Source organism: Schistocerca cancellata, chromosome 9, assembly GCF_023864275.1.
Source record: "Schistocerca cancellata isolate TAMUIC-IGC-003103 chromosome 9, iqSchCanc2.1, whole genome shotgun sequence".
NCBI lineage: Eukaryota > Metazoa > Arthropoda > Insecta > Orthoptera > Acrididae > Schistocerca > Schistocerca cancellata.
The window spans coordinates 56,388,770-56,671,190 of NC_064634.1; the positions used below are offsets into that span (position 1 = coordinate 56,388,770).

The following is a 282,421-nucleotide window of genomic DNA, read 5'->3' on the forward strand; positions in this document are numbered from 1 at the left end:
CTACATCTGCATCGCGAAACGAGGTAAGAAGAGCCAGGAATTGTTGACGAAGACTGGCAGGTGGAACGGAGAACTTGGAGTCGCAGGACAAATCCAAGCAAAGCCGCAAGCGAGGGAGGGACCAAGAAGGGGCAGAAGAAGAGAGCCGGAAGGATGGAGGAAGGGGAAAGGACTCAAGTGACGAGAGAAGGGAACGAACGCGGACAGCGATCGGGAGACCCAACCTAGGCCGCCGTCGTGGGGAGGGGAGTGCAGAAGATGGAAAAAGGAGCCTGCAGTTTGGGTGGTCGGGCGAGGCATGGACGCGGGCCATGTATGACGCAAGCAGCTGTTGTCGGCGGAATCGTAGGGTAGGGATTCCAGCTTCTACAAGAAGGCTAGTCACCGGACTAGTGCGGAAGGCACCTGTCGCCAGTCTGGCGCCACAATGGAGATTCGGGTCGAGGATCTGCAACGTTGAAGGTGCTGCCGAGTCGTACACCACGCTCCCGTAGTCGAGACGGGACTGGACTAAGGCCTTACAGAGCTGTAGGAGGGTTGTTCGTGCAGCCCCCCAAACGGTGTGGCTGAGGCAGCGAAGGATGGCTTCGTGTAGTCTGCGCCACACTCAAACCCTACGATCAGTTCTTATCAACTGAAATCGGGACTCATCTGAGCAGCCACTTTTTTCCAGTCATCTAGGGCCCAACTCATACGGTCACGAGCCCAGGAGAGGCGCTGCAGGCGATGTCGTACTGTTAGCAAAGGCACTAGAATCGCTCGTCTGCTGCCATAGCCCATTAAACGCCCAATTTTGCCGCACTCTCCTAACGGATTCCCTCGTCGCACGTCCCACATTGATTTCTGCACCTATTTCACGCAGTGTTGCTTGTCTGTTAGCACTGAAAACTCTACCCAAACGCTGCCGCTCTCGGTCGTTAAGTGAAGGCCGTCAGCCAGTGCTTTTTCCGTGGTGAGAGGTAATGCCTGAAATGTGGTATTTTCAGCACATCTTTGACATTGTGGATCTCGGAATACTGAATTCCCTAACGATTTCCGAAATAGAATGTCCCACGCGCCCTGTCATGCGGACATAATCACTTCGGACTTATTTCCACGTGAATCACCTGACTACAAATGCCAGCTTCGCCAATGCAATGTCCTTTTATACCTTTTGTTCCGTCTACATAAGAACATATCGCTATCTCATCGCTTTTTGTCGTCTCAGTTGCGAATCTCTGGCCGTCCAGGTCGCTGTTTGGAGCCAGATATTGCTGATGCGTAAACATTTCGAAATGAAGGTCGTGTAGTTTCGCAGCAGCGATCTGAGACCTACAGGTAAGTTATCGTGAAGTGAGGTTTTATCTTTTTTTTCTCTTTTTTTTTAAACAGAAGCAAGATATGCACGTTTCGAATGAATACCTTCTATCAATTTGCCAAGTAGTAAGTGTAAAGCTCGCTAATTATGCTTCAGCTCTTGTGGTAGTCTGTGCATTACATCACACAGCTCTCAGAAAACTGTACTTGTGACTTTTCAGGCAAGTTGCGATATAATCAAGCCTTATAGATAGTATAAACGAAACCGCTGTGTATCGATAATTTCGTGCACAAACAAAATAGAAATATTGTATAAAAATTTGTCATTATTGTGAACTAGCATTTCATTGTATAAAAATTCAACATTGGCGTAGATAAATTAACGATGACATAAATATGCTAGTTTTGTAAATTCATTTGCATAACATATTTACGCAAACTTTTGTAACATTTACGTGTTAAGTAAGAACGATTTGAACCAGGAGAGAAGGTGCAAAAGACTTACGCTGTACGTGCTTTGAAGCCGGAGCCTCCATGTTAGATGGCCCAGAACATTATAAAAACTACTGTTTACAGATGCTTCTTGTTCGTAATTTCTGTCGTTTATATGCAAAGTTGTTTTAAGTAGTAAATGTTACGTTATTTTCGTGAATAACACAGTGTCAGGAAGCCTATTCCAGACGTTTTTCTGGTCTTACAAGCATATTTAATCCGGTAATTCGACGCATTTATTCTCTTCAATGAAACTTCCATTTTGTTACACGTTTCGAATAATCAAGAAGAGAAGTGTAAGATTTGGAAAGGATGCTTCCGCAGTCCAGAATTTTCCTTAATATGAATTGACAAAACTGATGTTCAACGTCCGCTTCTTGCTGAGAACACACGAGTAGTTTGCAAGGTTTGGTCAGTTTACAATCTTTCCGCCTCACAACTTTCATCCGAATTGGGCTGATTGAGCATTAAAAGTAAACGGTGCAACTAAAATTCGTGTTTACAACAGAAAATATCGCTTGAACAAGTTCACTTACGAATGAAATGTCATTCCTTTACACTTTACACTGTAATCAGAACGATTGGTACACCTGTAAATGACGCAACCAGGCATTTTGATAAAATACTTCCATCAGAAGACAACTAACACGGCTGACTTTGTCTTCAAGTTTGTGACTTCATGACAACTCCCCTTATTATATCTCCATGATTTGAATATCTGTGGAAGTCATTAAACTCTTTGATCTACATTCATGCTACTATCTCTATACTGATTCCTAACGAGAGGCGGGAAGGACAAGGATAGTCGTGTGTTGGTTGTTGTACGAAGAAGTTATGTTTTAGACGTGGCAAAAGAAGAAAATTCTTCTGGGTGCGTTTTAATGAGGAGATATGATGTGCTTATCTGTTAACGAGTGGTTTCAAAATACACGTTAGTTAGAGTGAGGTGCGTTTATTTTTTGTACTTGCAAGAATCTCCGAGTGGAAATAGTTCATTGCTTCGTACAGGTAAAACTCGTGCAAAAGGCCATATACTGAAGAAGAATCAGCTAAGTAACATAATTCCAAATTTAACAAAGTGAGCAGGCCTTTCCATTCTACTGAAAAAGACGAACATCCGTGCAGTGGATATCTCATGAACTAGACATTCATTATTGAAAGAACATGTCACAAAGTGGAACCACTTTTGTTTCCTTTGGTACGCTGTCGCCTTCTGAGACCAACACTTTCGCTCTCTCTTTGCTCGCTAATGTGTAATGATAAAACATGTTTCATCTACTGTTAAGAAAATACATGCGAAAACAAGTCCAAAGAATCGTGCTCAATCATCATTCGAAGGGTTTGTTAGCTAAAATTACTGGAATGCAGCAGGGACCCCTCCAGTGAACATTTTGTTATTTTCAACACTTTGTTCGTGAGGACAGCTGTTCGAATCCGCGCCCAACCATAACGATTTAGTTTCGTTGCCCCAAATTGTTCAAATGAAATGCTGGGTAGCGCAAGAGCTACATTCCTGCCCACCCTTCCGCAATCCAAGTTTCAGTTCCGTCTCCAATGACGGCGTCATTGACAGGACGTTAAACCCTAATGCTCCTTTCATCTTCTTCCAAAAATTTTTGTATGCCTGTCATGTCGAGATCTAAGCAATGGTTTTAACCATCAGCTACTTATCTATCCCATTAGTCATCTACCGGTTTCGGTCATTAATCATGGGGTACAACAGATTAGTTAAAGGCACCCAGTTTTCGTTTGAAGCTGAACAACATCGAAATTACCCAGTGATATTTTACGAACACCTGACATAATTTGTCTTAGATATTGACATTCATATCTCATGTCAAGTAGACAGACATGGCTGCGGATAATGGTTTTCTAAGGTATTTTTTCATTATTGGTAACTAATGACAAGGTATTGAATAGGACTGGGGATAAGTTTGTAGCACAACTTGACTAGAAGAAGGGATCGGTTGGTAGGACATGTTCTGAGGCATCAAGGGATCACCAATTTAGTATTGTAGGGCAGCGTGGAGGGTAAAAATCGTAGAGGTAGACCAAGAGATGAATGCACTGATGTAAGCAGATTCAGAAGGATATAGGTTGCAGTAGGTACTGGGAGAAGAAGAGGCTTCACAGGATAGAGTAGCATGGAGAGCTGCATCAAACCAGTCTCAGGACTGAAGGCCACAACAACAACAACAACAACATAGCCAGAACAACAACAACATAGTTTCTACTGTTACAGCGTGTGCCAGAAAATGGAATTAAATTATTCCAAAGTCGGTGGTAAACAATAAAATATTCGTTTGAAGCTGAACAACATCGAAATTACCCAGTGATATTTTACCAACACCTGACATAATTCGTCTTAGATATTGACATTCATATCCCATGTCAAGTAGACAGACATGTCAGCGGGTAATGGTTTTCTAAGGGGTTTTTTCATTATTGGTAACTTCTAAGGTTCTCCATTTTATAAAGTTGAACACAGAACATTCTTTCCGTGAATAACATAGGGTGGATGGCGCCTTAGTTCTTTTACGCTTTACGAGAGGTGACCACAGTCACAGGATACCTCGTAACATCGTGTCGGACCCCATTTTGGCCAGTGCTGTGCGGCAGCTCGACGTGGTATGCACTCAACAAGTCACTGAAAGTCCCGTGCAGAAATACTGAGCACTGTTGCCTTTATAGCTGTCCATAACTGCGAAAGTATTACCGGTGCAGATTTTTGTGCACGAACTTGCCTCTCGACTAAGACCCATAGGTTTCGATGGGATTCATACTGGGCGATCCGCATGGCTAAATCATTTGCTCGAATTGTCCAAAAGGTTCTTCAAACCAATTGCGAACTGTGACCCGGTGACATGGTGCATTGTCATCCATAAAAGTTCTGTCGTTGTTTGGGAACAAGAAATCTATGAATGGCTGTGTATGGTCTCCAAGTAGCCAAACACAACCATTTCCTGTCAATGATCGGTTTTGTTGGACCAGAGGACCCAGTCCATTCCATGAAAACACATTGAATACTGTCATGTATCCACCACCAGCTTTCATAGTGCCTTGTTTGTGACGTTATTGTTCATATTTTTTTAAAATTTTTTGTAAATATTTTATTGAAACTGTTGAATCAGAAGTACAGACATCTTGTTTGAAGCGAAATCGATACTGGAAGTCTTTGATAAGATTAAAATGAATGTACATATTACGAAAAAGGGTTTAATATTTACTTTTAAATATTGTAAAGATATCTATTTGTTATAATTATTAAATGTAAAAAGGTGCCATAATGTAATTATGTATGTAATAGTTACTGGCACTCACTTAGGGCTGTATGAGATATGTGTAGTATAAAAGATGGAGTAGTTCCGTCAGGAACGGAAAGCTGTGTAAGCATAGGAAAAGGTGGGAGCGGAAACGTTTGGCGCGCTTTGGCAGGCGAACAAAGTCAGTCGGTGGCCAGTGATCTTAGAGGCAGCAAATACAGCGCCAGCATAGTGTGGAGTGTGCCATATTGTTGCATCTTGCCTCGGTTGGAAACTGCAGTTTATCACGGCCTGGTATGGGGAGAAAAACTGGCTATTGATCATAAGATGGATCATCGCTATGAAGAGGAAATAAGTCCAACATGGATAACTGCTCTTGGCCGTTCTGATATTAATGTAGTTGTTGCCACCAACGCCACCGTCGCTGATCACAGCTTACAGGGTACGTCATTTTAGCTATTTATTACAGTGTGTGGCAGGAAGTTGAAATGTGCTTTAAGAATAATAAACATCATCCAAATTAACAATTGTGTCCACCTGGTAATTTACCCCGCTCATAACCAAGACTGTGAAATCTTTAATATATTGTTGGCAAATCAGTGAAATAATTGGTGGAAAGAATAACTGAGAATTTCATAATTAACATTGCTATTATTTTCTGTGTTAAAATGATTATGTAAGGTAATGCCAGATTCAGAGACCACATTAGATAAATTGTTTGCTGCCTTCACATAACGTATTAATGAAAGGAAATACTAAGTTGATGATTAATGGTGATAAATAATGACGTTAAACAGTTTACAGTGAATCAATGAAATGTTGAGTACCAAACATGTTGATGTAGAAATCCCCCCTGTCCAAATTTACTTTTGTTTTCATGAAATCAGTCTGTTTGATTAAGCAATTGGGTGCTGTAGTTTTGTTTCGAGTGACTAAACTTTTCTTGTATTGCTGAACCATTTTTTATCTAAATCTAAAGTGAAGTCTGTTAGGTAAGTAGGGAGTTGCCATCTTTTCTGCTGACCTACTCAGCTTCATTACGTGTGCCTAATTAGACTGGCGAATAATAGTGTACCACTAACCACATATATTGTTATCGATGCAGAATAGTAGCCTAACTACTGTTATTTGCCATACCTCTAAACTAATGACTTATTTGAAGAAACAAGTTAAAGTCTGATGCTTATTCCTTAGGTTAACGCACACGGTTATTACACCTGTTTTTGTTGATTTGCTGTCCAGATAGGTAACTGTATTTTTGTTTGCTATATTGCTTATTATTAACAGTATAGTATAAGAATATTACAGTTGGCTTTGCCTGACAGTATGTTTTGTAAACCAATTCACAGAATACCAAATACACGCAAATATTACATCTGGTTTTACATATCAGGATAGTAAATAACACACACAAGGCAAAAGGAGGAATATTACATGTTGACAAGTTGGATCCATGGCTTCGTAGGATCTGTGTCACACTCGAACCACACCGTCAGCTCTTACCAACTGAAATTGGGATTCATATGACCAAGCCACGGTTTTCCAGTCACCTAGAGTCTAACCGAAATGCTCACGAGCCTAGGAGAGGCGCTGAAGGTGACGCCATGTCGTTAACTAAGGCACTCCATTGGTTGTCTCCTGCCATAGCTCATTACCGCCGAAGTTCGCCACACTATCCGAACGGATACGTTCGTCGTACGTCTCCCATTGCTTTCTACGGCTATTTCACGCAGTGTTGCTTCTTTTAGCTCTGACATCTCTACACAAACGCTTCTGCTCTCGGCCGTTAAGTGAAGGCCGTCGGCCACTGCGTTGTCCATGGTGAGAGGTAATACCTGAAGTGTGGTATTTTCAGCACACTCTTGGCACTATGTACCTTGGATTATTGAATTGTCATGCATCTAACTCCAAATACTGCACCGTGTTCAAAGTTTGTTAACACCAATCGTGCAGCCATAATCACAAAAGTACAAATGAAGCTCTGCCAATGCACTGTCCTTTTATACCTTGTCAACGCGGTACTGCCGCCATCTCTATATGTGCATATCGCTACCCCACTACTTTTGTCACCTAGATGTAAGTGAGTAGTGCTCGGTTACCAGTTTGATGTTACATTTTCATTTTTTGAGTGACCGCTTGTCCATAAATATAACATATAGTTTCTACTGGTGAGAATTTAAGGAGATGGGACCTGAATAAACTCACTAAACTAGAGGTTGTACAGAGTTTCAGGGAGAGCATAAGGGAACAATTGATAGGAATGGGGGAAAGAAATGCAGTAGAAGAAGAGTGGGTAGCTTTGAGGGATGAAGTAGTGAAGGCAGCAGAGGATCAAGTAGGTAAAAAGCCGAGGACTAGTAGAAATCATTGGGTAACAGAAGAGTTATTGAATTTAATTGATGAAAGGATAAAATATAAAAATGCAGTAAATGAAGCAGGCAAAAAGGAATACAAACGTCTCAAAAATGAGATTGACAGGAAGTGCAAAATGGCTAAGCAGGGATGGCTAGAGGACAAATGTAAGGATGTAGAGGCTTATCTCACTAGGGGTAAGATAGATCCTGCCTACAGGAAAATTAAAGAGACCTTTGGAGAAAAGAGAACCACTTGCATGAATATCAAGAGCTCAGATGGAAACCAGTTCTGAGCAAAGAAGGGAAAGCAGAAAGGTGGAAGGAGTATATAGAGGGTCTATACAAGGGCGATGTACTTGAGGACAATATTATGGAAATGGAAGAGGATGGAGATGAAATGGGAGATATGATACTGCGTGAAGAGTTTGACAGAGCACTGAAAGACCTAAGTCGAAACAAGGCCCCGGGAGTAGACAAAATTCCATTAGAAATACTGACAGCCTTGGGAGAGCAAGTCCTGACAAAACTCTACCATCTGGTGAGCAAGATGTATGAGACAGGCGAAATAACCTCAGACTTCAAGAAGAATATAATAATTCCAATCCCAAACAAAGTAGGTGTTGACAGATGTGAAAATTACCGAACTATCAGTTTAATAAGTCACAGCTGCAAAATACTAACGCGAATTCTCTACAGACGAATGGAAAACTGGTAGAAGCTGACCTCAGGGAAGATCAGTTTGGATTCTGTAGAAATACTGGAACACGTGAGGCAATACTGACCCTATGATTTATGTTAGAAAATAGATTAAGGAAAAGCAAACCTATGTTTCTAGCATATGGCAGTTATAACAGTCGAAGGGCATGCAAGGGAAGCAGCGGTTGGCAAAGGAATGAGGCAGGGTTGTAGCCTCTCTCTGATGCTATTCAATCTTCATATTGAGCAAGCAGTAAAGCAAACAAACAAAAATCGGAGTAGGTATTAAAATCCATGGAGAAGAAATGAAAACTTTAAGGTTTGCCTACGACATTGTAATTCTGTCAGAGACAGCAAAGGACTTGGAAGAGCAGTTGAACGGAATGGACAGTATTTTGAAAGGAGGATATACGATGAACATCAACAAAAGCAAAACGAGGATATTTGAATGTAGTCGAATTAAGTCGGGTGATGCTGAGGGAATTAGATTAGGAAATGAGACACTTAAAGTATTAAAGGAGTTTTGCTATTTGGGGAGCAAAATAACGGTTGATGGCCGAAGTAGAGAGGACATAAAATGTAGACTGGCAATGGCAAGGAAAGCGTTTCTGAAGAAGAGAAATTTGTTAACATTGGGTATAGATTTAAGTGCCAGGAAGTCATTTCTGAAAGTATTTGTATGGAGTGTAGCCATGTACGGAAGTGAAACATGGACGATAAATAGTTTGGACAAGAAGAGAATAGAAGCTTTCGTAATGTGGCGCTACAGAAGAATGCTGAAGATCAGATGGGTAGATCATATAATTAATGAGGAGGTATTGAATAGAATTGGGGAGAAGAGGAGTTTGTGGCACAACTTGACCAGAAGAAGGGATCAGTTGGTAGGACATGTTCTGAGGCATCAAGGGATCGCCAATTTAGTATTGGAGGGCAGAATGGAGGGGAAAATCGCAGGGGGAGACCAAGAGATGAATACACTAAGCAGATTCAGAAGGATGTAGGTTGCAGTAGGTACTGGGAGTGAAGAGGCTTCACAGGATAGAGTAGCATGGAGAGCTTCATCAAACCAGTCTCAAGACTGAAGACCACAACAAGAACAACATAGTTTCTATTGTTACAGCGTGTGCCAGAAGATGAAATTAAATTATTCCAAAGTCGGTGGTAAACAATAAAATATTATTCATTCAGCCACTGTTTTGGTTTTCTTCATTTTGCGAAAATGGACGTGCACACTTGCGGTTGCCCTATGAAAAGAACTGTCTCTAGATGTCTCCCACTGAAGACGTTTGTTTCATGGACTGCCAAAAGATGGGCACACTACATTCGCTAGTCACTGTGTTTGCTGTACTCGGACACACTGTTGAAGCGGCATGGAATGATGTACCCGCATCTGTCATCAAAGATCAGTTGAGCCTGTGTCCAGCCAGACTAAAGCTGTTGTTGGTGCCAGAAGTGGCAGCTATCTGTAGTAATTTTCAGATCGTGTCACCTACAAGTGTTATCGTTTATTTTTCGTATTACATGCTACACACATGTCAAGCAGCTTTTGTCATTTGAAAGCTTTCCTAGTACTGCCATTCTGAAGCACAGAAATGTACTTATGGACGTATATAACAGAGATTACCACACTAATGTGCCTGAAGATGAAGGTTTAGTGCTTGCAAATCGTTTGTAAAGCATTATAAAAAACTATAAGTACAGCTGATTACAAGACAATAAACAGTTTTTATTCTCCCTAATAAGCTAACAGACGAAGTACTCACAATATAAAGAAAGAATCAAGACAAACTTGAGTGTTAAAAACTGAAGACCGTAGCAGATGGAGAAGTCTGGATTTTGTGATGAAGCAAGCTGGGATCATTTTACTTCCTCTCTTGTTTTGCCATCTGTCTCCTCAAATTCATTTTTTCTGTTCTTGACTAATTACCATAAACATATATGAGTGTAATCTGCATTTTCATAAAAGAGAACGGTTGTCCCTCAGTCTTAAGTAATATACTGTCAGATCTAATTTTGTGCTTAGTTTTGGGTATGTAATCAGCTTCCTAATTTATTTTGACTATTCCTAGTTAATATATTTTGTTATAGGGTGAAAACAGTAATTGTTTCGTGACTTAGATTCTATTGTTGGCTTATAAAGAAGTATAAATTCTGTACTAATTATAAACATTTGGAAGAACAACTACTACGATTCTTAAAGTATTTATTTGGCTCTATTCGAAAACATATTAGTAAAGCCAGCCCCTAATTAATTCCAAAATAATTACCAATTTTGTCAAAGGTATTGTTTATATAACTACACTCCTGGAAATTGAAATAAGAACACCGTGAATTCATTGTCCCAGGAAGGGGAAACTTTATTGACACATTCCTGGGGTCAGATACATCACATGATCACACTGACAGAACCACAGGCAAATAGACACAGGCAACAGAGCATGCACAATGTCGGCACTAGTACAGTGTATATCCACCTTTCGCAGCAATGCAGGCTGCTATTCTCCCATGGAGACGATCGTAGAGATGCTGAATGTAGTCCTGTGGAATGGCTTGCCATGCCATTTCCACCTGGCACCTCAGTTGGACCAGCGTTCGTGCTGGACGTGCAGACCGCGTGAGACGACGCTTCATCCAGTCCCAAACATGCTCAATGGGGGACAGATCCGGAGATCTTGCTGGCCAGGGTAGTTGACTTACACCTTCTAGAGCACGTTGGGTGGCACGGGATACATGCGGACATGCATTGTCCTGTTGGAACAGCAAGTTCCCTTGCCGGTCTAGGAATGGTAGAACGATGGGTTCGATGACGGTTTGGATGTACCGTGCACTATTCAGTGTCCCCTCGACGATCACCAGTGGTGTACAGCCATTGTAGGAGATCGCTCCCCACACCATGATGCCGGGTGTTGACCCTGTGTGCCTCGGTCGTATGCAGTCCTGATTGTGGCGCTCACCTGCACGGCGCCAAACACGCATACGACCATTATTGGCACCAAGGCAGAAGCGACTCTCATCGCTGAAGATGACACGTCTCCATTCGTCCCTCCATTCACGCCTGTCGCGACACCACTGGAGGCGGGCTGCACGATGTTGGGGCGTGAGCGGAAGACGGCCTAACGGTGTGCGGGACCGTAGCCCAGCTTCATGGAGACGGTTGCGAATGGTCCTCGCCGATACCCCAGGAGCAACAGTGTCCCTAATTTGCTGGGAAGTGGCGGTGCGGTCCCCTACGGCACTGCGTAGGATCCTACGGTCTTGGCGTGCATCCGTGCGTCGCTGCGGTCCGGTCCCAGGTCGACGGGCACGTGCACCTTCCGCCGACCACTGGCGACAACATCGATGTACTGTGGAGACCCCACGCCCCACGTGTTGAGCAATTCGGCGGTACGTCCACCCGGCCTCCCGCATGCCCACTATACGCCCTCGCTCAAAGTCCGTCAACTGCACATACGGTTCACGTCCACGCTGTCGCGGCATGCTACCAGTGTTAAAGACTGCGATGGAGCTCCGTATGCCACGGCAAACTGGCTGACACTGACGGCGGCGGTGCACAAATGCTGCGCAGCTAGCGCCATTCGACGGCCAACACCGCGGTTCCTGGTGTGTCCGCTGTGCCGTGCATGTGATCATTGCTTGTACAGCCCTCTCGCAGTGTCCGGAGCAAGTATGGTGGGTCTGACACACCGGTGTCAATGTGTTCTTTTTTCCATTTCCAGGAGTGTATATCTGTTAATTCATCATTTAAACAAGTGATTTGGCCTAACCCTTGTAGCAGAAGAAACTGTTAAAAAGAAGGAATTTTTCTATATATTCAGTTAATTGAATGAGTAATATTTAATTTTAATTTCTATGTATTAAACATCAAACAATGTATAGTTTCAGTACCTAGTATTGTGAGGATATATAAAGGTCCGATTTTTGGTTCTGAGACAGCAGTCCACAGCACATTTTCAAAGGGAAATTATGTACTGTTTCAACCAACAACAATGCATCAACTTAACTGTGAAATAAGTGTAACACAAATAGGCCATGTATTAAAATAATGACAGTGTCTGTTCAATAGTCTCACACATACCAAATTTCTCTGCAAGAACTGTGTGGTTAGTTTTTTCTCTACATAGAGGTTCGACACTAAACTATGTAGCAGTATGCTGACTTTTGCCTGCAAATTGTTAATGAGGCTTATCAAAAGTTAACCAATAGTGAATTGGCCATATAACGGTGTAATATTGCAGGGTTGTGAACAGTGAAAGTAAAAAAACTGTGCAAAGCAACTGTGCAACTGTCAGCTACAATATTTACATTGGTCAGTGTTGAACTTCCACCCCCTATTTTTCAGCCAATATAACAATGCAGCATGTCGACACTGAGGACTATCAATGAATAAATAATGCAGGTGAATGTCACAAATACTATCTGTCGATGAGAAAGAGTTGATGATGATGATTAGTGGCATGATTAATCGTGTTTTTACCCATGATTTATTTTGTACCAGACTTGAGACGAGAGGGGTGTCCTCATGTACAAACACAATTATATTAGGAAGGAAATGTCATATTTTAGTCCATGAATGTGTGTTGTCTTCTATCATAGAGAAGATTGCAGGAGAGGGTTTGAAACATCACGGTTGTTGAAGGAGTAGAAGAGAAAAACGATATGGCCTAATCCTTAGAAAATATTACTTTCATTGAGAATGGCTCATCTAGCAGCTACAAATTGCAATTTTTGTTAAATGTACTTCAACTACATAACAATACTAAATGTTGTCATATTAAGTGTTGTCATAATCTCCAATTTTGGATTTGTGAAAGCTTACAAAAGAAGTAACAAAACTGTCATTCCATTTTACAAAATTGTACTGAACTTCTAAAAATGTGGTTACATATTATTAAGTACACCATACTTGTATTACGTTACTGTACCAATATTTATGTCTCATGACAAAGAGGTATGCAATGGTTATTTGATAAATACGTGTATAGATTCTTGTTTATTTACATATGTATTTATTTTATTTTATGTCTTTACAACCTCATCGCACTGCCTGTCTGCTTTGCTGTATGGTGTTGCAATGATGGAAAGTATTTACTAGTCCACTGCTGACATCTTTTTTTCTGTGCTAAATGACGAAGGTAAGAGTGTCAAAAATCTCTTACAGTGAAAGAAACTAATGTTCACGTGCAGTGATGAATCAGAACATTATCAACCTTCCTATGTGCCTAGTGGCTTTGCGGCAATAAGGCGGAGCAAAGACGTGTGGGAAATCATTCTGACCACGATACAGACCACGGGGATCTCCACTGACATAAGCGACTTTTGGGAAAGGTCAGACAGATATGGCCTGGCACGTGGGAATAAGCATTGCGGAAACAACGAAGCTAATCAGCTGTTTGTGTGCTTCTTTCTTGAGAATCTATAGAAAGTGGTTGGCGGACGATAACACCACAAGAATGCAACAATTTGTTGAATGTCTTGGCCTCATCACACAACATGGATCCCAGAGGCTTGCCCACCCTGTAAATAAGGATAGGCAACGATCTGTGGGGCTTCTGACGATTGCAGTGCTGGAGCAGGCGTAAGCGTTCCAGCATGCATGTTGGACATAAGAATTCGCAGCAGATGACCCCCAATGTATTCGTATGTTGACACGACCACATCGTCAGTTGTAATTGCAGAGGATGGGATCACCGAGATTGTACTGTGGATCAATGGAACTAAGTCGCCTGGTCGGATGAATCACGTTTGTTGTTAATGTCCTCACAGGAAAGGGTGACTGGTACCCAGTGACAAATTTTCGTCTGAAGCGCTGGATTTAGTTCAATCGTTTGTTCGGAAGGGGAGGCTGCAATTGTTTGCCTGCTTTCGGCCGGTTGTCGACGCTCTGTGCTGACGGAATCGGGTCTCACGTCCTGCAATTTTTCTCTAACGATTTTACAGAAACTATTCGATTAAAAAAAAATCATTTTTGCCTTAGTTATGGCTTTAAATGTCAGCTTCATGAAGAAGTGCTCATCATTCCGTTATTGTGTATAATTATTGTGATATTTGCATTTAACTATTAGAGAAAGTTTGCAATGAAAAATAGGGGTTGCTATGATTTTGCATTCTTTTTAGATACTAGCCAAAGCAAGAGTGGACATGAAGAGGCTACCCTTAATATTTACAGAAAATACGAGGGCTATCCACAAAGTACATTACGTTTTCGTTTGTGTCCATTAGGGGCAGGGCTAGCACGGCCATCTTGGTGTCATGGCATTCCGCCGCTCAGTCGACATCCTGCCGTGCTAGTGAGAGGTTCGTGCTGTACTCCGTTGAGTTACTGTGACAGTTTGAAATGTCAGCGTTAATTGAAAATGCCGCGAAGTATGAAGTGCGTGCTGTGATAAGGTTTCTGACTGCAAAAAACTGTACACCTATAGAAATCTATCGGCAGCTTTGTGAAGTGTATGGGGACAACATAATCACTGAAGGTGGAGTGCGTCAATGGGTCATAAAATTTAAAAATGGCCGAACTAACGTTCACGATGAAGAGCGAAGTGGAAGACCCAGCATAGTGACTGCCGAACTTGTCGAAAAAGTCGATGCCGCGGTCCGTGAAAACCGTAATTTCACAATAACGGAACTCTCTATGAGTTTTCCACAAATTTCACGAAGTTTGTTGCACGAAATCATCACCGAAAAGCTTGGTTACCACAAGTTTTGTGCAAGATGGATTCCAAAAATCTTGACAGAGATTCACAAAAATCAGCGAATGGCTGGAGCGTTAACGTTTTTGGACGCTTACAAGAAAGATGGCGACTCATTACTCGAACGCATCGTTACTGGTGACGAAACATGGGTTAAGCATGTGAACTGCAAGACAAAATTGCAGTCAGTGCAGTGGGGGCACACAAAATCCCCCAAAAATCCAAGAAATGCATGTAGACAATGTCGGCAAGGAAGGTGATGGCGACTGTCTTTTGGGACAGAAAAGGTGTGATTTTTGTGGATTTCCTGGAAAGAGGCACTACAATTAACTCTCAAAGGTATTGCCAAACTCTGCACAACCTCAGAAGAGCAATACAAAACAAGCACAGGGGAAAGTTGGGCTCAAAGATCTTGCTGATTCACGACAACGCCCGGGCCCACACGGCAAATCTTTTAAGTGGGAGTTGTTTCCTCATCCGCCGTACAGTCCCGACCTGCCACCGAGCGACTTCCACTTATTCCCAGCAATGAAGAAGTGGTTGGCTATGCAGCGTTTTGATGACGACGCACAGCTTCAAGAAGAGGTAACCACGTGGTTGAAGGCGCAGGCGGCCGAATTTTACGACGAATGAATTTCCAAGCTCGTCCATCGTTACGATAAGTGCCTTAATTTAAATGGCAACTATGTAGAAAAGTAGTATTTAAGTGTGGCTTCTATCTGTATATAATAAAAAAATTTCAATATTTAATTTATTTTTAATTCCAAAACGTAATGTACTTTGTGGATAGTCCTCGTATAAGCGTAGACTTCAGTTTAGAACGGCACTTCCATTCCTGCACTTGGCATTTCCTCTGCAGGGCATTGATGGCCCCAGTAATCCCTACCACTGCACTCTCCCCACACTTGCCAGACTGACTGCGCACCCACCAAACACGTTATTCTGTGCAAGGCCTCCAACAGATCGTTGGCTGTGTCTGGATAGTCCACCATCCATTCGAATGGCTGCTCGGAATAAGCGCCACGCCACAGATGCAGGCTGGTGGGAACAGTATTGTGTTATGGCAGGCAGTTACCTGGGCTTCCATGGGACCTGTTGGAGTAATCGAAGGCACTATGACAATTGTGGACCAACTGCATACCATCATGCTTCAAGCCTTCCTTGACGGCTATGGAAGACTCCAGAAGTGTCACTTGCATCAGTGACGTCGCATTGATGAACTGTCCAACAAATTCGTCTGCTCATAACATAATGGACCATGTATTGGACGCTATTGAGCGCCATCACCACATGCACAGCCTACCATCCTGTAATTTACTGGAATTTCACGACCTGTGCGTAGAAACCTGGTGATAAATACCTCTGGAAATCTACCAACAACTTGTTGAATCCATGACACGAAGAATCACTGCTGTGTTGCATCCAAAGGTGGATCGACCAGCTATTAAGAAGGTGGTCACAATGTTTTGGCTCATCAGTGTATTAACTTGTTTAAAAAGTCTGGTGGACTAGTGTCTGGACTGAAGTAATACTTTCCAATTTCAACTGTAATGGCTCTAAGCACTATGGGACTTAACATCTGAGGCCATCAGTCCCCTAGACTTAGAACTGTTGTTGTTGTTGTGGTCTTCAGTCCTGAGACTGGTTTGATGCAGCTCTCCATGCTACTCTACCCCTGTGCAAGCTTCTTCATCTCCCAGTACCTACTGCAACCTACATCCTTCTGAATCTGCTTAGTGTATTCATCTCTTGGTCTCCCTCTACGATTTTCACCCTCCACGCTGCCCTCCAATACTAAATTGGTGATCCCTTGATGCCTCAGAACATGTCCTACCAACCGATCCCTTCTTCTGGTCAAGTTGTGCCACAAACTTCACTTCTCCCCAATCCTATTCAATACTTCCTCATTAGTTATGTGATCTACCCATCTAATCTTCAGCATTCTTCTGTAGCACCACATTTCGAAAGCTTCTATTCTCTTCCTGTCCAAACTATTTACCGTCCATGTTTCACTTCCATACACGGCTACACTCCATACAAATACTTTCAGAAATGACTTCCTGACACTTAAATCTATACTCGATGTTAACAAATTTCTCTTCTTCAGAAACGCTTTCCTTGCCATTGCCAGTCTACATTTTATATCCTCTATACTTCGTCCATCATCAGTTATTTTGCTCCCCAAATGGCAAAACTCCTTTACTACTTTAAGTGTCTCATTTCCTAATCTAATACCCTCAACATCACCCGACTTAATTCGACTACAATCCATTATCCTCGTTCTGCTTTTGTTGATGTTCATCTTATATTCTCCCTTCAAGACACCATCCATTCCGTTCAACTGCTCTTCCAAGTCCTTTGCTGTCTCTGACAGAATTACAATGTCATCGGCGAACCTCAAAGTTTTTATTTCTTCTCCATGGATTTTAATACCTACTCCGAATTTTTCTTTTGTTTCCTTTACTGCTTGCTCAATATACAGATTGAATAACATCGGGGACAGGCTACAACCCTGTCTTACTCCCTTCCCAACCACTGCTTCCCTTTCATGTCCCTCGACTCTTATAACTGCCATCTGGTTTCTGTACAAATTGTAAATAGCCTTTCGCTCCCTGTATTTTACCCCTGCCACCTTTAGAATTTGAAAGAGAGTATTCCAGTCAACATTGTCAAAAGCTTGCTCTAAGTCTACAAATGCTAGAACCGTAGGTTTGCCTTTCTTTAATCTTTCTTCTAAGATAAGTCGTAAGGTCAGTATTGCCTCACGTGTTCCAGTATTTCTACGGAATCCAAACTGATCTTCCCCGAGTTCGGCTTCTACTAGTTTTTCCATTCGTCTGTAAAGAATTCGTGTTAGTATTTTGCAGCTGTGGCTTATTAAACTGATTGTTCGATAATTTTCACATCTGTCAACACCTGCTTTCTTAGGGATTGGAATTATTATATTCTTCTTGAAGTCTGAGGGTATTTCGCCTGTCTCGTACATCTTGCTCACCAGATGGTAGAGTTTTGTCAGGACTGGCTCTCCCAAGGCCGTCAGTAGTTCCAATGGAATGTTGTCTACTCCGGGGGCCTTGTTTCGACTCAGGTCTTTCAGTGCTCTGTCAAACTCTTCACGCAGTATCGTATCTCCCATTTCATCTTCATCTACATCCTCTTCCATTTCCATAATATTGTCCTCAAGTACATCGCCCTTGTATAGACCCTCTATATACTCCTTCCACCTTTCTGCTTTCCCTTCTTTGCTTAGAACTGGGTTTCCATCTGAGCTCTTGATGTTCATACAAGTGGTTCTCTTATCTCCAATGGTCTCTTTAATTTTCCTGTAGGCAGTATCTATCTTACCCCTAGTGAGATAAGCCTCTACATCCTTACGTTTGTCCTCTAGCCATCCCTGCTTAGCCATTTTGCACTTCCTGTCGATCTCATTTTTGAGACGTTTGTATTCCTTTTTGCCTGTTTCATTTACTGCATTTTTATATTTTCTCCTTTCATCAATTAAATTCAATATTTCTTCTGTTACCCAAGGATTTCTACTAGCCCTCGTCTTTTTACCTACTTGATCCTCTGCTGCCGTCACTACTTCATCCCTCAAAGCTACCCATTCTTCTTCTACTGTATTTCTTTCCCCCATTCCTGTCAATTGTTCCCTTATGCTCTCCCTGAAACTCTGTACAACCTCTGGTTCTTTCAGTTTATCCAGGTCCCATCTCCTTAAATTCCCACCATTTTGCAGTTTCTTCAGTTTTAATCTACAGGGCATAACCAATAGATTGTGGTCAGAGTCCACATCTGCCCCTGGAAATGTCTTACAATTTAAAACCTGGTTCCTAAATCTCTGTCTTACCATTATATAATCTATCTGATACCTTTTAGTATCTCCAGGGTTCTTCCATGTATACAACCTTCTATCATGATTCTTAAACCAAGTGTTAGCTATGATTAAGTTGTGCTCTGTGCAAAATTCTACCAGGCGGCTTCCTCTTTCATTTCTTATCCCCAATCCATATTCACCTACCACGTTTCCTTCTCTCCCTTTTCCTACACTCGAATTCCAGTCACCCATGACTATTAAATTTTCGTCTCCCTTCACTATCTGAATAATTTCTTTTATTTCATCATACATTTCTTCAATTTCTTCGTCATCTGCAGAGCTAGTTGGCATATAAACTTGTACTACTGTAGTAGGTGTGGGCTTCGTATCTATCTTGGCCACAATAATGCGTTCACTATGCTGTTTGTAGTAGCTTACCCGCATTCCTATTTTCCTATTCATTATTAAACCTACTCCTGCATTACCCCTATTTGACTTTGTGTTTATAACCCTGTAGTCACCTGACCAGAAGTCTTGTTCCTCCTGCCACCGAATTTCACTAATTCCCACTATATCTAACTTTAATCTATCCATTTCTCTTTTTAAATTTTCTAACCTACCTGCCCGATTAAGGGATCTGACATTCCACGCTCCGATCCGTAGAACGCCAGTTTTCTTTCTCCTGATAACGACATCCTCTTGAGTAGTCCCCGCCCGGAGATCCGAATGGGGGACTATTTTACCTCCGGAATATTTTACCCAAGAGGATGCCATCATCATTTAATCATACAGTAAAGCTGCATGCCCTCGGGAAAAATTACGGCCGTAGTTTCCCCTTGCTTTCAGCCGTTCGCAGTACCAGCACAGCAAGGCCGTTTTGGTTATTGTTACAAGGCCAGATCAGTCAATCATCCAGACTGTTGCCCTTGCAACTACTGAAAAGGTTGCTGCCCCTCTTCAGGAACCACACGTTTGTCTGGCCTCTCAACAGATACCCCTCCGTTGTGGTTGTACCTATGGTACGGCTATCTGTATCGCTGAGGCACGCAAGCCTCCCCACCAACGGCAATGTCCATGGTTCATGGGGGGGAGGAGACTTAGAACTACCTAAACCTAACTAACCTAAGGACATCACACACATCCATGTCCAAGGCAGGATTTGAACCTGCGACCGTAGCAGCGGCGGGGTTCCAGACTCAAGCGCCTAGAACCGCTTGTCACAGCAGCCGGTACTTCATCTGTACAGCTTATCGTTTGCAATTTTAATGATGAACAGGCGAGTGCATTGCGCAACTGGTGCTTGGTTCTGTGCAGTTTTCTGAGCAGCTTTTGTGCAAAGTCGCTGGCCGGAGTGGCCGTGCGGTTCTAGGCGCTACAGTCTGGACCCAAGCGACCGCTACAGTTGAAGGTTCGAATCCTGCCTCGGGCATGGATGTGTGTGATTTCCTTATGTTAGTTAGGTTTAATTAGTTCTAAATTCTAAGTGACTGATGACCTCAGAAGTTAAGTTGCATAGTTCTCAGAGCCATTTGAACCATTTTGTGCAAAGTCAATATAATAAATTATGTTAACACTTGGAATTTCTCTCTTGTGGTGAATCATTTCTGATCCTAGGCAAGGATCCACACTTATTTGCCTTTAGACAAATCTTGTCGATTTTCTTTTGGTCTTGCAGAGACTGGACCTTCACTCATTTCATTGACTTGATTTGCACCATTTCACTTATTCAACTTCTTTACTTTTTCTTTGCAAGGCTTACTCTGTCAGTCCGCTGTGCACTTGAAAGGTAAATGTCTTCAGCCACGACATTTCACCAATACTTTACCTGCCAAACTTCACTTCCATAGCTCAATGAGCAGCTTGTATGGCTGCTATGTGAAGGCCCCAGGTTCAGTTCCTGGTACTGTCAGAGATTTTTCCTTACTGAGAGGACTGGACTGGACTGCATACAGCCTCATGATACCAACTGAGGAGCTACATGAGTGATAAACAGTGCCTCGAAGGTCAATAAAGACGACAACGGCTGGGATAAAGGTGTGCTGACCCCTTGTCCCTCCATACTCCATCTAAATGACAGAGTTGGCAGAGAGGGATATGGTGGTTGGTCAGTACCAATTGGTACACCTGGGCCAGAATGTGCAGCTTTGCTTTGCTAAAACTATTTTTACAAGTTTGTATATGCCCGTTGCATTGTGTCTGCCGCACGGGCTAGCCAAGCAGTCTGAGGTGCCTTGTCACAGTTCGTGCAGCTGCTCCTGTCAGAGCTTCGAGTCCTCCCTTGGGCATGGGTGTGTGTGTGTGTGTGTGTGTTGTCTTTAGTGTAAGTTAGTTTAAGTTAGATTAAGTCATGTGTAAGCTTGGAGACCGATGATCTCAGCAGTTTGGTCCCTTATGACTTACCACAAATTTCCAGTTTACAATTGCATTGTGTCAATCAACAGGAAACATAACTTGTATCAAAGACGAAGCAAATGTACCAGAGCATGCTGAAAAGTAATGCCTCCAAAATTTTAAGTAAAACAAACGTCTTTATTCTTCATGTCTACATATTTGCAACACCCCGCCATTATAAGCTCCAAATTGTAGCAGTGTACGTTCTACATGTGTAGTAATCGGCAGTGTGTAATACAACAAAGTCTTTGCATGAGAAACAGTCTACCTTAATCGAGTTTCGAATTCAAAGTGTTCATCCCCATATGGCGCACCTTCTTCAGCATGAGAATGCTAAACCAAACACGAGCACTGTGATGTCTCCAACAATCGTATTCCTTCGGTTCACTGTCATTCTGTCAGATATTGCTCTTTCTGCAGCTAGTACAGAAATAGGTTTCCCTCATCTCGAAGCTGACACACAAGTTGATACCAGCAATGCCAGTTTTTCTCATAGTGTAGATGTTAGCAAGGGAGACTCTTGAACTGTTGACTTGGGCTCAATCCGTTCTAGGATCAATTCTTTAATTTTTTGTGTTGCTCTTTTGTTCAGTTTGAGGAAACGTTTGGCAACACCAGCTCAGGTACCCTGCTTGAATTTGCACATGCAATGACCTGACTGGCTAACTTCAATGTTAAATGACTCAGAAATCGTGCAACATATCGAGGCTTTTTTTTAACAATTACTTTTCAGCACAACCTCCTCTGCAACACTATTACAAGCTTTTCAGAGTATTTCCAGCTACACTGTGTAATGAATATAGCCCATCCAAATTTTCGATACTGATATTACAACACTGGTAACCAATCATACATGGAACAGAATCCATGAAACATAACCAGAAACCTGGAAATAAAGTACATACACCGAAAAGCCAATAAATGGATACTGTACTGGGTGTTGCCAGGAGGTGCCATATTAAAACTCGGTGAGAACTTTCCAAATGATTTATTGTTTTTTAGCTGCAGTGCCCCTTTCCTCTTGGCCTGTGTCACAGGGTCCTGCAACGCTGAAAAAGCACCCCAGCGGCCCGTGTAATGCGATGTTGTGTCAAGCTGGCCTTGTATGCCAACGGAGTTCCGATTACGTCAGGATGCGCCAGCTGCTGACTCAGCAGCCTCCACCCCCGTTGCCTCAGTGCTGCTCACCGGGAGTTGCCACACAGCCAGCTGACAACAGCAAGATCCCCGCGCTGTGCGCCCTCGCCAGTGCAACCCGAGTTGCAGTGCCAACAAGTGCCCGTGATCCAGCGTCCGAATCTGCGGCCCTCGCCTTGGAATGCCTCTGGCGTGTGTTGGAAGTCAGGACGACTGCCTGCGGTAGCGAGTAGTGGAGTGGCCCGCCGCTGGCTGGCTACGGACGCCGTGTCAGCCTCAGGGGGTCGAACCAATGACCCGATGTGGACTGGAACGCTGGCGCTTCATCTGCTGCTGTGTGAAGCTGGTGGTGTGACACACCCCGCTGTCCAGGAGAGCTACCACACTTGAATGAATCTCATTAGAAAATGTCACCTATTTATACTCGGCTGTGCACCTCTGTTTTGCCAAGTGCACCACTTCGCGTCACGTATGCATATCACTCGCGTTGGCCAGTGGCCCCCTTCTGTGACTTGCGCCATGGAAACTGCTGTCTGTGCCCTCTCCGGCAGTCCTACACCCCTGTGGCCTCTATTTGCCTTCGCAACTGCTGGTATGCAAAACTCACTGCAATCTGGCCCGCACCTGGCTGTAACTTGTACTCATAATATTGCACAAAACTAACTTTCCCTATCCTAAACGGTGGTGCCACTACATATATGAATGGATGCAGGTGATCAGACAGGATGTGTATGTACGTGTCACCTGTCAGAGTCTATCTAGACATATCAGGGGTCCCATCTCTCTCCACTTGCACACGTTCCATACCGTTTCAGAGCCTCCACTAGCTTGAGCAGTCCCCTGCTGAAACGTGGGATCCATGGATTCATGAGGTTGTACCTATATCGATACACATCCATCCAATTGATACAATTTGAAACGAGACACTTCTGACTGGGCAACATGTTTCCAGTCATCAACAGTCCAATGTCAGTGTTGACAGGCCCAGGCAAGGCATAAAGCTTTGTGTCATGCAGTCATCAAGGGTACACGAGTGAGTCTTTGGTTTTGAAAGCCCATATCGATGATGTTTTGTTGAATGGTCCGCACACTGACACTTGTTGATAACCCTGCGTTGAAATTTGAAGCAATTTGCGAAGAGTTGCTCTTCTGTCACGTTGAACGATTCTGTTCAGTTGTTGTTGGTCCCGTTCTTGCACGAGTTTTTTCCAGCCACAGTGATGTCAGAGAGTTGATGTTTTACCATATTCCTGATATTCACAGTACACTAATGAAATTGTCATGTGGGAAAATCCCCACTTCATCGCTACCTTGGAGATACTGTGTTCCATTGCTCGTGCTTGACTATAACACCATGTTCAAACACATTTAAATCTTTATAACCTTCCATTGTAGCAGCAGTTACCGATCTAACAACTGCACCAGGCACTTTATAACCTTCCATTGTAGCAGCAGTTACCAATCTAACAACTGCACCAGACACTTGCTGTCTTACATATGAATTGCCGACTGCAGCACCATATTCTGCCTACGTATCTGAATATACATGCTTATACCAGTTTCTTTGGCACTCCAGTGTATATTTGTAGTTCATGATAGAAATTGTACTATAGACTACTGCAATGCTAAGTGTTCCCCCATTAATGAATTGTAAAAAACAAAGATGTACATATCTGACTGCACCCTGGAATAGCCCACTTTAATTTTATATTGGTAGGGTTCGTCAATTAATGCAAAAGACTGTGTGTGTTAGAGAATTTAAATAAATCAGAATTAATAATGAAACAGGCACACCCTTGAGACTCAAGGCTGAATTTAATAGACACGTCAGATTTATCAACGCTATAAATTGTTTTCGTCCAAGCAATGAATCTTAAGGTGAAGTACTTACATAATATCTATCACTGAAAAGGATTAAATGCGATAATAAACTCAAGATTTAAATGCACTCCATGGTTTATTACTCAAACATTTGGAATCATAAAGCGTCCGCAGCTCGTGGTCGTGCGGTAGCGTTCTCGCTTCCCACGCCCGAGTTCCCGGGTTCGATTCCCGGCGGGGTCAGAGATTTTCTCTGCCTCGTGATGACTGGGTGTTGTGTGCTGTCCTTAGGTTAGTTAGGTTTAAGTAGTTCTAGTTAGTTAGTGTTTTTTAACGTCCCGTCGACAACGAGGTCATTAGAGACGGAGCGCAAGCTCGGGTTAGGGAAGGATTGGGAAGGAAACCGGCCGTGCCCTTTCAAAGGAACCATCCCGGCATTTGCCTGAAACGATTTAGGGAAATCACGGAAAACCTAAATCAGGATGGCCGGAGACGGGATTGAACCGTCGTCCTCCCGAATGCGAGTCCAGTGTGCTAACCACTGCGCCACCTCGCTCGGTTAAGTAGTTCTAAGTTCTAGGGGACTGATGACCATGGATGTTAAGTCACATAGTGCTCAGAGCCATTTGAACCATTTTTTTTTAATCAGAAAGCATTCAAAACAATTATCAAATTATCAGCATTACAATAGCATACTTTCCTATTACAACTACAAAATTAAGATTATCAATTGGCTAAGTTACTCAGTGGGGTAAAGTTGCTTAATAATTTCACCTCTGACACTGTGAAATGAATCGGAACCTAACTATGACGACTACAGTGACTGTTTGTCTCAATCAAGAACTGAAGTATCTCAAAGATCTGAGGGGATCCTTCCGAACATGAGACAGTGAAACCTATCATCAGTTTGGTCTAGAAATTCTTTCTCGTCCTAATATGCCAGAGATTAAGTGATACTAACCATAATCTTTGTTGTAATGTCAGCAGAGTGAATACCCCACACCTTACTGCCATGAAGTTTGGCGCTACAATTGGTCGACTGAGGACTCGAACATTGGACCTCCGATGGCTCCATGAGTTGAGACTGCAGAAGAGCAGCCTGTTCACCTCGAAGCTCCACAAACAAGTACCCCTTTTTGAGGCCATAAAAAGTTGCATGCTCCCGTCTTCCCACCAATGAAATGCCACAACCAATTGTTTCAAAAGTTCCTACAGCATTTAAATGGCATAATTGTTTCTTTAACAAAATATCCCACAAAGAAACGGCGAGATGTCAACAAGCTATTAAATTTAATTTCTTCCCATCTTCTCTAAAAACACTTCCTGCTGTTACATCCTCCTGATGTCACTTCTGTCACACCAATTGGTGCTCTCACAACCACCAGCTAGCCTTGCATTTCTGGTCCTGAGGAATGTTAAAAAAAATCTGTCCACGATGCTAGTCACCGACTGCACTGTAACTTATGAACTGTTAGTAGGTCAGAGCTGTTATGTCATACTTTCTGGAAAGCCAAGAAATGTTTGTTGGCTGAAGTATTTTCTGTTAACGTGAGCCTTGCACCCACCACCCACTGACAGTACTCCTTGCTCAGGAAAAAATGTTTTCTCTTGGTTGTCCACAGTGGACCTGTGCTATAAACTGCACACTAGCTCATGCCCTGGTATGCCACTCGCTAAAGTGCCTTTCTCCTCAACAGGGCTTTACCTGCTACTCTCCTCGTCTATAGTTCTGCGAAAGTCTTTATGCCCTCCCCTTTCTGAGGATCGTTTTGCTGAGTCTTGCTACAAGCCACCTGTCTCATATTCACAGCCTTCCTGACATCCAAAGCTCACATGTCAAAGTAAATTGACATAACCAATACCATCTTCGATTTCAGAGTGTTGAAAAGAGTAAATGAAATCAGCTCATGCAATCACTGTAACCTCATTAACCCCATTAAACTAACTCAGCACCCCTACAGTTGCATTAGCAAAGGTAAATAAGTGGAAAGAGATGAGCTGAAGGGCTTACAACATTTGAATGTAAACTGCTTATACACTCTCACATATTGTCAAGAAAAGTATATTTACATTGTAAAGTGTAATGTGTCTGATTAAGTGTGACAGATTGCCTAGAGGCCCTAATAAGCACATAGATAAGATACTTTTAAAAAAATAATATTATTGCTTTGTAATTCTTCTGCACATCTTCAATGAATATATATATATATATATATATATATATATATATATATATATATATATATATATATATATATATATAAGCAAATTGCTTGTATGCTTTTGGCATACTTAATTTTTATGAGTTTTGCTGGGAATAACTTACTTCTGGTGTCCTTGGTTATATTTGTCTTCTTCCACCATGAGTAATTGTCTCTTGACTGTGTGTTTAACATTAGTTCTTGATCAGGCTTCTTCTTCCGATGCTGGGCACTGACATTGAGATGATTCACAGAAGAAAGAAAAATAATAATTATTATTCAGACAACATAACTGGCTATCACACACATCTTACAAAAATATGTCTTCTCCTCTCGAGAACTAAATACAGAGACTCTCTAATAACAAAAGAAATTGAATGGAATTTTTTTATCATTTATTATCAGCCTTCTGGCATAGCAAAATATATCTTTATCGGCGCTTCCAGCGGCTGCGCTAATAATTATTATCACTGGTTTTAAATTTTTCTCGTAGCTTGTTGGGGCTTTTCCTTATGTACCTGTACAATTGCCCCCACAAATGTGCAGTGACATGTAATGGAGGTGCAGAGTGTTTTTATACACCCGTACAGCTTATTTAAGTTTGTGCCAAAGGGGGTACAATGACCTTTATTTGTCGGCTTATTTCTCTTTGCATGTTTGGGTTGGATATGTCAGCTTGTCTTGCTGACACATTATCTTGCAGGAAATACATAACTTACATGTTGTTCTTGTGGTCTTCAGTCCTGAGACTAGTTTGATACTACCCTATCCTGTGCAAGCTTCTTCATCTCCCAGTACCTGTTGCAACCTACATCCTTCTGAATCTGCTTAGTGTATTCATCTCTTGGTCTCCCTCTACGATTTTTATCCTCCACGCTGCCCCCCAATGCTAAATTGGTGATCCCTTGATGCCTCAGGACATGTCCTACCAACAGATCCCTTCTTCTAGTCAAGTTGTGCTACAAACTTCTCTTCTCCCCAATCCTATTCAATATGTCGTCATTAGTTATGTAATCTACCCATCTAATCTTCAGCATTCTTCTGTAGCACCAAATTTCGAAAACTTTTATTCCATTCATGTCCAAAGTATTTGTCGTCCATGTTTCACTCCCATCCATGGCTACACTCCATACAAATACTCTCAGAAACGTCTTCGTGACACTTAAATCTATACTCGATGTTAACAAATTTTTCTTCTTCAGAAACGCTTTGCTTGCCATTTCCAGTCTATATTATATATTTTCCCTAATTCGACCAGCAACAGTTATTTTGCTCCCCAAATACCAAAACTCATTTACTACTTTAAGTGTCTCATTTCCTACTCTAATTCCCTCAGCATCACTCGATTTAATTCGACTACATTCCATTACCCTCCTTTTGCTTTTGTTGATGTTCATCTTATATCCTCCTTCCAAGACACTGTCCATTCCGTTCAGCTGCTCTTCCAAGTCCTTTGCTGTCTCTGACAGAATTACAATGTCATCGGCGAAACTTAAAGTTTTTATTTCTTCTCCATGGATTTTAATACCTACTCCGAATTTTTCTTTTGTTTCCTTTCTTACATATGGAATGGTAATTTACCAAGTATTTACATGAGGGCGCTCCAAGAGCAGTTACTCGTCTCTTTGCCATAACTGCTAATCTCTGTGCGCATGCGACCTAAATATGTTTGTTGACTGAGTTTCAACCGTTAAATGTTCCACATATTATTGGGTACGGTCGTCCGCGATTTCACTCGCACTTTTAGTGTCATTTTCACTCTGAGCACAGTACTATCCGTCGAATAGGTCGTTGTGGCGTGGTTTTCCAACGTGAGTGCATGTGCATTTACTCTTCAAGAACCGATGCTGTGGCAGATAATTCACCTTTCATACAACCCGGGAAGGATCTTCTCCATCGTATCCACATTTTCAGTGGGATGAATACTGCACATCAACACCCGACGTCAAGGTGAGTGATGCTTGCACAATAGTAGTTTGCTGATTAATATATCAGGCGTAGCGTAGCATGACATTACCATAATTGATTCGTTGCACTATTGCCCACGCTTTTGGATACCACTATCTATTTTGTCGTTCACTTTGGTGTGAGAATTGTTTCTAGTCCTTGAGGTTTCTTCCCCTTTCTGTTACTTTTTAAGTTCATCTTTTACATATGGCTCGATACACACATAAAGTTCACATAAACATTTTGACATAACAATGCATATTACAATGGCTTACATCTAAGGCTGACACTCCATCCATTATTTGTATCAAACGTAGAAAATTCCTAAATACTAAAACATTACAAAATTCCTTCTCCAATTACAGTTAGTGGTTAGTACAGTTTGATTGTTAACTTCCAAAAAAATTTCTTTTGTACGTAAATAGAAGTAACTAATTTACATTCCTTTACATCGTGTTATTATATATGCATTTAATGCATCCGCATTTTATTTTCCAGTCATGCATACATCAGTTATGAGAGTTTAATATTTTCCTAGGGAGAAACAGAGAAAAACATTTACATCTGGATTTTACTATACGCATTGCTGACTTCACAACGCTTTGGCGCCGCCACCTGCGTTTGGGAGGAAATAAGGAATACTATTCTACTGGTTTATGGATTAATAAGGAAATGCTATTCATCCTTTCTTAAATCACTTATCAGGGAAATCCCTCTTCATGGAACCGAAATGTAATAACGATCATGTACTATATACCAGTGTGTTGCTTATAATTGTTTACATGTAGCTTTGTGTCGTAATGCAAAAGTTTTTCCATTACATAATGCTTACCTCTTCACGATTATGTGGAAATGTCATCGTTTATATTCGCATGTAACGCGATATGAATTGATTAGTATTAGTTGAGGTTACATGCCTCCATGTTTATGCGCACTTTGTAGTCAGTAGGTATGGGTAAATGTTTAGTAGTTGCACTACGATGATGTATATTCTTTTTCTTCATTTGCTTGATGACCAAAATATACACATAAACATACTAATAACTAAATCATTTCCTTCAGGTGCGGCACATTTTTTCATATGGTACCTATAACACCCATCGTAAATATCTTCTTCTGCGCCCTGTCGATGCACTGGTCATTGTGATATAAAAAACTTATAACTAACTTAAAAACTAATAGCGTTTCATAGCTCATAGGCCACGCATATACTTGGTCATCACATTCGTTTGCAGACGATTTTCATATTTCATTCTTATTTGTTTGTATATTTATCCACTTACATTTGTATTCCTTTTCTTCATTTACCCTACAAAGAAAGTTATTTTGACATCTCCTACAGTATCTTATCCTTTTGTTAACTAACACGTCCTGTATGTTAAGTTGTAGTGATTTCTCTTAATTCTAGTTATAATGTATATATTTTAGTATTGACGCAACTTTGCATGTTGATGTAAATGTAATATTATATTCCTTCGTTCCCAGATAGTAAATATAGCTGTTAGATGTTATTATTTATTTTGAAATTGGGCTTAATACTTGTGCAGCTTTGCGTTTCTGTTTGGTTGCGCCGCGAGTTATCCTGTTGCGCTTGCGCGAGGTTAATGTCTCCTCCCCAGTACTGACGTAAACACGCATTGGTGAGCGCACACAGCTGAGTCCTACACTACTCAAGTTGGCATTTTGCTTCGTGTGAAGCTGCGTTTTTTCACTTCCTCCCAAACAAATGTTTGTCTTTGCTTACAAAACAAGAAAATTACTTGAGTTTATACACATTTCATTTAAAAATACACATAACAAAATTTCTTACTTATAAAACTATGACATTACTTATGAATGTATTTTATGACAAGAAAACTCCTGTGACAATGTATCACCACTCATGAAAAGCTTTTAAGTCTTTGTGAAGCTGGAGACCTTTGTCTCTCCCTGTTCTTTCATATACCAATCTTTAAGTTCCAGGATAAGGTATTTGGCAATAATATAGGGCCCTGAATATAGTAATTGCCATTTTTTGTTCAACTTACCGATCTTTGTTGATTTGGAATGTGTTCTCAAGAGGACTCGTTGCCCTTCGAAAAAATGTGTAACTTGTCTTAACTTTTTGTTGTATATTCTCTTTCTGTATTCTGCTCTATTCTCTAGTGTAATTACTGCTTGTTTGATTTTATCTTGTAAAGTTAACTCTTTAGTAGGTAATTTTGGCATAGGTGATCCCCATTCGTCGGTTTTCTTTGTATTAAACACAAGTTCATTAGGAGTGAAATCTGTGGAAAGTGGGGCTGATTATTTACTCTTTGCATAAATGGAGTCATGTATTCAATCCATCATGAATGTTTATTATGAGTGTAAGTCCTTATAGATCTGTTGAATTCTTTAAACACCCTCTACACGGGACTTGCTTCTGGGTGAAAAAAACTTGCCAAGATCTGTTTAGTGCCCTGTGTGCTCATGAATTGTTTCCATTTTCTTCCCACGAAATAGGCTGCATTGTCTGTTAATATGACTTTGGGTTTCCCTACTCTTCGTAAATAATCTTCTTCAATTCTCCTTATGATGCTACTTTCTGTAGTGATTTTGATAGCATAAAGTTTGATGTATTTTATGAAAATATCATAAAGAGTTATTATGTATTTGACACCACCTTTTGCTCTAGGATATGGCCCTGCGATATCCAGAGAAACCATTTCCAGTGGAGCTTTGCTTAGTATGGGGTGTAGTTCTGTAAACTTTGACATATTGGATTGTTTTATTCTTTGGCAAATAGCACACTTTTTCAATATTTGTGAAACACGTCATCGTAAATTAGGTAAGTAACAAAGTTGAAATCTTGTCTGTACCCTTTGTTACTCTGTAGTGTCCCATACTTTGTGTGTTTGTTTGATAAATTCGTCTATCTGTTCCTCTGGAAGGCATACACACCAATGGTTAGAACTTTCGTGCTTCTGGTGGAACAAAACGCCTTTGTATATCTGATACCATTTACTTACATTGTGGTTTGCATTCTGGTTACGATTTTGTATTACCTTCTTCCACCTGTTGTCTTGCTGTTGTGTTATTCCCATTTGTTTACAAAATTTTTTGTAGTCTGATTTTTGTGTATTACTTTGCATCAATAATTTACGGATATCTGAATCATATTCAGAGAGTTCACTGAACTAATTCCTGCAGTTAATCTGCAATAACATTCTGACTGCCCTTTATGTGCATTATTCCAAAATTGAATTCCTGCCAGTACAAACACCATCTCGCTAGTCTTCGGTGTAACAGTTTACATGTTAAGAGAAAAGATAATGATTGGTGATCACAATAGATTTTAGTGTTTTTACCCCAAAGAAAATACTCAAATTTCTTAAACGCCCAAATTACTGCTAAACTTTCCAGTTCTGATACAGAATATTATCTTTCCGCCTCTGATAAAGTTCTGTTGGCAAAGCTGATGACTTTGGATACGGTTTTTCCTTTTTCTTCTAGTATCTGGAACAAACATGCCCCCAGCCTTTGAGACTGTGCTTAAACAAAAGTCTTTGGACATGTCAGGATGACTCAATATGTTTGCTGTTATTAATGGAGTTTTAATTTTGGTAAAGTCCTCCTGGCATCTCTCATCCCATAACCAAGGCTTATTCTTTCTCAACAGGTTAAGTAAGGGCATCGCTATTCATAAGCTGTTGTGGTATAAATTTTCGGAAAAAGGAAATTAGTCCTAAATATGCTTTCAATTGTTTTCTGTTCCTTTTGGGTGGGCAATTTTATATGGCATCTAGTTTCTTTGGGTCTGGTAATATACCCTGTTCTGATATGATATATCCTTAAATTTTCACTTGTTCCTTGCCACAGTTAGATTTCTTTAGATTTGCTGTTACTCTGTACTTTGGAAATCTCTGAAATACCTTTTCTATTATACTGATGTGTTCTGCCCAAGTTGATGTGGCTATTAACATATTGTCAACATACGGTAACTTCACTGAGCAATTCAGGTCCTAAGACCTTGTCCATGGCTGATATAAATACGCCTGCACTAATTTTTAAGCCAAAGGGTAGAACTTGAAATTCATAACTCCTGCCATTGCAGACAAATGCTGTGTATTTTCAACTCTCCTCATGTAACTTTACTTGCCACTAAATTTTTTTAAGGTCAAGGGTGCTGAAATATTTGGTGTTATGAAATTTTAGCAATTGTTCATCTGAATTATCTGGTTTTGTTCTCACTGGTACTAGGATTTTGTTTATGCCTCTTGCATCTAAAACTAGTCGTACTGCTCCATCAGGTTTGCTAACTGGTGGTACTGGGCTGCAATATAAAGAAAATGATGGCTGTGTGATTCCCCATTCGCACATTCTATTGATTTCCTGCTTAACTGCTTCACGCTTTGCCCACGATATACAGTAAGACATAACACAAAATGTTTCATGAGGATAGACATTAAATTTATGTTCATAATCTTTGATTACTCCTGGATTCTTTTTAAAAATACTTGCATATTTAAAAAGTAAGTCGTAAGGTTCTCATTGTTGTGTAGCATCTAGAATATTTGATTCATTCAATTTTTGTTCTACTAATTCCTGGTTAACTTCAGTGTCGGTCTCGTGTTCGTTATCACATTTGTTCACAAAATACAAGGTGGGATATGAATAACTGTACAGTGACATGGGGTTCTGAGTTTACTTTGTCATACATCTTTGGTGTAGGAATCAGACTGATAGAAAATCTTTGGTCCTTCACAAAGAAATAACACTTACCATTACCTATGTCTATTTGAGTTTTGTAGGTTCTAAATGTGTCGATACCTATCAAGCAGTTGACTATAAGTTTGTCTACTATTAAAAAATTACACTATCACACTGCACAGAGAATTGTTCAATGTTCCTATTGATAAGAGCTTAGTGTTGTACTAATTTGGTTTTGCAGCCTGTAGCGGTTTGTAATTTGCAGTTTTGCACTGGCAGAACAGGAAATTTATTCCGTCTTTTTAATTCAGTGAAAAATGCTTCAGACATTAAATTAGTCGTGGACCCTGTATCAAGTATTAACTGTGTGTCTACACCAAAAATTTTCGCTCTGATTACTGTTTGCACTTGTTCTTCCAGTGCATTTATCGCCGATTTTAGTTCATGTTGGTATAGATCGTATTTTATGTCTCCTTGTTCATAGAATCGTACGAAACATGTTTGCAAATCTGGTTTGCCCCCATCGCTCATAAGGTCTATAGTATGGGGCTCAACTACAACCGATTCGGGTTTTCCTGCGGTGTAGTCTGATCTACTTTGGTACACGGGACAACTTCTGTCAGTTGTTCTGTGTGATTGTTTCTCCAGTGTGTATCATTTCCAGTTCGCAACATGCCTTCTCGTGTGTTCATATGGCTGTTGTGAAATGTTGCTGTATTGTGGTTTTGCTGCTCAAAGGTTGGCTGTGGTATGGCGTGTTGCATGTTATTGTTGTTGCTGTATGCCGGCCATCGATGCGGCAGACTGTTTTCATTTACACAGGGTGCACAATTTTGAGAGGAGGGATTGAAATTAGCTTGTGGATGGTAAACATTCCTGTTATATGGAAAGTTTTGTTTAAATCTCTTGTTCCTATCATTTCCATTCCTGTATCCATTACCACAGTTAATGTATACTTGCGGTTGCATGCACCAGCTTTGCTGTGTGTTCGTGTCTGGCTTTTTGTATTGACCATTCAAGTTACATTGTTGTTGAGTTTGGCTGTCTGACGCCATATTTGTTACTACTTTCTCTTCATATATTAGGTCGATTGAATCTAAAATAGATAAAAAATATTCTGTGTCGTGCTCAGGTGTAGTAATTAATTTTTTATGAATGTGTGAGGACAAACGACTTTTTAAAATTTTTAAAACATCCACATAAGAAATAGGATTCGCCCAATAACGTGTTTTGTTGAGATACTTCTCAAAATATCTTTGCAAGCTACCATATTTGCTATTAAAGGGGGTTGAGTTAAAAACCTCTCACCTAAGTCCCTCCTGTACAGCTTCTGACCAGTATTTGTCAAGAAATGAGCTGCTCGGGGGAACACAATGGTAAGTGCCATCGTCGTGTATTTTGCAGTACATGGCTAATGACACCACCTGTGGGATGCACAATGCAGTAAACTTACTAGTAGTTCCAAAATTCACTCAACAGATGTCAGGGCGGAGCTTAAGGTAAGCGCCACTGTTCGTCTGTTGTGGAAACATAATGGTAAGTGACAGAGAGAATGGCGGCAAGTAAAAACATCTCTGAGATTATGGCAACAGTGAACGTCGGAGAAGACGAGGAATATACTTCCAGTGATACTAATATCTTCGAGAGGGATCCAGAATACATTCCTAACGATTCTGATGACTCAGACGTATGTTATTTTGTAAATATACTGTCTTTAGTACGTTTCACGAACATAATGGTAAGTGCATCTACATACCATTATGTTCCTGAAGCACGTCAATTTTGAAGTTGTTTTAGAATGGCTATATTTTTTGACTAAGTGGTGTGTGAATGCGCATTTCTCATTTATATTGTTACACATAATAATAATAATGGTAATGGTAATAGTAGCTTTTGTTGTCATACAGGTAAATAGCGAATCAGATCACACTGCCCAAAACAACGAACAGTGTATCGCTCCTGCAGAAACCATTCAGGAAGGGGCCCTCGAACAGACAAAGAGGTCGTCTCGGAAAAGGCTGAGAGTCGATTCTCAACGCAAAATTAAACAGAAGAGGCGTAATTTGGGCGAAGAGTCTGTTTCTCGTACAGGGGCAACTGTAAGTAAAAGAACTGTACGACCTAACTGCCAGTGTCCTCGTAAATGTTTCGAAAAAGTAGGAGATTTGAATGTGATGAAACTATTCAAAACATTTTGGGAAGTAGGTGATTTTAACATTCAAAATGCATAATTATTTGGTGCAATGAAATCTAATACTGTTGCACATCGCCGAAAAGCAGCTGGAGGAAATTCCCAGAGAAACTGTACTATTTCCTACAGCGTAAAAGTTAGTGGCAGTGATACAAAAGTATGCAAAACAGCTTTTCTTGCCATTCTGTTGGCCAATTCTTGCAGGATGAACTAGGATCAGAATACCAGGTCACCAATTTTTTTAAACCTAGTGCTGGTCTGGAGCAGGTGGCAGAGGATTTAGGATCACTTTGCAAAGATTTCACTAAGGAAGACACCATGGTTATAGTGGGTGGGGCAGGTAACAGTATTGACAGAGATCCTGGGTACAGTATAGAGTGTGACCTGGCGAAGATTGCATCAGCGTCAAAGCATACCAGTGTTGATTTTGTATCTGTTCTTGGGCGCCATGACCGACCTCATTTGAACTCTTCTGTCAAGAGAGTTAATTTGGAGCTGGAACGGCTGCTCATGTCGGGTGCGGGGTCACACATTGGTGTGGTTCATGTTGATTCTATCAGTAGGTGGGATTATACTAGGCATGGCCTTCACCTCAACAGGAAGGGGAAGGGTAAATTGGCTGGGGAAATAGCAGGAAAGTTAAAGGGGGGAGGCACTGTCATGAGTGGTAAAATACCAGTGGTTATAGGATTCAGAAAAGACCCATTTTTAGGGTAGGGAGGACAGAAAGAAAGCAAATTTTAAGAGAGGTTAGAACTGAGACAAACCTTCAGTTTGAGAAAGAAATCAAAAAACATAATTCCAGCTTATTACATCAACATAAACAGCCATTGGTTAAGAATTTTCAACTGTCAGCAGATATTTTAACTCCACCCAATTTTAACTCAGTCAATGTGAAATGTCAGCTACCTTTATTGCATCAAAATATTCGAGGACTGAGAAATAAAATTAATGAATTAACTATCTGCATAGATGAATTAGAGTCTTCAAACCCAGCTGACATAATCTGCCTCTCGGAACATCATGTGACCACTGGTATAGAACTTTTAAGTGTTACAGGGTTTAGGTTAGCATCTCTCTTTTGTGGATCAGAAATGGAGAAAGGAGGAGTTGCCACATTCATCAGGAACTGTCATAAATTTAAGAACATAGACATTCATAAATTTTGCCTAGAACAGCATATGGAAGCATGTGCAACAGAATTAGATTTTCACAAAAAATCTTTCATAATATTAAGTGTATATCGAGCACCTGCAGGTAACTTTAATCTGTTTGTAAACCACCTTGAAACTGTACTGGCCCCTTTAACAACCAAAAACAAAGAAATAGTGGTTGCTGGTGATTTCAATGTAGATTTCCTTAAAGACTCTCCCAATAAGAACTTATTTGAGTTAGTAACACTATCATTCAACTTAATTCCCACAGTAAAGTTCCCTACTAGGATAGCCACTTGCTCACAAACAGCCATTGATAATATCTTTATAGAAAAGTCCTATGAACGAAATTATATTACAAAACCAATAGTCAATGGCCTCTCAGACCATGACATGCAGTTCCTTCTGTTAAATGTTAATACTGAACAGGATATCAAATCTGTTAAATCTGAGCTCAAGAGGGTAATCAGTAGGCCAAAAATTGATTATTTTAGGATTCTCCTCAGAGACATTCACTGGACTGATGTTTACAGTGCTCATGGCATGAATGAAAAATATAACATTTTTGCTAATAAAGTGCTTACCTTATTTGAACACTGCTTTCTCCCAAAACTTACCAAGGTTAGAGCAAAGTCTACAAAGAAGCCATGGATTACTCGAGGAATAGGGGTATCTTGTAAAACAAAAAGAAAACTGTATCTGTCAATCCGAAACATTTCCAATGTTGATGCTATAGCACATTATAAGAAATACTGCAAAATATTAAAGACTGTAATACGGATGTCAAAGCAAATATATTACAAGGAAAAGATAGTCATATCAGATAACAAAATAAAGACAATATGGGATATAGTGAAGGAGGCGACCGGTAGAACCAGACATGAAGAGGAACAAATAGCATTAAGAGTAAATGATACATTGGTGACAGATGTGTATAGTGTTGCAGAACTTTTTAACAAACATTTTATAACTGTTACTGAAAAGATGGGGTTGTCAGGTTCGGTAGATGCTGCTATGGATTACCTTCGACCAGACATTTCAAGTAACTTCCATAATATGAATTTGACCCTCACTACCCCAACAGAAATAACGTCCATCATAAAATCTTTAAAATCAAAAACATCTAGTGGGTATGATGAATTATCAACAAAGTTAATTAAAGAATGTGATTCTGAGCTAAGTAACATATTAAGCTATCTGTGTAACCAGTCGTTTATCAGTGGAATATTTCCTGAATGGCTGAAATATGCTGAAGTTAAGCCACTGTTTAAGAAGGGAGATAAAGAAATAGCATCAAATTTCCATCCAATTTCACTGTTGCCAGCATTCTCAAAAATTTTCGAAAAAGTAATGTACAGTCGTCTTTATAACCATCTTATCTCAAATAACATACTGTCAAAGTCACAGTTTGGATTTCTAAAAGGTTCTGATATTGAGAAGGCTATCTTCACTTACAGTGAAAATGTGCTTAATTCATTAGACAAAGAACTGCAGGCAACTGGTATATATTGTGATCTGTCAAAGGCATTTGACTGTGTAAATCACAATATTCTTTTAAGTAAACTAGAATATTATAGTGTAACAGGAAATGCTGCAAAATGATTCAAATCTTATATCTCTGGCAGGAAACAAAGGGTGTTATTAGGAAAGAGACATGTATCAAGCTATCAGGCATCATCCAACTGGGAACTAATTACATGTGGGGTCCCACAAGGTTCCATTTTGGGGCCCTTACTTTTCCTTGTGTATATCAATGACCTTTCATCAGTAACATTACCAGATGCCAAGTTTGTTTTGTTTGCCGATGATACAAACATTGCAATAAATAGCAAATCAAGTGTAGTCTTAGAAAGATCAGCCAATAAAATATTTGTGGACATTAATCACTGGTTCCTAGCCAATTCTTTGTCACTAAACTTTGAAAAAACACACTACATGCAGTTCAGAACTTGTAAGGGGTGTCCCAAGAGTATATGTCTAACATACGATGACAAGAAGATAGAAGAAGTGGACAGTGTTAAATTCTTGGGATTACAGCTTGATAATAAATTCAACTGGGAGGAGCACACCACAGAACTGCTGAAGCGTCTTAACAAATCTCTGTTTGCAATGCGAATTTTGTGAGACATAGGGGATATAAAAATGAAAAAGCTGGCATACTATGCTTACTTTCATTCCATAATGTCATATGGGATTATTTTTTGGGGTAATTCATCAAGCCAAGCTAAAGTTTTCTGGGCACAAAAACGTGCAGTAAGAATTATATGTGGTGTGAACTCAAGAACATCCTGCAGAAGCCTGTTTAGGGAACTAGGGATAATAACTACAGCTTCCCAATATATTTATTCCTTAATGAAATTTGTCATTAAAAATATATCACTTTTTCAAACCAACAGCTCAATTCATGGAATCAATACTAAAAATAAGAATAATCTTCACAAGGATTTAAAGTCACTTAGTCTTGTACAAAAAGGTGTGCATTATTCAGGAACACACATTTTCAATAACTTGCCAGCAGCCATAAAAAGCTTAACAACCAATGAAATTCAGTTTAAGAGAAGCCTAAAGGATTTATTGGTGGCCAACTCCTTCTACTCCATTGATGAATTTCTTAGTAAAACCAACTGATTTGTATGTAAGTACAACATAGCTTCTGCACAATTTCAGTGCAGTAATGTGTTCACTGAAAATTTGTGTGTCTGTGTGTGTGTGTGTGTGTGTGGTTGTGTGTAAGTATAATCTAACTTCTGCACCATTTCAGTGCAGTAATGTGTTCATTGTAAATAAGTATTACAGTAGTTGTATTACATGTTTATTACCTTATAAATAAATAAACAACTTTTTTATTTTAAATTCAGTGCATTTGTATTTGTAAAATGACTCTTAGTGTTCATTAAAAAATGACGATCATTCCACTTGGGACCTGTGGAATGGTACATTAGCTTATTTGTTTTAGTTGTAAATATTTGTCATGTATTGTTGTTTTTCTGACATGTTCCACATCCTGGGGGACCTCCTCACTACGGATCAATTGGAATGAAAGTAAATCTAATCTAATCTAATCTAATCATGGTCTACATAACAATCGCGGTCGTGTCGAAAATATACAGAAGAAAATCGCATCCGGATCGACCACGCCACCCCATGACAAACGGGGCAAGCATGCCGTACGTCCGCATGCTTAGTCTGAAACTAGTGTTAACCATGTCAGGGAACACGTCGACAAAATGCCGAAATACGAGAGTCATTACAGATGCTCAAACAGTCGTATCAGATTGTACCTGGGCAGAGATGCAACAATCGCCTACTGTTACGAGCACTATAAGAATGTTTTCTGCAAGGATATGTCCTATGAGCCTGTATCTGCAGACAAGTACAGGCGCATTTTCACTGAAGAGTATAACATAGGAGTAAAGTCACCAAAGAATGATAATGCTCAAAGTGCATATTGAGAGCACTGATGCCCCCCAACTGAAAGCAAGTCTGAAGCATCAGTTGGAATTACATCAATGTCGGGCAGAAGCAGGGCAAGCTAACATTGCCATCCAGACAAAATGAGCAGAAGCAGACAGTAATCTACCTGTTGTGACTTTTGACTTGCAGCAAACTCTCCCAATTCCTAAGTTAAGTTGTGGTCCAGCTTTTTACAAAAGGAAGATTTGGTTGTATAATCTCAATGTTCATGATTGTGTCAAGAAGAAAGGGCACTGCTTTTTGTGGAATGAGACTGCTGCTGCCCGTGGATCAGAGGAAATTTTGAGCTGCCTTTTACGTTACTTTGAGGAAAACGACGTAAAAGGAGAGACTTTCATTGCGATATCTGATAACTGCTGTGGCCAAAATAAGAACTGGAACATGGTAATGTTTTGGAAATGACTAATTTCAACTGGTAGATTTCGTGTGATTGAACACCACTTCCCCGTGAGTGAGCACACAATGTTGCCGTCCGATAGAGATTTCGCGACAATTGAAAATTACGTTCACCGACAAGTACAAGATGTGTACAGTCCAGATCAGTGGTGCGATATCACCAAGAAGTCGGCTAAGAAGAATCCATTACTTGTATATAATATAGAGAGGATTTCTATCAAATAAGACACTCTAAAAAGAAGCGTTTGTCTTCATAAAGAAGACAGTTGATGGTCCAGATGTCAACCTAAGGAAAATATGTAGGTGGAAGGTGACCTCCGAATATGCATCATCTTTATTCATCAGTGAGACATTTTGTCATGACATTTGGCATGAAATAAGCTTGAGGAAACGTGGAAGGCAAGGACCAGTTGCTACACTTCGCCTTAAATACAATGGGCCAAGGCTTATTGAAAAGAAGAAAGTTGCTGACGTCCTGTCGCTCCTAAATTACATACCTCATGTCCGCTATGGATTTTTAATGTCACTAAAACCAACAGTTTAGGATGAAAAAGACATTAGTAATGAGAGGGATGAATGATTTTGCAGTTTCAGTAAAGTGTTGAAGACTTACTGTAAAATTTAATATGTAATGTTCTATCACTATGTGTTGTTAATGGTGTATGGTAATGTAATAATTTTTGTATATTTCATTTGTTTTAGTCAGTTCTGAGTTTCATTTATGTCTGTATAGTACAAGATAGATGTTAGAATAGACACAGAATAAAAGGACTGTTCAAAAAAAAAATAATCAGATTTGCAGATCAATTGAAACTTTAGATGCGCTGTATCTCGAAACTGCGATTTTGGCGCTTACCATTTTGTTCCCCCGAGCAGCTCAAATGTCCGTTCAAATTGTAAATATGTGGTACAACGATCAGATACCTCGGTCGCCCACACAAGTACATCGCCTTGCATGTTCCCAACAACAAACCTGATCTTATGTGCTTCCATCCAATTTCTAGGAAACACATGTCGAAAAGCACTAATAAACACAACTGAATTCATCTTCTTACCTTCATTCATAAATGTTGGAAATTGATGGTGTCTTAATAGACCTTCGTCAGAAAATATAGTCGACAAGCTGTTTGCATTTTGTGCTGTATTTACATAGCTGTCATAATTATTAACGCTCCTTGTAGGTACTGGTTCTGGTGTTATGCCCTGTAAACTTACACTCTGCATTCTGTCATTACTACTGGCATTACTGGCATTGTTTGTAGGGTTTGCAATGATCTGTGTGCATATTTTATTTTGGTTTGCTATGACTGGCACTTTCTTTATGTGTACAACTGGTGTCTCTGTATCAGTTTCACCTAAGTAGTTGCGTATCCTGTGCTCTGTAACTTGCAATTGTTGTTCACTTTGCTGATACTGTCATTTTCCTTTTGTTGAATAACCCTTTCAACTACATCATTGATTGATCTACATTCCTTCACTACTTTTTCCGCTGCGGTACTGGTTTTCTCTAAAGTACCTGCTTCAGCTTGTGAAATTACGTCAGACAAATTTTCATTAACTTTGTCTCTTTCCTTTTTGGCGCAGACTTATTCGATTTCAAGAGATGCTAGTTTTAAAGTAAGTTCATCTATTGCTACTGGTATATTTTCGTAATCCTTATGCAGTTTGTATACTACAGTAGGGATGTTCTTTACTGTGGAAATTAATTGTGTTTGTATAGCTTCCAGGTTCGTGTGTGTGTCTTTCGTCACTTTTATTTCCAGCTCTGCTGTATCATTCTGCTCGTTAAGAATGTCTAATTTCTGTTTTATACCCATAATGTCATTGTTTACTTCGGAAAGTACATCTTGCTTGAGCTGCTTTTCCATGTCTTTGAATTTTACATTCATTTCCTCGTGAAAATTCTTAGTCAAATCACTGATCTGTTGTGTGACTGTATCCTGAAAATCTTTTAAAACTGGTTTTTGCTCTTGTTTTATGTTGCTTACGTCTTGTGTGACTATGGTAAGGTTTTGCAACAAACTGTCAAATTTTGTATTTATGTCTGCACCCAAATTGGTGTTATTGGTGTTTATATTTTTTATTTCTTTGCTCAAGCTATCGAGTTTTTGGATAGCGGCAAGTGCGCTGTTTTGGTTGCTATTTAATGTACTTTGGTTGTTGACAACTGTAGTCTGCAAATCAACATTTGAGTTTCGGGTGATGGGTGTTGGTAAAGTGTCATCAAAAATCATGTTATCTATGCTTTCTATGTTTTCCTGTGCAAACAGAATGTTGCTCGCCGAGATATGTAGTTTCATCTATCGTCATCAACGTATTATCGAAGTTAGAACTCTGCGGAAGTTCACTAGCACTTGTTACTTCGGTTATGTTCATCTCTGAACTACTTAATATTGGAAGACATGGCGCTGGTACTTCAGATGTTCTATCCTGCAATTGTACTCCATCTTGACTCATTGCGTTTTCGCCATTGTCACAATAATGAAAATTTATTTTTGTGCCATTTTGGTTGAATATTGAAGTTAAAATGTTGAAAAACAGAAAATTCAAATATATTATTTTTGTGAATTTAAACATACGATTTACGTGTCGTCAAGCGTTAAATAGCTACTTTTATGACGCACGAAATGTTGTGACACAAAAACTTCAAACTTCTCTCTCGCTACTCATTATGTAAAATTTCTGAAAAATTCACTACAATGCATTTAGGAAAGGAAATTAAGGAAAGGTACTTCTAATTATTACACAGGAGACGCTACCAAGCATAGCTAAGCAAGCGGTTGCGTATATCTACATCTACATCTACATGATTACTCTGCAATTCACATTTAAGTGCTTGGCAGAGGGTTCATCGAACCACAATCGTACTATCTCTCTACCATTCCACTCCCGAACAGCGCACGGGAAAAACGAACACCTAAAACCTTTCTGTTCAAGCTCTAATTTCTCTTATTTTATTTTGATGATCATTCCTACCTATGTAGGTTGGGCTCAACAAAATATTTTCGCATTCGGAAGAGAAAGTTGGTGACTGAAATTTCGTAAATAGATCTCGCCACGACGAAAAACGTCTTTGCTTTATTGACTTCCATCCCAACTCGCGTATCATATCTGCCACACTCTCTCCCCTATTACGTAATAATACAAAACGAGCTGCCCTTTTTTTCCTCCTTTCGATGTCCTCCGTCAATCCCACCTGGTAAGGATCCCACACCGCGCACCAATATTCTAACAGAGGACGAACGAGTGTAGTGTAAGCTGTCTATTTAGTGGACTTGTTGCATCTTCTAAGTGTCCTGCCAATGAAACGCATCCTTTGGCTCGCCTTGCCCACAATATTATCTATGTGGTCTTTCCAACCGAACTTATTCGTAATTTTAACACCCAGGTACCTAGTTGAATTGACAGCCTTGAGAATTGTACTATTAATCGAGTAATCGAATTCCAACGGATTTCTTTTGGAACTCATGTGGATCACCTCACACTTTTCGTTATTTAGCGTCAACTGCCACCTGCCACACCATCCAGCAATCGTTTCTAAATCGCTTTGCAACTGATACTGGTTTTCAGATGATCTTACTAGATGGTAAATTACAGCATCATCTGCGAACAACCTAAGAGAACTGCTCAGATTGTCACCCAGGTCATTTATATAGATCAGGAACAGCAGAGGTCACAGGACGCTTCCCTGGGGAACATCTGATATCACTTCAGTTTTACTCGATGATTTGCCGTCTATTACTAGGAACTGCAACCTTCCTGACAGGAAATCACGAATCCAGTCGCACAACTGAGACGATACCCCATAGGCCCGCGGCTTGTTTAGAAGTCGCTTGTGAGGAACGGTGTCAAAAGCTCTCTGGAAATCCAGAAATACGGAATCAACTTGAGATCCCCTGTCGATAGCGGCCAATACTTCGTGCAAATAAGGAGCTAGCTGCGTTGCACAAGGACGATGTTTTCTGAAACCATGCTGATTACGTATCAATAGATCGTTCCCTTCGAGGTGATTCATAATGTTTGAATACAGTATATGCTCCAAAACCCTACTGCAAACCGACGTCAATGATATAGGTCTGTAGTTCGATGGATTACTGCTACTACCCTTCTTAAACACTGGTGCGACCTGCGCAATTTTCCAATCTGTAGGTACAGATCTATCGGTGAGCGAGCGGTTGTATATGATTGCTAAGTAGGGAGCTTTTGTATCAGCGTAATCTGAAAGGAACCTAATCGGTATACAATCTGGACCTGAAGACTTGCCCATATCAAGCGATTTGAGTTGCTTTGCAACCCCTAAGGTATCTACTTCTCAGAAACTCATGCTAGAAACTGTTCATATTTCAAATTCTGGAATATTCCATTCGTGTTCCCTGGTGAAGAAACTTCGGAAAACTGCGTTCAATAACTCCGCTTTAGCGGCACAGTCGTCGGTAACCGTACCATCGGCACTGCGCAGCGAAGGTATTGACTGCGTCTTGCCGCTTGTGTACTTTACATACGACCAGTATTTCTTCGGCTCTTCTACCAAATTTCTAGACAATGTTTCGTTGTGGAACCTATTAAAGGCATCTCGCGTAGTGGTCCTACCTTTGCTGTGATGAAACAGCGTATTTCCAAAATTTTCTGCAGATTCCGGTTTCTTTTTGGTTCCTTTTTGTATTAGTTTTCTCCATAAGAATTTTTGGTTCTGGTTATTTTGCTCCCAGTCGTGATGTTGCACATGAAAATTTGAAAATAATTAGTACATTCAAAAAAAATCTCATACAATGTCATAAATAATTTTGAATAATTCACACAACTGCTTTCATAGCTTTCTCAACGTCATGTCAGCAGGTCGCCAGATGTGCAAATTTTTATATATATATAATTAAACAAGTTGCTTGTGTACTATTGGCATACTTATTTTTTATGAGTTTTTGCAGGGGATAATTTGTTTTTTCCTTTGATTCACAAATTTCGTAGATTGTGAGCCATTCGTGTTGTGAACTTACTTCTGGTGTCCTTGGTTATATTCGTCTTCTTCTGCCGTGAGTAATTGTCTCTTGACTGTGTGTTTAACATTAGTTCTTGATTGGGCTTCTTCTTCTGATGCAGACCACTTACATTAAGATGATGCGCAGAAGAAAGCGAAACTTTTGTGGTTTTGCACAAATAATAATTATTATTCAGACAACACAAATGGTTACACACACATCCTACAAAAATACTTCTTCTCCACTCGAGAACTATAGACAGAGTCTCTCTAATAATAAAAAAAATTGAATGGAATTTTTTATCGTTTGTTATCCACCTTCCAGCATAACAAAATATACCTTTATCGGCGTTTACAGCGGCCGCGCTAATAATTATTATCACTGGTTTTAAATTTTTGTCATAGCTTTGTTGGGGCTTTTCCTTATATACCCATACATCACCACCAAGTAACATAGCTCAATAAAACCTGGGTCACACATGGTAAGAACTGTTACAATATGGTACAGAAAGTGACTGAAAGAAATACACAAGGAGACAAACAGAAAAGGCAGTTTTATTCAAAAACAGTAATTACACTGAAGTTACCACAATTTGTGATGATCCTAGGGACATTATAAAAGTCCAGACTAGATTCCTAATACACCACAGATGGCAGTGCATGCTCTGCAACATTCTCCCATGATGGTCGCAAGGTGGGTAAGGAGTTTTTGTGGCAGGGCATTTCATTTCTCTCTATCAGTGTGGTTGACAGTTCCTGGATGGTTGCTGGTGCATGAAGATGTACTGAAATATGTCTCCCCAATGTTATCCACATGTGCTCAATAGCAGTCAAGTTGAAGGAATGAGCAGGCCAGTCCACTTGCCGAATTGCCTCTTGTTCTAGAAGCTCTTCCATCTACACTGTTTGATGAGGTTGTGCTTTCTCATCTATAAAAATGAAGTCAGGGCCCAATGTGGTCCTGAAAAAACATACATGGGGAAGAATATACAGTGTCACAATAATATAATATTCAGTGTACCATATTCAAAGATGTGGAGATAATACAACATTATCGCTCCTAACACCATAACATTTAGATCACCAAAACAAGCATGTTCGACAATGTTCCTGAGGGGGGTGACAGTCGAACAAAACCAAACAAATTCTGGTTCTATGTAAGGACTGATAGTAGCATAAAAATTAGTGCCTAATCACACATGGATGAGACAGGAACTGAAATTAAGGATAGATTAACTGTATTTTCAAATGTTCCTTCAGAAAAGAAAAATCCAGGAGTACAGGTACAATTTAACTCTCATACCACTAAAAACATGAGTGAAATTGATATTAGTATCAGTGGCATTGAGAATAGCTGAAATCATTAAAACCAAATAAAGCTCCAGGGCCCATGGAACCCCTAACAAATCTAAACTGAATTTGTGGCTGAGTCAGCCCTTCCTTTAACTATAATCTGTTATATATGCATTAAACAAAAACTGTGCCTAGCAGTTCGCTGCACCCATAGGTCACATCTGTCTGCTAGAAGGGCAGCAAAAGTGAGACACAAAACTAGCGTCAATTTGCTGTAGAATCTTAGAACACATTCTGAGCTCAGACATAATTAGGTATCTCGAACAGAATGCTTTCCTCCTTGTCAATCAGCATTTATTCCACAAACAAAGGTCATGTGAAACGCAGTTCATACTTATCTTATATGACATACTGAAAGACATGGATCAAGGCAGTCAAGTAGATGCAGTGTTCCTCGATTTCTGAAAAGCAATTGCCTCAGTACCATGTTTACCGTTATTACCTATATTATGACCATATAGAGTATCAATGCTTTCAAAATGTGGTGCTACAGAAGAATGCTGAAGATTAGATGGGTAGATCACATAACTAATGAGGAAGTATTGAATAGGATTGGGGAGAAGAGAAGTTTGTAGCACAACTTGACCAGAAGAAGGGATCGATTGGTAGGACATGTTCTGAGGCATCAAGGGATCACCAATTTAGTATTGGAGGGCAGCGTGGAGGGTAAAAATCGTAGAGGGAGACCAAGAGATGAATACACTATAGCAGATTCAGAAGGATGTAGGTTGCAGTAGGTACTGGGAGATGAAGAAGCTTGCACAGGATAGAGTAGCATGGAGAGCTGCATCAAACCAGTCTCAGGACTGAAGACCACAACAACAACAACAACATCAACAAATGCAAATTTGTGACTAGATTGAGGATTTGTCGCTAAGGAGGATGCAGCAAATTATCTTGGATGGAGAGTTATTGACAGCTGTAAAAGTAATTTCAGATGTGCCTCAGAGTAGAGAGTTGGAATACCTTCTGTTCACATACATTAATGACCCTCTGGACAATATTAATAGTAGCCTCAGACTTTTCACAGACAATGCACTTATATATAATGAAGTACTATCTGAAAGAAACTGTGTAGGCATTCAGTCAGTTGCTCATAAGATGTAAAAGTTGGGCAAAGGTTACAACTTCCTTTAAATGTTCAGAAATGTAAAACTGTCCATATTACAAAACGAAAAAACTTAGTAACTTGTGACTATAATATTCATGAAATATGGTTGTGGTTGGTCAACTCATACAAGTACCTGTATATAACAAAATGTAGGGATACAAAAGATCACATAGTCTCAGTTGTAGGTAAAGCAGGTAGCAGTCTGCCTTTCATTGATAGAATGTTAGGGAAATGCAATCAATCTACAATGGAGACTCCAAACAAAACACTAGTGTGACCCATCTTAGAATATTGATCAAGTGTGTGGGTCTGATACAAAACAGGTCTAACAGTGGATATTGAATGGATACAAAGAAGGTCAGGACAAATGGTAACAGGTTTGTTCAACCTGTGGGAGAGTGTCACAAAGATGCTGAAAGAACTGAACTGGCAGACACTTGAAGATAGATACAAACTGTTATGTGAAAAGTTTTTAGAACCAACTTTAAGTGATGTATCTTGGAATATATTACGACCCCCCTATGTATCATTCTCATAGAGGTCATGAAGTCAAGATTAGACTAATTATAGCATGAAGAGAGGTATTTAAGCAACCATTCTTTCTAGACCTGTACATGAATGGAATGGGAGGAAGGCCTAATAACTGGTAACATGGGACATAACCTCTGCAGTGCTCTTCACAATGATTTACAGAATCTAGATGTTTGGTACAAAGGAGTTTACTCTCTCTCATTCACTTCACAATTATTAGAGTACTGTACACTTTTACAAAAATCCATCAGACATTGTAGTTGACACAAAAGGTGTCCCATAAGGTTTTGTGTTTGGACATTGGCCTTTCACAGTGTGATTTTCCCAATATGATGCCATGTAAGTCCATATTATATTCAGTCGACACCACCTTTGTTACAGATACGCTAAAGAAGAAAAGTGCAGAACAACTCATAACATCTAGTATATGATTCAGAATAAATGAATTACAAATTAACCACTCTAAACTATGAATACTCGTTTCAGATGTAACAATGACAACTGCAGTGCCTTGGTTAAACTTCTTGGCGTTCACTTTCATCCAAAATTAAATTGAGAAACTTACACAAATTACATATGCACAAAGTTAGACAAAGTCAGTCACCTACCTGCTAAGTAAACTTTGGACCTGTTTAGCTGACAAGCTACTGATGAACTCTTGTTATGCATTTTTTTTCCTTTTTTTCACAGCCACCTCATGTATGTAGTGCTGCTAAGGGATAGTTCCTCTGGAGCAGAAAGAATTTTTATCTGGCATTGCTGGGGTAAGACACCACATACCATGTAGGGATTACTTAGTTCAAAATGCTGGCAATTGCATCGCTGTTTATTCTCACCTTCTTGGTGTATATCAATGAAAACCAAGCTAGCCACAAACTGCAAGATTCCATACATAAGTATGACACGTGACAAAGACAGATGATTGAAATTCCATTTACTAGGCTTAGAAAAACCAGAATTATTACATACACATGATATAAAATTATTTAATATGTTACCAACTGCAGCATGCCGTGTATCACTGAATGTCTTCAGAAACATTACAAAAGGGTGAATTGAACAAAGAGTCTTCTATACAATAGAAGAATTTAAAATATCTTATAAAAAGTATGTATTCCATTGAAATTGCCTCATGATCTGACCTTTATATTATTTGAGCTTTTCTTAAAATGTTTACTATATCCTACTGTTATCTTTTCTTTCCATAACGCATTTATACTGAATGATTAACGTGTGTCAAGCATATCCCATCTACGTTTGTTGAAATGTTTTGTCAGCATTTGTATTGCGTCACACATACTGTTTTTTTTTTCATTTTGGATGACCCATCTAAATCTAATGATTATTACATGTGTCTAGTATGAACATACATTCCTTTAAAATGTTAAAAATCTATGACTTACTGTGCTGCTACGCAATGTGCATGGGGACTGATGACCTCAGATGTTAAGTCCCATAATGCTTAGAGCTGCAATGTGTGTAAAAGGACATCAACCCAAGAGGGGTGCTTATAGATGGATTAATAAATCAGTCAGTTAATCGATATATATGTTGATGATTATATAACTAATGGAATAGTCTGCTGTGTCTTATATGTTTATATTTCTAAAAAAAAGTCTAAATATACTTGTAGCTGCATTTGTTTACAACAGTAACGCTACATGAAAACTTCTAGGTTTGGTGTAATAACGATATTTATTTATTTAAAATTATATAATTCGTAGGCGGCATAAATACATGAGTGTAACTGATTTGTACAAGTAGGCATAATTTGCAAAATATAATGTAAGATGGAAAAATAGAAAACAATCAGACAGTCAAACAGTTCAAAAACTTTGCTTATCTGTATTGTTTATAAAAATTTATTGCCGAACAACTCTCGTTTTCGACTATTTCTTCAACTCTTAAATTTTATGTTGTGACTCGTCCCATAGCGAAGAAGCTTTGGGTCGGATACTTCAAGAATCATAAAGAAATAAATTAAACTAATATTACCAATGGTGACTCACTTACAAGGAAAATTTGTCTACAATACTGCACTATCCATTTCGATTTCGTCAGACTGTCAGATCCCGTTACGCTAAGTGCCTACCTTCAGTGTATTGTTTTTGAACCTGCTTTTTTTTGCAGATTTTTCTTTATATATATTGAGACATTTATTGACATCTCGATAATTAGCAACTAAAATCTTAAAATTTTCTATCCCGCCAATGCCAAGTATCTAATACAGCTGCCTAGATTTCGCAGAGTTCTGTCACGAATCGACTCAACGCTTTTCATCTGCGCCTTACGTGGCGTCCATCCAAACTGGATATATCTACAGTATTAACTACATGATGCAGTCTTTGACCATATATGTTGGAATGAGTCTCTGTTTGTAAACAATGTACTAAATTTTTTTGTTCTTCGTTAAATTCTAGTTGTACAGTATGGAATGGACTGTTCACCCATATTTACCTTTTTATATTGCCGCGTTTCTGCAGTCAGGTTGGTTTAATGCAGTTCAAACTTTACACATTTAGTTCTACGGTTTTGCAACGTCTTTGACTAGTTTCCAAGTAAATCGGTATCGATGACAGTTTATTTTAGAGGATTGAACGGCGAGTAGTTACGAGCACACTGTCAGTTAGTACTTGAGAGATCGGACTCTCCTGTTTATTTCTTTTTTGGCTTGAATGTGGATTTCGTTTTCCGTCCTGTGATTCTGTGTATAACTTTTAGTGCTTCCACGGACAATCACTAGCGATTTGGATGGGAGATTGTAGCTGACTCGTTATTCATCAAAAACGTTATCCACTGTAATTCATGAAATAAGGCTCTAAAATTTTATTAGCTAAGTTTTACGTGTATGTAACTAATTTTGGACAGTTGCGATATTAGTGACGCCGCCTCTTACGTGATATATCTATTATTGCTTGGGAATATGAACAATTAAATCAGTACGTGACAACACTCAACACCCCACATCGAAAGTTTGGTCTAAAAGTTTGCTATGTTTTAAAATCACGTTGACAGCGAATAATTTTGTGTTAGTTGGTACATCCATGGTCCTTGCATTGAATCTGTGTAGAACAATAGCGTCAGTAAACTACCGTATACAAAAAAGTGCCTTTTTGACAGCGTATGTACCGGCGTGTGCCTACAATTCATATACAACGCCCAGGTGCAACACGCGCAAAAAGAAAAAGCGACGTATCATCTGCAGAGGTAAGATACGCTTTTCGTACTGTACATTGTTGATTTGTTTTGTGTACGGTACAGATTTTGTTATTCTTGGTGCGTGAGAGAGCCTTCGCCTCGTGAATAGCCTGCTTAAATTATTGTTTAATTTTATTATTATACAGTCCCCGAAACTTAATATGATCAATAGTTACAGATTCCATATGTTTCGGCATGTTCAGGTTGGCCCAACAAAGTCATTTCACAAGCAGTTCATTGTTTTTTTCTCTTTCACCCGAGTGTCGATTTAAGAGATACAGCTTTCCATTACTTAACTGATGCCTGAATTTCTACGGCCGTTGAATTTCATGACATCATAAAATGTTAGCTGTAGTTATCGAATGGATTTATTCTCTATATTTACTAAAATGCACGCCAGAACACTTATTTGCATGTGTTGTATGGCACGAGTCAACTTACCTTCCATGAGGAATGTTGAATGCACTCAGTGGGGCACAGCAATCAGCCACCCTTTTCTCTCAGGCTTTATTGATAAAATCTAGATTTCGGCTAGTCCCTAGCTATTATCAATGCACTATTTCATCGTTTCAATACATGCCCCAGGCCTGTTGTTTGGGCTTCAGTCACAGTTGATTCAAGACTAATGTATAATATACAGCACTAGCCGAAAACTAGATTTGCTTCAATAAAGTCTGAAAGGAAAGCACGACAGATTGCTGTGCTCCGTCATTTTGAAATATTTGTGTGTTAGTTGCTTAGACCTACTTTCAATTCACTCCAGTAAAGTCTTTCTGGGTAATCTGTATAAACGTAGTTTTTCAGCAGGTTTTGTTGTGAACAAAAAATCACACCTATTGAAAATGGTAATACAGTTTTTCGTTTGCATGGTGAGGCTGTGTATTTATCACATCTCAAACACATATGCAGGTTACCATGCAAAATATTGCTGTGGGCAAGGCAATATCGTGTGAACAGAAGATAGAACTTGGTGTGCCACAGTGACCAGTCGTAGCCTCCCTCCTGTTCCTAGCTTTTGTACATGATTTAAGCTCTTGTGGACTATTCTTTACAATTTGAAGATGAAGCAACATTGTACTCAGACTGCACCAATGCTTGCAACGTTGAAGGAGAAGTAGAACTTATGTTTGATGTGATGTAAAAATGATTTGTTATTAACAAAATGAAAATCATTGGAAGAAAAAGAATTGGTTTGTAGCCTCAATGACAAAGGCTACGTGTACTGTGCTGAGGCTGTAATATTCTGGCTTTCGTTGCTATTTCACATGGCATGAACACACTGTACATGTGTGTAAGAAATTTTCCCCAGTCACATCCCAAGTGAGAAAACTGAAACATTTGATAAATGGTCAGTATCTGTTAATGGTAGACCTGTATTATTCACTGTCATATCTGCTATGGTCTTTTGCTATAGAGTCACCCTGCAGGCTCCAAGAATGCACTGTTACACTAAAAAAAGTGGTAAAACAGGAAACTGGGCAACTGCAAATACATCTTCACTCATACAAGAGTGATAATTTTCAGTCAATATGTCTTCAGATGTCTTAGTATGTGAAGAGAAATCGTGACAGTTTTCCAGTAGTGCGTAGGCTGCTGTGAAAACCTTCAGTCATCTACAAACTGCAATGCAGTCCTTGGAGTTGGTGAAATTTTGAGGAAAAGTGTCACACTACCTACACTAAAAACTTCTATTCTGTTTGAATGAATTTTTTGACACTGAAACAGCAAATTTGAATGTCCAAACAGTACACTTCTTTATGAAATCAGTTACTGTTTAGTGAGCCCATAGTTGTAAAAAAAATTACTGAATGATATGTAAGGTGTTCTACTATACTTTTAGTAATTTGTTGTTGTGTACTGATGCTTGTGTAGTCTTAGCTTTGTAATTGATGCATTGTGTTCGGTCACGACTGGTGAGGATGTAGTTATGGTAACCAATTTTTATGCATCTTAAGAAAGACATGTATCATATATAAACTATGATGAAATTTTGTAACTTTTGGCAGTGCCACCCCCCTTACCCTGCACACACTCAGAGAGAGAGAGAGAGAGAGCTTTTTACGTACTGTTCAGTGTTCGCTTCTCTAGTTTTTAGCTCGCAGTCCTTTAAATTGGACCGTATTTTCTTACTAAGCTTCTAAGCTATGTAATGCAGGGTATTTTCAAACAGTCTAAGTCTGTAGCAAGGCAGCATATTGTATGATCTGTGCCTTGGTCCATAAGCATGTGTAAAAGAATTTCCTTGCTAAAACATAAAAGGAGTTCTTGTAATGCTAAGGCTTTTGAATAATGTTTTGCACCATTGCCTGTTGTTTGTTCCCACCATAGCTCTGCTAATATTTCCTGTAGCTTGTGCCCTCTGAGGTGGTTTGCTTTTATAGCTGAAACATTACTCCATATCTAATAACTGATGTAGAATATGCATGGTAAACCATTAACAGCTGTCAATTACATAATGTAGAATTCTCATTCCACAAACAAAGCTGTTTGCTCCACTAAGCAAACACATGAATATAATGATATTTCTGGATACTGAAAATCTCCATAGAAATTGACAAGGGTTCCAAAAACAATGATTGTAGGAAACCCTGCTAGCTCTGTTTATCCATGAGACCCAGAAAGCACCAGGCCTATATACAGGCATCCAGATAGATGCTGTGTTCCTGGACTCCTGGAAGGCATTTGATACAGTTCTGCACTGCCACTTAATGAACATAATGAGTGTGCTGATTATCAGATCTCACGTGTGATTGGATTAAAGAGTTTCTAACAGACAGAATGCATCATGCCGTTCTGAACAGAGAGAAGTCTCCAGACGTAAAAGTTAACTTAGGGCATGCCCCAGGGGAGTATTATTGGACCATTACTTTTCACAGTAGGCCTATATGTGAATGGCCTAGTGGATAATGTCAGAAGTTCCATGAGGCTTTTCGTGACTAATGCTTTCTCAGCCCTAGAAAAGTGCAGCAGAATGGCGGAAGACCTGCAGAGAATCGGTGCTTGGTGCAGGAAGTGCCAGTTGACCCCAACGTAAACAAATGAAACATATTGTGAATACACAGATAGAGAGACCAATTGTATGATTAACAATTGCAGAACGATCACTGGAAGCAGTTACTTCTTTGAAATATGTAGGCTTATGTATCCTGAATGATTTAAAGTGGAATGACCACATAAAATTAATGATGGTAAGGCAGATGCCTGATTAATTTTCATTGGAAGAATCCTCAGAAAATGTAGTTTGCCAACAAAGGAAGTAGCTTACAAAACATGAATATTGCTCATCAGTCTGGAATCCATCCCAAATAAGAGTGACAGAGGAAATAGACAAGACCCAAAGAAATGCAACACTTTTCTTTATAGATTCATTTGGTAAAATATCCTGAGGATGCTCAGCCAGCTCAGTGGCAGATACTACGAGAAAGGCATTCTGCATTATGGAAAGGTTTACTGTTAAAATTCATAGAAAGAATATTTTGCTTCCTCCTATTTATAGATCACGAAAAGACCATGAAGATAAAATTGAGATATTTGGCTTACACAGAGGCTCATCACAATTGTTCTTCCCATGAATCATTTGCGACTGATATAGGCAAATGGGGAACTGACACTGATGCTCTTAAGTTGGCCTGTGGAGAATAGGGTAGATGCAGAAATCAGAATATTTTAGGATTCTGCAACAATAGTTAGAAGAGGGCCATTTTATTATTATCGAATAGTGAAAATCATTGTGCATAGGGGTGATTTTCTGTTATCAGTGGTAGGGAAGCTTGAGGTAATTTAAGAGGAAGCCTCACCACTCCTACAGAAGTCTGAATTTTTATCAAATTACTTTTCTTTGACAACAGTCGTTCTCATGAAGTTGTATATGTTGTGAATGGAATTAGTTCCCTAATATGTTTCCAGCAGTATTGTTTAAGAAAATGTACCAAGAAATTCAAATAAAATTTCATCAACTTCCAATTTTAATTTTCCATTGTATTACAGTAACAACTAATTAAGTAAGATTTAAATTTCATAGATATTAGTGGGGCAGAGGAGGAAATTTCTGGAAAAAATAAACTCGAGTAGGTCCATCTACTAAGAGCAACTGCAGAAGTGAAAAAAAATCTCTGTTTTACTTAAAAGTGAACATGAACAGTCGCAATCACAAGAAACTTCTTTTTTTAATGACCATCTTCAGACCTGCCACAATGATGATGGATGGTGGTGGTAAACGAGCAGGCGCTATGACTCCACAACAGTGAGCAGTTATCATTTGTGGCGTCAGAGCACCTGCTTTTACTGACACCTTCTACCGTCATGGTGGTAGGCCTGAAGATGGTCTAATACAGACCAAAACTGGTAACCCCCCCCCCCCCCCCCATCCACCCCCACCCCCACCCCAAAAAAGGGTTCCTTGCAGTTGTGGTCGTTCATGTCCTTTATATGTATATATATTTTCCAAGAGAAAAGTTCTCAAAAATGACTGAAAATCTCAGTGTAATTATGCCAAGAAATATGGTCTAAAAAAGGACTTGTTATTTTCACATCTCAAAGGACTAGGAAGTAGCACAACTGGAAAGAAGCCATTTATTCCAGAAGATGAAGGAGTGGAACTAGCAGACTCACTGAAATGTGTGCCAAAGAGGGATTTGGACTGATAAAAGGAAGTGAAACATGCTATAAAAATGTGTGTGGCTGAGCACAACATTCATACTCCTTTTACCAATAACAGGCCAGGAAAGCCTGCTTGCAAATGTTAAAACACTGTAATTTTGGCAGTGAAGAAAGCAGAGCCCTTACTCCCCGCTAGAAGAGATGTTGCAAATAATCCAGTCTTGATTTATATACACTCCAGGAAATGGAAAAAAGAACACATTGACACCGGTGTGTCAGACCCACCATACTTGCTCCGGACACTGCGAGAGGGCTGTACAAGCAATTATCACACACACGGCACAGCGGACACACCAGGAACCGCGGTGTTGGCCGTCGAATGGCGCTAGCTGCGCAGCATTTGTGCACCGCCGCCGTCAGTGTCAGTCAGTTTGCCGTGGCATACGGAGCTCCATCGCAGTCTTTAACACTGGTAGCATGCCGCGACAGCGTGGACGTGAACTGTATGTGCAGTTGACGGACTTTGAGCGAGGGCGTATAGTGGGCATGCGGGAGGCCGGGTGGACGTACCGCCGAATTGCTCAACACGTGGGGCGTGAGGTCTCCACAGTACATCGATGTTGTCGCCAGTGGTCGGCGGAAGGTGCACGTGCCCATCGACCTGGGACCGGACCGCAGCGACGCACGGATGCACGCCAAGACCGTAGGATCCTACGCAGTGCCGTAGGGGACCGCACCGCCACTTCCCAGCAAATTAGGGACACTGTTGCTCCTGGGGTATTGGCGAGGACCATTCGCAACCGTCTCCATGAAGCTGGGCTACGGTCCCGCACACCGTTAGGCCGTCTTCCGCTCACGCCCCAACATCGTGCAGCCCGCCTCCAGTGGTGTCGCGACAGGCGTGAATGGAGGGACGAATGGAGACGTGTCGTCTTCAGCGATGAGAGTCGCTTCTGCCTTGGTGCCAATGATGGTTGTATGCGTGTTTGGCACCGTGCAGGTGAGCGCCACAATCAGGACTGCATACGACCGAGGCACACAGGGCCAACACCCGGCATCATGGTGTGGGGAGCGATCTCCTACACTGGCCGTACACCACTGGTGATCGTCGAGGGGACACTGAATAGTGCACGGTACATCCAAACCGTCATTGAACCCATCGTTCTACCATTCCTAGCTCAGCAAGGGAACTTGCTGTTCCAACAGGACAATGCACGTCCGCATGTATCCCGTGCCACCCAACGTGCTCTAGAAGGTGTAAGTCAACTACCCTGGCCAGCAAGATCTCCGGATCTGTCCCCCATTGAGCATGTTTGGGACTGGATGAAGCGTCGTCTCACGCGGTCTGCACGTCCAGCACGAACGCTGGTCCAACTGAGGCGCCAGGTGGAAATGGCATGGCAAGCCGTTCCACAGGACTACATCCAGCATCTCTACGATCGTCTCCATGGGAGAATAGCAGCCTGCATTGCTGCGAAAGGTGGATATACACTGTACTAGTGCCGACATTGTGCATGCTCTGTTGCCTGTGTCTATGTGCCTGTGGTTCTGTCAGTGTGATCATGTGATGTATCTGACCCCAGGAATGTGTCAATAAAGTTTCCCCTTCCTGGGACAATGAATTCACGATGTTCTTATTTCAATTTCCAGGAGTGTATTATATGATTAGGTGAAGGACTTAATGGAGTGACTGGGTATAAAAGGAATGTGTCAATAAAGTTTCCCCTTCCTGGGACAATGAATTCACGATGTTCTTATTTCAATTTCCAGGAGTGTATTATATGATTAGGTGAAGGACTTAATGGAGTGACTGGGTATAAAAGATGATCTGAAATGTATTTACTGTCCTGATAAGACTAGTTTCTGCCCAAATAATGCACATTGTTTCATAATTATGTAATAAATACTACAGCAGATTGTTTTGCCAAATAACATTCAGTCCTGCAGTTATCACATTTAGTACTCATAAGAGTCCTTCAAATAATCCAGGACCGAGTGAGGCGGCGCAGTGGTTGGCACACTGGACTCACATTCGGGAGGACAGCGGTTTAAACTCACGTCCGGTCATCCTGTTTTAGGTTTTTTGTGATTTCTGTAAATCATTTCGGGCAAATTCTGGGATGATTCCTTTATAAGGGCACGGCAGACTTCATTCCCCATCCTTCCCTAATCTGATGAGACTGATGACCTCACTGTTTGGTCCCCTTGCCCCAAATCAATCATCCAGCCAACCATTAATCCAGGAAGTGGCTATCAGAAAAGTTCTTCTAGAATGTCTATTCCATAGGGGTGATTTGGAACCTTTTTTGAAATTTAATGTCTTACGTGAGATAATATGGAATTTTCTCCAGGTAAGTGTTAGTCATGTGAGAAGATCACTCACAAAAAATGCATACTTAGGGGAAAAAAAGCAATGAGTATCAGAATTATATCAAAAGTTACATTATTGTCTGAAAATTACCCCCAGGTTACCCTATCTCAGAGCCGTTATGGGTATCAGTTACATATTGCATATAATATCTGAAGTGATCTACCATATATTGGGGCTTGTTGCCTTTAAGAGATGGAACTGAGATGGAATAATAACAATTTGAAAAAGACCCACACACACACACACACACACACACACACACACACACAAACACACACGCACACACGCGCGCGCGCGCGCGCTCGGCCATTGTCATTTCTGGAAGCTAATGCCTGTGCACCTGGTTGAGCAGTGTTATTTCCTTAGTTGGGGCTCCAGATGAGGTGAGGAGTGGGAGGGAGAACAGGGTAGGGGTGGGGGAAGATGCTAGTCCTGCATGTGGGATTGTGCAGGGATGCTATGGGACAGGATAGAGGACTGGTAGGTGCATCATTGTCAAGGTGTGTGTGTGTGTGTGGGGGGGGGGGGGGGGGTGAGAGGGTTGCAAAGTAGAGAGGACAGAAGTAGGAATGTGGAAAGGACTGTACAGTTGTGCTGGCAGGATGGAAGGTTTCTGTAGGGCTGCATTGGCAGCAAGTAGGGGGATAGGCAGTGGACGACAAAATTGTGGCGGGGGGGGGGGGGGTAATGTCAACCAAACTGGTGTTGGGTGGCATGCTCAGCAGCTGGGTGGTCCAGCTCTCTCTTGGTCACAGTTTCGTGGTTGTCATTCGTGCAGATATATATGAGGGCTGTTCAATAAAGAATGATCTTTTTTTATGGTCATAATTTCTCGTGCTAAAATTTAATCGTATAATATTCTGTTAGGTTAATGTGCAACAAATACGCCATAATAGTTTCATTGTTGGGACTCCTGGTTCCTACCTGTGAGTGGCAGACAAGGTCAGACGTGTTCTTTATCGCCTACCACTGCAAAGGAGGTAACACACGAGGAACAATATGCGGCTTTGAAATTCTGCTTTCTTCTCGACAGATCTTCAGCTGAGGCCTATACAATGTTACAGGAGACCTGTGGAGTGTCTGTTCTTCCCTACAGCTCAGCTCAAATGTGGTTTTAAATGTTTAAAGAGGGGAGACAATCAATTTCAAAGCTGCAGGTAGTGTTCTTACAGAAGAAAACATCAACACTGCTGCTGTCATTGTAAGAGAGGATCGACAAATTACCTTAAGATCAGTTTCTGAAATACTGAACATTTCGTTGGGTGCCACCGATACATTGTTGACAGAAAAATTACACGACACTTGTCTGTGCACGGTGGATTCCAAGACTGTTGATTCCCGAACAAAAGGACATTCACGTGCAGACCTTCATGCAGTTAAAGTTGATGTTAGAGGAAGATCTGAAGTTTCTTTCAAATTTAATTACTGCTGATGAAACTTGGCTACATCATTTTGATCCTGAGAGCAAACAGTGTGGGAAACTCCTTCATATACAATCCCCCAAAAAAGCAAGTGGTTGCTTCTGCTGGGAAAGTTATGGATTATCAGTATGTTGTACCTGCACACAAATCAGTAACTGGACAATACTACAGGAATGTCCTGCACGTCCATATCAGGTGCAGAAGACCACATTTCCGTGAAGCAGGCTGGATGCTGCACCACGATAATGCATGGACGCATATTGCCAATGTTGTTGCTGAATGTCTCGCGAAAATCAACGTAAAGTGCATCCCTCACCTTCCCTATAGTCCCGATTTAACCCCATGTGACTTTTCTCTATTCCCCAACATGAAGAAACGCCTTCGTGGCCGGCATAAATCATTAGGAGCTGTGGAAGCAATTTTGAAGGACCTTCAAAAAATGGTTTCCAGCATGTATTTGAAGACTGGCAGAAATGCTGGGATAAGTGCATTGCATTCATGGGAAACTACTTTGAGAAGGACCGTCAAAATTATGAGGATGAGTAAAGGTCTCGAGCCCTCGTAGCTTTCTAGTGGTCATTCTGAGTGGAATGCAGTGCAGTGGTTGCAGCTAAGTTGGTAGACCACGTGGCTGCTTTCACAGATGCCATGCCTTTGCTGTGGTGGGAGAGACCTTGGACAGGGCTGAATCTGTTGCATTGATATGATCCATGAGGCAAGGGATTGAGAGCAGCGCTGGAATAGGGTCAGATAAGTATACTGCATAGTTTGGGTGATTGGCAGAATACCACTATGAGAGTAGTGAGGAGAGTAGTGGGAAGGTTCTTATTTTACGGCACAATGAGAGGTAGTCAGAACCCTGGCAGAGAATCTGACTCAGGTGCTCCAGTCCTGGGTGGTAGCGAGTCACAAGGCAGTGCTGCTCTGTTAGTGGACAATGGTTTGGGGGGGGGGGGAGGGGGGAATGGTAGGTGACTGGGAAGCAAGGCATGTGAGAACTGTTTCTGGACGAGATGGGGAGGGTAATTTTGGTCTGTGAAAGCCTCAGTGAAATCTTTCACGTATGTGAAGAGAGACTCATTGTCAATACAGATATGAACATCGTGGGTGGTATGGAAGAGAGTTCTAGGTGTGGAATGGATGCAGCTGTTGTGTAGGTATTGTTGGCAATTTGATGTGGACACAGATACTGATGTAGCCGTCCTTGAAGTGGAGATAGGTATGGAGGAAAGGCTGAGGAGGACCATGTGAAGCAAATGGGGAGAAGATGTTTTATTCTTCATTGTTGTGAAACTTCACGGCGACTAAAACTATGTTCCAAAACTGGGCTTGAACCCATGAGTTTGCTTTTTGTAGGCGAAGCTCTTACTATCGGAGTTATCCAGGCATGTATCACAGTGTAGCCTCCAAGGTTCACTTCGGCTGGTAATTCTCTCGTACTTGCTAACTTTGACAGAAGCTGTCTACTGGACTAGCACTTGTGGAAGAAAGGATGGTGTGGAGAAATGGCTTGCCCACATCACATGGGATTGTTTACACAATGAATCTTTCATTCTTCATTGGAGTGTACATATTTTTGAAATTTCATGGCAGGTTAAAATTGGTTACACCATTTCTCTGCAGTATCCTATTTTCCAGGGATACCAGTGCAGCAGTGTATGCAGGAGAGTATTGCACATTTTTTTCTACTGACAAAGCAAGGGATTCAGAGCAGGGGTGGAATGGGGTCAGATAAGAATACTGCATAGTTCGGGTGATTGGCAGAATACCTCTATGAGAGGAGTAAGGGAGATAGTGGGAAGGATCTCATTTTACAGCACAATGAGAGGTATTCAAAATCAAGGCGGAGAATCTTTGTTACTCCAGAGGAGGGAGGTTACATACTTTACCAGTATCATTTGTTGTATGTGGAGAATGTATATATACTCTGCAAACCATTGTGAAGTGCAAGGCAGAGTGTACTTGGCATGCTACTACATCTTGGGGTTTCTTCCTGTTCCACTTGTGTACAGAGTGCAGCAGTGTTTGTGTGTGTGTGTGTGTGTGTGTGTGTGTGTGTGTGTGTGTGTGTGTGTGTGTACGCGTGCGCACTTAAGTTTGTGTGCTCTTGTCTTCACACTCCTCACAGGAGCAGTACATACTGGACTGGAGGATATCTTCTGATTCTTTATACTTAATGTCAGTTCTTAAAACTTTTTAAGTGTACTTTCGCAGGAGAATACTGCCCGTCTTCAAGTGTCTGCCAATTGAAGTTTATCAACATTTTCATGCCACTGTTTAACTGAGTCAAACCAATCTGGGACCTCCACACTTCTTTTTATAACTTAGATATCCTCCTGTTAGTCCTGTGTGGCAGGGCCCCCAAAAACTTTAGCAGTATTGTAAGACGGGACACATAGTTGATACACTGTGTGAGCAAAAGTATCTAGACACCTGGCTGAAAATGACTTAAAAGTTCGTGGTGCCCTCCATCGGTGATGCTGGAATTCAATATGGTGTTTGCCCACTCTTACAGGCATACGTACAATCAGGTGCTGGAAAGTTTCTTAGGTTTCTTGGGGAATGGCAGCCCATTCTTCACAGAGTGCTGCACAGAGGAGAGGTATTGATGTCGATCGGTGATGCCTAGCACGAAATTGGTGTTCCAAAGCATCCCATAGGTGTTCTGTAGTATGAAGGTCAGGATTCTGTACAGGCCAGTCCATTGCAGGGATGTTATTGTCGTGTAACCCCTCCGCCACAGGCCATGGATTATGATAAGGTGTTCGATCATGTTGAAAGATGCAGTCGCCGTCCCTGAATTGCTATTCAACAGTGGGGAGCAAGAAGGTGCTTAAAACATCAATGTAGGCCTGTGCTTTAATAGTGCCACAAAAACAACAAGGGGTGCAAGCCCCCTTCATGAGAAACGCGACCACACCATAACACCGCCACTTCTCAGTTTTACTGTTCGCACTACACACGCTGGCAGATGACATTCACCGGGCGTTCGCCATACCCACACCCTGCCTTCGGATCGCCACATTGTGTACCATGATTTGTCACGCCACATGTTTTTCTGCTGTTTGATCGTCCAATACTTACACTCATTATACCAAGCGAGGCACTTACCGGCGTGATGTATGGCTTATGAGCAGCCGTTCGACCATGAAATCCAAGTTTTCTCACCTCCCACTTGCAGTGGATCCTGATTCAGTTTGGAATTCCTGTGTGATGGTCGGGATAGATGTCTACCTATTACACATTACGACCCTCTTCAACTGTTGGCATCCTCTGTCAGTCAACAGACGAGGTCAGCCTGTACACTTTTGTGTTGTGTGTGTCCCTTCATGTTTCCACTTCACTATCACATCGGAAACAGTGGGCCTAGGGATGTTTAGGAGTGTAAAAGTCTTGTGTACAGACGTATGACACTCAATCACCTGACCTCATTCAAAGTTTGTGAGTTCCGTGGAGTGTCCCATTCTGCTCTCTCACAATATCTAATGACTACTGATGTCACTGGTATGGAGTACTTGGCAGTAGGTGGCAGCACAATGCAACTAATATGAGAAACATATGTTTTTGGGGGTGTCCAGATACTTTTGATCACACAGTGTATGTAAGCAGTCTCCTGTGTAGACTGACTGCATTTTCCCTACATATTGCCAATGAATTGAAGTCTTCCACCAGCCTTACCTATGACCAAGCCCATATAATCATTACGTATACTGCCAGAAAAAAAGTACCCTTCTAGATGCTTCTAAATCACTCAAGATTTGGTTTTGCAACAGTGCATACAGAATACATGAAATAATTACATTTAAAGATCAACAGTTCAAGCGGTTGTAAGGTAACAGGTGTTGAACCAAGCTGGAACACCCATAATACTACACGGTGTAGCCTCCACAGGTGGCAATGCAGGCACTGACTCTGACATGCAGTTGATCACACAGATGGCGAATACTGTCCTGTGGTACGGATCATATCCCACATATGCTCGATTGGAGACAAGCCAGGAAACTGTGCTGGCCATGAAAGTTGCTGCATGTCTTGCAGAGCACATTGAGTTTCAGAAGCAGTGGTGGGACAACATTAGCCTTTATAACAACACATCACCTTCCCGTTGCAAGAATGGCAAAAGCATGGGTCTAGCAACATTCTGCATGTACCGAGCACTGGTTAGTGTCCCTTTCAGAAATAGCAAAGTGGAACAATCATACTCCAGACCAAACGGCCTGGGTTGTGGCCAGCATATCTTGGACTAATGCACTCTACAAGATAGCACTCAGCTGGACTGTGTTATACGTGCAAACTACCATCACTTGCTTATAGGCGGAATCTGCTTTCATCGCTGAAGACCATGGAGTGCTGTTGCACTTCCAAGTGATTCTCTAAGTGCATCAGTCGAGTAGTACGCGTTGACGCTGTTGCGTAAGTGGAAGAGACGGGCTAGAGGTGCACATGCCTGTAGTGCCACTGCTAATAACCGGTTCACAACAGTTCATTTTGACATGTCTGGGCTCACAAGCCCTCCTATTTGTGCTATAGTAGCTGTACAGTAGTAGCTATACAATCTGCCACGACCGCCCTAACAATACGGTGATACTGGTGGCATATGTGCTTCGTGGATGTTCAGAAGCTTGTCTGCGTGTGTGAGAATGTTCATGTAATCACTGATATCAGCAGCACTGCGCAACCAACACAGCACATCCAGCCTGTGTGGCAATTCCCCAGAAAAGACCTTCCTGACACACAGAAGGACACGGTTTGACCCTGTTCAAACTCGCTCAGTTCGTTGTAGGAAGCAAGAGTGTGTCTCCATGGTACAGTTGCCTATTTGCTTCACACGTTTGCACCACACTGAGCCTTCCGGCAGTGAGCATTCCTTAAAGACTAGACACAGATGGCGATCTGGTAGCTAGGCTCCTACGCTAACTGTTGGCGGACAATGCTGAAACTGTTGTCAATCCATCTACTATCCCGATCTAGCACATGCCATTATTGGATCAAAACTAACGTCTTTCCAGGTGTACCTTTTTTTTAAAAAGGCTATGTATAATATCTACACCCTGGTTGTGTGAGTTGATTAATTCCAAATGCAGTTCATTCATATTGTAGGCATATGATACTATTACTTTATGTATTTGATGGAGTGCACAGTTTTACATTTCTGAACGTTTTTAACAGGTTGCCAGTCTAGGGACCATTTTGAAATTTCATCAGAATCTGACTGAATATTTCTGCAGTTTGTTTTCAGAAGTAACTTGATTATAGGTAACTGCTTTATTCGCAAAAATTCTGAGGATGCTATTATTATTGTCCACCTGGTTATTAGCATACAGCGTGAGCAACAACAGTCCCAACAGACTTCCTTGGGTCATGCTTGGCATTACTTGTAGAACTGTCAATGACTTTCCATCATTGATAACCTGTTGCATCCTCCCTACCAAGAAATCATCAGTCCAATCACAAATTTGGTTTGCTAGCCTGTATAATTATTCTTCTGTTAAAAAATATTTCTGCTTTACTGACTCAAATGATTTTGAGAAGTCAAAAAATAATGTGTATACCTGATTGCCTTGGGCTGTGGTTTTCAGGATGTCACGTGACAAAAGACCAAGTTCCATTGCACACTATCCGGGTTCAGAGAATCCATACTGATTAGTATGGAGGTCCTTCTGGTCTAGATACTGCTTTGTGTTTGCTATGCTCTAGGATTTTGCAACAGATGTACATCAGTGCAATTGAATGGTAGTTTTGTAGATCAGTTCTTCTACCTTTCCTGTAGATGGGTGTGACGTGTGCTTTCCTCGAGTCACTGGATACAATATTTTTGTTCAAATGTTCTAGCATATATTGTGGTTCAGAAGGGAGTTAACGGCCGCGGTCTGAGGCGTCTTGTCATGGTCCGTGCGGCTCCCGCCGTCGGAGGTTCGAATCCTCCCTCAGGCATGGGTGTGTGTGTTGTCCTTAGCGTAAGTTAGTTTAAGTTAGATTAAGTAGTGCGTAAACTTAGGGACCGATGACCTCAGCAGTTTGGTCCCATAAGACCTACCTTACCACAAACTTCCTAGGGAGTTAACTCGTCAGCATATGTGACAAGGAATCCGTTGATCCCGTGAGAATTTTTAACATGTTGTTGTTGTTGTTGTTGTTGTGGTCTTCAGTCCTGATACTGATTTGATGCAGCTCTCATTGCTACTCTATCCTGTGCAAGCTTCTTCATCTCCCAGTACTTACTGCAACCTACATCCTTTTGAATCTGCTTAGTGTATTCATCTCTTGGTCTCCCTCTACGATTGTTACTCTCCACGCTGCCCTCCAATGCTAAATTTCTGATCCCTTGATGCCTCAGAACATGCCCTACTAACCGGTCCCTTCTTCTTGTCAAGTTGTGCCACAAACTCCTCTTCTCCCCTATTCTATTCAATACCTCCTCATTAGTTACGTGATCTACCCATCTAATCTTCAGCATTCTTCTGTAGCACCACATTTCGATAGTTTCTATTCTATTCTTGTCCAAACTATTTATCGTCCATGTTTCACTTCCATACATGGCTACACTCCATACAAATACTTTCAGAAATGACTTCGTGACACTTAAATCTATAGGCCTACGCGATGTTAACAAATTTCTCTTCTTCAGAAACACTTTCCTTGCCATTGTCAGTCTACATTTTATATCCTCTCTACTTCGACCATCCTTTACTACTTTGTGTCCCATTTCCTAATCTAATTCTTTCAGCATCACCCGACATAATTCGACTACATTCCATGATCCTCGTTTTGCTTTTGTCCTTTCAAGACACTGTCCATTCCGTTCATCTGCTCTTCCAAGTCCTTTGCCGTCTCTGACAGAATTTTTAACATAGGGATTTTAAATATTTCTCAGTGCCACTGACAATATATTATTCATATCTGCAATGGTGTGAGAAGTAAGCTGGGGCATTTGTGTGTTTCTTTGTTTGTAAAGGAACATTTGAAAGTGGGAGTTCAGCATTTGTGCCTTTGCAACACCCAATTTCAGTTCCTGCAAAATATCTTGTTTTTGTGTGAAACCTGTTGATAAGATTCTGCTTTGGAAGTCATTGCCCTCTTGGTAACCAAGTGTGTTTCACTCCGCATCTCATTACCATGGCCCAGTACTTGTTTTGTACCTATTATGCAGAAGTAGCTGTTTTCTTCAGGAGTTTCTTTAGAGCGACTTGTTTGCTGTGGAGGGCCTTTCCGATCATGAACTGGTCTGTAAGTACATGCTTATCTAGTGCGTGGTCAATTATTCTTTTAAACATGAGCCACAGCTCTTCTGCACATCCCGAAGTAAATGTCTTGAGCTTGTAAGACCCTACTTGCTTCTTTATCTAGTTTGCTGAACATGTAAATCTCTCTTCTCTGTTTAGTTGCTCTTCGCACTTTGGTAGTCATTGTTCGTACAGCTGCCTCATGCTCCCTGATACTAGTTTCTGTGTGGGTATACTCAGAAAAGGTCAGGTCTGTTTGTTGACATGAGATGTAATATATTCTCACAGTGAGTGGGCGTACAAATTTTCTGTTGTAGATGGCTTCCAGAGAGAATTAGGTAATAACTTCCTCCTTTTTTTGTTTGTTGCTTCCTATTTTACAGTACTCCATCTCCTACATTGTTACTTCCTTTCTTCTGTCTATATGGTTCCTGATTTCTTATTTATTTTACTTTGAAAGCCTTCTAAATTTGGTATTTTATTCTTAAAAAAGTTTCTTTCTGTTACATCCACGTGGTGTTCAGTTTTCTTTTTTTATAAGCAGACTTTACTTAAGTGCCATGGAACACATTTTTAAATATTTTAAAATTTCAAATAAAAGATTCACAAATGTAAAAAAATCAGTTGTAACATTCCAAAATGATGATAGCATGAAAATAACAATAAAAATAATACATTTAGTAAACATACAGCAAAAAATTTAATTCATTTTATTGAGTGTAATAATCACAAACAAGTGGGGAAGGTAGTTCGTCAGTACCATGCCATTGTGCTGTTATTTCTGCCTAAATGACTAATTAATTCTCTTCAAGAATAGGAGTGGTCAGCCATGGTGTTCCAATAGGAATCACCACCTCGATTAATTCAGAATACCCTATTTGAAGTTGTTGGATCAGGGAAACAGCTCTAAATCTTCTTACTTGTGCAATTTCTACTCACTTTGTTATTCGTTTTTGGAAATCACACTTCTTGCTATGGTAACAGGGTTACAGAAACATTCTCATAATTCACACAATGTAGACTATTCATTTACAAAAATTGTAAATAGTGATAGTTCAGTCATATTCTTGTGTGACATTAATATATTCTGCTATCATTCCTGCCTATAGGTATGATGTATTACTTTCTGTGTACTAGGAAGTCCTCATTTCAGTCACATATGTGATATGTAGTTGGCAAGAAGTGATTTCATTGATTATAGTGCAGAATTGAAGTGTTTCTGTAGCAGCTTTTAGAATGCAGGAGAATTGTTACAGAGGAATCACTGGGTTTCCGGAAGATACATAATGGACTTTTTGCCTACTGTAATTATAAAAGAATTGTTTGTATGTGTGTAATACAGTTGTGCTGTTCCACACATCTGTAGTTCTTAATGAAGAGCAGCAGTTTGTGGTTGTTTGCTGATGATGCAATGGTGTACAGGAAGGTGTCACCGTAGAGTGACTTTAGGAGGATACAAGATGATTTGGATAAAATTTCTAGTTGGTGCGATGAAGAGCAGCTTGCTCTAAATGTAGAAAACTGGAAGTTAACACAGATAAGTTGGAAAAACAATCCCATAATGTTCAAATACACAGTTACTAGTATGCTGCTTTACACAATCACATCGATTAAATATTCAGGCGTAATGTTGTAAAGCAATATGAAATAGAACAAACACTTAAGGACAGTAGTAGGGAAAGTGAATAGTAGACTTTGGTTTATCGGGAGAATTTTAGAGAAATGTGGTTCATTTCTAAAGGAGACTCTGTATAGAACACTTTTGCAACCTATTCTTGAGTACTGCTCAGGTGTTTGGGATCCCCACCAGGCTGTTAAAAATAGGTGTGTAGGACAATGAAAGATTTAGAAAACTAAAACAGAGTGAAGGGAAGAGTAGCTACAGTGAAAAAATGTTGAGAGTGAAAAAAGTAATGTAAATTAAGGCCAGGTGGGTGGTGAGAACCAAAGTCAAGTTGTAGCACTTGTTTCCACCTCTGGAGTTCTGAGAAACTGGTGTCTGGTGGAGGAATCCAGATGGCGCATGTGATGAAACAGGCCCTGAGGTCACGATTGTCATATTGTAGAGTATGCTCCGCAACAGGATATTGCTTGTTGCCAGTTTTCTACACCTTTCATTGTGTTGTCTGACCCTCTCCCACCTCTGTTACGTACAGAGCACTTAGCTTTTCATTCTTTTTAACTTCTGCATGATGTTTAAGCATTAATCTCTGTTTTACATATTACCCTGTCTTTCACCTTTAAACTCTCAAGTTTTCAAGTCTTGTCCGATGCAGTCCCCAACAATGAGTCTTTGCTTCTCATCCCATGTGGTAAGTCTCCCCTGACCTGCAGTTCTGGGTGACTTTCCCAAAATCTACCCCTCTTCCAAGTCCTCTCCAGTACTATTCCTTCACCCCTCTTCCTTTCCCTTCAATTGTTCTACCAGAAGAATGAGCCACTGGCTCTGGAACTTGCCTAATTACATTCTCCTTTTATGTGTGTGTTCTGCCAACGCTTGGTGAGTAGATTTTTTTATCTATCCAGTTAAATTATAATTGCTCACTTTATTGCATCTGCTATGTGATACTGATAAGGAATTTTGAATACAGATATTTAGTGCATCATGTCTTGCAACTCATAAATATTCAATGAAAGTATTGGTTCACATATGAAAATGTCTTTCAGATAAATGGAATGTTCATATTATGAAAGATACCATAGAGCTTCATGTCAGATTATCGGAAGAATCAACACATAAAGTGTCCCATAAGAATCTGTTGCTTGATTTAAAGTTTTCTGGGTTGTGTTGCGTCCATACCTTCAATTTCACTCATTAGAGTATGTTGTTTATTTATGTATGCCAAAACTAGATTCCTTTAAAACATAATTTTTATTGCAACCTATAATTATATGTGTAGTGAATAATGAGAAAAATATTTTTCTGCAGTCATGTAACAATGAATGTGCATGAGGAGTACTGACATTCTCACACAGGACATATAATGAAAGAAATGGACCTTTATCTCTCATTCTTACTTAATTAAGCCCTTCATTTTGCAGCTTAGTATTTTACGTCAAGTTTTGTTTTTTATTTATTTGCTGCAAAAACTCATTTCCATAAGTTCAACACATTTTGAAGTAGATACATTACTATTTTATTGTTTAATATTTTAATATTTTGCCATTTCTGGGTTACAGGTGCAGAATGCAACAATAAAATATCCCGAAATTGGGAGTTTACACCCAACGGATCAAATATGTATTACTCAGGTGATTACTCTTTTTTTTTTTTCAAAACTTTTTTTCGTGTGAAATATCTTATTTCAGCTAGATGGGGAAATGCACTAGTTCATTAACATCATTTGGAAAGTTGTCTTACATTGTGGACAACAAAGTAGTTTTTGACAGATGCTTCAAAAGGTAAACACACACACACACACACACACACACACACACACACACACACACACACACACACACACTGGAACTTTGGGATAAAAAACAACACATTTTATAATACAGACACTTAAATGTAGTGATTTGTGATATGACTGAAAGTTAAACTTGGTAGGGGTTAGTGAAGTGGATTGGAAAATGGTTAGTGAAGTGGATTGGAAAATGAACAGTTATATAAATAAAAATAAGTAGCTGGACTCAGCCACACATTGCAGTGACTCATTCTGGTTAACTGGGAATGAAAGAAAAGACCATGTTTAATTTCTCACAGTGCTGACTTGTTTGCTGGCATATTAGCAGCAGATGTTGGGGTGATTTTCGGAAACTGGGCAATGCTTCACAGGGCAATGCTTCACAGTTGCTCAATATTTATGGGTGCTGGGTATATCTCATAACTCCTTCTTTCCCACCCACCCCCCTCTTTGTGCATCTCCTCTCCTCCCTCTCCCTTTTTTTTCATCTCCTTCTCTCCTCTCTTTGTCCATCTCCTTTTCCTGTTCCTTCTCTCTGTGCATAATCTCCTCCCCTCCCCCCCCCCCTCTGTCCCATTTCCTGTCGCCCTTCTCAAGCATCTTATCACTGTTTCTGAGCTTGAGCCTTGTTTGTTGTTATTGAAACAAAACCTTGATTGTGAACTGGAGCTGATTAAAGTGATTGGGTAAATCAGTTGAGACCATTGGTACACAGGGCATGAGAGAGGCCTCTCCAGCTGCTGGATCTATGAGGATAGGAACTTCAGTTACAGTATTTCTTATAATTTAAACTGCTAATGGAACAAAATTTTGGGTGGTTCAGACTCAATATTATAATCATATGCCTGTAAGCCATAAATACAACATTGTCATTTAAAACAGTATGTAGCGTGTCCATCTGGATGTTTATTAGTTAATAAATTTGAAGTAACTCAGTCAGACTTTCAGAGATTTTGGTAACATTTCCCTCTAAGTATTACATGTGCCGCTCTAGTAGGTATAAAATACACATATTCAAATGCAAAGTTGTGCCAAAATTTCAAAGCAATTAGTGAAGAACTTTCAGAGACTTGAGATTTTTGAGCAAATGAACGTTTACATATTGATTTATGTTGTTCGTTATACACTGAAGCACCAAAAAAACTGGCATAGGCATGTGTATTCAAATACTGAGATACTTAAACAGGCAGAATACAGTGCTGCGGTCGGCAGTATTTATATAAGACAAGTGTCTGGCGCAGTTGTTAGCTTGGTTACTGCTGCTAAAATGGCAGGTTACCAAGATTTAAGTGAGTTTGAAGGTGGTGTTATCATCTGCACACAAGCAACAGGACACAGCATCTCCGAGGTAGCAATGAAGTGAGGATTTTTCCGTACTACTGTTTCACGAGTGTACTATGAATATCAGGAAACTGGTAAAACATCAAATCCCCAACATCACTGCAGCCAGAAAAAGATCCTGCAAGAATGGGACCAATGATGACTGAAGAGAATTGTTCAATGTGACATAAGTGCCACCCTTCTGCAGATTGCTGCAGATTTCAATGCTGGACCATCAACAAGTGTCAACATGCGAATGTTCATCGGAACATCATTGATACGGGCTTTTGGAGCCGAAGGCCTGCTCGTGTACCCTTCATGACTGTATGACACAAAGCTTTACACCTCACCTGGGCCCGTCAACGCCGACATTGGATTCTTGATGACTGGAAACATGTTGCCTAGTCAGACAAGTCTCATTTCCAATTGTATCGAGCAGATGGACATGTACTGGTGTGGAGACAACCTCATGAATCCATGGACCCTGCATTTCAGCAGGGACTGTCCAATCTGGTGGAGGCTCTGTAATGGTGTGGGGCATGTGCAGGTGGAGTGATATAGGACCCCTGATATGTCCAGATAAGACTCTGACAGGTGACACATACATAAGCATCCTGTCTGATCACCTGCATCGATTCATGTCTATTGTGCATTCCAACGGACTTGGGCAATTCCAGCAGGACAATGTGACCCCCACACGTCCAGAATTGCTACAGAGTGGCTCCAGGAAGACTCTTCTGAGTTTAAACACTTCTGCTGGCCACCAAACTCCCCAGACATGAACATTATTGAGCACATCTGGGATGCCTTGTAACATGCTATTCAGAAGAGATCTCCACCCCCTCTTACTCTTACAGGTTTATGGACAGCCCTGCAGATTCATGGTGTCAATTCCATCCAGCACTTCTTCAGACAATACTTGAGTAAATGCCACGTTGTGTTGCAGCACTTCTGCGTGTTCGCTGGGGCCCTACTTGATATTATGTAGGTGTACCAATTTCTTTGGCTCTCCAGCGTATATAGAGAATAGGTTTGTAAGAACAACATAAGCAAATAGTATAAGAGGTATTGACTTATTTATAGATCAGAAACTACGTTACATATATCCAACAGAGCAGGGTTGGCCATGGCATGCCAAACTGCACACGAACATGATGTGTTGGCTTAAGCTCAGGTCTGTTCGGTTACTAATTGGAAGTACTTGATACAGCACGACATTTCATTTAGCATTGCGCCATGGCATTTTTCAGTAGGCATGACTTCCTTCAGTTTGGTAGAATCATGGTGTCAGCACCATTTACCATCTGCTATTTGTTGGTGGTATGAAGGTAGTTTACAGGTCCACTGGCTGTTTGCACAAAAGGAGGCAATTGGCAATCTTATGACTTGAAACCCCCCCCCCCCCCCCCCCATGAACCATGGACCTTGCCGTTGGTGGGGAGGCTTGCGTGCCTCAGCGATACAGATGGCCGTACCGTAGGTGCAACCACAACGGAGGGGTATCTGTTGAGAGGCCAGACAAACATGTGGTTCCTGAAGAGGGGCAGCAGCTTTTTCAGTAGTTGCAGGGGCAACAGTCTGGATGATTGACTGATCTGGCCTTGTAACATTAACCAAAACGGCCTTCCTGTGCTGGTACTGCGAACGGCTGAAAGCAAGGGGAAACTACAGCCGTAATTTTTCTCGAGGACATGCAGCTCTACTGTATGATTAAATGATGATGGCGTCCTCTTGGGTAAAATATTCCGGAGGTAAAATAGTCCCCCATTCGGATCTCCGGGCAGGGACTACTCAGGAGGACGTCGTTATCAGGAGAAAGAAAACTGGCGTTCTACGGATCGGAGCGTGGAATGTCAGATCCCTTAATCGAGCAGGTAGGTTAGAAAATTTAAAAAGGGAAATGGATAGGTTAAAGTTAGATATTGTGGGAATTAGTGAAGTTCGGTGGCAGGAGGAACAAGACTTTTGGTCAGGTGATTACAGGGTTATAAATACAAAATCAAATAGGGGTAATGCAGGAGTAGGTTTAATAATGAATAAAAAAATAGGAGTGCCGGTTAACTACTACAAACAGCATAGTGAACGCATTATTATGGCCAAGATAGACACAAAGCCCATGCCTACTACAGTAGTACAAGTTTATATGCCAACTACCTCAGCAGATGATGAAGAAATAGATGAAATGTATGACGAGATAAAAGAAATTATTCAGGTAGTGAAGGGAGACGAAAATTTAATAGTCATGGGTGACTGGAATTCGTCAGTAGGAAAAGGGAGAGAAGGAAACATAGTAGGTGAATATGGATTGGGGGGAAGGAATGAAAGAGGAAAGACGCCTTGTAGAATTTTGCACAGAGCATAACTTAATCATAGCCAACACTTGGTTCAAGAATCATAAAAGAAGGTTGTATACCTGGAAGAATCCTGGAGATACTAAAAGGTATCAGATAGATTATATAATGGTGAGACAGAGATTTAGGAACCAGGTTTTAAATTGTAAGACATTTCCTGGGGCAGATGTGGATTCTGACCACAATCTATTGGTTATGGACTGCAGATTGAAACTGAAGAAACTGCAAAAAGGTAGGAATTTAAGGAGATGGAATCTGGATAAACTGAAAGAACCAGAGGTTGTAGAGAGTTTCAGGGAGAGCATAAGGGAACAATTGACAGGAATGGGGGAAAGAAATACAGTAGAAGAAGAATGGGTAGCTCTGAGGGATGAAGTAGTGAAGGCAGCAGAGGATCAAGTAGGTAAAAAGACGAGGGCTAATAGAAATCCTTGGGTAACAGAAGAAATATTGAATTAAATTGATGAAAGGAGAAAATATAAAAATGCAGTAAATGAAGCACGCAAAAAGGAATACAAACATCTCAAAAATGATATCGACAGGAAGTGCAAAATGGCTAAGCAGGGATGGCTAGAGGACAAATGTAAGGATGTAGAGGCTTGTCTCACTAGGGGTAAGATAGATACTGCCTACAGGAAAATTAAAGAAACCTTTGGAGAGAAGAAAACCACTTGTATGAATATCAAGAGCTCAGATGGCAACCCAGTTCTAAGCAAAGAAGGGAAGGCAGAAAGGTGGAAGGAGTATATAGAGGGTTTATACAAGGGCGATGTACTTGAGGACAATATTATGGAAATGGAAGAGGATGTAGATGAAGACGAAATGGGAGATAAGATACTGCGTGAAGGGTTTGACAGAGCACTGAAAGACCTGAGTCGAAACAAGGCCCCGGGAGTAGACAACATTCCATTTGAACTACTGATGGCCTCGGGAGAGCCAGTCATGACAAAACTCTACCATCTGGTGAGCACGATGTATGAGACAGGCGAAATACCCTCAGACTTCAGGAAGAATATAATAATTCCAATCCCAAAGAAAGCGGGTGTTGACAGATGTGAAAATTACCGAACTATCAGTTTAATAAGTCACAGCTGCAAAATACTAACGCGAATTCTGTACAGACGAATTGAAAAACTGGTAGAAGCCGACCTCGGGGTAGATCAGTTTGGATTCCGTAGAAATGTTGGAACACGTGAGGCAATACTGACCTTACGACTTATCTTAGAAGAAAGATTAAGAAAAGGCAAACCTACGTTTCTAGCATTTATAGACTTAGAGAAAGCTTTTGACAATGTTAACTGGAATACTCTCTTTCAAATTCTGAAGGTGGCAGGAGTAAAATACAGGGAGCGAAAGGCTATTTACAGTTTGTACAGAAACCAGATGGCAGTTATAAGAGTCGAGGGGCATGAAAGGGAAGCAGTGGTTGGGAAAGGAGTAAGACAGGGTTGTAGCCTCTCCCCGATGTATTCATCTGTATATTGAGCAAGCAGTAAAGGAAACAAAAGAAAAATTCAGAGTTGGTATTAAAATTCATGGAGAAGTAGTAAAAACTTTGAGGTTCGCCGATGACATTGTAATTCTGTCAGAGACAGCAAAGGACCTGGAAGAGCAGTTGAACGGAATGGACAGTGTCTTGAAAGGAGGATATAAGATGAACATCAACAAAAGCAAAACGAGGATAATGGAATGTAGTCAAATTAAGTCGGGTGATGCTGAGGGAATTAGATTAGGAAATGAGACACTTAAAGAAGTAAAGGAGTTTTGCTATTTAGGGACTAAAATAACCGATGATGGTCGAAGTAGAGAGGATATAAAATGTAGACTGGCAATGGCAAGGAAAGCGTTTCTCAAGAAGAGGAATCTGTTAACATCGAGTATAGATTTAAGTGTCAGGAAGTCGTTTCTGAAAGTATTTGTATGGAGTGTAGCCATGTATGGAAGTGAAACATGGACGATAACTAGTTTGGACAAGAAGAGAATAGAAGCTTTCGAAATGTGGTGCTACAGAAGAATGCTGAAGATAAGGTGGGTAGATCACGTAACTAATGAGATGGTATTGAATAGGATTGGGGAGAAGAGAAGTTTGTGGCACAACTTGACTAGAAGAAGGGATCGGTTGGTAGGACATGTTTTGAGGCATCAAGGGATCACAAATTTAGCATTGGAGGGCAGTGTGGAGGGTAAAAATCGTAGAGGGAGACCAAGAGGTGAATACACTAAGCAGATTCAGAAGGATGTAGGTTGCAGTAGATACTGGGAGATGAAGAAGCTTGCACAGGATAGAGTAGCATGGAGAGCTGCATCAAACCAGTCTCAGGACTGATGACCACAACAACAACAACATGACTTGAAAATGAATGGGAGTGACAGGAAAAAAGTAGAATAATTTTCAATACTTGTTATGTGTCGAACAGTTACATAATCAACAGGTATCACAAAATTGCTTTGGAATAATACTACAAGATCAAGCAGAAAGAATTTAAATGATTCAGTTGAATATGAAAGTGCAAAAAATTATAATAATCAACAGATAGGACTCATTGTTCTGTGCATCAAGAAGCACTTGGTGCTGAATTTGGAGATACGGATCACATGATGAAATTTGTGGTACAAATAGTCAATTTTCTGAAGTCACACATGTCATTCCATTTCAGTTGCAACAGGTTTCGATGGAACTGAATGCAGAGCATGGAGACTTTACACCTTGGTTAAGTCGAGCGACATGTCTGGAAAGATTTTTCGACTTAGAACCTACTATTTTTGAATTTGTGAAGGAGAAAGGAGTGCAGGAACGAAAATAAGAACGTCTGGAATGCATTGCAGACCTCAGATTTTAAGTGGACATTACTGCACACTGCCCACAGTAAGACACTGCAGTGTGAGAAACAATATATTTCTAATTTTATTAAAATGTTTTTTAAAAAAAATCACCTTGTGGAAGGGACAAATTCTGATGAGAGACGCCATGCATTTCCATAAACTCACTGGTGTTAAAGAAAATGTGAGGTTTGAAGAAACTTGTTGGCTCAAAGAATAGTTTTCTAAACATTTTATGGGCACTACCAGTCTTGCATTTGTTTTTTGAGATTGTTTGCTGTTCCAGTCGAAAACACCCATGTGCATGTGCAGATGGAGCTGATTCATCTCCAGTGCAACTCACGTTTAAAAGATAAATTATTTTACCATAAAACTGTCTGGGAGCTCTACATTGTTTTCTTTGGGAAGTGTGTCTGTATCTCCATCGTGAGGTTGCAGACTTGACAAAATATTTTGATCAACATACATGTGTGAAAGGCTTTTTGCAGTTATGAAACTATATAAGCCCTCAATTACATGGCAACCTTAGTGCAAAAATCTGAAATTTTCTGTGTGTGTCCTTGGATCGATAGTTTGTACCAGATAAAAATTATGTTTAAAGAATGTGGAAAACAAAACTGAACATACATTTTGTTTGTGATCTAAGTTGTTGAGAATTATGAAATATAAAGTCAGGTTGTATGCAGTGCAACTGCATTGCTGTTTAAATGTGACATATTTACAGTTTCCCCCATTTTCTCTCTGCTCAAACTCGGGTAGCGTGCTGTAGCAGTGAAAGAAGAGTGCAGCCAGGTGCGAGAGCTAAGACACTCATGCCAAAGCGTCACTTGCATGCCAAATCCTTGGCTGTCCCTGCTTTAGAACTGTCAAATTGTGAGCATGTTGGTATTAATACATCTCACATGCTCTTCTAAATAGTCACAGATATTTTCTGTGGGATTAAGATCAGGCGGTTTAGCGGGAGTAGTCAAGGTGCCATTGTGTTCATCAAACAAGGAACGTGTGCATTGTGAATGTGCTTGTTGTAATCTTGAAAGAAAGGTGTGTCCATAGCTTACACAGGATGTAGAAGAAACAAGGAGTTATTGGGTGTCAGTGCACTTGACACTTTACACCATTTGAACATAGGCAAAAATCGCAACTCGTAGAACCACACTACACACCTGCAGTTGGCTATTGTTAAATTTATTTGTTGTATGGTCCACCGAAGACATGCAGCTGCGAGCAATGGCCTTTTGCTAGATAACAGACTGAAGATGTCTGTTAATTGCAGTTCCCTGTACTATGTCAGTTCAGAAACTTGTTGAGATCTTCATAATTCAGTGACAGCATTGACTAGGTGTAACACTTGTCACCATTTCCTGCCTTTTAGGATCCTATTATGACAACTGTTACACTCTGTGAATGGTACACCATTCCTTGTGAATGTGTTGAACAGTCCCCATTGATACCCTAACAAACAAGGCAGTTTCATTCATAATGTGGTCATGGGTGAACACAAGATATCCTCATTGTGAAACTGCCGTGTCAACCCAAGCTAATGCATCAATTCCATGTAATCGACTGACACTTCACTAACATGGCAGTTAGTGGTAGATGGTCACATGATTGCCTGGTGCTACAGTGCGTGTCATTTATGACAGCGGCAGAGTTTAGGTTCATTCTGCGCATCTGACGTCACAAAACACAGTCAGCCAATGAACAGAGAACGACGTTGCCAGAGCTCGACTGCAGTGCAGAGGGTGGACGGGTGTCTTCAGGTTTAGAAAAGTTCAGTCATAAATAAAGTAATAGAACAAAAGCAATGTCTTGATAGCAGACTTTCTTTTATAGAAAGTTTGGAAAAAGCATTCTTTATACCAATTGCTTCATAGTCTATTAATTAATTAAACCTAACAAGCAATAAGCCTCCTAATTCAGGCAGAAAGGTGTTTTGTATCAATCTCACGAACCACTTTTTTGCAATAAAGAACAGTGGTAATTGTTTATTTCCTATTGTACTTCGACGAAGCGTGAGTAATTCATAGTCATACCAACAGTGTTTGTCAGATTTTTGCGTGATGTTTAGAGTCCTCAAGGAATTTCATTGATTGGCGATGCGTTAGCATAGTGGTTAAGGTGTTGGGCTGCTGAGCGAAAGGTTAAGAGTTCAAACCTTGTGCAGTGCTTAGTATTTTCTTTATTTAAAAACAATATCGAAGTGTCTTACTTCACGAATTTTATTCGTTTGAATGTAATTTTTTGAAATTTCTAGTGCTTTGTCTCTTCATTAACCGTTTAACTGCTACAAAGACGTGCTCCCCGCATTCCACGCTGTGCTGACACATGATGTTCCGACTGCTTTGACACACTTATCATTCGATTTCACAAAAACTATTTGGCTCAAAAATTTGATTTTTACACATCATCTTGATTGATACCTTCCTCCCATAAATGACTTAATTTTGGTTCGATGTTCAACGCAGTTATTGTGCGGCATTAAATGTAGTAAACCATTGCACGAAATTTTGAAGAGTTTGCAGAGGTAAAAGTCCATTGCGTATACTTTCCGTATGGTCTATTTTAGTTGCCACAATGTTGAGAATGAAATGTGGACAAGATACCTAAATTTCATATAAAATTTACTGTATAACAATATCTCATTTAATTTAAGTACCAGATAGGTGTCATATGTAATATTGAGAAATATTCCGTCTTTCACGACTGTAATAAAAGTTTTATTTACACCGGGCGCGTTTGGCTATCCTTCATGAACTGCGTGCTCCTCCCTAAACATTAAGTTTGCGAACTATACTAAACTATGGCGCTGCTTCTCTTGGCGCGTGCGTCGTGTGCAACTGGCAACACAGCAATCTCCCGCGTCTGGACGGGCATGCGCGAGCCGCCAAGATAAAAGAATTGAACTATAGTTCTGCATCATCTGCAGCACTTCAAAGCAATCAGTGTGCTGTTTCAAGCGGGTGACTGTTTTGTATGGCGAGCTTACAACAGGTGCGGAAAACTGTGTGTTCTTCAAAGGAAATCTAGGCAAAAGGATCATGAAAAATATAATTCATCTTGGAACTGAATTCCACACAAAATAGAACCATATTAAACTCTGTCAGCTTCATTCCTCATCTGATCAGATTTATTCCAAAATGTGTAGTGGTGAAGGAAGGGTGCAGCCAGGTGAGAGAGCTATGACACTCATGGCTAAGCATCGCTTGCATGCCAAATCCTTAACTGTCCCTGCCCTAGAGCTATCAAATTTTGGGCATGTGCAAGTAGTTGAGGTGTCCTGCTTAGGCACATTCGAGATAATTGCAAGAGAAGTCAATGATGCACTGGTGTGTAGCGAGTATGAGCACGACATGGCAGCCGTCTAGTGATTAGCATCTGAGTTCCTTAATTGGTGGATGGCTGGATAAAGTGTTCCTGAAAATGCATACATGTCATGATTTGTGAAATCAATATCTACAACTGAATAAAGTATTCGGAACTGCTTTGCAACTGGATACTTCGACCCGCGGACACAGATAGCAGCCCTATATGACAATTAACTGGCATAATGGTGAGACATTGCTAATGTAGCAAGAACAAATTGTGTACGTGTGAATTTTTTAAAAATTACAAAATTGACATTTTTAATGCAAAAATGGAGGTGACTCCAGATACTTTGACTGCTGCAGATGATGTATGTCATAAAGATTCAATTTATAATACAATTGCAGAATGTCAGTTAAAAGTTGTGTTCATACACTGGGATAGTCTTCTTCAAGAAGCAGACCTTACTGATACAGAATCATAAACAGTGACTTCTGCAGATACAATGGCGATTGGAGAAAAACTTAATCGGTCTGCTATTGACATGTTAGGACAAAACATACTTATTACTGATCAGAACCTCATTCTTTCTGAGGAAGTAGATGAAGGGATTCCATTCCACAAAGTTTAAGGTTTCTCTGATAAGGAAGATAATGAGCTGGCTGTAAAGAAGGCAAAAGCCAGATATATTCTGCTGGAAACACAAATAAAAGTATGAAGTTGACAAAGGAACATGCAACCTTGCAAGTATAGACTCTACAAGGTTCATGCAAATAGATGTGATTTTTCATTCTTTTAGTTTTCAAATGTCATATGTGTGAAATAATATGACAAGGCTTGAAAAAAAAGTATGCATTAAAAAAAAGTTGTTTGGGGATCTATCGTGAGCCACCAGTTACGGAACTTGAATGCTAACCACTTGACTACTGCCATTTCGGGCTCAGTAGCAACGTGCCAGTACATATGCAACACGTATAACTTCTCTTGCAATTTTCTCAAAACTGTCTAAGTAGTATGCCTTACTACTTACACATTATGGTGTCCTGATGGACTACTAAAACTGTACATAGTTTGAAGTGATCCAAACATCATGGCATCCCCTTGTAAGAGACAGCTACTTTTAGCTTTCAAAAGTCCAAACAAATATACTTCAATCACTGTCTTGTTCCAATAAATGTATCATAACAAGAGGGGAAATCTGGAAAGTTTGAAAAGTTGTAGCAGTTGAAAGATGAAATCAATAAAATCCTCAAAGCTGGTGTCAAAATACAGGAGAACATAAATTTAATTGCTGTGACCCTCCTACAACCAAATTAAGTCTTACATTAAATTTGAATGTAAACAAATTAACATTATGTGTTAAATAAACTAAGATCTTTTTACCACATTTTTAAATGCAGAATTGAAGTTTGGAATCTAAAAATTAATAGCTAAAAAAATTTGTCTGGGGAACTTAAGAGTACAAATAGGAAAGAAGAAACTATTCTGCAAAATCCTATGATACTGTTTCATGCACAAAAGAAAAAATAATAAATGAGCTAGACTCATGCGAAACTAAATTAGAAATTAATGTCTACATGCTTCAGAAAACGTCCCCAGAAACAAAAGACTTGGGGGATCCCCAAACCCAGAATTCACAAATTTCAAATAGATCACTGGGTGCAGGTGCTGAGTCTGATAGGCACAACAAAAAGACTGTCACAAATAAAGCTTTCAGTCAGTAAGGCCTTAGTCAAAAATAGACCCCCCCCCCCCCACACACACACACACACACACACACACACAACCTGCAGTCTCAGGCAACTGAAGCCACACTGCGAGCAGTAGCACCAATGCATGATGGGAGTGGTGACTGGTTGGTGGTAAGGAGGAGGCTGGGATGGGGAGGAGGAGGAATAGTAGGGTAGGGGTGGTGGACAGTGAAGTGCTGCTGGGGAGAGCGCAGGAATGATGTGGAGAGAGGGTAGGGCAGCTATGTGCAGTCAGGAGATCAGATGGAGGGCAGGATAGTGGTGGGGGGAGGGGGGGGGGGTTGGTGGAAAAGGAGAGAAGTAAAAAGACAGGGTGGAATGAGGGTTGAGTAGTGCTGGAATGGGAACAAGGAAGGGGCTGGATGGGTGAGGACAATGACAATCGAAGGTTCAGGCCAGGAGGGTTACGAGAATGTAGGATATATTTCAGGGAAAGTTCCCAACTGCGCAATTCAGAAAAGGTGGTGGTGGTGGTGGTGGTGGTGGTGGTGGTGGTGGTGGGAAGGATCCATATAGCACAGGCTGTGAAGCAGTCATTTAAATGAAGGATGTCTTGTTTGGCAGTGTGCTCAGCAACAGGATGGTCCACTTGTATTTGGCAACAGTTTGTCAGTGGTCATTCATGTGGACAGACAACTTGCCGTTTGTCAAGCCCACTTAGAGTGCAGGACAGTGGTTGCAGCTTAGCTTAAATCACATGACTGGTTTCACAGATAGCCCTGCCTTTGATGAGATAAGTGATGCGTGTGACCAGACTGGAGTAGGTGGTGGCGAGAGAATGTATGGGACAAGTCATGCGTCCAGGTCTGTTGCAGGGGTATGAGGTAAGGGGTTGGGAGAAGGGGTTGTGATGGACAAGAGTATGTTGTGTAGGTTCAGTGGACGGTGGAATACTACTGTGGGAGGGGTGGGAAGGTTAGTGGGCAGGACATTTCTCATTTCAGAACAAGAGGAGAAGTGGTCAAAACCCTGGCAGAGAATGTTATTCAGTTGCTCCAGTTGTGGGTAGTACTGAGTTAAGAGGGGAATGCTCCTCTGTGGCTGACCAGTGGGACTTTGGGAGGTTGTGGAAGACTGGAAAGATAAGGCATGGGAGATTTGTTTTTGTACAAAGTTGGGAGGATGATTATGGTCTGTGAAAGTTTCAGTGAGACCCTTAGTATATTTCGAGAGGAACTGCTCGTCACTGCAGGTGCCATGACCACGGGTGGCTAGGCTGTATGGAAGGGACTTTTGGTATGGAAGAGGTGGCAGCTGTCAAAGGGAGGTATCGCTGGTGGTTAGTAGGTTTGATATGGATAGAGGTACTGATGTAGCCCTCTTTGAGGTGGAGGTCAACATCTAGGAAGATGGCTTGTTGGGTTGAGTAGGACCAAGTGAAGCAAATAGGGGAGAAGTTGTTGAGTTTCTGAAGGAATATGGATAGGATATCCTCACCCTCAATCCAGATCGCAAAGATGTCAGTGAATCTGAAACAGGTCTAATCTCCTGACTGCACATAGCTGCCCTACCTGCTCTGCACCTCATACCTGCACTCTCCCCAGCAGCATTTCACTGTCTGCCACCCATACCCTACTATCTTTCCCCCTCCCTGCCCCAGCCTCCTCCTTACCCCCAACCAATCGCCACTCCCATCATGCACTGAAGCTGCTGCTCGCAGTGTGGCTTCATTTGCCTGTGACTGCAGTCATGTTTGTGAGTTGCGTTTGCGTAAGAGAGAGAGAGAGAGAGAGAGAGAGAGAGTGTGTGTGTGTGTGTGTGTGTGTGTGTGTGTGTGTGTGTGTGTCGGCTATTTTTGATGAAGGCCTTACTGGCTGAAATCTTTATTTGTGACAGTCATTTTGTTGTGCCTATCCATGACTCACAATCTCAGGTATATAGTGAGTATCAGCTTTCCTTTTCATAATATTGTTACATGTCATCCTGGATTTTCCATTGTTTGAAATAGATCACTTGGAAATATCTAGACAGAACAAGAATGAAATTATAAATGTAAGAATCAAGAAGAGAATCAACACTGAAACACATCACTATTTACGAAAAAAATTAATTAACCCCAAAGAATCTGGTTGGCACAAAGATCCAAGAAAAATACTCAAAATTCTCTCAAATATTGAAGGAAATCGTGAAGCCAGACCCAGGGAGGGGTGATTGCCTGAGTTGTTACCTTCCCAAAATGCCAATAGGTATCTCTGTCAGGTGTTCAGGAGATGTGACTTGAGGTTTGAACAGTCACCTAAGGCAGATGTGCCCCCCTCTGAGGGCGGCCTCAGTTGGAAGGAGTGCACCACTGGAGACACCTGCAATCATGGGGGACTTTCCAGAATGAAATTTTCACTCTGCAGTGGAGTGTGCACTGATATGAAACTTTCTGGCAGATTAAAACTGTGTGCCGGACCGAGACTCTTAACTCGGGACCTTTGCCTTTCACTGGCAAGTGCTCTATCAACTGAGCTACCCAAGCACGACTCACGCCCCATCCTCACAGCTTTAATTCCACCAGTATCTCATCTCCTACCTTCCAAACTTCACAGAAGCTCTCCTGCATACCTTGCAGAGCACTTGCCCGCGAAAGGCAAAGGTCCCGAGTTCGAGTCTTGGTCCGGCACACAGTTTTAATCTGCCAGGAAGTTTCATTGGGGACTTTTCTTGCAATGAGCCAGTCATCATCTCCATAGTCTGCGTATGCTAAACATAAACGGAATGAGGTTAGACGGTCAGTCCTTTGGTATGGTAACTCCGTTTATTATTGACTTCCTGCTCTCGTGTACACAATGGCAATTTACTTGTGGAGACTATTTCTGATACTCAGTCACAACAACTCCATGGCTATCCTTTTCGTGTTGAGGCCCATCAAATGCAGACTTTTTCGCATAGTGTTATTTACACTAGGCTGCTTGATGGTCTGAACAAGGCAGAAATCCAAATGTACCTCTTTGATCAGGTCATCATTGGAGTCCATCCCCCAGGGGGCTCGCCATCTTTGGTGGGTTCGTGCTAGGCTACCACGGGGCCACAGCCTTTGCTGCATTTTTTCCTCTTAGGTGCTGCATGGCTATCCTCTTGCTATTCTTTTTCCCCTCCCCTGGGGAACATGCTTGGGGTATTATTGGGAATGTTCTGCATTCTGTCGCTGACATACGAACAGTCTCTCCTTTGTTCTTTGTTTTTTGCTCCTTTTTCCTTTCTTTGTTTCCCTTCTCCTCTCACTCCTCCGCTTCAGTGTTGGGGGATCCTCTTTTTTCTTCTTCTTCTCTGTGCCAGGTGACTGGGTAACGTGTAATTCCCAGCCCTGGGTTGACATGTAGGGTTCGCATGTATACCCTGCTACAGGTCAGGCTGAGGGAGGGGTGATTGCCTGAGCTGTAACCTTCCCAAATTGCCGATTGGTCCCTCTGTCAGGTGCTAGGGAGTTGTGACCCGAGGTGTGAACAATCACCTAAGGCAGGTGCACCCACTTGTGGTGGGGGCTGCCAGTTGGAAGGAGCACACCATCGGAGACGCTGGCAATCCTGGGGATTTCCTCGCCACGAATCAATCATCTTCCCACTTAACGTCTACAGAACGCAAACATAATGAGGCTAATAATTCAAAGCCCTTTCCCGCTGCACCACAGTTCATCATGGTCTCATGTACTGAAGATGGTCAGTCATTCGCCACGGTAAATCGGTTTATTATTCAGAAAGGTGTTGATGCAATTGCTGGCCCTGTAAATCCTGCTCTAGTTTATGGAATGGCACTTTGCTTTTGGAGACCACTTCTGATGCTGGAACGCAACTGCTGCTTACTGCCTCGCTTCTCCACAGTTACACTTTTCGTGTCGAGGCCCATAGAACTTTGAATTCTTCCCGAGGTGTAATTTACACCAGGCTGCTCAATGGTCTAACCGAGGCCAAAATCCAGCCTTACCTCTCTGATCGAGGTGTCATTGCTGTCCATTGTGTAATGAAAAAGGTTGATTCCTCCTCAGTGCCCACTCGCACTCTCTTTCTTACTTTTGATAGAGTGGTGCTTCCGTCCAACCTCAAAGCAGGTTATGAAATTATCACAGTCCGGCCATACATTATGAACCTGATGCACTGCTACCAGTGTCATTGTTTCAACCACACTAGAACGTCTTGTCGACACCCAGCCAAATGTGTCACCTGTGGTAGGGATGCACATGAGGGCTATTGTCCACCTCCTCCTCCCTGCTGTATCAACTGCAATGGCGGCTATGCCGCCACCTCTCGGAATTGTTCCATGTATCTTGATGAGCTGGCTGTTCAAGAGATCTGGGTAAAGGAAAAGGTGCCTTACCCAGTCACTCGCAAGTTTCTGGCTAGTCGCAAACCTTGGGTTCTCTCGTCTGGTACCTATAGGTCTGTTCTTGCTAGCCCTTGCTCCATGAAGGACATGGCCATGCAGACATGTCACCTAAAATTCATCTCTGAGGTCATGAAATCTCCCAGTGTCAAGGTAGCATCGCCATCCCCTCTTCCAGCTGTGCAACGAGCCATCAAACTCTCACCTCAAGGAGTGCGGCCACCAGCTCCACAACCAGTAGGCCGGAAAGGACAGAAGGAGCACTCCAGTGAAGACTTCCTCTGTCCCTCCAGCCAAACAACACCCGAGTCTTCCTCTAATTGGAAGGGCTCGAAGAAGTCCACTAAAGGCAAACATTCTTCCCCTTCGCCAACTCGAAGATCCTCTTTGATGGTTTCACCTTATGGTACCCAAGCCCGGCCGGCCTATGTATCGCCGAAGCACACCAACAACTGTTTTCCAGCATAGGACTCCACAGACTGACCGCACAAGCACACTGATGCTTCTGTGATCCATCCTGCTTCTGCGCCCTGTAGTAGCAACTTATACTGGCTGTCACTCGGCGACTGCTGAATTAACACCCCTGCATCTCTTCCTCATCATGTCTGTCCTCCAATTGAACGTTGGCGGCTGCTTCTAGCATTGCAGCATCCCCTACTTTGCCTTCAGGAAACGAAATTGCGCCCTCACAACCGCTTTGAGCTTTCATATTACTTCCTGATACGTTTTGACCTTCCCCCTGAGGTCGGCATTCCATCTCATGGGGGTGTCATGCTGCTCATACGGGATGACATCCATAGCCAACCCATCTCCCTGACCACCCGTCCTCAAGCTGTTGCATTTCACCTTTTCCTTCCCCACCTGACTTTTTCCCTCTGTACCATGTATGTCCCTCAGTCATTCGATGTCACCAGGGCAGACTTCCTACCACTTATTGGGTAGCTACTTCCCCCATTTTTGCTACTCGGTGACTTTAATGTCAGGGTGTATATGACCCGGAAGATCCGGGAAAAACCTGGGAATTTTTCCATCTGGGAGAAAACCGGGAAAAACCTGGGAATTGTTTAGAATTCTGGGAATTTTTCATTGTTTTAGTTTTCAGTTAAATTTTTGTGATTTTGACAGGTAAGAATCAATACTTTAACAAAGGATATTATTTTATCCCGCTACTGCAGAATTATGCTGCAGCAACAAAACATGAACAGAAGAAAAAAAAAAAAAAAAAAAAAAAAAAAAAACGAAAATAAAACTTAAGTTGCAAAGGAAATGCGCCATATACAACAACAAAACGGTGCTCATACAAGCGTGCCAACAGTAAAGTGTGTCAAAGGCTTTAGGAACACTATGCAATGCTTTATAACAACAAATTTCCTCCGATGAGCAACTGTTTAAATTAGTGACAACTGTTTAAATTAGATTCGTTTCAGCAGTTGCGGGCGGGCTCTTGCGCATGCGCAGTTGAGTCGAGTATGAGTAGTACCTTCTCCCGCTTCTGGTTGCGGAAGTGTGGCTGGGCGCCACTACTTAATATTGCCCTGGTTCGGAAATATCGTAGATCCGGGCCTGATGCACAGAGCAGTCCGAGTTGTGGTGGGAAGGTGGGTCGTCTCCACGTGACCTGTGTTTACGTTCAGTGATTTTGTTGTTTCCTCTTTGTTTATTGCTCTCACGTTAAATGATAACAAAATGGATTTTTATGGCCGGGAGCTATCAAATGAATTAAAATACGTTCACATAATTACGGCAGGATAAAATATGTCAATAGTTTCAGATTTTATTTCCACCTTTGACAGTCAAGCAGTAATCGCCTTACAGAACAATGAAGTTATTTTTGCTGGTTTGCTAAAGAGATTTGGCTTTTATTAATGCTTTCTACTGAGGCAGTCAATTTATTGGAAACAAAGTGGAACTATTGGCTAGTTTCAACTGTTCGCTGCATTTCAAGTGCACGTATGGCATTATGCTATAATAAAAAACCAAACATGAGTACTGGTCCTCCAAGAAAATTTACATACGGATGTCCATTTTAAGCCGAAGTATGCACTTTAGTATGGTTCGCGAAATCCCGACACTCTTGAAGTATCCTTTGATGTCTTGTTTCTTATATGACATAATGTAAGGCCTTTTAATGTTTTACAAGTACGAACATATGGGCTGCATCATCGTAGCTGCGCAAGCGCAGTGACGCCAGTTATCTGGCGCTTTCTTGCAATTGCTGAAACGGACCTATTTCTAACAGGTCTCGGGGAAATATTGCAAATGGCGGTTGGAAAAGCGTTACATTCAAAGCAGATTTCCTTTTACGCAAGATGAATTATGTGCGAGAATGTACGATGAATTTCTTAAATCACAAAGCGTTTGACTCCCATTTAAAAATCAGCCCTTTGAGGACAACCATTTAGAAGAAGTTCGAGCCCAGAAGATGAGGCATTTGCGTTAAAAATTTTACTGGCACATTTGTGTGTGTATCTTAAGCGCAAAAAGATGAACATTATATGTGGATGCTTAGCTTCTCTTCCAACTTATTAATCTTCGAGACCAATATTATATGTGAATGCTATTTATATTAATTTAAGCCATTAACTTTTCTTATTTGTGTATTCACGCTACTTAAGAGTGATCTTGCTATTGGCTGACTACATCACGTCAATGAGCTGTGAAGCTTACAAATGCACATCACAGTCTCAATTTCAATGCTTCGGAAAGTGACATGCATTGTTTGGTGGAATTCAAATTTATACCTTCGTAATACAAAAATATGCAGTGTACGTGTTGCTGCACATCAAAGGTCTTTCAAAACGTGTTTTTCCCCCTGAGTTTCGTTTTCTAAAGTGCCGGGAAATTCTATGTCAGTATATAAAACTATAAACATTCAACGGATTGATGACTTTTACAGTGCCAAGGAACACTTAACACAGAAAAAGTGTATTTTCACCCGGGAGAAAGTGTATTTTTAACCGTGAAATCTGGGAATTTTTTTTCCTTGTCCACGTATACACCCTGAATGTGCATTATCCCCTTTGGGGTTCTCCCAAGACCTGTCAGAGAGGTGCCCTCTTGGCTGACCTTCTTAACCAACTTAACCTCTTCTGCCTTAACACTGGCACACCCACTTTCCTTTCTGAGTCCTCGCACGCCTATTCCCATTTGGACCTATCCTTCTGTATTGCCCAGCTTGCCCATAGTCTTGAGTGGTCTGTTCTCTCTGACACATACTTGAGCAACCATTTCCCATGTGCTCTCCTACCTCATCCGCATGCATGCCCAAATGGCAGCTTACTAAGACTGACTGGCAGCTTTACTCCTCCCTGGTTACCTTCAAAGAACAAGATTTCCCCAGTTTTGATGTCCAGGTGGACTGTCTCACCAACGTTATCCTTACTGCTGCAGAACGTTCCATTCCTCGCACTTCCTCTTTACCACGTTGTGTCCCTGTCCCTTGGTGGACCGAGGCATGCCATGATGCCATTCGCACATGGAGACGTGCTCTCCGCATTTTTAACCATCATCCTACAGTGGCAGACTGTATTCATTATAAACAGATGTGTGCAAAGTGTCGTCGCATTCTTCGAGATAGCAAACGAGCTAGCTGGATTTCATTCACTACTTCTTTTAACAGTTCCACCCCTTCCTCTGTCATGTGGGCCAACCTCCAATGGTTCTCTGGGATCAAGATCCATTCCCCCATTTCCGGCCTCACAGTAACAGACAAGTGTTATCGTGGACCCTATTGCTATCTCCAACACCTTGGGCCATCATTTTGTGGATGTTTCGAGCTCTTCCCACTATCACCCTGCCTTCCTCCATCGGAAATGAATGGAGCAGGCTTGGGCGATACCCTTCTCTTCCCTGAATTGTGAGTGCTACAATGTCACCTTTACTGTGAGGGAGCTCGATCATGCTTGCAGTTCATCCCGATCCTCCGCCTTAGGCCCAGACGCCATCCACATTCAGATGTTACAGCACCTTTCTCTTGCGCGCAAGCAATTTCTGCTTAACATGTACAACCGCATCTGGGCAGAGGGCATATTTCCTAGACGCTGGCGTGAACGCACTGTCATACCCATACCTAAACCTAATAAGAACAAAAACCTTCCTTCTAGCTACTGCCCCATCTCTCTTACCAGCTGCGTTTGCAAGGTAATGGAACGCATGATTCATGCCCGGCTGGTATGGTGGCTTGAATCCCGCAATTTACTAACAAATGCACAGTGTGGATTTAGAGCGCGGCATTCTGCAGTTGACCATCTTGTTACTTTGTCCACCCATATCATGAATGGTTTTCTGCAGAAATCCCCGACTGTGGCTGTGTTTTTCAATTTGGAGAAGGCCTGTGCTTGACAACTGGTATCCTCTGTAGTCTTCACACATGTGGTTTCTGTGGCCGCCTGCCCTGTTTCCTTGAGTCATTTTTAAAGGATAGAGTTTTCAGGGTGCGTGGGGGTTCTGCCTTGTCGGACACCTTTATCCAGGAAAATGGTGTGCCTCAGGGTTTGTCCTGAGTGTTGTCCTCTTTGCTATCACCATTGACCCTCTCATGGCCTGTCTCCCAACAGGCATCTCTGTCTCCCTTTTTTGTTGACAATTTTGCCATTAATTGCAGTTCTCCATGGACCCATCTCACTGGAGCATTGACAGTGGCTTTTGCGTTTACCCTGACAAAGGCGAGACGGCTGAGAGGAGGTTGGCCAAGCCATTAGGAAAGGTTTCATTCCTTGGAGCTTGTTCCCATGAGGGGAAGACCAGTGGTGATGCCAAAGTGACACCACCTCTGACAGAAGGCAACACAGAGAACGCCAGAGAGAATGGAAGAATTAGCGGGCTGAGATAGAAAGATGGCAGCCTTAGCAGCAGTGTCAGTGACCTCGTTTCCCGTCAGGCTGACATGACACGGGACCCACATAAACAATACAGTGGCTCCATCAAGAATGAGCAAGTGAAAGCTTCCCTGAACCTGTTGCACTAAGGCCAAATGTGTAACCTGTGATAGAGATACTCATGAGGGCGATTCTCTACCTCCTCCTCTGTGCTGCGTCAATTGCAATGGTGACCATGCAGCGTCCTCCTGAGATTGTCCCATATATCTCTATGAGTGGGCTGTCCAGGAGATCCGGGTGAAGGAAAAAGTGCCTTACCCAGTTGCTACGAAATTGTTGGCTAGTCAGAAACCCTGCATTTTACTATCCGGCACTTACAGTACTGTTCTTGCTACATCTCGCTCCAAGCCATGTGACCTTATATGCAGCAATGCAGTTGAAAAATCACCCAGTTTCATGGTAGCATGCCCATCTCCTCATCCTCCTCAAGCTGTGCAACAAGCCACCAAACTTTCACCTTGCGGGGCAAAGTCACCCGCTACACAATTGGCAAGCCAGAAAAGTGAGAAGGAATACTCCTGCAAAGACCTCCCTCCAGCCAACAAACATCTTAATTGCTGTCTGTCAGCCGCAAAGGCTCCAAGAAATCAAACAAAGGCTATCTTCTTCTTCACCAACTCGGAGATGCTCTTCAACTGTGTCGCCACATGATACTGTCACCCGTCCAGCCTCCATGTTGCCGGTGCACACCACCAACCATTTATCTGCCCTGGACTCCACAGACTGACAGGGAGAATCCCGATGCCTCTGTAGGTCTCAGAGTGGTCTCCTCCAGCCTCTGCATTTTGCGGCAGTCAGTTTTTGAAGGCTGGCATTTGGCAGCCGCCGAGATGACATCCCTTCATTTTTCCCCTCCTCCGCTTTCCTTATCGTGACTCTCCTCCAATAGAATGTTCATGGCATTAGATCCAACAAGGAGGAATTATAGCTGCTCTTGGAATGACAGCATCCACTTGGTCCCTGCATTCTCATGACCTCTTTGACCTCTCACATTTCTTTCCGGTCTGCTTTCACCTTCCCCCAGAGGATGGCATTCCATCTCGCGGGAGATTCATGCTGCTCATGTGGAATGACTTTCATAGTCAAACCATCTCCCTGACCACCCAGCTTCAAGCTGTTACAGTCTGTGTTTTCTTTCCTCACTTCACCTTTTCCCTTTGTACCATTTACATGCCTCTGTCATTCGTTTTCACCAGGGCAGACTTCCTCCAGTTTATTGGGAAACTCCCTCACTCCTGTCTCCTGCTCATGGACTTTAATGCACACCATCCACTTGGGGCTCTCGCAGAACCTGCCTGATAGGTGCCTTCTTGGCTGACCTTTTCAGTCAATGTAACCTCATTTGTATTAACACGGGAGCACCCAAATTCCTTTCAGATTCCACACACACCTATTCCCTTTTGGACCTCTCCTTCTGTGCTGCCCAGCTGCCCGTTGTCTCGAGTGGTCCGTTCTATCTGACATGTACTCAAGTGACCATTTCCCATGTGCTATTCGTTTGCTGACTCCTATCCCATCTAAGTGCACACCAAATGGCAGCTTTCTAAGGCCAACTGGAGGCTTTACTCCTCCTTGGCGACCTTTGACGAACAACATTTCCCCAGTTTTAATGTCAGGTAGAATACCTTACGAACTTTATCCTTACTGCCACAGAACATTCCATTCCTCGTACTTCATCTTTACTGTATCTTGTCCCAGTCCCTTACTGGACTGAGAGATGCCACGGCGCAGTGGACTGAGGCATGCCACGGCGCATTTCGCCTGTGGAGATGTGCTCTCAGTGTTTTTTAACCATCAACCTACAATGGCGAACTCTATTTGTTATGAACAATTGCATGTGCAATGTCGTCGTGTTTTTTAGGATTGCAAGAAAGCTAGCGGGATTTCATTCACTAGTTCTTTTAACAGGTCCACTCCCTCTTCTGTCATGTGGGCCAACCTCCGTCGGCTCTCTGGGACCAAGGTCCATTCTCAAATTTCCGGACTGACAGTAGCAGATGATGTCATGTTGGACCCTATTGATATCTCCAACAACTTGGGCCACTCTCTTGTGGAGATTTCAATCTCCACCCGCTATCACCCTGCCTTCCTCCATCGTAAATGAGTGGAGAACGCTCAGGTGATACCCTTCTCCTCTCAGAATCGTGAATGCTACAATGCTGCTTTTACTATGAGGGAGCTCGATCATGCTCTCACTTCACCCCCATCCTCCACCCGAGGGTTGGACGATGTTCACTTTCAGGTGTTGCAGCACTTTTCTCTTGTGGGCAAGCACTTTCTCATTCACATGTACAATCACATCTAGGGCATGTTTCCCCACTGGTGTGAAGCCACTGTCATCAATTTATTAACCACTGCACAATGTGGATTTCGAGCACACCGCTCTGCAGTTGACCATCTCGCCACTTTGTCAGCCCATGTCATGAATGGTTTTCTGTGAAAATATCAGACAATGACCGTGTTTTTTGATTTGGAGAAAGTCCACAACACCTGCTGGAGGTCTGGTATCCTCCGTACTCTATACACTTTGGACTTCCAAGGCCACAGGCCCTCTTTCCTTCAGGAATGTTTAAAAGACAGAGTTTTCAAGGTAAGTTTGGGTTCTGCCTTGTCAGACACCTTTATCCAGGAGAACAGTGTGCCTCAGGGTTCCGTTCTGAGCATCATCCTCTACACTATCGCCATTAACCCTGTTATGGCCTGTCTCTTGCCAGGCATCTCCGGCTCCGTTTTTGTTGAAGATTTTTCGATCTATTACAGTTCTCCACAGACTTGTCTCCTTGAGCGCTGTCTTCAACATTGTCTCGATCATTTTTACTCATTGAGCATTGACAATGGGTTTTGCTTTTCCACAGACAAAACTGTTTGCACCACTTTCGGTTTCTTCCACCATCTTTACAAGTTAGGCCTGTTGCTCTTCTGTTTGTTGAAACTACAAAATTCCTGGGGCTCATGCTCAATAGGACACTTTATTGGTCCTCCCATATGTCTTATCTGGCTGCACGGCGTACCCAGTCCCTCAGTGTCGTACGTGTCCTCAGCAGCACTTAATGGGGAGCGGATCAAATAACGCTCTCCTGTTTCTATCAATTATCTTATGTGTTTGAAACTAGACTATGGCTGTTCCGTTTATGCTTCTGCATGTCCATCCATTGTACACTGTCTCAATACACTCCACCATTGTGGCATCTGTTTGGCCACTGGCATTTTTTACAGTAGCCCAGTTGAGAGTCTGTATGCAGGAGCTGCCGAACTACCGTTGTCATACCGATGTGATGTTCTCCTCATTGGATACGCATGCCATTTGTCTGCCATGCCTGGCCACCTGTCCTATGCCCCCTTCTTCGATGACTCTTTTGACCGCCAGTACTGGGCGCGTCCCTCTTCTCTGTTACGTCCTGGAGTTCGCTTTCAACCATTGCTCCGGCAGCTTAAAAAACCCACGACCTGCCACTTTCCTGATGGGTGTGAACCCTTCACACCTTGGCTTCGTGCGGCAGCCTGTGTTCACCTTGTCCTTCATTCGCTTCCTAAGGACACTGCCCCAGACTCACTCTATTGCTGTAAGCTTTCGACCATTGCATGGAACTTCACGATAGTACCTTTGTTTACACTGATGGCTTTCAGACTGATTGTGATGTCTGGTGTGCCTTCATCATTGGCACCAACAATTTTCGGTATCAGCTTTTGGAACACTGCTCAATATTTATAGTGGAGTCTTCGCCCCCATGCAGTTTCGGTACAGGTATCAGCTTTCGGAACACTGCTCAATATTTACAGCGGAGCTCTTTGCCCTGTATCACGCCATGCAGTACATCCAGCTACATAGAATTTTCAATTGTCATTTGCTCCAACTCTCTCAGTGCCCTTCAGAGCCTCTATGTGCTGTACACCATCCCTTAGTGCAACGGGTCCAGGGAAGCTTTCACTTGCTTGTTCTTGATGGAGCCACTGTATTGTTTATATGGGTCCTGCGTCATGTCAGCCTGACGGGAAATGAGGCTGCTGACACTGCTGCCAAGGCTGCTATCTTTCTATCTTGGCCCGCTAGTTCTTCCATCCTCTCTGATGTTCTCTGTGTTGCCGCCTGTCAGAGGTGGTGTCACTTTGGCATCACCAATGGTCTTCCCTTCATGGGAACAAGCTCCGAGGAATGAAAACTCTCCTAGTGGCTTGGCTGAACTCCTCTCTGCCGTCTCGCCACAAGGAGATCAGTTTAGCTAGGTTGTGTATTGGGCACTGTCCTCCTAGCCATTGCCGTTTGTTAAATGGTGATCCCCCACCACTTTGTGCTCATTGTCCTCAACCTTTTGGTTAGCCATTTCCTGATGGAAGGCCTTTATTTTAACCACTTACATTCTAATTTATGTTTGCTGTCTGAGTTATCGACCGTTTCAGTAGACAGCATACATTTTGTCGACTGTATTTTACTTTTTGTCCATCGTAGCAATATATTGAAGGACATTTCGTCTTCAGTTCAGGACCTCCATTGTGTCTATGGCATATTTTATGGACCTTTCTTCAAGTCCCTGTTTTTAACTGTCTTTCTTTCTGTCATTTGGGCTTAGTGTATAGTTGCTCTTAACTCCTTTTTCGTCTTCGTGTTCTATGGTTCAGGCATGGACATGTATGACCTTAGCTGTTTTTGTGCCCTAAAACAACACAAACAAACAGCAGAAGGAATAGCTCCTCTAAGAAGAAAAAATAGAGATGGAATAACGCGGCCTGTGAGAAAGCTCAGGATAAAAGTATGCAAAAATATAGAAAAAAGTGGTATGCTGATAAAGCCCGCGAAAAATTCGAACACTTTCAAGAAATCAACAGCCAAAGCATTAAGAAATGCCAAGAGGAAATTCAACAAGGAGCAACTGAAATGACACTACAGAAATATTGGTCCTCCAAGCCATTGCTTTTGAAAAGAAAATGAAGACTTATCACTCTCCGATACAAAGAAATGTGCACTACTGGCAACGCACTTCGGCTGACTTTGCAACTTTGAAAACCCAACTGTCTGAGAACAAAAATATAATCCTCTCATCTCTGATTAACCCATTGAGAACATATTTAAATTCCCAACTGGTTGCTGTGAAATCAGATTTAATACATTCACACATTATGATTGTTTTATATATCAACCAATTATCGCCATTTTTATTCTGTTTCTTTCTTTATTGTTAATTGTTTTGTTGTGTAAGCAGTAGTCTTGTCACAAATTAGTCCAAACAATGGGCCTATATATTCTAAAAGATATGTAGTTCAGAAGTTGGTTTTAATTTATATTTATTCAACAAATCTTGAACACAAATCCTGCAAACATTGAAGAGAAATAGAACAGAGCTATTACTTTTTTTTCCTCAGTCCCATTCACTTTGTTTAGTCTACATTGTAGTATGAAAAAAACCTCTGAAAGACAAATCACTAACTTCATTATCATTGTTGAATGCAATGTCAGCAAGCTGGATGCTATAACGATCGTGCATTTCTGGTTATTGGGCCAGCATAAGGTAAAAAAGTTATTCTTAGCTTATCTTTCTCCCTATCTCAGCTGCTTTCTCAGGCAGTTTTAGTGTCTGACTGCAATGCTTACACCATTTGATGATCTAAATACCCATTCATTCCCAGTCCTTAGCACCAAATTTCCTTGTGATGGATGGTAATGGTCCAAGGAGTTGAGATGGAAGTCATTGTGCATGGGTCTTCTATATACAGTTGGACCTGTGGATCTACCTGATCTTCTCTTAACTAACACATCTAGGAAAATTAGCTGGCACTCTTTTTCAATCTCTATTGCTAATTTTATGAATATATTAGAATGGATAGTGTTTAAATGTTCCTGGGACTCTTGAAGTTCTTTTTGTTCCATGTGTCTACACTGCAAATGTCATCCGTGCATTGATAGAAACATTTTGGTTTGAACTAGGTGGGTTGTAGTGCCTTTGCTTCAAAGTGCTCCAGGTATAGGATCGCCACGACAGGCAATAACGGACTACCCATCACTTTGTTCATAATATTTTCTGTCCAACGGGAAATAAGTTGACATGAGAATGTGCCGTAAAAGTTTAGTGAAACTAGTGTCTTACTTTAGTTCCAAGGCTCCACAAAGCGAGGGAGTCTGGAAGACTACAATAAACTGACCATAAAATCTGTGTCCAGTAGCTGCAATGGCTGAGGTGGTGTTCACACTTTCCCACCCGTTCACTGAAAATATGTTTTTGCCTGTTAGTATGTAGATGCACCAGTACTACTTATTATGAGTCTTAAGGGAATGTTTTCCTTGTGTATTTAGGGAGGCCATATGGCTGTGGTGGAAGAGCTGCTCATGTTTGAAGACCACTAATAACATTATGTGGCAAGCCTATCTCATTGAGAAGAGTCATCATCTTCCTCTCGGTTTTATTCATCGGATCAACATCTGCCTGTCTATAAGCAACATCATTCAAAATATTGAAATCAATTTACTGTAGTCCACATGTATGGTTAAAGATGATCCATTTCTCTAAAACCTGCATGTGTACCACATTTCTTGCTAATATGGGACTGACTATTACAGCAGTCGAGGAGAAATGTAAGAAACATTAGCAACGCACACAATTGAAACAACCAAGTGATTTGGCTGTCCACAAGCACCACCATGAGCGTAATCGTGGAAAAGTATATGATGAGACCAATATTGTGGTGCAAGTGCTAAGTTTTTCACATCAACATAATTAAGGAGTCTATTGAAATAAAAATGTTGGGAAACCTAATAAGTGGGGATGGAGGTTTCAGTTTAAAAAACCTCACAGCAGAACCAACAGAGGGCGGCAACTCTGGACCATCTGGGACATTCGTTGGTGAACAATGGGGAACTGTCTTCTTCTGCAAGAGCAGCCAGTCAAAAACTTGAAGCTCTACACTGTGGCTTATTTAGTTCAGTGCAGCAGCCCTGGAAAGCAGAATCATCACACCCTACTACCGAGGATCACCACTGAAATCACTCGGGACTTTGCAGATCCAGTAATTGCCTCACCGTGTGGATCTGTGATTACATTCTGATCAGCTCCCAGAGGAGTGGTAATTGGTGACTGTTCCATACTTTGTGCAGGCTGTAAAACTCCATTTCAGACTTGGTAATATTTTACTGCTTGCTCAGCAGGACTTAATTCCATATTCCATAGGGACTAATACTGCTGAATTGCAGAATGAAATGTAAAAGTTAAATTTCAGAAGAGTTTCTTTCAGTTAAGATTAAGTCAAGAAGAAACCTTATGTTGTGTAATTCATTTCCACAACTCTCCATTGGCCTTCAGCCAAGTTTCTGTTGTTATAAAGTTACTGTATGTTCATGAGACTGTGTCAGTTGTCAGACTGAATAAATGTGTTAATTGGTACCTGACTCTCCATGTTGGTTATCTCTGTGGTATGGGATATAGCAAATTGTTAAATTGATCGTTTCTTTTAATTTGGTGAGAGAAATATGTTTATGGAAATGAGTAAGGTGTGTTTTCCTGAAATGAAACAGCACTTCAAGGAAAAGTGACCTTGCACTCCTTGTCAATACAACCAGCCATCTGAATTACTTCAACACTCCATTTAAGGGGAAGGATCTGCTGAAAACACATTTCATTGAACATATACAAGCATTAAAAGTGAAATTCGTACTTTGGGAGAATCGATTGGCCAAAGGAAATGCAGTTCAGTTTCCAAAATAATCTTCATTGAAGGACTCTGGTATTAACATAGACTTCAGATGTTATCCACCTATTCTGCATAATTTTAAGGAAGAATTCCAGTTTTGATTTAAGTATGTGACAGCACCAGAGCATGTTTTTCAGCTCTAAATTCAGTGAATGTTGATGACATTCACATTGTTCTCCAGACTGAAGTCTCATCTACATTTATGTGATTACTCTGTTATTCACAATAAAGTGCTTGGCAGAGGGTTAAATGAACCACCTTCAAGCTGTCTCTCTACCGGTTCACTCTCGAACGGCGTGCGGGCAAAACGAGCACTTAAATTTTTCTGTGTGAGCCCTGATTTCTCTTATTTTATCATAATGATAATTTCTCCCTATGTAGGTGAGTGCCAATAGGATGTCTTCGCAATCGGAGGAGAAAAGTGGTGATTGAAATTTCCTGAGAAGATCCTGTCACAACGAAAAATGCCCCCCCCCCCCCTTTTTATTTTACCACTCCAATTCACATATCGTGTCTGTGGCACTATCTTCCCTATTTTATGATAATACAAAATGAGCTGCCCTTCTTTGTACTTTTGCAGTGTCATCCGTCAGTCCCACCTGATGCAGATCCCACACCGCACAGCAATACTCCAGAATAGGTGGTGGTGTAAGCAGTCTCCATAGTAGACCTGTTGCACCCGAGTTTTCTGCCAGTGAATCACAGTCTTTGGTTGGCTCTACCCACAAAATTATCAATGTGATTGTTCCAATTTAGGGTATTTGTAATTGTAATCCCTAAGTATTTGGTTGAATTTACAGCCTTCAGATTTGTGTGACTTATCGCTTAATCGGAAATTTTACGGATTTCTATTAGTACTCGTGTGAATAACTTCACACTTTTTGCACCATGCAGATATCTTATCTAAATCATTTTGCAATTCGTTTTGGTGATCTGATGACTTTACTAGACAGTAAATGACAGCATCATATGCAAACAATCTAAGATGGCTACTCAGATTGTCTCCTATGTTGTTAATATAGATCAGGAACAATAGAGAGCCTACAACACTTCCTTGGGGAATGCTGGATATTATTTCTGTTTTACTCGATGACTTTCCATCTATTACTACGAACTGTGACCTTTCTGACAGGAAAACACGAATCCAGAAGATGCTTGTGAGGAATGGTGTTGAAAGCCTTCTGGAAATCTAAAAATATTGGATCAATTTGACATCCCCTGTCGATAGCACTCATTACTTCATGAGTATAAAGGGCTGGTTGTGTTTCGCAAGAACGATATTTTCTGAATCCGTGTTGACTACGCGTCAATAAATAGTTCCCTTCGAGGTACTTCATAATGTTTGAATACAGTATATGTTCCAAAACCCTACTGCAAATCGACATTAGTGATATGGGCCTATAATTCAGCAGATTTTTCCTATTTCCCTTTTTGGCTATTGGTGTGACTTGAGAAGTTTTCCAGTCTTTAGGTATGGATCTTTCTGTGAGTGAGCAGTAGTATATAATTGCTAAATATGGAGCTATTGTATCAGCATACTCTGAGAGAAACCTGACTGGTATACAATCTGGACCAGAAGCCTTGCTTTTATTAAGTAATTTAAGCTGCTTTGCGGCACCGAGTATATCCGTTTCTATGTTTCTCATCTTGGCAGTTGTTCTTTATTGGAGTTCAGGAATATTTACTTCATCTTCAGTTCAGGAATATTTACTTCATCTTCTTTGACAAAGGAGTTTTGGAAAATCATGTTTAATAACTCTGCTTTAGTGGCACTGTCATCAGTGACTTCACTGTTCTTATCGTGCAGTGAAGGTACTGATTGCATCTTGCCACTGGTGTGCTTTATGTATGACCAGAATCTCTTTGGGTTTTCTGCCAGATTTCGAGACAGAGTTTCATTGTGGAAGTTATTGAAAGCATCTTGCATTGAAGTACGTGCTATATTGCGAACTTCTGCAAAATTATGCCAGTCTTGGGGATTTTTGCATTCTTTTAAATTTGGCATGCTTTTTTGCTGCTTCTGCAACAGTGATCTGACCCATTTTGTGTACCATGGGGGACCAGTACCATCACTTATTAATTTATGTGGTATATATCTCTCAATTGCTGTCAATACTATCTCTTTGAAATCATTCCACAACTTTTCTACGCTTACATGATCATATCAGAAGGATAGCAGACTGTCTCTTAAAACTGTGTTAAGAGCATTTTTATCAGCTTTTTTAAACAGATATACTTTACATTTCTTTTTGATGGTTGTGGGAGTTATGGTATTCAGCCTAGCAGCTACTACCTTGTGCTCGCTAATCTCTGTATTCATCATGATACTCACTATTTGTCCAGGATTATTTGTTGCTAAGAGGTCAAGTATGCTTTCGCAACAATTTATGCTTCGAGTGGGCTCATTAACTAATTGTTCAAAATAATTTTCTGAGAAAGCATTCAGTACAATTTCAGATGGCGTTTTATGTCTGCCACTGGCTTAAAAGTATAGGGTAGATTGAAGTCGCCACCGACTATAACTGTATGAGTGGAGTACCTATTTGAAAAGAGACTCAAGTTTTCTTTGAACTGTTGAGTAACTATATATTCTGAGTCGGGGGTCAGTAAAACGACCCAGTTAATAGTTTAGTCCGATTGTCTAGTGTAACATCTACCCATACTATTTTGCAAGAACTATATATTTCAATTTCACTACAAGGCGAAGTATTTCTGACAACAATAAATGTACTCCACCACCAATTGTATTTAATCTATCCTTTCTGAACACTGTTAGATAGTTTGAAAAAATTTCTGTTGGACTTATTTCCGGCTTTAGCCAGCTTTCTGTACCTATAACTATTTGAACTCCAGTGCTTTCTATTAGGGCTTGGAGCTCTGGTTCTTTCCCAACACAGGTATGACAATTTACAATTACAATGCTGATCGTTTCTACAACTAACTGTGTTTTATTTGCCCCTTTTAGACGGACGTCCTTTCTGTGGTTCCCTGAGGCCCCCTAATTTACCTATAGAGTGCAAAAAGGAACATAAAGACAAATTTAAAGGGAACATTGCAGATGTGTCCAAGGATTTCCGCCGGCCGCGGTGGCCATGCGGTTCTGGCGCTGCAGTCCGGAACCGCGGGACTGCTACAGTCGCAGGTTCGAATCCTGCCTCGGGCATGGGTGTGTGTGATGTCCTTAGGTTAGTTAGGTTTAAGTAGTTCTAAGTTCTAGGGGACTTATGACCTAAGATGTTGAGTCCCATAGTGCTCAGAGCCATTTGAACCATTTTCCAAGGATTTCCCTCAGGTTTGGTTTCGTCATTTACCCAAGACGGCTGCAGGCATTGTATCACTGTTTGGTTGTACATAAATCTGTTAACAGGTTTTTCCAACAATGTAGAACTATAAAAGGCATATGAGAAATTGTAAGACTGTAACTTAAACTGCAAGCTACATCTACAATGCACAAGAATGTTTCTGTCAAATAGATGCTCCTGTAAAAGAGAGTTAATTAAAAATCGTTACACATTTAGTGTAAGATTAAATAAAATAAGATACACGTACCTACTTAGTACTCAAATTTTGTTGCAAGAATTACATTTTTTGTTTATTTGGCTAATTTATAGCAGTGAAACCTTATTTAAAGTCTGTTATCTGTTTCTTGTTTGAAAATGAAAGAAATACATGGTATCAGCATCATCCCCTCTAAAGTCTTTACATGGCTCCCCACTTCCTACCCTGTGACATTGGAGGGTGGGAGTTGTATTATGGTGACTGTGAAGCCTTGCTTTAGATATTGATAAGTTATGCTTAATAATGATGCTTTGGTGGTTAACACAGTATTTAGATTCAATTGCAGTGTAAGATGGGTCAGTTTTCCATTACTTTTTAATACCTTCTTAAAATATGTATTTTTTGAACATTGTTAACAGCCTTCCACATTAAGTAAAATGTAATTTTTCTGTTCATGTGTGTTGATCTGAGGATGGTTGCTAACCAACAGAAACCTATTATCTATGTTTTATTAGATTATATTGTGATTGGGGCCATTAAAATTTACTATAAATACCATACAGAGTCTGCAACTATGATTCTTCTATTTATTAAGAAAAGAGAGAAAAATGAAATATCTGTGGACTAAAGACATTCATCTCATCAGAGATTATGACAATAAATTTGTTTTTATTTTTGCAAGGACAAATTATTAGATTACTGTAATTTTTATGAAAATTATCAATTCAAACCTGTTATTGCATTTAATAATTGTGATAGTGGCGGGATTGTGTTCTCAGCCATTTCTGAAATTCTCATAAACTGATTTTAATATTCAACAGATGAACGGAAGTTACCCTTGAGATTGGTGTCATATAATGTGCTGGCTCAAGATCTCCTGGAGAGCCACAGATACTTGTACGCCGAATGTAAAGAGGAGGATCTGGTTTGGGAGAAACGTTGGAAGCGCATCTTGGAAGAGATTACTTCTGCAGACCCTGATGTAAAAATTTTAAAATTTATTTTGTTTGAAGCCTTTCACATTCAAAAACTAACTATAATCTTCTTTATATTGCAAGTAATGTCACTGTGTTTGTCATTTGTTGAGGCACTCTTCACACAGGGGTACAATTGAAGTTGCAATCCCATGAATTCCTCACAAACCTCTTGTCAGCCAAATATTAGTGTGTGTGTGTGTGTGTGTGTGTGTGTGTGTGTGTGTGTGTGTGTGTGTGCTTAAATGACAACTTTATTTTTGGAGGATGAAGGCATCATACAACTCAGATGTGCTACAGATATAAACACTCAAAGATAGATACAGCTTTTATATGAAAGCTCAATTTCTGGGCACACTGACAAAGCATGACAGATAAGGTAAGGCAACTTAAAACAAGCATAGAGGTGTTAAAGTTGTCATTCGTCCCATACTCCTTCAGTAAATGGAACTGGAAGAAATATTAATACAGAGTGTAGTCAGACATCTTTAATTATCACCTCCAAAAAATCGAGTTATGTCATTGTTTTTTGTTTGTCTGGAGATACATGTTTCCAATGTTTGTACACAAAGAAATCTCCACACTACAGTTCTGCAGCATGCTATTACAGGAGCCAAAACATAATGTGCAACCCATCTCTGTCTACTAGGACTGCAGACATGAACTTGCAAACAAGAAAGAAATTTCTCTTTGAGATTAAGTGATATGTTACACTTCTAAAATTTTTACAACACAGTCAAACAATGGAAAATCCAGGGTGGAATAACAACAATATTATGAGAAAGATAGTTGCTACTCATCATATGGCAGAGATACCAAATCACAGATAGACACAACAAAACGACTGTCAAACAAAGCTTTTGCCACACGTGACCAGTCTCTGGCTGCCAAGGCCAGACTGCGAGCAGCAGTGCGTGATGGGGGAAGCAAAGTGGGTGGTGAGGGTAAGGAGGAAGCTGGGGTGGGGAGGGGGATGGATAGAAGGGTAAAGGTGTGGGACGGTAAAGTGCTGCTTGTGGGAACATCCAGGAACGAGGTATGGAGAGGATAGGACAACTAGGTGCAGTTGGGAGTTTAGGCAGAGAGGTGGGGGAGGGGCAGGGGCAGGGGCAGAGGCAAAGAGAGTTCCCACCTGCACATTTCAGAAAAGCAGGTGTTGATGGGAAGAATCCAAATGGCACAGGCTGTGAAGGAGTCATTGAAACGAAGAATGTTGTGTTGGGCAGCATCAACAGCTGGGTGGTTCAGCTGTTTCGTGGCCACTGTTTGTCGATGGCCATTCATGCAGACAGAAAGCTCTGTACCAAGAAGTCCCGTGCATAGAGCCTAGCCATCCATGAGTGTCCCATTTTCAGTGATGAGCAGTCCCTCTCAAAATATACCAGGGGTCTCACTGAGGCCGTCACAGATTGTAATTACCTTTCCAACCTTGTACAAAAACAAATCTCCCATGTCTTATCTCTCCAGTCAACCACCGTTCAGCCACAAAGAAGCATTCCCCCCTTGACACAGTACCACCGCAATCAATCCGTCCACCAGGGTTTCGACTACCTCTCATTCCCCGAAATAAGGAATGTCATACTCACTATCCTTCCTACCCCTCCCACAGTGGTATTCCACCACCCACTGAACCTATACAATATCCTTCTCCATCCCTACATTACACTTCCTCCCAACCCCTTGCTTCATGGCTCATATCCCTGTAATAGATCTAGATGCGAGACCTGTCCCATACATCCTCACACCACCACCTACTCCAGGCTGATTAGAAGCATCACTTATTCCATCAAGGGCAAAGCTACTTGTGAAACCAGTCATATGATCTACAAGCTAAGCTGCAACCACTGTGCTGTATTCTACGTGGTATGACAACTAACAAGCTCTCTGTCTGCATGAATGGCCACTGACAAGCTGTGACCAAGAAACAGCTGGTCCACCCAGTTGCTGAGCCTGCTGCCCTACACGACATTCTTCATTTCAGTGACTGCTTCATAGCCTGTGCCATCGGGATCCTTCCCACCACCACCAGGTTTTCTGAATTGCACAGGTAGGAACTCTCCCTACAATATATTCTATGTGCGCATAACCCTCCTAACCTCATCTTTCATAAGTCATTGTTTACCCACCTATCCCCTTCCCTGTTCCCATTCCAGCACTACACAGCCCTCTGATCCACCAACACACCCATAGTCTTTCTATTTCTTTTCTTTTCTTTTCCATTACCCCCACCCCCTTCCTACCCTTTGTCTAACCTCCCAACTGCACTTAGCTGCCCTATACACTCCTCAACTCATCCCTGTATGCTCCCACAAGCAGCAGTTTACCATCTGCCACCCCTGCCATGTTATTCGTCCCCCTCCCTGCCCCAGCCTCCTCCTTACCCCCCCCCCCCCCCCCCCCCCGATCCACCCAGTTTGCTTATCCCATCATGTGCTTTTGCTTGCAGTCTGGCCTTGGCAGCCAGAAACTGTGGTTGTGTGCGTGTTTTGTGTATTATAATTTATAATAAAGGCATGTTTATCTGAAACTTTGTTTGACAGTCTTTTTGTTGTGCCTATCTACAACTCAACATCTCTGCTGTGTGGTGAGTAGCAACTATCATTTTCATAATATTTTTACAACTCAGTCACATGAGCATTCCACAGTGCTGTAACCAGATGTGCCGTTGTGGAAAGCTAATGGGGAAGTTTGTTATAAAATATAAAAAATACAAAGTAAGAAATTACCAAGTGGTGACAGTACACACACATAAAAGAAGGTTGTAATTAGACAAGCTTTAGGAGTCTGGCTCTTCCTTCAGGCAGAAGGGTTGAAGGAGAAGGAAGAGGGGTGAAGGAAAAAGACTGGAGAGGTCTAGGAAAAGTGGTATATTTCGGGAAAGTCACCCAGAACTGTGGGTCAGTTCTCATCCCATGCAGTAAGTCTCCCCTGACCCACGGTTCTGAGTGACTTTCACATAATCTATACCTTTTCCTAGACCTCTCTAGTCCTTTTCCTTCACTCCTCTTCCTTCCCCTTCAACCCTTCTGCCTGAAGGAGGAACCACTGACTCCAAAAGCTTGCCTAATTACGAAGTTTTCTTATGTGTGTGTTCTGCCACCACTTGGTGAGTAGATTTTTTATCTATACAGTTAAAATATTTTGTCAAAAATTGATTGTTTTTGGTTGTTATAAAGTAAGAAATTAGTTACCTAACTTTATTTTTTTCAAGGTGATAATTAAAACTTTGACTGCCCCTCTGTAAAATGTGTGTGCAATAAAAAAAGTACCCTCTGCCACACATTTCATTGTGATACACCCAGCATAGATATACAATGTATTTACACCTAGGATGGCTAGGAAATTGGGGAAAAATTCAGGAATTTTTTCATCTGAGAAAAATCCGGTAATTTTTTAGAATTCTTGAAGTTTTTCGTTGTTCTGACATGTAAGAACTGATACTCTGACAAAGAATTTTTCTTTATCCCACTACTGCAGAAGAATACTGCAACGATGAAGCATAGCGAGAGAATTACACCAAAATGAAACTTTAGTTCCAAAGAAAATCCTCCATTTACAACAACAAAACACAATGGACCCACAAGTGTCTGCCCACAGCAAAATGTGTCAAAGGCTTTAGGATAAAGACTGTACAATACTTTGCAACAACAAATTGTTTTCGATGAACTTGATGTTACAACAGTTTTTATTTCTAATGGGTCGCAGGAAAGTATTGCGAATGGTGGTTTGAGAAGCATTACTTTCAAAGTAAATTCCTTTTATGCAAGATGAATTATGTTAAATTTGAGAATGTGCAATGACTTTCTTAAATCACACAGATTTTGACTTTCATTCAAAACTTAACACTTTGAGGACCATCCACTTAGAAAAATTTCAGCCAAGAAGACCACCCATTTACACCATTAATTAAAATTTTATTTATGCATTTGTGTTTGATGTATCTTAAGCAGTAACACATGCTAAGCTGGCTTATTGCACCATGTGTCCTTTTCTCTGAATATCTTCTGTCATTGGCTTGTAGGAGTCGGCTACTGAGAAGTTAACTGCAGACGTGATGTGACTGGTTTCTTAGGTTACTGCAGAGGTGGCATCACTGGTTTTGCAGATGGTCCAACCTTCAGTCGAATCAGGACTCGAATAGTGTGTACCGAGTAGTTGTGTGCTGTTGGTGTTGCACCTGGGTCTTCACAGGGCTATGATCATATGGCATGGGGTTGTGGGTAGTCTTGGCATAAAGTTGCTCCAGGGTATCTGAGTGGCCAGCGAAATACTACTTTGGAAGATGTGTGAAGGATTGTGGATGGGATGTTCCTAATTTATAGGTGCAATGATTGGTAGTCAAGGCCCTGGCAAAGGATGTTCTTCCAGTATGGGATGATGCTGGGTACAAAAGGATGCTCTTATGAAGATAGCTGGGAAATATGGGCAGATGTAGATATGAAGTGGTAGTTCTGTTTGTGGACTAGGTTTTATCATCATCTTTATTCATCCAAGGATCACCTCTCAATGATACAGGAACTGTTAAGGTAATACAACACAAATGAATAGTTCAAAATATACAACACACAGAATACATAACATGCTTTTTGAGGATAGGGCTTTTGGTCAGCCATAGCCTTGATTAAGGAACCATCCCAGCAGTTGCCTTAGTGATTTCGGAAGACCACGAAAAATCTAGATCAGGATGGCCAGACAGAACAACTTCATCCCACTGAATATGAGGCTAGTAACTTAACAGCTGCAATGCTCCAATCAGCTGGTCCCTGTTGTACACTGTTTCTTGATCTATACATAATGTGTTTAAGATAACTAATAATATAAAACCCAATACCTTTCTTCATTGCTGGACACATTAAGGACATCCTTTGGAGACCCTGGACTGTGAAGATGTTACTCTGTTCCTTGCACCTACTCCAGTCTGTTCAGAAAGCAGATGCCCACACATACTCGTCTATACCCCCCAGTCCCCCTGAAGAAACTGAGTAAGCATCGATTCACGATGAGTAAGATGTTGAACTCAGGAGAATGACAAGACATCACTATCATGCATTTTCATCTTGACTTAAGATATCCTTGTGCAAGCGGTAAACTGTGATCACAAATTGAAATGTGAAAGGGTGTTATAAGTTACGCCCTTTAATCACTACCCACTGCTATTAGCCCTCTGAGTGATCTTTAATTCTGTAACATACATGACTTATGTAGACCGTTTTAGCTGCATTCAGGTGGTGCGTAAGTTCGTAGCAGTTTTCCATAAGTTTAAAAATAAAAAAAACAGATACACCTAACAGGAACTTAAGTTCTCCTTCACTATGCACAACAGTCTGCCAATGTTGGGGTAACTTTTTGATTACTCAGCACTAGAAATCCCAGGTTTGAGATGAGAAACTTGTCAAGCCATGTTCGGAGTGCATTTTCATCCGAAAAGGAAGTTCCTTGAAGGCTATTCTCAATATAGAGCAGAAAAGGCGAAAATCTGTGGGCACAGATGAATATGGTGGGTGCAGAATGACTTCCCAGCCCAACTCCTGTCCAGTATTTTTTGTCAGTGTAGCATTTGTTATCATGGAGTAGCATCACTTCACGCAATCTTCCTGTTCGTTGTTCGTGGGCAGCATCTTGGAAGACACCTCAGTTGCTCTGTTGTTGACAGTACATGTCAGCAGTGATGGTTACACCTTGGGAAAGCAATTTGTAGCACACCACACTGTTGCTGTTCCATCAGATGCATAGCATTTTCTTTTGTGGATGCGCACAGGCTTTTGTAAGGGGAGTTGCTGCTTTGTTTGATCTCAACCATCCCTTTCTCTTCCTTATATCAGCATAACAACACCATGTCTTGTCACCAGTAATGATACAGGATGGGAGTGGTCGGTGTTTTTTTTTTTTTTTTTTTTTTTTTTTTTTTTTTTTTTTTTTTTTTTTTTTTTTTTTTTTTTTTTTGCTTGGAGCATGTCGTACCATACACCTGATTTTTGAACCTTCCCAATTGCATATAAGTGTTGCCCGATTATGGAATGATAGTAGTTCATCATATTTACCAGTTCTGGGTACACTGATGTGGATCATTGTGGATTGATGCATTTAAATGATCTTCATCAAACCCCAAAGGTCTTCTTGAACGTGGAGTCGCTAATCTCAAAACAATCGTTTTGAAATGAGAGAACCATTTTCTTGCCATGCTGTGTTCAGTGACATTATCCCTGTGCACAATACAACTTTGTAATATTTTTCCAATATGCACCACAGATCGGTAAATGTACTCACTTGGTGCAGTAAGGATACCCAATTTTTTATATAGCTCATTACGATGACAGGGTGTATACGACCCGGGACAGCCGGGAGATCCGGGAAAAACCTGGGAATTTTTCCATCTGGGAGAAAACCGGGAAAAACCCGAGAATTGTTTAGAATTCCTGGAATTTTTCATTGTTTTAGTTTTCAGTTAAATTTTTGTGATTTTGACTGGTAAGAACCAACACTCTAACAAAAAGGATATTATTGTATCCCGCTACTGTAGAATCATACTGCAGCAACAAAACATGAACGGAAAAGAAAACAAAAATAAAACTTAAGTTGCAAAGGAAATGTGCCATATACAACAACAAAACAGTGCTCATACAAGCGTCTGCCAACAGTAAAGTGTGTCAAAGGCATTAGGAACACTATGCAATGCTTTATAACAACAAATTGCCTCCGATGAGCGTGACGTGACAACTGTTTAAATTAGATTCGTTTGAGCAGTTGCGGGCGGGCTCTTGCGCATGCGCAGTTGAGTCGAGTATGAGTAGTACCTTCTCCCGCTTCTGGTTACGGTAGTGTGGCTGGGCGCCACTACTTAATATTGCCCTGGTTCAGAAATATCGTAGATCCGGGCCTGATGCACAGAGCAGTCCGAGTTGTGGTGGGGAGGTGGGACGTCTCCACGTGACCTGTGTTTACGTTCAGAGATTTTGTTGTTTCCTCTTTGTTTATTGCTCTCACATTAAATGATAACAAAACGGATTTTTATGGCCAGGAGCTATCAAATGAATTAAAATACGTTCACATAATTACGGCAGGATAAAATATGTTAATAGTTTCAGATTTTATTTCCACCTTTGACAGTCAAGCATTAATCGCCTTACAGAACAATGAAGTTATTTTTGCTGGTTTGCTAAAGAGATTTGGCTTTTATTAATGCTTTCTACTGAGGCAGTCAATTTATTGGAAATGAAGTGTTTAATTTCACACTATTGGCTAGTTTCAACAGTTCGCTGCATTTCAAGTGCACATATGGCATTATGCTATAATAAAGAACCAAACATGAGTACTGGTACTCCAAGAAAATTTACATACGGATGTCCATTTTAAGCCGAAGTATGCACTTTAGTATGGTTTGCGAAATCTCGACACTCTTGAAGTATCCTTTGATGTCTTGTTTCTTTTATGACATAAAGTAAGATCTTTCAATGGTTTACAAGTACAAACATATGGGCTTCCTGCGTCATCGTAGCTGCGCAAGCACGGTGATGCCAGTTATCTGGCGCTTTCTTGCAACTGCTGAAACGGACCTATTTCTAACAGGTCGCGAGAAAATATTGCGAATGGTGGTTGGAAAAGCCTTACATTCAAAGCAGATTTCCTTTTACGCAAGATGAATTATGTGCGAGAATGTACGATGAATTTCTTAAATCACAAAGCGTTTGACTCTCATTTAAAAATCAGCTCTTTGAGGACAACCATTTAGAAGAATTTCGAGCCCAGAAGATGAGACATTTGCGTTAAAAAATTTTACTGGCACATTTGTGTGTGTATCTTAAGTGCAAGAAGATCAACATTATATGTGGAAGCTTAGCTTCTCTTCCAACTTATTAATCTTAGAGACCAATATTATATGTGAATGCTATGTATATTAATTTAAGCCCTTAACTTTTTTTATTTGTGTATTCGCGCTACTTAAGAGTGATCTTATTGGCTGACAACATCACTTGTCCTATTGCTGTCATCAGCTGGCGAGATCACGTGGATGAGCCATGACACTTACAAAAGCGCATCGCAATCTCAATTTCAATGCTTCGGAAAGTGACATACGTTATTTGGTGGAATTCAAATTTATATCTTCGTAATACGAAAATATGCAGCGTACATGTTGCTCCACATCAAAGGTCTTTCAATACGTGTTTTTCCCCCTGAGTTTCGTTTTCTCGGGAAATTCTACGTCGGTATATAAAACCATAAACATTCAAAGGATTGATGACTTTTACAGTGTCTAGGAAGAGTATACTATCACTTAACACAGAAAAAGTATATTTTCATCTGGGAGAAAGTGTATTTTTAACCTGGAAACCCGGGAATTTTGTTTCCTTGTCCCCATATACACCCTGAATGAGCTGGACTATTACTTCTAGCTATTATTATTGCAGCCCTTTTCTGCAGTTTATAAACTGAGTTCGTGTTTCATGCCTTCAGTCCCCAGAAAAGAATACCATACGTAAGAACTGAGTGCATGTAAGCATAGTATGTCACCACAAGATGTTGGCTCTTACTCACTGATGCTAAAACCTGGAGAGCATAACATGCTGATGGTGCATTTTTTTCCAATTATGTTCATTCCATATTAGGTGACAATAAATTTTCATCCCTAAAAAATTTGTGATTACACAACCTACAAATATGTCATCCATGTTCTGCTTAACAGGTCAGGGGTCCACCACACACAGGAAGCAGCTACATGGGTAACAGTGTTTGTGTGGAGGGGACTGGGTGTTGGCAAACACAGGAAGGTAGACATAGCAACAATTAGTACTGTAGTTGTAAATTCTCATAGCTTTGTTGGGAAAGAACCAGAGTTCCATGCACTAATAGAAAGCTTTGAAACTCAAATTGGTATAGGTACGAAAAGCTGGCTAAAGCTGGAAATAACTTCAGCCCAAATTTTTTCAAAGGACCTAATTGTGTTCAGAAAGATAGATTAAATACCGTAGGTAGAGGAATGTTTTTCGCTGTCAGAAGTACCGGGCTATTACAAATGATTGAAGCGATTTCATAAATTCACTGTAGCTCCATTCATTGACATATGGTCACGACACACTACAGATACGTAGAAAAACTCATAAAGTTTTGTTCAGCTGAAGCCGCACTTCAGGTTTCTGCCGCCAGAGCGCTCGAGAGCACAGTGAGACAAAATGGGGACAGGAGCCGAGAAAGCGTATGTCGTGCTTGAAATGGACTCACATCAGTCAGTCATAACAGTGCAACGACACTTCAGGATGAAGTTCAACAAAGATCCACCAACTGCTAACTCCATTCGGCAATGGTATGCGCAGTTTAAAGCTTCTGGATGCTTCTGTAAGGGGAAATCAACGGGTCGGCCTGCAGTGAGCGAAGAAACGATTAAACGCGTGCGGGCAAGTTTCACGCGTAGCCCGCGGAAGTCGACGAATAAAGCAACCAGGGAGCTAAACGTACCGCAGCCGACGGTTTGGAAAATCTTCTACATCTACATCTACATTTATACTCCGCAAGCCACCCAACGGTGTGTGGCGGAGGGCACTTTACGTGCCACTGTCATTATCTCCCTTTCCTGTTCCAGTCGCGTATGGTTCGCGGGAAGAACGACTGTCTGAAAGCCTCTGTGCGCGCTCTAATCTCTCTAATTTTACATTCGTGATCTCCTCGGGAGGTATAAGTAGGGGGAAGCAATATATTCGATACCTCATCCAGAAACGCACCCTCTCGAAACCTGGCGAGCAAGCTACACCGCGATGCAGAGCGCCTCTCTTGCAGAGTCTGCCACTTGAGTTTGTTAAACATCTCCGTAACGCTATCACGGTTACCAAATAACCCTGTGACGAAACGCGCCGCTCTTCTTTGGATCTTCTCTATCTCCTCCGTCAACCCGATCTGGTACGGATCCCACACTGATGAGCAATACTCAAGTATAGGTCGAACGAGTGTTTTGTAAGCCACCTCCTTTGTTGATGGACTACATTTTCTAAGGACTCTCCCAATGAATCTCAACCTGGTACCCGCCTTACCAACAATTAATTTTATATGATCATTCCACTTCAAATCGTTCCGCACGCATACTCCCAGATATTTTACAGAAGTAACTGCTACCAGTGTTTGTTCCGCTATCATATAATCATACAATAAAGGATCCTTCTTTCTATGTATTCGCAATACATTACATTTGTCTATGTTAAGGGTCAGTTGCCACTCCCTGCACCAAGTGCCTATCCGCTGCAGATCTTCCTGCATTTCGCTACAATTTTCTAATGCTGCAACTTCTCTGTATACTACAGCATCATCCGCGAAAAGCCGCATGGAACTTCCGACACTATCTACTAGGTCATTTATATATATTGTGAAAAGCAATGGTCCCATAACACTCCCCTGTGGCACGCCAGAGGTTACTTTAACGTCTGTAGATGTCTCTCCATTGAGAACAACATGCTGTGTTCTGTTTGCTAAAAACTCTTCAATCCAGCCACACAGCTGGTCTGATATTCCGTAGGCTCTTACTTTGTTTATCAGACGACAGTGCGGAACTGTATCGAACGCCTTCCGGAAGTCAAGGAAAATGGCATCTACCTGGGAGCCTGTATCTAATATTTTCTGGGTTTCATGAACAAATAATGCGAGTTGGGTTTCACACGATCGCTGTTTCCGGAATCCATGTTGATTCCTACATAGTAGATTCTGAGTTTCCAAAAACGACATGATACTCGAGCAAAAGACATGTTCTAAAATTCTACAACAGATCGACGTCAGAGAGATAGGTCTATAGTTTTGCGCATCTGCTCGACGACCCTTCTTGAAGACTGGGACTACCTGTGCTCTTTTCCAATCATTTGGAACCTTCTGTTCCTCTAGAGACTTGCGGTACACGGCTGTTAGAAGGGGGGCAAGTTCTTTCGCGTACTCTGTGTAGAATCGAATTGGTATCCCGTCAGGTCCAGTGGACTTTCCTCTGTTGAGTGATTCCAGTTGCTTTTCTATTCCTTGGACACTTATTTCAATGTCAGCCATTTTTTCGTTGGTGCGAGGATTTAGAGAAGGAACTGCAGTGCGGTCTTCCTCTGTGAAACAGCTTTGGAAAAAGGTGTTTAGTATTTCAGCTTTACGCTTGTCATCCTCTGTTTCAATGCCATCATCATCCCAGAGTGTCTGGACATGATGTTTCGAGCCACTTACTGATTTAACGTAAGACCAGAATTTCCTAGGATTTTCTGTCAAGTCGGTACCTAGTATTTTACTTTCGAATTCACTGAACGCTTCACGCATAGCCCTCCTTACGCTAACTTTGACATCGTTTAGCTTCTGTTTGTCTGAGAGGTTTTGGCTGCGTTTAAACTTGGAGTGAAGCTCTCTTTGCTTTCGCAGTAGTTTCCTAACTTTGTTGTTGTACCACGGTGGGTTTTTCCCGTCCCTCACAGTTTTGCTCGGCACGTACCTGTCTAAAACGCATTTAACGATTGCCTTGAACTTTTTCCATAAACACTCAACATTGTCAGTGTCGGAACAGAAATTTTCGTTTTTCTTACGGAAAAGACTAAAGCAGAAGCCTTACCGTTTACAATTGCTACAAGCCCTGACACCCGATGACAAAGTCAAACGCTTTGAATTTTCGGCGCAGTTGCAACAGCTCATGGAAGAGGATGCGTTCAGTGCGAAACTTGTTTTCAGTGATGAAGCAACATTTTTTCTTAATGGTGAAGAGAACAGACACAATGTGCGGATCTGGGCGGTAGAGAATCCTCACGCATTCGTGCAGCAAATTCGCAATTCACCAAAAGTTAACGTGTTTTGGGCAATCTCACGGTTTAAAGTTTACGGCCCCTTTTTCTTCTGCGAAAAAAACGTTACAGGACACGTGTATCTGGACATGCTGGAAAATTGGCTCATGCCACAACTGGAGACCGACAGCGCCGACTTCATCTTTCAACAGGATGGTGCTCCACCGCACTTCCATCATGATGTTCGGCATTTCTTAAACAGGAGATTGGAAAACTGATGGATCGGTCATGGTGGAGATCATGATCAGCAATTCATGTCATGGCCTCCACGCTCTCCCAACTTAACCCCATGTGATTTCTTTCTGTGGGGTTATGTGAAAGATTCTGTGTTTAAACCTCATCTACCAAGAAACGTGCCAGGACTGCGAGCTCGCATCAACGATGGTTTCGAACTCATTGATCGGGACATGCTGCGCCGAGTGTGGGAGGAACTTGATTATCGGCTTGATGTCTGCCGAATCACTAAAGGGGCACATATCGAACATTTGTGAATGCCTAAAAAAACTTTTTGAGTTTTTGTATGTGTGTGCAAAGGATTGTGAAAATATCTCAAATAATAAAGTTATTGTAGAGCTGTGAAATCGCTTCAATCATTTGTAATAACCCTGTAGTTTACCTAGTTGTGAAATTTAAGGAGACAGTTCCTGTAAGTTAGTTTGGGTAGAGCTTATACTTGACAACCAGAATATTATTACTAACTGGTTCATTTTACGTACTCCCTGACCTAGATGATACAGTTGCTGAGTAATTCAAAGAAAGCCTGAGTCTTATTTCCAATAGGTACTGCACTCATATAATTAAGTCGGTGCTGACTTCAATCTACCCTAAATATGTTATGGAAAATACATGTTTCAATCCAGCTGTAGGCATAAAATGTTTGAAATTGTACTGAATGCTTTCTCAGAAAATTATTTCAGATCATTAGTTCAGGAGCCCACTTGAAGTATGGGGTGTTCAAAAAGTCTCTCCGCAGTGCCGTATGATTGTTAGCCATGCGTGCCATATGATTAGACGAATTGAACTGTGTATTCAACAAGAGGGGGGGGGGGGGCACTTTCAACATTCAATGTGAAAATTTGTAAGTAAAAATGAATATTCAATAAATTAATAACCCGTATTTCACTGAGCTTCATTTGGGTATATTCACCATGGCATATGGCACACGCGACTGACAATCATACGGCACTGTGGAGAGACGTTTTGAAGACTCCATATAAATGGTTGCGAAAAGATACTTGACCTCTTAGCAACAAATAATCCTGAAAACTAGGGGGCATCATGACAGGTACAGGGATTAGTGACCACAAGGCAGCTGTAGCAAGACCGTATACCATGACATCCAAACCCACTGAAAATAAATGCAAAGTAAATCTTTTCAAAAAATCAGATATAAATTCCTTGGCACCTGTCTAAGGGACAGTTTTCATTTCTTCCGCTCTGACTCTGTAAGCACAGACCAGCTGTGATTTGAATTCAGAGAAATAGTTTAAACTGCACTTGAGAGATACATACCACATAAATTAAGAAGAGATGGTACTGATCCCCCATGGTGTACAAAATGGGCCATAACACTGTTGCAAGAGCAACAAGAAAAGCATGCCAAATTTAGAAACAGCAAAATCTCCAAAATTGGTAAAGTATTACAGAAGCTCAAAATTTAGTGTGCATTTCAATGTGAGATGCTTTAAGTAGTTCTCACAATTAAACTCTATCTCGAAATCTGTCACAAAACTCAAAGAGATTCTGATTGCATGTAATGTACACCATTGGCAAGGTGTAGTCAATACCTTCAGAGCGCTATAACTATAGTGGTGTCACTGATGATAGTACCACTAAAGCAGAGTTACTAAACACAGTTTTTTGAGACTCCATCTCTAAAGAAGATAAAATGAATGTTCCAGAACTCAAATCAAGAACAACTGCCAACATGTGTAACTTAGAAGTAGATATTCTCGGAGTTGAAATAGCTTAATTAAGGCAAGGCCTTAAGTCTAGATTGTATACACATCAGGGTCCTTCCAGATTATGCTGATACAATAGCTCCATACTTAGCAATCATACACAACTGCTTGCACTCTGAAAGATCCGTACATAAAAACTGGGAAGTTGCACAAGTTACACTAATATCCAGGAGAGGAAGTAGGAATAATCTGCTGAATTACAGACCCATATCACTAAAGTTGATGTGCAGTAGGATTTTGGAACATATATTGTGTTTGAACATTTTGAATTACCTCGAAGAAAACAATTTGTTGACAGATAGTCAGCACATATTCAAAAAATATCTTCTTGTGAAACACAACTAGTTCTTTATTCTCACAAAGTAGTAAGTGCTATCAACAGAGGATGTCTAATTGATTCCGTATTTTCAGAAGGCTTTTGACATTATTCCTCACAAGCGTCTTGTAATCTGATTGCGTGCTTATGGTGTATTGCCTCAGTTCTGTGACTAGGTTCGAGGTTTCCTGTGAGAAAGATCATAGTTCAAGGTAATTGACAGAAAGTCGTCGAGTAAAGCAGAAGTAATATCTGGCGTTTCCCAAGGAAGTGTTAAAGGCTCTCTGCTCATCCTGATCTACATAGATGATGTAGGAGACAATCTGAGCAGCCCTCATAGAGTGTTTACAGACATTGCAGTCATTTACTGCCTTGTAAAGTCATCAGGTGATCAAACCAATTTCAAAATGGTTTAGCCGTCAGGTGTGGTTGAGCGGTTCTAGGCGCTTCAGTGTAGAACTGCGCAACCACTACGGTTGCAGGTTCGAATCCTGCCTCGGGCATGGATGTGTGTGATGTCCTTAGGTTAGTTAGGTTTAAGTAGTTCTAAGGAACTGATGACCGCAGATGTTAAGTCCCATAGTGCTCAGAGCCATTTGAACCATCAAAATGGTTTAGACGACTTATCTGTGTGGTGTGGAAAGTGGCAATTGACTCTAAATAATGAAAAGTGTGAAGAATCCACATGAATACCTAAAGAAAGTCACTAGCTTTCTGTTACAAGATAAATCAAACCCATCTAGAGGCTTTAAATTCAACTAACCACTTCTTGTTGTTGTGGTCTTCAATCCCGAGACTGGTTTGATGCAGCTCTCCATGCTACTCTATCCTGTGCAAGCTTCTTCATCTCCCAATATGTACTGCAGCCTACATCCTTCTGAATCTGTTTAGTGTATTCATCTCTTGGTCTCCCTCTTCGATTTTTACCCTCCACGCTGCCCTCCAATACTAAATTGGTGATTGCTTGATGCCTCAGAACATGTCCTACCAACCGATCCCTTCTTCTTCTCAAGTTGTGCCACAAACTCCTCTTCTCCCCAATCCTATTCAATACTTCCTCATTAGTTACGTGATCTACCCATGTAATCTTCAGCATTCTTCTGTAGCACCACATTTCAAAGGCTTCTATTCTCTTCTTGTCCAAACTACTTATCGTCCATGTTTCACTTCCATACATGGCTACACTCCATACAAATACTTTCAGAAACGACTTCCTGACATTTAAATCTATACTCAATGTTAACAAATTTCTCTTCTTCAGAAACGCTTTCCTTGCCATTGCCATTGCCAGTCTACATTTTATATTCTCTCTACTTCGACCATCATCAGTTACTTTGCTCCCCAGATAGCAAAACTCATTTACTACTTTAAGTGTCTCATTTCCTAATCTAATTTCCTCAGCATCACCCAACTTAATTCGACTACATTCTATTATCCTCGTTTTGCTTTTGTTGATGTTCATCTTATATCCTCCCTTCAGGACACTGTCCATTCCGTTCAAGTGCTCTTCCAAGTCCTTTGCTGTCTCTGACAGAATTACAATGTCATCGGCAAACCTTAAAGTTTTTATTTCTTCTCCATGGATTTTAATACCTACTCTGAATTTTTCTTTTGTTTTCTTTACTGCTTGCTCAATATACAGATTGAATAACATCGGGGAGAGGCTACAACCGTGTCTCACTCCCTTCCCAACCACTGCTTCCCTTTCATGTCCCTCGACTCTTATAACTGCCATCTGCTTTCTGTACAAATTGTAAATAGCCTTTCGTTCCCTGTATTTTACCCCTGCCACCTTCAGAATTTGAAAGAGATTATTCCAGTCAACATTGTCAAAAGCTTTCTCCAAGTCTACAAATGCTAGAAATGTAGGTTTGCCTTTTCTTAATCTAGCTTCTAAGATAAGTCGTAGGGTCAGTATTGCCTCACGTGTTCCCATATTTCTACGGAATACAAACTGATCTTCCCCGAGGTCGGCTTCTACCAGTTTTTCCATTCGTCTGTACAGAATTTGCGTTAGTATTTTGCAGCCGTGACTTACCAAACTGACAGTTCGGTAATTTTCACATATGTCAACTTCTGCTTTCTTTGAGATTGGAATTATTATATTCTTCTTGAAGTCTGAGGGTATTTCGTCTGTCTCATACATTTTGCTCACCAGATGGTAGAGTTTTGTCAGGACTGGCTCTCCCAAGGCTGTCAGTAGTTCTAATGAAATGTTGTCTACTCCCGGGGCCTTGTTTTGACTTAGGTCTTTCAGTGCTCTATCAAATTCTTCACGCAGTATCATATCTCTCATTTCATCTTCATCTACATCCTCTTCCATTTCCATAATATTGTCCTCAAGAACATCACCCTTGTATAGTCCCTCTATATACTCCTTCACCTTTCTGCTTTCCCTCATTTGCTTAGAACTGGGTTTCCATCTGACCCCTTGATATTCATACAAGTGTTTTTTTTTTTTCCCTAGGTCTCTTTAATTTTCTTATATTTTCTCCTTTCATCAATTAAATTCAGTATTTCTTCTGTCACCCAAGGATTTCTACTAGCCCACATCTTTTTACCTGCCTTCACCACTTCATCCCTCAAAGCTATCCATTCTTCTTCTACTGTATTTCTTTCCCCCATTCCTGTCAGTTGTTCCCTTATGCTCTCCCTGAAACTCTGTACAGCCTTTGGTTCTTTCAGTTTATCCAGGTCCCATCTTTTAAATTCCCACCTTTTTGCAGTTTCTTCAGTTTTAATCTACAGTTCATAACCAATAGATCGTGGTCAGAGTCCACATCTGCCCCTGAAAATGTCTTACAATTTAAAACCTGGTTCCGAAATCTCTGTCTTACCATTATATAATCTATCTGATATCTTCTACTATCTCCATGGTTCTTCCATGTATACAGCCTTCTTTCATGATTCTTGAACCAAGTGTTAACTATGATTAAGTTATGCTCTGCGCAAAATTCTACCAGGCGGCTTCCTCTTTCATTTCTCTAGCCCCAATCCATATTCACCTACTATGTTTCCTTCTCTCCCTTTTCCTACTCTTGAATTCCAATCACCCATGACTATTAAATTTTTGTCTCCCTTCACTACCTGAATAATTTCTTTTATCTCATCATACATTTCATCAATTTCTTCGTCATCTGCAGAGCTAGTTGGCATATAAACTTGTACTACTGTTGTAGGCGTGGGCTTCGTGTCTATCTTGGCCACAATAATGCGTTCACTATGTTGTTTGTAGTACCTTACCCGAACTCCTATTTTTTTTATTCATTATTAAACCTACTCCTGCATTACCCCTATTTGATTTTGTATTTATAACCCTTTATTCACCTGACCAAAAATCCTGTTCCTCCTGCCACCGAACTTCGCTAATTCCCACTATATCTAACTTTAACCTATCCATTTCCCTTTTTAAATTTTCTAACCTGCCTGCCCGATTAAGGGATCTGACATTCCACGATCCGATCCGTAGAACGCCAGTTTTCTTTCTCCTGATAACAACGTTCTCCTGTGTAGTCCCCACCCGGAGATCCGAATGGGGGACTATTTTACCTCCGGAATATTTTATCCAAGAGGACACCATCATCATTTATCCATACAGTAAAGCTGCATGCCCTCGGGAAAAATTACGGCCGTAGTTTCCCCTTGCTTTCAGCCGTTCGCAGTACCAGCACCTCAAGGCCGTTTTGGTTAATGTTACAAGGCCAGATCAGTCAATCATCCAGACTGTTGCCCCTGCAACTACTGAAAAGGCTGCTGCCCCTCTTCAGGAACCATACGTTTGTCTGGCCTCTCAACAGGTACCCCACCGTTGTGGTTGCACCTACGGTATGGCTGTCTGTGTCGCTGAGGCACGCAAGCCTCCCCACCAACAGCAAGGTCTATGGTTCATGGGATTACAATTACGAATGGCATAAATTTGAATGATCACTCAGATAATGTGGGTAAAGCAAAGCAAATACTGAGATTTGTTGGCAAAACACTAAGAAAGTGCAACAGGACAACTGAAGAGACTAGTTACAGCAAATTTGTCCGTTCTCTTCTGGAGTATAGACTACGTGGTGTGGGATGTGCATCAGGTGGGACTGACGGAGCAAATCGAGAAAGTTCAAAGAAGGCCAGCTCATTTAGTATTATCATCAAATAGGGGGTAGAGTGCCACAGACATGTTTTTTGAATTGGGGGTGGCAATCATTAAAACAGTCATTTCTCATTGTAGCAGGATCTTCTCATGAAATTTCAATCACCAGCTTAATCCTTTGATTGGTGAGATATTCTGTTGACACCAACTTACATAGGGAGAAATGATCTTGACAAAATAGGATAAATCAGTGCTCGCACAGAAGGATTTTACTGCTCGTTTTTCCCAGACAGTGTTTGAGACTGAAACAGTAGAGAAATAGTGTGAATGTGGTTCGATAAACCCTCTTCCAGGCACGTCATTGTGAATTGCAGAGTAATTGTGTAGATATATATAGGCTTAATGTGACTTTACGAAGGTTGTATTTATTCATATAACTCGGTGGTCTCTCTTTCATGATTAATTCAATTATTTTTAAGAATGAAGACAGTAGTGAAGCTGCACTGTAGTTTTCAGTGCTTGCTGCATTACCTTTCTTTAGTAAATACACAAGTCATGCGTTTCTTCTAGTAATCTGAAAAAATATGTAACTAAAGGACTCATTTATTATGTTTGTTAATGGGGCTTGTAAGCTATCTATGCATGCCTTTAGGCCAGGGGCAGGAACTTCATTATGCCTGCTGACATTATTTTTTTAAATTGTTGTATTGTCTTCTTGACTTAAGGCTTGGTAGTGGGCAAGCATCATTTTGCTTGCTGTGTAAGTCATTGTGGGTGCTACACGTGTTTCAGGAGGATTTTGCTACAGATTGTCCACAATCCCAGATAAATAGTAAATCACAAAATTTGCTAATTCAGGAGGACTTTGTATCTATTCCCATCTTTGATTTGTATGTTGTTATACTTATCTGCCTTTTCTAGTTTCATGTTATGTTGTAGCAGCGAAATAACACACAAAACTGATCCAAGTATCACAAATATGGCTTTATTCATAAACCTCAGAGAAATAACAGAAATAAGCCTATCGTGAATCCACACATTAAGAGACATAGGTCATTTGGTGTGAATGGTACAGCTAGATGAACATAGAGTGTGTCAGTCAGTGCTGCTCTGTGAGCATGTATATATACGAGTCACCAACAGTTGGTGAGGTGGAGCATACACCACATACGGCCTCCCTTGGCCAGTACACGCTGATACAGCTGGCAGCCGATCCAAACACACAAGCACAGTGACACCACACTTGATGAACTCGCCCTCACATGCACTAATAGCTGGTTGCAGCATACCTCTCCCTTGTGCGAAGTGGGCACCCTGGCAGTGGGGAGATGCTGGTGGCCCAACGAAAGACATATAACTATTGGCTTGAGAGAGGTGGCAGCCAGTGCTGGCAGAGGGGGCAAGATGATGTGCCGGGCAGGCACCGGAGCTTAGGGGCAGAACATGCATGAACATGGGCATGTCCGAGGGCGGTGGGCCCGTGCCACATACAATGACAGCACCAGAGAGGAGGATGGCATCGCCATCTGTGTCGTCATCAGCAGGCAGTTCCCAAAGGAAATGAGGCTGGACCCATCGGCGACATTGGGTGAGACAGTTATGGTGAGAAGGCAGGTGGAAGCAGATTGACTGGAACAGCAGAGTGCGGCAATGGACCTGAGGCTGGAGATGGACCAGAGCCCGGCGCTGGTAGGTTTGAACTCCAGGGCGCCACATGTGGTGGAGGCAGTTAGTGGGACAGGGGGTGCCTCCGCAGCAGTTGATGGTGGGCTCGAGGTGGAGAGGCGAGCTACAGCGATGGGGGTTGCATCTGTGAACTGCTAGCTTCCGGCAGTGAGCAGGGGCACAGCTGATCAAAGTTGTGCGCCACCAGCCCAACAGCTGTACAGACACTACAAAGATGGCATCTGCGGCGATGGACAACAGTGGCAAGTATCCACTTTAGGCCAGCAACCAAACCCTTTTGCCCACTCCATTGATCCCGTTGTGAAGTGGCTGGACGAACTCAAGCACAGCAGGTGCGGCGCAGGCCACAGAAGGTGGAGGAGGGGGGGGGACAGGGACACTCTGGGAGCTGCCTGTTGTTGGGCACAATGCTCAAAAGCTGTGAGAAAATGGATATTTTGCCATCAGTTCTTGGCCAAAAAACATGTCACCTAGCTAATCATTTAGTGCATAAAACTCTCCAATGGCGCTGGTTGAGAAGACCCAGAACCACACATTGTAATTGGGCTAGAATGTCTACTCTGGGAGAGAGGTCTTCTGTGGACAACATCAAAACACTGTCAGAAACATGGAGGTGATACCATAATAAAAAATAGTTGTGCAGGGGGTCTGAAGCAAGACTTGGAGGTTTATCTGGTCAGGCCTGTTGAACAAACTGAACCACCTGGCAGATAAACGGGTCAGTGGCAAAGACAGCTGCTATGTGCAATCTCGTAGTTGGGAAACAGTCAACAGTGGCCTCCGCTTCAGTATCAAGATGGAAGAAAAGCAATTCTTCACAATCAAAGTCGGAATCAAGACCTGCATTAAGGCAAGATAAGGCATCCAAACTGGCATGTTCAGAGGTAGGTTGAAAATGGGTTTCATAATTATACAGGGTGATTCAAAAAGAATACCACAACTTTAGGACTTTAAAACTCTGCAACGACAAAAGGCAGAGCTAAGCACTATCTGCCGGCGAATTAAGGGAGCTATAAAGTTTCATTTAGTTGTACATTTGTTTGCTTGAGGCGCTGTTGACTAGGCATCAGCGTCAGTTGATGCTAAGATGGCGACCACTCAACAGAAAGCTTTTTGTGTTATTGATTACAGCAGAAGTGAATCGACGACAGTTGTTCAGCGTGCATTTCGAACGAAGTATGGTGTTAAACCTCCTGATAGGTGGTGTATTAAACGTTGGTATAAACAGAGAATGGGTGCTTGTGCAAAGGGAAAAGTTCTGGACGGCCGAGAACGAGTGATGAAAATGTAGCACGCATCCAGCAAGCATTTGTTCGCAGCCCAGGAAAATCGACTCGCAGAGCTAGCAGAGAGCTGCAAATTCCACAATCAACTGTATGGAGAGTCCTACGAAAAAGGTTAGTTATGAAACCTGAACGTCAACTACCCGAGGCGATGGATCAGCCGCCAGGCAGCCCGTGACAGAGCACTTCATCACTGGCCTCCAAGAAGGCCTGATCTTACCCCCTGCGATTTTTTCTGATGGGGGTGTGTTAAGGATATGGTGTTTCGGCCACCTCTCCCAGCCACCATTGATGATTTGAAACGAGAAATAACAGCAGCTATCCAAACTGTTACGCCTGATATGCTACAGAGAGTGTGGAACGAGTTGGAGTATTGGGTTGATATTGCTCGAGTGTCTGGAGGGGGCCATATTGAACATCTCTGAACTTGTTTTTGAGTGAAAAAAAAACCTTTTTAAATTCTCTTTGTAATGATGTATAACAGAAGGTTATATTATGTTTCTTTCATTAAATACACATTTTTAAAGTTGTGGTATTCTTTTTGAATCACCCTCTAGACAAGAACAGTGTCCAGCATTGTAGGTGGTGTGCTGCTTTCTCAGACAACGATGTGCGAGTGTTAAACACGGAAACCAAGGGTTTATGTTCAGTAAGAAGGAGAAACTTGGCCTCTTAAAAAAAGGCAACAGGTCATTCAGAATCATTGGTATATCGGTGTGCAAGGACCCCATTGAGGTCATACCATGAGGCATCAGTCGCCAAAGCTGTGCTGGTCTGGAGAGAATGTTGTTAAGCAAAGTGGCGAGAGTAGTTTATTTCAACATCTGAAAAGTGCGTTCACAATCAGGGGTGGGCCAATGTGGCCAACCCCGGCAGGAATATATGGTAGGAGACTAGAAGAGGGGGCAAGGCACAGATGTAACTGTTGGAGATGAGGTCTGGCAGAGGGCAAACACCATGCCATGAGACCTTGAACACAAATTTTTCAAGTGATTGGCCATGGAGAAGGCCGTGACAACAGTATCATCCAGATAATTTATGCAACCCGGGACAGGCATAGTCAGATGCTCTAAAAATCATTGGAAAATAACAGGGGCACTTGTCTCACCAAAAGGAAGGTACAAATGTGGGTAGACACTAAGAGGAGTATTCAAAACCGTAACTCGCTGAGACTCGTTGCCCACAACAACCTGCAGCTGCATTTGAGAGAACCTGATATTTTCGCCAACAGTTCCTCCTGGCATGAGAGAGGATATGTATCCACAATCGACTCCGCATTGACAATGTTACTGAAGTTTCGCAGAAGGCATCCAAACTATAACCAGTGGAGACTACTAGTCACTAGTTATAACAGGTTACACCACCCCTCGAGACTGAAGTCAGCCCATTTCTGCTTTCACTTGATCTTGGCAACAGGAATAGGATGTGCACGTCAAAAATGAGGTTGAGCTGTGGATTTAAAAGAAATATGAGCAGAAAAAATTTTTACATATCTTCTGAAATCGCCTCGGACAGTGTATGCAGTTGAGAATACAGTATGTGATTGGATGCAAGGTGAAACGTGTCGGTGATAGAAAATCCAAATGCCTGAATTGTGTTAATCTGAAACTAGTTCTGAATGCTAGCATCAGCAGCCACCAAAAATGTAATGGAACAAACCACAGACTTGTAAGAGGCAGATGCCGTAAATTTTCCCATCAGTACAATGTTCTGTTTGTTATAAATGACCAACTTCCACATGACAGGTGTCAACAGTGGTGAGCCTAAACTCCCATAAGTTTCAGAATTCGGTAGTGTCCTTGCAGCTCCGGTGTCGACCTGTAGCTGGAGCACTTGTTGAAAAACACTTAACTCAATAATCAGCTTGGAAGAAGTCACAAGTGTTGGAGTCACTTTTTATGTCCATAACCTGAGCAAACTAAGGCAAACAACACATAGGGGTGATGTGGCCTTTCTTCTGGCAGGCAGTACAAGTAGCTCAGTACTTATGACATGCCAGACGTTCTCATTAGACAAAACAGAAAGGAAACAGAATGCTAATGCTGATGCTGTGACGGTTGCAGCTGCTTGGGCCGGCATTGGTCTGCTCAGAGCTGGGCCCACATGTTTACCGCCACCACTGCCGCTTCCTCATGCAAGCTATCTGTCGTCGTAGTACGCATGTCTTGTGACACCGCTACCACATTGCCCCGTGCTTCACTTTGATCACTTGCTGCCCAAGAAACTTCAGAATATTGTACTGTTTGCAAAAACTTCTGTGAATGGGACATTTCTTTCTTTCTTCTTTCTTCTTCTTCTTCTTCTTCTTCTTCTTCTTCTTCATCATCATCATCATCTTTTTTTTGCAGAGTAAAGCCGTCTGGCACACTTACTTATCCAGAGCAAAAAAGATAATTTAGTCGTGGACCAAAGAATCTGCATAAGAGTTGTTATAGGCATCAGTAATGAATTGACACTTACAGCTAAGGCTGTGAAGTTCAGCTGCCCCTGCCCTGAATGACTGGTTTGGTTTCTTGTGACATTGGTAGAATTCAACTCACGCCACTATTACATGCATTCGTTTGTGATGGTAGTAGGACAATAAACTGCATATGTGATCAAAAGTAAGAGCTGCCGGTCCTTTAAAGGGGCAAGCTCACATAGTAATTGATGTATTTTAGGAAGAATCTGCAAGAGGAAGAAAGCTTTGCACAAATTTGAGTCTGTCACACTGAAATCCAAAAATTGCTGTCCTAGTCTTTCTTTTTTGTAAGCCTCCCAATCCTCAGCTTAATCATCATAGGAGGGAAAGTGGGGTATTGGACTGAGGGAATGGTACCATATCTGTTAGTAGAAAACGACAAAGTAGTCAGTGCCAAAGTAAGCTGTTCAGTGAGGGCAGGTAACAGGGTGTCCATAATGATTAGCTTCATGAAATCACACTTGGAGACTGCACTTGAGCAAACCATTCTTACTCATCGCCAATCATATAGTAACCAAGTAATATACAAAACCAATCCAAGTAACACAAATATTGCTTTTTTCATAAACATCTGAACAATAGCAGAAATAACCCTCTTGTGAATCCACAGACAGAACAACTGGTGTGAATGGTCAACTTGATGAACACAGAGTGAGTCAGTCAGTGGTGCGTCACGCTTATATATATATATCTGTGTGTGTGTGTGTGTGTGTGTGTGTGTGTGTGTGTGTGTGTCACCGGCAGACAGCGCAGTGGAGACTGCACCATGCACACAGCTCCCACAGATGGTCTCCAGCAGCCAGCCTGCACTGATACAGCTGGTGGCAAATTCACACACACACACACACACACATACACATACACACACACACACACACACACACGTCACACACCCTAGTAGCAGGATGCAATGTGTATGACATCCCAAACTACTTTACTTTTACTTTCCACATTGGGTATTATTTTGTCATTCATTTCTTTGGCTTTGATATGTCTTAACTTTCACTCTTACTTGCATTCTGATCTCTTCCTTTTCGTTTTGGTTCATACACCAGCGGCATGTGGTACAAAGGGTTCATAGTAAGTTGAATATAGAACGTTTTTGCATTATTTTGAAATATACCCCTTACCCTTTGGTAGAAGATCTTTACTTGTTGTATTACTTTCTCATTTTCTTCAGCTATCTTGCCATCATTTGTGACCACTCATCCGAAGAACTTATACTTTTGACCACTTCCAAAAATGTTCCATTCAGTTTCGTACCATCCCTTCCTTCCTCCTTCCACTGTCATCACTATTGTTTTGCTTTTCTCTGTGCTGCCTTTAATTTTAGATGTGATTTTTTTTCTCCTCCTTGTATTAACTGTGTCATCTTACTTCTATTCTACTTTCAGCTAATAACTTTATTCTTCTTTCAGGTAATTTGTCTTCAGGAAGTTCAGGAGGATCACTGGGATCCATTTTATGTAAATGAACTCTCAAAACTAGGTATAAACACGCTTTCCATTATTACTACTGTTTCTATTTAGTTTTCATAGTTCATGAATGGTAATAAGTGGTAGTGAGCATTATTTACAAGCAGGTGAAGCTTTTATGAGGTTGTCACAATCTCTAAATAATAGAAAATCACAGTAGTAGTACAGTAATAATTGATAGCATTCACCTGTATTTCTGTCCTACATATCTCAGCAACGTATTTTGGGAAACAATGCTGTCATCATCAGGTTGTAAAAACATAACTCATGATGTTAAAACACTAAAAAGTGTACAAACACAATTGTGACCTTCATAAAATAAAATGGAATTAAAACACATTGGAGTGTGGGTCCTTGTCATACATTAAAATTGTTGACTTCACTCAGTAGCCATCCCATCTCACGTTGCACACTACACCAGGCAATGTCCCACTGATCTACTATTGGCTCCTAGTGTGTCAAGTGGACACTTCTGCAGAAGTCTAGGGGTGGTTGTGTACTGATATGTCCACGCTATTACCGCATAAGTGCAGCTGTTTCCTGAACAACAATGCTGTTCGATTGGTCGCCTACTTTTCCTTGTTCCTAAGTCTGTTATCATCAGCCTCTAGCTGTTTCATCAAATATACATTGCAGATTTATAATAAAAAAATTCTACGAACCCATTAAGAAATCTCATTCTGTTGTCTTTCATATGTGACTTTAGAATATTGCAGTGGTTCAATTCATGACTAGCACTCACCAGATCTTCCAGCAAGTAGAGTTTCCTCCTTTTCTTTTCTGTCTCAAGATTTCCAGTCATCCTCTATTCCCTTAAGAGGATGTCCTGTTTCATATGCATGATTCACAGCAGCTGATCTGTCATAGTAACTTAATCAGAATGCATCTTTGTGTTCCTTGTTTCTGACTGAAAATATTCTTCCTGTCTATCTTTGCATCACAGGATGTGCATTGAGTTTTATGAATTCCTGTTCAAACTGTCATTGACATCATGCTTCAGGCTAGGCTATTTGTTTTTAATGTTATTCTGTCTCCCTTCGTTGCGCTCATTGGCATATTGGCTGCCCGGTGCACTAAACTGCAGAAGGCAATGGATGGCATGAATAATTAATATCAAGCTGGCCATTTAACAAAGAGATCGTGAAGGAAATGATTGCGCTCACGAGAATGATGACTGAAGTTGCTAAAGTAAATAATAATGAAATTGATCCTGTCAGCCATAAGTTGCTAAAAGGGGTAAGTGAACCAATGACAAGCATAAGGCTAAAGCCAGCCAGATAATCATAAAATCCATAAATAAAAAGCGTATAGCAGATAAGAGGAATCCATTCATAATATTAAAGGTGGAGGAGTATATTGTGAAAACATTTCTGAAATCCCAAAGCATTTAACAGCAGACTTAACCTAAACTAAAAAATATTCAAACTTCTTTAGTTTAGGCAATAATTTACAGCATGAATATATTTTAGGAAGTGCAAAGTTAACATGAATTTTCTAAAATTAAAATGCATTTTCTGAAGAAAAAAAATAAACATATTAATTTCCTCTAACAGATGCTGAAAAAAAGGATGCTTAATTATGAACCAAACTGTGCCTAAATTAAGAACACAACTGAAAATACGTTAGGCTCACCGTCCAACTCGTGCAGTAGTGAACTGTAGAAACAGCCCAGCGTATAATGGAACTATCTTGCTCAACAACAGTCTTAAAAAACACTATTCAGTGCATAGTAGTATGGCTTTGTTAACAAAATATAGGAGAAACCAGTCAGTCACTTTTGCCATTTGATTTCCCTGAATATTGACACTTTGCCATCCACACATCTCGTACAAATTTATTCACTTGGCGCCGGTAGCACTAATTCGGATTACTTGGCTTGTCGCCAGCTTTTCTTGACATTATCAAGAGATTATAAATTTTTACGTTTTACTAATCTCATCCTTAGTTCTCATAAGTTCTCAACTCTGTTCCCCTACTTCCATGAAATTTCAAACATATACATACGTAAACAAATACAGAATTTGTTTCATATATTTGTTTATTTGCATTGTCTTTCGTACTTAGTATTTCTCTTTCATATGATGTGCAGCAAAACAGTCTCCAAGATGTAACGCAACTCCACAAGGCTTGCACTTGTACATTAAGTTTGTGTGTGTGTGTGTGTGTGTGTGTGTGTGTGTGTGTGTGTTTGTTTTTTCATACATGGCAGTTTCTTCAGTTTCGTTTATCATTTTGGAAATACTTAGGCCTATTAGTTGGTGTTGCTTTAAGTGACCGGAAAGTCTGTCAACCGGATCATGAGATGTATGCGATGTAGTGGCAACCTCCAAGTTTTTCTCCGCGCATTCGTCGTAAATAATCATATCGTCCCTTTCATCTGTAACGATGAAAGGGCACAAGTACTTGTAAAACCAAAAAACATGGTGACCTGTGTAACTTGTTGTTACCTAAACCAAACACCCACAGAACGCAAAAGATACTAAAGTGCTGTCGCCTGCCACTGCACGATACTATGCACACCACTGAGGTGTCGCTGGCCATTGACCGCTATTTCGGGCACGACACCACTGTGGTGTCGCCAGACGGCAGAGTGTTAAGAATCTATTTTGTAACATTTTTGTTAAAGAAAATATTGATATAATCGGAAGAAATTTCCAAAATACAGTAAAATTTCAAGACAAGAAACCATCAAATTCATTGAACTTTTACAGCTGATGACAAGTTTTAACTATTTCACTTTTAATCATAAGTTTTTGTATTCAAAACAATGATTTAGCCATAGAGTCCAGTATTTCAGGAAGTGTGAACACATTTATGATCAAGAAGTTTTAAAGTCCGATTGTGCCATTATAGATAAAATTGGTCATTATAAACAGTAAATAGACAATACCTTGTTGCCTTTGACAGTTCTGAGAAAGATGTTGAAGGGTTAGTAAAAATGTTCAACATGCTTATAGTATGAGTTTACTGTGGAGCATGAAATTAATAGCAGTTTTTAGTTCCTCAATTTGAACATTAAAAGGCAGGCAATAAGCACACATTTACTATTTATACAAAACCAACAACAACTAACGCTGTGATTCCTAAGGATTCATGCTGTCCACAGGATTATGAAGGAGCAGCATTCTGCTGATTAGTGCACAGAGCAGTCAATATGCCGATGAGCAGGAAGAATAGAGAGACAGAACTAATTATCGCAAGAGTGTGATTAAAAGTTGGTGTAAAATAAATATTGCTAATAAGTTGCTATGCAAAGATGATAAGATCAGAATGAATCAGCTTAATGAAGAAGAAATATTATGCAACAGTTTGGAACAGATCGTAAACCTTTTCCAACCGCACGGTACTAAAATATTGTTGCAAACAAGTAATTTAGTGATGTATAACCGAAAGCATGATATACAGGGCATGAGTCAAAAGTTTCAAGACTTAACTCGGAACTAGAAATTTATTGGACATTTAAGTACAGCGGACTAAAATTCTTCAAAATATGATCCTTCAGCATCAACACAGTGCCGCCAGCGCATCTTCCACTGTTTGTAGTCCTTCTGGAAGGCCTCGGGCGTCATACTGTCGACGGCTCTCTTCGAAGCCTGCTGGATGGCGTCGATGTAGTTGAATCGCTTCCCTTTTAGGCCTGTTTTGATTCAGGGGAAGAGGAAAAACTCACTTGGAGCCAAGCCGAGGCTTTGGGGTGGCTGTGGCAGTGTTGTCACGTTGAACTTGACCAAAACTTCGGCAGAGAACCCAATTGCCCTTGATCGCCAGGCAGATGCGGCGAACTCAATTCCTCAAGCAGCAGAGCACTCCAGTGTAAAAGTCACCTGCGACAGTCTCTCCACATTTTGATCCGTTCAGCTTGATGATGGCCTCCCAGGGTGGTCGTCGTCTTCAACATTCCCACGGCCATCTTTGAAACGATTGTGCCACATGAAAACTATTGCAAGGGATATGGCTTCTTCCTTAAAGGCCTCTTGAATCATACCGAGAGTCTCTGTGGCAGTTTGGTTCAGTCGCATGCAAAACTTAATCGCATAACACTGCTCCAAGTGCTGCTCCATTTTCGCCTCTGCCACTTTTTGACCAAGGTCAATGACACGTACTCACGCTGCAAGCGATGCGCACTCTCCAGGGTTCCGGAGGTAACTGCCGCAGCATCAGTTCATTCCCTGAGACCCCCCACTACTTCCCCCACTCAGCGGAACCAGTCCGCACGGTCCCCTACTCAGAAATGAATCAGTCTGGAAACTTCTTAATCACATCTTGTAGGTGAAAAGATAGAGAAGTTCAAAGGTTGAGAGTTCTTAAAATTAGACTTGCATCCTGTGATGCAAAGTACAGGATGGTTATCATTAAACTTTTGGTACTCGAGACATTGTAGACGGGAAACTATTTACCATATGAGTACCCAAATTTATATGAAAGCATTGTTAGTAGTGTTAGTGTTGTGACTTGCTGTTAGATGCCAATACTGGTACACTGACATAGGGTTTAAATACTGGCATCAGTATGCATTTCAGTTGCAGTCAGTCAACATTGGTCTGGACAAGGAGAGCAGGACTTTACACATATAGCTGTTTAATCAAGACAACAGCAAGAGTGTTGCTACTCTTCACAAGTATTGATGCATTAAAGCAATAGAGAGAGGTCTGAATTACGTGGCGATTTAGGAATTGGTCCTGGGAAAGGTGGACAGGTTGGTCCAAAAATTCTTTAAGAAATAATTGTTGCCATAGCTGAGAATACTGGATGTGATGTACGGTCTTCAAGCAGTGCATAAGCTGTGTCACAACAGCTGAATATTCCATTTACCATCATTTAGAAAGTGCTTTGAACACTCTCTAGTACAGTTCCAGGCTGTTGTGAATGCACATATTCGTTACATTGAGCAGCATTTGTAGCTTGGAATATAAACGTGGTAAGCAATTAACAAATGTTACCCTCTCATGAGAAAATTAAAATGGTTTTCCTTTCAGTGGTTTATTTGTTATTTCTCTTCTGCATGTCCTATAAATGTTTTCATCAAGTTTTATTCTCCGATGGTCATTCATTTGTCGCGGATCCCCTCTCCAGTAGAAAAAGTTTGACTGTAACCACCGTGTATACAGGACAGACTGGAAGAACATTTTTGGTTAGATGCAAGGAACATAAAGATGTATTCGTGTTAAGTAATTATGACAAATCAGCTTTTGCAAATCATGTAAACAAAACAGGCTCCTCCCTTAAGGGAGTAGAACACGACATTGAAATCTTGAATGTAGAAAAGAAAGGGGTGAAACAAGACTCACTGAAAGAACTAGATTGCTATTCATAAAGAGAACCATCACTACACGCTGAAATTGCAAGTGAAAGACAACAGGTAGAAGTATTTTAATTATAAATGAGCGACACCTGTTTGATAAAATATCTAGAGGTTGATGATCATAGACTTGCGAAATGAGAAAAAGTAGACGACCAATAGAACACAACAGATGCACTTGTGCAGAAATACCTGGGACATCTCAGTACACAGCCACTTCTGGATGTCTACAGAAGTGTCAAACTGACACTCTTGGAGCCCATAGCAGATCAGCAGAACGTGTCCTGGCAATATATGCAGTTTGGGGTGGAATGGCTGCTGACAGAAGACAATACTTGTAATGTAAGATGAGGATTCACAGTCAAAGTATTTTTATTTTGTTTACTGAACACCACTGTTGTGTTGGTAGACTTTTTGTGTTAACCTCAGGAGTTCAGTTTCTGAGAACATTCTCTTTCAATTCTGAGAACATTCTCTTTCAAAATGTGTTGTTGAGCTGTATGTAGAACAGAAATATGAGTGAATGCCCCCAGTTATTACCGTAAAAATATAACAACCGTAACCTCATATCTGTAGTGGTTAACATTAAATAGAAAATTAATTTTTGAGGGAAGAAAACTCACCTTGTGAAAGGGATTCCACATGTTTTGATTGGATCATGCCTGATAATTTCTTACTTTCTTGTTATTATTATTATTATTATTATTATTATTATTATTATTATTGATTTGCTTGTCTTAGGGAGGTCATAGATTAAGTTTTGCAGAAATTCTTTAGTTTCGTGATATGTAGTATAGACCAAATGTTTTGTGTGTGCAGAGAGAACATAATTAGCACATTTTTGTGGAAACCTTCCATAGTCTTTCAGTTACATAAATGACAAGAACAGGGTGTTCCATTTATCTGATGACCTCCTGCCCAGGGTGTTGCAGGCCGGCCACAAAAGCAATGTCTGCCAGCCGAATGGGTCTCACGAGACCATACTATGACGCCCCCCCCCCCCCCTTTTTATATAGCCTGAAGGCTACACAGACATACGCACCTTGTTGGCAAGTGTCATACGAGCAGTGAAACAGGCATCACAAGTGTAATAGTGAAGTTTGTAAACGCAACAGTGACGAGCGAATTATTCAATTCCACAATGAGTGTTTATTTACAATTCGTATGTGCTTACAGAGTCCGCTCGTACCGTTCAGAGGTTGTGTGAACAGAAGTTTCCATGTTCAGAGTCTTGATGCAGATAAATTTCATGAAATGAGAAGTGTTCAAACAAGAACCATAAATGACAATGTACAGTGCTCACAGAAGCTCGTCTCGAAGACATTGCTTACCAACTACAAAATTACCCTAAAAAGTCTCTTAGTTGTCTTTCACAGCAAACACAAATATCGTTCACTTCTGTACAAAGAGGTCCTAAGCTGCTTGGGCCAAGGCCTTGTAAAGTATCACAAAACTATCGACACTGGAGAGCAGAGAGACCTGACGTGCTTCATGAGGAACTTATTCATGATCAGAAGATAGGGGTATGGTGCGCAGTTAGTAGTGATAGAATAATAATCTCATTTTTTTTTTAATGACACAGGTGCAAAACATTTTGTGACTATTTTTAATGAACTGAGTGAAAGAAAACGAAGTTTCAAATTTTTTTAACAAGATTCGGCAAGGGCTCATATGGCCATTGTTTCTTTGCAGGCAGTGCATGATGTGGTCGATGAAAGAGTGATTAGTAACAATATGTGGCCCACTAGAAGTCCTGATTTACCTCCCTGTGATTTTTATTTGTGAGGTTCTCTTAAGGACAAAGTGCTCACCACATATACTCACATGATAGAGAAAATCAAGGATAAGATCCGTGTATCAATTAATTCAATATCCCTTAGAGAACTGCATCATGTGATTAATAATTTCTTGAGTAGATGTCAGAAATGCGGGGAAAATAATGGAAGGCATCACCTTCCGTGACACAGCTGAGTACAAAATTTATTTGCTTACATTTTATGTGGTCATGTCGTACCGCAGCAGTAGACGGGTGACACTGCATCTGATCGGCGGGCAATGGAGCGCTCACTGCCCTGCATCTACTGTGCCACACAGGCGGCCATCAGATAAATGGAAGACACTGTATAATAGGAAATGTAGATGGAAAGTAACTACACTGTGGGAAATGAAATTTTGTTTTCTGAATTGCAAACTGTCTTAATAATATCTCGGTGCATTGTAAAGGCAAATTACAGCTTTTCATGGGGTATGCTTCTCCTAAGAAACAGTAAATTTGCTCATAGAATTCATGCTGGCTACTGTATTAACTTGTAATACACTTTCACAGCCTTTCAGAAAGTTGCAATAGTGGCACTAGCAAATTAACAATTTCCATTACCAGGTTATAAGGGTCTGTACAAGAAACGAACAGGGGCCCGAGTGGATGGTGTTGCCCTGTGGTACCGCTCATCGCTTTTTCGTGTGGACATTTGGAGTGCTGTCGAGTTCAACATTCCCGGGGAACCTTACCTGGATCGTGACAATGTTGCTATAGTAGCCAGATTGGTTCCTACGATACCTGGTTGGCAGCATTTGGCAGTCGTAGTAGCCACCACTCACCTGCTGTACAACACTCGCCGCCATGACATAAAACTGGCTCAGACCCAGTTGCTGTTAACAGAGTGTGAGTCACTGGCGTATCGCTCAGACGCCGCCAGGTGAGAGGCTGTGGGTATTGGTTTCTCTCTAGAGTTCTTTGCAAATTTTGCAATTTAGTCTGTACGTTATGAGACAGATCTGTTCCTAGCAAACCAATATTACTGTACAAATATAATTGAAGCAGTTTGGGTGAAAAATACATGCAGCTCTGAACTGCTATAAGTTCGTATTTTAATATTTCATTATCTCATGTCCACATTCCAATCATTTGAGAAGCCATGTCATAAACATTTTCCCCATTGTCATAATACAGAATTCCTTTTTTGTATGTAAATTGTAGGTTCCTTTGTCCTTTGCTGCTAAAGGTTCAAAATGCTGGGATTATTGCTAAAAGTAATCAATATCTACACTGCACAGTTACTGAGGTGAATAAAAAAGATGTATGGGTGTAGGAGGGCTGCTTAACTTGCATCAGTGAATGGGCATATGAATCATTTATGCCAACAGACATTTTAATGTTACCAAAGACACTTGAAACATATGTTGTCCTAAAGTGCTCATTTATGAACGTATGAACTCTCAAGAACCCTACCAGGCAGAGAATAGGGGAAGGTTTTTAAATTGTGTAAACAGCATTGCAGGTCTCTTTGGCAGTGGAAACACTATAAAATTTATATCAGAGGAAGTAGGAAATAAATGCAAGATACCAGGTGCTATCCAAAATTTTCGGGATTGATGCTGCCATCTGTTGAAAACCTTATCTTTGAACTAATGCTCACCATCATCCTCGAAGTAGTTCCCATCCGCACGTACACACTGATCCCAGCACTTATGCCACTGGCCAAACGTTTTCTGGAAGTCCTGTTCTTTGAGGGTATTTATCACTGCCAGCGATGCTTCTTGAATCCTCTCTAGAATGTTGAATGATGACCTTTCAACTTGAGTTTCAGTGTTTTTGAATAGCACAAGGTTGCAAGGTGCCGAACCTGGCGAGTACGGTGGGTGGGGTACAACCGACATGTTGTTTTTTCCCGAAAAGGTTCCTGGTGAGCTAGGACGTGTGACAGGGTTCGTCATGATGCAGCAGCCAGTTTCCTTGACGCCAAAGTTTGGGCCGTCGTCGCTGCACGTTTTCACGGAGCTGTCGCAAAACGTCACAGTAGTACGCGGAATTCACTGTTTGGTTGGGTGGGACAAGTTCTTTGTGCACAATTCCCTTGGTATCAAAGAAAACCATGATCATGCTCTTCACTTTTCTCTTCACCTGTCTCACTGTTTTGGGTATTGGAGAGCCCGGTCTCTTCCACTCAAACACACGCATACGGCTCATGCTCTGTCCCCCAAACACTTGTTGAATCATTGCAAGGGGTCTCCATAGCACTTTTCCCGAGATGTGCACAGAATTTGATACACACGCACTGTTCTGTTCGCAGATCCTTCGTAAAATCGCCACATACAAACACAGAGTATTACAGAAATCACTGTGGATACGCAACACGTTCTCCCAGCTGAATGCCACTCCTCACACTGACTCATCAGATATGGAGCTCTCGTCACCTAGCGGTGCAAAGATCTACTACTCCTACTCTCCAGATGGCAGCACCAGTCCCGAAAATTTTGGATTCCACCTCGTACAATATGCAACAGTCGCATACACTGATGGGCCAAAACATTATGACACCTACTAACTAGCTTGTTTATCCATCTTTGGAACAAAATACTTCACTGATTCTGCATATCGGGGATCCAACAAATTGTTGGTAGGCTTGTGGAGGTATGTGGGATTAGATGTCTGTGGACAGGCCACGTAATTCATGTAAATAATGCGTTGCTGATTGTATGCAGGGTAATGGTGCTTGATGGTGAGCCACATGGGTTTCCATAGGATGTACATCAGGCGAATTTTGCTCACCAAGACATCAACATGAGTTCACATAATGCTCCTCACAACCACTGGAGCACAGTTCTGACTCCGAGACATGGACAGTTATACTGTTGAAAGATGACATCACCATCAAGGAAGACACCAAGGATGAAACAATTCAGGTGGTTTGCAGCTGTCAGTGGTGTCCCGGTTTACTACCACAGGTCCCATGGAAGTGGAGGAGAATGTCTTCCATAGCATAATACTGCTCCATGGCACACTGCACCTTTTGAGCCGCTATTCACCTCGATGATGGTGTTTGTCGAGGTCACCATCAACCCTGTGTAGCAAAAATGTGATTCACCGAAGGGCCGACATGTTTCCATTGATCAACGGTCGAAGCCTTTTGGTCCTTTGCTCACTGCACTGATCATTGATAACCGAGCGGGGTGGCGCAGTGGTTAGACACTGGACTCGCTTTCGGGAGGACGATGGTTCAATCCCGCGTCCGGCCATCCTGATTTAGGTTTTCCGTGATTTCCCTAAATCACTCCAGGCAAATGCCGGAATGGTTCCTCTGAAAGGGCACGGCCGACTTCCTTCCCAATCCTTCCCTAATCTGATGAGACCGATGACCACGCTGTCTGGTCTCCTTCCCCAAACCAACCAACCAACCAACCAACCAATCAATTGATGATGTTGTTGAGTCAGCATGTGGACAAGTAGAGATGGTCTGCTGCGGAGCTCCATGTTCAACGGTGTAAGATGAATGGTGTGTTCAAAAACACTTGTGCATACACCAGCATTGTGCTTTTTCAACACAGATGCCCACAAATCAACATCAAATTTCACAGACCACACAAGCCTCTGAACCTCACATTCCGTGAAGAGTCCAACCATTTAGCACTTAGTGGTAGTTTCACTGACCCCCTACCTCTGTCCGTAGATGCTGACAACAGTAGCATGTGAAAATTCGATCAACTTCGCTGTTTTCAAGGTACTCGTTCACAGGCTCTGCATAAATAACAATCTGCCCTTAGTCAGAGTCGCTTATCTCAGTTGATTTTCCCATTTGCAGCCCATATCTTCTCTAGGGTGCTCCCTGTCTGTGTCTGCTCTACTTGCATACTTTACTTACCACGTCGCATGCAGTGACATAAAGTTTTGGCTTGTCAGTGTATGTGTACTAAGAGAGTCTTTGAGAAGTAAGACTCAAAAATGTATATGGTTACTAGAATAATTCCAAATTTGTCATTACTTGCTACTGCAATATAAAACTAGTTAAACCAAATCACAATGTAAGTTTGCTGCAGTAAGCGATTTCATAATTTGCAAAGACTAACTGTAGATGAATTAAGAAAATTTTAAGCAGTTACCTGTCATCGCGTCATGAAAATGACTACATTTACATTAGGTTCCCAGAAAATTATTCAGGAAAAATAACTTTATTATATTTACATTAGGTTCTCAGAAAATTATCCAGAAAAATAACTTTATATTGGCTGCCTACTAACTTGATGCAGTGAGAAGTGTCACTGAGTGTGTGTAATTTTTCATTCTAGTTTTTATTCAAGGCTGCTTAGTTTATGTAAATTGTTCCACACCACAGATAAAGCAGTTACTGCAAACACACAGAAACATTACATACATTCAGAATCATCTTAAAAGTTTTATGATGTCACGTCATGCAAGGAAATAAAATTTAATCAATTTTCATTGTCTTTGACTATCCCTTTCCTCGTGAACTATGACCCCCAAAGGCCCGACAAGTAAATAGAAAACCTGAAAGACCAAAGCTGGTTGCTGGCCAGTGCTGCCAGATTTCTGTCACATAAACTTCGGACATAACTTAGCAAGCCCTGATAAAGTTGACTAAAATTTTATATTTGTTAGAGAGCAGAAATCTTTGATTACTTACATGGGTCACAATGATGTTACAATCCCTTCAGAGAGAAGGAGGAGGGTGGGTTGCTTGTTGAGGCAAAATAATTGATAGTGTGCATTGTCTGGGGCATCTGCCACATCACAATTATGTTAGGCACATCAAGACAGATGGTGCTCGTTTTGGATGGACATTCCTTTCTTCAGGGGCTTGTGGGGTAAAATATGAAACTTTGTTTCATAAACATTTTCAGTAAAAAGAGTGTACTGCTGGTAAAAATTAACACTCATAAAATCAAATGAGATTGAAAAGACAGTCCTCCTCTATCAAAGACAGAATGATTGTAAATAACATGACATCGTGACATAGTTGTGTCAGAAATGTATTTGATATGATAAAGAAAGGGGGGGGGGGGGGGGGGTGGATGGCTAAGAGAAGTTGTCCCCCTTATATACCCAAAAAGCTTTGAATGGGATAGCGAGTTATCTCCCAGGGATGCTGAGATTCTTTCTTTGTTGTTTGCAGGTGGATGATACTGACACATTAAAATTACTGGGAAAATAGCTCTACCTGCAGCCTAATCCCGGTGTTTACCCTGAAAAACGATCCATCCTTTGCTTTTGGGAAATAGATTTAATGTGGTGGCAGCTGTCTACATAGAAGAGAAATACACTGTGACTGGGCCAGATATCTCATGAGATTAGCATCAAAAGAAAAAATAAGTACAACAGATCTGTTCGTGCGTGATTTTTTGGGGGGGGGGAAGCAGATGGCACTATGGAGATGGCCCACTAGATGGCGCTGCCTTAAGTCAGATTGATAGAAACTGCATTTTTTTAAAATTGCTACCCCCATATTTTATTACATATTTGTTTAGTACATAAACAAATATAAATGTTTGATTTGGAACATTTGTTTTGTTTCATGATAGATGGCGCTGTAATGTTCCAACACTTGTAATACGCCCCACCCATTTAGATGAACAGTTGGTAACAGTGTGGTTTTGTAAATTAAAACACAAAAAGTAGTTATGTTTGGATTTTATTTCTTTTGTTCCAATGTGATGCATTTACTTTTGTGGCCTTATCATGCTGTTACTGTATGAGCAACTGTAATAAAATCATTAATGTAATAAATGCTCAAAAATATGTCCTTCAGCTTCAGTGCATTTGGCAATACGCGTAACAAAATTCCTCTCAACAGCGAGTAGATCGCACATGTGTTGACAATGCGCTTACACATCTTTTCAGGCATTGTTGGTGGATCATAATAACAAATATCTTTCAATTTTACCAAAGAAAGAAGTCGTAGATGTAAGGTGTGGTGAACATGCAGGCCATGGTATGGTGCTTCTACGACAAGTCCACTTGTCATTACATATTCTATTTAATACCACTTCAATTGCACACATGCTATGTGCCAGGCATCCATTATATTGAAAGTACATCACCGCTCTGTCACTAAGTGAAACATCTTTTACTAGAATCGGTAAAATATTAATTAAGAAATCAGCATACATTGCACCATTTAGATTGCCATCGATAAAATAAGGTCCAATTAGATGTTCTCCCATAATTCCACACCATACATTAACCTGCCAGGGTCACTAGTGTTCCACTTGTCACAGCCATCGTGGATTTACCGTTGCCCAGCAGTGCATACTGTGCTGGTTTATGTTACCTCTGTTTGTGAATGATGCTTTGTCACAAAATAAAACTCTTGAAAAAAAAAAAAAGCCTGTTATCGTCTCGTAATTTATCTGGTGCGCAGTGGCAAAAATTTACACAGCATTCAAAATCATCGCCATGCAATTCCTGGTGCATAGAAATATGGTAAGGATGAAATGTATGATGATGTAGAATTCTCAAAACTGATGTTTTTGGAATATCTGATTCCTGCTTAATTTGTCTGCTACTGATGTGCAGATTATCCTCAACTGCAGCTAAAACACTTATTTGGGCATCTTCCATTCGTTACAGTTCTTGGTTGTGTCTTCTTTGGCTGAACTTTCTGGTTTCTCTAAATACATTAACTATCCAAGAAAGGTCTGGACACTTGGACGCTGTCTATCAGGATAACAATACAAAGCACAAGCTTGTTGGGCATTTTGGTCAAAATAGTCATAAATAAACACCATATCTACCTTTTCTGTGACTGTTAACCATTCCATTTTAACAAGATTATGTCTTTCGCATAATTATTATGACTGGATAAACATATTATCATACCTAATTTAAATAATGAATTGCACACAGTGCTATCGGGTGCGTTGCTACATTTGTGAGAATACTATAGCGCCATCCATCACACAGTGAAGCAAATGTTCCAAATCAAACATTCATATTTATTTATGTACTATACGAATATGTAAGAAGAAATGGGGGTACCTATTTTAAAAAAAGTGCAGTTTCTGTCAATTTGACCTATGGCAGCACCATCTAGTGGGCCATCCATAGCACCATCTGTTTTACCCCACCACACTCGAATAGATTTGTTCTTCTTATTTTTTCATTTGATGCTAATTTTGTGAGATATTTGGCCTGGTCACTATCAGTGGACCATCCTGTATATATTTTGGAACAAACTCTTCAAAAACAAGTATCTTTATCAAGTCCTTCACAGCAGTTGTTTATGTCCTCACAGCTGACATTCAGAGCCCATGTTGCCATAACTGTGTAGACTTACAGAGAAGTTGCTTATATGTCAGAAAAACTCATGTAATACCTTGACATACAGTAGAATCTTGTAAATATAGATTTCAATTTACAGTTCCGTAATGTGGAAAGAATCCACTTGCCACATTGACATTACGCAAGAACAGTTTATAAGATTTAATGTGCTCCAGCAACTAGAAATCAAGTGAGTAGACCCTTTTGTAAGACCAAAATCTAGCCTGATGAAAAATGTTCTAAGTTGACACTCTTTTCGAGGCAGAGGGCAGACTAGCACAGTGGTGGTTTCCTTGTCCCACCACCACTCAGTTCTCGCTAACAAAGGTACAGCTTTCGTCGGGTGGAAGAGGATGGGAGATGGAACATCCCTCTCAACTCACTAGTGACTGCTTTCGCCCCAAGCGAAATAAGATACATCCGACCAACTAAATCACTTGTAGCATTCCTATTTGCATTTCTGCTATGGCTTTATAATTGCTTAACATTTGGGGATGTTTTTGTGTGTGGAGCTCAGAGAAAAGTCTCACCCTAGTCTGCAAAATAAAGGCACAGATTAACAACATGGCTCAGTCAGCTGTAGGCACTAAACGATCTTATAAAACACTTCATTTCAGATGGAGTAATAACTTAACAATGCTCCAAAACCCCGTATTCCAACAAATTTCTATAACCTACAACTTATCAAAATATTGATACTAAAGGCTTAGAATGAAGATTAGTTAATCCAAACAAGTGTTGCTGTATTTAGTGAAATCATTTATTTCAGAATATCGGGATCAAATTGAAAGATATTTATAAATGGGCTCTGTGAGTTCTTGCTGTATAGTAAGTGCGCAGTACTGTTGAATTACAGGTCTCTAACACCATTTTCTAGTGGCCTGAAACACCAAAAAACACTAATATCTCCAAAAGTATGTGTTTAATTTTGGATAAACTTTCCAAAACATATGTTAGTCTAAAATGAGTGCACAACAGACTGTGGCATTACTGTGGCACTGCCAGTGCAGGTGGCTGGCAAAGCTGTCGGTTTTGTGTCTAAAACTGGTGGCAGCTGGGAGAAAACCTTACTTGCTTCTCCACACTCTCATGTGGACAGAGATTATGAAATGGCACCCAACTAGCTCAAATTACTGCTGCACTGTAGATGATTATTCTGGCCATGAAGTAACACCTTCAGAGAGGGAACACACATGGATCTGTCAACTTACAGTAAAACTCAACTGATTATGGTATTACCCAGGCAAAATATATTTGGAAAGAGTAAATGGAATCCACGTAACTGTCCCTTTATTTTAACATTTGCCTCCTCCGTTCTGCCTGATGGTACAAAGACAGAGATAATTCATTTCAAGCTATATCAACCCACACATACAAAACTATTCAACATGCCAGAAATAGTCACACTACACTTGTGCAGAAATATGATACTTGAGGGAAATGTGGCTGGCAAGCACACTAAACAGACATGAAGGGTTTCAGAATATGTTAATTTGTCAGGACAGCATCCATCTTGGGGAGCAGAGATTGTCATGTTTATGAGACGAAGAAGAAAATCCAAGAAATCAGAGAGAGGGACCATGTATTGTATAGAGAGTTAAGAAACAGTTAAAGTCTGTTCACCTCCCCAAGTTCATTATGACATTTGTGTCAACCTTGAAAAACTAATAGTAAAATTAGTGGTTTCTCATTGACACCAATAATGGATGCTTCTAAGAACATGTGCTCTTGCAGATACTAATGTAAACCACACCTGTACTGGCTACAAAAAGTGGTGCTCCTTAAAGAGTAGTTATAACATTTTAAAAATAATCAAATAATTCTATAGTTTGCAACACCAAAAGAAATGTCCATCTGTTCAGCTCAGGCATATAAGAAAAGAGTGCAAAGAAACATATTAGATCACACGCTCTCAGTATTATCTGCTGAAGGGAATATAATGTTCACATTTATATCCATCCACATCCTGTTGTTGTGTTGTTGTGGTCTTCAGTCCAGAGACTGATTTGATGCAGCTCTCCATGCTACTCTATCCTGAGCAAGCTTCTTCATGTCACAGTACCTACTGCAACCTACATCCTTCTGAATCTGCTTAGAGTATTCACCTCTTGGTCTCCCTCTAAGATTTTTACCCTCCACACTGCCCCCCATTACTAAATTGGTGATCCCTTGGTGCCTCAGAACTTCTCCTATCAACTGATCCCTTCAACTGATCCCTTCTTTTAGTCAAGTTCTGCCACAAATTTTTCTTCAGCCCAATTCTATTCAATACCTCAACATTAGTTATGTGGTCTACACATCTAATCTTCAGAATTCTTCTATAGTACCACATTTCGAAAGCTTCTGTTTTCATCTTGTCTAAACTATTTATTGTCCATGTTTCAATTCCATACATGGCTACACTCCACACAAATCCTTTCAGAAATAACTTCCTGACATTTAAATCTATACTTAATGTTAACAAAAACACTTTCCTTGCCATTGCCAGTCTGCATTTTATATATCCCCTCTACTTCGACCATCATCAGTTATTTTGCTCCCCAAATATCAAAACTCATTTACTACTTTAAGTGTCTCATTTCCTAATCTAACTCCCTCAGCATCACCTGATTTAATTTGACTACATTCCATTATCCTCGTTTTGCTTTTGTTGATGTTCATCTTATATCCTCCTTTCAAGACACTGTCCATTGCATGCAACTGCTATTCCAGGTCCTTTGCTGTCTCTGACAAAATTACAATGTCACTGGCGGACCTCGAAGTTTTTATTTCTTCTCCATGGATTTTAATGCGTATTCTGAACTTTTCTTTTACTTCCTTTACTGCTTGCTCAGTATACAGATTGAGTAACATCGGGGATATGCTACAACCCTATATCACTCCCTTCCCACCCAAGGCTTCCCTTTCATGCCCCTTGACTGTTATAACTGCCATCTGGTTTCTGTACAAATTGTATATAGCCTTTCACTCCCTGTATTTTTAACCTGCCACCTTCACAATTTGAAGGAGAGTATTCCAGTCAACAGTGTCAAAAGCTTTCTCTAAGTCTACAAATGCTAGAAACGTAGGTTCGCCTTTCCTTAATCTATCTTCTAAGATAAGTCGCAGGGCCAGTATTGCCTCACGTGTCCCAACATTCCTACAGAATCCAAACTGATCTTCCCATAGGTCGGCTTCTACTAGTTTCCTTATTTGTCTGTAAAGTATTCGCCATGACTTATTAAACTGATAGTTTGGTAATTTTCACATCTGTCAACACCTGCTTTCTTTGGGATTGGAATTATTATATTCTTCTTTAAGTCTGAGGGTATTTCACCTGTCTCATACATCGTGTTCACCAGATGGTGGAGTTTTGTCAGGACTGGCTCTCCCAAGGCTGTCAGTAGTTCTAATGGAATGCTGGTTACTCTTGGGGCCTTGTTTCTACTTAGATCTTTCAGTGATCTGTCAAACTCTTCACACAGTATCATATCTCCCATTTCATCTTCATCTACATGCTCTTCCATTTCCATAATACCACCCTCAAGTACATTGCCCTTATATAGAACCTCTATATACTCCTTCCACCTTTATGCTTTCCCTTCTTTGCTTAGAATTGGGTTTCCATCTGAGTTCTTGGTATTCATACAAGTGGTCCTTTTTTCTCCAAAGATCTCTTTAATTTTCCTTTAGGCAGTATCTATCTTACCCCTAGTGATATATGCCTCTACATCCTTACATTTGTCCTCTAGCCATGCCTGCTTAGCCATTTTGCACTTCCTGTTGATCTCATTTTTGAGACGTTTGTATTCATCTTTGCCTGCTTCAGTTACTGCATTTATATATTTTCTCATTTCATCAATTAAATTCTATATTTCTTCTGTTACCCAAGGATTACTACTAACCCTCGTCTTCTTACCTACTTGATCCTCTGCTGCCATCACTATTTCATCTCTCAAAGCTACCCATTCTTCTTCTACTGTATTTCTTTTCCCTGTTCCAGTCAATCGTTCCCTAATGGTCTCCCTGAAACTCTCTACAACCTCTGGTTCTATCAGTTTATCCAGGTCGCGTATCTTCAAATCCCTACCTTTTTTGCAGTTTCTTCAGTTTTAATCTACAGTTCATAACCAATAGATCATGGTCAGAGTCCACATCTGCCCCTGGAAATGTCTTACAATTTTAAACCTGTTTCCTAAATCTCTGTGTTACCATTACATAATCTATCTGAAACCTTCCAGTATCTCCAGGCCTCTTCCATGTATGCCACCTTCTTTCATGATTCTTGAGCCAAGTGGTAGCTATGATTAAGTTATGCTTTGTGCATAATTCTACCAGGCAGTTTCCTCTTTCATTCCTTGCCCCCATTCCATATTCACCTACTAAGTTTCCTTCTCTTCCTTCTCTTCCTTTTCCTACTATCGAATTCCAGTCACCCATGACTATTAAATTTTCTTCTCCCTTCACTATCTGAATAATTTCTTTTATCTCATCATACATTTCATCAGTCTCTTCGTCATCTGCGGAGCTAGTTGGCATATAAACTTGTACTGCTGTAGTAGGCGTGGGCTTCGTATCTGTCTTGGCCACATTAATATGTTCACTATGCATTCACTATGCATATCCTATCTACCAAAAAAAGAGAAAAAAAATTACATTACCTAAGACAAGTGACAAAGATGAAAAAGTATCATCAGTAATGGCTCCCTTACTTCAGTGGAACTTGGAAGGGATTCAAGATGTACTTTGAAGAGCTACAAGTTCTGGTACAGCAAGGGCCTCAGTATCAATATCTAAGGAGCTCCATTTCAAAACATTTTGTAGTTCTCTGCTAAGACCATCCCCTCTACAGAAGTAGAATGGTTGTTTTTGCCAAGTTTCGTCATCACAGCTGAGTCATCTCCCTACATGCTAACTTTGAAGCAGTCACCATTACTCTTTAAGTGTCCCCAAATATTAGCATTTGCTCCATGCTTCTGCCAGCAAATGAAACTCTGCGGTTTACATACATGAAGCACAGTTCATACATTTTCGAAACCACTGTCTCCAACTGTCTCTCTCCCTATGTCTCTCTGCCCCCATTCTCTTATTTTCTCACCACCTAGCTTCAGTAAAGATTGTTCATGCTTTTTTCCTCCATATTACAGATTAAGTTAGAGAGGTTTTCCTGACTAGAGAAACCAATAAGCATGAAAAAGAGGTTCTAATTTATAGTATAATGAAAGCAAACAATTGCTTCACATTAAACTAATTATTATTATGTTCTCTCCCATAGCTCTTACAGGGAAGAAATCAGAATTTTCTGAAACTCCAGCAGTAACATTGTTTTTTTTCTTTTTAGCATTGACAGACTTATGTAACCTACTAAATGTTTACATGACAATTAAACAAACAATGGAAAATCCGGGATGGAATGTAACAATATTATGAAAGTGATAGTAGCTACTCACCATACAGCAGAGATGCTGAGTCACAAATGGGCACAACAAAAAGATTGTCACAAAATAAGCTTTCGGCCAACAAGGCCTTTGTCAGAAATAGACTACTGACACACACACACACACACACACACACACACACACACACACACACACACACACACTAGCACGCGCACGCACAACTCAAACGCACATGACCACAGTCTGTGGTGGTTGAAGCCACAGTATGAGCAGCAGCAGCACTGCATGATGGGAGAGGCAACTGAGTGGGGGTAAGGAGGAGGCTGTTGTGTGGAGGGGGGAGGAAGAGCAAGGTAGGGATGGGAGACAGTTAAGTGCTGCTGGAGAGCATGCAGGGACGAGGTGGAGAGAGGGTAGGGTAGTTAGATGCAGTCAGGAGGTTAGATGGAGGGCGGGGGAAAATTGGCACGGGGGTGGGGGGAGGGGGGGGGGGTAGCAGAAAAGGAGAGAAGTAAAAAGACTGGGTACGTTGGTGCAACAGAGGGCTATGTAGTGCTCAAATTGGAACATGGAAGAGGCTAGATGGGTGAGGCCAGGAGTGTTACAACAATGTAGGACATATTGTATGGAGAGTTCCACCTGTGCATTTCAGAAAAGATGGTGTTGGTGGTAAGGATCCATATGGCACAGGCTGTGAAGCAGTCATTGAAGTGAAGAATGTCATGTTGGGCAGATTGCTCAGCAACATTGTGGTCCAGTTGTTTCTTAGCCACAGTTTGTCAGTGGCCATTCATGTGGACAGACAGCTTGTTGGTTGTCATGCGTACAATGCAACATAGAAAATTGTTTATTATGTCAAGAACACCTTACAATTACAGTGTTCACATTACTGGTCTCAGCAATTTACTGCCATCTTCAGAAATGATTAATCCACTAACACTTTTGTCATGCTCTACAGGGTGGGCAGAAACAGTCTGAAAAGCTTCTATTGGGGGGGGGGGGGTTGCTGAAAAACAATTGTTAAGGAAAAAAAATTACACGTTGCACCGTTTCTAAGATGTTTAGCATTGAAGTTAGCCAATCACGTCATCACATGAGGGGTCATCAATTGTTTTCTTCTTTTGGTTTCCTCAAATTGAATAATTGTAGCTTTTGCTCACCTAGTGTAAAACTTTTGCTTCTGAAAATGGCACATTTTACCTGGTATTGAGCATTTCAACAAGTGGTAACTCATGGACACACATTACCGCATTTTAGTGTGTGCAAGTGCTTGATTTTGTGTGTGCAACAATCTGATTGGCTAACTTCAATGCTAAATAACTTTGAGCCAACACAGTGGTCAATTTTTTTTTCTTGGCAATTATTTCTCAACACAACCTCCCCTGCAACATCTTGCAAGCTTTTCGGACTGTTTCTGACCACCCTGTATACAATCAAGTTAAGCACTCTGAACATTATGAAGAAGTACAAAACGTGTTGAGAATAACATGATGCTATCTCATAATAAGAGACTGAAATTAAAATATTGCTGTGTGCATTTAGAATTTACTTAATGTTTATGGAAGAAAAGAGTAAGAGGAAATAGGGAGCCGGCAAAACTAAGGCCACAGGCAGAGCAAGTTGGGTAACAGGGCACACTATATCCCCTTATGTTTACTGTATGCAATTTTTAAAAGTAAAAATAATTAAAGTCGTAAGATTTACTTCAAAATTTAAAAAATATTGAGATAAAGTAATCTCAAAAAACTAAGTGTATGCTGATGATTGTCATATCTCAAGCTAACAAGACATATAGACTTTGTGTGTCGAAGCTAACTTTAAAACATGTTGGGGCGTAAGTGTGTGCATGCTTGCGCTTGCATGTACAGTCAGGCACACGCATACCCTAACTTGAAAAAGGATTACTGTGAAAGCTAGCAAGTTTTCTTTCTTTATGTGAATGTCATTTGACAACTCGGTGCTTCTGTTTTTTGGTGAGTGGCCTCCTTTATTATTTACTTTCATATAAGTGTTTTTAATATGAGCACTTATATCTTGTTTGTGTGGTAGACCACGTAGAATTTAAATTTTATTGTTAACTTAGACACAAAAGTCTGTACGTTTTATGAGCTTAAGATATGACAGCCGCTGGTGCATGCATATTTTTTTGAGATATGAATATTTATTTTTAAATTTTTTATAATATCTTATAACTTTCATTATTTCTACTCTTGCATGTGTTTTTAAGGCATTGCCTTCAAAAATTGCGTATATCAAACAAACCTATGGGCATGGTTTTCATCCCTCCCTCCATTTCCTGTAGTCCTTTCTTCCATAAGTCCTTTAGAAATAGTACACAGCAGTATTTTAATTTCAATCTCTTTTTACAATGTAATGACATCAGGTATAATCACTGACATATTTTGTATCACTTCATGATGTTCAGAGTGCATCATTTGAATGCGTACGGCATGTCGAAGCTGTTAGTGGATTAATCACATCTGGAGATGGAAATGGTTGGCCAAAACTGATAATGTGAATACTAATTGTAAGGGTAAAATATATCTAAAAACAAAGATGATGAGACTTACCAAACAAAAGCGCTGGCAGGTCGATAGACACACAAACAAACACATACACACAGAATTCAAGCTTTCGCAACAAACGGTTGCTTCGTCAGGAAAGAGGGAAGGAGAGGGAAAGACGAAAGGATGTGGGTTTTAAGGGAGAGGGTAAGGAGTCATTCCAATCCCGGGAGCGGAAAGACTTACCTTAGGGGGAAAAAAGGACAGGTATACACTCGCGCGCGCACACACACACATATCCATCCGCATATACACAGACACAAGCAGACATTTGTAAAGGCAAAAAGTTTGGGCAGAGATGTCAGTCGAGGCGGAAGTACAGAGGCAAAGATGTTGTTGAAAGACAGGTGAGGTATGAGCGGCGGCAAATTGAAATTAGAAATTAGCGGACATTGAGGCCTGGCGGATAGCGAGAAGAGAGGATATGCTGAAGGGCAAGTTCCCATCTCCGGAGTTCTGACAGGTTGGTGTTAGTGGGAAGTATCCAGATAACCCGGACGGTGTAACACTGTGCTAAGATGTGCTGGCCGTGCACCAAGGCATGTTTAGCCACAGGGTGATCCTCATTACCAACAAACACTTATACAAACAATAATGTGAATTTTATTAATTTGTAGGCTGCTCCTGTGGTCTGTTGGGTAACGTTGTTGGCTACTGAGGCAAAAGGTCCAAGTTAAATTTCTGGTACCCCTTTCACATTTGTCGCTAATCACAGGATATGGGACAGAATTTGCTCTGCTTTGTGAGGCCAGTGAGGCGCTACTAGAAGAAGCAATAAGAATTAAACCCAGGAGTAATACAAAAGGTAGTTACAAAATTATTTAAACAGTACTCTGTGAAATATGAGGTCTGTTCAGAAAATTCTGGAACTTTGTCCACAGAATTTTTCTACGCTTATCTTTTACTTATTCTGCATAGTCTCCTTCGAAATACTCTCCTTCAAAGTCGGTGAAAACTATCAGCATGGCTTTGACATTTGTACTGAGCTGACAAACTTTTTTTGGTTTTTGAGAACCTTTCCCGGCTCATTGTGGAGATTGAACCTTGGCTTTAACATCATAACCGAACCACGTCTCATCACCAGTTATGATTCTCTCAAGGAACGTCTCGTTCTCATTTGTTTGATCCAAAAGCTCTTCACAGATTGTAAGGCAAAGGAATTTCTGGTCCTGACTCGTGAGGCTTTGGACAAACTGGTGGCAACACTATGAATTCCAAGATGCTGTGTCAGGATTTCATGACATGATCCAACTGAAATGTTACATTCTTTTGCAATCTTTTGAACAGTCAATCTTTGATTGGCATGCACAGATTTGTTGACATCCCTGTCATGAGCGTTGTCGATAGGCGTCAGTGGGCTTCCTGAGTAAGGGTCATCGTTAACTTCCGTGTGGCTGTTTTTAAACTGTGTAAACCATTCATAACACCTAGCATGGCTTAAGCACTTGTCAGTGTAGGCTTTCTGCATCATTCAGTGTGTGTACGTAAAGCTTTTCTCGAGTTTCATGCAAAACTTAATCGAGAAGTGTTGCTCCTCTAACTCTGCTATCTCGAAATTCGCAAATTGTGCAACACAATGTTCTACTCAATACAGCACTTAACAATAACTAACAGAGATTCAACAATGAAACTTCCGGCAGTTACACACGAAACACAGGCATATGCAGGGATGCCAACCGCATTTCGTTCCAACACACCATGTTCCAAAATTTTTTGAGCACACCTTGTAAGTTAGTTCCCCAAAACTGGGCCAGTGCTGTTGTTATACCTAAGGAGAACAAACTTGAGACATGTCAGCCTTCTCTCTGTAATGTTTTTCCCTAACTGTATAGGGAAAAACATTAGATTTGAATTAGAGTGAGGTGAAAAGTTGACTGTAGAGGTTGGTATAGCTCAGCTTGATGTGAACAAAATCATAATCTATGAGTTACTACATTGTCTGAAATTCGTAGATATTAAGAAAGTTTTTGACTCATTTTTGGCAAAATCTGTGCTAGCAGTTGTTGATAAACAAGATATTGAATCAGTGCTATGCCAGCAGTTCTTGAATAAATATTTGTGATGAAAAGTTATCACAAGTAAATAAAATATAACGAAAAATATGTAATTTTTTGCAGTATTAAATTTTCATCTTGCATTAAGCTTCTCAAATTCTTCATTTGTAAGTTAGTGTTTTATGTGGTTGCGGTCATTATTTTTGTTAAGTAGTTCACTAGAACTGAAATAGTCTTAACAAGTGTTGTTTGTGTTTCAGGCTTGAAACTTCAAGCTTGAATATAATATTCAGTTGCTAGTTAGAGGGTCAGTATCAGCCTCTGAAACAAAAGTGTCAACTCCTAGGAGAAGCAGGTAAGTAAACAGGAATTTCCCTTGACATCATCTAGTTCTTTTGTGTTCCAGGTTTGGTGGTCCACAGTATTGGCCATTGATAATCACAGGAGACTTTAATCTCCTCCCATATTCAGGTGTGTATAAATTGCTCACAAAAGGGAGACTGGAGTATGAAGGCTTATGTGCCAAGACTTTGACACTGATGCCCCCAGGAGAAGATGGGAAAAGACTTGGAAAGAAGTTAATCTCTCCAGAACGTTACATAACTGACAATTGTCAGTATGTCTATGACATCCTAAACAGGGTAGGTTGAACTTATCATTGACAGTTTTGTAGGTCTTCTCTAGGAAACCTTTGTCAATACACCACTACTTGCCAGAACTGAAACACATTGAAGCAAACATGAAAATGACATGTTGAGCCCACATGTGTACTGAACAAGAATGTCAGAACAACTACAGTATGAAAATGATAGATGGCTACTCACCACATAACAAGTTGCAGACAGTGAAAATGAAAAAGAATGCTAGAAATAGTTCAGCTTTTGGATGGACTTCTTCCGAAGTAGACAACCCACACACATTCGCACAAGCACATCCCACACGCACACGCACACGGCCTGACTGGGTCGGCATCAGAAGTGAGAATCAGCCCAGACCTGTAACAGTCATAAATCTGTCCTTCAAAACCCTCAGTCCCGCAGAAGTACCAGTCCTTTCCGTAGGCCTTACCTTTCTCCCACTCTCCCAAATTCAGTCATGCTGATCTTGTTAAAGCCCATCTCTTCTTCTCCTAATCTCTACAGTGGAAATACTTATGCACCACTAACCCTACCAGACTCAATCCAAAATTCTACCTGACTCCTCCAGCCAATTGTGATCCATCCTCACTGCTCCCAAATTAGCTTTCCAGAATTTCTTAAGCTTAAATCTTGCCTCACTGTCATTCTCCAACTCCCTCAACATGTAAAAAACCTCACCTTTGCAGGAAGAACTGCAGTACACCACCTAAAAACTGATTTCAGTCTTATAATCCTACCTGACAACACAGACTCTAGTGATGTGTCTATGAACTGCAGAGATTACATAGTTGAAGGACTCTGCCAGCTGTACGATATGGCCACTTACAAAACCTGCCAAAGTGACCCCGTTCCAGAAATCCCGTATGTCGAGCAGTCCATCCTCAAAACTGGAAGTACAACCCAGAACATCTCCCCAGAGTATCTCTCTCTCTCCTCAACCCCACCATTCCCCACACTGCTCCATTCTACATATTTCCTAAAGTAGGTAAAGCCAACCACCCAGGATGCCTCATTGTGTATGGTTACTGTTCAAAAACACACACACACACACACACACACACACACACACACACAGAGAGAGAGAGAGAGAGAGAGAGAGAGAGAGAGAGAGAGAGAGAGAACTGTGGACCAACAACGCCTTCAGCTTATTACCCATAACCTGCCCTCCAGGCGGAACACCAATATTCCCTCCACCGACCCTTCACAGTTCCTGTTCCTTCTCCACCCAGTGCACAGCTTGTCACCGTCAATGCCACAGTTATCTACATTAACATCCTCAATGCCAATGGTCTGCCACTGTTGGATACTACATTTTCCGAGCCCTCTACCTACTCCATACAAAAAACCTCCATCCTGCTCACCGTGACCAATTACATCGTCACCCATTGCTATGTCTCCTCTGAAGGTATCACCCACAAAAAATCTTGTGATATGGCAATGGGCACCCACATGGCACTATCTTATGTACCTATTCACGGGCAGTCTAATGGAAATCTTTCTAACCAACAAGAATCCCAAACTCATCTGGTTCAGATAAATCAATGACATCTTCATGATCTGGACTGAGGATGTGGATATTCTGCCCATATTCCTCCAGAACCATAACACCTTTCCCCCCATTTGCTTCACCTGGTCCTCCTCAGCCATTCCTCGCTGTTGACTTCCACTTCAAGGATGGCTACCTCAGTACCTACATCCATGTCAAATGTACCAATCATCTACAATGCCTCCTCTTTGACAACTGCCAACCACTCCACACCAAAAAGTCCCTTCCATAAAAGCCTCCCATGGTCATCACATGTGTAACAGTGAGCAGTCCCTCTCAAAATATGCGAAATGTCTCAATCAGGTCTTCACAGACCTAATTTACACTCCCAGCCTTATCCAGAAACAGATCCCAGTGCCTTGTCTCACCAGTCACCTACCATCCCCGTCATAGCACTCCTCTTGTGACTCAGTACCTCCCAGGACTGGAGCAACTGAATCACATTTTCCACCAGAGTGTTGACTACCTCTCATCATGTCCTGAAATGATACACATCCTCCCCAACTCTCCCACAATGGCATTCAGCCAACTACCTAACCCATGCAATATCCTTGTTGGTCCCTACTCAACCTTGCCCTCAACCCTATGCCTTGTGGGTCATATCCTGGCAACAGACCTAGCTGCAAAACCTGTCCCATATATCCTCCCACTACCATGTACTCCAGTCCAGTCTCAGGCATCTACTACCCCATCAAAGGCAGGATCACCTTGGATAGCAGCCATGCATTCTACAAACCTAGCTGCAACCACTGTGCCGCATTCTACAAAGGCATGACAACTAACTAGCTGTCTATCCACATGAATGGGCATTTCCAGACTGTGGCCAAGAGACAGCTGAACCACCCAGTTACTAAAAATGCTGCAAAACACAGTGTGCTTCACTTTAATGACTGCTTCACAGTCTGTGCCACCTGGATTTCTTCCAGCAGCACAAGCTTTTTTGAATTTTGCCAGTGGGAACTCTCCCTAATATATATCCTCCATTCCTGTAAGCTCCCTGGCCTCAGCCTTCACTAGACAGTGTCCCCCACCTGCTTATCCCCTTCACTGCTCCCACTCCAGTACCATACTCGACACTTCTAGTGTGCCAGCACACCTACACAGTCCTTCTCTCTCTCTACTTCTCTCCCATACACTTCCTTCCACATCCACCTCCCTTCCACCCACGCCCCTCCCCAGTCAGTGCCTATGTTGACCTCAATGCACAATGTCCTGGAGACAGTGCATGCATTGCTGATACCTGTGACAGCTTAATATGCAGACTTATCTAGCTTTCTTCTTCACAGAAATACATGTAATCCTGTTTCCATCATATCAGCAACTGAAACATATGTTGTTGATCCTGTTTCATTTACATTTACAGAGACCACTTACTTAATTGGTGAAAGATGCCACATAGTGACATGAAGGCTGTTACAAGACAAACCATCCATTATAATTTTTGCTTTGTGATCTGATTCCTGCTCATGCATCACATACATATTAGATAAATAATGTTCATTATGAAGTCAGTGTATTTATGAAAGTTTCTCTTAAATATACAGTTTTTAGAAGTACACAATCTAACACCTAATGCACTTGTAACTGTAGCGTGTTATATGTTATAAATGGACGAAAGTCTCTAAAGAAACAACCCCCATGGGACCAAGATTGTCGCATCTATGCTAAGAAAAATCGAGAAAAATGTGTACTTTTGATGGAGGCAAAAAAAATTATGTAAAGCCTCTTGTATTTGAGAGGTATTTAATGTTAGTGTTCAGAGTGAGGTGGCGCAGTGGTTACCAGACTGGACTCGCTTTTGGGAGGACGCCCATCCTGATTTAAGTTTCCCGTGATTTCCCTAAATCGCTCCAGGCAAATGCTGGAATGGTTCCTTTTAAAGGGCACAGCCGATTTCCTTCCCACTCCTTTCCTAATCCAGTGGGACCGACGACCTCTCTGTTTGGTCTCCTCCCCCCAAACTAACCAACCAACTATCCGATGTTAGTATATCAACACAGATGAGTGCAGCAAATGCATAAACTAACACTTGCTCTTACAATTATATGTACTAAGTGGCACACTCCAATTAGCTTACAGTTGTCAGTGAAATCATTAGGACAGCTTCTAAGTTTAATATTGTGATGCCTGTCCCAGATAAACAAAAACCTCTGTAGCATTGGTTTCTTTTTTAAACTTACCTGCATCTCCACAAAAAGGGAAAGAACAGAATAAAAGGCCAGGAATCATAAGGGAATGTGTCGGAGACTAAAACTTAAATGTCGAAACTGAAGGCTTGGAAATGGAAGCCATCAACCTAAAACAGCCACCAAGTTCATTTAGTATGCCTCCAGTGACTCTGGAGATATCACCAAGTTGCAAAGTAAAGGTGAACAAATAGCTGGACCTTATCGACAACGTTAGTGTAGAAACAGGGATTAGTGATCGTGATGTCATTATAGCAACTTTGGTTACAAAAGTGAATAAATCAGTATAGAAGCTTAGGAGAGTGTTTCTACCAGAAAGAGCAGATAAGCAGTTGTTAGCACCTCACATGAGAGAGTGAACTGGCACCACTTTGTTCCAGTAAGATGGATGTAGAGGAATTACAGTCAAAGTTTAAGAGATTGTAAATCATGAGCTGGAGAATTATGCACCTGGTTAATTGGTTAATGACAGAAAAGACCCAGCATGGCTTAACAATGAAATTTGCAAAATGCTGAGGAACCAGAAGCTGTTGCACCCTCAGTTCAAAAGAGGACGCACAAGTGACAAATTAAGGTTAATGGAAGTGAAAATACCTGTGCGTGATGCATACAACTACCACCACCATCATACCTTAACAGAGGAGCCATCTGAGAGGCCGAGAAAATTCAGGTCCTGTGTAAAATCGATAAGTGTGCCAGAGGCTTCCATCCAATCACTTGTTGACCAATCTGCTGTGGTAGTAGAAGTTAGTAAAACAAAAGCCAAAGTTTTAAATTTCACATTTAAGAAATCGTTCATCCAGGAGAATCATACAGACATAATGTCACTTGGCCAACAAACAGCCTCCTCTATTGGCGACATAGTAATAAGCATTCTTGGTGTAGAGAAACAACTGAAAGAGCTGAAAACAAATAAGTCACCAGGTCCAGATGGAATTCCAGTTTGTTTTTACATGGAGTACTCTACGGTATTGGCCCCTTACCTAGCTTGCATTTGTCAAAAAGCTCTCGCCCAGTGCAAAGTCCAAAGTGATTGCAAAAAAGTGCAGGTGACTCCTGTTTGTAATTGTAAGAACAACAAAATTGAAGATCAATACACCTAACATTGCTTTGCTGCAGGATCCTTGAGCATATTCTCATTACAGACACAATAAATTTTCTTGAGACCAAGTAACCTATGTCCATGAATCGGCCTGGTTTTAGAAAGCGTGGCTTGTGCGAAACTCAGCTTGCTCTTCTCTCTTATGGTATGCTGCAAGCTATGGAATGTAGGACAACTGACAGGTTCCTTATTTCTAGATTTCCAGAAAGCATTTGACATGGTGCAACATTGCAGACTGTTAACAGAAGTACGAGCATATGGAATAGGTTCCCAGATATACGAGTGACTCAGACTTCTTAAGTAATAGAACCTAGTGTGTTGTCCTCAACGGCGACTGTTCATCAGAGACAAGGGTATTGTCAGGAGTGCCCCAGAAAGTGTGATAGGACTGCTATTATTTTTTCACTATATACATAAAGGATCTGGCAGGCAGAGTGGGCAGCAGTCTCATTGTTTGCTCATGATATTATGGTCTTCAGTAATGTGTCGGAAGTTGAGCGACTGTAGGAGGATATAAGATGATGCAGCTCACTCTAAATGTAGAAAAATGTAAGTTAATGTGGATGAGTAGGAAAAACTAACCCATAATGTTCAGATACAGCATTAGTAGTGTCCTGCTTGACGTAGTCACATAGACTTTGGTTCCTTGGGAAAATTTTTGGAGAGTGTGGTTCAGCTCTAAAGGAAGACACATACAGGACACTATTGCAAAATATTCTTGAGTACTGCTCGAGTGTTTGGGATCGGTACCACTTTGAATCAAGGGAAGGTATCAAAGCAGTTTAGAGGCGGGCTGCTAGATTTGATACCAGTAGGTTCAAACAACGTGCAAGTGTTACAGAAATGCTTCAGGAACTCAAGTGGGAATCCTTGGAGGAAAGGCAAACTTCTTTTCAAGGAACACCATTTAGAAAATTTGGAGAAACAGCATTTGAAGCTGACTACTGAACAGTTCTACTGCCCCCTGCATACATTTTGCGTAACCATCACAAAGGTACCAGAAATAACGGCTCATACAGAGACATGTAGACAGTCATTTTTTTCCTTGCTGCAGTTAAGTGGAACAGGAAAGGAAATGACTAGTGGTGGTACAAGGTACCCCTCTGTGACACACCATATGCTAGCTTAAAGGGTTCAGAGCTCATTTGGAGAAGCTGAAACTCCTAGCTCAAGGAAGATCTTTGTCCATCTCCGAGAGACAGGTTTTGAAACCCTTGTGCTATGGCTCTTAGCTGTGATGTATGTAGATGTTATTCAGTAACACACATCAGTTCATCTTGTCGCCCTTACCACCACATGACATGCTATTTTCCCCTCTCAGAAGGAGATGTCCCCAGGGATGGGATCAACTTCTGGAAATAATCTGTACGGTGATGTAGGTTAGTATCCCAGATATCCCACCCTGCAGCCATTTACCCTGGTGGATCCTCATTTCTGAGTAAGTGATGGAAAAAAAATTTCATAAATTAGTCTTAAAATTGACATTATTACATTTAGTGGCATTGTTTCACAGTGGATTCGAATCTCATTAGGTGCTTAAATAATAGTAATACTAATTATTATTGTTATTGTTGTTATTTAGTAACCAAAGTGACTTTAATCATTTTGTCCAATTATTTAGATTAAATGTTTTTTAATTTCTAATCCTTTGTCATATCAGTTTAATCATTATATTAAATTTAAATCATTTAAAATATAAGTAATTGGATAAATAAAAAAACTACTCACCACTGGCAGCAGGAGAACACATATAAAGGTATTACAGTTTACTAGCTTTTGGAGCCAGTGGCTCCTTATTCTCACAGAAGGTTCGAAGGGGAAGAAAGAGGGGTGAAGGAAAAGGACTGGTGAGGTTTAGGAAAAGCGGTAGAGTTTGGAAATGTCACACAGAACCCTGGGTCAGGGTGGACTTACTAAACAGGATGAGAAGGAAAGGATGATCAGTTTTTCTTTCTCATCCTATCTGGAAAGTCTCGTAAACCACACCAGTCCTTTCCCTTCCTTCACTCCTCTACCTTCCCCCTCGACTCCTTTGGCAGATGATGGGGCCACTGGCTCCGAAAGCTAGTAAACTGTAATACCTTTATATCTTTGTTCTCCTGCCTCCACTTAATGAGTAAATTTTTTATCTATTCGATCACCTTATGTTAACTTTGTCATTTGATCTTATTTTTTCTTCCTATCATTCTTATCTGATTTGGAATCATGCATGTGGTTTTAATTGTTCGTATCTATCTATCACTATATTTACATCTAAAAACAAAGATGATGTGACTTACCAAAAGAAAGTGCTGGCAGGTCGATAGACACACAAACATACACAAAAAATTCTAGCTTTCGCAACCAACGGGTGCTTCGTCAGGAAAGAGGGAAGGAGAGGGAAAGACGAAAGGATGTGGTTTTTAAGGGAGAGGGTAAGGAGTCATTCCAATCCCGGGAGCGGAAAGACTTACCTTAGGGGGAAAAAGGACGGGTATACACTCGCGCGCGCGCACACACACACACACACACACACACACACACACACACACACACACACACACACACACACATCCATCCACACATTAAAAGGCCTTTTAATATGTCTGCTTGTGTCTGTATATGTGTGGATGGATATGTGTGTGTGTGTGCGCGAGTGTATACCCGTCCTTTTTTCCCCCTAAGGTAAGTCTTTCCGCTCCCGGGATTGGAATGACTCCTTACCCTCTCCCTTAAAAACCACATCCTTTCGTCTTTCCCTCTCCTTCCCTCTTTCCTGACGAAGCAGCCGTTGGTTGCGAAAGCTAGAATTTTTTGTGTATGTTTGTGTGTCTATCGACCTGCCAGCACTTTCTTTTGGTAAGTCACATCATCTTCGTTTTTAGATATATTTTTCCCACGTGGAATGTTTCCCTCTATTATATTCATATCACTATATTTAAATGTTTGAAGAGTGCTGATCTGTTGGTTTAAAAACAAATGGGAAAATAATATGTTTATATTGGCTGACAAGATGCGCATTTTTGGATGGTAATTCTCAGACAGACATTTAACATGTAAATTGCTTTGCACTATGGATAAATAACACAAATGAAGATTTAAACGAAAGAAGGGAGTATAAATAAATGCTCAAAATGAGGGATACAAATAATGAATGTAATAAAGTGGTCAGAAATATAAGATGATCAAAGGAAAGAAATTATATCTAAATCAATACAAAAATGGCTCCTACCCTTGTAACCGCCCCCGGTGTAAAACCTGTCCCATGCACCCTCCCACCACCACTTACTCCAGTCCTGTAACCCGGAAGGTGTACACGATCAAAGGCAGAGCCACGTGTGAAAGCACCCACGTGATTTACCAACTGACCCGCCTACACTGTGACGCATTCTATGTGGGAATGACCAGCAACAAACTGTCCATTCGCATGAATGGACACAGGCAGGCAGTGTTTGTTGGTAATGAGGATCACCCTGTGGCTAAACATGCCTTGGTGCGCGGCCAGCACATCTTGGCACAGTGTTACGCCGTCCGGGTTATCTGGATACTTCCCACTAACACCAACCTATCCGAACTCCGGAGATGGGAACTTGCCCTTCAATATATCCTCTCTTCCCGTTATCCACCAGGCCTCAATCTCCGCTAATTTCAAGTTGCCGCCACTCATACCTCACCTGTCATTCAACGACATCTTTGCCTCTTCACTTCCGCCTTGACTGACATCTCTGCCCAAACTCTTTGCCTTTTAATATGTCTGCTTGTGTGTGTATATGTGTGGATGGATATGTGTGTGTGTGCGCGCGCGAGTGTATACCTGTCCTTTTTTCCCCCTAAGGTAAGTATTTCCGCTCCCGGGATTGGAATGACTCCTTACCCTCTCCCTTAAAACCCACGTCCTTTTGTCTTTCCCTCCCGTTCCCTCTTTCCTGACGAAGCAGCCGTTGGTTGCGAAAGCTTGAATTTTGTGTGTATGTTTGTGTTTGTTTGTGTGTGTATCGACCTGCCAGCGCTTTTGTTTGGTAAGTCTCATCATCTTTGTTTTTAGATCTATTTTTCAATACAAAAAGATATTTAAAATCACATGCACAAAGATCCCAGATTTAAAAAAAAAAGACAGGAAAAAATAAGCGTAAATGTAAAATTTAATGTTGTGATTAAAATTATGATAAAGGATTAGCATTTTCAAAAAAAATTCTTTTAAACCAATTAATTGAATAAAAATAATTATCAGAGTCATTTTGGCAACTATTTAAAAATGAAAGCAACTTCGAAGCACCTGAAGTTATTTGAACCCACAACCTTCACCAATAAGGTCCTTATTTCAACCACTATGGAGCAGTGTTGTTATATGAACTGTCGTTAGTTTTAAGGCTCTAGAACATAGCACAAAATTCTGAAATTGTCGATTACTCGCAAACGAAGGCCCCCCCCCCCCCGTGTCTCCCCCCCCCCCCCGTGTCTCCCCCCCCCGTGTCTCCCCCCCCTCCTCCTCCTCCTCCTCCCACTCCCCTCTGCGGCGAATGGCTGCAGAGTGTAATACCTGGGACCCTAACTTACATCACCGTATAGATAGTTTATAAAACCTCATCCCACTCTATGGGTCCTCTCCATGTCAGTCCACATGTAATTCCAGGTACCGGTATTGTCCAGTTATTTGCTATAATAAGAGCCACTTGACAATTCCAGGTAACAGTAGTCTCTAGTTATTTGCTGTCATAAAAGCCACTGGTCAATGAAGCATTCTCAGCGTTGATCTACCAGCTCCACACAATTTTTTAGGGGCCTTCCAATTCATTTAGTGCTCTGCAGGTCTGTTGATTCACTTGGGCATGGGTTGAGCAGTTGATGGTAGCATCTGCTCACTAAACATGCCTCCTTAATACAGGAACACTGCAACAAGGTCAACCTCCATCATTGAACTCACTGATTTTGCTCGGTGAGAACTGGAAGTAGACCTTCGTTTCAGTGGATAATTTCTATTATTTTTTATTTTATGCAAAATATAGAGCCATGATGGAAACTGCTGAAACGGATGCAAATGGGCCATTGTGTAACCAGTTAAGTGTATTAGAGCATGGAGAGAACATATAGCTATGCACACCACTACTAATGGATCCATACTGAAATCTTCAGGTCACCAATAACACTGCTTGTCTTTTCAGTGAAACATACAGTGTGACTCTGGTATAAGAAACAAATGCGTGGTGCTAAGAAAATTTCAGAGCAGCCACCTGCAGAAAATTTGCAACTTTTGGACTTTATATGACAAAAACCTTGATCAAACATTGGAGTAAGAAATGATAATTTCTGGCTTCTATCAGTTTTCCAGTATCTAGTGTTATAGTATTTGAATTGGGAAGAAAGCTTCTGACACTCCACTCCTTGCCACACTTGTCAGACATCAGCAGAAACACCCTGTGGGTGCGTTAGTGTCGCTAGAACCAGTGACTGGGGTTAGGAGTGGACCCTTATTCTAGGACAGAGCACATTGGCGTTTAGCTGTACACAATTTAATTTCAGAATTATTTTCAAAGAAGTACACGAATTTACATAGATTAGATTGTGACATGACAATGTCAGGACAGTTGTCAAGGTAACACATTACGTCCTGTTTAGCAGAAATAACCCTGAACACAACAATATCAAATTTAAATAGAGGGTTGTCTACAAGATTATTCTTACTACTACTACTACTACTACTACTACTACTCTGAATTTGGCCAATATTACAACAAATCCAGTTCTAAGTTTGGTACTATTTAGGAAGACAATCGAGCCTACGGAGGATGGTTAGTTTTCGTGACAAGATGATCAAAAGATTACTCAAGGTTGTTAGAGTTCACAGTGGATGCAAGCTGGTGAACCAACAAGTTTATGCCTCTGCCAGTGGCAATTACCTTTTAGCTGTGATGTGCTGTCGGCTGCATGGCTGCTTTCACCCTCTGAAAATCCTATAAAAAGCTATCATCATCTTTGCTGAATTTATCAGCTGTGACTGTCCTATATTCCTCGTTAGGCGAGAAAACATGCCCGCATCCCTAGTTTGGAAAATATAATGATATACATGTGCATAGATTGTGTAGCGTGTATATTTCAATGCCCTATCAGTTCTTGTAAGAACAATTAACTACGTGGCTGTTTCGTTTCTCCGCTATCGGAGCTCAATGAGTCTTAAGCTAATTTCTAGCTAAATTTCAGCCAAAATGAATGCAGTGCTCACATAAAATTCCTCTTTTGGCATCATACAGAATGTGATGCGCCCTGTTCTACACTTGGTGCCGGTTCATAGGAGAGTCCTCGAAGTTTTAGGTCTTGTGTCTTTCGTAGCAAACTGTCCCCCACCTGTGTCGTTTCGTGCTTCACGTCACAGCTTTTTCAAACCAATGGGATCGTTCCTTTCATCTTGTGGAAACTACCTATGCCATTCGCAAAGGGCCTACCTTTAAACTGCGTCGAAATATCGCCCCTTTCTACTCCTTCAGAGTATATTTCAGCCAATCGGACATTTTGTGCACGCTGCTGATGCCTAAAAGTTACAGGCGTACGTCACGAGTGTACCACGAGCATTTCACGTGTTCAACTACATCACTGGTCTGTTTCTATCCATCTGGAAATTTCCCAATCCAGTTTTCTAAAGAATTTCTTCGTTGCAAGCAGTGCTGGCACGCCACCTGCTCTCCTCGATGCCCCCTGCGGGTCCAGGGGTTAGAATAGGCCCGAGGTATTCCTGCCTGTCGTACAAGGCAACTAAAGGGAGTTTCACACATTTTGGCTTTTATGTGATAGTCCCCTGTAGGGTTTGATCTCCATTCTTCAAAAATTTTCCTACTAGCGAGCCAATTGGGGAAGGGCGCCTTACAAGGTGCATCGTGTCCATCATGCATTGAGATCTGTAGCCCACTTTCTCACCATCGCATTGCAGTCCTGCCCATTCTCCATCTCTTGGACGAGGACTCCTTCCTGGGTGCATTTTCCACCATGCACTATGCAGTGTCGATTTCTGCATCGACAATGACCATGGACTTCTTTGCACCTGATATCCAGCACAGTAGCCAGTCCGTTGTGGTGGGGCCACCATGTACCGTGTTGGTTGTAGCCCCATGACCACACAGGGATCGCTCTGCTGATGCCTGTGCCGTTAACTCCCCACGTATGCCAAGCAGTAGATGCCCACCCCCTTGGGGCATCGGGACTCCCGGCAATGGCCATCCTGCCAGGTGGCCTTTGCTGTGGCTGGGTGGCGTCCGTGGGGATGGCACCTGGTCGGAGTGGGTGGCATCAGGGCGGATGACACGCAATGAAGCATAGTCCATCATCTCTTGCTGGTGGTGAAACACCAGTAGTCTCTAAGCGGTCACGAGCTCAATTCAACGCACAGAAGTATGACCCCAAATCGTTCCCCTCCCTGGCCACACCATGGGAGGAACGTCAGGCTATGGATGTCCGCGGATCTTATTCGCCCCAATACTTTTTTTTTTTGTTGAGCATTTAGAGAACAAGTTCAGGGAGTTGGAGGGCTTGTCCAAAATGAGATCTAGGTCAGTCTTGATCAAAACAGCATCCTCTGCCCAGTCACGGGAGTTACTCACTTGTGACAAGCTGGGGGATGTTTCTGTAACCATCACACCCCATAAGAGCTTAAATATGGTCCAGGGTATCATATTTCACAGAGACCTTCTTTTGCAGTCCAATGATGAGCTGCGCACCAATTTAGAGCGGCGAGGTGTACATTTCGTCCAGCGTGTCCACCGGGGTACGAAGGATAATCGGATTGCCACCAGTGCCTTCATCTTGGCCTTTGAGGATGATACATTGCCCGAGAAGGTCAAGGTGATGGTCTACCGGTGTGATGTAAGCCCTATGTCCCTCCCCCCTGCGGTGCTTTAAGTGCTGGAAGCTCGACCATATGTCTTCCTGCTGTACTTCCAGCATCACATGAGATTGCAGATGCCCATCACATCCAATACTCCATGTGCCCCGCGTTCCATCTGTGTCAACTGTGGAGAGCAGCATTCGCCTTGCTAACCTGACTGCAGGATTCTCCAGAAAGAAAGGAAAATCATGGAGTACAAGTCCCTGGACAGACTGACCTACACTGAGGCTAAGAGAAAATTTGAACGCCTGCATCCTGTGCATATGACATCATGTTACGCTGCCGCTACAACAGTTCTGGCACCATCAGCTCCAACAACCCAGGTCACCTCTCAGAGCCGGCCCCCTTGATGATTGGGTGGGGGGGGGGGGGGGGCATTTCCCTCCCTGTTGCTTCTGCACCACCTACTTCAGGAGCAACACCTCCCCAACCATCGGGGACATCCGTCCCCGCTTCTAAGCCGGAGAAGTGTAAGTTTTCTTTGGCTTCTCTCGCTAGGAAGTGGTCCCTTGCGTCACCCTCTTCCCGTGTTTCTTCTGATGGGAAAGAAGACACCCACCAGTGGCTGAAGAGCCCAAAAGCAGCTGGTCTTAGGGCTTCACACTCATCCTCAGTCCCGAAGACTGAGCCAGTGAAGTCCTCCCAGCCAGGGAAACCCAAGGAGCAGCGAGAGAAATCCAGAAAGAAAACCCCTAAGACCAAGGAAATTGCGGTGATACCCACACCACCTCTACCTTCAAGCTCTGCGGCTGAGGATAGGGTGGAGATTTTGGCTCCCGCTGAGGACCTAGATCTTGCCAGACCCTCAGACAAAATGGATATGACTGCTCAGGCAATAAATTGGTGGCAGCAGGTGACTCTGAAGCATAAACTGCCTCATTAAATGTTCCATGTGTTCCCAGTCTCACGATGTCATCCTCAAGTGGAACTGTGGCGGCTTCTTCCACCACCTGGCCGAGCTACGGCAACTGTTAAGCTTTACACCTGCTATCCGCATTGCCCTCCAGGAAACCTGGTTTCCAGCAATGTGGGCCCCCTGCCCTCTGCAGCTATAAGGGATATTACAGGAACCATAGTGATTACAATCGAGTGTCAGGTGGAGTTTGCGTTTATGTCCTAAATTCGGTCTGTAGTGAACATGTGCCCCTTCAAACCCCTCTTGAAGCTGTGGCTGTCAGAATAAGGACGATGCAGGAAATAACTGTCTGCAATGTATATCTTCCTCCAGATGGTGCAGTACCCCTGAATGTATTAGCTGCACTGATTGATCAACTCCCTAAACCTTTCCTACTTCTGGGAGATTTTAATGCCCATAACCCCTTGTGGTGTGGTACTATGCTTGCTGGCTCAGACAGAGATGTCAAAACTTTAGTGTCGCAATTTGACCTCTGCCTCTTAAATACTGGGGCCGCCAGACATTTCATTGTGGCTCATGGTAGTTAGTCGGCCACTGACTTATCAATTTGCAGTCCAGTACTTCCCCCATCTATCCACTGGACAGCACCAGCACATGACAACCTATGTGGTAGTGACCACTTCCCCATCTTCCTGTCACTGCCCCAGCATTAGGCACACGGACGCCTGCCCAGATGGGCTATGAACAAGGCTGACTGGGCAACTTTCACCTCTGCTGTCACCGCTGAAACTCCCCCATACAGTAACATCGATGTGATGGTTGAGCAGGTGACTAGCACAATTGTTTCTGTGGCAGAAATGAGATCTCTCACTCTTTAGGGTGCCCGAAGTGTAAGGCAGTCTCTTGGTGGTCACCGGAAGTCGCTGAAGCAATTAAGGAGCGTCAGCGAGCTCTACAGCGGCCTAAGTGGCACCCTTCCCTGGAGCACCTCGTAGCCTTTAAATGGCTCCATGCCCGTGTTTGCTACCATATCAAACAACGGAAGGAGTGGTGTTGGGAGAGATACATCTCCACCATTGGGTGCCACACGTCACCTTCCCAAGTCTGGGCAAAGATCAAACGTGTTTTCAGGTACTAGGCCCCAACAGCTGTCCCCGGTGTTACAATGAATGGCGAGTTACATACCGATGCAAACATGATTGCCGAGCACTTTGCTCGAGCCTCTGCATCGAAGAATTACCTCCAGCCTTTCGCACACACAAACGGCAGCTGGAAGGGAATGTTCTATCATTCACTACATGCCACAGTGAATCCTTAATGCCCCATTTACAGAGTGGGAGCTCCTCAGTGCCCTTGCACATTGCCCTGACACAGCTCCTGGGGCTGATCGCCTCCACAGCCAGATGATTAAACATCTTTCATCTGACTACAAGCGACATATCCTTGTCGTCTTCAACCGAATCTGGTGCGACAGCATCTTTCCATTGCAATGGCGGGAATGCACCATCATTCCAGTGCTCAAACCCAGCAAAAACCCGCTTGATGTGGATAGCTATCGGCCCATCAGCCTCACCAACGTTCTTTGTAAGCTGCTGGAACGTATGGTATGTTGACGGGGTCCTGGAGTCACATGGCCTACTGGGTCCACATCAGGGCGGCTTCCGCCAGGGTCGCTCTACCACTTATCATCTTGTGTCCACCCGAACAGCCTTTTCCAGACAGCAACACCTGATTGCCGTGTTTTTTTACTTACGTAAACCATACGACATGACTAGGCGACATCATATCATCGCCACATTGTTTGAGTGGGGTCTCTGGGGACCACTCCTGATTTTTATCCATAACTTTCTGTCGCTCCATACTTTCCGTGTCCAAGTTGGTGACTCCCATAGTTCAATCCATATCCAGGAGAATGGAGTCCTGCAGGGCTCTGTATTGAGTGTCTCACTATTTTTAGTGGCCGTTAATGTTCTACCAGCAGCTGTCAGGCCCTCTGTCTCACCTTCTCTGTATTCAGACGACTTCTGCATTTCGTACTGCTGCTCCAGTACTGTTATTGCTGAGCGGCGCCTCCAGGGATCCATCCACAAGGCGCAGTCATGGGCTCGAGCCCACGGCTTCCAGTTTTCAGCTGCAGAGTTGTGTCATGCACTTTCGTCGGCGTCGTACCGTTCATCCGGAACCTGCACTTTACTGTAATGACGATCCTCTCACTGTAGTGGAGATATATAAATTGCTAGGACTTGTTTTCGACGCTTGATTGACTTGGCTCCCTCATCTTCGTCAGCTTAAGCAGAAGTGCTGGCAGCACCTCAATGCCCTCCGTTGCCTGAGCAACACCAATTGTGGTGCAGATCGCTGTACACTGCTGCAGCTCTACAGAGCCTTTGTCCAATCCCATATTGAGTATGCAAGTGTGGTTTGTGGTTCGGCAGCACCTTCAGCATTGCATTTACTCGACCCTGTGCACCACTGTGGGGCTCAATTAGTGGCAGGAGCTTTTAGGACAAGTCCGGTGACCAGCGTATTGGTGGAGGCTGGTGTGCCTCCACTGCAGATCAGACGTGCACAACTGCTCACCAGTTATGCAGCACACATTCATAGTTCCCCTGAGCATCCAAATTACTGTCTCCTTTTTCCGCCCGCATCGGCGACCCAAATTGGGCGGTCCCTTCTCTCCAAACTGGAGTCCTTCCCTTTACCACCTCTTCTTGCAGTCCATTCACGTATGCCTCCATGGTGTTCACCTCGGCCGGAGCTTCGTCTTGACCTTTTGTATGGCCCTAAGGACTCCGTTAACCCCGCCGCTCTACGCTCTCACTTCCTCTTGATTCTTGACATGTTCCGGGGCTCTGAAGTAGTTTACACTGATGGCTCAATGGCTGATGGTGACGTAGGCTTCGCATATGTTCATGGAGAACATACTGAGCAGTACTCCTTGACAGTTGGCTGCAGTGTTTTCACTGCAGAGCTGGCGGCCATATCTCATGCTCTTGTGTATGTCCGCTCATGTCCTGGCGAGTCATTTCTCCTGTGTACTGACTCATTGAGCAGCCTACAAGCTATCGACCAGTGCTAACCTCGCCACCCTCTGCTAGCGTCCATTCAGGAGCCCATCTATGCCCTGGAACAGTCCCGCCGGTCTGTGGTGTTTGTGTGGACCCCAGGACATGTCGGAATCCCCGGCAACGAACTTGCCGACAGGCTGGCCAAACAGGCAACACAGAAACCACTTCTGGAGATAGGCAACTCTGAAGCTGACCTGCATTCTGTCTTAGATCGCAGGGTTTTCCGGCTTTGGGAGACAGAATTGTATAACAGCATGCACAACAAACTGCATGTCATTAAGGAGACTATGAATGTGTGGAAGCCTTCCATGCAGCAGGCCTCTCGCAGGGATTCAGTTGTCCACTGCCAGCTCTGCATTGGCCGTATGTGGCTAACGCTTGGTTACCTACTCCGTTGCGAGGACCCACCTCAGTGTCGCTGTATCTCCCAAATGACAGTTGTCCACCTCTTGCTGGACTGCCCACTTTAGCCGCTCTGCGGCAGACTTTTAACTTTCCCAGCACCCTGCCTTCAGTGTTGGGTGACAATGCCTCCATAGCAGCTTAAGTTTTACATTTTTTCTGTGAGAGTGGGTTTTGTACTTCTATATGGGTTATAGCACATGTCCTTTGTCCCTCTGTGTCCTCCACCCTAGTGCTTTTAGGGTGGAGGTTTTAATGTGTTTCAGAGTGGCTGGCTTTCCCTTTTTATTCTCGCAGGTGGCCAGTCATTGTAATCTGCTTTCACGTCTTCTGTTTCTAGCTTCTCTCTGTTGTTTTCTTGTCCTCTTTTGTTCCTTTTAGTGTTCATTGCCTTCCCTTAATTCTTGTGGCTTTTCTTTTCTTTCCATTTTGTGTTATATGTTTCGTCCATTATATTCTCACACTTGTGGCATTGTTTTATTAGGAACAAAGGACTGATGACCTCGTAGTTTGGTCCCTTCTCCTGCCTTTAAACCATTCAACCATCTCCTCGATGTATCGCCTGGGGCTTCATTGTCCTTCTCACTGCAGGTCACCAACCCCCTTTTAGAATCATCCTGTTGTACTTGGGCTGTAACTGCCCAGCTTTCGTCTGCCCCCAAACTAAAACATCTCCTCCAACAGCTTTTTTCACCTTTTGCTCATTGACATGCATAATTTGGGTTGGTGTGTTAATTCTGGTGATTACATTATGTGATTGCATTACATGCTGTACATTTTGATAGCCAAATCTGCTCATTATCACCGAAGTACGTCAGGTGACATATTCCTCTACTTGTTACGACACATAAAATCTCTCATGTAAGGTGCGAAATTGACATTCATTCAGTCTGCCACCTTAAAAATCCTCCTCCTTCCATGATCAATTTTGCACTGGATCAATCAACGGTTGAGAAATTGATTGAAGTCAGTGCAAAATTGTTCTCAGCTGCTTAATGTAGCAATTGTTATGTACACTCATGCTCATAAATTAAAGATGATGCTGATACATGGTGAAACAACACTCTTATGGGCGGTTTGCGGGTTTAAATCACCTCGGGATATGACCATGTGGTGCATTTGACTTGCGGTCGTCACATGATGGCGCTGGAAGCAGTCCACATATGCAGAGGTGTGTTGGTGCATGTCAGAGTACGGTACAGCGAGTAAGTGTGAAGAAGTTTTCACACATGCTAATAGTGACAGTCTGTAGAAAATGGCTCAAAGAACACATATTGATGACGTTATGAGGAGTAGAATACTAGGGTGACTGGAGGCTGCTCAAACACAGCAGGTCGTGACACGGGCCCTCCGTGTGCACAAAGAGTGATCTCAAGATTATGGCAATGATTCCAGCAGATAGGAAACATATCCAGGCACTACAGTACGGGATGTCCACAGTGTACAACACCACAAGAAGACCGATATCTCACCATCAGTGCTCGCAGACATTCACAGAGTACTGCAGGTAGCCTTGCTCAGAACCTCACCGCAGCCACTGGAACACTTGTCTCCAGACACACAGTCTACAGACAACTGAACAGACATGGTTTAGTCACCCGGAGACCTGCAAGGTGCATTCCACTGACCACTGGTCAGAGGAGAGCCCTTTAAGCCTGGTGTCAAGAACACAGTACATGGACATTGGAACAATGGTCACAGGTTATGTTCACGGACGAGTCCAGGTATAGTCTGAACAGTGATTCTTGCCAGGTTTTCATCTCGCGTGTACCGGGAACCAGATACCATCCACTTAATGTCTTTGACCTGTATGGAGGTTGTGGTTTGATGGTATGGGGTGAGATCATGATTGATGCACGTGCACCCCTGCATGTCTTTGAAAGAGGAACTGTAACAGGTCAAGTGTATCAGGATTTCATTTTGCACTCATATTTCCACCTTTTCAGGGGTGCATTGGTCCCACCTACCTCCTGATGAATGATAATGCACGGCCCCGCTGAGCTGCCATCGTGGAGGAGTACCTTGAAACAGAAGATCTCAGGCGAATGGAGTGGCCTGCCTGTTCTCCAGACCTAAACCCCATCGAGCACATCTGGGATGCTCTCGGTCGACTTATCGCTGCTTGTCTTCAAACCCCTACAACACTTCAGGGGCTCCGACAGGCACTGGTGGAAGAGTGGGAGGCTATACCCCAGTATCTACTTGACCACCTGATCCAGAGTATGCCAAACCATTGTGTGGCCTGTGTACGTGTGCATGGTGATCATATCCCATATTGATGTCAGGGACGTGCGCAGGAAACAGTGGCGTTTTGTAGCACATGTGTTTTGGGATGGTTTTCTCAATTTATCACAAATACTGTGGACTTACAGATCTGTGTCGTGTGTTCCCTATGTGCCTATGCTATTAGCGCCAGTTTTGTGTAGTGCCATGTTGTGTGGCACCACATTCTGCAATTATCCTTAATTTATGAGCATGGGTGTATTTATATTGACGAACTCCTTTTTTTTTAATATGGCATAATCATACAGTTGTTCTTTCAGTCTCCTTTTTTTTTTCACCACAATTGATTTACTGTATACTACTGCTCTGAGCACTAAAGTAATGTTTTTACAGAAATTAACATGTTTTTACTAATTTTATGACAGAGATTCTCTATAAATTTGTACCACTTGTAATTTTTAAATTTGAGACTGATTTTTACATGAAGACTTACGTTAAATGATGATGGAGCTGTATTGAAGTTGAGGAAACCTTCATTTAAAATGATCCTCCACTTTTTTAATACTTATGTTTTATTCTCAACCTTAGCTTAGCTTTTATGGCAATTATAATTCAAGAAAGTTTCATCACTTACAATAATTTCTTAATTTATCTTAAACTTAACTGTAGCCTTCTCATAACTTTACAAGCACAGTCCCATTCACAAGCATATTTATATCCCCCAAAAATCTTAAACTTATGCACTATAGCTTCACAGAAGAATTAAGTTATTGACTTTCACAAAAATATTAAATTTCTAATCCTACTAATTACCTTGTAAATATTAAATTAACATCATAAAATTGGAAAACCCTTTTTTCTACATAACCTATATTTTAACAAACACATTACACATGACCACAAATGAAATCAAGTTTATGACTTAAGTGGCCAATGTTCTGGTAAACCGATTTGGAATTGATGTATTAACATGCGGGGGTGTAAGCCATTCCCATTTTCTTTGTAATGTTGGAATTTTCTGACTGTCAAAATATGATCATTGTCAAATTTTTCTATTGCGCCATATGGCATTTGTGTTTTCACAACATTTTCCGTTCCCTTCAATTGCGCCGTGTTTCCCTTTATTCGTACTACCACATTTGGCTCCTGAGATGACATATTTGTGTCCCATCTAGCATCGCACCTACGCAGTGGGGTGCAATTATCTAAACTGTACGATTCCTCGTGTATCGGACTGGAAGATGTGTTTAAATTTCCTGTTACTGGATCTGTGTTTTGTCTTTGTACTTGTTTCATATTGACCAGCGATATATGGCCTGTTGTACTGTAACTCGTAAATTGAGAATTTGATAGGTGTGGCACAGTAAACTGCTCTGTTATTACATCGTTCACATACGTTTGTAGGGTCAGCTGCCACTCTGTTGGTATGCACGCAGTTACTGCTTCTTCCACCATTATCTGCTGTGAACGCACATTACCTGTCTCAATGGTACTCCTAGCATTTGCTTCTGTTTCGGATTGGAAATTACTGATGCAACATCTTGTGGATATACAAGTGGAATCTCATGACTCTTTTGTGTTTCCACAACTGACACGGAAGATTGCACAACGGACTTAGTTACCTCTGGATTTTTTTCCATCACCATGTCAAATGATACTACCGATTACGTCACCTCACTACTACTTTCTGTACGGTTTTCAATACACTGCTTCAGTTCTGTTCGAAGCTATTCATCCTGTTGCTTATTTTTCGACATGATGTTTACAATGCATGTGTTGAATCTTTGTAACGCAGCTCGCGTACACATTTTCTGACATTGAGTTCTTCCGCAATTTGTTGCGCATTACCCGACTCCTTACATGCTAAATTATCAACTCTTTGGTTGATATTAGACACAGCATCCTGCTCCTGGTCAACGTCAGTACGCATCTTTTTCTGATCAGCCATAAGTGATTGGATTAGTTCGCACGAGTCTCTCGCCTCTTTCCGGATTTCAACAAACTGTTCATTAACTTCCGTTCAGCAAATTTTGCTGATCTTTGTGGACTTTTTCGAACCCAGAATTGGTTTCAAATTTGAGATCATTCAAAGCCACATTTATTTCAGCTTTTAAATTCACTGTTTCAGTTTTGAAAGTCACCACCCCTGCATTTGTGTCTGTTTATAAGTCTGCTAACCCTGCATTTGTTCCTGGTTTTAAGTCTACTAACCCTGCTCTCATAGCTTCACTTGTTTGCTTTACAACAATAGTGAGTTGCTTCAACATTGCGAACACACTATCAGACTCTTCACCATCGTCATCTGTCACCATTTGGTGCAAATTTTGCCGTTCGTGTCTTTCATGTGATGTCTCACCGATTTCTGTGCATAGTACTGACACACTTACACACATTCTTTCTGTAAGAAACTGTCCCATTTGATTCAGAATTACTGCATTTGGTTCAGTGTACTGTAGTTGCACATCGTCTGATTCTGCTTCTGAACCACTAGGTCCATCCTCTGTTCGGTTTTGTGTGGTCTCAACCTGAGATTCTAATCGCAAAACTGCCACCATTCCATCTGCATTGTCACTTTGTTCAGTTTCGTAACTTGTATTCGATACATTTTGTTGTATGTCAATTTCTATCCTATCAAGATCTTCAGTTTGCCCTGTATGCGATGATCTTTATCCTTCCGCCATCTCAGACCGTCTAACTAACCTGTCTTTTACGATTTGCGTGAACCTGAGCTCTAGTCAGCATGAAGTTATATGACCTGACATGTCTCCAAAATATCATAGAAAGTCTCTTATGCTTTTATCTCATCATTAGCAACGCCGTTCACTGTTTGTGGGTAGTCAAACCAAGTCAACAATGCTGTGAATAACTTAGTGCGTGAGCCTGAAAGGTCATGCACAAACTACTTTTACTCAAAACACAAAAATTTTTCTTTACTTGGATCACACATTTACAGTAATCTGACCACTATGCAGGCTCATACACTGAGTAACCTTGTTGCTTTTTGTTTTAAAACAAAATTTCCATACCGTATTTTAATTACTCTTTCTAATTTGACTAATTGCCATCTTGGCAGACCAATTGCCATCCAGGCAGGGATGCTATTACCTGACACTCTACTCCTTTTCACATTTGTCAGACATCAGCACGAACACCCCGGGAATGCATTGGCGTCGCTAGAATCAGTGACTGGGGTTAGGAGTGGACCCTTATTCCAGGACAGAGCACATTGGTGTTTAGCTGTACACAATTTAATTTCAGAATAATTGGCAAAGAAGTACACGAATTTACTTACATTGTGACATGACAGTGTCAGGAAAGTTGTCAAGGTAACACATTACGTCCTGTTTAGCAGAACTAACCCAGAACACAACAATATCAAATTTAAATAGAGGGTTCTCTACAAGATTATTCTTACTACTACACTGTGAAGTTGGCCAATATTACAACAAATCATCTGATTCCAGTTCTAAGTTTGGTACTATTTAGGAAGCAATCAAGTCTATGGGGGGGGGGGGGGGGGGGGTGTTAGTTTTTGTGACAAAATGAGCAAAATATTACTTAAGTTTGCTAGAGTTCACAGTGGACGCAAGCTGGTGAACCAACAAGTTTACGCCTCTGCCAGTGGCAGTTACCTTTTAGCTGTGATGTGCTGTCAGCTGCATGGCTGCTCTCACCCTCTGAAAATCCTATAAAAAGCTAATCAAAATCTTTGCTGATTTTATCAGCTGAAACTGTCCTATGTTTCTCGTTAGGCGAGAAAACATGCCCTCATCCCTAGTCTGGAAAATATGGTGATACACACATGCATAAATTGTGCAGCACGTATACTTCAATGCCCTCCAGGCCTCACAAGAACAATTAACTTGGTAGCTGATTTGTTTCTGCACTACAGGAGCTCAACGACTCTTCAGTGAATTTCTAGCTGAATGCAGCCAAATGAACGCAGTGTTCACACAGAATTCCTCTTTTGGTGTCGTACAGTGTGTGATGTGCCCTGTTTTACACTTGTCACTGGTTCAGAGGAGAGTCCTCGAAGTTTTCGGTCTCGTGTCTTTTGTAGCAAACTGTCCCCCACCTGTGTCCTTTCGTGCTTCACATCACAGCTTTTTCAAACTAATGGGTTCGTTCCTTTCGTCTTGTGGAAACTACCTCTGCCAATTGCGAAGGGCCTGCCTTTAAACTGTGTTGAAATATCGCCCTTTTCTACTCCTGCAGAGTATATTGCAGCCAATCGGACACTTTGTGCCTGCTCCTGACACCTAAAGGTACACACATACATCACGAGTGTACCACGAGCATTTCACGTGTTCAGCTTCACTGGTCTGTTTGTACCCATCTGGAAATTCCCCAACGCGTTTTTCTAAAGAATTTCTCCATCGCAAGCAGTGCCGGCCCGCTACTTGTTCTCCTCGATGTATCACCTGGTGCATTCGTTGTCCCTCTCGCCACGGGTCACCAACCCCCTTTTAGAACCATCCCGTCGTACTCGGGCCGTGACGGCCCAACTCTCGCCTGCCCCCTAACTAAAACGTTTCCTCCAGCAGCTTTTTTCACCTTTTGCTCATTTACAAGCAGGATTTGGGTTCAGTGTGTTAATACTGTCAAATTGAGTGTCATCTCTTTGTGTTACATACTGTACATTTTGATAAGCAAATCTGCTCATTATCACCGAAGTATGTCAGGTGATATATTCCTCTACTTATTACGACACAAAAAATCTCTCATGTAAGGTGCGAAATTGACATTCATTCAATCTGCCATCTTACAAGCTGTTGATAAATAATACACAACATTCATTAGCTGCCATTTGGAACAACAGGATTCTCAGTCACACCAAATGAAATAAAGCACACTATGGTGTTATAATTCCATGACAAATAATCCACCGAGCGAGGTGGCACAGTGGTTAGCCCACTGGACTCGCATTCGGGAGGACGACAGTTCAATCCCACGTCCAGCCATCCTGATTTAGGTTTTCCGTGATTTCCAGGCAAATGCTGGGATGGTTCCTTTGAAAGGGCATGGCTGACTTCCTTCCTTGTTCCGACGACACCGATGACCTCGCAGCTTGGTCTCTTCCCACAAACAACCCAACAAATGATCCATGAGTTTTGTTGTATACTTCAGACCTATAGAGAATGTAGGAGAATTAATTCTCATTCAAAGACTGAAGAAGTCTATAATCACGTTACCATGATAATTGTAGCTCACCATGCTGCTGTTGAGGTAGTCTAGCCAGTATGACATGCTGCAACCAAAAACTCCAAAGTAATCCCCCTTCTGTTTCTCTTTAATTAACTACAGAAGGGTTCAATATTCTGACCTAGGGTGGAATTAATAATGGCTCCACTTCTTAAGCCACGGGAGGACCATGCTAGTCCCTAGTTGTTATTGACAATTGTGTAGAAAATATGCTAGAGCAGATGACGATCTCCAATCTTGTTTAGATTTTATATATCGGATCTTCCATAAGTCACTTTCATTGTGGGATTCGAGGATAAAGGACGTATTCCTAGAAAAGCGGCATCTGGTAATTTTTTTTAAATGCAGGGTTATTACAAATGATTGAAGCGATTTTACAGCTCTACAATAACTTTATTATTTGAGATATTTTCACAATGCTTTGCACACACATACAAAAACTCAAAAAGTTTTTGTACGCATTCACAAATGTTCGATATGTGCCCCTTTAGTGATTCGGCAGACATCAAGCCGATAATCAAGTTCCTCCCACACTCGGCGCAGCATGTCCCCATCAATGAGTTCGAAAGCATCGTTGATGCGAGCTCGCAGTTCTGGCATCTTTCTTGGTAGAGGAGGTTTAAACACTGAATCTTTCACATAACCCCACGGAAAGAAATGGCATGGGTTAAGGTTTTCTAATCTCCTGTTTAAGAAATGCCGAACATCATGATAGAAGTGCGGTGGAGCACCATCCTGTTGAAAGATGAAGTCGGCACTGTCGGTCTCCAATTGTGGCATGAGCCAATTTTCCAGCATGTCCATATACACGTGTCCTGTAACGTTTTTTTCGCAGAAGAAAAAGGGGCCGTAAACTTTAAACCGTGAGATTGCACAAAACATGTTAACTTTTGGTGAATTGCGATTTGCTGCACGAATGCGTGAGGATTCTCTACCGCCCAGATTCGCACATTGTGCCTGTTCACTTCCCCATTAAGAAAAAATGTTGCTTCGTCACTGAAAACAAGTTTCGCACTGAACGCATCCTCTTCCATGAGCTGTTGCAACCGCGCCGAAAATTCAAAGCGTTTGACTTTGTCATTGGGTGTCAGGGCTTGTAGCAATTGTAAACGGCAAGGCTTCTGCTTTAGCCTTTCCCCATAAGATTTTCCAAACCATCGGCTGTGGTACGTTTGGCTCCCTGCTTGCTTTATTCGTTGACTTCCGCGGGCTACGCGTGAAACTTGCCCGCACGCGTTCAACCGTTTCTTCGCTCACTACAGGCCGACCCGTTGATTTCCCCTTACAGAGGCATCCAGAAGCTTTAAACTGCGCATACCATCGCCGAATGGAGTTAGCAGTTGGTGGATCTTTGTTGAACTTCGTCCTGAAGTGTCGTTGCACTGTTATGACTGTCTGATGTGAGTGCATTTCAAGTACGACATACGCTTTCTCGGCTCCTGTCGCCATTTTGTCTCACTGCGCTCTCGAGCGCTCTGGCGGCAGAAACCTGAAGTGCGGCTTCAGCCGAACAAAACTTTAAGAGTTTTTCTACGTATCTGTAGTGTGTCGTGACCATATGTCAATGAATGGAGCTACAGTGAATTTATGAAATCGCTTCAATCATTTGTAATAGCCCTGTATTAAAACATCATATAATGCTACCAGCAGACTCAGCATTATCTGTCAGTTGCTTGAACTGAAGTTCTGTCATCATCATCATCATCTTGTTTTTATGTGATCATTCCTAACAGATAAAGACCATCTTGACTGTTCATGGAGGTTGCGTGTCACATACTGGTGTGTGAATCAATCACCGATCACATTACAGTTGGGTCAACAATCTCAGTGACCAATTGATTGTGCTGATTGCAGAATCCTGAAATCCTGGGTGCTGAAGACCGTTCTTGTGCAGAAATGGGAGATAGTGGCATTGTTAACCAATTGTTATTCTGCTCAAATGTGTTACTGTAACAGGTTTTATATCCCTTAATCTTCATTTTATAGATTGCTTTGTTTCTGTTACACATTGTGAAGCTTGCATGAGGGCTTTATATTTCTTGTACTAGTGTTCTCACACAAGAGACCAAATACCTTTTAGCAGAAAGATTATTTAGATTGTGTGATGTTAAGTGAAAATTGTATCAACAGTAAAGTCAGCTGTATTTAAGGAGAAAAATAGTCTGGTGTGCTATTTGGCACTTGGAAGGAAAACGGGATTTAAAAGATACAGTAAAAAGTCATTATGTACTGCCTTCTAAATATTGTTCGTGTTTATGTTTGTATATATTTCCTTGATCAAAATAATGTTGATGTTTTGAGAAGTCTCTTTTACCTATTCTTTCAGTTCTTAGCTGCGTGAAGAATTTAACATATGGCCTTTTTCTAGAACATACACTATAAATTTTATTTTAGCTATTTATAAACTTGCTATCATAGCTAGTTCCTTAATGTTACCATACCCTTACTGTTTGTAAGAATGGTCTCTCTCAACCACACTGTAAACAGACAGTAGTGGACTAAGCAACATACAGTGTTCTGTATCTTGTGAAGACACAACAAATTGATAGTGACAGTCCCTTCCTTTTTGCAGTGTCCCATTGATATCAATTGTATATCATCCTTAGCACTACAGATATGGACACCAAGCTGTGTGACAGACAACACTCTGAATACATGCAATTTTGGTGCTAACATGTAAACAGAAACAACCACTACAGGAACGATATCAAAGGGCGTTGTAGTATACTCATTGCCACAAGTGGTTGATTGACTATATACTTTCTTTATTTTACAGTTGGTGATTTACACATGCTGGGGTGATATTAATCATAAAGACAGGGGAAGCAGTAATTTTATCAACATCTTGCACACATTACAAATGCCACATTTTTGTAATTACATGGTTGTTTTAAAGTTCCTACAGGACAATGCACTTGGTTTACATTCATAAAAGATTCTCTCATCGCACAGATTGTCAGTAAATCATGTCTGACGCATCATTTAACCAAGTATTGGCAAGGATAGTTGGTGATGTACAATGGAATGTATCTAGTAGCTAAGCTGCAACCACTGTGCTGCATTCTATGTGATCTTGACAACCAACAAGCTGTCTGTCCACTTGAATGGCCACCAACAAACTGAGGCCAAGAAACAAGTGGACAACCCTGTTTCTGAACACACTGCCAAACACGACATTCTTCACTTCAATGGCTGCTTCACAGCCTGTGCCATATGGAGCCTTCCCACCAACAGCAGCTTTTCCGAATTGCAGAAGTGGGAACTCTCCTTGCAATACATCCTACGTTCTCGTAACCCTCCTGGCCTCAACATTCGTTAGTCACTGTCCTCACCCATCCAACCCCTTCCCTGTTCCCATTCCAGCACAACACAGCCCTCATTCCACCATCACACCCCGTCTTTTTACTTCTCTCCTTTTCTGCTACTCCCCCCCCCCCCCCCCACATCTCCCCAGCCCTCTGTCTAACCTGCAGCACTTCACTGTCTGCCACCCCCACCATACTACCCCCCTTTCCCACCCCACCCCAGCCTCCTCCTTATCCCCACCCACTCGCCATTCCCATAATGCACTGGTGCTGCTGCTCGCAGTGTGGTTTCAGTAGCCTGAGACTGGTCGCGCGTACTGGTGTGTGTGTGTGTGTGTGTGTGTGTGTGTGTGTGTGTGTGTGTGTTGTTGATGAAGGTCTTAATGGCCAAAAGCTTTATTTATTTGTTACAGTCTTTTTGTTGTGCCTATCTGCAACTTAGCATCTCCGCTATTATAAGGTGAGTAACAACTTTCCTTTTCATAATATTCTTTCCATATTGTTGTTTCACATCTCCAAGTGTTCATAAAAATTGCAACAGCCAGTAAGAGTCACTCAAATAAATCTTAATTGGTTAGCACAGTGTACCAGGACAAGCGATTAAGACAGCGGAAAGGCAATGCACATATAGGCACAACTACACCTTCAATTGCTTGATTAGCAGTCTTTGACAGCAAGCTTAGTTGAAACACCTAACAAAATCAATGTGAAAGCTACTACACAAATTCACTTTATTGCCACTAAGGACATTAGCATGTCATTGAGTATTTAGGTAGCAGAAGTACTGGTCTGTAGCAATTGGGGCTTTCATATGAGGTTTTGATTCACACTGGACACATTGTTAGGACTGTGATACGTGTGTGCAGCAAGTGGATACTACAGGGATGGTTGTAACACGTAGGCTTTGAAGAAACTTTTCATTTTCTGTCAAGTACAATTACTATTTTGTTTGAAACTGTGAAGTTACAAGATGTTAACACACACAGTATGATTATGTGATTATCTAAATAGTGCAGAGTAGTAAATAAATAAGCACACTTTAAGGTTTTCCGTCTTGGCCTCTATTGCCTCTTTTTTATCTATTTACAATGCCTTTTGCCTGCCTATTTTACTGATTTATAATGCGTACACTTCCTGGAACTGTTTATAACTTATAAGGGGACTACACCTACTTGTTATCACCAATTTTGTCCAGACTTATGATATATGAAGGGCGTGGCCAGAAATGGAAATAACATAAGTGGAAACTGCAGATGGCCAAGAGTTTAGAAAATGCAATTTCACATGGGATGGATGAGCATGAGCAATTTATGTTAGTCTAGTTTCCATGCTATGGTTAATGCAACGGAAAGAGTACAGAACTGTAATCTGAGGGTTGTGGGGTCGAGTCCCTATGCGGATATTTTTATCTTTTTTCTTTACTTTCAACTTTAATATTACTTACACCAAAAATAAACTGAAATAATGCTCAATATATTGTTTTTATTAATATTTTCATGAAAGATTAAGAGGAAAGGTGAAGGAAAATTTGGGATTGAAAACACGTTCCTAGAAGGGATCATAATTAAGGTGCACTTGTCTCTGTATTCTGTTAGCTTAATTTTGACCTTTGAGCAGATTCTGTGGCTCCATGCAAAAAATAGGTTCTCAGTGCAGGTAAAACTGGCCTATCAGCCATTGGGGACAATGCTAGCTATGGCTACAGAGCCCATTCATTCACCTATTAGCTCTCAACCAAGTAACATCAATTTTTTCAGAATGCTGTGAGAATACTGTGAAAAATATTGAACTGACCAAAAATGTCAGATAGTATAAGTGAAAATATTAAAGTGCCAGGAACACTGGTAGAAGAACAGAAGCAACATGATGCTAGCATCCACAGCAAAGCATAGAAGCAATGACTGGAAACAGCTTAACGTAAATCTTTTGGCCAAAAGTAATCTAATCACATCAGAAAGTTGTGCAGTAATAACCAAAGAATACATTCACACTGGAAGCAAAATACACAAGAAAGTAGCAGAAGTTTTATCTGAGAACACTTTTGGGTGTGATCAGGAGTTGATACGATTTGAAGAAGTCAACAAATGAGGTGTATATGAAGAAGTGAAAGGTGACTCTTCATCAGGTCATGGCTACAAACCATTTGAAAGGAAATGAAACAAAATCCAGATTTTGTTCCACTCGATTACATGGTAATGAAGGTTAAACCTGAAAAAACACATCCAAAGTAGAATTTGAAGAGTCTGCAAACAAAAGGAGCACACTAATTGAAGATGAAACAAGATGTAAAGAAATTTGGAAACAACTCATTAAAAACAATGGTATCCAGAAAGGGAAAACATAACACAATTAATATCTTGACATATGATTCCTTCATAGAAGTGCTGAGTTACAACCAACAAGTAACCACAAGGAACTTACAACAGTGGCCTATTGCTGTTATGAGTCAAATGCCAAATTTGGAATTCAAAGCCTTGGAAATGTAGGTTAGAGTGTTCAAATGAAAGTGTAAGTTTTTGTCAGATGAAAATTACAAAATTTATATCATACAGTGAAACTGCTACTACTAAAGAAACACTTGCTGCAGCAGACAAGTTCTGAGTCCTGGTTCAGCTCTTATCCCAAGTTATGACAAGGATTTTGTCATCAACACTGATAAAACACTGGACCACTTAGAGGAAAAAGCAGTTCTTGTGAAACAACAGAATATCAACAAAGTAATCCACTCGTACACAGTGCAAAACACTATAACCCTTTCTGGAAAGTTATTGCCAACAGTGTTTGTATGCTTACAAGAGTCTACTGACTCTTTTGGACCGATCATTCAAAAAACAATGGATGAATACACAGCAAAATATAGGAAAGTCATCACTACTTCATCAAAATCTATGAAACTTACAACAGCCTTAGGTAAAATTTTTTGACTGATGTGATGAAGCCATATGTCCAGTACTTTTGACAAAACTGAAAATTACTTGGGAATTAATTGAGAGCCGGCTTTGCTAACATGTTTTCGAATAGAGCCAAATAGATCCTTTAAGAATGCTATTAGTTGTTCGTCCAAATGTTTACAATTATTACAGAATTTATATTTGTTGTACGTCGGAAGAGCAGTTGAACGGAATGGACAGTGTCTTGAAAGGAAGATATAAAGATGAACATTCACCTGCCTCGAGATGACTGGGTGTTTGTGTTGTCCTTATCATTTCATCATCATCCAGGAAAGTGGCGAAATTGGACTGAGCAAAGGTTCGGAAATTGTACGGGCGCTGATAACCACGCAGTTGAGCGCCCCACAAACCAAACATCATCATCATCATCATCATAAAGATGAACATCAACAAAAGCGAAATGAGGATAGTGGAATGTAGTCGAATTAAATCGGGTGATGTTGAGGGAATTAGATTAGGAAATGAGACACTTAAAGTAGTAGACTGGTTTTGATATTTGTGGAGCAAAGTAACTAATGTTTGTCAAAGTAGAGAGGATATAAAATGTAGACTGGCAATGGCAAGGAAAGCGTTTCTAAAGAAGAGAAATTTGTTAACATCGAGTAGAGATTAAAGTGTCAGGAAGTCATTTCCGAAAGTATTTGTGTGGAGTGTAGCCATGTATGGAAGTGAAACATGGACGATAAATAGTTTAGACAAGAAGAGAATAGATGCTTTCAAAATGTGGTGCTACAGAAGAATGCTGAAGATTAGATGGATAGATCACATAAGTAATGAGGAGTTACTGAATAGAATTGGGGAGGAGAGAAATTTGTGGCACAACTTGACCAGAAGAAGGGGTCAGTTTGTAGGACATGTTCTGAGGCATCAAGGAATCACCAATTTAGTATTGGAGGGCAGTGTGGAGGGTAAAAATCGTAGAGGGAGACCAAGAGATGAATACACTAAGCAGATTCAGAATGATGTACGTTGCAGTAGGTACTGGGAGATGAAGAAGCTAGCACAGGATAGAGTAGCTTGGAGAGCTGAATCAAACCAGTCTCTGGACTGAAGACCACAACAACAACAATGTCAACAATAGAATTTAAGTTATGAAACAATTACTGATATCACCCTATAATGAAAGTATTAACTAGGAATAGTCAAAATAAATTAGAAAATCAATTACATAGATAAAAGTAAGCACAACATTAGATCTGGTGTTATATTCCTTAAAACGTAGGGCCAACCTTTCTCTTTTATGAAAATGCAGATTATACTTGTGTGTTAAAACGAATTTAAGGAGGCAGATGGCAAAGCAAGAAGGAAGTAAAAATTATCCCAGCTTGCTTCGTCACATCACCCTCTCGTTGTATTGATCATATGGATATTAGAAATAGCTAAATGAGGCATTTCAATGACCACAAGTGACACCAGAAATTGGGTGTAAATTGTACACAGGCAAAAAAAAAAAAAAAAAAAAAAAAAAAAGAGGAAAAATAAGAAACTTATCAAAACTGCAGTACAGTTTTCCCCCCCTCTTCAAATTTGTATTTAGGTGAACTGATCATACGAAAATCTCCATACAAAACAATTACATACAGTGTATTATTGAACAATATCACAAAAATCCACAAGTTATACTTTCCTGTTCTCATTCCAGCACTACACAGCCGCCATTCCACAATTACACCCAGTCTTTTTACTTCTCTCTTTTTCCAGTAGCCACCCCCCCCCCCCCCCCAATCACTCCTCAACGGCCCTCTGTCTAACCTGCAGCACTTCACTGTCTGCCAACCCACAATATTATCCCTCCCCTACCCAGCCTCCTCCTTACCCCCAACCCAGTTGCCACTCCTATGATGCACTGGTGTTGCTGCTCAGTATTTTTTCAGTTGCCTGAGACTGCAGTCTCGTGTGTGTGTGTGTGTGTGTGTGTGTGTGTGTGTGTCTATTGTTGATTAAGGCCTTAATGGCATGTCTGCTATATGGTGAGTAGCAACTTCTTTTTCATAATATTGTTACATTCCATGTGAATTTTTCATTGTTTAACAATATGGAATGGATAGATTGGTACACATCAGGAGGCATTGAGTTGCAGACAGGCAGACCGACCTTCTGATGAAGGTATATTTAGATATACAGAAACTGTGGTCAAGAATTTCAATAAATTTTTATCCTACAACTGTTTGGCTGTTATCATTTACTGTGAAGATTTAACAGTTGCTGCTTCAGCCATGTTTAAAATTTTGAAACAAAAATAATTGCAAAGAAAGACTCTGAGCACATTGACACTTAGGATCATCTCATTCAAGAGAATATACAATCAGCAGAATAAACTGTGTATTGTGTGTAAACAGTTCCAGTGGCCACAACTTCTAATGATAATGTGTGAAATTAAAAGCCATGTTCTCTGCATGATTATTGTTCCTTTGCTTGGATAGACATTGCTGTCCAACCTGTTGTTTTTATATAATTCCATTTTTAAATTGCATTTATTTTATTTTGCTATATTAAGCCATGGATAAATGTATTCATTAAACCTATAGGAACAAAAATTTCATTTTGTGCTGCTTGAATGGAGGCAGTTCTCCAAAGGAAGACACTCTCCACATGAATGTTGCTATTGGGGTATTTTCCATACTCTGTTTAAACTGAAAGTATAATTTTTGCTGTAATATTTTTTAGATCACTTTAATCCATTCACATGTTTGTCTCTACAGCTTGAGGCGGAGGCTGGAGCTCCAGTGCAAGAATGTTTGGCACCAACTCTAGACACTACACTACAGAACATCATCTCTAAGCAACCTGCTGTGGCAAAACATCATTGCCTCGCAGATCTCAAGTTAGTATTACCATTATACTCTTGTAAGTATATAACTGACGTTTTGTTCCTATCGTTTGACCAATATTCAACAATGCTCATTTTGGTATGCAGGTTGACATGAGTGTTTAAGGAGAGGTGGTGGCAGTCTTGCACTGATATCCTTGTAAATCTCTCTCTCTCTCTCTCTCATTTTTTGTTCAATCTCACTGAAATTGAGCATACTTACGTTTACGGATGCAATAAACTTCAAATAATTTTTACAGAACTTTTAATAAAATTTTAATGCTGTGAGAGAATTTCGAATTTTTTGTTACATTGTTATTTTAAGGTACTCTTTTTCAATATTTACAGACGAATTTGGCAATTTTTTTCTATGGTAAAGTAAAGAAATCACCTATCTACACTAATAAATATACAATTAAGTGCAGTAACTTTTTCGTAAATTATTTGTATCATTTTCTATGATATTTTGGATTTGAACATTTTTTACGGACAAATTTTCCATATGTTATCAACCATAAAACTGAATGTAATGTCTAGATTAAAATTTTGTTCCACTCAAATATTGCTTCTGTATTAAAGAATAGGTGTGCCAAATTTAATCAAAATCATTCCAATAGTTTCTGATATATCTTTTCCTGAAAGCAGAAAATCTTAATTTGCAGAAAAATCATTTTAAAGTTTGGATGAAATGTTTCAAAAATTTCTTAATCATACCTTTGCCCATAACAGTATTCCAGTTCTTCCACATCATTCTCTACATCTCTTTTAGCTCCTCTGCTCCTTTGTGTAGCAATTTTTTCTATGTTCTGTACTGAGGTCTCCGCCTTCGCGATTCGTTACTCATCGATGATCCACAGTATCTGCTCAGTGAAGACACCAGGTATAAAGCCCAACTTGCGAAGGCTGTGAATTATTGCCACATTCCTATCATTAAACACTGCTGCAGCTTCCAAAGCAGAAATTCTCACTGCCAAACTGGAAACAAACACAGTCTTTGATCTCTTCCAAAAAAAGAGCATTGAAACTTTCATTTGGGTTCTACTTTTTGCCATGCAGACATGTTTCGTTCTGGTGAAGCCAGTGCTTGAAAAGTTGGTTTAATGGCTATTGCAACCCTATATAAGGAAGGTTATTTTTATGGCTGTAACCATCTGCATGTTCCTTGCTTTTCAGAAATTTGCACCATTCGTTAGAATGTATTCCATGTTGATGTATAGTGTCTGTTGACAAGTAATGAAACCAAATGGCCCATATTGCCTTCCTCATACTATCCAAATCTGTGAGGTTATTTCTAATTGCGGCACCATAGTAGACTTGCAGGCTGTCAGTTCGCTTCTTTGTTAGTCTGTTTTTACCCACCCCTCCCATCCCCCCCACCCCCACCCCCACTGGTTTCCCATCCTCTAGTAGCTTGCCTTTATTGTCTTTAACAAGTCGTCTGAGTCGTCCACCCATCCTCTTCTGAATGTAGCCTAAGCACTCCAGTTTTTAAATATTGCAGTCTTCTCCGTAGGGCTGACTCTCAATTACATTCTTGAAAGCACTAGACTCTCCATCTCCTAAATACTGTGTTTATCTTACTCCATATTTTCGCAAAGACCTTCCGTCCCTCCACTGGAACAGATGAACTTGGAGACAAGCTGATGTTTGCATCTGCAGGCCCGCCTCTAAACTCAACATCAGTTTTTCACTTTATATTGGAAATATAGGACTGGCCATAGTTTTTAAATACTTTACTGGGCATAGGCATGTAAAAACGATCAATATATTCAATCAAGCACGAAGAATGACACAATAAATCCAACTTCATTCAGATCCCACTAAACAGCACAAAACTTGTTTACAGAGCTCCACAGCCTACTATACCACACTGCTTGAACCACAAAATGGCTCCACAGCTTTCTATACAACACTGCTATGTTGTATACAAAAATTACAGCCTTCTAAAGCCATATTTTCCATATTCACAGGCAAAAACAGAGCAAGAAAATTTTTCCTCTACTGCGTACCGTGAAAAGCATTACACTGCTTATGGTTTTAATTTTTTTTATACCATTTGTAGTTTGAATTCCAAACAAAAAATTTGGGATAATAATCTGTTACATTTACTTTTCAAATGAGCAAATAAAAAAGTTTTTATATTTTTTATGATTTCTGCCACGATCTCCCCTTAAGAAAGGTAATCAAACTAAACTTGAATATTTATAAAGAAGATTAACTTATTAACTATGAGGGCTTTTCACATGTTTAGGCCAACACTTGCAGTATCTCACAGGTGTAGACAGGACACAACAAACTTTCAATAGGAAATTGAAAAAGAATGTAGGAAAGTCATCTAAAAGGAAGAAAGTTTTGTTGTTAGGCAGTTCTCATGCCAGAGGTTTAGGCCAACTTCTGCAGGAGGAATTAGGACCAGAATACCAGGTCACAAATTTTTTCAAACCAAGTGCTAGTCTGGATCAGTTGACAGAGGATTTAGGTTCACTCTGTAAAGGATTTACCAGGGAAGACACCACAGTTATTGTGGGAGGGCCAGGGAACAGTATCAACAGAGATCCTGGGTACAGTATAGAGTGTGACCTGGTAAAGATTGCGTCAGCATCGAGACACACCAATGTTGAATTTGTATCTGTCCTGAGACGCCATGACCAGCCTCATTTGAACTCTTCTGTTGGGAGAGTTAATTTGGAGTTGGAACGGCTGCTTGGGTTGGGTGCGGGGGCTCATATTAGTGTGGTTCCTGTTGATTCTCTCAGTAGGTGGGACTATACCAGGCACGGCCTACATCTCAACAGGAAAGGGAAGGGTAAACTGGCTAGGGTAATAGCAGGAAATTTAAGGGGGGGAGGCACTGCCATGAATGGTAAAATACCAGTGGTTACAGGTGTTGGAGCAGCACCTTTTTTAGGATAGGTAAGACAGAAAGATGTCAAGTTCTACGAGAGGTCAGGATTGAAACAAATCTTCAGTTTAGGAAAGAAATTAAACAGCACAATTCTAGCACATTGGATCACCAATCACAGCTGTCAATTATAAATTTTCACCAATCACCAGAAATTTTATCTCCACCAAGTTGTATCTCAGTCCTAGGTAATTGCATTGATGAATTAGTCACCCAACCCAGTTGACATAATCTGCCTCTCTGAACACCATGTGACCACTGGTATAGGAACTAGGCCTAAGCACAATGAGAAACTCAGACAGGAGAGATAGGTTCTCATAAAAATATAATTAAAAATAATGTAAGTATATTTCATCAAAATATTGGGAGTTTAAAGAATAAAATAGATGAGCTTCTGGTTTGCTTAGAAGATTTAGAAGCTGAGGATGAAATAGATATACTATGCCTGTCTGAGCATCACATTGTTACTGATATGGATAAGGTAAATGTAAGTGGATATAAGCTCTCTGCACATGTAATTAGAGAAAATATGGAGAAAGGAGGAGTTGCCATATATGTCAAAAGTTATCATTGTGCAAAAAGTATAGAAACAAAAAAGTTTTGTGTAGAGAAACATATAGAAGCATGTGCCTGTGAGCTTAAATTAAATAAAGGCACATTTATAATTGTAACTGTATATAGGTCCCCATCGGGAAATTTTCATCTATTTCTGAAAAATTTGGACTCCTTGTTGTGCTATCTGTCAGACAGGGGGAAGCAAATTATTATTTGTGGGGACTTCAATGTAGATTCTCTGAAAGAGGGTAACAGGAAAAATGACCTTGAAGTATTACTCGGTTCTTTCAATTTGACACCCGTTATTGATTTTCCTACTTGGGTGGTAAAGGATAGCAGCTCACTGATAGATAACTTCTTCATAGACCAAGATAAGTTTAACCAGATAAATGCTCAGCCTGTTGAGAATGGTCTTTCTGATCATGGTGCACAGCTAGTTACAATATATGACATAGCTCCATTCAGCAGTACTAAACAGTCCTCCAAAGTAGTACGTTCAGTCAGTTGCATATTTTAGGGAAAGCCTACAGCATTTAGACTGGGATTAGGTTACCGTGCACCTGATGCCAATTTAAAATATAATTTATTTCATGACACTTTTGTAAATGCATTTGAAAACTGCTTCCCCAAGAAAATAGTTAAATATACTCGTAAGAAACCATGTAACAAACCATGGCTTACTAAAGGTATAAAAAATCTTGTAACCGGAAAAGGGAAATGTATCTGACAGCAAGAAAGAGTAGTGACCCAGAAACTATCAAACATTATAAAAAGTACTGTGCTATATTAAGAAAAGTTATTAAAAAATCCAGAAGTATGTGTATCATGTCTGAAATCAGCAACTCGAATAATAAAATTAAAACAATTTGGAATATCATTAAAAGAGAAACAGGTCAACCAAGAGCACAGGAAGACAGTATTACCATCAAATTGAATGAAAACTGTACGAACAAAAAGTCGGAAGTTGAAAATATTTTTAATAATTATTTTCTAAATGTTGTGGATATAGTAGGATCCAGGTGTTCATTAGAAGATGCTAGGTTGTTAATGGAAGCAGCCATACCTATGCAATTTGATACAATTGAAATCTCGCCCACTTCTCCCTCTGAAATTATGAAAATAATAAACTTGCTTAAAAGCAAAAACTCACATGGAATTGATGGCATTTCCAGCAAAATACTAAAAGCTTGTTCTCAACAGATAAGTAAGATTCTCAGCCACCTGTGTAATAGCTCTCTGGAACAGGGCATTTTCCCTGATAGACTGAAATATGCTATTGTTATACCTTTGCATAAAAAAGGGGATAGATCTGAGGTCAACAATTACCGTCCGTCCAATCTCCCTTCTAACAGCTTTATCCAAAATTTTTGAGAAAGTAATGTATTCAAGAGTAGCTTCACATATCAGTATTAACAAAATGTCAGTTTGGTTTCCAGAAAGGTTTTTCAACAGAAAATGCCATATATGCTTTCACCAATCAAATTTTGAATGATCTAAATAACCGAACACCACCCATTGGGATTTTCTGTGATCTCTCAAAGGCTTTTGATTGTGTAAATCATGAAATTCTGCTAGACAAGCTCAAGTATTGTGGCATGAGTGTGACAGTGCACAAATGGTTTGATTCGTACCTAACTGGAAGAGTGCAGAAAGTTGAAATAAGCAGTTCTCATAATATGCAAAGATCAGCAAATTCCTCAAACTGAGGAACTATCAAGAATGGGGTTCCACAAGGGTCGGTCTTGGGTCCTTTGTTGTTCTTAATATATATTAATGACTTGCCATTCTATATTCATGAAGGGGCAAAGTTAGTTCTCTTTGCTGATGATACAAGTATAGTAATCACACCTGACAAACAAGAATTAACTGATGAAATTGTCAATAATATCTTCCAGAAAATTAATAAGTGGTTCCTTGTAAACAGACTCTCACTGAATTTTGATAAGACACAGTACATACAGTTCCGTGCAGTAAATGGTATGACGCCATTAATAAATATAGACCTTAATCAGAAGCATATAGCTAAGGTAGAATATTCAAAAATTTTAGGTGTGACCATTGATGAGAGATTAAATTGGAAGCAACACAATGATGATCTGCTGAAACATTTGAGTTCAGCTACTTATGCAATTAAGGGTCATTGCAAATTTTGGTGATAAACATCTTAGTAAATTAGCTTACTATGCCTATTTTCACTCATTGCTTGCATATGGCATCATATTTTGGGGTAATTCATCACTGAGGAATAAAGTATTTATTGCACAAAAGCGTGTAATCAGAATAATAGCTGGAGTCCACCCAAGATCATCCTGCAGACATTTATTTAAGGATCTAGGGATATTCACAGTAGCTTCTCAGTATATATACTCTCTTATGAAATTTGTTATTAGCAACCAAACCCAATTTAAAAGTAATAGCAGTGTGCATAACTACAATACTAGGAGAAAGGATGATCTTCACTATTCAAGATTAAATCTAACTTTGGCACAGAAAGGGGTGAATTATACTGGCACTAAAGTCTTTGGTCACTTACCAAATAGTATCAAAAGTCTGACAGATAACCAACAAGTATTTAAGAAGAAATTAAAAGAATTTCTGAATGAAAGCTCCTTCTACTCCACAGAGGAATTTTTAGATATAAATTAAGAGAAAAAAAAAAAAAAAAAAAAAAAAAAAAAAAAAAAAAAAAAAAGGTTGTTATATCTGCGTGTGTATGTGTATATGCGGATGGATGTGTGTGTGTGTGCGAGTGTATACCTGTCCTTTTTTCCCCTAAGGTAAGTCTTTCCGCTCCTGGGGTTGGAATAACTCCTTACCCTCTCCCTTAAAACCCAAATCCTTTTGTCTTTCCCTCTCCTTCCCTCTTTCCTGACGAGGCAACCGTTTGTTGCGAAAGCTAGAATTTTGTGTGTATGTTTGTGTTTGTTTGTGTGTCTATCGACTTGCCAGCGCTTTTGTTTGCTCTCATCATCTTTCTTTTTAGATATATTTTTCCCACGTGGAATGTTTCCCTCTATTATATTCATATCATTAATTATGTTGTTAAATTAACTTAATTATGTCATGTATTGGAAAATTTGACTCGTTCCACATCATTACGAAATATTGTATTCATGATCCATGGAACTAATATGAATCTAATCTAATCTAACAATGTTTTGCCGGTGCTTGTGGCCATTATCAGTGAATAGCATAATCAGAAACAGCAAGAGTAACACATGTGACACTTGTAGAACCATATTCCAATAAGCCATGCATGAAAGTGAGATTTTTCAGGCGTCATATCTCACTTTCTATTGATCACAGAGGTAAAGAGTGAAGTGTTTTGGATAGCTATTGATCTTGCGACCTATTGGAAGAACAGGCTTACTGTAGCTACCCTAAGTGTAGTGTCAAAATTTTAAACCTTATACACTTCCTCCAGCCCAGGCAAATTGAGCAAATTGGTTGCTTCTTTTGCATTAGGTGTGGTCTTTGGTAATGAAAACCCATAGGCTGCGTACAAAAGTACCATTTTTTCTGCCTGATTCCTGAGAAACCTCAAGAAAACATTTTTACTCTTTCAAGATAATAATCACGAGCCAGGCATTTTCCGTGAATTATTGTAATCAATGAGCAAAGTACCTGGAAAAAAATGTAAACCAAACAACTTTGTGTTGATCTTATATTATGTGTACTTACTTGTTGTTTAAATGTTTCAAACTACACAGGGTGAGTCACGAGGTTTTCCCTCAGTTGCTGGGGGTTATTTCTAAGGTTATTTGGAACAAAAAATGTAAATAGAGTAATGTGATCAAGTTCATAATTAAGGAGCTACAACAGAGTTCTGAAACATGCCACGGTGTATGGAGTGCTACACTTGTGTTCACAGGACACTCGATCAGTCTTAGGTCGACAAGTGCAGTGAGTGGTATGTTTGCATAACCACCACTTTGTTGATACTGCAGTCACTGTTTACTGTTTTTGTCTCCTGTGTACAGTACACTTTGCAATGCCGTACAAGTTTTCATCACAGGAGTATGGAGAGATTGTGTACATTTTGGGCTTCTGTGACGGTAATGCAAAAGCTGCTTTTGCCGAATTTCACCGTCTGTATCCTGATTGTAGAATTCCAAGTGCCAAAATATTGCTAGAAAATGGTACTCTTCCCAGTATTCGTATTCTCTCCAAAATACATTGTGACATTCAAGAAGAGGAAAACATTCTTAATTCAGTAGAGTGCAGTCCTCATTAAAGTACAAGACTCCTAGCTACCCGATCGAACTTTTCACAATCTAAGGTATGTAGGATTCTTCATGAGAAAGGACTGTATCCTTTTCATGTGCAGAAAGTTCACCATTTAGAGCCACATTTGATTGTGCCAACCGTTTGCACTTTTGTAACTGGTTAAAAAGAAATCTGCAGCTCTATCGCTTCATAATGTTCAGTGATGAGGCAACCTTTACAATAGATGGCATCAACAGCATGCGTAACATGCATGTCTAGGCAGACGAAAATTTCCATGCCACGGTAGTATCTCGATTTCAACGCAGATTCAGTATCAATGTCTAGTGTGGTGTTGTGTGTGATCAATTACTGGGGCTATTTATTCTCCTGGGAAATTTAAATGGTCAGATGTACGGTAATATTTTACGAGAAGACTTACCGCAGCTTCTTGAAGATGTTCCTCTGGAAACAAGACGCCACATGTACATTTACATTCATCATGATGGTGCACTTGCACACTTCCACCTTGTGGTAACAGCTTATCTTAATCAGCAATTCCCATATCGATGGATAGGTCGTGGGGGCCCTATCAACTGGCCTGCCAGATCCCCAGATTTAACACCCCTGGATTACTGCATCTGGGGGTGGATGAAAGACATCAAGTATGATTGTTAAGATGGAAACACGAGAAGAATTGATACAATGCATTTTCGATGCCACAAAGTCAATAAGGAATGAGCGGTTTATTCCCATGCGAATCTTTGTCTTCAGATGCAGGGATGAAATTTTGAACACCTGCTTTAAATCCACTCTGAATGCAAGAGACTGCTACAAAATTGTTTAAAGTAATTATTATGTGCATTTTTGATAGTGAAATCCTACAATAAAAGTTTTTTCTACAATTTTCCTAAGTTTTTCAATTACTGTAGCTCCTTAATTACAGATCTGATCCCATTACTTTATTAACGTTTTTTGTTCCAAATAACCTAAGGAATACCTCCCATCATGACTCACCCTATATAAATGTGTTGAATTATATAAATAAACTGTCTAAACTTTATTGAGCTATAGAATTTGGTCTATATAAGCAGCTTACCCTGCTGAAGCTGGGAAAAGAAGGGAATCAGCAGAAAAATGCTCCTGCTAGAGCACAAATAAGGTGAATATGTTATTCTTTAAAAAGAGTCTGACAGAGAAGTGGTGAATTAGCTGTGTCAATCCTCATTCCACCTTCCTCACTGAAAATGTTGGCATACAAACATATTCATGCTTTTTTTGTGCTGAAAGAGAATAGCAGAGATACAGTGACAGTGGAAGAGGGGGGAGACAGTGCCAATGGGAGAGAAAGTGAAGGGATACAGTGATGGTGGGAGAAAAAAAGTGGCAGTGAAAAAGTGAGTGCGAGAGAGGGGGGAGAGGAGGGGGAGAGCAGGGGCAAGGTGGCCGGGGGGGGGGGGGATGGAGAGGGAGAGGGAGAGAGAGAGAGAGAGAGAGAGAGAGTATCAGTGGGAGTCAAAGAGAGAGGAGATAGTGTAGGTCGGTGAGAAATATTGGCAGTAAAAGAGAAAGAGAGAGGGATGGAGACAGAAGCCATGGGAGCAAAAGAGAGAGAGGACCGTGGAAATGAAAAATACGGATCAGTGGAGACTGTACATGTAGAGCAGGGCCAGCCATGACGTGCCAAACTTCATATGTCCGAGGTATGTGAGCCAATACCTGGCCAGCCGTGGCTTTGCCAGTCCTTCTCAGGAGAACTGGGAAGTATGACGTTTCAATGAGTTTTGTGGTGTGGCATTTTTTGGTTGACACAACTGACCAGTTTGGCAGAATCATTCACTATTTGTTCATGGTATGAAGGATGTTCACAGGTCCGGTGTATGTCTGCAAAATAAAGAGACATTCTAGTGATCTACTGTCAAAAGACTAAAAATGACTGGGAACAACAGAAGAGAGAGATGAGAATTCCCAGTATATATTATGCAATTGCATAAGCAATGTGTACTGCAAAGGTGCTGTTAAAAGATATTACAGTATCATGCAGAAAAAATTTAAAGATTTAGTTGATAATGAAAGAGCAAAAAATTACACAATCAACAGACATCAAGAAGCACTTTGTGCTAGATTTACAGATATGGAACGTGTGAAGAAAATGGTGATGAATAGTAAAATTTCTTGACAATATTTATTTAAGCCAGAGCCATAGTCATGGTAAATTTTTTGAATGATGTTGCCACTATTTGACTGTAATAAGTTTTGTTTTATTGTTATAAGATCCACATTTCACCCTTAGGCCATTTTCAAATACAAAAAGTGGAATAAACAACAGGAGTATATCTCACAAAAACAAGAAAAGGGTGGCCATAGAAAATAGTCTACAGGTACCATGAATCTTTACCTTACATATATGCCAAAAGAAAGAGGGTACACATATTTTATTAGTACCTCAATAAGTTTTATAACATGGACTTCAGAGATGGTTTATTTATAATTGTCTGTAGTGTGGATCTGAGTCCAGTAACCTAATGAATTTTGGTCCCCTCACCCATTTGGGCTCCCACTTCTTCAGACTAGCCCCTCTCCCTCAGTTTCTCCCCTTCCTTGCCACCCATACCACTGCAACCCCCATTCATTCTGAATAATGTCTGATGTTCCGTTGACACCACAGCTGCGTCCATATTCCTCCCCCCTCCCCACCATTTCGTAGCCATTGCATTGTGGCTTTCTTGGTTGATTTTATTGGTGTGAGGGACTTCTGGGAACATTTCCATACTGCTGTTGCTATTTGTAACATTACATATTACTACTTGCCTATGTAGTGCACCAAGTTTTACATAATTAACTGTATTAAAAGGTAAAAACTCAATTATTTGTTGCACATATAGTACAAGAAGAAACTTCACAATGTTTACATGTGAATTTTAATAGTGGGCCTCTATGACATATTCTTTGAACACTGTATGTGCCAATGTATACAAAGATAATCTATTTATCACTCAAAATAAACAGTTCAGCTACCTTGTTCCCTAACACACCACAGATTGCATTGTGCGGACTGTGATGTCTGTGAGGTGATCTTTGGAAGATTGTTTCATCTATATCCATGTCAATTGTTGTTCAGACACAATAATGTGGCGCATACCTATTTATTGGGTAGCAGTTCCATATAATAGCTGTGCCATATCTGGCCTTTATGACCACAGAAGCTTTCCTGGCGTGGCTTGTATTTCACCTTAGTCTGATGTCTTTTGACATATAAATAAGGTAAAGAATCATGATATTTATACAATATTTTTCATGTTTGCTCTGTTTTTGATGTATACTTCCGTCATTTATTGCAGTTTTGTACTTGAAAATGGCCTAAGGCCAAAATGTGGATCCTATAACAATAAAACAAATATAATTACAGTCAAATAGTGACAGCACGGAAAAATGTAAAACTTCTGTAGTCATACATATGATTCCACTGTCAGTTGCAACAGCTTTTGATGGAACTGAATGAGCAATATGAAAACTTTTTATATTACTGCAGAGTTGAAGTTATGGAGAGGAAAAAAGAGGCAGAAATGAAAATAAGAATATCTGGAATAGATTGCAAACCTCTCATTTTAGGTGGACTTCACTGTGTACAGTAGGACATTGCACAGTGAGAAACAACTTCTTTCTGATTTGATGGGGATGCATGTAGTACAAAATTGTGTAGTCAAAGGGTCACATTCCAGTTCTGTACACTGATTGGTGTGAGATTTGAAGGGTTCATTGTGACCTTGAAAGTATTAAAGGGATAGTTTCCTAAACATTTTGAGGGCACTGCCAATCTTATATCTGTTTTTGAGACTGTTTGCCATTTCAATTCAAAGCACCCTTGTGCTTGTGCAGATTTAACTGATTGATCAAGTTAATTCTCATTTTAAGGACGAATCCTTTTAACACTAAAAGTGTCCAGGTAAAGTTTCCATGACGACGTTGCAAAAGAATATTTCAACCAACATATATATGTGAAAGATGTTTTTTTTTTCTGTTATGAAACTAAATAAGTCACGATAAACTGGCAACCCATATTTGAACATTCGTGAAACTGTCTGTATCTGTTGTTATGCTGACAGTCCGTATCAGATAAAAATTAGATTATATTATGTCTTCATCGCACCGAAGATAACTAAATAATACTGATAATTTTTGTTTGTTTGTGATCTATATTGTTGTGAAATGTGAAATATAAAACCAAGTTTTCAAGTTTTATTGCAGTGCTATTGCACTGCCATTTAAATATGGTGTGTTCACAGTTTCCTCCTTCCCCCTCGTCACACTCAGACAGCGTGGTTTGACCGGAGGGGGGGCTGCTGGCACTCGTGCAGGGGCATGGCCTATGAGCTGAATTCAGGACCACCTCTGGTATAGGGGAAAAAAACAGGTGGACTCTCCCAGAATTTTTCAGCTGATGATGTACGGTAGAGACAGTGGCAGTGGGGAAGAAAGACAAAAGGAGATAGTGTAAGTGAGAGAGGAGGTGATGACATAGGGTTATACTGTAAATCGGTGGGAGAAAAAGGAGGCAGGGGGGGGGGGGGGGGACATATAGACAGTGGCAGTGAGAGAGGGTTGCTTAGTATGAACTGTGCAGAAGGACTGGGTAAAAGGATTTAGAATGTTCTATTTCTATGTTAAAAGAATGCCAATATGTTCACATGCCAAAAATTTGGTGAGGAAGGTTGAATGAGCATTGTGGAAGCTGGTTTCCCAGTTTTGTCAGAGTCCTTTAAATAGTAACATAGTCATCACTTTGTGCTCCAATAGGAGTATTTTTCCACTGTTGAATGTCTGAAACAATTTAAAAAACAAAAATTGTTAATGTAGATGGAATCTGTTGCCAGAAACATTACTATGATGCTTGTCATGGACAAGACAGTGTCAGTTCCATTAGTAGATATTAAAAACTAAAAGCTTCATCAGTCATGCCCGCTAGATTTTTTTGTTTTTCTTTGGATACCAAGAAGAGATGGAAAAATCAATCAGTAGTTGTTTCTTTGCAAATATTTGGTTCATGATAAGCAGTCGTGCACATGAAGGAAGTAAAACTGTAGGCAAAAACTGGACGGATATGGCTTGAGCCAAACAAAGTAGTACATAAGTTCACATACTTTCAGAATGGATCTTTTATTGTGCAGCAGTGTGTGTGTTGTTTTTGAAACAGTTTAACATATGTTCATTACAGTAAAATTATTTCTTTACTTTTGTTGTTTGTATTCCATTCACAGGTTTGGAACAGGAACTCTCTCTCATCCTTTCAAGCTACGCTCAGTATATTCACATGGGAAACTCAACTCTGATATGGCAGAGGCAACAACATATCAAAATGGTTGGTGCTCTGTGGACTATATATTTTACAGGTTGGTAATACATTTTCTCAAATTTCCTCCTCCTTAATGCCAAATAAGCTGTTCAAAAGAATTAGGGAAACACTTCTATCAACACCCAGTAAGTTAAATCTATTTTTATACAGGTGGTACCTGTGGTCTTATTGAATGACTTGAGATCTCTGCTTTCAGTGTAGCCAACAGTGTATATTGGCTGTGTTATGCATTACAGTGGTAGGTGACCCAAAAGAATGAAGCAATTACTCATGTCTTAGTGTTTTCTAGTGAGGTACACTGATGGCAGTTGTCATTTGTGGACATTGTATTCAACCAAACACATGCAATGCAACATCTTAATGCAGTGCAGGTTTCAAGGGTGGTCTGTTTGATCCAGAAAGGATGGATCTTTGGTCATGTTACTGCAAAGGCCAACGCCTGACCATGTGTCATCCATAGGTTGTGGAAATGATACAGGGAGACAGGTCAATATGCAAGAGAAGTTGGACGAGGTTGCTAGTGCATTAAAATGCCATGTGAAGACACCTGGCTGTCTCTGCTTTTTGGCATCGTACAGATACCACCAGAACACTGGAAGAAAATTCCAGAAGAAAATTTCAAAAGGCCACTGGAGCCAATGAGTCTGATCAGACTGTAATGAAAAGATTACAAGAAATGACTTTGCGATCCAAATGTCCTGCAAGATTATACTACTTGACACATCATCATCTCACAGTTCACCTTCAGTTCTGCGATTCCATGTCAACTGGCAACTTCATCACTGACAAAATGTGTTATTCACAGGAAAGTCTAGATATCCTCTGACGCAAGGTGATGGCCATGTTAGTGTGCAGAAACCACATGGTGAGCATTACCTGCCAAATGTTGTCCAGGAAATCAACAAATTTCCAAGTTCTGTGATGTTGTGGGGAGGCTTCAGTGTTGACAGTCATGCCGATCTTGTCATTGGTCATGGTTGCCTTACAACCAGGCAGTATGTTAAACAGATCCTGTTGGACCATGTGATGGCTGCTGCCTACAATGGTGACCCCGAACAGACATGTTTGTGGTCATGTTGTCCCACCACAGACTCTCCAAGAATTCTCATAGACCTCATTGAAGAATCAAAATGGATACCAGAGGGTGACATCTGTAGATTTATGCAGAACATGCCACTTATATTTCAGACAGTGATACACTCTCACAAATGTTATATATGTTACTTAAGCTCTCAAAGTCCAATGAAAAGTGTACAGGAAGACGGTATGAATGATTGTTTCCACTTTATTTTAGACACCTGTGGACATTTGAGTTCTTTTTATGTAAATGATCAAGGATATAATGACAGCGTGTATACGAACCGGGAGATCCGGGAAATACCCGGAAATTTTTTCATCCGGGAGAAAACCGGGAAAAACCCGCGAATTTTTTAGAAGTCCAAGAATTTTTCATTGTTTTAGTTTTCAGTTAAATTTTTGTAATTTTGCCCGGTAAGAACCAATACTCTAAAAGTTATTACTGTAGTCCACTACTGCAGAATAATACTGCAGCAATAAAACATGAATGAGAGAAAAAACAAAAATAAAACTTAAGTTGCCAAGGAAATGCGCCATATACAGCAATAAAACACAGCATTCATGCAAGTGTCTGACAACAACAAAATGTGTCAAAGGCTTTATAAAGACAGTGCAATGCTTCAGAACACAAAATTGCCTCCGATGAGTGTGACGACACAATTGTTTACATTAGATTCATTTGAGCAGTTGCAAGTGGGCTCTTGCACATGTGCAGCTGAGTTGCTTATGAGTAGTACCTTCTCCTGCTTTTGGCCACAGAAGTGTGGCTGTTAGCTGAATAAGCAGTAGCTGCAAGCAGCCAGATGCTTCCTGGAAAAACTTTACTGGCGCGCGCAAGCTGCCAGATTCATGCATGTGCAATAGGCCCTGGTGTAGGAGGTGGCGGGGGTAGGGGTGCCAAATTCATATTTTTGAGGAAAAAAAAACATTATTTCACAAAGCGCCTAGCAGCAAGCGTACGTTGGTCTATCGATTGTTCTTGTGATTTTGAAATGCATCCCTGTTGGTTTTTGAACATTTTTGAATGCATGTGTAGTATACGTTATGTCTATGCCAGGGGAATCCATGTTGCATCTAGAAATAAACTTTCCTGCAGACAAAATGGGACAGGGCCATATGACCTGAGCGGAATAAAGCCGAACGGGTGAATGCCAATCGCTGTTTGTTTATGTGGTTGTCTGGGTTTGCGGATGATCAGCATTGTTATAATTACTAGCAAAATCCATAGATTCAGACTACCAGAGTGGAAATAAACAACTAACAGGAATAACAGGTTAAAAAGGTTATGTATTATCTTTTCGGTGTATCGAAGAAAATTACAGAAAATTTCCTGCCAGACTGCTACACTAGTAAGGACCAGTTGTACAGTCCCTGGCTAGCAGCCGCCTAAGTTCTATTCTGGGAGTAGCATGGAAAACGCATTGTACGAACGCCTAACCAGAGAATAAACACGGGATAACTAAATGGGTGACTGTGGCAGGGTTAGTAAAGTTAATCAAAGAATAAGTTTTCACACTGTCAGATATAGTTACAGAATTAGTGATGACAAGATTGATTGTTAGAATGAGAGAAACAGGGACATCACACAAATTATAGAAGAGTATGGCGATTCCAAATTCATATAAAAATTTCGTACTACTACTTTTCAATCTTGCGCTTGAGAATCTGGAGCGTATGAATGAATTGTGAAATTGCTTCCTAACATAAAGCTTTTTGCTTGTAGTAGGCCTAATAGGCATTTGACATTGGTACTTTGTGAATTATATTCTGTGGTGTTATAAAAATGACCATTTGTGCCAAAACAGCCCCATTTATTTGATGTGTGTTACAGTTGCTGCAATATTAGACAGGCTAATTTCGTTTTATCTAGCAGAGAGTGACAAATTATACGTAATCAGATCGAGAAACCACACCAGTCTGGGGTACTATTTGTATTAACAACTTTTTCAGTATTAGACAAGGACATTTCCTTTTTTTCATGCAGCAAAACATTTGACAAACTTTGATCAGGTAATAGATTCTTCCCCAGAAAGAAAAGCATGCCATGTAAAGCTGAAGCAAAATTAGAGAGAGAAAATGCTAGGTCTTGAGGATTGAATAAATGTGTACTGCTTGCTTGTCTCTTGTCTTTACTGGTTTTATGTATCCTATATTTAATTTTATGTCATACAAAACATAAGTTATTAGCTAATAAAAAGTGCAAATTTTCTGAAGAGTTCTTGTTCTCCCAGTTACAAATAATCCCATCCAGTAATTGTGAGTGTTTTTCTTTTTTTAAAAGGGGGGGAGGGGGGGGGCAGGATGTCAGACCGGCCAACTGGAAGCAGGAGAAGCACTACAGGACATTTTAATTTCCACTGTCCTAAACGTAGTTTGATGGCAGCCGTTACAAAATATTACACGTCTAAATTCCACAGAGCGAAATACAGTGACGTGCGGTAGAAGAATGCTGTGTGAAGAGGCGTGGCACTGCACTTTGGCACACTTAAGACAAAGTAACATGTCTGAAATTTCATCAAACGCACATGTTTTATGTACCAGACTCTTCCAAAGATATTCGCTAGAAAATTAACATATTTCCAAATTTATTTATTTATTTATTTATTTCCCCCCCCCCCCCCCCCCTCCCCCTACTACCTCAAACGCTCGAGGGAAGGGGGTGGGGCCGCCACTATCTAGTATTGCCACAGTTCGATAATATCGTTGACCCGGAGCTGCTGCAGAGAGCAGTCTGAGTTGTAATAGGGTGGTGGGTAGTCTCCACATGACCAGTGTTTACATTTAGTGATTTTTCCTGTTTCCTCTTTGTTTACTGCTCTCAAATCAAATGAAAACAAAACGGATTTCTGTGGCTGGGAGCAATCAAGTGAATTAAAATACATTCACATAATTACGGAAGTCGGAATATGTTTTTAGTTTCAGATTTTATTTTATTTCCACCTTTCTGAAAGTCAAGCATTAATCGCCTTGCAGAACAATGAAGTTATTTTTGTTGGTTTGCTAAAGAAATTTGGCTTTTATTAATCTATGCTGCTGAGGCAGTCAGTTTACTTGAAACGAAGTGTTTAATTCCCCACTAATGGCTAGTTTCAACTGTTCGTTGCATTTCAAGTGAACATTTTCATCTTCTAGGACGTGTGGCATTAAGCCATGATAAAGAACCAAACACGGGATAATACAGTACTGGTACTCCAAGAAAGTTTACATCCAAATGTGGACATACGAATGTGCACTTTAAGCCGAATTATGCATTTTAGTATTGTTCACAAAATTCCGATGCTCTTGGAGTAATGTCTGATGTCTTGTTTCTTTTGTGACATAATGTAAGATATTTATATGGGCTTCCTGCGTCGTAGCTGCGCAAGTGCATTGCCACCTGTTATCTGGCGTCTCTGGCAACTGCTGAAACAAACCTATTTCTAACAGGTCACAGGAAAATATTGTGAATGGTTGTTTGAAAAGCATTACTTTCAAAGTAAATTTCTATTTACACAAGATGAACTATGTGCAAGAATGTACGATGAATTTCTTAAATAACAGAGCATTTTGCTGTCATTAAAAAATCAACTCTTTGAGGACAACCATTTAGAAGAATTTCAAGCCCAGATCAGACATCTACGCCGTTATTACAAATTTTACTGGCACATTTATGTGATGTATCTTAAAATTTAACTCATGCAAAAATGATCAACATTATATGTAAAAGCTTAACATCTCTTGCAGCTTATTAAACTTAGAGACCAATATTACATGTGTAAGCTTTGCTTTTCTTGTAGCAACACTATGTATATTAATTTAAACCATTAAGTTTTCCTATTTGTGTGTTTGCGCTACTTAACAGTTATATTGCTATTGGCTGACTACATCACTTGTCCTATGCTCTGAATATCCGCTGTTCTCAGCTGGTGAGATCACGTGACATGAGCTATGACTGACTTACAGTAGCACATCGCCATCTCGATTTTAAGGCTTCGGAAAGTATCATGCAGTGTTTGGTGGAATTTGAATTTATACGTTTGTAATACGAAAATATGCAGCGTACCTATTGCTACACATAGATCTTTCCAAAACATGTTGTTTTTTTCCCCTGAGTTTTCAAAAGTTCCAGAAAATTGTATGCCAGTGGATAAACCATAACTATTCAAAGGATTGTCAAGTTTTACACTTCTGAGGAAAGGTATACTGTCACTTAACATGGAAAAAGTGTATTTTCACCCAGGAGAAAGTTGATGAAATACCCGGTGCTCAGTTATTGCCCAGTGGAGTATGGTAGATCCCAAAGTCATGTTCTCATAATTCTTTTGAGCAGGGTATATATTCTGAATCAATGAATTAACCTCTCGTATGTAACAGTATGTCACTTGAAATCATAGTAGAAATTATCTGTTGTGATTGGGACTCATGGTTTTAGACTATGATAAATTAAGCTCTTTAATAAGACCTTAATCATCTGTGCATCCAGATGTGAAGAAGTTTTCCTCTAATTTTAAGAAAACTATTGAAAATAGTGTGTTCCTTTTACAGTGCTAATGTGAGAAATGTTTGGTGAAAGATTGAAAAGTAATGTGACTGAATGAACAGACTGCAGAAAGACTTAGTCGTAATTTGAGGCTATAAAGCAAAAATTTTAGGATACTATGCAAAATCATATGGGTATGAGGTAAAAACTTTAGGAAAGGTGAAATACTGGTAGCACGAGGAGAGCTAAGAGGGAAATCTAATTTGTGAACCTGTGAACAACCAGTTTCTTTTTGGTAATGACATAAGTGCGCTCTCTCTCTCTCTCTCTCTCTCTCTCTCTCTCTCTCTCTCTCTCTCTCTCTCATATGTTCACTTGATCTACGTCTTGTTGTCCTGTGAAGCCTGTCTACACAGTTTGTTGCCACAACAATGGCTGAAAAACAGTAATTCCTGAGAAATCTGAAGAGACTTCATCCATTATTAGACAGAACTTAATCCTGAGAACACACCATTGCCCAACTTTGATTCATTCATCCAGGGATCTTATCACAATAATGTAGGATGTGTCATCATAATAGAAAGAAAATAAATAGCTCAAAATATACATTAAACAATGGAAAATCCAGGAGGGAATGTAACAATATTATGAAAAGGATAGTTGCCACTTACCATATAGTGGAGATACTGAGTCGCAGATAGGCACAACGAAAGGCCGTCACACAATAAGCGTTTGGCCAACAAGGCCTTGGTCAAAAATACCCCCCCCCCCCCACACACGCACACACACACACACACACACACACACACACACACACACACGAGACCACAGTCTCTGACAACTGAAGCCAGACTATGAACAGCAGTACGTGATGGGAGAGGCAACCTGGTGGGGATGAGGAAGAGGCTGGGCTGAGAGTGGGAGGGATGGTAGACTGAGTATCCAGAATTTTGGTGGATTGCAGAACACGTGTCTTAAAAACTCAGTGTTTGGTTCATGCTACATCTACATCTGCATAGATGCTCTGCAAGCCACCATATGGAGCGTGTTGGAGTGTACCCTACACCACTACTTGACATTTCCTTTCCTGTTCCACTCGCAAATAGAGCGAGGGAGAAACAACTGTCCATATGCCTCCACATGAGCGATAATTTCTTATCCTTGTGGTCCTTACGTGCAATGTATGTTGACAGCAGTAGAATCATTCGAGAGTCAGCTTTTAATGCCAGTTCTCTAAATTTTCTCAACAGTGTTTCTTGAAAAACATCGCCATCTCTCCAGGGATTCCAATTTGAGTTTCCAAAGCATGTGCATAACACTTGTGTTGTTCAAACCTGCCGGTAACAAATGTAGCAGCCCGCCTATGAATTGCTTCGATGTCTTCATTCAGTTTGAGCAGTAGTCAAGAATAGGTCACACCAGCGTCCCATATGAGGTCTGCTTTACAGGTGAACCACTCTTTCCTAAGATTCTCCCAGTAAACGGAAGTCGACCATTCACCTTCCCTACCACAGTTCTCACATGCTCGTTCCACTTCATATTGTTTTGCAACATTATGACCAGACATTTAAACAACTTGACTGTGTCAAGCAGGACTTTAGTAATACTATATCCAAACATTACAGTTTTGATCTTTCTAACCATCTGCATTAACTTACATTTTTCCACATTTAGGGCTAGCTGCCATTCACACCAACTGGAAATTTTGTCTAAGTTGTCTTGTATCTTCCTACAGTCACTCAACTATGACACCTTACCATACGTCACAGCATCATCAGCAAAAAACCACAGATTGCATCCACCCTGTCCACCAAATCAACTGTGTATATAGAGAACAGCGGCGGTCCTACCTCACTTCCCTGGGGCTCTCCGGATGATACACTTGTCTCTGATGAAAACTCACCATTGAGGTCAACATACTGGTTTCTATTATTTAAGAAACCTTTGGGTCACTTATATATCTGTGAGCTTATTCCATATGCTTGTACCTTCATTAACATCCTGCAATGGGGTACCACGTCAAATGCTTTCTGGAAATCTAGAAATATGGACTCTGTGTGTTGGTCTTCACCCATTGTTCACAATATATCACATGAGAAAAGGGCAAGCTGAGTTTTGCATGAACAATGCTTTCTAAAACCATGCTATTCATGGGGACATATGTGCTGTAAAACCAACTTGTCACTCAGCCATATAAGCAAGCAGACCTTGTCCAGACATGCAAGGGAAAGAAGCATGCTGGGCTTGAGACAACCAGGAAGGTCACATCATCTTTATCTACGTTAATCAACGCAAATAGCCAGGCTCCAATGCTGCTGCACCAGACCTAGCCCCTGTGGTGCTGCCTGCCATCTCTAGTCACACTCAGCTGATTGTCAGTGCCAACAATGGAAAGGACAATCTTGACAGTGCCTTTGATTTAACAAGTGCACTGAAAAATAAAACTATCATTTTCTGTGAAGAAAAGTAGTACTTATAATTAGTTTCCGTGTATTTTTAGTCTACTGCAGCACAGGCAGGGAGTTGTGGTGTGTCACAGCAACCAGGTGTTACCCTGAGGCAATTGCATGAAGCACCTACTATAAAAACTTCTGGATGAGATCTGACGATGTTAGATTATGTGCAGAGGGATGCCATGGTGAAGGTAGAGATCCCTTTGATCTGTTGGCTGCTGTGAGACACCAATCTTCTCAGGACATTGCCAGCTTACCAGATGTGTTCCCAGACAGTAATATTGACTCCAAAATGCAGCTTCAAAAGTAAACAGAAATTTATGGCATTATGTTCGGACTGGAGCCATTTTTCACTAAACATCTACAGGAAATTGTTGCTGCTGTACTACGGTAGTTGCATGGTTGATTTGGGGTAGGGGACCAAACAGTGAGGTCATCTAATTCTGATTAGGAAAGGATGGGGAAGGAAGTTGACTGTGCCCTTTCAAAGGAACCATCCCAGCATTTGCCTCAAGCTATTTAGGGAAATAATGGAAAACCTGAATCAGGTTGGCCAGATGCAGGTTTCAACCATCACCCTCCCGGATGGGAGTCCAGTGTGCTACCCACTGCGCCACCTCACTAGGTGTGTTTCATGGTAGTGATCAAGTTTGATCTGTTTGTACATTTTGGGAATAGTTTTTGGGCCATGTTTTGAACAGGTACCACATTTCACTTATTTTGATTTAAAGTGCTGCAAAAGATGTGGTTGAAGAATTTGAGGCAGGTGCATCCACTGTGAGATAAACTTGAAAAGGCAGGCTGTTCATGTGCCCATGGATGGCCCTAATGTTAATAAGGTGTTCCTAAGAGAGCTGGAAAGCCAGCTCAAAGTTGATGATAATCCAAATGGTCCCATGGTTTTGTACTTTCGGACATTTGGTGAAAAGACAGGTTGTACTGGAGTTGGTCAGAATATTGTTCAGTTACTGAAAGCCTTATAATCTGATTAAAAAAATTTCCTCCTGTCAAGCTGATTTCAGCAAAATTACTAGCACCTCTGTTTTCCCACAGAAGTTTTGAGCTGTTTTGTGGTTGTAAAATAAAATGGTATCAGTTTGAATTCAGCACATATTAACAAGTGTTTAAAATTGTTTAAAGGAAGTAGAAAGAGTAAAGAAGGAACCAAAGTAGGTAAAAGCAAAATCGAAGTCACTACTGGAATTACTATGAGCTATAGCTACTGGGTTGTTTAGGCTAAGTCAGGGGCGGGCAAACATTGCATGCAGCTCATGAGCGCACAGCGCTGCACTTGTGCTGATCACGTGCAATCGTCGACTGGGGCAGTGGCGACAGCCAGCAGGTTGCAGTACTGTAATACCAGGCTACGCTGCGGATGTTGATGCAAAGCGACCTCTACATAGTGAACATTGTATTTCAAGAACTGAAAAATGCAGAGTGAATCAAGGAAACAGAGACGTGGAGATTTGCTATCTTTTAAAAAGGAATGGGAGAATCATTTTTTCTTTGTGCAAAAACGTGAAAATTCAAAATGTTTAATATGCGGCAGTATTCTCGCTGGTCAGCAGAAGTTTAGTATTGAACGCCATTATAATAAATTTTACAAGGGCAATTACAATTTATTGTCAGATTCTGAGCGGATGGGGAAATTGACTGAGCTTAAGAAGAGCGATCTGACGATACAAGATGAATCTGACGCAAGTTGCTGTTGTCACGAGAGATCTGCGACTTTCTTTTGTCATGTCTCTCATCTAACCGATTTAACATTTTATGGAGCACTGTTTTCAGTTTTTCAGGACGACAACAATGATAGCCCAGCAGTATATGCAAGTTATAAGATTGCGCTTAATATAGTGAGGCGAAAATTTAATAGTCATGGGTGACTGGAATTCGACAGTAGGAAAAGGGAGAGAAGGAAACATAATAGGTGAATATGCATTGGGGCTAAGAAATGAAAAAGGAAGCCGTCTGGTAGAATTTTGCACAGAGCATAACTTAATCATAGCTAACACTTGGTTCAAGAATCATAAAAGAAGGTTGTATACATGAAAGAATCCTGGAGATACTAAAAGGTATCAGATAGATTATATAATGGTAAGACAGAGATTTAGGAACCAGGTTTTAAATTGTAGGACATTTCCAGGGGCAGATGCGGACTCTGACCACAATCTATTGGTTATGAACTGTAGATTAAAACTGAAGAAATTGCAAAAAGGTGGGAATTTAAGGAGATGGGACCTGGATAAACTGACTAAACCAGAGGTTGTACAGAGTTTCAGGGACAGCATAAGGGAACAATTGACAGGAATGGGGGAAAGAAATACAGTAGAAGAAGAATGGGTAGCTCTGAGGGATGTAGTATTGAAGGCAGCAGAGGATCAGGTAGGTAAAAAGACGAGGGCTAGTAGAAATCCTTGGGTAACAGAAGAAATATTGAATTTAATTGATGAAAGGAGAAAATATAGAAATGCAGTAAATGAAGCAGACAAAAAGGAATACAAACGTCTCAAAAATGAGATCGACAGGAAGTGCAAAATGGCTAAGCAGGGATGACTAGAGGACAAATGTAAGGATATAGAGGCTTATCTCACCAGGGGTAAGATAGATACTGCCTACAGGAAAATTAAAGAGACCTTTGGAGAAAAGAGAGCCACTTGTATGAATATCAAGAGCTCAAATGGAAACCCAGTTCTAAGCAAAGAGGGGAAAGCAGAAAGGTGGAAGGAGTATATAGAGGTTCTATACAAGGGCGATGTACTTGAGGACAATATTTTGGAAATGGAAGAGGATGTAGATGAAGATGAAATGGGAAATACGATACTGCGTGAAGAGTTTGACAGAGCACTGAAAGACCTGAGTCAAAACAAGGCCCCGGGAGTAGACAACATTCCATTAGAACTACTGACGGCCTTGGGAGAGCCAGTCCTGACAAAACTCTACCATCTGGTGACCAAGATGTACGAGACAGGCGAAATACCCTCAGACTTCAGGAAGAATATAATAATTCCAATCCCAAAGAAAGCAGGCGTTGACAGATGTGAAAATTACTGAACTATCAGTTTAATAAGTCACAGCTGCAAAATACTAACGCGAATTATTTACAGACGAATGGAAAAACTAGTAGAAGCTGACCTCGGGGAAGATCAGTTTGGATTCCGTAGAAATGTTGGAACACGTGAGGCAATATTGATCTTATGACTTACCTTAGAAGAAGGATTAAGGAAAGGCAAACCTACGTTTCTAGAATTTGTAGACTTAGAGAAAGCTTTTGACAATGTTGACTGGAATATTCTCTTTCAAATTCTAAAGGTGGCAGGGGTAAAATACAGGGAGCGAAAGGCTATGTACAATTTGTACAGAAAGCAGATGGCAGTTATAAGAGCCAAGGGCCATGAAAGGGAAACAGTGGTTGGGAAGGGAGTGAGACAGGGTTGTAGCCTCTCCCCGATGTTATTCAGTCTGTATATTGAGCAAGCAGTAAAGGAAACAAAATAAAAATTTGGAGTAGGTATTAAAATCCAGGGAGAAAAAATAAAAACTTTGAGGTTCGCCGATGACATTGTGATTCTGTCAGAGATGGCAAAGGACTTGGAAGAGCAGTTGAACGGAATGGACAGTGTCTTGAAAGGAGGATATAAGATGAACATCAACAAAAGCAAAACGAGGATAATGGAATGTAGTCGAATTAAGTCGGGTGATGCTGAGGGAATTAGATTAGGAAATGAGACACTTAAAATAGTAAAGGAGTTTTGCTATTTGGGGAGCAAAATAACTGATAATGGTCGAAGTAGAGAGGATATAAAATGTAGACTGGCAATGGCATGGAAAGCGTTTCTGAAGAAGAGAAACTTGTTAACTTCGAGTATAGATTTAAATGTCAGGAAGTTGTTACTTGAAGTATTTGTATGGAGTGTAGCCATGTATGGAAGTGAAACATGGACGATAAATAGTTTGGACAAGAAGAGAAGAGAAGCTTTTGAAATGTGGAGCTACAGAAGAATGTTGAAGATTAGATGGGTAGATCACGTAACTAATGAGGAGGTACTGAATAGGATTGGGGAGAAGAGGTGTTTGTGCCACAACTTGACTAGAAGAAGGGATCGGTTGGTAGGACATGTCCTGAGGCATCAAGGGATCACAAATTTAGCATTGGAGGGCAGCGTGGAGGGTAAAAATCGTAGGGGGAGACCAAGAGATGAATACACTAAGCAGATTCAGAAGGATGTAGGTTGCAGTAGGTACTGGGAGATGAAGGAGCTCGCACAGGATAGATTAGCATGGAGAGCTGCATCAAACCAGTCTCAGGACTGAAGACCACAACAACAACAAACATAGCGAGAGCTGGAAAACCATTTGCTGAAGATGAGTTTATAAGGGAGTGCATCAGTGATGCTGCTGATTTACTTTACTTACTGAATGCAAATCAGTTTCGAGCTATCGCTCTTTCTCCGCGGACTGTAAGTCGTCATATAAGTGCCACGACAGGTGACGTTTACCGTCAATTAAGGAGTGCGGTGCAGGAGTTTATTGAATTTTCCATCGCACTTGATGAGTCCACAGATATTTCAGACACCGCGCAGTTAGTGTTTTATGTCCACGACGTGGTCACTGCTCTGCACATAAGAGGATTTTTTAGATATGATATCTTTAAAAGGCATGACCACCACATCCTAAAAGCCGTTTAAGAAGTTGTGGATTCAGCTGGCTTAAACCGGGAATGTTTGGTGTCAGTGACAACAAACAGAACACCTGCAATGAAAGGGAAACAAGTGGGATTTGTTGGATTACTAAGAAAAAAGCTACAACATACAAAAGAATCATTATACAGCATCCACTGCATTTTGCACCAAGAAGTACTCTGTGCAAAAGCAGCAAAACTGGGGGACGTCATGCAAGTGGTTATTCGGGCAGTTAATTATTTGAGATACCACAGGCTTGCACATAGACAGTTTCACACATATTTAGCTGAAATGGGGAAGAGTACGATGACATACCATACCACAGCGAAGGCCGCTGGCTTAGCCGCGGTAATGTACTCAAAAGATTTTTTGAGCTGAGGACAAAAGAAGTTATGATCCCAAGTTAGAAGATCCAGAGTGGGTTGCCGACCTTGCATTTTTAGTGTATATTACCGGACACATGAATGCATTGAACACAAGTTTGCAAGGAGAAAATCAGCTAATTTGTGAAGTGGCTGAAAAGGGGGCAAGCTTTCACTAGCAAGCTTGAGCTGAGGGAATGAAAGCTCTCATCAGGGAACGCAGTGCATTTCCCTACTCTGTCTACTGTGCGAGAACAGAATTGCAAAGAATATGTTTCTGTACTTAGTGCAATAAAAGAGGAATTTCTCAAGCGTTTTGGGGATATATCATATTTATCCCAAGCTTTTGAATGGTTCTCGAGACCATTTGCTGTTTCTGTGGATGATATTCATCCCAATTTGCAAATGGAATTAATAGATCTACAGTGTAATTCTCGTCTGAGAGACAAGTTCCTTTTGGCAAGACATGTAATAGACTTTTATCACGACTTTCCACAGCAAGATTTTTCTTGTCTCCATCGTGAAGCCGCGAAGATAATGTCAATGTTTGGCTTGACATATGTTTGTGAGATATTTTTTTCTGTTATGAAAATTAATAAGTCTCGGTTAAGAGCGAACATCAATGATGAAAATTTACATAACTGTTTGCGTTTGTCTGTATACAGAAATTTTGTTCCAGACATTAAACATATTGTAAACTCTACCTGTGATAATTAAATAAAACGTATCGTAGGTAATAGGTACTCTTCAAACCATGATTTCTTTCAAGCACTCCTACTAACCTTATTCCTTCATTCAATAAAGCAAGCTAGGAAACAAAACGCATTTCGGAGGAAGGAGCGGAGAGACGGTATGGTGGGTAGGGGAGAGAAGTGGGTGGCCAGCTTGCCCCTGTGTGCACGCAGAACAAGTGCAGCATTCCTTCCTGCCCCTGGGCTAAGTCTTTGAGAGGAAAGATGCTGATGGTTCATCTCACCTTTTTTTAGACTGGCTGCTCAGGTTGAGTTGTTTATGACTTCATTTAAATCAGATGCTCCCTTCACTCCATTCCTCAATAATTATCTCCTATCCATAGTCAGAGAATTAGTGAGAAAAATTATCCAACCAGAAGTTTGTAGAAAGACTGTTGTGGTCCCACCTGGTTTTATTTCTTCATATGTTGATTGTTGACCTCGGTGTCGATGTACTGGCTGAAAAATGGGTTGTGTGGATTCCGACACAGACTACTTTAAATGATGTGGCCGACAGGTGCACTGTTGTGTGTCACAGTACTTTCATTTCACTGTTCACAACCCACTAATAATACACAGTTATATGGCCAGTGCACTATTATTTAACCTTCTCATTAATAGTTAATAGGTGAAACTCCACGTACTGCTACGATAGTTTACTGTTGAACAGCTATGAGCAGTAAAACCTAACCACAAAGTTCACAGTTCTTTAAGAATAATCAGGTATATATGGAGCAGGCACTGTCACTATTTTTACACACGGCCTAATTGTTTAACACTTATTCCACAGTTAATTTGAAGCATTGTTGTTGTTCTAACCAGCATAGGTTACTCATCAGAAACTCGGCCGTGGACTGACTGTTGCGTGACCAAAAATCACGACCTTATATATCATCACGATAATCGGTACTGAAACTACACATTGTTCGAAATTAAATTTACAGAAATTACAATTAAAACTTAACTCACTCAATTAACTGAATACATCGAAAAATTGTGTCTTTTTAACAGTTTCTCCTACTATGAAGTTTAGGCCGAATTATTTGTTTGAATCATGAAATTAACAAATATAGTTATGCAAACAATACTTTAGACAAAACTGTTAATTGCCTTGGAATTAATGAAGGGCTGATTGTGCTAACATGTTTTTCAATAGAGCTAAACAGATACTTGATTACTAGTACTTCATCTTCCAAATGTTTACAATTATTACAGAATTTATACTTGTTTATGCGTCAACAATAGAATTTAAGTTAAGAAACAATCACTGATTTCACCGTATAACAAACGATACTAACCAGGAATAGTCAAAAGGAATTAGAAAAATCAATTACATACATAAAACTAAACACAAAATTGGATCTGGTGTTCTATCCTTCAAAACTGAGGACCAATCTTTCTCTTTTATGAAAATACAGATTATACTCATGTATGTCAATGTTAATTAAATCAAAATGAAGAAATGAATTTTAAGAAGGCAGATGACAAAACAAGAGGGGAATTAAAATTATCCCAGCTTGCTTCGTCACAAGCCGAGCTGCAAAAAAATATCTGTTGTTGTAGTCTTCAGTCCTGAGACTCGTTTGATACAGCTCTCCATGCTTCATCTGAACAATAACAAAATCAATATTAACCTCGGAAAGTGGACATCAGGTAAAAGCCAAGAAAGCTCTGGGTCAATGTGACAAATCAAAGAAAGATATCTTGGCGTTTTGGAAAGAATGCCTTACATTTTTGAAGAGTATGGTATATAAAATTACAGGTAAATCACCCCTGGATTATTTTCTTATGAAGGGCATACCATGTTCAGTCCCAGAAGTGGAAATTAACACCGACCATAAGAAGAGACAGTTAGGCATAGCATCAGCACAGCTAACTACCTTAAATTGCTTTGGTGTTCATTAGGCCAATGCCATTGCCCATGAATCCAGAGTATAGTAGAGATCATGTCAGTGAAGTAAATCCTTAAAGAATTTGATGAAGATCGGGTTTGCATAAATCAGTTCTTTATGATGGCCATTAGTGGTGAGATTGGACTTGTAAATAAGAAGAGATTTATCAAGGTTGGATGCATTCTGTTCCCTGATGATGCTAACCATGAAAGAGGTTTCTCTGACAACTCAAGTCTGGTCAGAAATTTGACTGAAGTCTTTCTCATAGCCGTTCGTAATGTTGGCAATGTGGTTGGTGTCGCTGGGGCTGCTGATCTGTAACTGTCACACAGCGGGTAATACACAGCTTCTGAAGTGCACATGATAGATACATTGAACAGTAGCAGAGAATAGGATGGCTCGGAAGTCCTCAAATGAAACCGAGAGGATGAATAAAATGAGTAGAGAAAAGCTAAGAGCACTACAAACTATAAAGACAAAACTCATGGAAAGTGCTGAGTGTAGTAACCAAGTAATACATGAACCTGATCCAAGTAACACAAATATGGCTTTATTCATAAACCTCTGAACAATAGAAATAAGCCTCTTGTGACTCCATAAGTATCAAGATAAAAGAATCTTACATAAGGTGCAACATAAGTGACACACAGAACAACTGATGTGAGCTGTACAAACAAAAAGAACATAGTGAGTGTGAGCCATGGGACTGCTCCACATATACATAGGCACGAGTTGCCGGTAGACAGAATAGCAGAGACCATGTCATGTGCGTGCTTCCTAGAGGCGGCCTCTAGTGGCTGGCCCGCACAGATAGAGTGGGTGGCTGATTAAAGTACACACGTGTGGTGACACTGCACTCCGCGCACTCATACTTACGTGCACTTTTTGCAGCATACAGCACTGTGAGAGAGGTTTCTTGTGCTGAAGTAGTAGTTCTGTCACTAAAAACTACCTGCTTGTAACGTCACTTAATGTCCATATATTTGGACAAGATGACTGGAACTCTATAAACAACATTACAGATACAGTATTGTGAGCACTACAAACAGCATAAAAACAGGAAAAACCGTACACTAGAATAAGACAGGCTCTACATCGGACTGATCAGCAGTACATAGTAAACAACACAGACACAAGCACAGACACAGATTCATATGCTATATCACACACAGGAAGTGAAGACAAGATAAACATACAAGCATAGCAAAAGTAAGCGAAGTCTCCACAATACTAAATTAAATCAGTCTGAAAAGAAAACTGTATATGTATCTGTTTGTTATACCATTTCATAGCATGTAACAGTATCTGAAGATCTGACATTTCTTCTTCTTTCACTGCGTCAGGTGTGTCTAGATCAAAGTTTTACTGAGCCCTCGCACCTGATGCAGCTGACTGTGACATTTTAAATCAACTCTCAATCTCCACTGTTATCTTAAGTTTGAAAAAATATTGTAACTGAACTAATCAATACATTAAGTATTACCACTACCAAGACAACATATGGTACAGACGTAACCATACGCGCAGAAGGTATAAAATTAGAACTGTCACACCATTTCTAAATCAAATTTCCATCTCTTGTTTCTTCCATCAAATACACTTTTAATTTTAATTTAAAATACATCACAACCTATTATATGTCTTATTTATTATCATTATCTAAGTTAGCAACAAGTTTAAACAAAACTGTGCATATGCATTTGTCTATTGTTTTATGTTGCCCTTTTAAAAAAATTCCAACAAAAAAATGAACTTGTAATAAAATGGAATTTGTATGATATAACATGTAAAATCACACAATGTACAATGTGCAGTATAATAACACAGCAGATCTTTACTTGAGAAATAAATAAATGCCCATATCAGACAAGTCTATTACTGTTTCTTCCATAATAGTTTTGTTCAAATGGTCTTCAGATTTTATTCTGAAATCTCTATGTAAACAGTGTAACTTTTTACAAAGATAGACAGTGTTCTTTGTTTTATATCTGTGTGCTCCAACAACTGTTTTACTTTCTTTGTGACCTAGTCTCATTCTGCACTGTCCAGTCACATTAATGGACCACCTGTCAAAAGCCTGAATATGGTCTCGAAGAATAGACACACATTTGTGTTGATCCATTGTGCCCTCTAGAATGATGAGATGATATCAAGGCCTACACCAAGGCACTGTAGTGCATACCACCATGCTGTTCAAAGACTGGAATTCAACTTCAATCTGGCATTCTTTGTTTTTATTAGACTGCTTAGATAATGCTGAGAAAATTTCTATGGTGTTTGTGCACACCAGTGTGGTGAATTCTATCTGTCATGTATACATTTTAGAAATCTCTTAACTGGTTGCTGCACTTTTAAGGGAGGGGATCCTTTTGTCATAATTTATCCCAAAAAAATGCATAGTCTTCCTACCCATGACAGTAGGTATTTGACATTGTGTGGCCTCACACCCAGCTGCTATATTAATAATTAACTCCATCTCCTTTTCCAGTCCTGTTGAGGAGCAGGCCACGTTTGTCTAGATCCCATCTCCTGATAAATCCCACCAACACTAGTGCAATGCGCGCCCAGTCAGCAGTCAGTCAGTACCATCCCCAACTCCAAATGGAATCGTCTTACAGAACTGTGAAGACGGCTGATCATGCCACTGGAATAGGATACCCATGCTCATATTTATGTTACCAGTTAGGGCAGCTATCTTCCATGGGGACACCACATGTGCTGTACAGCTTGCCCTACCCCAGCTGTTCCCTGCCCCACCATCACTATCGGATCACCTTTCATGAAATCATTACACATAGGCCTTAAAACCACAAATTGCTTCATTCAGAAAAACACTGAGCTTAAAAATGCTGGTGATCTGATACTATCAAACTTCTCCTGTAACTAAGGCCTACATGTTTGCCAAGACTGCTATCTGGCATCTGTACTCTCTTTTGCATGACATTAGTGTTACTCTTAGCCTTTCTACTGGTGTGCATAGTCTGTTGCATGTTTCCTACTCAAGGTTCCTCTCCCCTCAACTCTGGCACCTGAAAATTTTTAACTCCAATTCACACTGGCCATCTCGGCTCCATCACATTATGTACCGTCACTTCATGGCACCGTCACATCACTGTTTTTCACTGTCCTTCACAAGACACCACACCACATCATGTATCTCATTTCAAGTCACATGAGCTCAACTTGCAACTGTCATTAATCGCTAACAAGTAAGAATAACAACTGATGTCAGCCAAAGTCTGACAAAACCACAATGTTTGTGGCTGAGAGCATGGTTGTGTATTTAGAAGAAATGAGCTTGGGCATCATGTGATCAACAATGGACAATGACGTCAGACATTAAAACTGTGTTCCTGAGAAACGTTGATGGTGCCTTGGTGTGACATAATGACAAGTGTCAATGTAACCATTTGAAATGCATTGTGAAATGTATTGACATGCTGTAATATGATAGCCACTGAGAATTGGCCTTTATGATTGACACAACAGATCTGTCAGACCACATTCTCCAGCTAGCCTTCCTACGACCGCCAGTTCTCAGCCACCCCCAACACCACTGCCTTCTTCCTTCGTCCTCACTGTCTCTCTCCTGGCTTCTTCCAAACGTGCATGAAGGGCACAGATCTTTTTTTCTGCTCCTCTCTTACTCTGTTCCTGGTGCATATTTTGAAGTTCCAAGAGGAGGCCCCCAGTGATCAGCCCAGAGTTCTCTCCATACATTCCCCACAGGTGAAACAATTTGCTACAGCTCCACAACTCCCATGGTTTCCACTCGTAGTAAAATAATATATCTGAAGCAAAAGAAGAATATTCTGAGATTTATTATCTATAAAAGAATGTAACCTGGCAATAGTGTGCCGAGTTTGCTACAACTGCAAAGTTGGCGACGTCAGAGGTATATACATTTGAGAAGTCTTAACAGAAATTTGAAACAGTAGAAATTTCCTAAACCCAACACAAAGATATCAGATCTTCACTTCTGTGACAAGTATATCAGACACTAGTGCAGATACTCACGATAAACCTATTCCAAAAAACAATTATATCATCAAACTAACATAATTGTCTTACTTTGACTGACTTAAAAACTGTCACTGAAAGTGCTTCTGCCAGAGGATATCAGTACTTCAGGCATGTCTGTTAAGGTCCATGTTGTTGATAAGGTCTTCAGTCTGAAGACGGGTTTGATGCAGCTCTCCACGCTAACTACTGCAACCTATATATTTCTGAATCTGCTTACTGTATTCATCTCTTAGTCTCCCTCTATGATTTGTACCCCTCACACTTCCCTCAGATACTAAGTTGGTGATCCCTTAATGTCTCAGAATAAGTCCTATCAATCAGTCCCTTCTTTTGGTCAAGTTGAGCCAAAAATCTCGTGTTTCCCCAATTTTATTCAGTACTTCCTCATTACTTATGTGATCAGCCCGTCTAATCTTCAGCAGTCTTCTGTAGCACCACATTGTGAAAGCTTCAATTATCTTTTTATCTGAACTGTTTGTCAGTGTTCCACTTCGATAAATGGCTGCACTCCAGAGAAATACTTTCAGAAGAGTACCTAACCCTTAAATTGATATTCGATGTTAACTAATTTCTCTTCTTCAGAAATGCTTCTCTTGCCATCGCTAGTCTACATTTTATATCATGTGTACTTCTGCTATAATCAATTATTTTGCTGCACAAATAGCAAAACTCATATAAAACTTCTAGTCTCTCGTTCCCTATTCTAATGCCCTTAGTGTCACCTAGTTTAATTCGATTACTTTCCATTATCCTTGTTTCACTTTTGTTGGTGTCCATCATACCATCTTTTCAAAACACTGTCCGTTCCAGTCAACTGCTCTTCCAGGTCCATTGCTGTCTCTGAAAAAATTACAGTGTCATTAGCAAACCTTTTAAGTTTTTGTTTCTTTTTCCCTGAACTATGATTCCTACTCCAAATTTTTCTTTGGTTTCCTTTACAGCTTGTTCAGTATACAGATTGAAGAACATTGGGGATAGGCTACAGCCCTTTCTCACTCTTGTCTCAACCACTGCAGCCCTTTCAGGTCTTTCAACTCTTGTTACTGCCATTTAGTTTCTGTACAAGTTGTAAATAGCCTTTCTCTCCCTGTATTTTACCCCTGCCACCTTCAGAATTTGAAAGAGATTATTCCAGTCAACATTGTCAAAAGCTTTCTCTAAGTCTACAAATGATAGCAATATAGGTTTGTCTTTCCTTAACCTATCTTCTGATTTAAGTCATAGTGTCAGTATTGCCTTTTGTCTTCCTACATTCCTCCAGAATCCAAACTGATCTCGGCCATGGTCTGCTTCTACCAGTTTTTCCATTCTTGTGTAAAGAATTCATGTTAGCATCTTGCAGCCATGACTTTTTAGACTGATATTTCAGTCATTTTCACACCTTTCAGCAATTGCTTACTTTGGAATTGGAATTACCACATTCTTCTTGAAGTCTGAGGGTATTCTGCCTGCCTCTTACATAATACGCACCAAATGGAAGAGTTGTGTCTTGGCTTACTCTCCCGATTCTGTCAGTGGTTCTAATGGAGTGTTGTGTACTCCTGGGGCCTTGTTTCAACTTATATCTTTCAGAGCTTTGTCAAATTCTTCTCACAGTATTGTATCTCCTATCTCATCTTCATCATATCCAATTCCTCTTCTACAATATTTCTTACAAGTTCATCTCCCTTATATAGGCCCTCTATGTACTCCTTCCACCTTTCAGCTTTCCCTTCTTAGTTTAGGACAGGTTTACGATCTGAGCTCATGATATTTATACAGCTGTGTGTCTCTTCCCCAAAGACTTCTTTCATTTACCTGTAGGCAGTATCTATATTTCCCTTGTGAAATATGCTTCTAAATCCTTCCGTTTGTCTTCTGGTCATTCATGCTTAGCAACTTTGCACTTCCTATCAATCTCATTTTTGAGATGTTTGTGCTCCCTTTCACCTGCTTCATTTGCCACATTTTTAAATTTTCTCCTTTCATCAGTTAAATTCAATGTCTCTTCTGTTATCAAAGGTTTCCTAGTAGGCCTTGTCATTTTACTTATTGATCCTCTGATGCCTTCACTATTTCATCTCTTAAACTACCCATTCATCTTCTGCTGTATTCCTATCCCCTGAGCTAATCAACAATTAGCTGATGCTCTCTCTGAAGCTCTTACCAACCTCTGGTTCTTTCAGGATATGCAGGTCAGATCTCTTTAAGTTCCTACTTTTTCCAATTTCTTCAGTTTAACCTTTGTATAATCAGTCTGAAACCTTTTGGTGTCTTGAGGTCTCTTTCACATATATAGCCTTCTTTTATGATTTTTAAACCAAGTGTTAGCTCTACCAGGTGGCTTCCTCTTTCATTCCTTTCCCCCAGTTCATATTCACCTACTATTTTTCCTTCTTTTCCTTTTCTTACTATTGGATTCCAGGTCCCCACCACAGTTAAATTTTCATCTTCTTTAATGATCTGAGTAATTTCTTTTACCTCGCCATACATTTCTTCAATCTGTTCTTCATCAGCGGAGTTAGTGGGCATGTAAACTTGTACTACTGTGGTAGGAGTGGGCTTCGTGTCTATGTTGACTATAATAATGTGTTGAATATTCTGTTCATAGTAACTTACCCACATTCCTCTTTTCTTATTCATTATTCAACCCATTCATGCGTTGTGCCACAATTTTCTTACTAGCTTTATGAATTCTGTATCAAATGCCCACTGCATGCAGGTTCTGGGAAGATGTCTACTGTTCTTGCTGTCTCAAGATTTAGTGATCATAGATTTTCGTATCACAGACATACACTCTTTCTGTCTTACAGCTGCCACTTTTTTGTCTGTTTTTATCCATACAAATTTTCTTTACGCAGCAAATTTGTTTGGTGCAGTGCTGGTGCTTACTTTATTCAAACATGGATTGAGATTATTTAATTACAATTTTAAACAGTTATGAATGAAATGATGTAAATATATGAAATATCTGTGTTACAGTGTTCCTCATGGTTTAAAAACTGAAGGCAATCTGAAGATGACAGCAAGGTACAAACTGTTTACACGTGGTGAAGCAAAAACTGTTGGTCCAATTCCAAATGATGAACATCCATCCGATCATTATCCATTGATGGTACATTTCATTCTTGTTCCATGATGGTGATCAAATATTGCCTGAGATCTGTGAAGGTAATTCTTGTGACACACACACACACACATCTGTGTAGGAATTATAGCAGCATTTTTATTAATATAAAAGTGAAGATGTGGTTGATGGAAGAGATTAATTCAGAACTTTCATGCATACATCTCTCATGTGTTTGTTATTAAGTACAGCATATTTGTAAACACTAATGTAAAGGACAGAGTGACATGACGGTGATGTATCAAGTTGAGTGTTCTAAGTAACAGTAAGATGTGAAATAAGCAGTAAGGAACATGGATGTAGCTGTAAAAGAAACACTGTGTATTTTATTACAGATATGTCTAAGTTAAGCACTTACAAAATAAAAAATCTGTGGAATTTGTCTTCTTTGCATCCTCTTTCGTATTGTTTCTTTGTTTTATTGTCTCAGAAAGAGGCAGACTGTGCCAGTAAACATCAGTATCTTAAGTTTTGATTAGTGCATATATCATGGAAAAAAATATCATTGTCACAGTAAATTTTTGTTACTCTACACTATATTAGTTTTAATCAGCTTGCACAGATGTTTAAAAGAAGATATTTACACCAAAGGACAACTTTTCTTAAATGACTTTGTGGGAATAGAATAATGTCCGAACAGCATTTGTTGCGCCCTACCGTTGGTGTTGAAAGCTAGTGATATTCGGACATTGTGGCTTTGATTTTACCTAATGTGATTTAGATGAGTGGATGTAATGTTGTAGTTGTATTAACAAGGAGAATTACCACAGTGTAACATTTGGAGGTAATTCTCATTTGTTTTATACATGGGTATCTTAGGTGCATAATTCTCTTGTGGGAATTTTTTCCTCTGAATGTACTTTTTCCTTGCTGGCTCTCTATTTCCCACATTTTCTTTATGAATTTAAAGTAATTTGCTTGTGTGCACTGAGTATGTGCCTTCGAATAACATGTATATTTTCATGTAAGTGTTGACGATTTGTACCATTGTAGTATATGTACATAAAAAATAAATTATTTGTGTTTTTTGTTGATGCTGTTACTCCTGTAATTCTTGTGATACACAAATGACTGGTGACCAACTGTAACAGAATTAAGTTTTTACGATATTAAGGAAGCCATTTTGTTTGTTGTTGCTGAATGCAATTAATACATCCCGTGAGATATTAAAGTTAACTGGTGTTACCTGTGGTCGAAATTTGACCAACTGTGTCGATGTCACAAAAATATAACTGCACATAACATGGTGAACGGCTATAAATAGATTTCATTGGATGAGGCGGATGATAAAACTGTGTGAAACTGTGTGAAATTTCAGTGTCAGAACTGACCATAGCAGATGCTGAATTGTAGCTATGAATATTATTGAAATAATTCTTTGATTTCACTTAAATTCTTGGATCATTTGAAGTGTGTCCTTGTTAGACTGCACTGAAAATTAAATTTTGTGTTAACACCGGTAAATTAACTTTTCCCTTATGACAACACAATATCACTTCCTTTGTATCACATGCATTAATCTCTGATATGAGATGATCTGCATTACAAAATCTGCACTGTAAATTCATCAAACCGCAATTGTAACAGTCAAAATTATGTGGAATTCCCTTAAGCCACATTATCATTATGAATGTCCACATTCCTCTTACGTTCTCTATACAAAAATAGTGTCTGTAAAACAAATATAGCTTCCACATAATAAGGGAAGTTGGAAGTAGTCATTATTCAAAATGAAGACATTAAAAATTAGGAACATACTCCAAATTTTCCTGTAACAGTGGCAAATGACCACAAAATTTCTCTTTCAGGAAAGGAAGCAAAATAATACCAAAAGCAACGTTATTTACAGACTTTGTTACTACAAAATGTTGATTTCTGCTGGTGACTTAATCATTGACATAGCAGCTGTCACATTGTAGCTGTCCCATATGCATGTGTTACTGCAAATGAACCATGTAAACATAAACATCCCTAGAATATGATTTTATTTATGCACATATGTGGCAAAATACCTTATTTATATGTTTCATTGGCCGTCTTGTGTAATTGATATTAAAAATCAGTATTTCAATATCTGTGTTCTCGTATTAATATTATGATAAAGAGGCCAGAATCTTAACTAATATTGGAGTTCCTGTCTCACTATAAAGTTTGACCCTTTGCAGATAAATAAGTTTCTGCACAAACAGTGGGAACACCAGGATGAAACATCAACAATATTAGGAAGAGAACTTGCTTAATTTCAATAGCTGCTTAACAACCCATGCCATGTGGATCCCCACCTCCGCCACGAGCTTTTCTGAACTGCACAGATTTGAGTTATCCTTACAATACAGTCTTCATTTCCAGAACTATCCCGGCCTCAACCTATGATAACCTACTGTCCTCACATCCACCACACAACAGTTTCCACCCTCTCTGCCCTGTTACGACCTCCCCTTTCACTGCCCCTCACCCTCAATATGTGCTACCCTCTGCCAATTCACGCACCTGCCCGTTCCGCTTCCCTACTCCTCTGTTTCTGCTCCCTGTTTTTCCCACCCATAGTCCACCTCCTGATACTGCACCTGGCAGTTTCGTCAGGCCGCCATCTAGTCCCTGCACGCCCCACCAGATAGCACTCTTCTTCCCTGCACCTGTATCCTGCTGTTCCTCCATCTTTGCTGCACCACTCCGGATTCCTGTGTGTGTGTGTGTGTGTGTGTGTGTGTGTGTGTGTGTGTGTTTCTTTCTTTGTTGAAAAAGACTGGCCTAAAGCTAAAATAATAAGCACTATTTTCTTTGTGCCTGTTTGCATCTCAATGGGTCATCTTTACGATTAGTAGCAATCTATTCTTTCTCAATATTTTTGTATGTTTCTACACATTTTCACAATAATCATGCTGTTTATATACAGATATTAAATTACTGCAACCATTCTAGTATATAGATTTTTTTATTTATTATTTAAATTTATTCAATTAGCATAACTCCTTCCTGTTGAAAATCCTCAACAATTTCTTCTATACTGACAATGTGTAGAAACAGGCTTCAAAATTGTCACATCTCAACATATAGTGCTTGAATCCAGTCCAGTGGGTGCAGCATAAATGAAGTCCATAGGCACATCTGCTAAGCAATCTTTGACAGTATTGCTGTACTGTTTCGTTAGTTTGCACAGCCACCCACAGGAATTCCGAATCTTACATCATTGTGCTGCATCTAAGATGACTGGCTCAGATTATGTTCATTCTTCCCTAAATGCTCCTCTTCAGATTTAATCCTGGTTATGTGGTAATTAAAGCTAGGAAATACTGATCATTTATTTTTTTTAGTCTTTCGTATGTTGTTGCTTTCTTGCTTAGTTTGGAAACTATAATTTCTTACATCGTACTATCTAATTGGAAGTAAAATGAGAGAATTATTTACATTGTATATAGGAAATATATTTCTGCCCCTTCCCTTAGATACACATATCAAAAAAAGTTTTGCATCGCCCAGGTTCCCAGAACTCCTGAAGACAGATGTTGGCTATGGATACTGTATCACAGACACAGTCCCTTTGTCTGTTCAGAGATGTCACTAAACCTGCCCAAAGATGTAAACAACAGTGCATGAGCAGTGCCTATGAGACGGAGGGGGTCCGACAGCCAATCAGTTCCAGTCATTCCAGCAGGAAGGATGTACACGGCATGTGTTGCCTGTAGTTCAACCATGCCTAGACGGACAATACTGCAGTTCAATCGCATCTGCATTGATACTTTGTGCCAGGAATGGCTCTCAACAACCCTACCAAACATGCCTGGGATAGATTGAAATGGGCTGTTTATGGACGATGTGACCCACCAACTGCTCTTAGGGATCTACGCCGAATCGCCATTGAGAAGTAGGACAATCTGGACCAACAGTGACCTGATGAACCTGTGGATAGTATGCCATGAGGAATACAGGCATGCATCAGTGCAAGAGGACGTGCTACTGGGTATTACAGGTACTGGTATGTATAGCAATCTGGACTACCACCTCTGAAGGTCTCTCTGTATAGTGGTACAACATGCAATGTGTGGTTTTCATGAGCAATAAAAAGGGCGGAAATAAGGATTATGTTGATCTCTATTCCAGTTTTCTGTACAGGTACGTAACCGAGGTGATGCAAAACTTTTTTTGATGTGTGTATTTGCTTTGTGTGGGTTATATACTGGCAGTGTGAGTGGACTAGATTTAGGATAAAGTAAAGCTTTCTTCAATACTACAATGTTTTACTAATGTGGTTCTATAGGAGGTTCTATGTGCTTGCTGTCCTGATGTTTGAACTGACTGACCCAGTCAGTTAAATGAGGATCTACACTTCAAAGTGGTTTTTACACCTTGGTGCAATTTGGCATTTTTCACATGCATCTACGTCTACATACATACTCCGCAATCCACCATAAGGCGTGTGGTGGAGGGTACCTCGTGCCACAACTAGCATCTTCTCTCCCTGTTCCACTCCCAAACAGAACAAGGGAAAAATGACTGCCTATATGCCTCCGTATGAGCCCTAATCTCTCTTATCTTATCTTTGTGGTCTTTCCGCGAAATATAAGTTGACGGCAGTAAAATTGTACTGCAGTCAGCATCAAATGCTGGTTCTCTAAATTTCCGCAGTAGCGATTCACGAAAAGAACGCCTCCTTTCCTCCAGAGACTCCCACCTGAGTTCCTGAAGCATTTCCGTAACGCTCGCGTGATGATCAAACCTACCAATAACAAATCTAGCAGCCCGCCTCTGAATTGCTTCTATGTCCTCCCTCAATCCGACCTGATAGGGATCCCAAATGCTCGAGCAGTACTCAAGAATAGGTCGTATTAGTGTTTTATAAGCAGTCTTCTTTACACATGAACCACATCTTCCCAAAATTCTACCAATGAACCGAAGATGACTACTAGCCGTCCCCACAACTGCCATTACATGCTTGTCCCACTTCATATCACTCTGCAATGTTACGCCCAAATATTTAATCAACATGACTGTGTCAATCGCTACACATTCAAACATTATGGGATTCTTTTTCCTATTCATCTGCATTAATTTACATTTATCTATATTTAGGGTTAGCTGCCATTATTTACACCAATCACAAATCCTGTCCAAGTCATCTTGTATACCCATTGCAATTCTTCAGCTTTTATTCAGAGGTGCTTTGGTGTGTGTGTGTGTCAAAGCGTCATGCATAAGATCCATACAATGAGCAACAAACTAAACTTAACTGGTAACCGAAGTCAGTCCCAGATTACAGAGTTGATTCTTCATCTCCCCATTATGAGCTGTGAACTGTTTTTATGATTTTTTGTTGTTAATGATGCTTTTAGTCTGTTTTTCAGGTATCTGCTTTATATGTCAAGTACCAATGTGATGTAACATCACATTATTTAGCTTGATAACCGATTCTCTACTGGCCTTCGTGTACATGAACGTTATTTACTAATGTTCGCAATAGAAGGAACTCACTGTAGCACGCGAAGCCCACATTTTTCTGTTATATATTGTTAATCGATGTCCATGCTTGATAAGTACTGCAGTTTTTGCATAACTGTTGTCACATCAGTGTGCAATGATTTTACCTGAAATGTAACAGAGGAAAACATACACAAACAGTTAGTAAGTGGGAAATTAACATTAACAATAAATATGAATATAGATACTAATTTTAGTTCAAAATACCAAAAAGCAAAATTATTTAATGATGTCATTTGTTGGAATTAAAGCCAAAAGAAGAAAACATGCAAAATAAATAAACTGTTGAAGTTCTTGCAAAAGGAAATATCCCAATCACCACTTTTTAGCAGTCAGTTTCAAAGCATTAAGGTATAGTCTCCAAGCATGTAGTGTGATAACCTTTTAAATCAGTAAGCCTAATGATTTTTTTACGTAATGTTCATTTTGCCAAAATTAGATGCTACATTTTTGGGCATCTACTTGTAGTACACTCAGAAACAAAAGCAGTCAACAAAACTGAAGCTGCAAAGGTACGTCGTCATACATACTTTGGATAGCTCTGTTGGTAAGAACACTGCCAGCAAAATTTCCTGGGCCAGCACAGTTTTAATCCCTCAGGAAGTTTCAAAAACTTGACACATGTTTGGATAATTTTTATCCCCTTTATATTCCTGTCTACTTATAATATTGCAGCCAGGCACTTCATTTTTTAAATATTACATCCAAATACTCTTGTTTTGCTTTGCATACTTAAGCTGTAGTGTTATAAATGTTGTGTAAGATGTGTTACATACCATATGTGCTGTAACTGTGTGAATTGTCAGAAACCTCTTTGAGTTCACCTATGATAATGTCAGAAGAAGAGGTTTTGTATCTGCAAAAGATTTTTCACCCTGCAGAGTCATTGCTCAAGTGCACATGTGGAAATAATGTATAATCATATTTATATTATTTCATAATACAGCATTCCAATATGAATATGAACACTGTTTTTATCAGTGTGAACTGTCACTTTACTGTAGATCGTATTGTAAACTAATTTCCTACACCAAAACTGCCATTATATTTGTGGAATGTTACACTTGCAGAACATAGACGAAGCATAACAACGGGGAAATCTGTGGCAAAAATTTCCTGCCAACTAATCTTTATGTATAGAAAATTTATTGGATGACTTTTAAATACATTTAACTTAGTTTTGTTAAACAATGATGGTGGCAAAAAATTTGTTTAAACTTTGATGCTGTAATCATTTTATAACATGTTATATTGATTATTGTGATTGATTGCTATATATGTGCACATATTTTTGGGCTTCTTATATAACATCACCATATTTTAGGCTCAAAATATATACTGATAAAAATCAAACAATGGAAAATCCAGGATGGAATGTATCAGTATTATGAAAAGGAACATTGATACTCATTATTTGTGACGGTCTTTTCATTGTGCCTGTCTGCGGCTCAATATATATTGATATGTAGAATACTGTTCCTCTCCAGAAATTATTCATTACTGCTGTATGTATTCTTTTTAAATTAATGTTTGTGTTTTCCTTTTTCAGTCTAAACAATGAACAGTAATGGAATCTTGACATGCATAGATCTTGATGTTATGTTCCCATCTACTTCATTTTTATTCAGTAGTTAGTTATAATAGAAGGAAACATTCCACGAAGGAAAAATATACCTAAAAACAAAGATGATGTGACTTACCAAATGCAAGTGCTGGCAGGTCGACAGACACACAAACGAACACAAACATACACACAAAATTCAAGCTTTCGCAACAAACTGTTGCCTCATCAGGAAAGAGGGAAAGACGAAGGATGTGGGTTTTAAGGGAGAGGGTAAGGAGTCATTCCAGTCCCGGGAGCGGAAAGACTTACCTTAGGGGGAAAAAAGGACGGGTATACACTCGCGCACACACACACATATCCATCCACACATATACAGACATATACAGACACAAGCAGACATGCTTGTGTCTGTATATGTTTGGATGGATATGTGTGTGTGTGCGAGTGTATACCCGTCCTTTTTTCCCCCTAAGGTAAGTCTTTCCGCTCCCTGGACTGGAATGACTCCTTACCCTCTCCCTTAAAACCCACATCCTTCGTCTTTCCCTCTCCTTCCCTCTTTCCTGATGAGGCAACAGTTTGTTGCGAAAGCTTGAATTTTGTGTGTATGTTTGTGTTCGTTTGTGTGTCTGTCGACCTGCCAGCACTTTCATTTGGTAAGTCACATCATCTTTGTTTTTAGGTATATTATTCAGTAGTTAAGTAGATCAAATGATATTTTTATGGTATCAACTTAAAATAATAATTTAATTCATTAAACTTAGATATTATATGGAATTATTGGCAGGGATATCCCATTGAGTGGGTTCAGGTGCCACGCAGCAATGATGTTCTTAATGCATGAGCATTGGCCCCTTACTGTGTAGATATGAGAGAGGTGTGGTGTGTCCCATGTGCTTCTGTGGAGTGTAAGTCAACATAATGGGTGCGTTTCTAGTGTAGTGTTAAGTTTGTGTTGGATGGTTGGTAGTGGTAGTGAGAGAAGAGAGATGGTGAAATCTAATGCCAGCACATAGCATACTTCTCTTGAAGAGTGCCAAGGGTCACACTAAGCTTAACATACCCATCTGACAACACATAACAAACATTCCCAAACCACCTTCCCTTCTACGTTAATTTAAGTATTAACTGTATTTTTCTTACTTGTCACTTCTTCTTCCGTGTTTTTTTTTTTTTTTTTTTTTTTTTTTTTTTTTTTTTTTTTTTTTTTTTTTTTTTTTTTTTTTGGAAGCTTTAATTGTCGAGTGCTAGTAATAGTGTACCATGGATTTCGTGTTTGTTGTGAATACAGTCAGAGAGAGTCCCTTTAGTCAACCATAGTGCCAGGAGTGCTAGTGTTTGTTTTCAATACAGTCCAGAGACAAGTAGTGCTATTTTCATTGTTTTCTACAAGAAGTGGCTAGCAACCACAGTTTAGTCAACAATCAGCCGCCTTTAGTGAATTAGCAGTCTAGTTAAAGGTTGAACAACTCTCTTCAGTAAATTGATTCCTTAGGATGGATAGGATGTGTGACTGCTGTGTACGGACGCAGGAGGAGCTGGCCACTGTTCGCGAACAGCTGAACTTATTGATGGCCGCGGTCAGCCGTCTTCAGGCTGCTGCCTTGGAGTGTAGCGGCAGTGGGGAGTCTGGTGCGTCACATGGTACACCCCACATGTTACATGCTTCACCCACTGTCCCTGCTGTCGAGACATCTTCGCGGGTACCGGGCGCGGTTGGGCCACCCTCCCCCCAAGGGGAGTGGCGGGTTCAGCGGCGTTCGTGGCACACGAGGCGGAGGGTCAATGTGGAGGCTGGCCGTGTGGCATCGCCCACTCTGCCTGTGAGTGGACATGTGGCCGCTCCTTCAGCAAGGTCCGAGCAGGCACACGGGGGGAGGGGTTTATTAGATATTGGGAGCTCCAACGTTAGGCGGGTGATGGAGCCCCTTAGGGAAATAGCGGAAAGGTCAGGGAAGAAGGCCAGTGTTCACTCTGTATGCTTGCCAGGGGGTCTCATCCGAGATGTGGAGGAGGCCCTGCCGGCGGCGATAGAGAGCACTGGGTGCACCCGACTGCAAATTGTTGCTCATGTCAGCACCAATGACTCCTGCCGTCTGGGTTCCAGAGGTCATCCTCAGTTCGTACAGGCGGTTGGCGGAATTGGTGAAGGCGGAAAGCCTCGCTTGCGGGGTGGAATCAGAGCTACTATTTGTAGTATCGTTCCCAGAACCAATCGCAGTCCTCTGGTTTGGAGCCGAGTGGAAGACTTAAACCAGAGGCTCATATGATTCTGCGGAGATCTGGGATGCAAATTTCTCGACCTCTGCTATCGGGTGGAGAAATGTAGGGTCCCCCTGAATAGGTCAGGCGTGCACTACACGCCGGAAGCGGCTACAAGGGTAGTGGAGTGCACATGTGGGTTTTTTAGGTTAGAGAATTCCCTCCCTAGGCCCGACAAGACGCCTTCTGAGATGCAGCAAGGTAGGAGTAGGCAAAATGCAACAGGGAATAACAATATTAATGTGCTAATAGTAAACTGCAGGAGCGTCTATAGAAAGGTCCCAGAACTGCTCTCATTAATAAACAGTCACAACGCCCATATAGTACTAGGGACAGAAAGTTGGCTGAAACCAGACGTAAACAGTAATGAAATCCTAAACTCAGATTGGAATGTATACTGCAGAGACAGGCTGGACAGTGAAGGGGGAAGCATGTTTATAGCAGTAAGAAGTGCAATAGTATCGAAGGAAATTGACGGAGATCTGAAATGTGAAATAATTTGGGTGAAGGTCTCGGTTAAAGCAGGCTCAGACATGGTAATTGGATGTCTCTATAGGCCCCCTGGCTCAGCAGCTGTTGTGGCTGAGCACCTGAAGGATAATTTGGATAATATTTCGAGTAGATTTCCCCACAATGTTATCGATCTGGGTGGAGATTTTAATTTGCCGGATATAGACTGGGAGACTCAAACGTTCATAACAGGTTGCAGGGACAAAGAATCCAGTGAAATTTTTTTAAGTGCTTCATCTGAAAACTACCTTGAGCAGTTAAACAGAGAACTGACTCGTGGCGATAACATATTAGACCTTATAGTGACAAACAGACCCGAACTATTTGAAACAGTTAACGCAGAACAGGGAATCAGCGATCATAAAGCAGTTACTGCATCAATGATTTCAGCAGTAAATAGAATTAAAAAAGGTAGGAAGATTTTTCTGTCCAGCAAAAGTGACAAAAAGCAGATTACAGAGTACCTGACGGCTCAACACAAAAGTTTTGTCTCAAGTACAGATAGTTTTGAGGATCAGTGGACAAAGTTCAAAACCATCATACAATACGCGTTAGATGAGTATGTGCCAAGCAAGATCGTAAGAGATGGAAAAGAGCCACCGTGGTACAACAACCGAGTTAGGAAACTGCTGCGGAAGCAAAGGGAACTTCACAGCAAACATAAACATAGCCAAAGCCTTGCAGACAAACAAAAATTACGCGAAGCAAAATGTAGTGTGAGGAGGGCTATGCGAGAGGCATTCAATGAATTCGAAAGTAAAGTTCTTTGTACTGACTTGGCAGAAAATCCTAAGAAATTTTGGTCTTATGTCAAAGTGGTAGGTGGATCAAAAAAAAATGTCCAGACACTCTGTGACCAAAATGGTACTGAAACAGAGGATGACAGACTAAAGGCCGAAATACTAAATGTCTTTTTCCAAAGCTGTTTCACAGAGGAAGACTGCACTGTAGTTCCTTCTCTAAATTGTCGCACAGATGACAAAATGTTAGATAACGAAATAGACGACAGAGGGATAGAGAAACAATTAAAATCGCTGAAAAGAGGAAAGGCCGCTGGACCTGATGGGATACCAGTTCGATTTTACACAGAGTACGCAAAGGAACTTGCCCCCCTTCTTGCAGCGGTGTACCGTAGGTCTCTAGAAGAGTGTAGCGTTCCAAATGATTGGAAAAGGGCACAGGTCATCCCCGTTTTCAAAAAGGGACGTCGAACAGATGTGCAGAACTATAGACCTATATCTCTTAACGTCAATCAGTTGTAGAATTTTGGAACACGTATTATGTTCGAGTATAATGACTTTTTTGGAGACTAGAAATCTACTCTGTAGTAATCAGCATGGGTTTCGAAAAAGACGGTCGTGTGAAACCCAGCTCACGCTATTCGTCCACGAGACTCAGAGAGCCATAGACACGGGTTCACAGGTAGATGCCATGTTTCTTGACTTCTGTAAGGCGTTTGATACAGTTCCCCACAGTCGTTTAATGAACAAAGCAAGAGCATATGGACTATCAGACCAATTGTGTGATTGGATTGAAGAGTTCCTAGATAACAGAACGCAACATGTCATTCTCAATGAAGAGAAGTCTTCCGAAGTAAGAGTGATTTCAAGTGTGCCGCAGGGGAGTTTCATAGGACCGTTGCTATTCACAATATACATAAATGACCTTGTGGATGACATCGGAAGTTCACTGAGGCTTTTTGTGATTTAAAATGGAATGATCATATAAAGTTGATCTTCGGTAAAGCAGATGCCAGACAGAATCATTGGAAGAATCCTAAGGAAATGCAATCCGAAAACAAAGGAAGTAGGTTACAGTACGCTTGTTTGCCCACTGCTTGAATGCTGCTCAACAGTGTGGGATCCGTACCAGATAGGGTTGATAGAAGAGATGGAGATGATCCAACAGAGAGCAGCGCGCTTCGTTACAGGATCATTTAGTAATCGCGAAAGCGTTACGTAGATGATAGATAAACTCCAGTTGAAGACTCTGCAGGAGAGACGCTTAGTAGCTCGGTACGGGCTTTTGTTAAAGTTTCGAGAACATACCTTCACCGAAGAGTCAAGCAGTATATTGCTCCCTCCTACGTATATCTCGCGAAGAGACCATGAGGATAAAATCAGAGAGATTAGAGCCCACACAGAAGCATACCGACATTCCTTCTTTCTACGAACAATACGAGACTGGAATAGAAGGGAGACCCGATAGAGGTACTCAGGGTACCTTCCGCCACACACCGTCAGGTGGCTTGCTGAGTATGGATGTAGATGTAGATGAAAGTTTCCTACTCCTGTATCTGAGTTCTCTGCAAAACCTGTCCCATGGATCCCTCCACAACCACAGACTCCACCACTGTCAAAAACATACCATTCAAGAAAGGGTCACATGTGAAACACCACATGCCAACTGACATGTTGTCACTGCATGGCTTTTTTCTACGTTGATGCAGCAACCAACAAACTGGCTGATGGCATAAATGGACACAGACAAACTTTCCACCTAGAGAGTGTTTCGTACCCTGAGTTGCAGATAAGCACAACAAAAAGACCGTCACAAAACAAGCTTTCGGCCGACAAGGCCTTTGTCAAAAATATACCAGAGACTCACTCACGCGAACGCAACTCACACGCCCACGACTGTAGTATCTGGCAGCTGAAGCCACACTGCAATAGTAGATTTAGTAATCAATAACTAAAGAGGAAGACAGATATGCTACTGTAAACAGCATAGTGCACACATTATTGTAGCCAAGATAGACCTGAAACCCAGGTCCACCACAGTAGTACAAGTTTATGTGCCAATTAGCTCCACATATGAAGAAGAAGACTGAAGAAATGCACGATGTAATAAAAGAAAGTATTCAGATAGTTAATGGAGATGAAAATTTAATAGTCGTGCGGGACTGGAATGTAATAGCAGGAAAAGGAAGAGAAGAAAAAGTAGTAGGTGAATATGGACAGGGCATAAGGAATGAAAGAGGAAGCCATCTGGTAGAATTTTGCACAGTGCATAACTTAATCGTAGCTAACACTTGGTTCAAGAATTGTGAAAGAATGTAGTATACATGGAAGAGGCCTGGAGATGCTGGAAGGTTTCAGATAGATTAAATATAATGGTAAGACAGAGATTTAGGTACCAGGTTCTAAATTGTAAGGGGCAGATGTGGACACTGACCACAATTTATTGGTTATGAACTGTAGATTAAAACTGAAGAAACTGCAAAAAGGTGGGAATTTAAGGAGATGGGACCTGGATAAACTGACAGAACCAGACGTTCTAGAGAGTTTTAGTGAGAGCATTAAGGAACAATTGACAAGAACAGGGGAAAGAAATACAATAGAAGAATGGGTAGCTTTGAGCGATGAAATAGTGATGGCAACAGAGGATCATGCAGGTAAAAACAGGAGTGATAGTAGAAATCCTTGTGTAACAGAAGATGTCTTGAATTTAATTGATGAAAGGCGAAAATATAAAAATGCAGTAAATGAAGCAAGCAAAATGGAATAAAAAGTCTTAAAAATAAGATTGACAGGAAGTGCAAAATGGTTAAGCAGGGATTGCGAGAGGACAAATGGAAGCATGTAAAACTACATATCACTAGAGGTAAGGTACATACTGCTTACAGGAAAATTAAAGAGACATTTGGAGGAAAGAGAACCATCTCTGTGAATATCACGGGCTCAGATGGAAAACCAGTCCTAAACAAAGAAGGGAAAGCAGAAAGGTGGAAGGAGCATATAGAAGATCTATACAAGAGTGATGTACTTGAGGGCAGTACTATGGAAATGGAATAAGACAGAGATATAGTTGAAATGGGAGATATGATAGTGTGTGGAGAACTTGATAGAGCACTGAAAGACCAAGGCCCCGAGAGTTGACGACATTCCATTAGAACTACTGATAGCCTTGGGAGAACCAGCCATGACAAAACTCTTCCATCTGGTGAGCAAGATTAGGAGACAGTTGAAACACACTCATTGACTGGAATACTCAATTTCAAAATTCTGAAGGTGGCAGGGGTGAAATACAGGAAGCAAAAGGCTATTTACAAATTTTACAGAAACCAAATGACAGTAATGAGAGTTGAAGAACATGAAAGGGAAGCAAAGATTGAGATATGAATTAGATGGGCTGTAGCCTATCCCCAGTGTTATTCAAGCAGTACATTGAACAATCAGTAAAGGAAACAAAACAGAAATTTAAAGTAGGGATTAAAATTCAGGAAAAAAAGAAATAAAAACTTTGAGGTTTGCTAATGACACTGTAATTTTGTCAGAGACAGCAAAGGACCTGGAAGAGCAGTTGAACAGAATGGACAGTGTTTTGAAAAGAGGATGTAAGATGAATATCACCAAAAGTGAAACAAGGATAATGGAATGTATTTGAATTAAATCAGCTGATGCTGAGGGATTTATCTTGGGAAATGAGACACTTGAAGTAGTAAATGAATTCTGTTGTTTTTGAAGCAAAATAACTGATGATGGTCGGAGTAGAGAGGATATAAAATCTAGACTGGCTGTGGCTAGGGAAATGTTTCTGAAGAAGAGTAATTTGTTAACATTGAATATAGAATTAAGTGTCAGGAAATCTTATCTGGAAGTATTTGTATGGAGTGTAGCCATGTATGGCAGTGAAACATGGGCAATGAATAGTTTAGACAAGAAGAGAATATAAGCTTTCGAAATGTGGTGTTACAGAAGGATGCTTAAGATTAGATGGGTAGATCACAACTAATGAGGAGGTTTGGAATAGAATTGGATAGAAGAGAAATTTGTGGCACAACTTGACTAGAAGAAGGGATCGTTTGGTAGGACATGTTCTGAAGCATCAAGGGATCACCAATTTAGTATTCAAGGTAAGTGTGGAGGGTGAAAATAGTAGAGGGAGATCAAGACATGAATACACTAAGCAGATTAAGAAGGATGTAGGTTACAGTAGTTACTCAGAGATGAAGAGGCTTGCACAGGATGAAGTAGCATGGAGAGCTGCATGAAACCAATCTATGGGCTTGAAGACCACAACAGCGTCATCTGTAAGGAAGCATGTTTTTTTACAATATTCTTATTTGTGAAGTAGCTAACAGGGATCTTCATGTCACGAGTCTAGGTCATCAGTAAAGTAGTTGATTGCTGGTAATAAGATTTTTAAAAATATTGTAGCAATTCCCAGCTCCTCTCTTAATGTCTAATGGAAGTCTGTTTGCATCAAAATGTCCTACCCAGCCCTAGACAAAACAAACTGTATTTGTGTAACTCACATTTCTACTAGAAGTTAGCTTCTAAAAAAGATTGTTAATGAATTAGTGTACTGTGTAGTGAGTGTCAGGATTCTTGAGGATGAGCAGTTCACTATTTCGAACAACTCATAATACAGTAAGAAAATACAGTATACCACCACATTTGTCTGCATGTCAGCACAATCAGAGATATTGCTAAGTGCCAAGTATCCTGAACAGCAGTTATTGATAAATTCATCTGTGTGGTATCTACATTTTAGATTGTTGTCCAGTTGGACTGCAATACATTTTATACATAGGGATTAAGTTAGCGCATATCCTTATCTGTCATTGTAGTTAGCCCTTTTTTTCCAAAATACAAGTCTTTCTGAGAGCAAACTGAAAACATTTTGCTTTGAATAAATTTAAGGTTACTCAACTGTCATCTGATCTGTGTCCTGTATGCTTGAGTTCAGTCTGCTTCATTCATGGGCAAACAGTTATTTGAAGTCATAAGATCATTTATGAAAAGGAACGTACTCAATAATGACCCTTTGGGTGGGAATCCATACTTTGGTCTTCCGTTTTCTGTTAAGCTGTACTCTAATTATGTACTATGACACACTGCTTCCAATTATGTTGGCAAGAAGAATACTCTAACAGAATGGCATACCCAAAATAACTGATAGTGCAGGGGTTGCAAAAGGAAAACTCAGAGGTAGTTAAGTTCTCTCTAGAAAACTTAGCTGGAATAACATTGTAGGCAATTTACTAGAAGAGTGAAATTGGCCTTTAATTGTGATTTGAATATCTCATTTTTGTTGTTGCTTATTACTGCAGCACGTCTACATCCGTACTCAGGAAACCACAATGAAGTGCATGCAGAATGTAATTCCAAGTGTACCAGCTAGACTAGGGCTTCTTCCCATTCCGTGCACATATGGAATGGGGAAAGAATTAGTCCAGTCAATAAAAGAAAATTGAGGGAAATTTTTGTGTAGTCACAAATTTTTTTACACTTTTGGGTGGGAGACAACATACTAAAAGTTTTGAGCGGAGGGGGTGGAAAGACAGGGGAGGTGTTTAAATGTAATTTCGTTTTTGTTGATCATCTTGAAAACTGTGGCTTCTAGCAAAAAAATATTTCAAAGTACAAAATTAAACTGTGTTAAATTTTCTACAGAAAAGATGCTATTCTCTTTTTTTCTCCTCTAGGACATTAGTTTCCACAGCGCAATGAATGGAAAAATAGCATATAATTAAAAATAGTGTTTTCATGGTATAAAAATGATGTTTACTGTTAATTGAAGTGGGTTAAGAACAAATATTCAATTTGTGTACCACATCTAAGTTCAGGAGAACCATATTAAGGAACAGATTATCTTCTGCTAGTGCAACAGTAGTGTAGAAGTTAGAAGCTTGAGGGAAGGTAGGTGGCTGGGTTGTGGTCACTCATTTCCCTCCATCATATTGGTGCCAACCGAAGATTCTGCATTCTCTCTCTACCCCACTACAATCACAAAAAGAAATTGCTGAGTGTTTCACAAAGTCATACTGACGATCCTCCTCCCCCCCCCTCCCCCAATCCTCCCTCCTGCATGAACCATGGACCTAGCCGTTGGTGGAGAGGCTTGCATGCCTCAGTGATACAGATAGCTGTACCATAGGTGCAACCACAACGGAGGGGTATCTGTTGAGAAGCCAGACAAACGTGTGGTTCCTGAAGAGGGACAGCAGCCTTTTCAGTAGTTGCATGGGCAACAGTCTGGATGATTGACTGATCTGGCCTTGTAACAGTAACCAAAATGGCCTTGCTGTGCTGGTACTGCGAACGGCTGAAAGCAAGGGGAAACTATGGCCGTAATTTTTCATGAGGGCATGCATCTTTACTGTATGGTTAAATGATGATCGCGTCCTCTTGGGTAAAACGTTCCGTAGGTAAAATAGTCCCCCATTTGGATCTTCCGGAGGGGACTACTCAGGATGACGTCGTTATGAGGACAAAGAAAACTGGTGTTCTATGGATCGGAGCATGGAATGTCAGATCCCTTATTCGGGCAGGTAGGTTAGAAAATTTGAAAAGGGAAACGGCTAGGTTAAAGTTAGATACAGTGGGAATTAGTGAAGTTCGATGGTAGGAGGAACAAGACTTCTGGTCAGGTGAATACAGGGGTTATAAGCACAAAATCAAATAGGGGTAATGCAGGAGTAGATTTAATAATGAATAGACAAATAGGAGTGCGGGTAAGCTACTACAAACAGCATAGTGAACGCATTATTGTGGCCAAGATAGACACGAAGCTCTCGCCTACCACAGTAGTACAAGTTTATATGCCAACTACCTCCGCAGGTGATGAAGAGATTTATGAAATGTATGATGAGATAAAAGAAATTATTCACATAGTGAAGGGAGACGAAAATTTAATAGTCATGGGTGACTGGAATTCAATAGCAGGAAAAGGATCAGAAGGAAACATAGTAGGTGAATATGGAATGGGAGTAAGGAATGAAAGAGGAAGCCGCCTGGTAGAATTTTGCACAGAGCATAACTTAATCATAGCTAACACTTGGTTCAAGAATCATGAAAGAAGGTTGTATACATGGAAGATGCCTGGTGATACTGGAAGGTGTCAGATAGATTATATAATGGTAAGACAGAGATTAGGAACCAGACTTTAAATTGTAAGATATTTCCAGGGGCAGACGTGGACTCTGACCACAATCTATTGGTTATGAACTGTAGATTAAAACTGAAGAAACTGCAAAAAGGTGAGAATTTAAGGAGATGGGACTTGGATAAACTGACTTAACCAGAGGTTGTAGAGAGTTCCAGGGAGAGCATAAGGGAACAATTGACAAGAATGGGGGAAAGAAATGCAGTAGAAGAAGAATGGGTAGCTTTGGGGGATGAAGTAGTGAAGGCAGCGGAGGATCAAGTATGTAAAAAGACAAGGGCTAGTAGAAATTCTTGGGTGACAGAAGAAATATAGAATTTAATTGATGAAAGGAGAAAATATAAAAATGCAGTAAATGTAGCAGGAAGTGCAAAATGGCTAAGCAGGGATGGCTAGAGGACAAATGTAAGGATGTAGAGACTTATCTCACCAGGGGTAAGATAGATACTGCCTACAGGAAAATTAAAGAGACCTTCGGAGAAAAGAGAGCCACTTGTATGAATATCAAGAGCTCAGATGGAAACCCAGTTCTAAGCAAAGAGGGGAAAGCAGAAAGGTGGAAGGAGTATATAGAGGGTCTATACAAGGGCAATGTTATGGAAATGGAAGAGGATGAAGATGAAATGGGAGATGTGATACCCCGTGAAGAGTTTGACAGAGCACTGAAAGACCTAAGTCGAAAAAAGGCCCTGAGAGTAGGCAACATTCCATTAGAACTACTGATAGCCTTGGGAGAGCCAGTCCTGACAAAACTCTACCATCTGGTGAGCAAGATGTATGAGACAGTCGAAATACCCTCAGACTTCAAGAAGAATATAATAATTCCAATGTCAAAGAAAGCAGGTGTTGACAGATGTGAAAATTACCAAACTATCACTTTAATTAGCCATGGCGGTGAAATACTAACACGAATTACAGAAGAATGGAGAAACTGGTAGAAGCTGACCTCGGGGTAGATCAGTTTGGATTCCGTAGAAATGTTGGAACACGTGAGGCAATACTGACCGTACGACTTACCTTAGAAAATAGATTAAGGAAAGGCATACCTACATTTCTAGCATTTGTAGACTTAGAGAAAGCTTTTCACAATGTTGACTGAAATATTCTGTTTCAAATTATGAAGTTGTCAGGGGTAAAATACAGGGAGTGAAAGGCTATTTACAATTGATACAGAAACCAGACAGCAGTTACAAAAGTCAAGGGGCATGAAATGGGAGCAGTGGTTGGGAAGGGAGTGAGACAGGGTTGTAGCCTATCCCCAGTGTTATTCAATCTGTATATCGAGCAAGCAGTAAAGGAAACAAAAGAAAAATTTGGAGAAGGAAATAAAATCCATGGAGAAGAAATAAAAACTTTGAAGTTTGCCGATGGCATTGTTATTCTGTCAGAGACAGCAAAGGACCTGGAAGAGCAGCTGAACGGAATGGGCAGTGTCTGGAAAGGAGGATATAAGATGAACATCAACAAAAGGAAAACAAGGATAATGAAATGTAGTCGAATTAAATGAGTGATGCTGAAGGAATTACATTAGGAAATGAGACACTTAACGTAGTAAATGAGTTTTGCTGTTTGGGGAGCAAAGTAACTGATGATGGTCGAAGTAGAGAGGATATAAAATGTAGACGCAATGACAATGAAAGCGTTTCTGAAGAAGAGAAATTTGTTAACATCGAGTATAGATTTAAGTGTCAGGAAGTCATTTCTGAAAGTATTTGTATGGAGTGCAGCCATGTATGGAAGTGAAAAGCAGATGATAAAAAGTTTAGACTAGAAGAGAATAGAAGCTTTCGAAATGGGGTGCTACAGAAGAATGCTGAAGGTTAGATGGGTAAATCACATAACTATGAAGAGGTATTGAATAGAATTGGGGAGAAGAGAAATTTGTGGTACAATTTGACTAGAAGAAGGGATCATTTGGTAGGACATATTCTGAGGCATCAAGGGATCACAAATTTAGTATTTGAGGGTAAAAATTGTAGAAGGCAACCAGGAGATGAATACACTAAACAGATTCAGAAGGATGTAGGTTGGAGTAGGTACTGGGAGATGAAGAAGCTTTCACAGGATAGAGTAGCATGGAGAGCTGCATCAAACCAATCTCTGTACTGAAGACCACACCAACAACAACAACAACATACTGACCCTTCTGCAGCTTCCCTTATGAATCAGTGGTGACGCAGTGTGCAGACTTGCTCAGGGTGTTTATTTTTCACAATGTTTGTTAACATTACATGGTATACAGATATATAATACTAATACTAAATACAAACACATAAGAACAGAATCTACATAAAACACTGCTTACCTTTCTATACTGTTAGAGGAGAAATTGATTCGTAATCATCCTGTACGGCAGCTGTAGCTTTCTTCCAGGAAAGGCAGCTTCCTCCACCATGAGTGATACTCGCTTTTCAATACACCTCTCCAGCATTTCTTGTCCAGTCCTGTCATGTGAGTAGACAAAATAATTTCACTGAACTTGGATTTATATAGTGTAGTTATTTCCAGTTTATTAAGTGAGTGAGTATTTGCTGTTGGTAAGTGGGCTGTTATGTAGAACAACTCCACAGCTTGAGCTGTCAGCTGTCTACCATACTAAAGACCTTGTCCCAAGTGTAACATGCTGTTTTGTATTTGACAATGTTGATTTTCTTGTCTCCTGTATCACTGGCTGGAACAATAATTTTCACAGCATGAGGGGCGCCAAATGCATCACACCTGCCTCGATGTTCCAACATCTGAAGAGGCCCAGGGACTTGATTTGATGATTTGATTTGAACTGGGAAATAAAAACAAGAGTGGTTCCAACCCAGTATTTCCTGCACAGAAACAGGTTTTACTGTGTGTTTTCACTTCCAGTGATTCTAGAAAAGCCAACCACTACTTTTAAATAGTTTATTAGACAAAATGTCTTCAGAACTTGATGACCTGAATATTCTGTGTCTTTTGATCTCAAACTCTTTGCTTTGGAAGATTAGGTGCAATGTGGTTTCATCACCCTTGCCACACAACTACAAGAAGGGTCTTTTCTCTATAACAGTCATGTTAGGTGTTTCTCAAGGTTCCCATGACCTGTCATTAGTCCTACCATGAGTTTAGTGTGTCTCCTATTCAAGCCTAGGTTTACAGAACTTCTCTTAAAACAAAGCTTTGATGTCATTAGCTTTCGTGCTTGTACAACCTACACATATAATCTGCATGCAACCATCCAATCCGGTTTTATGGTTTCCACGTAAACATTGCCTTAGTGTTGATTAGGACAGCCCCTGGCTGGAAGGGGCACGCTGTCATAGACACTGGCAATTGGAAGATTTTCTCGCAAGGAGCCAATCATCTTTTTCACCGTCAGTGTCTACCAAATGCAAACAGAATGAAGCTAATGATTTAAAGACCCTCCCAGTTGCACCACAGTTTCTCATGGTTTCACATACTGAAGACCATCAGTGTTGTAACTGCGACCAGGACGGTCGCGGGGTAGCACTGATGAAAGGCGCGGCAGGATCTGCGGAGAGGCCCACAAACAACAACACAAGGAAAAGGACAGACACGACCAATGCAGGACAGAACAAATATGACAAGAGTGAACAACAGAGTCACAAGTAAACAAACTCGTACACGAACAAGGAAGAAAGCAGTCTAGCGCAAGCGAGGTGCAAACCAACGTAAGCGAGATAAGACTGACTTGATGTGCGAGTGGCCGGCACTTAAATACGCTCTCGGGGGCGCCGCTATTGGCCGCTGGGACCACGTGTTCCACTGGTGGCGCCCCCACACTAAAAGTGGGCCAGGAGATGCGCGCCGCTTCAACTTACGGTGCAGCAACCTCTATGGGTCGTCAATGTCCCTGTCGTCTGGCGTGGATTCAAATTCCGCGTCGCACGGTACCAGAGTCAGTCCTTCACTATGGTAAATCCTTTTATTATTCAGAAAAGTATTGACGTAGTTCCTGGTCCTGTGAAATCCTGCTCTCGCTCACAAAAAGGCACTCATTGCTTTTGGAAACTACTACCGATTCTCAAGCACAACTACTGCTTGCAGCTTCACTCCTCCACAGCTATCCTGTTCGTGTCGAGGGCCATTGAACAATGGATTCTTCCCACAGAGTCACTTACACTGTTGTTGTTGTTGTTGTTGCTGTTGCTGTTGTGATGTTGGTCTTCAGTCCAGAGACAGGTTTGCTGCAGCTGTCCAAGCTACTCTATCCTGTGCATACTACTTCATCTCCAAGTAACTACTGCACCCTACATCCTTCTGAATATGCTTAGTGTCTTCATCTCTTGGTCTCCCTCTACGATTTTTACACTCCATGCTGCCCTCAAATACTAAATTGGTGATCTCTGATGTCTCAGAACAAGTCCTACCAACTGATCCCTTCTTCTAGTCATGTTGGGCCACAAATTCCTCTTCTCCCCTATTCTATTCAGTACCTCTTCATTAGTTACGTGATCTACCCATCTAATCTTCAGCATTCTTCTGTAGCACCCCATTTCGAAAGCTTCTATTCTCTTCTTGTCCAAACCATTTTTCTTCCATGTTTCACATCCATACATGGCTACACTCCATACAAATACTTTCAGCAAAGACTTCCTGTCACTTAAATCTATACTTGATGTTAATAAATTTCTCTTCTTCAGAAACACTTTTCTTGCCATTGCCAGTCTACATTTTATATCCTCTATACTTTTCTACATTTTATATCCTCTATACTTTTTGACCCTCATCGGTTATTTTCATACCTAAAGAGCAAAACTCATCTACTGCTTTAAGTGTCTCATGTCTAATGTAATTCCCTCAGCATCATCTGATTTAATTAAACTACATTCCGTTATCCTCATTTTGCTTTTGTTGATGTTCATCTTATATCCTCCTTTCAAGACACTGTCCATTTCGTTCAACTGCTCTTGCAAGTCCTTTCCTGTCTCTGACAGAATAACAATGCCATCGGCAAACCTCAAAGTTTTTATTTCTTCTCCATGGATTTTATTTCCTTCTCCAAATTTTTCTTTTGTTTCCTTTACTGCTTGCTCAATATACAGACTGAATAACAACGGGAATAGGCTGCAACCTTGTCTCACTCCCTTCCCAACCACTGCTTCCCTTTCATGCCCCTCGACTCTTATAACTGTCATCTGGTTTCTGTACAAATTGTAAATAGCCTTTTGTTCCCTGTATTTGACCCTTGCTACCTTCAGAATATGAAAGTGAGTACTTCATCAACATTGTGAAAAGCTTTCTCTAAGTCTACAAATGCTAGAAATGTAATTTTACCTTTCCTTAATCTATCTTCTAAAATAAGTTGTACGGTCAGTATTGCCTCGCATGTTCCAACATTTCTTCGGAATCCGTACTGATCTTCCCCAAGGTCAGCTTCTTTCACACCTGACAACACCTGCTTTCTTTGGGATTGCAATTACTGTATCCTTCTTGAAGTCTGAGGGTATTTTGCCTGTCTCATACATCTTGCTCAACAGATAATAGAGTTTTGTCAGGGCTGGCTCTCCCAAGGCTATCAGTAGTTCCAATGGAATGTTGTCTGCTACTGGGGCCTTGTTTCAAAATAGGTCTTTCAGTGCTCCGTCCAATCATTCATGCAGTATCATACCTCCCATTTCATCTTCCCCTACATCGTCTTTCACTTCTATAATATTGCCCTCAAGTACATCGCCCTTGTATAGACCCTTTATCTGCTCCTTCCATCTTTCTGCTGTCCCTTCTTTGCTTAGGACTCGTTTTCCATCCGAGCTCTTGATATCCATACAAGTGATTCTCTTTTCTCCAAAGGTCTCTTTAATTTTCCTGTAGGCATTATCTATCTTACCGCTAGTGATATATATCTCTACATTCTTACATTTGTTCTCTAGCCATGCGTGCTTAGCCATTTTGCACTTCCTGTTGATCTCATTTTTGAGGCGTTGGTATTCCTTTTTGCCTGCTCCATTTACTGCAGTCTTATATTTTCTCCTTTCATCAATTAAATTCAATGTATCTTCTGTTACCCAAGGATTTTTACTATCCCTCGTCTTTTTACCTACTTGATCCTCTGCTGCCATCACTATTTCATCTCTCAAAGCTACCCATTCTTCTTCTACTGTATTTCTTTCCCCTGTTCCAGTCAATCGTCTAATGGTCTCTCTGACACTCTATGCAACCTCTAGTTCTGTCAATTTATCCAAGTCCCATCTCCTTAAATTCCCACCTTTTTGCAGTTTCTTCAGTTTTAATCTACAGGTCATAACCAATAGATTGTGGTCAGAGTCCACATCTGCCCCTGGAAATGTCTTACAATTTAAAACCTGGTTCCTAAATCTCTGTCTTACCATTATATAATCTGAAACTTCCTGGCAGATTAAAACTGTGTGCCCGACCGAGACTCGAACTCGGGACCTTTGCCCGCGAAAGGCAAAGGTCCCGAGTTCGAGTCTCAGTCGGGCACACAGTTTTAATCTGCCAGGAAGTTTCATATCAGCGCACACTCCGCTGCAGAGTGAAAATCTCATTATATAATCTGTCTGAAACCTTCCAGGCCTCTTCCACATATACAACCTTCTTTCATGATTCTTAAACCAAGTGTTAGCTATGATTAAGTTATGCACTGTGCAGAATTCTACCTTGCGGCTTCCTCTTCCATTCCTAACCCCCATTCAATATTCACCTCCTCCATGACTATTAAACTCCCATCTTCCTTCACTATCTGAATAATTTATTTTATCTCATCATACATTTCTTCAATCTCTTTGTCAATTGCAGAGCTAGTTGGCATATAAAGTTGTACTACTGCAGTAGGCATGGACTTCATGTCTATCTTGGTTGCAATAATGCGTTCAATATGCTGTTTGTAGTAGCTGACTCGTGCTCCTATTTTTTATTCGTTATTAAACCTACTCCCGCATATCCCCGTTTGATTTTGTATTTATTACCCTGTATTCACCTGACCAGAAGTCTTGTTCCTCCTGCCACCGAACTTCGCTAATTTCCACTATATCTAACTTTAACCTATCCATTTCCCTTTTTAAATTTTCTAATGTACCTGCATGATTAAGGGATCTGACATTCCACACTCCGATCCATAGAACGCCAGTTTACTTTCTCCTGATAGTGACGTCCTCTTGAGTAGTCACCGCCCAGAGATCCAAATGGAGGACTATTTTACCTCCGGAATATTTTACCCAAGAGGAAGTCATCATCATTCATCCATACAGTAAAGCTGCATACCCTCAGGAAAAATTACGGCTGTAGTTTCCCCTTGCTTTCAGCTGTTTGCAGTACCAGCACAGCAAGGCCGTTTTGGTTAGTGTTACAAGGCCAGATTATTCAATCATCCAGACTGTTGCCCCTGCAACTACTGAAAAGGCTGCTGCCCCTCTTTAGGAACCACACATTTGTCTGTCCTCTCAACAGATACCCCTCCGTTGTGGTTGCACATACGGTACGGCTATCTCTATCGCTGAGGCACGCAAGCCTCCCCACCAACAGCAAGGTCTATGGTTCGTGTTCTATATCCTCACTATTTGACCATAAAGGAAAACACTTAAATTGCTTTGCTTTCTGCAGTCATTTACATTTTTTCACAACACCAGAAAAGCTTCTGAGAGCATTATACAGAAAGTTGATAAACTGTGGAACTGAGGGGTCAAGTTATTGGAATGTGAATCCATATTGATAATATTTCTTACAATGAACAGCTGAACACTCTTCCATTTCATCTGTTTGCTTTACCACTTTATCTATTTGTAATTTAGCAGAATCCCACCCACTGGAAACAACTTTAAATCTACATCTGCATTTTACTTAATATTAGAATGATCAGGTTTTTTACTCTCCTCATTATCTCTGTCCACATTAATACTGCTGGAAATTGGTACTCATTTATCTACAGGTGGCTCTTTTTTATGGCTTGCGCAAGTGGGAACCAAAATGTGCAAATTTCACTTTTCTGGATTGGATCTATAGTTACCATTCCCCATGGTGCTGTCACTGGAATATCTCCCATTTGGACCAATTGCCACCCAATCATTCCTAGGATCCCATTACCCCTTCTAGAACCTGTTATACTCACACTATTCACATGGTAATTCCCCCCCCCCCCCCCCCCCACTTGCTTGTTTCCTGTTCCCAAAATTTCCCACAATGTTTTCTTCACTTTTCCCATTTTTCCACAAGGTTAAAAAATCGCCAATATTACTTCTTGGAGCAGGAAAAAGCGATTTCCTAACTCTCTGTGAATATTCACTGCACAACTCCTTGTCAAAGTACACTGTGCAGCACAATTAAAGGATCACTTTTACAAAACCTCATAACTGTGTCCCATTGCAACATTGAAATTTTGCTCAGAGGCACCTACAACCTTTCTCTGTAATGGCGCAAAAGCATTGCACCCTGCGGCATCACCCTTGGTCCCAGCAATGCTTCAAACAGCCAGGTATCGACCCATGGCGTGGGGGCAGGGGGTCAGACCAGAGCTGAGAAGTTCATATTAAGTGTAAGGTGGGTTAACAAAGTACTGTTTAATACTAACCTGTCCCATAAATTTGGAACTGTTTTCTTCCTCCTTCACCTTACTGTATTCAGTGGGTGAAGCCCTTGATGTTTCATCCATAACAAGGTTGTCATTTTCTTTGTCACATAGAGTTAAACCTAGTCTTGATTTAAATCCACTGTCATCATAAAGTTCATTTTTAATTACTACATTTTTCTCCTTAACACATTTTAGCTTTTCTTCCCTGTCTTCAAACACATTATCATCATTAAGTTCACTCCTCCTGTTTTCTCCCTGTTGCCCACTGTCCAACACAGTCTTTTCTCTCTTCACCATTCATTTTGAATAACCAAAATATGTAATCAAACTCAGCAGTAATAAATTCTGATGACAAGAACACATTATCTTGTTTTGCATTACTGTACACTGCTGCTAATGTTGGTGTTCCATGTGCTGTTCATCTATTCATTTACCTGCATCATTGATATGCAAGTGTGCTCTACTGACTGGCTGCACCCAAGTGCCAGTTGAACTTCTCCCCTCATTGGCTGCATGAAGCTAAATCCATAATGGTGGCTCTACTTGTTTATAGTCATCATAACATACTATATTTTTTTCATTTTGTATTATTTACACTGTGCACTATTCACTGTCTGTATCCACATCATATTCCACCATGCTAAATGTGAGCTATTTCTGACACAAATCTCCCACTACTAAGTGCTCTGAAAACCTATGCCACCAAATGTAACTAATTCACTTTACCTGCTTTGATGCCATCAGTACCTGCTTATCTTCTTTCAATCATTGTAACAGGCTCAAAAATGTCAGTGACAGAAGTATAGTTCCAACACTGTAGCCTAGACGGTATATAATGTTCAATATAAGTGACTTTTAATACCACTTTCGAAATATCAATGGCTGATGGCCAATTTAGGTTCCAAAGTTCTCCTTTAAGTGGAACGATATTGCTGTACTTGGTATCAGTTTTGTCTATCCAGTTTTAATCCAGTAGACCTGCCCTCGACAAAATAACCACAGATTTTTAGTGTTGCAAAAGGACAATCAGCATAACAGTCACAAGATTAGTCACTATGTTGGATATCAATATAATTTCACCAGGATAACACATTGTTTTTCACGTTGAGCAAAATACACCCCGGCTAAATGAGATTGTACAGTGAAAGTATGTTCACACTAATTGACATTGCTAGTGCTGCATTGGATTACTATCTTAGCAGTACACCATCACCCAAAGTTAGTCACAGTCATCAGAGTCAAATGCAAATTCACAGTGTGAAGTAACTACCGTTGAGTTAATAATCAACACGTAACATTACATAAAACCAGACTCGAATGTGGTTCATTTTATAAGCTGTTACCTCTACTGAACCAACTGCAGTGAACTTTTTCATATCAACTGATACAGCTATTGCTTCTAGGATTAATGGCTGCAGAATGCAGATTATGAGGCTCAATGGTCTTCTAAATACTGGTTTAAGAACAAACTGTTTTTTTGTAAACAATATAATACTTTGAAAAATGGCTAGGTTGAACTTGGCTGTATTGAATGAACTGCAAGCTTTTACTAAAATTTGTCTTATAAAAAATTAGAAAAATGTATCAGTACTATTGTTCTTCCACAATATGAATGCCATTGTTAACAATATAAGTGCTGTGCTGAAAATCACAGTAAATTACATGAATTTATATACTATTTAGATAATTAATTAATATCATACAGAGAAAATAAGGTAGCAATTATAAGTAGTCAAAGATCAGAATCAAAAAGTGACTAGGACAAAATCTGCAATGAAAATTGGTAGTAGCTCACTTAATTGTTTCAGAAGGTAATTTGAAATACATCACTGGCAAGTTAGAATGCTTAGGTCATTAAATTGGATTCTCCCAATTAGCTCCACTTATTGAGATGTAATTTTATCTTCAGTTAACATAATTGTCAAACTGCTGGTATCATTGGAATCAGGGTAATGAGAAGAATTAATTGAACAATGAATTTAAATTGAACTTGGCCTGATAACTGGTGTGCAGGTTTCCATGTAAATATCACATGTTTAAACAACTGTATTGGTGATGTAATAAACTTGACAAAAAAATTGAAAATTATTGAGAGTCAAAAAATGTAACACATTGTGAGTATCCACCTTGCTACATGTTAGAAAAATACTTGCAGAGGTGGCCAAACAGGATTTCCTGGCCAATAAAGCTGTAAGATAACTTCATTTCATATGTTCTTTGATATGACATGCACCTTTACTAACATCTCATCTCCCATTCGATAAGTTATTGGCTCTACTAATTTATCATATCTCGCTTGCCTTCTTTTTGCCTTTCCTTTCATAGATATTTACAACAGTTCTCAGAAATGCTATCAGGCTCTTGATTAACTAAGATCTCAAATGATACAAATCCTGTGGAATCATGTGGTAGATGGTTCTTGTCTCGTTCGAACTCCTCCAGGTACTTCATACATAAACCATGCTTCTTGTGGCTGTACCTTATATATTAACAAGTCAGCTCTTTCACCATTCATTCTTCAGTGTTGGAGGCTAGCCTGTATCTACAGGCTGCAATCTATTCTATTTTATGTCTGTTGAGCATTTCTTTCCACTCTTTGACTGCAGTTTATTACCACCTAATGAAATAATCTTTTTCAAACTAATTACTGTCAGCTTCACTGCTGGCTTTTTTCAGTGTATAAAAATTTATAATTTCAGAAACAACTTCTTCAACAACTATATTTTGTTTGTAGTTCCCGTAGGCTGCAGGCAACAGCCCAAATAAATCTATTGCTGTGACATCTTTAATTGATGCCGGTATGACTGGATGCATATATCCCTTATGTTGGACTGTGGTTGTCTTAATCTCTGTGCAGGTACTTAAAATATTCAATATTATGCACATGCACTTCTGTGTGTTATTGAAAGCACAGTCCAATTTCAGCTTCTTAAGACACGTGTTTGGCCCATAATTGGCAATATTATAATGTGTATAGCAGATTAACCTATCCACTACATATTTGGGCATACAAAGTTTCCAGTTTCCTTCACTTTAATTGTTTCTCTTGTATATTCCATTGTGGATGTAATAGTAGATACAAATCTTTGCTTCTCCAGCACATGTATATGTACCCTTAATTATTTTTAGTTTGTCATCTTCATTTGCTCTCTATTTATAACCCTCAAGAATCTTGTTATGAATTCTTTGTGCTCTTAATTTGTTCATTTTGTAGCCTGCTCACTGTTATTCTGGACAGATCAATTGGCAGCCTTCATAAAGCATCAGGCATTGTTTTCGTTTTAACAGATTTTTATATGAACTTGGCATCATAGTCCTGTAGTGCAAGTGCTCACCTTGTTAATCGACTAGGCCTAAATTTAGTGGTGGTTAGAAATTTCTGGACTCTGTGGTCTGTAATTACTTTCGTGTGTCTCTTTGCTAAATATGTGGGAAGATCAGAGAGTAACACACAATCACTTTATTACCAAGACGTTTACTAAGTAACAAAAAAAAAGCCTCACATCTTTTACCTACTTTTGGACATAGTCACCAATGCTCTCAGCACATTTCTCCCATCATGATACCAGATTCAGTATGCCCTGTTAGTTGGAACATAACCATATGCAGACTGCTGATTTCATTCCATATCTGTTGCAAGTTGTTGGACAGCCAGGAATTTCTTCATGTGACCAAACAGATGGAAGTCCAATGCAAGGTCGGGACTGTATGGTGGGTGCTGGGACACCTCCCATCCAAATTTGGCAATTTTCTCACAAACAGGGGCAGCAACATGGGAGCGAGCACTGTCATGAAGTAGTTTGACACGGTCACCATTAATGTTATGGTGTTAGTTGCGAAGGGCACAATGTGACTTAACAGAAGCGTTAATGTAAGCTGCAGCATTTACAGTGGTCCCATGTTCAGCAAAGTCCACCAATAACATGCCAATTGTATCCCAGAATACGGTCACAGGCACTTTCCCGACAGACTGTGAATTGTTTGCATAATGGGGAACCAGCATGTTTCCACTTTGTAGAGACATGCTTGGTTTTGGGTGTGTAGTGGTATGCACACGACTCATCACCAGTGACGATTTCTTTCAGAAAGTCTTCCCTTCTGCAGCATAATGTGTTATATTATCCCACCTTGTCATCACTTACTGGCCCTTGTGGTTGTCTTTCAGATTCTTAGGCCACCAGCTAGAATTAACTTCACAAAACTTCAATGTTTCATGAACAATATTGTACACCACGCCATAGGAAATGTTGAACTACTGAAATAAGGTTTGCAGTTGCATACACAGGCTCCAACATTCTGTGGGCTTGCACAGTTACCAGCCACCCGGAGTGTGTTGAATCACTAAGGTTTACATTGCCCTCCTAGAAGAATGCACACTATCTGGAGACATTGCTGTAATCCATACTGTTGTCCCCATACACCCCATGAATGTCCATGTAAATGTCACTTGGTTTATGCCCTTTGTCCCACAAATGTCAAACTACACTTCACTGTTATTCGCAAGTTGGTGAGAGTATCGTGCATGCCCCATTTGTTTAATAGTTCAGGCTTCTCTCACTAGAGCTACACATGAAAACAAAATACCCTCTGTAGTACAAATTTCAAATTATACTGTTGTGAAATTTCAACATTCCAGCTGTAATACCAGGGGAGAAAAAATTATTGTACAGTACTTTCCTATCCTCCCTTGTAGCAGTTGAATAATTTGGAGCCCCACACAATTTCTAGTGCGTCCCATTTGGCGATGAAATATTTTCTTTCCCATACATTCAAATTCCTGATAATAAAGGCTATAGTTCTTGTTACCTCAACATCTATGTTTCTCTCAGTTTGGTATAGATGTACTGCCAGTCTGCAGTTGAACTGTCAGATTCTATGTAGAATTCCTTAATAGGAACAGAACAGTATAGTATTTCTGTATTACTCAAGCTTTCTTTAATCCATTTACATTAATCTTGACATTTCTCATTCCAGTATAACAATAGGTATATAGCTAGACAACATATATATGTGCTGTCTTAAGACAATTTATTTTTACCACCAATATTATGCCACTTCTGCTCTGGCTCAGTATGTGTAGTACAATTACCTACATAGCCAGTGGAGTGAAGCTATTAGTAATGTCTAGGTTCTCATGCTAAATATCCCCTTTGCCAGACTTTAATAAATTATTTTGAGAAGTAACTTTAAATCATAAAGCCAATTACTTCTATCACTACTACCAAAACAAACCAGTACAAATATCTCTGACTCACCATATTACTCAAATCCATTATGTGGAAAGAATGCAGATTTTCAGTAAAACTCTACAAAGGGCTGTCAATGCTCTCACCTTGGAAGTGTATGTTGGTAATGTCTGCCACGATCGATGACGGGTAGCTAAGATGGTGGAACAGCTGATTTCTGTGGGCATAACAATGATGTTCCAGTTTCAGTCGCAGGAGAAACAAATATTGTATTGTAACACAAAATTTCTTTAGCATGGTACATATCATAGTGCTATGAAACTGCAGTTTCTCAGAAAAACATGGATACGTGCAAGCATGTAATAAATGATTTATCACAAATGTTATCTTTATTATATTCTTATAGATGTGGCCTGTCTACACAATTAAATAAGACTTTATTTTTATGCTTCATGCATTTCACTTCTTTGGATTTACAAAACGTCATGTATTGTAGGCCACTAATGATGCTTCGTAAATAAAAGGAAGCAAAACGCATAAGATATAAAGACAAACAGACTTATATTTAGTTTTATAGATGGACCACATCTCCAAGAAAATGATAATATAGAAACAACTAACAAATGCCAGAAAAAAATAATAATGGTGATAATACCCAGGTCGAAATTATACTGGTCTATTATCAGTTGCTGTGACATCTTTAATTGATGCCGCTATGACTGGATGCATATATCCCTTATGTTGGACTGTGGTTGTCTTTGTGTCACAAATCACATGTATTATGAAAATAATTTTTTTCAGGCTTATAGTTGACAGCCTCACTGGTGACTTTCTTCAATGGATAAGTGCATAAATAAATAATCCTTTTTGACTTTATCTTCTACACCACATATAATCAAAGAAATAGCCAAAAAGTTTTTTGCTATCCACTACCTGTTGCCAATCAGCTGCCTTCTATACTATTTATGTGTGCATCCATTTCATGATCCTTAAATGTCACATTGTGATTGATAGTGAAATGCTTGAATCCTTCATCATTCAAACATTTGTTTGACCTAAATCATTTGGAAATTACTGTGGTTCCTGGAACAGTGTACTCTTTGATGACAATGAGCAGCAACTTCTTTGTATCTCTGAACAACTTTTGTGGATTCCTTCAAAGATTCCATTGACTATCCACCTTTGCATTTTTTCTGCAATTTCTTTTTTTTTTTTTTATTTTAAATACACAGCCTCTTTGATTTTGACAATAGCTCCATTGCTACAAAGATTCTAATTGTCTTAAAAATATGTTTCTGTCCAATTTCTCTGCAGAAGCCTCTCTAATCTATGACTGTCTTCTCAGATGTTTGCAGTGCATCAATATTAAAGAAGCTCCGGCAGTTTTCACCCATAGAAAAGTTAACATCAAAATTTTTGCAAGGTATCATAACCCCATGAGACAATCCAACCCTCTTTAGGTCTACTCTGATCAGAAGAATCTATGCAGTGCACAAGAAATGTGTTAATGGAACTTAAATTACTACCTGTTCATCATAGCCAGTACTGTAACAGGTTGAGAGACTTCAGATGTACATAGACCTTGGGCTACACTACAGATCATTCTGTTGTCTCAGTCTGCATTTCATATTCACATTCATTGGCTTTGCCAACTCATCCAAACCATTGCCTTCCAACATAGCCGTGCAGAGTGGCTGCGCTGTTTGAGGCGTCATGTCACGGACTGCGTGGTCCCTGCCGCTGGAGGTTTGAGTCCTCCATTGGGCATGGGTGTGTGTGTTGTTCTTAGAATAAGTTAGTTTAAGCAGTGTGTAAGTCTAGGGACTGATGACCTAAGCAGTTTGGTCCCTTAGGAATTCACACACATTTGAACCTTCCAACATATTGTAGACCTCGAGCTATATCACAGATCATAACGAGAATGACAGGATTCAGCAATGGCAGAAAATAAATGACTGGCTGCTCATTCAGTGGGAATCATTTGTGAGAACCTGTCATCAGTAGCAAAACTGAGTGTTAATGCCAATATACTACAACAGCAGACACTGAAGAAGGATCATTTTCACAGCACATGTAATTCGTACATGTAAGTATGTCATCTGAACAAAAATACACTATTGTACATAAATTATTTCCAATCGGGCTATCACAAAACAAAAATATTCACTGTTTAGACAGATCCTGCTGAAACTGATTTGACATAAAAAGTGACAAACTGCTATATACGTTGCTGTAGATTAAAACAGAAGATGCTGCAAAAGGTTGGAAATTAAGGAGGTGGGACATGGATAAGGTGAAATAAGCTACAGTTGGCATTTCAGAGGGCACAATAAGCAATGATTGACTGAGATGGGGGAAAGGAGAGCTGGGAAATTAATAAAGACGCATCCATAAAAATCAAGTAATTTATAACAGTATGTCCCCAATACAATATACCACATTTCATAATAAATCGTTAGTAATATGTAGCAGGATAAACCCGCCAGGTTAGCCGAGAGTGCTAATGCGCTGCTTCCTGGACTCGGGTAGGTGCGCCAGCCCCGTATCGAATCCACCCAGCGGATTAACAATGAGGACTGGTGTGCCGGCCATCCTGGATGTGGTTTTTAGGCAGTTTTCCACATCCTGCTAGGTGAATACTGGGCTGGTCCCCATGTCCTGCCTCAGTTGCATGACTCGTGGACATTTGAAACACCTACACACTATTTCATGATTTACACTAGACGCAGACAGCTGGGGTACACTGTTTCCATCCCAGGGGGTACGGGGTGGCCGCAAGAAGGGCATCTGGCCACCCCTTCACATTAACTTTGCCAAATCTGATTGTAACAATGCCGACGCTCCGAAACTGCAGGACAATGTCACAAGTGAAAGAAGAAGAATATGTAGCAGGATAAACAGGAATACTCAATACGAGTCATCGGCTTTGACCAGTGATGTGGTAAAAATGCCATAAACAACATAAAGACTGTAACGTGACACAAGTGGTGATTTTTTTTTTTTTTTCAAACTGTATAAGCTACAAATCTATTTGTCCCAACAACCTGGGTTTTCTGCATTGATATTCATTAGTTTCACCAGCTCATAACCAAACTATCACCGTCCAACATAACCTAGACCTCGGGTTAAGCTGCAGGTCAATCTACCACCACAGCCACATCTCCTTGCTTGCACATTTGTTGGCTTCATCAACAAAACTGTGGTCAAAGGTGAAGACTTGTATCAAATATTGCTCTCAATTGTAGGGTATCAATAAAGTTTTCTAGATTTTTTATTTTTTTTATTTTAGCTCTGTTTGTTTATGAAGAGTTTCATTTTGGTACGTGTCTGTGTGGTTGTAGATTTCAAGTTCTTCCAGGATATTCATTGTACATCCTTTGGGTACCCTGTGTAGAACTTTTACTGCATTTTATGTTTTTCCTGCTTCAAATTTTTGGTTTTGTAGGTGAATGTAAAATTGCTCTCATAGTGCCAGATGTGTTCCTTGAACATTATTCTGAGATTTCTGCCTTGCAGTGAGATTTTGTAAATTCTTGGATTTGAGAAAATAGGAGTTTTTGGCTTTTCCTGATTACAGGGTTTTTATTTCTATTTGTGTTACATCAGTGTCAAGTAATAAATTTGTGATTTCTGCTAATTGTAGCTATGAAGAACACATGTTTATGCCCCTTAAATGCATGTGAACAGGCAACCTTTCCCACCAGAAGGGGACGCCAAAGCTGCGATTGCCACAGCGGCATGACCGCCAGAAACGGAGGATGGCTACTTCACACTAAGTGCTGCAGTGTGCTCTTCAAAACAGCAATTTTTACCAGCTCAGTATACATTTAAAATCTTTGGTAATTGTCATTGTTACTTATTGTTAAGTCTTGATAGTTTATGGACTTGTTTTGGTCTACTTTCATTGTGAATTTTATTTTAGAATGTGCAAATTTTACAACAGACAAATTGGTAGACATTTCAGAATTAGGCTCAAGGAGCATACCTGTGACCGTTAGAGCAATCGGTTTACTTTTACATGCATTTATAAAATCAAACATATAAAGCATTAAAAAATGGAAAATACAGTTAAATTTCTGCAAAGGTTACTTAAAGAACATACAATGAATATCCTGGAAGAACTTGAAATCTGCTCCCATACAGATGTGTATCTAAATGAAATTCTTAATGATCAAACGGAACTGAAGCATAGAAAATATCTAGAAAAATTTATTGATATCCTAATAGGAAGGTGATAAATTTTCAGTGGTTCATGACACAAAAACATAACACAAATATTTTTGTACAAAAACAAAAAACTATACTTACACAATCTTTGTGACGTACTTAGTATCATTGGTTTCGTGGGAATAAACTTTATTGCAAACAAATAAGCATCACTGGAGAAAGCTGCTACAGATATAACTGTTGTTGTAAATGCAATCACTTAAAAACATTACCAGTAGCACAAAGAGTGACAGATAATCAGAAAGACACTCCAAGATGCAATATTGTAATACGTGTCATAAATCTAAGACATAAAGCAATCAGTTACTAATGTATATTTAAGCCATGTACTTTTATATTATGTTACTGGTATATTGAAAACATAAACTAAACAACTATTAATATAGAAAGGTCCCTTCTCCTTAATTTTGTATCTTTTAGCAGTTTCTTCAGTTTTAATCTACAGTTTGTAATAAATAAATTATGGTCAGAATCTACATATACTCTTGGAAATGTCTTACAGTTTAAATTCTGGCTTGTAAATATCTGTCTTACCATTGTATAATCGTCTGAAGCCTTCCATTGTCTCCAGATCTCTTCCATATGTACAACCTTCTTTCATGATTCTTTAACCAAGTGTTGGTGATGATTAAGTTGTGTTCTGTGCGAAATTCTACCAAGTAGCATCCTCTATGATCTCTTCCCCCAGTCCATATTCTCCTATTTTTCCTTCTCTTCCTTTTCCTCCTGTCTAATTCCAGTCTCCCACAACAATTAAATTTTTGTGTCCCTTAACTATCTCAGTAATTTCTTTTATCTCTTCATACGAGGGCAGTTCAATAAGTAATGCAACACTTTTTTTTTCTGAAACAGGGGTTGTTTTATTCAGCATTGAAATACACCAGGTTATTCCCCAATCTTTTAGCTACACAACACTATTTTTCAACGTAATCTCCATTCAATGCTACGGCCTTACGCCACCTTGAAATGAGGGCCTGTATGCCTGCATGGTACCATTCCACTGGTCGATGTCGGAGCCAACGTCGTACTGCATCAATAACTTCATCATCCTCGTAGTGCCTCCCACGGATTGCGTCCTTCATTGGGCCAAACATATGAAAATCCGACGGTGCGAGATCGGGGCTGTAGGGTGCATGAGGAAGAACTGTCCACTGAAGTTTTGTGAGCTCCTCTCGGGTGCGAAGACTTGTGTGAGGTCTTGCATTGTCATGAAGAAGGAGAAGTTCGTTCAGATTTTTGTGCCTACGAACACGCTGAAGTCGTTTCTTCAAGAGTAGCACAATACACTTCAGAGTTGATCGTTTGACCATGGGGAAGAACATCGAACAGAATAACCCCTTCAGCGTCCCAGAAGACTGTAACCATGACTTTACCAGCTGAGGGTATGGCTTTAAACTTTTTCTTGGTAGGGGAGTGGGTGTGGCGCCACTCCATTGATTGCTGTTTTGTTTCAGGTTCGAAGTGATAAACCCATGTTTCATCGCCTTTAACAATCTTTGACAAGAAATTGTCACCCTCGGCCACATGACGAGCAAGCAATTCCGTACAGATGGTTCTCCTTTGCTCTTTATGGTGTTCGGTTAGACAACGAGGGACCCAGCGGGAACAAACCTTTGAATATCCCAACTGGTGAACAATTGTGACAGCACTACCAACAGAGATGTCAAGTTGAGCACTGAGTTGTTTGATGGTGATCCGTTGATCATCTCGAATGAGTGTGTTCGCATGCTCCGCCATTGCAGGAGTCACAGCTGTGCACGGCCGGCCCGCACGCGGGAGATCAGACAGTCTTGCTTCACCTTGCGGTGATGATGACACACGCTTTGCCCAACGACTCACCGTGCTTTTGTCCACTGCCAGATCACCATAGACCTTCTGCAAGCGCCTATGAATATCTGAGATGCCCTGGTTTTCCGCCAAAAGAAACTCGATCACTGCCCGTTGTTTGCAACGCACATCCGTTACAGATGCCATTTTAACAGCTCCATACAGCGCTGCCACCTGTCGGAAGTCAATGAAACTATACGAGACGAAGTGGGAATGTTTGAAAATATTCCACAAGAAATTTCCGGTTTTTTTCAACCAAAATTGGCCGAGAAAAAAAATGTGTTGCATTACTTTTTGAACTGCCCTCATGTATTCTTTCAATCTCTTCATCATCTGCAGAGCTACTGGACATGCAAACATTTACTGCTGTGGTGGGTGTTGGCATCATGTCTATCTCAGCTGTAATTATGCATCAATCTGTTCATAGTAGCTTACCTGCATTGTTACTTTCTTATTTATTGTTAAATCTACTGCATTACCACTATTTAGTTTTGTATTTATATCTCTGTAATCACCTGACCCGAAGCCCTGTTCATAATACCACTGATATTCACTAGTTCTCATTATATTTAACTTCAACATATCCATTTCCCTTTGTAAATTTTGTAACCTACCTGCTTTATTACTTGCTCTACGTCATTTACCACTCATGACTGGACAGACTGTCAGGGTTACGTATATAAGATTTGTTTACAATTTTATACAACATACAGAAAAGTATTCTCAATAAGGGCAGATATAACATATTAAGACCACATTACTTTGTCCATTCACTTTGGTCTATACTGAAGAATTCTCCAATAGAATATATTGGGTGTTCTTTCAAGTCCTGTGCAATTGGTCTTTTGAACAGTCGTAGCAGCAGAGACTGCACTTCTTGGTCCAGTGTATTGAAAATTTTTAGGGCTACCACTGGAAAACTTGTTTTGCGTTCCAGTCAGTCGATAACTTGGTACTTCAGTGTTACTCTTGTTGCGGATGTTGTAATTATGCCTCATGCTGAAATCACCTTGGTTTTCCTTTACACTGCTGAGGCATAGAAACAAGTATTGGCTGAATACTGTCATTATCCCTAACCTGGTAAATATGGGTTTGCAGTGCTCCTGTTTTTTACATGATGTAATGATCCTGACAGCTTTTTTTTTTTTTTTTTTTTTTTTTGTTTCATTAACACCTCCTTACAACCTGCATAGTGTCCCCATAACAGCAGACCATAAATAATATGGCTATGAAAGAGTGTGTAATAAACTGTTAATAGGTACTGGTCAGTTAATATGCCTCTTAGTTTTCTTAGCAGGTATATAACACAAGAGAGCTTGGAACACACATACTCTGTGTGTTTGTTAATTGTCAGGTTGCGGTCTGTCAGGAAGCCTAATAGTTTGACAGCCTCCATGTTATCCTGGCAGCCAACGTTGCTTAGACTGCATATCAGTTATTGTGTTTTTTCTTCATTCATTTTGATTAAGGGATCTAACATTCTATGCTGCAATCCATAGACAGCCAGTTTTGTTTTTCATCATAGACATCCTCCTGAGTAGTCCCTGTATGTATATCCAAATGTGGGATTATTTCACCTCCAGAATATTCTACCCAAGAGAATTCAATCCATCATTTAACCCTATAGTAGAGCTGCATGCCCTCAGGAAGTGTAATGGCTGTAGTTTTCCTTTGCTTTCAAATGTTTGCAGTACCATCATAGAAAGGCTGATATTACAAAGCCAGATCAGTGATTCATCCAACCTGTTGCCACTGTACCTACTGAAAAGGCTGCTACCCCTCCTTAGGAGAAACCATGTTTGTCTGGTCTCTTCACATATACCCCTCCAATGCTGTTGCACCTGCAGTGTGGCTAACTATATTGTTGAGCCCCACAAGCCACCCCATCTCGGCAAGGTCCATGGTTCATAGGAAGCTAGCAAACTATATAGGAGATTTTATCAATTATGACATGTGACAGGTTTAAGCTGTTTTGAAGGTTCCTATTGTTTGTGAAAGTGTATAGTCTCTCTCTCTCTCTCTCTCTCTCTCTCTCTCTCTCTCTCTCTCTGTGTGTGTGTGTGTGTGTGTGTGTGTGTGTGTGTGTGTTTTGTTTAATTGGAGTGCAAAATTTGATGCTGCAGATGCCTCACATTTTTTTGCCTAAACTTTTGTAACGGTAATTTTGAGGATTTTTAGAATTTGCTGTGGGATCATTGACTAACTGAATGATGTTCTCATCTAGGAATTCTTTCGTTTTGCTGATGTATTCTGTTTCATTCAGTAGTTCTGGTATGTCTACTGTATTTTATTTCGTGCTGATTGCTGTATGCTTTTGTGCTTTCTTGTTTAGTTTTCTGGAACTGTTTCGCTCTACTGTTTTTACTTTGGAGACTAAGTGAGTCTCCTGCTCTTTGATTATATTTGTTATCTATTCTCCTGCAAGTTCCCTTGTTAAGTTGGTATTGGACTCTGGCTGTTATTTTATCCTTTTCCTGTAAATTAACTATACCAGGCTGTTAAACATTTTTATTTTCTTGCTCTGCAGCTAGTATTGACCTAACCATTCATCTGCTCATAGAACTTCGTAAATTTTTATTTTGTTTTGAATATCATGCGTCTTTAATTTAGAAAAGCTAATCCGTAATTACTTATTGCTATTTAATGTGTAGCCCTTGCATATATCGTGACATCTAATTCTGAATTATATGATCCATGAGGACACAGCTGGAGAACTATAAAATCTGCTGAATGATATATTAGAAAAATTAGGTAAGCACAGAGAGGGCCTTATCATGTGCAGGCATTGGAATAGGAATGCTACAGTCTCTGAAAGTAATTGGGAAGTAAAAGATGTGTCACAATTTCCTCTTTTATGAAATAATTGCTCTTGGAGTAATGAATCTGAAATATGTACCCTTCCAACATTAGACCGCTGCCACATTAGTACATATTCAAAATTGTAGGAAAAGGACAACATTAACTAAACTTCATAGAAGAATGATAATTTGAATAAAATTTTATACTTATCTTTTCAATAGTTCCAAATTTGAGGCTCATTGTTCTCTTTGTCTAGGGATGAAATACAAGTCTTGTGTTTTATATAGTATAGAAGATTTTTTTTTTTTTTTTTTTTTAGAATTACCCTGCACTATTTTTAATTTCAAATTTCTGTTTTGTATTAGAACACCAAAATTTCATAGTAAACATTCTTTTTATACTAAAGAGAGCTTCTCTATAAGTGTACCATTCTCAAGATGCCACCTGTCACAGAGAAAGCGTATAAAGTCAGAAACTGTGTTCTTGTGTACATGCTGCCAACTACAGACTGAGACAAAGAGCACATGGTTGGTGCAAAAGTTACATGCTAGATGTTGACTCATTGGTGAATGTATGATGGCTGCCTGACCTAGCATGGATTTTATTTCTTTATGTTATACTATACCTTTGTGGTATTTCTAGAAACAGTAATGGTTCAAATTAATCTTTGCATTGATTTTCCATTTCTCAGTAGTGAATAATTTAAACAAAGCTATATCTTCTGAAGTTTACAAAAATGTAAGGATAAAATTAGTAACATAGATTGTTTCAAATAATTACACTGATGTGACAAAAGTCATCAGATACCTCATAATATTTTATTGGTCCTACTTTTGCACAGTGTAGTGCAGCAACTTGACATGGCATGTTGTTGAAAGGACCCTGCAGAAATACTGAGTCATGCTGCCTCTACAGCCATCCATAACTATGAAAGTGTTGCTGGTTAGGATTTTGTGCATGAACTGACCTCTGAATTATGTCCCATAAATGTTCGATGAGATTCATGTTGTGCGATCCGGGTGGTCAAATCATTCACTCTAATTGTCCAGAATGTTCTTCAAACCAATCTTGAACAGTTGTGGCCCATTGACATGGAGTGTTGTCCTCCATAAAAATTACATTGTTCTGTGGGAAAATGGAGTAGGTGAATGGCGGCAAATGGTCCCAAAGTAGCTGAACATAAGCATTTCCAATCAATGATTGGTTCAGTTGGACCAGAGACCCAGTCCGTTCCATTATGGAGCTCCCACCAGCTTGTGCAGTGCCTTGTTGACAACTTGGCTCCCTGGCTTCATTGGATCTGCACAACACTCAAACCCTACCATCAGCTCTTACCAACTGATATTGAGACTCATGCAACTAGGCCATGGTTTTCCAGTCATCTAGAGTCCAACTGATATGGTCACAAGCACAAGAGAGCAGCTATAGGCGATGTGCTGCTAGCAAAGGCACTCCCATTGGTCATCTGCTTCCATAGCCCATTAATGTTTACTTTTGCCGCACTGTCCTAAAGGATACATTCGTCATATATCCCACACTGATTTCTGTGGTTATTTCACGCAGTATTGCTTGTCTGTTAGCACTGACAGCTCTATGAAAATAAAAATGCTGCTCGGTAAATAATAAGTGAAGGGTATTGGACACTATGTTGTCTGTGGTGAGAGGTAATTCCTGAAATTTGATATTCTTAACACATTATTGACACTGTGGATCCTGGGATACTGAATTCCCTAACAATAACCTAAATGGACTGCCCCATGCCTCTAGCTGAAACTGTCATTCCACATTCAGAGTCTGTTAATTTCTGTGTGGGACCATAATCACTTCAAACGCTTTTTCACATGAATCAGCTGAGTACAAAAGACAGCTCCACCAATGCTCTGCCTTTTCATACTTAGTGTGTATGATACTACCACCATCTGCAAATGTACATATCACTATCCCATGACTTTTTTTGACTCAGTGTATGAAATATAACTTTCTAAATTTTTAAATGTTCCATATTTAACTTTTTCAACCATTTGAATGTGTTTTATGAAACATTAAGAATGTTTTTCAAACAGAACAATAGTTTTCCATGTAGTAAATAATAAATTTAATGAACAATTATGTAAATAATGTTTGGGAAAATATTAGAAAATTTTGGTGTTTTTGGTAACTCGTGCATAGTGGATTGCATAAGATAGTTAATTTTCTTAGCACAACATTAACTCACTGAAGCATGCAAAATTATTATTATGTTATGGATGGATTTGGAAAGACAAAAGATTTAGCGTGTTCACAGATGTATAGCATAAATATTTGAGAAACATGAATCTCATAATTTATAACTGAAAATCAGATTAAACATTACTGAAAAGTGTAGTAACACACACAGTTGATAATGCCAATAAAAAGAATGTCATTTTAATGCTGAAACCATAAACATTTTCAATATATTTCCCATGTACATAGCTGTGTTTGTACCAGTTTGACATTCAATGGTCCACTAACAGAATGAAGTTAACAAGAGCACAAACCACTAGAGAATGAGAGAGAATCTATTCTTCTCTGGAGTTAAACAGACTACCATGTGACGTTTTCATGTAGTGGAGTTGGGTGGCAGCTGCATGCACCACTCTCAGTGCATGGCTGTCTGAAAGTGCGACATCCTGATGCCTGAGCTTAGCTATCATGCACTGGCAAGGGCTAATTGAATAACACATGACAGACTGGTGTTTCAAGTCCAGATGAAGTTTGACAGAAGTGTTACCACAATCTTCTCCTTTTGTTGGGGCACTTGTAAGCTGTTGCTACCCCCAACATCTGCCCCCCAGTAGTGTGGTATGATACTCGGCACTCAGGAAAGTGATGTCCATATCTTCTGTGGTGCTGCAGTGGATACCCTCCATCCTACAAATAGCGCCCTTTCAGCCAGCACTGGAGAATCTGGTCGAAAATGACCTGGACGGTGATGGCACCACCAGAAGTGGAATGCTAGCTGTCCATAGCCTCAACACCAGAACATCATCCATGGAGGTGCTACAAGGCAGGAGATGGTACCAGTGGAAGTGGAACTTGCTGTTCATGCAGTGACTCTGGCTGCTCTGTATGGCTGTCTGCACCTGGGTCCTGATGAACTTACATAGGGCTAGAAACAAGAGCAGAGGAAGATGAGCAGGCTTAGTATCATATGGAGGCAGAATCATAGGAAGGGCTTTTGAGATCGGAGGTGAGGAAGGAGGACCAGATGCAGAAAAAACAGATGACCTGGTAGGCGCGTGGGGAGGCAATGGTGACCAAGCATCCTCTCGAGGATGGAGTTGATTTTGGTGGTAGATCACAAGCTGGTCTTCCATCTACAATGTGAAAACACACCAACCGCACTGGCTGCAGATGGCTGCTGGAATCCAACACTCATGCTGACCAGACCTGCAAGTTCAGACCAGAGTCCCAGGCATGTAGTTCTTGGAGTCCTTTGTGTAGGTAGCAGTAGATTCAGCACTGTGTGTGGCTGGTGGCCATCCAGTGGCTCTGCCAGACTTGTCTCAATGATGGGCATTGACCTGTAGGAACTAAGAAAGCGTGTGAGAGCCTTGTCCATGGGACATCACCAATGTAGATATCCATAAACGTGACAACAACCATATCTCAAATAATAGAAATGAACATATCCATAAATGTGACAACAACCATATCTCAAATAATAGAAATTCATTTCTACAAAATTTTGAGGATATGGTTCCTGTGATTAAATGGGAAGAAGTAAAAGTAACAGATATTAAAACTGTAATAGCAAAATTAAGTTATTCAAAATCAGAAGACATTTATGGTCTCTCCAATTTTGTAATAAAAAAATATCAGATGTAATAGCACATCCACTCTGTTCTCTTATGAACTGGATGTTTGTCAGTGGTTGTTTCCCTTCATCCTTAAAAATGGCAGTCGTTATTCCACTGCACAAGAAAGGTGACAAGTCTTGTCCTGATAATTACTGTCCAGTCTCCCTTGTACCCATCATATCAAAAGCAGTGGAACATTGCATACAGCCCCAAATCAGTCTACATCTGTCTGTGAATAATATTCTTAGTGACTCTCAGTATGGCTTCAGGTCCAGCCTGTCAATGGCAAAAGCAGTTGGAGATATTGTTTCATATATATTGTCATCATTCAAATCAGGATTATCAGTTAATGCTACTCTTGTGGACCTCAGCAAGGCATTTGACTCTGTCAGTCACAGGATACTACTAGAAAAACTGCACTGCTATGGTATTAGAGGCTCAGGACTATCTCTGATCAGATCCTATCTGAGTGACAGAAAACAAATTGTGCATTTTAACAACATGAGGTCAAATGTCTTGGATATCATGCAGGGTGTACCACAAGGCTCTGTGTTTGGATATTTACTTTTTATAATATATGTAAATGACTTGCCCAGCACCATGTTATGTAAATCCACACTCCATGCAGATGATACAACTTTTGTTACAGCAAGGAAAGATTTAGGAAAATTAAATGAGGAAAGTGAGGCTCATCTCAGAGCAGCCATCAAGTGCTTCCAACTCAATGACTTGCATATAAATCATGATAAAACTGTAAATATTCTCTTTAGCTTGTGTGTTAAGAGTGATAAGATTTATTGTGTCTCAGCTAAACTACTTGGGATCCATCTTGACTCAAAATTAACGTGGAAGAGTCATACCGATTATATTTGTACTAAGTTAGCACATGTGACATATTTGTCAGGTAAACTAAGGTCATGTGTTAGTGGTAAGTTATTACTCAATGCGTACTATGGCTTTTTCCACACCCTTTTAACATATGCCACTTTATTGTGGGGAAACTCACCCGGAGCAAAACAAGTTTTCATTTGGCAAAAGAAGGCAGTCAGATGCATCCATGGAGTCAGAAATAACGAGTCTTGTAGATGATATTTCAAAAATCTAAAAATACTAACAGTTGCAGCCCTCTTTATACTAAGTTGTCTGATACACACAAAAGAAAACCAACACAGTCACAAACTACGACAATCTATCCATCACCGTGACACACGTATAAAACAGCAAATTGATATCCCAGTTGCTAGACTAAAGAAAACTCAAGATAGTTACAGGTACATGGGAGTAAAACTATTTAACATGTTGCCCATAGAGGCACATAATGTGTCACTGAATGAGTTTAAAAGTGTCACAAAGAAATGGCTTAGAGAAAAATCTTTTTATACAATAGAAGAGTTTATAATGTGCACTAAAGATGATCTTAAGTACCGGTACTAAGATAGTTTCACTTAGATTGAACTTATACATGTAAATATAATGCAAATACCTTGTGCAGCATCAAGGACAAATTTTTGTATCTTATTACACAATAATGATCTACAATATATTACACCATTTCTGTTAGTTATGTAAAGTGTATATGTACACAAATGACGACCTCAATTGCATTTTTAATGCCTAAAGATGGATAATAAAAAAATAATAAAATAAACAAAATGTACTTCTTTATTTGCATTTTGAAGGTATGGATGAGATTGTACACATCCTATTTGACTGAGGGAGCAGTGGGGGTGCATGAATGTGGTAAATAACATGGTGTGCACAAAAATAATGAGAAGTCTCAGAGATGAATTGTGGACCGTTTTCAGTTACCATAGTGTAGGGACAGTTCTTCAATGGAGAATATCCAAGTGAGAGCCTGCACTGTGACTTCTTCCATGATGGAGCAGCAGTTGACAATGTATGAAAACTGGAAATAAGTGTCAATGGAAACCTACCAGTAAGCATCAAAGAAGGGTCCAGCGAAGTCAACACAGACACACTCATATCCCTGTGACAGCTCAGGCAATGGTTGACAACACTGCTAGGGAACAGCCTGATGACTGTACATTTAGAAAAAGCAGTGATTAAATGTTCAGTCTCATGCTCAATTCTGAGCCAGTAGACAAAGTGGTGAGCCAGCATTACTAGGTGCAAAACACTGCAATTATCCTGATGCAGAAGGCAAAGAATGGCACACTGGAGAGATGTCTGAACCATCACCCATGGAAGAGTGTTTTCTGTTGACGAGAAAATAACTGTGAATGGGATCTGATGCACAAGCCAAAGGCCACTTGGGCCACCATTGCTGAACATCCCTGATAACTGGTGAGAGGAAATCCATCCACCGTCCTCAGAGCTCCTCATCAACATAAAACCAAAGTACTTCTTCCCAATTGAAACTAGGATAGGTGGACCCACTGAAAAACATGAAAAGCATCTGCATTTGAATGCTGAGCCATAGGATAGAAATTATTCTCATAATTACATCACTAAGAAACAGAGCCCACCTCTGAACTCTCTAGGCTGTCTTGTCTGGCAAGTGTGCTGTGGGGCTAAAAGACACATACTAATTGCTTGTGATCAGACACAAAATGGAACTTAATGCCCTAGAGAAATACATGAGACTTCTTGCTAACATAAATAATAGCGAGAGCTGCCTCCTCTTTTTAAGAGCAATTATGCTGTGCATCATTAAACATCTTCGACGCAAAAACAGTGGACTGTTCCAAATCAACCATATCATTTTGTAACAACATGACCCCCTCACCATACTGTTGATACATCTGCTGCAAGCACAAGCGGGAGCCCTCTCTGATATATGGCCAAGCACGAGGCAGAACATCCACCACCCTTCAGCATATTGAATGTGAGGGTGCAGACAGGGGTCCACACTCAAATGCTGCATCTTCTTAAGTAGTTGATGTAGAGGATAGGAAACTAAAGCTGTCTGTGGAAGACCTTGGAGTAATATGCAACTTTGCATGAGAATGGCTGGAGCTCCTTCACATTTGTGGGGTGCAAAAGGGCCACAATAGGTGCTGTGTGCCTATCAGTTGGGTGAATCCCCAAATGTCCCATATATTCTACAGAGGTTGGAAGAAATAACTTTTCCAAATTATGCTGTTATGCTTGAGACCTACGTCACAAAAGATCTGAAGCAAAAGACGAATATTGTGAATGTGGTCCTCAGCAGTGGGACCAATAACAACAATGTTGTCAAGATAGTTGATGCAACCAGGAATTTGTTAGGTAAGTTGCTCCAAATAGCATTGAAAAATGGCCAGTGGACTTCAACGCCAAAAATCAGTCTGTTGTAACTGTATAGGCCACACTGTGTATCTGACATGATGTTACATCAGGTGGCAGCTGTAAATATGCTACTGACAAATCTAGTTTTGAAAAATATTGTCCACCCAGTAGCTTCATCATAAGTTCATCTGGGCAAGGAATGAGGTATGTGTAGACCACGGACTGTGAACTAACCATCTCCTTAAAGTCACCACAAAGATAAAGTTTGCTCATCAGCTTCTTGTTAATGACTAATGATGTAGCCCATTGACTGGACCAAATGGTTCCATGGTGCCTAAAGCAGTCAGTCTGTGTAATTCTTCATTTGCGTGAGTGTGAAGAGCAAGCATTACAGGTTTGGCACAGAAAAAATGGCATTGCACCGTAGATTTGACAGTGATCTTCACCATATATCAGTAGCCCTGCCAAGTCTGAGTGAAAAAAAGGCAGAATATTCTTTGCACAAATCATCCAACGTTTGATAAGGCACAAGAACTGACATGAAATAAATGGAATGAGAGACTGTAAGTCTAAGATTCCAGAAGGTGTCCACACCAGTTTTCTGTAAATGCACTGTCAAGGTGTATACAACCCAGGAGATCCGGGAAAAACTTGGTAATTTTTTCATCCGGGAGAAAACCAGGAAAACCCAGGAACTTTTTCGAATTCTGTGAATTTTTCATTGTTTTAGTTTTCAGTTAAATTTTTGTAATTTTGACTGGTAAGAACCAACACTCTAACAAAGGATATTAATGTATACCACTACTGCAGAATAATACTGCAGCAATAAAACATGAATGAGGGGAAAAAACAAAAATAAAACTTAAGTTGCAAAGGAAATGCACCATATGCAATAACAAAACACTGTGCTCATACAAGCATCTGCCCAGCAAAATATGTCAAAAGCTTTAGGCAGGCTAGGCAATGCTTCATAACAACAAATTGCCTCCGATGAGCGTGCCGTCACAACTGTTTACATTAGATTTGAGCAGTTGCGAGTGGGCTCGTGCACATGCACAGTTGAGTCGCCTCTGGCCACAGAAGCATGGCTGTTAGCTGTATAAGCAGTAGCAGCAAGCAGCCAGATGCTGCCTGGAAAAATTTTACCTAGCACTCAAGTTGCAAGATTCACGCAGACGAAACAGGCCCGGAATTAGAGGGTTGGGGAAAACCCGGGTGTCTGCCCCTGGCAGGAATTTCAGGGGAAGCGCAAATTCATATTCTTGAGGGGAAAAAGCCTTGTTTCAGAAAGCACCTAGCATCCAGCGCACGTTGGCCTATCGATTATTCATATGATTTTGAAACACATCCTTGTTGGTTTTTGATCATTTTTAACACATTCTAAGTTGATTTCTGAATGAACCGTAAGTTGATTTTTGAATACGTGCATAGTGTATGTGATGTCTCTGTCAGGGGAATCCCTGGCAAGTCTAGAAATAAACTTTCCTGCAGACAAAAGGGGACGGGGCTACACGATCTGAGCCGAATAAAACCGAACGGTTGAATGCCAATCACTGTTTGTTTATGTGGTTGACTGGGGTCGGGAATGATCAATGTTGTTATTTTGCGTGTTATCTTCTCGGCGTACCCGAGAAAATGAAAATTTGACTGAGTTTTTAGCCAGACCGCTACACTAGTAAGGTTCAGTTGTGCAATCCCTGGCAAGCAGCCGCTTAAGTTCTATTCTGGGAGTAGCGTGGAAAACGTGTTGTACAAACATGTAGTAATGCCTAACCAGAGAATAGGAGAATAAACACGGAATAACTAAACTGGTGATTGTGGTAGGGTTAGTGAAGTTAACTGGAGAATAAGTTTTGACAGTGGAAGGAATAGTTACAGAATTAGTGATGAGAAGATTGTTAGTATGAGGAAGGAGAAGAAATGGGGGACATCAGACAAATTATGGAAGGACATAACGATTCCAAATTTATATAAAAATTTCATACTAGTATTTTTCGATATCGTGCTTGTGAAGCTGGAGCGTATGAATGAAATGTCAAATTATTTCCTAACATAAAGTTTTTGCTTGTAGTAGTCCACTATCTGGTATTGCCCTGGTTTGGAAATATCGTAGATACAGGACTGATATATACAGCAGACTGAGTTGTAATGTGGAGGTGGGTAGTCTCCACGTGACCTGTGTTCACGTGTAGTGATTTTGCTGCTTCCTCTTTGTTTATTTCTCTCATATCAAATAAAAAAAAATGGATTTCTTTGATGGGGAGCTATCAAGTGAATTAAAATACATTCACATAATTATGGGAGGCTAAAATATGTTATTAGTTTCAGATTTTATTTTATTTCCACCTTTCTGACAGTCAAGCATTAATCGCCTTGCAGAACAATGAAGTTATTTCTGTCGGTTTGCTAAAGAAATTTGGCTTTTATTAATCTTTTCTGCTTAGGCAGTCAATTTATTTGAAACAAAGTGTTTAATTCTACACTATTCGATAGTTTCAACTGTTAGCTGCATTTGAAGTGCACATTAACATCTTCTAGCATGTATGGCATTATGCCATAATAAAAAACCAAACATGAAATATTACAGTACTGGTACTCCAAGAAAGTTTACATCTGAATCTGGACATACGAATGTGCACTTTAAGCCAAATTATGGATTTTGGTGTGGTTCATGAAATCCTGATACTCTTGAAGTATCCTCTGATACCTTGTTTCTTTTATGACATAATGTAAGATATTTTAATGTTTTACATGTATGAACATATGGGCTTCATGCGTCATCATAGCTGCGCAGGCGCCATGACGCCTGTTATCTGGCCACCTCTGGCAACTGCTGAAAAGAACCTATTTCCACAGTTCACAGGAAAATATTGTGAATGGTGGTTTGAAGAGCATTACTTTCAAAGCAAATTTCCTTTTGCACAGGGTGAACTATGGGTATAATGAATTTCTTTAAACACAGAGCGTTTGACTTTCATTTAAAAACCGACCCTTTGAGGATGACTGTTTAGAGAAATTTTGAACCCAGATGATAAGACATTTATGTCAGTATTAAAAATTTTACGGGCACATTTGTGTGATGTATCTTAAAGTGTAACATGCGCAAAAAAGATCAACATTATATGTGAAAGCTTAGCTTCTCTTGCAGCTTATTGATCTTAGAGACCAATATTATATGTGAAAGCTTTGCTTTTCTTGTAGCAACACTATGTATATTAATTTAAACCATTAACTTTTCCTATTTGTGTGTTCGCACTTCTCAACAATGATGCTGCTGCTATTGGCTGATTATGTAACGTGTCCTATGCTATGAATATCTGCTGTCATCTGCTGGCGAGATCACGTGACTTGAGCTATGTCTGGCTTACAGAAGCACATTGCAGTCTCGATTTCAATGCTTCGGGAAGTAATATGTGGTGTTTGGTGGAATTCGAATTTATACTTTTGCAATACGAAAATATGCAGCGTACATGTTGCTACACATCACAGATCTAACCCCCCCCACCCGGGTCTCGTTTCCAAATGTGCTGAGAAATTCTACACCAGTATATAAAACCATAACAATTCAAAGGATTGATAAGTTTTACAGTTCTGAGGAAAAGTATACTGTCCCTTAATACAGAAAAAGTGTATTTTCACCCAGGAGAAAGTGTATTTTTTAATGGGGAGAGCCTGGAAAAATCCGGGAATTTTTTTTCCTTGTCTGTGTATACACCCTGACTGTGCACTGTCAGTAATTTCACTAGCTGAGGCATCACCGCATGCTTTTTTTCTGTGGCAAACTGCCCAAGCATAGCAATATGCTGTCTATTGTAACTGGCCGGATGGTGAAATAACTGACAGCGGAGGAGAAGCAGTATGGGGATAGGTATTAGAATCCAATACCAAGACCACTGCACCCATATCCACTTGGAGGCATAAGGGGATCCTGTCAGTATGCAAGTTGATGAGCAGCTGTTAGAAACAGGTTCAGTATCTTCACATGCATGACAAATTAACATTTATGTTGGTACGTTGAGTTGTAAGGGGCACAGTGCAAGCTGACCAAATGTTGCACATTGATGAAATGTGACCTTTTGTATGACACCAATAGCACAATGCCCAATATTGCAGACGAGCCGGTCAGTTGCGTTGGACAAAACAAGCAGGGAAAGAGGGCAGGAGCTTATCGAAATTTGTCTGCTGTGGCCATGTTTGTGTGGAGTGTTGCAGCTGGGCATGCTGAACTGCCATGACCTCTGCTTCTGAAGGCATAGGAGAATGTTTATGCCTGTTGCTGTCCAGTGGCTATGTCAGCCCAAGAATGTAATTGATGGCCAGCAGTGTGTGAAATGCTTGCACTGTCTTTAGTACTTCTTCTAAAGAGGGATCTTCAAACTGAAATGCCCTCCAGTGAACTTCCTTATTATAGCATTTCTGACCATAGTATTGGCAAGTGTGTCCTGAGATTTAGCAGTAATGAAACAACACTTGTAACTTAACCCCTGCAGTTCTGCAGTCCACGTGTGATAGGACTGATGGGGTTGCTTTCTGCACTGAAGAAAGTCCACTCATGAGTGTGCTTGCAGTAATAGGAATTCAGCAAACAACACATTTCTTCAAATAACAGACACACAGGATCCTGAAGGGGGGATACCTTTTCTAATAGCTGATACATTTGTGGGGAGATCCATGACAGAAAAAGAGCGTTAATGGAGTCGGCATCTGTTACCCTGAAGGCTGCAAAGCTTTGCTGTAGGCATTTTTCAAATGATTCCCAGTCTTCAGTGGCATCATTATGGGTGGGAGTGGAGGTGGATGAGCTGACAATGTTTGAGACCTTGTTGAACAAACTCATCAGCACACTGTCCAGCATGGCCATGTGTTCCTGTTGCTGAATTTCTGAGCATCATTGGTTTTCCATTTGCTGCTGTATAAATTCGGCAGAATAACCTCCAAGGATGCACCAGTCAACAAGCAATCTTTTTGCACCAAACAATTGTATAATGAATGTTACTCATTGCCACTTGTGTAGTAAAACACACAGTTGAAAATCCCAATAAAAATGCAATCACTTTAATGTCAAAACTGTAAACACATTGTATATAGCCAGGTCGGTACCAGTTTGACATACAATGATCTGCATGTCGAGTGAAATTAATGAGAGCATAAACCATTACAGAAAGTGACAGAAACCACACCAGTCTGGGGTTAAATAGAATGATATGTGACTTTAACTCCTGGCAACTGAGTTTAGCTGCTGTGCAGTAGCATGGGTTGACTGAATACCATGTGAAGGGCTGGTGCCTTGCGTCCATCTGAACTTTGATGGATGGCAAGGTGCTGGTATGATTGAGGTGGTAACTGCAGATTATCACTAAAAGGTGTTACTGCAACTTCCATTTCTCCTAGGAAGTTACCATAAATATTGGTTTGAAACATTAGCCACAAATACAATGTCAGTATAGAATATTCATGAGATTGTCTAAGTCTATGGGACACATAATTTTATAAAAACTCATCTCCCAGTATCATATCTCCCACCTCATCTTCATCTGTGTCCTCTTCCATCTCTATAATATTGCCTTCAAGTTCATCTATTTTGTACACACCCTCTATATACTCATTCAACCTTTCACCTTTCCCTTCTTTGCTTAGGAGTGGTTTTCCATCTGAGCTCTAGGTATTCATACATCTGTATCTCTTTTCTACAAATGCTTCTTTAATTTTCCTGTAGGTGGTACCTATCTTCCTCCTAGTGAAAGATGTTTCTAAATCCTTGCATTTGTCCTCTAGCCATTCCTGGTTAGCCACTTTACACTTCCTGTCACTCTCATTTTTTAAACGTTTGTATTTCCTGTCACCTGTTTCATTTGCTGCATTTTTAAATTTTCTCCTATCATCGACTGAATTCAATATCTCCTGTGTAATCCAAGGATTTCTATTAGGCCTTGTATTTTTACCTATTTGATCCTATGCTGCCTTCATTATTTCGTCTCTCAAAGCTACCCATTCATCTTCTACTGTATTTCTTTCTTCTGCTCTAGTCAATCATTGCCTAATGCTCACTCTGAAACTCTCAACAATCTCTGGTTCTTTCAACCTATCCATGTCCCAGCTTCTTAATTCCCTACCTTTTCGCAATTTCTTTTGTTTTAATCTAGAGTTCATAACCAATAAATTGTGGTCAGAGTCCACATTTGCCCTTTGTAAAAATGTCTTACAATTTAAAACCTGATCCTGAAACCTCTGTCTCATCATTATATAAGCAGTCTGAAACCTGCTGGTATCTCCAGGTCTCTTCCACATACACAACCTCCTTCCATGATACTAAAACCAAGTGTTAGGTATGACGAAAATTCTACCAGGTGGCTTCCTCTTTCATTCCTTTCCCCCATTCCATATTTAACTATAATTTTTCATTCACCTACTTTTCCTGCTTTCAAATTTCAGTCCTCCATTGCCATTAAATTTTTATCTCCTTTGACTGTCTGAATAATGTCTATTAACTCATATATTTCATCAATCTCTTCATTGTCTGTGGAGATAGTTCACATATAAACTTATACTACTTTGATGGGTATTGGCTTTGTGTCTGTCTTGGCTACAATAATGCATTCACTATTCTGTCCATAGTAGTTTACCTGCATTCTTTTTTTCTTATTCATTATTAAACCTATTCCTGCATTACCCCTATTTTATTTTGTATTTATGAACCGGAATTCAACCAACCAGAAGTCTTGCTCCTCCTCTCTCAATCTCAGAACTTTACTAATTCCTGTTACATCTAACTTCAGCCTATCCATTTCCCTTTTTAAATTTTCTAACTGCCTGCGTGATTAAGTGATATAACATTCCGTGTTCTGATCCATAGAACACCAGTTTTGTTTCTCCTGATGACAACATTCTCCTGAGTAGTCCTCACCCAAGGATCTGTATGGGGGACTATTTTACTTCCAGAATATTTTACCCAAGAGTAAGCCATCATCATTAACCATAGAGTAGAGATGTATGCCCTTGGGAAAAATTATGGCTGTAGTTCCCCCTTGCTTTCAGCTACTCACAGTTCCAGCATAGCAGGGCTGCTGTGGTCAATGTTACAAGGCCAGATCAGTCAGTCATCCAGACTATTGTCCCTGCGACTACTGAAAAGGCTGCTGCCTCTCCTCATGAGCCACATATTTTTCTGGCCTCTCAACAGTTACCCCTCTGTTGAGGTTCCACCTGTGCTATCGCTGTATCACTGAGACATGCAAGCCACCCTGCCAATAAGGTCCATGGTTCATGAAGGGTGGTGTGATCAGATATCAGTAATTGTACTTGAGTATCATGAAAAGTGACCTGCCTGTGTTTTGTATGCAGAATATTTACATACTTTGATGAATAATTTTATTTTGGTGCAAAGATCATATTGTTGAGAGATTAGAGTTTCCTCTCTGTGTGGAACCTCGTTTCATCATATTGTTTGACCATGTTGTGCTGTGTTTCACTGCTCCATTATGAAGTTATACTTGTGTATTCCAAAAATATACAGTTAAAGTGATACAAGATATGAAAGATCTCATCAAAATGCACGACTTTTAGTACAATTTGTTGTGATAAACAGTTGTAAAATGTGATGTCAGTGGATAAACATGCTACCACAGAGATCTCAACAACCAAATGCAATAAAAAAGCTCTGTTAGTCAATCAATAATGTCAGTTATATTTTTATAGTGTGGAATAAAATGCATAATCTTCTTCCCCACTAAAATGTCACTTGATGAGGTTGAACATTACTGAAAAGCTTCTACAAAATTCGGGTATTGGAAGTTTGATCGTTGTGCCACCAGTACCATATCTTCAAGTAGGCCTGTAATCGAAAGGCCAATATCTTAACATGTTTTGATAAGTAACACAGATATAGAAATAACATTGTGGCACTTAATTTGAATGTTCACAATCAATGTTTAGGTGTCAGATGTATCTTTCCGTTAATTGCACAATAATTTTATTTGTCCAGTAGCTAACACATTTTTTAGCTAAAATGTTTTATGGAATATTAATAGAGACATTTTTAACATGGTAATACTGTATGTTACACCAGTATGGTCAATACTTTACATATGTATCTGTAATCTTTATCTGTTTGAGTCTCACTAACCTTTTATGTGCTTAAATCTTTTGGTATTATGTTCCCCACATGACTCCTTCATACAGAACATTGCCTGCAGACTTTTAAGTGTAGTAATTTCCTTTATTACTTATTTATGCAAATTGACAAATTCTGGACCATTTAATGAGTGACACAGATCTTAAACAGACACAGTGCAGACACAGAATTATTTGAAATTATAATTATCCTTCAGATAATGAACAGACATGAGCTGGTGCATGACTGTACAAGGCAACAAATGAATCACAGTTGTTGGATGAATCAGAGTGCCATGACATGAAATACAGATTAAAAGAAAGGTCAGATGAATCTTTTTTACAACAAAAAGGTTTCTGGCATTCAGATAAGAATTTATTGTAATACTCCATACCAACTGCCAAGTCACAATAAGCAATTATTTTCCATAAAAATATGTACACAAAGAGATGGGTACAAACATTTCAACTAGTTATTTGAATCCAGAATTTAAATTATCCTGTACCAAAATATTGATGCATAATGACAATATTACAAAAAAAGATAGTTGCTACTCACCATATAGCAGAGACGCTGAGTTGCAGATGTTGTTGCTGTTGTGGTCTTCAGTCCAGAGACTGCCTTGATGCAGCTTTCCATGCTACTCTATCCTGTTCGAGCTTCTTCGTCCCTGAGTAACTACTGCAACCTACATCCTTCTGAATCTGCTTAGTGTTACAGATAGGCACAACAAAAAGACTGTCAAGGAAGTAAGCTTTTTACCAAAAAGGCTTTCATCAGAATTAGATGATATACACAAGCATACTCACACAAACGTAACTGACACATGTGACCTCAGTACATGACTGCCAAGGCCAGAGTCTGGACCTGTAACTTGTAAGTTAGGTAAAGAAACATTCCTACACTGGTGACCCAGCAACGGACTCCGTCAACTTAATTTCCTATTATGGCATGGTGTTGGCTGCCTCATTCCATTAGCACTTGTTTCAACTCTCACGCATGTGTGCACCCCGCCAGCAACTTCCATTTTTGTACTACAATCATTTTGCATCATGAGCCATTTGTCTTGCATATTTTGCTATCCTTTGTGCAGCCTAGCAACCATGGCTTGCCCCTCCACCCCAGTCGATGCTTCACCACATGTGGCTGCTCCTCCGGTGCCACATGATATCACCACCAAGCTGACTGCATGCCTCGTGGAAATGGAACACTGCAACACTGACCTGCATGCATGACTCACAACCACTGGCGACCCAGACAGCAGCACCAGACTCCACACTGATGCCTGCACCGGCCCCTGCTTCTGCCACCTCTGACGTCATTCCTCTCTGTTCACACATTGGTGCCTGTTGCCCCGGATTCCTCAGTGGACACCATCTTTGCCAGCTGTGGCATCACCCAGCATGCCACCAAGTTCACCATGGTGATCAGCTAGCTTGAGCCAACATGTGCGATGGAGATTCATGATGTCATTTCATTGGCCCCAGCCACTGAACACTATGAGACATTCTAGCGCTACCTTGTGACATAACTCATGTTTTCCAAAATGCAATGCGTCTGGATCCTCCTTTCCCTCAAACAGTGTGGGTCAAGAAACCCTTGCAATTCCTGTGCCACCTCTGAGGCCTGATAGATCCACAAATGGTCTCCAATGGCCTCCTATACAACATGACTGGCTCACCTCCCAGCCCCAATACAGACAGCTGTGATGTTGCACACCAATCTCTCCCTCACCGACACCACCAGCCTTGCCAACCAGGTGAATGACATGCTGTTCTCCCTGTCCACAACTGCTGCCACTGCACAACAGCCTCGTCCCTATCCAGTGCACCAGTTGGCTGAGTTCCCCCTTGCCGCTCAGTGTGCCACTAATGACATCACCGGCTACTCCTGTCCCCACTAGCCCACAACACAGCACCCAGCAAGTGGGGCTATAGGACATCCTTGCCCACCTCAGCATCGACACAGCAGTGCTGCAAGCAACCATGGCCCGCCTTGATTCCAATCACTGCCGTCCACACAGCTCCAGCCACTGGCACAATCATGGCTACTACCACTGCAGCTCTAGCCAATGCAACACAGCCAGCCTCTACTGGTACCACAAGCATTTCAGCCCAGATGCTGCGAAATGCAGGGATTTTTGCTCTTGCATCCAAACGCCAATGGCTGAGATTAGGCATGCCTGGCTTTTACTTGTTCTCCCGGCACCTATTTGTCTGTGACACTAGCTCCGTAATGCCTTCCCTGATTGACATCAGCTCTGAGCTGTCTACCTTCCCACAGCAGCTCATACAGTATCCTGGTACCACCTTAGCCATCCTCCTGAGAACAGTGAACAATTCCACCATTACCACCTACAGTGTACATCACTTCGTCCTTGACCTCCACCTGCAATGGGGCATCCCCTGGATCTTCACCATCACTAACGCCATTACTGGAGCAGATTTCATTAGACACTACTGCCTGCTCCAGGACACTGCATTCCAGTGCCTCATTGCCAACAACACCAGGCAAACAACAAAGCGCACCATTCATTTCACTGTTCTTTTCTACATGAAGCAGGCAGTACATTCTGGTGCCTACACTGACCTACTGACACAATTTCCCGCTCTCACGCACCCATCCAGCATGCCTTGTGAGGTCTGTCAACAACACTGACACCACTCCCAGCCTATACGTCTTTTGCTGGCCACAGCACTCACCACCACACAAACTCAAAATCGCCTAGGCTGAGTTTTTGATGAGCTGCAGCTACTGGTGTGCTGTATTCTTTGAAGACGCCATGGGCATCTGCTCTTCACCTCCTTGAGATGAAGGGTAGCTCCTGGTGCCCATGCAGTGATTACTGGAAACTAAACATCCATATCATACCTGACCAGTACCTGGTGCAATTCTTACACAGTTACAACAAAGCACTGTCTGGAACTAAAATTTTCAGAACAACTGACTGCACCAAGACCTTTGGCCTCCATAATGCTGTCTAAACAAGGCAGCGTTTCCTGGATGATGTGTTTCAAGGCTTGCCCTGCTGTTTCGCCTGCTTGGATGACATAATCATGTTTTATGCAATTCCTGAGGAACACCATGAGCACCTCTGCAGTATTTTCAAATGCCTCCGGGACGCTGACATCATCATCAATGCAACAAAATGCGTTCTTGGTGCCAGTGAGGTGGCAGTCTTTGGCCATGTCATCCCCTCCACCAGCTCACATCCGCTTTTGCCTCACAGCTGTCTTACCAGTTCCTTACATCCCACACTTGCAACAGCTGTCTACTAAGGCAGCAAGTTTCCCCCTTTGCATGTTACTTACATCGTAAGCTACTAATCCTGCCTTGTGACCTTATACCTGCGTACTGTGGTCACTGGCTACCAGTAGAGAACAATAACTTGGTCTGTGGCTTCTGCCAATTTAGCCTTGACTGGTCTCCATCCTCTCCTTGTGGTGTCAAATGTTGGATCCAGCTCCACACTGCTACAGACATGCTACATGGCAATGCATACTGTGAAGTTTTAAGAGACTTTTTCACTGTGCCGTCTCTAAACCTGCTACACAGCTGGGCATGTAAATGGTGTTTCATGCCACATCTTCTGTTGAAGACTATTAATTCTGTGCCTCACATCAGAATATTGATGTGCTAATGAAAATCGGGGACAAGAATTCCACCTTGCTGAATTAAATCTCAGCAGGACACTGCATCAAATAATGAATCAAAAGTTCTTGTTTCTTTTGTTTTGATTTGATGGCAGCCATTGCTGGCCTCCAGGTGGCAATTAATTGAAAACCTGCATCCCTGTCAATAAGATTGTCCACTGTATGGATATGTATGGCCTCCTCTAAAACATGGTTCTAGAAAGATAACACTGAGAATAAAACTTCAGTCTTATTGTAAAACTTGTGACACCCTGTGTTCAGGCAATGTTCTGCTACTGCTGATTTATCAGGTTGGCTCAGGCATGCATGATGATGCTGTTCAACACAACATTCTTGCATGGCTTGGCATGTCTGCTCAGTATAAGATTTCCCACATTGGTGTGGGATCTTGTACATGCCATGTTTCCTAAGGCCAAGAATATCTTTGACCGAGCACAACAAACTCCTCAATTTTGCTGCTGGCTGAAAAATATACTTGTGAAACAAATACTAACAAAGAGATACAGGGGCTGGCCAGTACTTACCTCAGCTCAGTACAGCTCAGTATAGATACACATGTATCTATCGGCTGTACTGAGCTGAGGTAAGTACTGGCCAGCCCCTCTATCTCTTTGTTAGTATTTGTTTCACATCTTTATGTGAGATTTTCCATTAATCATTTTGAAAAAAATACTTCTGTAAAGAAGACACATCAAGTTGCAGACAGGCACAATTAAAAGACACTTACATAATGCTTTCAGCCACAGCCTTCATCAGTAGAAGAGAGAGACACACACACACCATTCACACACACAGGCAAGCAAACCTCATGCTCACACAACCGGCAGCTCCAGCATCTTGGGCCAGAATGCAACTATCTCATGGGATGCAAGCAGCACTCTGGTGTGGGAAGGGAAAGGGAAACGACAGTAGTGTGTGGATGGGAAGGGAGGTGAATGCAGACTGGTGGAGTGTGCTGGGACTAGAATGTCAACAGGCAGAGTGTCAAGAGATTGTGGGGCAGGGGAGGTGGGGGAAAAAGGAGTAAAAAAGGAGAGGAG

At 40.6% G+C, this 282,421-nt stretch overlaps 1 protein-coding gene across 3 annotated transcripts; it reads left to right on the plus strand.

Annotated features, from left to right (window-relative positions):
- The first annotated feature begins 50,094 nt into the window (after positions 1 to 50,094).
- LOC126101608 (protein angel homolog 2-like) lies at positions 50,095 to 222,387 on the plus strand. 3 transcript variants are annotated; one of them, XM_049912287.1, is made up of 10 exons: positions 50,095 to 50,441; positions 51,075 to 51,161; positions 69,947 to 70,018; positions 102,900 to 103,060; positions 128,036 to 128,105; positions 135,772 to 136,087; positions 152,786 to 153,020; positions 186,413 to 186,534; positions 199,438 to 199,569; positions 222,170 to 222,387. In XM_049912287.1, exons 1-10 carry the CDS (start codon positions 50,384 to 50,386, stop codon positions 222,324 to 222,326), a joined length of 1,410 nt encoding a protein of 469 aa, XP_049768244.1. In that variant the 5' UTR covers positions 50,095 to 50,383; the 3' UTR covers positions 222,327 to 222,387. The 3 variants fall into 3 exon arrangements, with proteins under 3 accessions (XP_049768244.1, XP_049768243.1, XP_049768245.1); XM_049912286.1 differs by having other exon boundaries at positions 50,097 to 51,161; XM_049912288.1 differs by lacking the exon at positions 51,075 to 51,161 and having other exon boundaries at positions 50,098 to 50,441.
- Positions 222,388 to 282,421: the final 60,034 nt, after the last annotated feature.

Coding starts and splice junctions, on each gene's coding strand:
- LOC126101608 (XM_049912286.1), top strand. CDS start 50,999: ATGGTCCTTGCATTGAATCTGTGTAGAACAATAGCGTCAGTAAACTAC. Junction 70,019..102,899: donor ATCAAATATGTATTACTCAG/GTGATTACTCTT, acceptor AATATTCAACAG/ATGAACGGAAGTTACCCTTG. Junction 103,061..128,035: donor TTACTTCTGCAGACCCTGAT/GTAAAAATTTTA, acceptor TTCTTCTTTCAG/GTAATTTGTCTTCAGGAAGT.